At 41.6% G+C, this 239,327-nt stretch overlaps 3 protein-coding genes across 3 annotated transcripts; 2 read left to right on the top strand and 1 right to left on the bottom strand.

Moving 5' to 3' along the window:
- Positions 1–19,041: 19,041 nt before the first annotated feature.
- Positions 19,042–22,146, top strand: LOC110958580 (type-2 angiotensin II receptor-like). The gene is made up of 2 exons (XM_022205178.2): positions 19,042–19,229; positions 19,797–22,146. The coding sequence occupies exon 2, from the start codon at positions 19,839–19,841 to the stop codon at positions 21,105–21,107; it is 1,269 nt and encodes a 422-aa protein (XP_022060870.1). The 5' UTR covers positions 19,042–19,229; positions 19,797–19,838; the 3' UTR covers positions 21,108–22,146.
- Positions 22,147–22,290: 144 nt separating this feature from the next.
- Positions 22,291–27,791, top strand: sh2d1ab (SH2 domain containing 1A duplicate b). The gene is made up of 3 exons (XM_022205179.2): positions 22,291–25,164; positions 25,471–25,534; positions 27,196–27,791. The coding sequence occupies exons 1-3, from the start codon at positions 25,028–25,030 to the stop codon at positions 27,463–27,465; spliced, it is 471 nt and encodes a 156-aa protein (XP_022060871.1). The 5' UTR covers positions 22,291–25,027; the 3' UTR covers positions 27,466–27,791.
- A 1,121-nt stretch (positions 27,792–28,912) lies between these two features.
- Positions 28,913–223,539, bottom strand: tenm1 (teneurin transmembrane protein 1). Its single transcript, XM_022205180.2, has 38 exons — positions 223,045–223,539; positions 209,150–209,421; positions 204,999–205,328; positions 158,260–158,503; positions 150,016–150,254; positions 133,300–133,473; positions 120,230–120,432; positions 118,336–118,543; positions 114,049–114,150; positions 111,765–111,959; positions 109,248–109,448; positions 107,283–107,468; positions 107,082–107,111; positions 106,811–106,957; positions 102,427–102,661; positions 101,078–101,197; positions 100,722–100,983; positions 98,509–98,794; positions 91,025–91,168; positions 88,635–88,887; positions 87,843–87,863; positions 81,383–81,615; positions 59,598–59,752; positions 54,526–54,609; positions 53,869–54,063; positions 48,791–48,878; positions 47,081–47,277; positions 45,644–45,957; positions 44,822–44,994; positions 42,931–43,175; positions 42,002–42,295; positions 40,581–40,825; positions 39,801–39,943; positions 37,121–37,332; positions 35,812–36,113; positions 33,592–34,298; positions 32,778–32,920; positions 28,913–30,466 (listed from the first exon to the last, which is right to left on the bottom strand). The coding sequence occupies exons 2-38, from the start codon at positions 209,364–209,366 to the stop codon at positions 29,711–29,713; spliced, it is 8,283 nt and encodes a 2,760-aa protein (XP_022060872.2). The 5' UTR covers positions 209,367–209,421; positions 223,045–223,539; the 3' UTR covers positions 28,913–29,710.
- Positions 223,540–239,327: the final 15,788 nt, after the last annotated feature.

Below are 239,327 nucleotides of genomic sequence, written 5' to 3'. Positions count from 1 at the left end.
GTGAAACTGACAAACATGGAGTGGAGCAGAAGGTGAAGTGAGGGTGATGCAGGGCTGTCAACTCTCACGCTTTGGCCGTGAGACACACGCAACTCAGTCCCTTCACACGCTCTCACGCCACACTCCAAATATCACACAGGCAAAGAAAAAAAAAAGTTCCACTTTGCTGTCATGGGAATATGTAACCTTTGGGGAAATCCAGTTTGTGTTTTTACTCCAGAGAACGCCAGGTTTGTGAAAATCCGGTCTGCATTTTGAGTCCTACACGCTCCCCAGTTATTGTGCAGCTGTCAGGCTGGCTGTCTCTGAGTGACCACCTGTGTTTGAAAGCCTGTATAGCCCTGCCAGGGCAGTGGCAGATCTTCCGTGGGGGCACAGGGGGGCAGTGGGCCCCCCCTGTAATTTGAAAAATTTTATAGTATTAATTTCCAAAATTTTCGTTGGAAATTTGCATTACTGATACTCTGATTTCCGACGCTCCTGAACGCAACTTCGTTGTTTGACTGCAACTGAATGCACCAATGATGTTTGATCTTTTGATTGTATTTCGTTTGGATTTGAAGAAGCTTTGAAGACGTTTCCTGATCCCGGAGGAGAAGACGCGCAGCTTTAGACCTTTGCGGTATGAAGACTGTGGCCGTTTCTCAGTAAATAACTGTCCGTACTTGCGTTCTCACGTACTCATGAAACGTCATCATCGAGACTGCATCGGACCAGACTAATGTGCATTAGATATGAATCAGTAGATAGGACACGTCCCTTTGAGCTGCATGCTATGCCGTGGCTAAGCTAGTGGGGGCAAAGCTTCAGTGCATTCCACAGATGTAGACGGCGTGAAAACGGAAAAAAAAAGTATGCTGTCTCACTGTGCTGCATACAGTTACACACTACATTGTACGGTTGAGACAAGCAAACATGGAATGACTCTTTTTTTCATTATTAAATCTTGTCAAGAGCTTCCAGTCTATGGGAGCTAACCAGTTAGCCACTAGCAAAACACTAATGCGAGCTAACAGCTTGACAACCAAATACCAGACGATTAATAGTAGCTATAGTATAGCTGTACAAGCAGTAGTAGTAACACTAAAAGTACAAGCAGCAGTAGTAGTATAAATAGCTGTTAGAGTCATAGATAGGGTTGCCACCTTTCAGAAATGAAAATAAAGGACGCCCACCACAGCTCCTTGGGGCCACAGTTCAGTAAAGTTGGAAAGATATTCACAGATTCGGACTTCTGGCATGACAACCTCATTAGATATAGGTTGTCAAGACATAAACGATGCCTCTTTCCCATCGTTGTAATCTAGACAATATGCTACAAGCCCAGTTTTATCAAAAGTAGCTGTCTTTCAAGTTGCAGGAATAACATTGGTGTCAACAGGAACCAGTTGAAGGCTGCAGTGATTTTGGTGACACTGCAGTGTATCACAGTGAAGTTATTGAATATTTGTGTCTCTTCGCTGTTGCAGCGCTTTTGCAATTTGCAGACAGTAATGATAGACACCAATGACAGACCATAAAACATTGATTATTATGTGGTTCAAAAAGCGCAAAATGATAGGATGTTGCCTAAAATTGTCATGTAAGATATGTGGTTTAAAAAATGTCATAGTGCAGTATATTGTCAAAATAGTATGTCATTCAAGAAAACATCAGAGTTTAATATGTGGTCTAAAAAATGCCATAGAATAATATTTCATTGAACAAGTAAAAGTATAGTAATTTTTAAAACTGTTCAAATTCTTGTATGTTGGAGTATTGTAATGCTCTCCTGTCTGGCTTGCCTAAGAGGAGCTTTCATAGCCTTCAGATGATACAGAATGCAACAGCCTGCATTCTGACGGGAACAAAATAGCCGCAATGACCACATTTCACCAGTGATAGTCTAATTCCACTGGCTCCCTGTTCATGTCAGAGCTGATTTTAAGATACTTCTTTTAACTTCTAAAGTTGTAAATGGTATTGGACCATCATATGTAGAGGAACTGGTTGTTCCATGTGAACCAGCATGGTCCTTGTGCTCCCAGGGGACTGATCTGCTGACTGTCCCAAGAGTTAAAAAGAAGATTGCTAGTTAAAAAAGATTAGTTTAAGATTAGTTAAAAAAGCCCGTCAGTGCACGGACTTTTTTATTTCTGTGCACCGTCTATATGGAATGCTCTTCCCTCTGACATTGGACAAGCTTGCTCAGTAGAGGCGTTCAAAGCAAAGCTAAAGAACCACTTGTGCTCTGCTGTATATGAATCCTAACTGTGGGGTTCTTACATCTTGTTCTTATCAGTTCTTAGCCATTGTTTTTTCTTAGCCATTGTTTTTATTTTCTGAGCCATTGTTTTTATTTCTTAGCCATTGTTTTTTCTTAGCCATTGTTTTTATTTCTTAGCCATTGTTTTTATCCGTAATCATTTTATTGTATTTTATTTATTGCTTGCTCTGTGAAGCACTTTGATTTAAAAGTGCTATATAAATAAAGTTATTATTATTATTATCATCCAGGGGTAACTGCAGAGGGGGGCACACCTGGGACGCTGGGTGTCGCCGTTAAGCCCTTTGGAGGTGTAGTGGGCTTAAATTAATGAAACGCCAGTGAAGAGGGGTGCCCACCTGAAGACCCCAGTGAAGTGTTTGCCACTGGATGGTCACTTTGAACCCCTCCTTCCCCCTCCCCCCATTTAATAGCAAGTGCTGATTAATCTAAGGGATTGTACCATCTATTCCTATGAGCTCAATTAAAAATTAAAAAAACAACAACAAAAAAAACTACAACAAAAAAAAGTCATAGTAATATGTCAATTAAAAAAGCCTAATAGTATAGCGTGTCGCCAAACAAACGTCATAGTATGGCCTTTGGACCAGAAAACGTCCATAGTGTAGCAGGTTGTCCAAACAACCAGGGACAAAGTAAAAGATCATCAATAGAAAAAAAACCCTCTTCATGTTCACCTCTTGAATCCCCAAAACACACCGCAGTAGCACCCTATACTAAAACTACCAATGGGTTCCTGTTCTCCTTTCTGAGCAATTCAAAGGTCCCTCTCTATCTCCCCACACATTCACCAACCACTGGAACACATCTCCAAAGTTCTGCTGAAGCTCAGCTTCCCCTCAGAAGAAGTGCCGCCAGATGAAGGAGCCTTTTGAGAGACAGCTGACATGATGATTGGACAGTACTTTGGTCTGATCCAATCCAGCTTCAGCTCCAGAGACGGCAGGCAGAACGAGTCAACGGAGACCGGATGGACGAAGGTATGCAGCTGAGTACAATCCAGAAAACACCAGAGGAGAGCAGCGGCCCAGGACCAGAACAAACAGAGTAGCATAGTATGTCTCTAAGAAAACATCATAGTGTAGCCTTTGGGATGAAAAAAACACCATCAACTCCAAGACTTTAAATACTTTAATTTACTGAAAATGAATATCTGCTCCAAATGTCTCACTAATAATCAGTATCAGCCTTAAAAACCCACAATGCACCCCTCTGTACTCGACCACACTTAGTACAGTCCAGTTTCCCCTTCTATAAATCTGCTTGGAATCTTCCACTTCCTGTTTGTCAAAGTGGCCTTCTACCTGGACAGGTTTTGTTGGAGCTCATGCAGCAAACATTTTAGGTAACTGAACTTTAATATGGATAGATGACACTGAATTAGAGTCTGTTTTAATGAGACTGAGTTCAGATGTGTAGCTCTGTCATTAAATAGTAAATTATTTCTCAGAATTCACAGAGAAAAGTCTGAAATGTTTCCTAGGTTAGCGTCCCACATGTTCTGTGGCTCAACTCCAACTTCTGGATCTCTTGAGTTGCTCGTTAAAATATCTTGCTAGAGGTGCTGAAGCTCAGAAAGTCTGACATGTTTGTTCAAGATAAGCTCATTCTCAAGTCTTATCTGAGCTGTCCTCTTTTGTTTGAACTTTCCCTAAACTTAGGAGTTAATGACAGAGCAGAACATCCAGACTCAGTCTCATTTATGTACAGATTAAACTTCAGTGTCATTCATTGATGTTAAAGTGCAGTTTTTCAGATGTTTGTTGCACATGTTCCCGACCAAACCAGTCCAGGTGGAAGACAATGTGAAGAGAAGCTCCAAAGGATGAATATCACACATTTACGTTGGAAATAAATGTCCTTTAATTAGACATTGTCATGCAAAAGTTGGATTTCCCTTTAATGATGTTCAAATCTTTGTTGAGTGTTTTGTTGATGTTGGTTTCTAAATGTTTTTTGACACTCAAGCCCACAGATTAAAACCTTTTATGGCTCACAAGCTGCAACAATTCACACATTATCAACTATCTTTCTGACTAAGATAGAAAGTGAAAAACTGCCTGATTCCTGCATCATAAATGTAAATCTGAATGTATTTGGGTTTGACATTTTATAAACCAAAACAAGAAATGAATTACTGGAGAAAACAATCAACAGATTAATGGACAAAGAAAATGTATTTTCCAACATATATGGCTGAATTACTCCAACATTACAAGATACAATTTTAATTCAGTTTTATTTATAGACCGCCACTTACAGGTCAGATTGTCTCAAGATGCTTTATTTTGATATTTTTTGTCATATTTAAAATATAACAAAGTAAGAAATTTAAACCTCTTTACCAATCCAATTTATTATTTGTTTTTTAAGAGACTAATCGTCAATTAAATAACTTTCTCCACTAAAACTAATAAACATGATGTCAGATAAAAAGAACAGTTTTAAATCCTGCAGTCCCATGACGACAAGAATAAAGTTTCTCAACAAAAACTAAATCTGCTGGTGGATTCCATTAAAGTCCTAATAAATGATAATAAAGTGTGATACTAAAGGTTTGTGGTGCTAAAAATCTCAAAGTAAAAATATCAAGTTGAACATCTGGATGGAGGCTGATAAAAGTTGACCTCCCTTCATTTCTCTGGAGCCGACTTCATAGATTTTAGGGATGCTGGTTAAAGACTTGCTCTTCTAGTCGTCTTCCTTCTAGTGGCTGTAAAAAGTCACTCCATCCTTGCCGACTTCAACACCTCTTCATGACAACTTGTTCTGCCTCCGACCTCGTGGAAATTCCAGAAACTCGGGAAAACCCGACGAGACTCGGATTTTCGAAAAACTCGTCGGGCGGTGTGGTGGGCAGTGGAGGAGTAGAGGGGGGCAGTGGGGGGGAGGTGGAGGAGTAGAGGAGGGAGGCCACCACCCACCTCCCCTCCTACTCTCTGCCCTGACTCCACCCAGACTCTGCCTTGGCTACACCCATGTGGTCACTTTATTAGGAACAGGAACTACGATGTCAAAGGGACGACGAAATAATTTCTTTTTATCTGATCTGTAGCTCAGTGAGTTAAGGGTTTACCTATGGAGCTGCAGGTTGCTGGTTCAAGACTGCACCCTTCTTAAAGTGTTTGAAAAACTTACACAAAGAAAGAAAAACACCAGTGGTGGATCTTGAACCTATGACCTTCCACTTGGTAGTCTCTCTTCTTACCCCCTGAGATATTCACTCAGATACTAATTTTTTTTATTGCGCATTTATCATCTATTTTTTGTCGTTTTCAAATTGTTTTTTTTAACTTGTGTCTCGTCTCGACCGTTTTTCTCAAGAGGTTGGACTTCAGCCTTTGTGCTGGAGGGTTGAACCCACAGTTCCAAGACTTTCCAAAGCCTCCAGACCTCCCAAGTCCTCAGGACCTGAGCTTTCAGACAGTCTGAGGGCTGAAATTTTCTAAGTCCCACCGTAGATCTCTGTTAGATTTAACTTTCAGACAGTCCAAGGACTGATATCGTCGAAGTTCCTGAGTAGATCCTTTTTAGTTTGAACCTTCAGACAGTCTGAGGACTGAAGTTTTAAAAGTTTCTCAGTATTTCTCTGTTAGTTTGAACTTTCTGGTTAACAGAAGCCTTAAAACTTGTGACCATGAGTATTGATTTCATATTTAGACCATCCATCTGAATTCTTCTCAGACCTTTACCTGTGGGTTTCTTAGAAATCCTGAACAAACTTTGATTCTCTTCACTGAAGAGTAACGCTTGTGGAGATCAGAAGGTAACGTTAGTTTGATCGATGCCTTCAACTACTAGCAGACTTTATCTGGAAAGCAGTTTTCTGAAATGAGTTCTTAGTAAATCTGTCCACATTTAAACCTAGAACACAGAAAGAGGAAATGCTTGAAGAAACAACTTGATGTTTTCATTTCAGACTAGAAAACGCTTTAAGACTTTTATCTGTTTTTGCTCTTTTTGCTCGTTTTATTGTCTCTTCTGTTTAATTTGATCTTCTGAAGTCTAACTGGTGTCTTTTCAAATGTTTTGTCTTGAGTTTGATTCTCCTTAAATGTTTACTTTTGCTCTTTTCTCACCTTTTGTTCTTTTCTAATGTCTGATTTGATTTTAAAATGTTGTCTTTTTAATGTTTGTTTTTTCAAATGTTTTATCAGCTTGTTTGAAAAATTCCCTTTTCTTTCCCAATGTTTAATTTCTAAATTAAATCTTTGTTGTGGTTTTTTTTTTAAAATGTTTTACCACCTTTTAATGTTTAATTTTCTTTTTAAATGCTTAATTGTATTTTCTGTTCAATTTCTATTTAAAGTTTTGTTGTCTTTAATATTTAATTTTCTAATTAAACATTACAATTTTTAATTAGATGTTTTGTATTTTTAAAGGTTTAATAATCTATTAAATGTTTATTTCTAAAAATGTTTAATATTCATGTTCAATTGTATTTTTTAAATGTTTAATTATTTAAAATATTTCATCTTTAATGTTCAATATTTTTGTTAAAAATGTTTAATTTCATCATTACATGTTTGGTATCTTCTGTTTAATTATCTAATTAAATATTTTTTCTATTTAATATAATTTAATTGTATTTAATGTTTAATTTTCTTTAAGCTTTATTCAATTAAATGTTTTTTCCTTTGATTTAATTGCTTTTTTAATGTAGTTTATTTCTTTAATCTTTTTTCTGTCAAGATTTTAACCCCAACCTTAAAAATGAAACAAACCCTTAAATCACAATGAAAATACTTGTGTTGCCACAATCATGAGTTAATCAGTTATTGAGTTTATCAATTCAGCTTTATTTGTTTAGCACTTTTCACACAGATGACAAAACTAAACAAGCAAAGAAAAATGCTAAACTATGCTTAAAACTAAAAAAAAAAAAAGATTTATTATAATAAAATATGTTGTGTCCAGAGGATGGAGGGAGTTTATTGAAGTCTTCTTGGGCTCACACGGTAAATCATTGAAAATAGAAACTTGATATTCAGTCTAAAGAAACTGGAAACTGCAGAACGACAGTAGAACCAACAATATCTCCTGTTTTCTCCTTTAATGAGTCGACTCTTCTTGTGCTTTCAGACCAAAGAACTACAGACTCTTCACAACCTGCTCAAACTCTTGGTACAGGACCTCACCACACGGGTCAAGAAGGTTTCCTTCTTCTCATTTCTACTCTGAAGCTCACCTTCTCCTGCTGAAACGGCTGACAAATGTTTCTGCTGTTCTATAGTCTGGTCTCCAGAACTTCCTAAAAACTCTCAAAGTCTCTTCTGCTGCAGGTTGCTTTGTAGAACTGTTCAAGAAAACCTCACTAAACCACATGGAGGGGCCTCAGATAGTCGTCCACATGAAACCTTACAAAAACCAAACTCGCACAACCCAAACGCTAAAGTCTCCTGTAGCCTACCAGAGAACCTCTTTAAACAGAGAATCAGGACAGGAACTCTTACCTTCTGGACAACCAACGTTGGTTCACAAACAAGAATACAGAATGTGTCTGACCAAAAACCTCTAAAGACTCACTACAGCCAAGATAAAGACACAACTCAGCTACACCAAATCCACTAATCACTGCACACATTAGCACCATGTGCTAACTGTGGCTAAAGAACCACATTTACCAAGACAACTATCCAGTACAAAGCCCTGAAACTCACCAACAAACACATTAAAGACAATTTTACTTCTGGAAGCTGCAAGCCAACACCTAAAGAACAAACTAAAGCAACAGAGCCAAACCCAGTTCAGTGAAGAGAAGCAGAGGAAATGTTTGACTGCAGCCAAATGAAGCAGAAAGACACGGGCTGTGTCCGAAATGGCATACTAACGAACTACTCATACTAAGTGTGACGTCAAAATAAGTATGTAGTGCGTTCACATTAGATAGTATGAAAAGATTGAGTACGCGAGAAATACCCGGATGTATTCTATTTCTGGAAAATTTTTAAGTATGCGCGGTGAGTCATACTCAACCGCCCCATAATGCTTTGCCAGCTACCCACCGAAATGGAAGCTTCCGCGGGATCTGTGGCCGGACCACAGACAGGACCAGGGCAATTTTTATTTTATTTTATGTGGTTAAGTAGTCATCCTAATCACTCCACAGATTTGAGAAATAGGCGTTTTCTGACCAACGTTTTAAATTTGTCAGACACCCCACAACGTGCTACTGAATGCTAGCAGCTAGTTGCAGCAGCTCGCTTTGCATACAGAACAAGTAGCAGCTACCTCCAGTAGCCTGCAGCTACAATTGAAACGATTCGCATAATCTGGCTAATAACTGCATGAGGACTGCTGGCTTGAAATTGCCACATTAATTATGCCACTGTTTGTTAGCATAAAATCGACCTGAAGCCGGCATTCAGCCGAGATATTTGATAGCCGTACTTTCGGTTTTTGTCATTGGAGGTTTGAAATGCATTATGGGAAACGTAGTAGTATACTACAGTGTGAATGGTTGGCATTCTAATCATACTTATAGTACGTAGTATATACTCATTGAGTATGTGGTATGTAGTACGTTAGTATGCCATTTTGGACACAGCCACAGAGCTGCTCAGGTGTTCCTGATAACACCAAGCAGCCACCTGGACAGCCAATAGCAACACAGCTTACTGGAAGTCCAGAGGACTGGCTTAGTGAAGTAAATTTAGTTGAAGCACAAAGTTAACAAAGTTGAAAACCACCTTCTGATTCCTGAAATCTCTGAGTTTTCACACAAAGAACGCCTGAACATGTCAAACTGGTTTCATAGTAGAACCTTCACTGTAAAAACGTCATAGTATGGTGTGTTGCTCAAAAAACATTACAACCGGCTGTCTCGGGTCACAGAGGAGTGACATAAAGACAGGACAAACACTGGTTTCCAGGGGGTTAGGCGGCTATTTATTTGAAAGAGTAAGTTTAGAACAGGGGTCGGCAACCTTTAACACTCAAAGAGCCATTTCGACCCGTTTCCCACAGAAAAGAAAACACAGAGAGCCGCAAAAACCTTTTGGCATTTAAAATGAAGACAACACTGCATATATCGCTTTTTTACCTCTATGCCCTTGTTAATTTTGACTATTTAATTAATAAAAAATAATGCATAAAAAATAATGTATTTAACCGCACCTTTCTCAGTTCCCAAATTTCTGGCACACCGATAACACTGATGAACACTCCAGCCAGGTAGGTAGCGCTAATGAACCTAAAGTCTGTTTTCCAGCCGTGAAGAAAATTCACAGGATGCACTGTCAGCGCACAACAAAGTTTGGTGAACAGTGATTGAAGACGAGAACACTCTGAATGTGTTGAGCAGAAAGTTTCTTTTAAAAATCTTCCTGATGGCAGCTTGGATAAAAACGTGGTTATTTGGAAATTGTGCAACAAATAGTTTTCTGATCACCGCAGCACTTCAAGCCGGTGTATCCATCCCATAATAGACCACTTTTCGAGATGCTAAAGGTGCTTGAGTTTACAAAAAGCTTTAAAACATTGAATAGACCTTTTCGCAATGACGTCAGAGTCTGGGACACGTGACCATACCTTCCTTAGCAACGCACGCCGCCATTAAAAGAGGGGGCAACAAAGTCATTAGCAACCGCGATTTGACCGCCGAAACTGCGCAGTTTTGACCCGGAGAAAAATGTCTGCTGATTATTTCGGAAATCTTGAGCCAAAAGCCAAGCTACGGTATCAAGAAAAATTAGAACTGGTTGGTTTGCAGTCATGTCCGTACCAAATTCCTCTGGTTTCATGGGAAAACGACCCTACTATGTGGCCAGATCTTCAATGGCACTCCATTTACGAGTACCTTATCAACAGCCCAGGCATCCACACAATGGAGAAGATGAAGACTTATAGAAGCCTGGACTCATACGTTTTCTTTGAGGTATGCTTATATTTATATGTTTTTGTGCATACAGGTCAATGTCAGAATGATAAATGCCTTGTAAGATACGGCTACACCAGCTTCGCTATGCTAAGCTAATGTTAAGCTAACGGGGTGAGCCATTACACCTTTTAATTTCAAGTGGAAGTAGTGTATGTATATTAGTTAGATGTGCATTATCAAAACTAAGAGTCAGATACCTGTAAATGAGCTCTACCCACCCTAGGCCCAAGGGTATGAGGTGCTAACAATAATGAGGACAATGCTGCTGATCACAGCATAGTAGTTAGCAGAACGAAAGGGAGGAGAGAAGGGAGACTTGTTTGTTCAGTATTGAGTTTAGGAGTGTTTAAAAATAGCAGTGTGAGTAGAAAGACCCCTGACTTTTTGTGGGAAGCACAGCTAGCACTAGCCTAAGCTAAGTAGCTAGCCCTCAACATTTCAGATAATTATAGACATCATAAGCTGCAGTCAATTCCAGCCATTTTCAGTACAAAAAATATGACGAGAAATACAGGGAATATTGGCCGCGCATCGCGAGGTGCATTTCCTTGAAAACGACCTATTCGTGGAGTATATACACCGACTTCAAGACATGTTTTGGACAAAATATGTTACTGGCTTGTTTCGTCTGGATGTCCAAGGTTGGATTATGGCCGTTTTTTGTGGAATATTTTCATCTGTGTGTAATAATGAACCCGGAAATGTGAGTCGTGCTGTGTACGTTGAAGCTGTGAATAGAGAATGGATGGATGGATATTCGTTGTTTGTCTATAAGTCTGAACTCAAGTCATTATGGCTTGCTGAAACTAAAAATTCCAGTAAATTTAAAGTTTCAGAAAAACATGTATTGTACTCTCCCATTCAAAAGTCTGGTGTCAGAAATGTCTTTATTGTTGAAAGAAAAGCAGTTTTTTGTTTGTTTGTTTTATTAAATGCAGATGACATTAGATCAATCTAGATAATGCTAATGTGGTAAATGGCTATTCTAGCCGCCTGATTTTTAATGGAATATCTCCATAGGGGTACAGAGGAACACTTACAGCAACCATCACTCCTGTGTTCTAATGTTACATTGTGCTACCTAATGGTGTTGAAAGGCTCATTGATGATTAGAAAACCTGTGTGCAATTATGTTAGCATGAGTAAAAATGTGAGTTTTCATGGAAAACATCACATTGTCCAAACTTTTGAATAATAGTGTATGTACAGTACATATGGGAACATGTTTGGGTGTATTCTGCTGCAATGCTGGTATATTGGTGTCTTGTAAACCCATGAGGGTTGGGTACACGTTTGTGCATGACACAAAAATAAAATCAATCAATCAATCAATGTAGGCATGGAACTGATTGTGTTGATAAACAGTTAAAATGACAATAATATATGAATGCCATGTGTTCTTTGAACAGCATTTTTGGTGCCACATGTTTTTGCTCATTTCTGTGTGTACACAGTCTGTACAGATGGACCAGGGTATCTGTTAACATCTTTATAGCCTCTTTACAGCTCCTCTGAGGGACCAGAGCTGGACTTCATAAACTCTGCATGAGCCTGTCCAGAGTCATGACCCTTGGGACCCTTGTGTGTTTGTGTGTGTGTCTGTGTGTGTGTTTGTTCACAAATATGTATGAAAGAACAAGAGATTAATCAGACATCAATACTTTCTCATCCCTCTTCTTGCAACACATGGAGACAATCGCACATATGCGAGCTCGGCTTCGATCATGTGGCATCGCAGCTCCAGTCTGTGCTGCTGGTTCGAGGCGAGTGGGTTAGGGACTTGTGAGCTGGTGTGACTGTGCTGTTTTGAAGAAAAACTCTGCCAAATGTTCAGATAAAAAAAAAAAAAAAACAGCTTCTCCAGAAACAGCTCGGTGTCCCTGAATGATTATCCGCCAACAACATTAATGAAAAACCACATGGAACATAGTGGCTCAGTTCAAAATAGATGTGACCGGAGAGAGTGGGAATGCTGGAAACCCGTGAAACCTTTTCTTCTCACAACTTGTTAGAAAGGATGGACATCTTGTTGCTATATACTGTGGGCTATTGTTAGCAGATTTAGTGAACTCCCACCCTCAGCAAGATGTGACGCTAAATATAGCCTCATTTCACCTCTCTGAAGGGTCCCCTCAGCGTATGGGGCCCCCTTTTCTTGCAGTATCCCACACAGGGGTCAATATCAGTATAAAGTGCCTTTTGAACTTTGCCATCACCCCAAAAAAAAGTTGCAATTTTCCACCAAAATTCATATTCATTGTATTAAGTAGATGTTGTGCTTTCAGAAATGCATATTGGTCAAGCTCCCACACTTTTTATAGATTAACTGCAAGCAGAAAATGTACGTACAAAAAGCAAAATATGTCCCCCCTGTCACGGACAATTTCAAAGTAGAATAAATATATTGCAATTACATAGTGATTATAAAATGTACATTTTCAGAACTCTTTTTGGTCCCTTTCTCAATAATGTATTTTAGTGAATGGAAAAAGTATTTGAATAATACTGAAATTATGGCAAATCTTTTGTTCTTCTATAAAATCTGCAAGAGTTGAACTTTATTTTCTAAATAATGTATAACAGCAAAGATACTTGTTCAAACTTTCTAGCAATACTATTTGGCCCTCATATGTTTATAAAGAAATCACAGAAAATATTTTGCTTACGTGTGAAAATAATTTGTTTATTTATATCAAACATGAAATTAACAGGGTGGACAGTGGCATGACAGGGTGGACACATTGTGAACTAAATGGCCTCATAAATGCAATAAATCTAAAGGAAATGCTTTTAAAAATGCCAGATGTCCTTTTCTCATGTACTACTATCAGCTTTTGGCCTAAACTATGCATATGACCTTCCTGTCATGAACCATGTCCACCCTGTCATGGAAGGTTCGCTGACAGGGTGGACAATGACAGGGTGGACATTTTTGGATAACGTTAGCATTTAATGAGCACATGGTGGACTTTTACTTAGTAACTTGATTCAGTTAGCAAGCTGACTCTGTTCCGTTTAACAAATATATTTTACATTTCTGAAAGGTTTATATGTCAACTTATATTTAATGATGACAGAGTGGACATGTTAAGCTTGACAACATCCAACTACACGCATTATTTGATGAAAATTACAAAACATAAGTGTAACAACTTACTCTGAAACCCGCCACCATTTCAGTCTCCAGTGAAGAAAGAAATATTGCTAGTAGTGATGCCACTGAACCCATCAGAGGGTTTCTTAAAGGGACAGTTACCTCATAATGACAGGGTGGACAGCAATTTCAGGGACAGGTGTGAAATGCTTAAAATAATTATGACAAAAACATGTACATGATTAAAAATATTCATTTTATCAAATAATGTCTTGTGGACAGTAAAACCATGTTAAAAAATATCGATTTAGCATAATTTAAACACTTTTTACACACACTGTGGTTAGCAGAGCAGTGTCTGGGACATGCCAAAATCATGTGCATCCAATTAAAGAAAATAGTATAAAATGAAGGAAAAACACTTTAAGAGACTTATTTTTGTACTGATATATGTGTAAATGTTTGTCCACTTCTAATAAGACCCCAGAGTTTCATTATTCTGCAACATTTTTGTGAAAACTGAGTGATACTGATAAGGATGGCAAATGTACTTTATACTGATATTGACCCACAGGCATCATCTACAATAACAATCTGAGAACTAATGCCAAGACTGGACTCTGTCAAACAGGCCAGAGCGCTCTCAGATTTGTTTCTTGACCGTCAGAGAGGAAGCAGGGAGGGGGACAAAACTGACCTCCCACCTTTTAACCCCAAGAGCCTGATTTTCCACAGAGGACTGGTGGTTTGTGGTGGTTATCTTCTCAGGGTCCGGTCAGTGAAGGAGACCCCCACTATCAAGTAAACACATAGCACATTTATCAGCAAGAAATATAAACACAACAGTTACAGAAGCTATTTAGTGGTGTTTGTGAATATATGTTTACTTACACACATTTTTTTGTGCCTCTGTTTGTTCAGGTCAGTACAAGCACAGTTTCCTTTTATTCTCATGCATTTGAATTAAGTCAGATGTTGGCAGTTCTGTCCATCTAACAAAAACATACTGAACATAATGCAAACTTGTCTGTTTGGCAGATTTCCTGACATCTCAACTGCAGAACTTCCGCTGTTACATAATGATTATGTTTTGTTTAATGAGTGCCGGGGAAAGAAAAAGAGACCTTTGACAAACTGCAAATGCAAAAAAAATAAATATAATGTCATGCTTTTAAGCCTGAAAAAAATAATTAACAGTGATAAAATAATTAGCTGGGAGATTGATGTCCAGTGAGAGTTGTGATGTAAGTTGGAGTTTGATGCTCTCTGCTCTGTTGCTCTCCTTATCTGCTGTCTGTACAGACACTGGCTGTAACTAAATCCCTGTGTTTGGATCATCAGACAAACACACACAAACACGCTCTCCCACGCTGAGCTCAAACTGCTAATCACTCAGCCTCTCAAATTGCGATTTGCAATTTTGTAGCAGAATTAACTCCGACTTGTTTTTTATGCCGTGAGTGCCTTATAAAGGGAATCAGGTGTCAACATGTACACTGTGAGACGGTTGAATCGATTGTCTGCAGATAGGATAAAGTGAGATTGCCATTCAAAAATATTGGCAAAGGTCAAAGGAGCCGTTCTGAGATAAATCCAGTGAAAGTACGATTAACTGTAATGTTTTCACTGTGATTAGTAGTGCCTGAGGTAATGGTAGGAGTTAAAGGGCTGTTGCAAAACAACAACACTCAAAGTCTGCAGCTATTCTAGGAGCTTTGTGAGACTTTGCATCATCACAGCTGCAAAACAAACATGTTCATGGTGAGTATATGTAGTGTTTAAGACATCCACTATTTTGCTAATATTTTCTAAAGTGCAATGTACAACTGAGATTACCGATGCCATTTTTTTTTCAGGACAAGTTGAAATCTGATGTTGTGATAGCATTAAATTGGTGGACAGTTTGACATTGCTGCTAAGAGGGCTAATAATGTTTACTGTCAATCCCAATATGTACTTAAAGAACTCATATATTAGCTTTTCGGGGTTTACCTTATTACTCCACCAAGGAACGTGGCGGAGGTATGTGACGATCGCCGTACGTTTGTTTGTCTGTGTGCAACATTACTGAGACACGGATTTGGATGAAGCTTTCAGGGAAGGTCAGAAATGACACAAGGATCAATTGATTATATTTTGGCAGTGATGCGGCTTATAGTCTGGATCCGTGGATTTGTTCAGGATTTCCATATCATTGTGAGATTGTGGCAGGGCGTCATTGTAACCATGACAACAAGTGAACACTATGTCAGCTGCGATCCTGCAATAAATTGACCACTGTGGACTTATCAGGACATATCCGTTGGAAATCATACAAGGAACAATTGATTAAATTGTGGGGGTGTTTCCGAGTCCCATCAATGCCCGCCGCCCGCTACATATCTAATGTCAGGAAAATTCTTCAGTGGAGTCCTGACTTCTCCAAATTAATAGTCAGAGTCGACTCTCAAGTCAAAGCAAGGTTTTACTTGCAGCAAGGAATCACATGAACAGAACACAGTCTGGACAAGTGACTGACAAAGGCAAGAAACAGCATCGATTTTATACAGGGACACGAGCATGAGTTATACATCTTGGTATGTGTTAGCTCTAGTTCGCTGCTGGTTAAGTTAGTAAGTAAGTAAAGTTTATTTATATAGCACCTTTCACAGACAAAAAAAAATCACGAAGTGCCTTACAGTAACAGAAAAAGTAAATAAGACATAAAAACACAGTAAAACAAACCCCCACAATATAGAGCCACATTGCTCATAAAATCACACATGGTTAGACCTTGGTTCTTTTACAGCACTTCATTGAAAATTACTGAGCACAGCTTCATGTGAGTTACACACCACACAGTTACAATGAATAGGAACATCCATCCATCCATCCTCTATACACCGCTTTATCCTCACTAGGGTCGCAGGGGGTGCTGGAGCCTATCCCAGCTGACTCGGGCAAAGGCAGGGGACACCCTGGACAGGTTGCCAGTCTATCGCAGGGCTACATATACAGACAAACAATCACACCTATGGGCAATTTAGATTAGTCAATTAACCTCAGCATATTTTTGGACTGTGGGAGGAAGCCGGAGTGCCCGAAGAAAACCCACGCATGCACAGGGAGAACATGTAAACTCCATGCAGAAAGATCCCAGGCCCACCCCGGGATTAGAACCGGGATCTTCTTGCTGCAAGGCGAAAGTGCTAACCACTACTCCACTGTGCAGCCTGAATAGGAACATTTCATCATGAAATACAATAATTTTCACAACATTTAAGTCATGCAATTCGGTATCTGTACATATGTATATATATCCGTACACATGCATAACATGCACCTGTGCTCAGCGCAAGATCATTTTGTTTGTGGGTACATCTAAATCAAATGGACACATTCTATGGTGGTGTGATTTCTGCCACGACTTTTTTTTTCAAGATTTCAGCCGTCAGAAATGATAAAACCACTGAGCAGCCTTGGCGGAGTATTGCGCTCTCTGAGTACTTTTCTTGTTTATTGTGTGGTAGAGCTTTTGTCTGCATGTAAAAGGTTTGCGAGTTTGCATAGTTGGCAGCAAAAGGAGTTATTGTTGCTCCCTACCTCCCTGAAACACCTCTTTTGAACCTCAGGCTTTTCTTCTGTTACCTACTGACATCATCATGTCACACAAATGTCTGCGTTGTTAATAATGCGACATGCCGACTAACAAAGAATGAGCAGCTTTCTTGCAGTTCACCATTATTTCCTCACTAGAACAGCCTCTGCTACAGCCACAGTCCTATACTCTAGGATCCGAAACTAAAGTTGCTTTGCTTTCACCGGGCTAGCTGACCAATCAGAACCGACTGACTTTTTACAAGTGGGACCAAAAAGTCAGCCTGGGAGGTGCGGGGAACTTGACCTAAACCAGAAAATGTGAGAGGAAATGTGCTGCAGCAATGATATATGAGGACAAAGTGTGATTTCTGAACCTTAAAGCGAGTAAACATATTCTAGTAGACCTCAAAATTAACAAATTATATACCTGTATATGTGCATAATACAAGCTCTTTAATGTGTTTTTAGAAGAAGTCTGGCTAAATATGGAGTGCTTCACCACTACATATGAAAATTTGCTTATTATTCTGGATGCATGTACATAGAAGAAAACTGCAATAAATATCACTTTAATCTATGAAGTTGCCTTTTTGTGTTTATAGGCAAGACAGCTCATCAGTAGCTGTCAGAAAATTATAGTGGAGTAAAAAGAAGGATGTGGTGGAGTAGAAGAAAATGGTATTCTAGTACTTCTGTAAAAGTATTTTCCACAGACAGAGCAGTTCTATTTTTTCTTGTTTCTGTTGGCCAGCATGACACCATAATTTTCTGTTTTTAGTTGTTGCATGTCATGACTGAGGGCCTTTGGCTTCTGACTATCTGTGAGGGTATGAGTGTACTAGCAGTCGAACATCTGTTTTTGTGAGGACCAATGTGAGTTTTAGACCTTTAGTGTGAGGGCATTTTGGCGGCCCTGAATGATCCTTGGATTAGGGTTGTGGTCATGTCATAGATGAAATTGGGCCCAACGCTTACGAGGTGGGTCCTCACAAAGATACGGCATCTGAGCGTGTGAGAACAACTGTGCATACCCAGCATGCCAATGGAAGAACACTGCATCACCAAGTTTCCGTTTTGGAAACCTTAACTCTCCCATTTTAACAGCTCTGCAACACACAGCACATTCCCGATTTCTCATATCCTGCAAGATTTGCGACAACACAGCTCTTCATTTGTGGCCTTCAAAAATCCGCTTTCAGCCTCACCTTCATCCCTCATCCTCACTGTCAGCTTTCCCACGGCTATTAGAACATGTCACATCCTGATAGATACTCAATGGAGCAGAGTGCGCACACATGTAAACACATTCGAGCATGTTGCGTCGATGAAGCGCGCACCGGCCTGAGATTAAGCGCATCCAGTTGCACAAGCATCGAAGCATCGGTGCGCGCTTGCACGACGCGCTGGTGCTCGTGCGCTCGCAGGGAGTGATGAATACTCGCGCTGTTGATCAAAGAAGCTGTGATGTAATCAGTCTCTGAGCTTTTGCACGCATCCCTCATTAACTTTCACCAGAGGCTTTAATGAAAAACCACTGGAGGGAATCTCCGCTTTCTCTCCTCTTCTCCCTCCTCTTCCTCTCTCCCTGCCTTTTTTCCTTCTCATCTTCTCGTTCACTCCCTGCAGTTTCTGCTCGTCCTCCTCCTCATTCATCTTCCATACTGTGCCTCTGTCTCCCCCTCCTCACCCTCCTCCTCACTCCCTTCTCCCTCTGTCCCGGTGACTGGCTTGACTTCCGCTGAGACAGAGTAAATATTTCCCATGGCTTATCTGACCGCTGGCAGAAGGAATATGGCACAAAGTACGAGGCCCTGCTAATTAACACACAGCCTCTGTTTTTGGGGTCAGAGGCCTCTGGTTGGGACAGTTCGGGGCTTTAAGTTTGACACCTCAAACGCACCAACATCCAATTTGTTACAGTCAGGTATGACACATGGTTGTGTGTCTGCAGTCACTGGAGACTCCACTATTACTCACATCTTGACTTGATTTCCTCAGTTTTGGCCTTTTCTGGTAGAGGCTCTGTAAGGGAGGAAAAAAAAGGAGGGACGCAATGAAAAACAAAAGTTCCTCTCTCTCTTTCTTGCTCTTTCGCAAGCTGGCTCATGTCCAGGTACAGTCCAGCCCCTCAGTAATGATGACGGTGTGACGTGCACCAACTTCTCTGTTGCGCAATCCTGAAAGAGGCTCTTGGGGGCTATAAGACCCCCCAACCCTCATCTGGTTTCTCAGAGCCTCCAGTCTGTTTTCTCCAGACACACAGACACACAGAAGTATGACATGGTTGTGGGTGCTCAGCAGTGCAGATTGTTCTTAGAGGGGTCGAGGAGCAGTTGTCAAGACATGGACTTTAGCCAAAAGAAGCAGTGAAAACCGCTTGACTGTTTGGACTGGACACTCAATCATATCAGGTAAAATGAATCCGATCAACGGGAAAAATCATTAAAAACGGCTTGTGTTGATTTCAGAGCTGGGGCGAGGGTAGCTTGATCTCTTTGTTTCTGTCACTAATTCAACCGGTTTAGGATATTTACCATTGCAAATGTTAATTAATGATGTCATTTTCCGTATGTTACTGGTTTTCTTTAAATTTCACTTATTTCTGCTCTTTGTAATGTAATCCTCTTGTGCATTCCACTGTAATAGAATCAGTTTCTGTGACTTGTACGATTCCGGTAAAACTATGAAATATAAAATTAAGTTGACACTTTTTTCATCTAAATCAGGAATGTTTGAAAAAAGTAAATCAATTTTTAACACAATGTAGCTGTGTCTGAGGAGCCAGATGATTACAACCTCTTCCTATGTATTTCATAACAGTTCCACTCCAGTATGGTGTAATGCATTTTTGCTGTGATTAGTTATCAAGTAGGATGGCTAATAAACACTTGAGCCAGCTAAGGATTACCGTGCGGGGAAATGTGGTCCATAAAAGGCAACTGAATTTTAAATGCCCTCCTGATTTGTTTTATTTCCAGCTGACCTTGGATAACCGAAAGGAGGGAAACGTGTGACGCATTATGGCAACCCCAAATGACCGCTCTGTTTTCAACTCCACCTTCTCCCCTTATTCAACGGTAGAGGTTTCTGTAAACACCACGGCCTATGCGAACGCCTCTGCTCCCCACTGCACAGACTGGCCTCTTGTACCCATGACCACAGTGATCCCCTCCATCTACAGCATTATCTGTGTGCTGGGAATCCTCGCCAATACCTTGGCAGTGTGTGTGTTGGCCCATGCCAGTGCCTCGAGGAGAACTGTAGCTAACACCTTCATGCTGAACCTGTGTGTGTCCGACCTGTTGTTCCTGCTGTCTCTGCCGCTGTGGGCCGTCTACTACTCCCGGGGCTACAGCTGGCCCTTTGGCTGGGTGGCGTGCAAAATCTGCGGAATGCTCCTTAACCTGAACCTCTACGCCTCCATCTTCTTCATCACATGTATGAGCATGGACCGCTACCTGGCCATCGTGCATCCGCTCCGCTCCCAGAGTGCACGAGACCCCAAACGTGCCCGGCTCACGTGCATCCTGGTGTGGGTCCTGGCATGTGCCTGCTCAGCCCCCACCTTGGCTATCAGGGACACTCACTACTTAGAGGTTCTTGGCGTGGAGGTCTGTGCCATTTTATACCCCGATGACACTTGGTATAGGACGCTGACCTGGATGAAGATTGTTCTGGCATTCCTGCTGCCACTTTTTGTCATTTCTTGTTGCTACTGTGTTATTGGTAGGCATTTGTTAGCAGACACAGGGTTGGTAAGAATGCAGAAACCATCCCACCCCATGCCCTCTTCTAAATCGCTGGAGTCCCAGGAGGGCCATCATAGACCAGACAGACCCCCGACCCCCTGTGTGAGTCCCAGCAACAGCAGGGCCAGACCCCAGCAGGGGAGGGGGCTGGAGAGGGTGCTGTGGACAGTAGCCGCGGTGGTCATCGCATTCTTCCTCTGCTGGTTCCCCTTTCACTGTGTGACCTTCATAGACGTGCTGAAGAGCGAGGGCTGGCTGGATAGCTGCTGGGTAACCTGGACCATCGACAACCTCACCCCTCTCACCCTCTGCTTGGGCTTCTCCAACTCGGCCATCAACCCCGTGCTCTACTGCTTCATCGGGAATCATTTCCGGGGTCGACTCAGGGGCCTCTGTAAGGGCTTGAGTGCTTGTTTGAAGGCCCGTGGGGAGGAACACAGCCAGAAGAGAGGCTCCTTCAGCACCAGGCTGAGCTCCTTCTCTCGGAAACTCAGTGACCTCAGAGACCTGGCGATTGTGGAGCCCTCCGGTCCCGCTTAGCGAGGTCCCCTACACCTCTCCGAAGAATGAACGTCAAATGACTGCTGAACTTCAATAAGCACGCGTGTGTTAGGTGGAACTGTTACTATAATTGACCGAGTCAAATTCCTGCAGAGCTCAATTCTGCTGTACAAAGACAAGAAAAGTTGCTACAGAAAAGAGAAAAAGGAGTTTAAAGAGGGTTTAAAAAAACAACAAACAGATAAATGTAATGCTGTTTTTTCAGACAGACTATTTTACACACTTGATTTGAATAATCTCAAAGCAGTTAAGCAGCTGGTATGTTATTCACTGTCAGTGTTTTTTTTTTGGGTCACAGCAGGCACCTCATTTGAGTGACAAAACTCCAAAAAAACTCACTGTACACATCTTCTCAGCAGGAAAACAGATGACACAGTTGGCAAACAGCTAGCGGAGGTAGTGGAGCGTTGAGTTGCTAAAGAAACAGATATAAAACTAATAAAGGAAGCTTTAAAACAGTGAACACTGGATTTACATTCACTAGATAAACACAAACACCGAATGATAATGTTGCTCTCCACTGTAACTGCTGGATGTGTGAGCAGGCAACAGTTTCCTAACAAGTTTTCTCACATATCGATTCAAAAAGCATCAATACTTCAATGTTTTATTCACAACTTGTTTCTGCTCCCTTAGAGAGGCAAAAATAAATAAATAAATAAATATTTTATAAAAAACTTTTACCAGTTACTGTACAAGGAAAGGCCTTTAACCTTCAGGGGAAGCTTTAGCTAGGCTTTTTAGCTATGTTTGGTAGTTTTGCAAATGGTAGACAACATCTTGTATTCTGTATGCATAACAGTATTGTATATGGTAAAGCAAATGTCAGAACATTAACCTCATCTCAACTGAATTTGTGGTCACTGCAAGGTACAGTTAAGCACACCATTAAAACTTCCACTGCTCTTTTTTGGGGACCAAGCTATTATATGTGTAATCAACTAGTAATGTTGTTATTGTATTATTCTGTAAAGACAGTTTAAGTGAATAATTAATAAATATTTCGCTACAGATGCCACTTCTTTGTATCTTCTTCCTCTACAAAAATGGGAGTTTGTGTGGCTAATGTCAGTCCAGCTCCACACAAACACTTACTTTGTGAAACCAGATCCATTTGCAATTTTTAATGTTCCCTTTTCCCAATCTTACAGTCTAACAGCTGTGACTGAGAGCTTTCCCCACCTGGGAATGAGAGTGCTGAGATTACTGTCAGCCTGGCAGATGGACCTCCAGTCTCCTCGATTTTCTGCCCCTCCCAGCAAGCCTCACATGGGTTTTTTTTTCTACATATCAAGGCCAGATATCATATCGTAATCTCATATTAATGTCCTTATGATGCATTCCAGTCCAGCCACTTGTGTTGGTTGAGGGAGCCGCCAGCTATTCAATGATGTATCTCTCTCTGCTATTTGTGTCCAGTATAGATCTGCTGCATTCTGCATTGACCCTGGCTTGTCTCTCTGTGTGAGCTGAGAGCAGATGGAACATGCTGGAAATGTGTTTTGTTATAATTGATAATCCTAGATAAGCTTTTGCTTAGTGGTAAAGTGTTTTTTATGTATTTTATGAAAGATAGCTCTTTACAGATTGATATGACACCAAAAGCAAGCAAAAAACTTCTTTTTTTGATGAACTTGCTGTCGATCAAGCCTCTAAATTTTTACATTGTGCCACTGGATGGCGCTAAAATTCTGCACATGCAATGAATTAGACGCCACTGGCATGCTTTACCCAGACAGAGGCCCAAAGTCCCACCGCTCATGATCTTTCTGAGCCGAGGGAAAAATGGCTCTGACACAGACTGATGACTCATGTAGGCCACAGTTCTGAATGTATAAAAACACACATTGTCAACGAATGCTGCATTAAAAAAAAAAAAAGAGCCACCAGCTCGGACAAAATACTGAAAGCCACAAATGCAAGGTTAACCTCTCTGAAGGGTCGTTTGTGAAGGATTGCACGTGGTCGTGAACGGCACCAAAACCAGGAAAAATACACATCTCAATGTGATAGCTGAGCTTAAAATACCAGATGCTGTGCTATCAGTTTGCTAGAAAAAAACAAAAAGCATGTCATGCAGTAAACACTGAATATTTTAATCACTAGATCCTTAATTTGACACAGCAGAACTTTCCGACTGACAGGACAGATTGCAGGATGATTTCTTTGTAGCTCGCAGAGTGTATACAGTATGCACGCAGCTTCATTAGCTGATTTCTCTCTCTTTCGCAGAGCAGGTGCGAGCATCCTTGACACATGTTTAGTAGAAGACAGTCCGGTGACATGTGGCTGAGAATATGTGTGATGAGGAAATGTATGCTGAGAAGTGTACGGTAAACAGCAGGTGATAAACTTCTTGCTTGTCTGCAATGAAATGTCTTCTTCTCGCGTATCAGTTGGATTTAATTAAAGCTCTAGCTGCAGATTAGCCTCTGATTGTTTCCCTTGACGTGTTTTAAAAGTTAAAGTAGGAAAATGGAAGAATTTGCTGTATTTTTCCAATTGTGGAAAGTCAGTGAGTCTGTAGGAGGCAACAAGAAAGGGCCAAATGTGACCTTTTATCACAACTGTCATGCCTCATCATATGAGTTTGTGCAATCTCATAATAGCCAGTAATTTAAATCTTGAACACAAATAAAATGCAAGAAAGTAAATATTATAAAACAGGCTGCAGCTCACTTGTAGTACCATTCTAAAGCAAACAAGCATGGAACAAAATGCAAAACATCAGCTTACTTCTTTGTCGGCCCTTCAGTGCTGACAACGTGGTCCTTGTTTGAACCCAATTGCGTATCCTTGAACTAAATACATGAGCTCAAGTGGTGCACTTATTCTAAGTGTAATTTTTTGGTACTTGATACTTCCACTCTACTACATTTCAGTGAATAATAATGCACCTTTTCTTCCACTACATTCATTTTCCAGCTGTAGCTTCTTTACTGATTTAGATTTTGGATACAATATATTGTGTAAACACATGCATATTTGTAATTCAAATGCAATGAAAGGTAAAGTTATCTAATATTTAACCAAAAATTTTTTTTTAAAATACAATTTTCTGGTTAAAATGTACTTAAAAATGTATATGAAGTAGTTCAAACTAGCTTCACATCACCAGTTACAACACTAAAATGCTGAGGCACCAGTAATGATCTAGTACTTTGTACTTAATTTCCATTTATGTGATAATATTTCTGTACTTTTGCCTTAAAATGCAGGACTCTTTGTAAGTGGAGTATTTTTATATTAGTATCATGGAACTTTTGTAAGATAAAAGATCTGAAAGCATCTTGCGTCACTAAATCTTAATTTTACATCATTATTCGTGGAAGCTGTGGTGGAAATGTGGTGTTAATGACAAAACAAAGCGTGGTTGGAAACTGTGTAGCTCGCGGCATATGCTTAATATACGTTTTCCTGTGTGAAAATGGTGATATTACTTATTTTTGTCCCCTTCTTGTGCTTTCTATTGTTGAGGAAATATTCCGTTAGCATCTTTGAAGTTATTTCCTGTCGAAAAATACAATCATTTCCTGAGAGATACACGAACCCACATTTTACGTGCGTGTGTTTTACAGAGAACAAAGACGACTCCGAGCATCAAGTCAGACTGGTTGGAGGTTGGAGAGCTCTGCTCTCAGAGTCTGGGTGAGAAAGTGGAAAAAAAAATCTGCGAGTTCGCTTGGCAAAGCTCAGCCTCCCTGAACAGAGAATTTGAAACAGTGAGAAGCAAGTAATCGAATGAGAGCACTGGACAGCTGCCTTACCTGTGTTTGCAGTCTGGAGAAGATACAGCGAAGACAAAAAGTAAAAAGTTGAAGGCAAGAAAGACAAGGAGGAGAGTTGACACTTGGGAGGAGGAAGAAAACCTAAAAAAGCACATCTGGAGAGAAGCAGAGATGGAAAACCTGCCTGTCTACCACGGACCCATTGGTAAAGAAGAAGGGGAGCGGCGGCTGGCCCAGGACGGCCGAGATGGGTGCTACCTCGTCCGCAACAGTGACTCTGTGGAAGGCGTCTTCTGCCTGTGTGTGCTGTGAGTAAGAAAACAAATTGTGCAGCAGAAGCTGCTTTTGTTCCCCTTTTATAAGGCTCTTGCTGAGGCCTCACAATCAACACTTACATAATCCTATTTTCTGCTGTCATAGAGATTATTGATCCTGTCACATTTAAGAAAATAAAAACACAAAAAGCTGAGTGGAATCAAAAAATAGTGAGGTGTATTATTAAGTGTGAAATGAACAGTCCCACAGGTGCAATGACAGAGACAGTAGAAGTAAATTTCATTAAACTGAAAGACAAACCCGGGGTCAAAGGTGTTTCTATGTGTGTTTGTGTGCAGGTGCAACGGATACGTCTACACATACAGACTCCACAGAGATGACACGGGTTCGTGGGCTGCAGAGGTGAGACTTTTTATCTGATTTCTTGCCTTTTTTTTCATTTTTCCCCTGTACCGACTCGTTTCACACCCACCCCTCAAAGACACCTCTACAGAATAACAGCTGCACATCTGCCTCGCTTTAGTCGGTGTTTATTGGTTTAGAAGTTGTTTTGGTGCCAGGGTAATTCAACAAGCTGTGAATCTGAAGCAAACATGCTTCCTTTCTCTCTCTCTTGAGGAGTGACAGCACTGAAAAACGGGTGCATTTCTTTTCCTTTCGCAATAACACCCTGTGAGATACTCCCATCCCCACTGCTCCTCAATTCTCCTCCACCCCCACCTCAAATTTAAGACGCCATGGCATCAGCATATACTCCAGAGATGAGAAACGTAGAATTGCATTTGACAGCATTTCTGATGGGATATGTAATTGAGCACTGAGGGCTGGCGTGCACCCAGAGACGGGAATGTATAGAGACATCTGAACGCTGTGTCTCTCTCTGACGACTAAGCTAGATGCCGTTGTAACGACATTTTACCCTCGCTCATTCTCACTGACAGCATCAAGATGTGAACAGATGTGGGGGGGGGGGAGGAGAGAAAAGGTTTGAATTACAAGAATTTCACTACAAGCTTCATAACAGTTTACATTATTCATGTGCAATATCAATCACTTTAATGAAATATTCTCGGGAACAGAGGTACCACTTGTGGCCGAAGACAGGAGCATCCAAAGTGCTGCGCTGTGGGAAGTGCTCTCTGATTAAATGATTTTAAAATGCATTCAAAGAACACAATTTTCCACCATTTCTTACAGCATGATTGATAGCGCGGAATGAAAACACATAATGTGTTTTTAAAGGCCTTACTTGACAAAATTACAGTGGTTTTCAAAAAGTGCAAAGGTTTAGAGATATTAAAGTGGCAGCTGTGGGCAAACAAACAAGTGGGAAATTGATGTGTGTGTGTTATCAATTAGAAAAACTGCAAGAGCTCCCTGAAAAGAGCCTTGAGAAAACAGTCTGAAAGCCCACATGAAACCCAGTAGATGGGTTTAAAAAACAAATTATTATATTTTTACTTATGCCACAGATAATTTCTTCAAGTGATCTTTGTGGTATTTCAGCTTCATTCTGTCAGAAGTAAAGCTGTTGAGATAATGGGACACTTCAAGCCTTTTAGATGTCTCGCATAAATCCTTGAATATTGCTTTTTATTGACTAACAAAATATAAAAACACCCGAGGGAGCCAAAGCTTTAAGAGGTAACTGCATCCTGAGTTTTCCAAATTTAGCTTTTAAACTCCTTGAGTCTATCATTAGTTTATTTTCCTCCTTTTTAAAGTAGTTTTAACAGCAGCTGTAGATTTAATTTCTCCTGCATCGTGTTTTTTTTAAATTAATATGTGCTTTTATTGTCTTTAAAACAAGCTCAGTGTGGATGAGTGCAGCGCATATATAAAACTATAATTGCCAGTCTGCCCTTTTGCTCAATATACTTGCATTTCTGCTTCCACTTTCAGCATATCTGATTCCCTTAAAGGTGAATTTGTGAGAGCTCATTTCAAGACGGCCCTGTCCCGTCCTCTTCATTTCCCCCGTGGGGTTTGATGTGGAGATGGGAGACGGAGGCGCTCTGAATTCTCCTCTGAACTCTTTTCCCTCCCTCTCTCTTCTGTTTCAGACCACTCCTGGTGTGCAGAAACGATATTTCCGGAAGATCAGGAACTTGATAGCAGCTTTCCAGAAGCCTGGACAAGGAATTGCCATGCCTCTGCTCTACCCCATCACCGCTCAGAGACGGGCGCAAACACACACCGAGCCACCGATGCCCAGCAATAGCCAGTCGCCGACGTACAGCAGCTCAAACCCTTGCTTCAATCAGCTGACGCCACATGCTGCTCAGGGACAGAAAAACAGGAACAAGAAGGAGGTGCAGCAAGCTTTTAGTTAGGGGCAAACCCTAACCTCACCACTGAGCTAATTAGGAAGAAAAACACAATTTTTGCATAGTTCCTAGCATGATGTCTGTGAAGTAAATGTCATTTTTTTCCTTGTTTGTTAAGTTCTTTTAGCGGTGACTCAGATCTCCTTCCGGTATCTTCCTCTCTGCACATGCAGCCCCATAACGTTCAGGGATGTGATGTGAAATATTCCACCGCTGGAACATTAATATCCATTACTGCATGCATAAGTTGACAACAAATATTGTGCTCTGTTCTCTTAATGCAATAGAGTTGTGTGATTGGCGAAGAAAAATAAATGATATTGGTTTGGAAACTCTTTTAAATAAGGTCACGCATGCACAACCCCGCACACACCCGAATTCAATTTGACATATTGAAGCGGTGATTTCCGAGGAGAGAATGCTGACTGCTGGGTGGGGGAGAGAGAGAGGGGTGAGGGGGTGAGGAGGAGGCTGCGTCATTCATCTGATTGACATTACTGGAGCCTCGTGAAAAAAAAATGAAAGAGAAACACAGAAAGAGAAGGAGAAAACGAGAGAGAGAGAGAGAGAGAGAGAGAGAGAGAGGCAGCGAGAGCATCCATTCAGCTCAGACAATTCTTCAGTGCAGTGGTCTCCTAGCAACCGGACCCTCCATCTTTTCACCGTGGAGATGAGGTTGGACAGTATCTAGCGGAGCATATGGTTTAGAAAGGGAAGGTGCATCGCAGTCGATCAGCAGTGCTAGTGAGGAATGTATATCACCTGCTCGCAGTCAGAACATATGCATTGTGTGTCTCTGTCATCGGCAGCCCAGGAGAGAAACACAAACAATTAATGGTGGGCAGATGGCGGAGTGACGGCGGGAGGGAGGCGAGTGGGGGAAAGGCAGACGGACGGGGAGGTGGATTAGTGGTAGCTAGATTTAAAAAAAAAAAGAGAGAGCGAGAGAAACCAAACAAACTTTTTAACTTTCTTTTTTTTTTTTTTTACTTTTTTTTGTTGGTGGGGAGAGGCTTGGAAGTAGTTCACATGTAGTCTGATTGGCATTTCCTAATGAGAGGAGACAAGCTGTAGAGAACGGCACAGCCAACTCCAGGTCCTGCCCCTTCTGCACTTACCACCCACTCGCTGAGCCTCAGCTGTCACATTTCTTTTTCCCTTTCCTCTTTGCTCCCCCCCCCCTTCTTCTCTCCACCTCCTTCTTCTTCTTCTGACAGACGCAGGTTTCTCATACATATCTCGGTTTGAGCCATAATGATGGGTGATAATGACAGCACAGATTTGAAACTTACAAACTCCCAGAAACGAGAACAAAGACGGCACAACAAATGTGTTGGAGGGAAGGCGCGGAGACAGAGAAGACGTGAAAAAGGAGAGAGAGAGAGGGAGAAAGAACAGACACGGAGAGAAATAATAAGCAACAATCCCTATGAAATCCCAGAGAGCAAACTGGTAATTCACACATAATAACTTTAATCAGCATTGTAACCCAATAAAGTTAGATTTTTCAGCGAGAATATTTACTATAGCCATGTATAATTCTTTGCAAAAATGTAACTGTTTTTCTATTGATTAACAATACTGACACTTATGAACAACATAATTTCCCGTTGAGCACTTTTTTTTCAGTGTGAAAGCACTGGCTATGTACATTCTTGATTTTAGTATACACACTCATACAAACTACAGTTGGAGCACACCAGAGGCGGAAAACCACAGGAGGTTTCCTTCTCTAAAGGGGAGTGTCAGAGTCGACAAGGCCTCTCTTACACAATATGTAAACGATAGTATATCCGAGGTAAACCATGTAGGAACTCAAATGGCAACCGGAGAGCTCTTGATTTGAGTCATGAAGAGGATTATTCACTGGCAATCCTAAAGTCTTCATCTCTACAGTTCGATGATACTGAACACAGTCCGAAACGATGAACAGTGTTGAAACAGCAAATGACAGTCAGTCCATCAGTGAGTCAGTCGGTCAGTCGGGATACAAAAAGCGAAGCCACAGCCAAACCACACTGCTTGTGCCACTGTTAGAAATCGGAGAAACTGGACGATAATAATAAAATACCATCATTTTGTCACAATTAAAGGCATTTGGAAGTTTTTTCCCCCAATCTCTCGTCTTGTTCTTCTTCTTTGTCGTCGTTGTCTTCTTTTTTTCCATACAGTATAGAAACAGTAGAACAAATCAGAGTAGAGTAGAAACAGGCAGTCTTTGGTGGGGTGGGGGGCTGCTCATGTGTCTCTGTTACCTGCCCCCCACCTCGCTCAGTGTCATAAAGTGGATGTTGGAGGGGCAGTCGGACAGCTCCAGCTGCTGCTCTATAGGCAGAGAGTAGTAGCCGTCGTAACCCTGAACACGTCCTCCGGACAGTAGCTGCTGCTTCTCCACCTCGCTCCACGCCCGGCTCCCTGCATCCCCCATATCCACCCGCTTCCTCTCCTTCTCCCACGCTCCTTCCACTGCCCTCTTCCTCGCCTCCTCTCTCACCCGTGCCCTCTCCTCCTCCTCGCTTCCGCCGTAGCGCACGCACAGGCACAGCGCCCCCTGCTGGAGAGTGATATCGGCGAATCGTCGAGTCCTGCCGTTCACCGTGGCGCTCATCTGAGACACGCTCACGTTCACGCCACTCTCCAGGATACGCCCCCCGACTCCCAGCCCCAGGGCGAGGTCTTCCTCAATTGGCCGGGACTGGAGGAAGTGGTGGGTGTCGCAGCCGTGGACGGTGAAGCTCAGGCCGCTGAGGTGGACGGCACCGTTTAAAATGGCTGCCACCCGGCGGCTGTCCTCGCTGGCCACTCCGATGACTTCTGCACTCACTCGACCGTGAGAAACCGCAAATCTGATGCTGGGGCCGAGAATAGAGGGCCGGGAGCCAAAGGGAGGAGGACGTGCCGGCCTATGACAGGTTGAGCCCACGGGCTCAGAGACCAGCGGTAACCTCTCCAGGGAGATGAAACTCCTCAGCTGTCTCCGCAGCTCACATTGGATTCCCAGAACCACCTGCAAAAACACATGACAACCCATTTATTACAGAGGCTTATCTGATTTACAGTCACATGCTCATCTGTGACGCATCATTTTAACAGCAGATATTTTGACCTTACAACACTAATGATGGCTGTTACGTTTGGGTTCTCTCAGTGACCTTTAGCACAACAGTGAAGTAGTTTACACCAGAACATGAACTGGAAGTGGCAAACACAGGCTGTGCAGTCATTGCAGTTAATCTTGTTAATCATATGTTTCCTCTGATGACTTGTCAAAATGTCTGGTGTGAAATGGGCTTACGAGAGCTGACCAGTACTGAATCATTCATCCCTTATAAGGAAATGGTACTCCAGTGTCGTAGTGTTTCGCTTTATACATTAGAAGGGTGTTTTACACAACAGGCAGGTGCACTGAACTTCAAGTATTATTTTAAACATGTCTCAGTTATGTTTACATATATTTGTCTTATTGTATTTTGGCAGTCTTTCCATTGCTATCAGCCTCATTTTCTTATTTTTTCGACTAAATACCTGACATTTACAGTGACACAACACAAAGATTGTTCCTTTAAGAAGCAGCAAGCAGCAAAATACTTAATGTACTTAACTACAGTCAACCAAATAACTACTTCATTTTATTTCTTATAGTCACTGTGGAAAACATTCTTATTACTAACATGGTGGTCATTTTGGAAGCACTGTTGCTTAGGAAAAAGCACGGACATCACAAAAAATGGCAGACGATTATCAGGTAATAATGTGCCTTTTTGTTTCAGTTTGGTTTATATGAAGACGCAAAGTGTTATATTAATTAGATAAATGTGTCTACTATGTATATATTAGTAACAATTTGTCAGATAATTAAAATAAAACTTATTTAATCAATTATTTAATCAATTAAAATTAAAGTTTTCCACTCCGTGCTATGAAACATCCTTTGAACCCATGCTGTTTTTATTATTAGCATTGCTGGAGTTCTTTTTTTTAATTATTAAGTTTTTTATATGCCCTTTTTCCAAAGTCTGTTTAATTAATTTTTTTTCCAGAGACAATTTTAAATCTGATCTTACTTCATAATGTTAACTGACTGACTGCTGCTGCCACTTTTAAGTTTGCAATTTGAATAAATACCTCCGACCAGGCATAAAATGAACCATGAGGTTAAATCTGGTTGTATGTCACGTGTGAGGCAGTCACTTGTGCCCAGCTACCTTAGAGTGTGCGTACACTGATCAGCCACAACAAAAAACCAGCTGCCTAATATTCTGTAGGTCTGCCACCAAAACAGCTCTGACCTTATGAGATATCTACTTCACAAGACCTCAGAAGCTGTCCTGTGCTGTCCGGCACTAAGACCTTTGCAGGAGATCCTTTAAGTGCCGCAAGCTGTGAGGTGACACCTCCATGGATCCGACTTGTTTGTCCTGTGCATGCCACAGAGCCTCAGCTGGAATGAGATCTTGGGAATCTGAAGGCCGAGTCAACATCTTCAACTATTTGTCATGTTCTTCAAAGTATTCTGCAGTTTGGCAGGGAGCGCTTTGCCGCTAAAAGAGGCCATCAGGGAAATGCCTTGTCATGAAAGGGTGTACATGCTCTGCAGTAATGTTTAGGTAGGTGGTACGTGTCAAACCCAAGGTTTCTCAGCAGAACATTACTCAGAGCATCACTACATCCATCGGCTTGCCGTCTTCCTCTAATGCATCCTGCTGTCATCTGTTCTCTAGATAAGCGATGCACACTCAGGATGCAAAAGAAAATGCGATTCATCAGATCAGGCCGCCTTCTTTCCTTGCTCCATGATCTAGTTCTGATGCCAGTTGTTACTACTTTCGGTGGTGGACAGGGGTCAGCGTCGGCATTGTTGCACTGTGTGTACTGACGGCTTTCTATCACAGGCAGTGTTAAGGTTTTCAGCAATTTGTGCTCCAGTAGCTCTGCTGTGAAATCAGGCCAGCCTTTTCTCCCTGTGCTAGTCAGCATCTACATCTTTTTGTAGTCACTGCATACTATTACCACCCCACAAGGCCTGTTGTTTTGGAGTCTGTTCACCAGCTGCCTAATATCTTTCATCCCTTTATAGGTATTTGTACAAGATAATCAATATCCTTCATTTGATCTGTTTAAAGTTTTAATGTTGTGGCTGACAGAATATCTGTTATATATGCCTCCAAGTTGAAAATGAAACATTTATGGACAAAAAAGTAACATTTTTCATAAGATACATTTGGCATAGACTAAGAGATAGTGAAAGAATCAATACAGAGATACAAAGTTACAACCTGAAAAAAGTTAACTGAGGTTTGCAGTATTGAAACACTCACCTTGCTGGAGTCCCAGTCTTGTGTCTTGGTCTGGGTCTTCATCAGTTCGTATGTTTGTTCCATTCTGCCCACTTCAGGCTTTGGGAAACCAGGGACAACATTATGAAGCTGGAAGCCAAATAGCTGCAGCCAGCTACCGATGTCTGGACACACACATGTACAGAGAAAGAGAACATTGCCCGGAGGGAGAAAAGTTAGAATATAATGTGTATACTGTGAGGCAAACAAAAAGTCATAAGGCCAGGGAAACAACACCTTGCACAGGAAATCACACAATATATGAGTATAATGCGCAGCAGAGACAGGTCGGCTGGTGTTTCCCTCGCAAACAGATTCCTTCTGTAATAAACAATCCTGCTGCAGGAAAACGTGACAGACCAAATGAATGTTCCATTAACCAGAAGGACATACGCCCCCGACAACATCCTGTATTCATCTTCTACTCTGCTATTCCATCTCTTTCCCTCGCTTGAGTTTCTATTTTGTCTCTCGGGGAAACAGTATGTTCTTGACAGACAGAGGGAACAAAACACAACAGCCTGTGTTAAAAAACAATGCGATCAGAGGCACGGCTGTCCTTTTCTTCTGGCAGTACATTCTATCTGTCACATCTTCTCTTGGTGACACATAGCTCACCTGTGGTTAGCTGTGTGACCCATTCACTCACGCTTTATGGCAGATGTTTCCCGTGTACATGTGCGAGTGGGAGTAGGTGTCTGAGTGAAATATCTGTTGTATCTCTTAGTATCTGTCAATCAGACGCTAATTCAACGTTGAGATGGAAAGTAAGTGTGTGTGTGTGTGTTATATTCACCTGTAGTAAACTGAGTCACCTCCTCCACTCTCCCAACGGGGCAGTTATTCTTGAAGGCATACAAGTTGAACGGCTTGGGCTCCTTGCTCAGCTCTCCCCACAGTTCATGATTCGGCGAAGTCCATCGTCCAGCCAGAGTGTCGTAGTCCCGCCTGCCCAAATGGACCAGCCGCGTAAGAGGATCATACAAGCCTCCGTGGAAGCCGATGACAAGCTGGAAGTCGGGGTTGGTGTCCTGATAAACCTCCCCATAAGGGGTGTAGAGGATCTCCTTGACTAGTCGCCCCTTGCTTGAGAAAACTGCCCTCGGACTCCCCACGCTGTCGCAGGCAACGTAGTACTCCTCCCCGCTGCTCAACTCCATGGCAATGAGGTGGCCCTGAAGGTCGTAGTACAGCGACGTGATCAGATTGCTGCTGTGGTTGTATAAGTGACTGACCCTGGTGGGGTGGGACAGGTCAGCATAAAAGAACTGCAGCTGCTCGCCCTGGCTGCTCTTGGTGGCCACGCGGCGACCCAGTCCGTCATAGCGGTACCACACCGAGCGCTCGGTCACGCGGTTGAAGACGCGGGTCAGCAGGCCGTTGGAGTTGTAGTCGAACAGGTCATTCGCTCGCTGACGGAGAAAGCCATCGTCATCCACACTGTACTGTAACTCGCCAAGGTGAGTGATGCGGTCTCTTTGGTCGTAGCGCAGTGGTGTCAGCCTGGAATTAGACCAAACAGGTATGCAAATACCAGGAATGGTCAGCATTTGGCTGCAACAGAAACTGCAATGCAAACTGCCACTAATGTCATTCGCTCTGCTGGAAACCAATGTTTTGGGCAAACATTTGACATACTAATGGTCATGAATGGTAAATTAAAGGACCATATTATGCCAAATCCATTTTTCATTGTTTTTAAACATAACTATGTTGCCCAAGTGTGTCTCGAGACCAACAAAACATGAGAAAAAAAATCATCCCATGTTTCTTTGCTTTCTCCACAGATCAAGAAATGTGTCTCTGAACAAGCCAATCTGGCTGGCAGCCTTTTGTGATGTGACAACAGAATAAAGACTGCCTTCACAGGGCTAAAATCACAAGCTTTATGGTAGGATAAACAACCTGAGCAGTTTTTCAAGCTGAAATTAGAAACACATTCTAGAGATATAAACTGACTTGTTTAAAAGTGGTTTAAAATGGGAATTTTAAGGGACCACTAAAGCTATGACTAATACTTAATTCCTATTATTAAGCCTGGCGTAAATTTCATAGCAATAGTTTTGACTCAAACCAATAAATTCTAAACTGCTGCTAGATGAAAAGTCAGATGATCCCCAATGTAAGTAGCATTCATCTTCTGGGGACCATGATTGTGCAAATTTCTGTGCCAATATAATATATACTACCAGTTAAAAGTTTTAGAACGCCCCATTATTTCCAGTACCCAGTAGTGTAAGTTCAATGAGTAGATTGAAATGCGACAAAGGTAATTAATGAACTGCCAGCGTTTATAAAAAAAAAGGTAAGGCTACCCAAAAATAAAAAAATAATGTACATTTCAGAATTATACAATAAGGCCTTTTTCAGGGAACAAGGAATGGGTTAACAACTTAAAGCTGTTCTGCAGCAATGGAGGTTGATCAATCTGTGAAAGTTGGTGCTACCAAATCCCACAGGTGTCCCAACTTTTCTTCATTACTTGCAACCCCCTTTGACTGCATAGAAGTAGTGATCACACTGTGGCACTATACCGTGGAGAGCATTATTTGAACAGCGCTGTACTGCAGAAAGTAGTGTGTTGTTATAAAAATGGAGAGGAAAAGGCAATTAACAATAGTAAAGAGACAGACTATACAGGGAAATTGCGAAGAAAGTCAAGGTGTCAGTGAGTACAGTCACTTCGATGAGTGAAAAGTTCAGAACACATTTTGGTTTCTAAATTGATTTTTTTTTCAACTTCATTTGTTGATTTGTTCTATGCTTTCATTTCAGAGTACAATGAGACATTAATAGGCATATTTCCAATAAAAAAAATTGAAAAATTGGGATGTTCTATAAGTGTTGACAAGCAGTGTATATAATATTAAAATAATAGAATTGCAATATCGTTGTGATGGTGGATTGACTGTTCTCAGATGGCCATTGATATCCCTTGAGACATGTTGCCAGCAAGGCTAAAAACATGGTAATAAATATAGTCTTGATCTGCAATATGTAGCAGGTACTGACTTACCTGGCACTGGTCCCATGGCTGAGCAAGTTAATGTTCCCGTTGAGGTCATAACTATAACGCCACTGAGGCCGCTCATTGACTGAGGCGCTTTGCAGCTGACTGTCTGCGTCGTACTCGTAAGTGTAGCGGGTCACGTTGCTGTCCACGCCCACCCTGATATCACAGGTGGTGGTGCGTCCTGCTGAGTCATACTGAATCGTCATCCAGTAGGCGATGGATTTAAGGATCTCATATTGGACCTCTACCACCTGGCCGTACGAGTTGAACACCTTGGTGTGCTTCATTAGATGGGTGGTGATCACCTGGACACCCAAAGACAATGAGGACACATTCAGCATCAAGTCTGTTGTTTTTTAAAGTCCTTCTGTTGGCAACGTAAGGGCAACAGAGTCAAATGCAAACACAACATTGGCATAAAGTTGTCACCTGATGTGTCTAATTCTATTTAATGCTAAGCACTATGTTCAGAAGCTAGTCTGTTTTGGTTGCTGTTTGGTGCTGGGCTGGGTTTATCAGATCACGTAAAGGTGGAGTCTGTGATTCAAGTAGCATTAGGTTAGCATATTTAGATAGCAATAGCGAAATTTATTGCCACTGCCCCTGTTTTACCCCTGTCCTATGCACAAGAATGAACATACGTGAGTGTGAATGTGCATATGTCATGCTGGAATAGTGTCCAAGGCACTTTGTTAGTTTACTATTTAAAGAGCCAGCACTTAGTAAAGATAGCACATTTGTTTCAGTGCAGATTCTAAATGGACAGCTAATAGACTTTGGAATATATAATCTCTCAAAACTGTCAAAACAAAATAAAAGGGTTAGGGTTAGGGGTACAAGTAGGGTTAGGGTTAGGGTTAGGGGTAGGTGGGGTGCCGAGGTGCGCTTGAAAGCGTAGGACGTGAGCCTGGGTGGAGCCATCTTGGTGGTAGTAGCAAATATTGTGTTCATGCAATATAGTCAGTATTATATTTTTCTAGTATTATAGTATTGCACACGCCACCTTTAAATAGAAAAGGCTGCTTGCTGCTGGAAACTGATTTGATTATAATAGTAAGTCTCAACCAAACAGTAAAGGCCATCAAACCAAAACAATGAGCTGACAGACACTAAAACGCACCATTAAACCGAAATGAACTGCAGAGTGAGTTTATAATTACCATTTTTTTTCGTTATGATTGGCTGCTTTTACATCACAGTCTTCTAATCCCTTGTTAATGTAAAAGTATTGATTAGTGCCACTTTAAGGTAACATTAAAGCTACTGAATGGTGTTATTTGCATGTATTATGTTTTAGTTCGTAGCTGCGTACCTGGTTGAGATCATAGAAGATGACGCTGAACTTGCCAAACTGCTCGACCCGTCCTGATACGTCAACATAACGGTACAGATCAATAGGCAGCGGCGTCTCATTGATGACCGCCTGCATGCTGGTGACTCTGAAGTTGTTGTAACTGTAGTCGAATCTGGCGTTGACCAAACCTTCTTCGCTGAAGCGGAAGATTTGCCGACTTGTCAGCGGACCTGTGCAGAGGAATCAGAGTGGATTATGAAAATTCACTGACATTGCTTCAAAACTACACTTGGCACGTGCTTACACAGCCCTCAGAACTAGCCATCGCACTACCCGTACAAGCCTGCCTAATTAATTCACATCGAGGCCTAATTCAACATCATTAACACAGACACACGTAGTGCAATTCATTCAATCTTAACTATCCCCACACCTCTATGGCATTTCCAGTGGTGACCTTTAATATGGAGAGATAATGAAATCTAAAGACAATAGCCATGATGGGCCAATGTGCTCCTTAATGTCAGAACATCAACTTTAACAACACCATTCATCACCTCTGCTGCTAGCTACTAACGCTCGTCCTCCATTTGGAAAAAGGCCTGCTAATGAAACACCATTATGCTGCTATTTGAGATGACTCTGATTGCAGTTAAGATGACTAAGTGTCTAGCTTTGGAGACTGTAGAGAGCTGGATCAGCATTACATCTTCTATTTTTATTTTCTGTGGAATGTTGATTCTAAACCTGCGCTAATGGGAAAATGGCAGAAGAGAGAGAGACACAGCGAGGTGGAGGCTTTTCTGCAGCCCTGGGGAACTTGCAGTCTGTTCGTCTCGCTTCTCTAGCTGTCACTTCCCCAAGCTGTCATCTTTCCCTCTTCTTTTCTGTTCCTTTTCTCCCTCGCCTACCTCTGAATCCATCTCTCTCTCTCTCTCTCTTTTTTTGGTGCCTTACTTTTCCTTGTCTCCTCTCAAGGGACAATTACCACTATCTCTTCTCTCTCCAAGGCTCCGTTTGTTCTGCTGAAATGAGATCAGTTAAAGGAAGGTGAGAGTCTATTCACAGTGAGGGCAAAGTGATAAACACGCACACACACACACACAGCTGCGCTTCACAGATTAGTGACACCTGATCATGGCGAGCCAATCATAAAGCCACGGGAAGTGAAGCAGCCGCAGAGATGAGAGGGCCCCTCCACGACCCTGGACAGACTGTAACTTCAGGGAATTGTTGAACTGTATTAACAATGGTGGTATCTGAACACGCTATATCTGCTGTCATGGCTAAAGGGTCCTATTGACGGTCGTACTATTGCTTAATAGTACTGCCATTTATAAAGTACAGTGTCTTCCGAGCTAATTTACCATATCAGCAGTGGCTCTTAAGTGATTTTGGGGCTATATTTCATAGCCACAGCTACGATTTCATGAGTTCCTGTCTGGCATGGACATAGATGAGTGCAAACATTTCTGCAGATGAGTGTTAACATGTAGCTGTGCAACATAAAAGTAGTATATCTACACATTCCTCACCACATATTAGCATGTATTCGTACATTCACTTGTTTACTTTGATGCGGAGGTGTGGAAGAGATAGCACCGGCTCTGAGCCCAGTGGGTGGTCTTGTATTCAGAGCTGTGGTAGACCACAGTCTCTTCCACTCGAGCATGCTCAGCCCTATTCACGCTTCGAACTGTGGCTGCCTCGGTCTCAGATGAAATAGCGCCATGTCTGACTCAAAGTCAGACTACAGAGTTTGAGACAGCTCCTCAAATCTGACTTGAAGTGCATTCCTATTACAATAAAGGTGCTTTGATTTTCATTCACAAGGCCATTTATCAGACTGATCCTTTGAAATGATTAATTTTAAACTCCTGAAAATCTGCCAGCATGTTATCTTTAAAATGTTGCCCAAATGACACCAGTTTTTTAGTAACAAACTGTAAAAAGACAAATAATTATTTGATTTTCTTTTCTTTCCTTCCTTGGATTTACTTGAAGTAATCGTGTGAAAAAAATAGTTAAACTGAGAAAATCAATCAAACCTAAGCTTAAAGTTGTTATAAATCATCATTTCTCATTTGAAAATACACCACTTGCTCTAACCACATTCTCCACAAATCCGAAAAATTCTTCATTTTTGTAACACCTGATACACCATGAGTGACTTGGCTACACTTGACAAAAATTCTGGGAGTATTTTTTAGCTGAACTGGGCTGAGGCAGAGCAGAGAGGAAACAATTATGCAAAATTAAAAATATCTGTAGTAAATTATCTATGTATGTACAGTCACCATTTTGTCCAGCACTGGTAACCAACACTGATAGACACTGAAAAATTATGAACATACTTTTTTCCATGTTTTAACATTTTTAGTGAGGTAAATAATTTAAAAAAAATCTATGAATTTTGTTTTCTTTTTATATGATAACCACGATATCCTTGTTGTCCTGCACAAAAACATTTTGGAGTTTTCTGTCCTTCTAGCCGTGGTTGTCCTGCTTCCATAGAGGTGTTGGACTTTGCAGTGGAAACTGAGCCTACAGTGACTAAAAATGTGACGGGCAAAAAAACCTACCCAGAAACTGCTCTGGGTTCTGAGGGTTAAGATGACTGTGCACGTTGTAAATATTTAAAATCTGCGGCTGCCGGCTGTTTAGCTCATATTTGCTGTGAGTCCATATGTATATGCACCTGTCTGCCTGTATCGAATGGAGCTTATGAAGCCGTTATGGGTGAGATGAATGGTCTTGACGGTGCCAGAAGCCTCGTCGTAAGTGAAGGTCACCAGGGTGGAGTCATAAACCACCTCGGAGAGCCGCGCCGCTGATGTATACCTTCAAAGGAAACACACAAAAAGAGTCAAATGGAAAAAAACAAATTACATTTCATAGAATAGATGAAAAATATGTATAGCATTTGAGTACAGTGGAATGCATTTGATCTTCAATGCAAGTAAACACGCCCCGCTACATGAATAATAAAAAGATCCCTTGGGCCACTAACGACCAAGTTGCATCGTCCTTTAATATTTCATCACAATCAGACCAGGTGTCGAGGCAGTTATGGCCTTTCAAATCTGGAAAATGGGACCATTTATTATAGCATCCTCATCGAGCCAATGAGTATTAAAAATGTTAAATGCCAGAACACTGCCTGAATCAGTCCTCCAACTTTCATCAAAATCAGATCAGTGGTGTCTGACATGGTATGATGATAAAAAATTTGACCTTTAATCATCTCCCCCATTAGTCCGATCGGCGTAATTTGTAAGGACAGCTGGGTGTGTGCAGCACGTTCAGAGCCAGCTAGGCTTGTTGTAATAGGGCTTTTAAAATTTTAAGATTAGCCTTTAATTGTGGCACTTTAATCAAGCCAATCAGTGCTATGTTTTTATATAAGAGTGCAAGATGCATAATGCCTCCGTTTCATTAGAATCAAACCACCAGTGTCACGTTTTCTGCATGGTCGTACCTGTAGATGACACTACGCCCGGTGCCCAAGTACTGAGTCCTCATCAGGCGCCCGTCCAGGGTGTAGTCCTGCATGAAGGAGGCCTGGCTGTCAGGAGGAGTGTATATGTTCCTGTAGTAGCCGATGGACAGTAGCGACTGCAGGACGTGCTTCACCATGCTGGGCATCGTCACGGCGACCAGACGGTCTGTTTGGTCGTATTCAAAGACGTAGCGCCGCTGGCTATGTAGCAGCAGCATAATGGACTGTAAGAACACAGACAGATGCCCACACAGTTACAATCCTGTAGCTCACTGATTTCTTGTTTCTTTGTCCACCCATCCTATGTCTGATTTATTTATTCATTTAGTTATCCAATAGATTGTATCGCTGAAACGTCTGCTCTTCAGAAGCGACCTTGATCTGAGTTTCATTTCAGCTACTCATTCAAAGCTCTTTCAATTCTGTAACATAAATATCAATAACGAACAAAAAAAGAAAAAATGCCTTTGGAATTCTGGGTTTCTTTTCAGACAGAAACTATTTCGTTGACTGCAGTTTCTTTCCCTTTTCTGACAAGCCTTAAAAATCGGCCATCCTGCAGCTATTTGAAATGTTTCAACTGCGGTAAAATAATGTTCTATTTAGCTGTAAGGTGAGGTGCGAATGTGTTAATATTACATGCAGGTGTTATTAATTTCTCGATGGTTCTGTAAGATAAGCTCATTTACACTCTAATTTTGTCTTAGACCAAACCTTGACACTAAATGTATTTCAGGCTGAGTCTCATTTCATTAAATATTTCAGTTAATTTCAAAGACGGAAATTATACCTTCTGGTAGCTTTCAACTTTGTCACACTTCACATTTTTTTAAACTAAAAAATTACAGGCACTGTACATTACTTGTAACCATTTGTCAAAGCAAGATGAGTGTTTACTGTAAACCCACTTCGAGGAAACTGCCATTTCTTTTAAAACACTCTGTGAAAATCAAGTTAGGAAGCCTTGAAGCTTGCCTCAGTTACACAATCCATCACCCAGAACACATTGTCTGATTTCACTGCTCTCGCAGCGCTTTTATTTCTAGTCATGCAGATGTATATATGTTTCCCTCTTCAAACAGATGTTCATAATTTGGTAAAATGAATGGAAACTGTGTCAAACAGAGGAAAACACATTAAAAATAGGCTTGGTAAAGCGGCACTGTAAATGATTTTTTATTTTGCTTTCACTTTCTTGCTTTCATTTCCCACAACAGACGTGCTTTTCGACTGAGTTTTGGTTTCAGACAACTGCAATAACCCCTAAAGCAGGAAACAAAGGTAGAGCGAATACGTTAGATTCCTGCAAACAGCAGAGACAAAAATAAACAGCGCTGAAGCCGACAAACAAATCTCAGCATCAGACACTGAAACTCTCTCACGTCTCAAGTTTTTCTTACTTTGTCTGCGTATGTGTAGCTCCAGATCTTGCCGTTAACCCAGGCTCTGGACACCACCCTGTCATTTTCGTACTCCAGCCGTTCGGCCCATTCTCCCCTATGGATGGACGACAGCAGGCCTCCGCCGGAGTAGCTGATGTTTACTTCAGTGTACTTGCTGCTGGGCGACCACACGACGGGCCGGCCCAGCGGGTCGTACTGGATGTGGAGGGTAAACTTTCTGTGGTCATCGTAGATCTTCCCAACTCTGGTGCTCTGGTCAAAGTCTATGGACAGCAGGTTCCTGTTATGTGCCTGAAAAGAAAATCAGCAAAATGTCAGCCAGATAGAGGAGAACAAAATAAAACCTTTTTAATTTTACTGCTTCATAATCATCATAAATTCTGAATGAAGCTGCGGGCAAATATAAATGAAGTGGCATGTCTGAGAGAAGCCCAGATTTCATTAGTTTAGATAAATTAATTGTGACATTTAGAGCAAACCGGGCCTGCATAATAACAATAAATTGCCTTGTGAACAAGTGGAGAACCGAGTCCTGGGGACTGCTAATTAATTAGTGCACATCAGATAAAATGTCCTTTTCTTATGAAATATTCTGTTTGTACTTTCTGTGCCAAGGCAGAAGGGAAGAAGGTGTCGCAGTGTGTTGTTTGTGAAAAGCACAGAGAGCAGGGTGGGAGTCATTTGACCTATCAGACATCTCCCAGTGACGTCATAAATCACTCAAGACATCCAACTTGTTGTGTAACACTACTTCCAAGCACTGACATTTTCTTTTCATTTTGCATAAAGGTCAGATTGCATAACTCATGTGGTCGAGGTGGCTATTTGATCTATTCGCATGTTTGGCTGGTGATGGGATGTTAGTCTTTCTGTAGCACTGACTCTTAAAGATGGGGCTTTCCTGTATTATCACAGGAGAGTTTTACCCTGAGCCTGCGTTCATAGGTGCTGTAGTTGGTCTTGCTCTGCTCCTTCCTCTGCCTCCACTCTATCAGACTGGGAGCGTGGTCTCCGGGCAGGCTGATGTTACAGCGGCTGGCCGTGGGGCTGACTCCTCCCCCGACGCCTCCCGGGATGAGGGGCTCGGTGCTCAGCGACAGCTCCATCCCGCTCGCCAGCGTCACGAGGAACGAGCCGTCCGCGCTGACTCTGTACGAGCTCTGAGCGTGGTCTGGTGATGCAGGTGGAGGAGGAGGGGTGGGGTTGTAGGGGTCGACAGTTTGTCACGTGTGGGCACACAAACACACACCGCACAAAACCACAGATGCAAATATGCAGCAACAGATGAAACAAAAAAGTGTGAGAAAACATCAGTCACTGTCTCTCAAAAAGCAGCCTTGAGGGGAAAAAAAAAATCAATGACATACAGCAGCAGACTACATGAATGCAGTGTCTGGCTCTTTGTGTGTGTTTTGTTTCAATTAATTGCACAAATCACTGCAACTCCAACATTAGCGGCTGTACCGGAGTAGCTATTATATCTTTAGAAAACCTCATCTATTTAAAAAGAGACCATGGGCGGAAGAGATGGACAGATAATGAGAGGAAGAGACTGTAACAAAAACGGTGGTTATGGGAGGGGTGCTTGGCCATGACAGTTTTTCACACATTGCAAAAGGTTTCTTGCAAGCTGTTCCTTTCATTTCTATATTGCTCTGAGTAATATTTCATACAGAATCCGCACTTGTCGATATATCGCTCTGTCTTTGTAAAACACAATTAATAAAAAAGGGAAAAATAATCATAAAACTATATTTTAATCATAAAACTTAACACAGCTAATAAACTGGATAGTAACTCTCTCCCCTTCCGCTGCTCTGAAGCCTCTTTTCTGTACATATGGTTATTGTTGCCTCAGAGGCAGACAGAGACGCAGTGAATTTGTGGGTGGTGGAAGTAAAGGGCCACTCTAAAATAGTGTGTAGGGGGGTCATTTCAACTTTTTCCCTGGCAGCTCTGTCACCCTGTAGCACCGTGCACGTGGCGGCGAGCGCGCACGAGCCGGAGTGCATTCTGTGTGTGTTGCAGCAGCTTTTCCCTCCCTGCAGTCCTGTCATTGTGACAACTGCTAAAGCAATTAAAGGGATGACATGGAAGAAACTGCTCCCATGAGTGGCTTCTCCACTCCACTCTCATTTTCTCCTCTTCTCATCTCCGCCGTCTTTTCCATTTTTTTTCTCTCCCCCCGCAGTCGTTAAGACATTTCACAAGTCAGTCGGATCTGTCTCTGCTTTTTTTTTTTCTTTCTTTCGGAATAAATAAATAAATAAATAAATCACTTTTTTTGGGTTTTTACTGTCCATTAGTCTAGTTATGTAAAGAGGTCATATCAAATCCATGTGTGAATTATTTATGGGAAGTGGGATAAATCCTGTTTCAAAGCTGCGAATGTCCAGTGTATGAATTCAGTACGGCGGAGGAAGAAGGCGAACGAGAGAAAACACAGGCCGCAGCATGTGACCTGAGCAGAATAACAGCCACGTTATTGCAGTTTGACAGTCATAAATGTTTGAGCATCACTATAGGAACCTGCTGGCCCTGCTTATACATCTGTGTATATAGTCTATGGTTTAGAGCCCCCCAGATGAGTCATAAATGGCCTCGTGGTCCGCTTGTGGTGAACTAGATGGAGGCAGATGCGTGCCGATAGTGCTGTGATCCCTCCTGCGCATCCGCCAGTAAATACACGAGGGTAATACTTTTGTGCCCCCATAGTCGGCTCTGTGTATGTCCTGCAGTTTACCAGCGTTCCGAATGAACTGTGAGTAATATTAAAACGAAAACACACAACGCACACAACTCGCCGTGACGCCGTACCTTGTCTGAATGTGTAGATGGTGTCGCTGGCAGACAAGTTGGTACTGGTGACAAAGTTCTCACGGTTGGACGCCTCGACCTCTACTCTGGACCAGCGCTCCAGGTTGCCGTGGAAACCGCTCACCTCACCCGTGGGTAAGGTGATGTTGGTCACCCGACCCTCGCCGTTGTACCTCGGAGGATAAACAGAAAGACGATGATGTGCGAGAACAAACACACGCAGATAACTGTCGACCACGGACAAATGCACACAGCCCTATCCAAACACACACAAAAACGCACAAACACACAAACACACATATGCATTCCCACTAGCCCTCCGTTTCCCCCCCTCCACACACCAGCACTGGCACAGAGTAAGTGTCAACCATGATTTATATGTGTAATTATCCAGCTGTGGAATTTGAGACAGAGACCGGGTTGGCAGTGGTGAATAATTCAGACAGATGTGTTTTTAGTGTGTGTGCTATATGTGCAATATAAAACATGTATGTGATTTAAAGTGTTGCGGGGACGTCCTTCAGCGAATCAGTCACTTAAGCAAAGACTAGAAAGACAGAAAAAGAAAAGCAAAGAAAAGAAAGTCTCCCTGCAGCTTTCTGCGGTGTTGGTGCTGCAGAAGTTACCACCAGATGGCACTCACATTTCATACCGCTGACGTAGACTCTGTCACATTAACACACAGCCACGTCCATGCAGTACGATACCCACACAAACATTCACAGTCAGGCAACAAAAGCATAAATAAAACAGAGAATGGAGAAGGAAAGAAAGGCCAGAAAATAAAAAGAAAAAAGAAAAATGAGAGCTCAAAAAACTTACTCATAAACAGTCGTCCAACTGTTCTCATCACTTTTGGTTGCTAGGAGACCTGTGTTGCCATGGTAAGTGATGTGGGCGATGTCATGGCCTTGGGCTGACACCTTCCTTAGCGTTCCGCTGTTGCTAAGGGACAGCCAGTACACCTGTCCGCCAGGTAGCGCCAGCCACAGCGGCACTCCGTGAGCATCCCTCCTCACCTGGATGCCCCGGCCGTCGCGACACATCAGGCCGGACAGCTGGCCGTCGGTGCCGTAAGAGAAGTTGTACAGGTAGTGGCCAGTGATCAGGTGTTTGGTGTACATGTGGGAGCCATTCTGTCATGGGAAAGAAGAAAGAGACAGCGTGCCAGATCGAGCTACAGTGGCTTTCGGTAAATCTAATTTATCGTGCAAAGGCCCTCTGCGGTCTTAGTAGCTGTTAGTCTCAGACATGTGGTTTAGTCACAGATGCAAAACAAACCAAGGTCTTGACCAACCTACAAACACAGCAGTAGAAAAAGGACAACAGAATGAGTCGTGGCTTCTGACAAAGGAAAGAGTTTGTGGTTGAACACATGACAAATACAGTGATACACAAGAGAAATATTTATAGAAAATAAGAAGAAGCTACATCAGTTTCATTATTCTACTTAATACATTGTATTTTTCTGTTTTGGGAGTAATTACACCACATTTTGATGCTTTGGCAGTATTATCAAACAATGCCAATAAAGCATATCGAATGGAATTTAGTGAACGAGGTCGCATCATTCAATTAAAATATTTCAAAAACAACACTTCAAAACTTTATATATTATGCAACACAAGAAGGTGCATAACTTCAAAATACAAAAATAAAAATCAGAGAGGCAGAATTATATAAACCTTAACTATTCTTTTTTTTGGTAAATGTCAGTTTACTTGGTTTTATTTCTATGCATATACATGAAGATAGAGTCTGTGTTTCAGGTACAACTGCATCTTAAATGTGCGATGAATTATCAGGTTCTGCAATCCGAGGCAACGATATTTGATCATTCAGTATTTTTACTATAGCATTTTGTAATTTAAAGAAAACTATTTTTGTGTATTTTTTTCTGGTAGCTTGCTTTCCAGCAGGTTCCAGCAGGTTGTCAGTGGGTGTAAATAATAATAATAACAATGATAACTACTCTGTGTAAGAACGAGTTTGTGTGGGTCAAATTATTTAATTTAGTCATGTTTGAGCGTTAGGAAAGACTTCAGGTATGAGTTGGCTAAGTTGAAACTTTAAAAAAAGTGTAACACGACGTGAAGTTAATGTAAATGTATGTGAACCAGAACAGTAATGGGATTGACACATGGACGCCTTGTCCTTATTCTGACCTTAACGGAGACGCACTGCTGTGGTTTCAAGATATTTCAATTATTTATATATTAATTATGCATGTCTGAAAGACAGAGTGCAGGCATTGTGTACCTGGCTGAAGAGATAAAGCTCCTGGTCCAGTGGGGAGCTGATCTCCACCAGTCCGGCTGGGCTGGGCTGAGGCTGGTTGGGGCTGACGGCTCTGATCCGGATGTTGCCCAGATCAGCAATATAGAGGGTGCCGTTGGGGGCCACGGCCAGAGAGGAGGGGGCCTTGAGGCGAGCGTCACGAGCGTAGCCTCCGTCTCCTGATAAGAAAAACAAAAAGCGCATTACTTCGGCTTGCACAAACTTGTTATCAACAAGATAGCATAACAAAAAGCAGCTATGAACGCACACCGAGAACCAAAAATCATTCTTTGGCGTGAGACAGAAATCGCAACCGTCGCACACAAGGTTTGCAAAACATGACGACCCCATGGTGCCGCTTAAACGGTTATCAGTTTGGCTCAGGACTCAGACTTGTTGGGAGCTTCCCAAAGGAGTGGATATGACCACCTTGATAGTGACCTCCGCCTTATCAGACGGTGGTGGTAGGTGACTGAATGCATCCAGATGTCTTTGGTAGCGCAGCGGGATAATAGCCGGGTGAAGCCCTTTAGATGCTGTCAGCAGTAGGCCCGGGGCCTCTGATGGGTCTGTACAGACAGCAGGGTGGCAGTTTATCTCCTGACAGCATGCACACAACGCTTGTATGTTTTTGTGTTAGTGTGTGTGTGTGTTTGTGTGTTCATGTCCATTTGTATATGCGGCTGTGTGCTCACACATGTGTGCATGTTCAAAGACACTGTGTGAGTGTTTACGGCAGAGGGATGGAAACGGAAAGCCTCTGAAGAGAGTAATCATCTGTTAACAGCAAGACATGATTGAAAATATGCAAAGTACAACCCAAGAAATAGGGATGGTTACAGCCCATTGGCTTGTGGCATGGGAGAGACACTTCCCTTCATTTTGAATAGAAAAGAGACTGATTTTTATGAGCAGAATTAAATGATAAAATCACATCCTCTGACACTTACAATGAAAGCATGGCCTAACTGTCAAAGGAACATCTGCTTATTTGTTTGGCCCTTTCCTTCTTGCTTTTATTACATTTCAGGTGCCCTTCCATGATACACCAAGCCGTTCAAACGTTCAGCGGCTAGAAGGGAGCTTTTTCTTCCACCAGCTGTAATTTGAATGGATTTGAAAGGTTTCTCCCGTGCTGGTTTCCACTGAAATTTAGCTGGAGGTTTCTGCAAAGCAGGGGCCTTGATACGAATACAAATACAAACACATCGGCCCAAACACACACACATACACTTTCCAAATTACATACACTTACCTCTCTATTGTGGCTTTAAAGATAGCCTCTTCTTTTCTTTATATTTTCATGATTTCCATAAATGTCATTAGCATAATTTTTATTATTTTTTCAAGGAGAGTCAAAGCAGGACTTCTGAGACATTTAAAGTCAATCTGACTTCATAAATTTCGAAAGGCTGAAAGTAGAGGAGGAAACAGTGCAGGAGACTGACAAGAATGTTCTCAAGTCTGAAGCTAATAAAATGATTGGCCAGCAGGGACACACAGTCAGCAAGATTTACTCACTCACCACGAAGACACACTGGCTGTCATGAAAGCTTGAAAATTATCCAGTTTTTTGTTTCCTCAAAATATGATTCTGGCCAAGTATGATATGTGTTTCTGACGCACGCTCTAATGCGTTACTTAATAGTGCACTTTCACAACAATTGTGTGTACGTGTGTCTGATGACCCACCGGAGAAGCAGTCGCAGTTGGGGTCTATCTTACAATCGCAGTCCGTGGGGGCTCCAGAGATAACCGATATCTCCCCGTTGGTCGACACCTGTGGAGTTTTGAAAAAGCAGCACGTCACAAAGTGCTGCAGGGGATCATTGTTGAACAGAAGATAAAGCCTTTGTTATGTGTCATCTCTCCAACAAACAAGATAATGATGGCATTTCATAAAACGCTGCGGTGGAAACGCAGATTGGTGAGATTAAAATCAAAGGAAATGACGTATTCTTCTGTTACCTCAACTGAAAACATCTCAGATGATATCTCTGGGGCTTTTTTTTCAAAATAAACTTAGTAAAAAGCAAGAATTATTTCTCTTGGATGCATGAGAACATTCACAGTTTGGTCTAAATGTGGTTTCGTTGACTGACTGACAAATCTCGCTCTCCAAACAAATTAAACTGATTGTCCTGATGGGGACATGAAGGTGAAAACTGCAACACCGACAGCTTGATTTTGATTAATCTTGGGAGGATGATGCCTCTTAACAGGTCCAAGAGGTGCACGCATTGCTGGAGGTTAATTGGGAAAGACAGTGCGTTTGATTTAGATTTGATATAAACTTTATTATCCCTCGGGGAAGTTCATTTGAGGTGTGCTGTTGTAAAGCTGTTCTCTATTACTATTTATTTGTTTTCATTCCCTGACTTAGAGGAGAAGTCTGAACACTTGTGCTTCTATACTGTACCTCCAAAGCTCAATAATTGATACGGGATATGTTTTCTATTTGTCTGCAAAAGTGTCAAAACAAGGTGAAGATTTAATGCTGCTGGTACGAGGAGTTTTTAACCTTTGGACCGAGCCAGGTTAGCCGTTTTCCCCCCTGATTCCAGTCTTTCTGCTAAGCTAACCAGCTGCTGGCTGTAGCTTCATAATTAATTTACACACAAGAAAGTACCATCGATCTCCTCATCTAACTCCGCTAGTAAAGTGAATAAGCGGATTCCCCCAAAACGCTAAAGTATTTCTCAAAAATCTGTATTTATCAAGCATCTCCACGTGGAAAAAGTCTCCACATAAAGTCCTAATTTTAGATTTTGGAGTAAAAGCGTTTCATCACCTTGACCCAGGAAAATGCTCGTATGTCCTCCAGGATTCTGCTGCAGAGCTGTCCTAATCAGTTTTGTGTCCCCAGCATGGGGGACAGCAGCAGGGGAAAAAAAAAGCACACACTCACCACCAGAGGTGGCGAAAAAATAGAAAGCATAAACCTTTAATCTAAAATGATGACAAAGTTCTTCACAATGCGATAAATGCTCCATCTTCCGAACTACACCCACTGCACAGAAAACAAGTTCTCTCAATTTACCCCTAATTGAAAACAAACAAACACGGCCACAACGGAGCTAATTTGGGATGTAATGATTGTAATTTTAATGCACCTCAAAGCTCCAATAATTTGCATATTCAATAAATTCACTGGCGCTGCACAGGATTAAAATAAAATTTCAACACGTATTGGTTACGCAAGTGTTGTCCTTGATGTTCTGGCCAAATGTTCTGGGTGTTCATGTGATGGACAGATGTGTCTGGTTCATGAGAACACACCCCAGGCAATGCCAAAGCATCGCCTGAATATGTATTCCAGCCAGAGCGCGTTCACATTTAACGGTGCTTGTTATGCAGAAAAAAAGAGACTTGCTGGTGAAACAGTACGAGATGCAGCAGGTGTCTGCAATTTAAGATGAGATGTAACACCTAATTTGTGTGTCATTTCTTAGCTGTTCAAAATATATTGTCACATGTACCTTTGCGCATGTAGTTTGTCTTGGGAGTGTTCTGTACTTAACATAGTCTCTTCTACATCACACTGTATTTGCATCAGCCTGACTGGTTTTTGAACACGCTGATTGCAGAGAAAAATCTCACCACATTATAATCACATATCTCAAAGCACATCATCATTAATTCTATTTCACGGTTCAGTGTCATGAAACAGTGTCATTCTCTCTCAAAGCTGTACCTGTTGCTGATTGACTGTAGGAACCTTCAGAAATCTTGACAAGTGGATTTTTTCTTTAGTTCTAGTTTGACTTTCTGTCTGAATGATCCCTGAGACGCTTGATAAATACAGTCCTAGAAAAGCCCAACATGATATAGGTGTGACGAATAGCGTAAAGAAAAAAGACATTTGCCCTATTCAATATGACTGGCTGGTCCCCATCAAAAAGGCATCTGAGACATTTTATGTTCCTGTCTGCCTTCACATGGACCCAGCATGGTGCAGCAGACCACAAAGGGACTATTGATTGAGTCCAGCAGGCAGTATCTTTGTGATGTTGGAGTCAAAATGCTGCAGTCCTCTGATAGCATGCTGCTAGCTAATGGAGCTAATGGCCGCAACTTTCTTTTTTCCCCTTCTACAATGAAAACACGTTCTTGGTTTGTTTTTGCATGCATCAGTGTTATGTAAGCTCACGTATAAAAAACAGAATGTGAACGCTGCCTCGCTGCTCAGCATCTGTTTCGCAAACAACCTGACCACAGCGGGGGTTGTCATGCAACAAGTGTGAGGGTAAATTAGTGTCATCGGGGCAGATGGATCGCTGGTGTCAACCCTGGCTGAGCTGTTTTTTCCTGTTGTCATTGTTTGCAAGAGATACAAAATACATTCCTACACGGGCTCCTGCCTTGTGATCATTCACTGAGGCTTTTGGACATCTGTACTGAATTTAGCAGGAGGCCCCAATTTTGGATTTAGTAGCAGAATACAATAAGGTGCAATTTAAAGTACACTGGATAGTAGCAACCTTGTCTCTACAAAACTATGTTTGTATAGAACTAAACTGAATTCTCAATTATGTTTTGACAGAAACATATTTCCTCCTGATAAGATATCAGTAGGATGTGGTAGAAAATGTTCTTCTTCAATCAAAGAGCTGCATTGGGATTGGGATCCACCACAAATCTTGCGGGAACCAGCGGTTTTAACTTTGCTGCGGGCGGAATATGCGCGATCAAAAAATACACTCTTGATCCTGGGATTTATCTCAACCAGAAGGATGCAGTCAACAAATGAAGAAGAAAATAAGATTAGAGCAGGTTTTAACAATGCAAAAGCAAAGCAGGTTTGACATTTGGACAAGTTCTCAGTTGCTACTGAATAAGATGGTAGAAAACTCGAGTTTGTTGGAACAATTATGCAAATCATTGATATACACAAGGCATAAATCTGCCACTTCTGGGTTGAGGCGACACCTGCTCCGTTCTCCTGAGTAAGCTCTCCTTCAAAGATAAAGAACTTCCTCCTGCACATACTAAACAAGGATATACTTTCTGCCCAAGAATAACTAATTATTATGAATGTCATTATAATTTCGCTTTGTCAGAAAAATATGCATTTATTTATTAATACTGCACAGTAAAATAATGTTTCTATTTTCCAAAAGAATGTACCACAAAATCAATGGAACTCTACAATGTGTAGGCATGAAGGGTCAGAGTGTTGGTGGGTGCAGGTAGGAGCTGTTGGTAAAGGTCAGAGGTCCACCACAGTCCAGGAGGATGAAAGGCTGGTGGTGGCATCAGTCCAACACAGGACTTTCACCCACTCACAGGACTTTGGTTTTTGTCGGTGTAGACACATTTCCAAGTGTCTTTCCCTTTTTGCCAAGGAAAAATAAGAAAAACACCAGCTGTGGGGCCTCAAGAAAAACCTGAAAGTTCCTGAAGCCCCCGGCTTCCAACACAAATAGTAATTGGCACCCCATCATCTACTGTACTGCCTAGTCGATCAGTAATTATAGCTGAAGCTCCTGAACAGCGGGGAAACCATAGAAGGATTTGGCGAAAGAGTGAAAATTTGCCAGAATTATAAAAATCTATGTGTGTAGTAAGAAATTCAGGTACTAATCTCTGCAGAAGCAGCTAACTTAGATCTTTGTCGACAAAATAAGGCTTCTTGATAATTTCTCTTCTCTGAGTCCAAACTTTTCACTACTTGTGGTTTATTTTCATTTGTCATTACATTAGCTGTTTGGTTAGGAGGCTGCACAGGAGCTTGGTGGTTAGCAGTTTTGCCTTGCAGCTATAAGATACCCGGTTCACGACCTTTCTGCATGAAGTTTGCATGGTCTCCCTGTGTATGCGGGTGTGTGTGTGTGTGTGTACATATATATATATATATATATATATATATTTATACATACAGTATCTATATATGAAGAGTTCATTTGTAAAAACAGGTAACTTCATTTTCAGAAAACTCATTTTTTTTATTGTTTACTTGAGATAATAATAATAATAACACTAATAATCAATTTTTTCTCTATTTTGTCATGTATTTTTCTACTGAGTCAAATCCACTCAACTTCAGTTTGATTGATATTATCTCAAGTAAACAATAAAAATAAAAGTTTTCTGAAATTTTTTTAAAACGGAGTTATCTGTTTTTGCAAATGAACTCTTCATATCTCTATCTATCTATCTATCTATCTATCTATCTATCTATCTATCTATCTATATATATATATATATATATGTGTGTGTGTGTGTGTGTGTGTGTGTGTGTGTGTGTGTGTGTGTGTGTATAGAGAGAGAGAGAGAGAGAGAGAGAGAGATTTTTTTGTTTTTGTATCAGTCCGATGGCGTGCTTGTTGCATCAGAATTTAAGTCACGATGTGTGCCAGCTAGTGTATGTTCTGGTTGACAATGAAGTGGCTATTTTATTCTATTCTATTCTATTCTATTCTATTCTATTCTATTCTATATAACATTGGTTGATTAAAAAGGTGCAACAGTTGGAAAGCCATGTATTAAATGGCAAAGATATGTTGACGTCTTTGTGCTACGTTATAAACAAATGTAATCTCGGAGAAAAGATTTCAACATAGGAGAGAAAGCAATTTAGTTGCAGAAGAACACAATTTTTGCAAGACAGGACTCAACTAGTAGCACAGAGCAATATAATAACACTCTGCATAAGAAAATATGTTGTAACTTTAGCACTAATAAATAATAAATGACTTGGCTAACACTTCAATGAATGATTTTCATGCTGCCCTCCAAACCTCAATCAGATCTGTAATATGTTTAGTGACCTGTTGGATGCGGTTGATTCGCCTCTCATCAGTCTCGGCGATGAACAGTGTTCCCAGATGGGACAGGGCGATGGCCTTAGCAGCCTCCAGGGTGGCTCGCACCGCCGCCCGGCTCACCAGGTGATGATCAATACCCGGAACCTGGCAGTGGATGGGACGTCCTGCCACAATACGCACCTGAAGGCTCTCAGACACCTGAAGAAACCACACTATTATTTATTATCTATGCAAAAGAAAAGGCAGAATGTCAGCAGTTACATCAGCTCAACAGAATCAGCCTTTGAGAACAACAAAAGCTGGAGTTGATCTGTTGCTTCAAACATCCTGCCTCATCTACTGACTCATTAAGTTTTTACAAGATGCTCAAACGGGCAATTCATTAATTTTGGAGAACCCTTTGAGTGACATTTTCTTAAAAACAACTCCTGCAGAGAGCTGTGATAACGTGCTATTTTTTCTTTAACAAGGTGCTCCTTTTGCTTTCTTTTATGTTAGCAGCCTCACTCACTCTAAACGCACGTAAAGTGACAGCACTGCAATTTGTGAGAAATATTTTATCACTCGTTTCTTTCACTGTATGGTGCCAGAAAAGTAAGAATAATAAACTGGCTTAGGAATTCGTTGTGTGTGTGCATGTATTTAGGGCTATTTCTCTACCTGCAGGACTATGTTGTTGTCCAGGATGTAGAGGGAGTTGTCCAGGGGGTTGATGGCCAGATCTGTAGGCCACTCCAGACGCACCTGTAGGAGGAAACACTAAGCATGTAGTTACTGTATTTCTATCAAAACTGAGACCGAAAGAGCAAAGACAGCCTAGGCAGTGATTGCCCACAAGTGTCAGATCCAGGTGATACAAATAATATCTCCTTAATAACATAGTATTAGGCCTCCTGACCCTCCATGCTCATGCAAAGGTCAGCGGCGGGCAGGGAGCCTTCCCCGTGTTTATTCAAGACTCACAGCCGGCTCGCTTCGGCATTGTTCCAAATGTCATCCAATAACCATGATCGCTGCCTGCTCAAATAGCACACCCTGTCCGCTAACACCGTGGGGGTCAAAGCCAGACAAACCTACACTAGCGCACAAGCCACCCACATCAGCGTCCGTCTTTCACAAACACACAAACAGCGAGCTGTGTCTGCTATGGAGACGAGGCAGTGCGTCTGAGGGATCAGGTGATTGATGACTCTGAGGATGGATTGGTAAATAAATGGATCATGGTAAATTGCCACTGACATGTCCAATTATAGGCTCTGTCAAATGAGAGAGAGAAGAGGGTTCACTCCGAAACCCCATTTTAGGTAGGTAGAGAGATTCATCAAGCGGGACTCATCGCGTCCCTCGCCAAAGAGGACATGCATCAAATCCCTCCTGCTCATGATATTGAACTCTGCGGTGATGACAGACAATCACTTCTAGAAGTTAAGTTTACCTCCATGCAGAACTGGGTTGGTGGAATTAAAAGTCAAACTGAAATCAAAATTAATTGCCATATTTATTAATGAGTATATAACTCATGACTTGTGTGCTTACTTAATAAAAAGCCTCATTACCGCTTGTAATTCTCTTTTTGTTTTTGCAGCCATAGCACTCCTGTACATTTACTGGTGGTTTGAGAAGTGCAATGTCTGTGTAGGAGGACAGCAGTGGAGGCAGAAATAGTCAGAGTCATGCATTCAGAATCTTTCTTGAGTGCAAAAATACCAAAATATTCTTAAGCTATCCAAAATAAACCGATCAGCCACTGACAGGTGAAGTGAAAGACATTTCTAATGTTGCAATGCAGTGTTCGGCTGGGAAGCTGCGGGTCCTGGTATTAATGTGGATTTTACTTTGACATGAACCACCAACTGAGCACCAAGCACCACCCCCACCCCTGACGGGATAATGCACTCACACTAAAACGGCAGCTCGAGGAACACAACCAAGAGCCCAAGACGTTGATTCGGCCCTCAGATCTCCCACATTGTCAATCTGATGCGGCATTTCCGGGACAAAACAAACCTAATTTATTGAGGCTCAACCCTGTAACCCATAGAAACCAGAAGGTCTGCTGCCAACATTCCACTGTCAGACTCTCAGAGGTCCCATTTTCAAACCCAGAGCTGTTTTTGCAGGCACAAAAGGGACCTAGACAATATCATACAGGTAGTCTTAATGTTACTCCTATTATCGCTGTCCGTGTTACACTATAATGATAGAGGAATTAAGTCAGTAGTTGGAAATTTAAACATATAAAACATAACTAACAAGAAAAGCATTCAGAGAGCACAGTACTCCGCGAGGGCTGCTCAGTCATTGTGTGATTTCCTATGGATGAAATCTTTAAAACAAATCGTGGTCAGCAGTGGTAGATTTGTAGTAGGATCTCAATCATGTGATCATCAGCAGGCTGCTGATATAGCGTTCACTTGTTGTTATAGTTAAAGGGGAACTTCGTTTTTTTTCAACCTGGGGTCTGTTTTCATATGTCATTTCATACATGTGAGTGATGGAGAAATGAATTTTCGACATAGCTCCAGTATTTAGCCATGCAGGCAGCTTCGCAGCTCAGCTAGCAGCTCAGCTAGCGAAAAGTATGGGGCAACTTGCCCCCCCGCGTCAAACTCCGCCCTAACGTGCTTTTTTTCCCCACACTGACCGGCTCGGATAGTCTCAACGAGTGTCCCACAACATACTAGAGATGAGAAGTGAACGAAAACCTCCACATTACTTGGCGATCGGTATTTGTTGTGGTCTGTATCCAAATCTCAGGACGCGATAGCTCGCACCAAAACCAGTGTTTTGGTGCGAGCTATCGCGCGATTTCGGAACAAGATTTGCTTTCTAGCGTCCCGAGATTTGGATACAGACCACAACAAATAGCAATTGCCAAGTAATGTGGAGGTTTTTGTTCACTTCTCATCTCTAGTATGTTGTGGGACACTCATTGAGACCATCCGAGCCGGTCAGCGTGGGAAAAAAAGCATGTTAGGGCGAACTTTGATGCAGGGGGGCAAGTTGCCCCATACTTTTCGCTAGCTAAACTGCTAGTTGAGCTGCGAAGCTGCCTGCATGGCTAAATACTGGAGCTATGTCGAAAATTCATTTCTCCATCACTCACATGTATGAAATGACATATGAAAACAGACCCCAGGTTGAAAAAAAACGAAGTTCCCCTATAAGTGTCGCTGTGCCGATATCTGGCAATGATACAGAAATCTTCAACAAATCTATGGATCCAGGCTATAAGCTGCATCACTGTCAACATCTAATTAGTTGGTCCTTGTTTCATTACTGACCTTTCCTGAAAATTTCATCTAGATCTGTTATTACGTTTTTAAACAATGTTGTGCACAGACGGACAGACAGACAAACACCGACTGTCACATAACTCCACCATGTTCCTTGGCGGAGTAATAACTGTATGTTTCTTATAAATGTAATGGACTGAAATATACAGTGTCTGTCTCTGAATTGTGGTAAAGTGGGAGCATCACATTTGGCATAAACTCAGTTTGTCAAAATTCGGCTTAAGTACAGTATTTGGGTATATTTTGCACCAGCTGGGGAGATGATATTCTTAGCTGTTAATTAGGACCATCTGCGATTTCAGAAATCTGTATGATACTGCATAACTCCATATGACAGATCTTGGTTTCTAAGTTCATTTCAGTTCAGACTACAGGATAAAATACAGACGGCTGTGGTCTCAGGGCTACCAATTGATGCACATTTTGGCATGAAAGAAAGACAGTTTAACAGTAGCGAGCCGCCCTGTGCAGGCATACATGAGCTGCAGATGACTCAGCAGGTGGCACTAACAGAAAGTAAGAGACAGTGTGAATCAGTTCTAGTGTAAGAAGCTAAACTACAGAGTTTGCACATTCTTAGTGGAAGCCGGGTAGCACAGCTTGCTACTTTCCAAGCGGGAATTTACCTTGAATGTGGACAAATTGCTGTAATATTTAACACCTGACATCTGATGCTTCGTGCTATTGTGAAAGAGTTGAAAAAGTCTTGTATCAGTATAGTACAGCTACAACACCACTGTGGTTTATACTTCCTTAACCCTCTGAACTCTAAAACTCGCTGGTGGGTGTGAAGGACATGTTGTTCTTAGAAAATCTCCACAATTACACCATTTGCCAGAGACAGAAACTGTAAAAAAAAGAATCATAATGTTCTTCCTGCTGCCCTCGAACAACCTATTTGTGACAGGCTGTTCCATTGGGAAAACGAATTAAATCTAAGCTTCAAGTTGTGACATTTCATTATTATTCAGTTAAGCATCACATTATTCTACGTCTCATATGTACAAAATGCCCCCAAATAAGTATGCGCTTTAACCAGAACCTGCAAAAACCAATAAAATAACGCTTAACTGCAAACAACACTGATGCTACAAAAAATTTAAATTCAGGGACTTCCAGCTGTGTTTACACAGAGCACAATGCAGAGAAATGTGGAAACTATTTAAAAATAAAAATAGTAAATTATCCTCATCGTGATTTGTTTCCAGTAATGGTAACACCTGTAGACATTTGGCAATATTTTGCAAGACGATTCCAATTTTGGTAATTTATGTAAAATATTAGCTTTGTTATACTTCTCTCTGGATCTAGTCATGGTTGCGCTGTTTCCACTGAGGTGAAGGACTTCATATCGCAGTAAAAAAATGGGCTGACAGTGAGTCAACAAGAAAAGCACTCAGAGAGAGCAGTACTCTGCCAAGACTGTTCATTCCCTTACCTCGCACTGAACACAGGCATGTGTTACACATGTGTACATTATGTACAGATACCAAATCACCTGACCCAAACATGTAGCGGGCCTGAGCTGGTCCTGATGTCCTGTCTGATCTTCCCTGAAAATTTCATCAAATACATTGATCCGCTTTCTGAGTAATGTTGTGCACAGATAGAAGGATGGAAGGAAGGAAGGAAGGAAGGAAGGAAGGAAGGATGGATGCCGAAGGTCACATAACTCCACCGCAAGACAAAAAAAAAAAAAGGACACCCCGAAACTGTGTGTGGTTCAGAGGGTTAAACAAAAAAATGAGGCAAATCCAAAGATCAGTTTAACTTTGCCATCAACAGTATTCATTTAACATACATTTCTGCAGTAACTTTTGTCTCCTCAGAGATGCAGAAGTTTCCATTAATACGTGATGCACACTGAGGTCACAGCGGTTTATAAGAACAAACACATGGAGGAAGAATGTGATTGGATGCAATCAGACCTATGACTAACACACAGATGAACTGTAAGGTAGCACAGGCCCCTTTAAAGACATATAATAGCACCTCTGGGAGCTCACCCGGCCTGAACACGCATATTCACACACACATACACAGGCACTTGCATCCTCATGCGTGGGCAGAGATCCCTCTATAGAGCCAGTAGCTCATCTATAATTTATCATCTGCTCTAATAGGCCTGATATAAGTTAGCAGTGTGATCTGAAGGCTGGCTGATCAAACCTGTGCAGCAGCTATCTTTGGTCTTGAGGTGTCGCACAGAGTTTCTGCTGAAGAGTTTCAAATTCAAAACAATCACAGACTGCAACTGAACAACAAACACTTTGTGATTGACTGCCACTTTGATTTACTGACTAATTAGCTGCCCCAGAAGTCCTGCAGGAGACTTATTTTTCGACAGACTATTGACACAGCAGGAGCAAATTTCAGAGCAAACGTGGCTTCTGCTTTCCTACTACTCATTTTAACTCTGCAGCATCGTTAGCTTACCTGGCTGATGTCCATGCGTGCATCACAGCTTAGCGGCTGCGTCGACATCAGTCCGTTTGAGCCAATCACAGTGGAGAGCAAACCCCTCTCATTAATCTTCTGAATGGTGGTGCCATCAACGAAGTAGACAACACCTCTTTTATCCACTGCAATACCTGGGCGGATGAGAGAGAGGCAGAATGAGCTTTAGGAGATGACAGAGACAGCGAGTGGGAGTAAAGAGAACGAAAGGGGAAAAGGAGAAAATGTAAAGAGAGAGAGAGAGAGACAGGAAGAGAGGAGATGGAGTGGAGTAAGTAAGGCAGAGAAGTAAAGTGCAGAGAGGAGAGGGCTTCGGAGAGGCATCCAACTCAGTTAGACATTCAGCTCAGCAAGCGGCTGTCTTATCAAAGGCACTGCACCACAGAAATGTAATTATATTTCCATTCCAGAGCCCACTAAAGGGATTAGAACAATGCAACTGGAGGAAGAAGTTATTTGTCACATTAGATGCGAGCAGGGTGCCGCAGTGAACTTTTGACATTTGACGCTCGCACAAATGTGCATTATAAATGGGTATCCACACTTCAAACACGCACGTGAATGTCTGTATTTGCACGGCACGTATGGACACAAGCTTTGCCAGTTGTGTGTTTTTGCTGCGAACAGCATATACTTGAACTCTCCTTGCAGTGCAGCTCTGCAGTAGACGGCGAGCAGAGAGAGAACGGCAGAGAGGTAAGTCCAGGTATTAAAGGTCAGGGCAGACTATGAATCATCTGTTATGGATGAGGAGCGACCTTCATCCCTGTCTCATCTCCATACAGAGAATAGGCCTTTGACTCAGCGCCTCGGCAATAATATTCCACGACTCAACCCTCACCTCTCGTACTGCACGCTGCCAATTCCCCCTTGATTGCGTTCACTTAGCATTTGTGACAATAAGCCATATTTTAGTATTCCTACTTGCCGTCTCCAGTGCATGTGGCTCATCAATGTGTCATTTACAAAATAGGGTTTATTTATGGCTTATTACTAAGTCATGTCAGAGGTATGTATTTGTCCCTTTATCTCAATCATGCCTCAGATGATTTTATGGAGAAGAAGTGTGCTTAAATTCAACAACGTCACAATCAATCACAAAAGGAAATGGTGTAAATGCGGCACACTATGTACTGTTCGCATGATATACAGAGGCATGGTGGAAATATGCAAGCAGATTCACATATAGATGCATCAGTTGATTATTTTTACAATTAATCTACTTGTTTTGTCTTCCACTCACTCCATCTCTAACATGCTGGTGGACTTGAAAGGTGTTTTATTGTCTAAAATTTGATTCACAAAGGAGAAACAGAAAATACACAAAGGAATAATTTTTTTGGATATTGAACTTTCACGCTGTCCCTGAATTACACATCTGTGATGTGCCTTTTCCTCTGGAGCACTATCCCAGTCAAAGCTTACAGTTGTGACATTTAATCAAAATCACTTTATTTGACACCTTTCATTTAAGATTTAGCCAAAACATAATCCATTTGCATTAACTAGATTTTGTAAAAAACAAAAAATTCCGCAGTTCTTAGTGAAACCGAGATATTATTTGTGACTCGGCTGTGACCAACAGTCACCTGACAAAATATAAGCTGAACAGCAGGGTGTGTATAGAACCCAATAAACTTAAAGTAGCAAAATAGCTATGGTATGTAAAGTCACCATTTATTTTTCCAGCATTTCTAACACCTGTAGGCACTTGTTAAAATATTGTACATGTTGGTTCCAGGTTTTTCTATTTTTTGCAAGATAAACATTTAAAGACATTTTATTAAAATGTTTCTGTTTTAATGACTTATGGCACTCTACCTTTGTAATCCTGTTCAAAAGGTCATTTTGAGTCTTGTCTACTTATCGCCATGTTTGTGCTGTTTCCATAGAGGTGGATGACTTTATATTGCAGTAAAAAATGAGCCCACAGTGAGCAAAAATGTGATACAGTCAGAGGGTTCAAACTGCATTAACGACATTATTTGATCTCTTGGTGGCATTATATATTTTCACTGTATGACGTTTTTATGGAAAACATGCTGGCAAACGTTTGCCTAATGGCACACCCAGCAGACATTTTAAATCATAATACCAGTCACTTGGTAAATGAAAATCCAGTGTTTATTGTCATTTTAGCATTGTTTTTCGGGTTTCCACCGACTCTTGAGGGAAATATCGGACTTTTTAGCAGCTAAGTGCTGCACTATATTCATTAGCTCATCGCCAATTTTGTCTATGCGCCGTTTAGTGTAAGACAGGCGATATATATTGGGTTTTCAGAGCTTTTGCTCCAAACAGCTGCCTGGTGAAGCTAGAAATGAGACTGATGAGAGCAGTGTGTGAAACCAAAACATTAAAACTGTAGGTCATAAAACCAAAACAAGATAAATGAGAGATGCTAAAACACTTCTTCGAGCAGGGGAACTGCTGAGTCAGGTGATAATTATATTTGTATGGGTTCATCACACAGTCACTTAAGACATTGCATATACAAAAATATTGATTAGTACGACTTTAAAATGTCAGAAAACAACAGAAAAGGCACTTCAAACTTTTCTACAGCACAAGGTAACCATTACAAATGACTGCTTTTGCTTTGTTTCTTCATAACGAGCTTCCTCAGCCATTATCTGCCTTCCTTTGCAGCAAATCTCCGGAGAATTAAACTTCTCGAAGAGATTCAACGAGTGATCTGACCATGCATAAGCATATCATGATAAAAAACGGACAATGGAGTGACCCTATCAGTATGCAGCAGAGCTTCAGCTACCCCTCCCTCATCCAGTCATCTCGTTTTTTTACCCTTAATTTTTTTTTCTGGTTCTGTCAGTCTTTCTCCCTTCAAGCTTTGTCATACTGGATTATGCGGGGATGCGTCCGTGTTCACTCTCTGAGCCTAGGATAGGAATCACTGCCTCCCTTTTTCCCCAGGTAGCACTAACGTCTCATCCTCCTTGACATACAATAGCTGTCTTTACACGTGATTTTGTTCACACACAAACATGGCTCCTCGGCGCCGCCACAACTAGATTCACAAACGTCCTCAGACCGAGCAACCCTGGGCCGACCCCGTGAGTCATAAATCGTGCAGGTGGAGCGGCGCTGGAGAAGGGAGGCGGGCAGGGGAGGGAGGGCCAGGGTCAGTGTGTTTCCTCCAGAGGCCAGAAGGTGAACTGCAGAGCTCTCCCTCCTGGCCCCTTCATCATCCCTCTGACACAGACAGATTACACCACCCACACAGCCTCAACCCTCCCCCACCTCCAACAACACCTTTCCTCTCCTCTTCCAGCGTCACCCTGCTCCTCAGCCTTCCCCACTTGATCTTCCTCGCCTCTCGTTTCGCTCCCTCTCCTTTTTTCCCCCCTCTTTCTTCCCCCTCCTCCTCCTTTGTTTGTTGCGCTATCTTGCCCCTGTATCTTGTGAGTGCTAATCAAATCAGTGAACTCTGACCCCTCGGTAATGTCTGGGCTCTGTTTTCCTCTGTTCAGCCCATTTTTTATCCCTCCTTCTGTTCCTCTTGGCCTTGCCATTTCTCCTCCTGTCACCTGGCATTATGCAGGAGGGACGTCTCAACCCACTGTGGAGTCTGAGCCTACTTAGGCCTGAAAATTGCCGCTTCCTCCCTGCTGCAACGCCATCCTCGGACTCTTCCTACTTTCCTTTCGCTTTCTCATCCATTCCTCCTACACTTCTACCCTAAACCTGTCCTTGATCTTGGCGCTCACAAATCCTGCACAAAGATGTGCCGAGGCAGTCAGAAACTCTCTCGATACTGATTTCACTCCTTTCCCAATGTGCCAGCATATTAGTCTTTCTTCTTACTTTGGAGCCATTGACTTCCATACTAAACTTGTCCTCTTAACTATTTTATTTCTTTTATGACATCCTCAGCATGCATACTCTTGATTTGCAAGTCCAATGTTCACACAAATCTCATCCAGGCTGGCTAAATTCATCCTCACACAAACTACAACAACGAAGAAATATTGCTGTTATTGCTGGGCATCGGTGAACGGATTTACACCGGTTTATATGTTGTTTAAGAGTATTTCACCATGTTTATTGAAAAGGCAGTAGATTAGTCTGCATTCTCCTTGTCAGAGGCTGGATTTCCTGCTGTTGTGGATAAAGCAGTGTGCTGCATTAGGGGAATTTACAGCCCCTCCGTAAAGCCAATGGATACTCACAAGACATCAAAAGATTTACCGTGTCTCCCTGGGTGAACCTGGCACTCTGATACTCATGTTTAGAATCTGGCAGACACACTGGTGGAGAAGTAATTGAGATAAATCTCAACTCCAGAGGGAGACGGACATTTGGCTAAAGTTGGGACTGGATTTTATCATCAAAGAAAAGTGAATTAGACCGAGTTGCGGTGACCTTGGAAGAAAACAGAGGGAGTGGAGTGAAGGAGAGGATGATACAGTGACAATATTCACATTCAGCTCAGATTTTAGGGGAGAAACGCAGCCAAAGAGAGAGAAAAAAAAACGACGCATTGTGCCAAAAGAGGTGGGAAAGAGAAGAAAGGTGGTGATAAGACAAAGGGGCATGATGAGGAATTGCTTCAATTAACCATTACAGGCCAATCACTCTCAATCAAAGAATCTCTTTGTTCTGTGTCCTTGTCAAAAGAATATCAGTTATAACGACCCCCCGTGGCACTGCAATACAATCCAATCTGATTAATGCCTTGAAGAGGGGTCTTAGAGAACATCAGTGTTGATTACAGCTATTTGAAGTGGAGAAGCCATGAGGGATTTATCAGCGAGTGAGGAAGAGCTGAGGAAAGGTGTAAGGTGAGAAAAAAGAAGAAGCAGGAAAGGCAAATTACACCCTAAGTTGCAAATGTTGTTTAGTAGTATTATTAACATCAGGAGGTGTCGTGTGTGTGTGTGTGTGTGTGTGTGTGTGTGTGTGTGTGTGTGTGTGTGTGTGTGTGTGTGTGTGTGTGTGTGTGTGTGTGTATGTAACCGCAACACCTGAGCCCTCAGGAGTGCAGGAAGTCAGCCTTCTGGTATTGTTCAAGTTTCTACAGTACTTTTACCTTTCAAATGCTGACAGCAAACCTGCCAAAAGAGCTGCCGCCATGGATGAAAGCAGGAAGAATTGTGAAAAATTGTAAAGAAAACAAAGACATCACTGTCTGTCAGCGGGAGAAACAACCACCTATGCAAAATAGACAGACGTTCTGCAAAAGGAACCTATTTAAAGGACGTGTTTATGGAGGAAAAAGCAGAGAGTGTGCGCATGTTTGAAAGTTCCATTTATACCTGAAAAACTTTCATACGCCCACACAACCGCAGCAGCGCACGTGCACACAGGGGAGACTCGTGCACGCATTCTCATACACGCACACACACATATACATCCACACAGACACACACACACATGCCAGTCGCCTGAGGTGTAGTCATTCAATCTGCCCTCCCATGTCCCCAGGCCCAGTGGGTGTTAATGATATGGACTGACATATTATTACAGCATCTAAATGATGCTAGCTGTAGCTGATTGTGGCCTTTGGCATTTCTGTACAAAGTAACTATGTGTGACTGACAAGTGAATGTAGACAGATGGACAGTTTCACCTGCACAACCGGCCCCAGCGAGGCACACTGGCCATAAATAAAGTCAACCATATTAGCTGGGGAAAGCCCGGAGGCTTCACTAACTGCTACAGTGCAATTGTGAGTGAAGTTGAATAACACACTGTTTCGGAGTCTTTAGCTGGCTGTGTGGTTCACTGTTCACTTTCATTACTTCTCCTCGAGAACGCCGTCTTGGACGTGTGAATCTACGTGAACGTGCTCACATGCCAGCGTGTGCGTGCGGCGGAGTAGCTCGGCGAAAAGATAAGGCATGGCAGTTAATCACATTGTGCGCATATGCAAATATAGAGCGGATAAATCAGAGTGTCTGCAAATGAGAAATTCACACCCCCACACACGTCGACGCACAACTTTGGTGAAGACACTGAGGTTGCCCATGTGCACTAAAGGGAAGAAAATAAACCTGCTCACTCAATCTCTGCACTGTGAAAATGGCACCGTGCACCATACTGATTTGGAGCGCGTGTGTGTGTGCCTGAATGTGAGTATAGGTGTGTGTATTTGGTGTCTGATTCCACACCTGAAAGAAAATTTGAAAAATGCCATATGTATTTTATGCGCGCGGCAATCGATCACACACTGTGATTCTGCACATGCTGCTTGGAGCACCGCTCTGTGATCTATGACGTGCACATCTATGAACCGCAGAACTGTAGTACAAGTGCTGTTTCCGATTGCTCTTATTTTCCTCCAGCACTTATCATCAATCAATACAAAATAGCACAGGCGTGTATTTCTGGTAGATCTTTGGTAAGCAGAAATAATTCATGCTTCTAGTAATTAATTATTCATTAAAGCCCCCCACAGTGGCTTAGTAATTAAGTCTGAATCAGACACTGTGGCTCATCTAATTATCAACCACTATAAGTTTGTTAACATATTAACCCGCATTAATTAATTATTGATAGCTGGCTTTTTTTGAGCTGCTATAGTTCCTGTTGACACATGTATGGCGAGGCGAGATGTTGCGAGCATGCAGAGAATGGGAGGATTTTGCAATAGTTGCATGCAAATTTTTGTTCGAATAAACATTTTTTTTCAGAAAAAAAATGCAATTTGGCAGTAATTGCCTTGTTTGATAGCAAAAGACAGATCCAAAGCAATCACAAGGCAGCAGACAAACTCAATTATAAAAGCAATTGAAATGCTTTGGACTAGAAAGCTCCATGAAAGGCTGAGGGGTTTGGATCAGTGCGAAGCGTCTGCAGATTATGTCGCACTGTTTAGAACATCAAACAAACACAAGGAGGTCTATCAATAGAGACTCTTTTACCAAACACGCCCTGACAACAACAAACCAGCGCGGCTCTGCATGGCATAAAAAGAGAAACTGGGATCAGATTGGGGTGCAAACAAATGTTTTCACCACTGAGAAAAATGGAAAAGAGGCACAAAGCTACTATGGATTGCAAATCTGTGCAAACAAAGTTTCCCCTTATACAAAGGCATCACAGCGACTGAGCCAGAGGCAGCTTCCTGTATAGTTTTTATCACATGTAGTTCGAGTTTCGCCTTCACGTATTCAAAAAGAACTGTGAGTGCTTCTTTGGATGGAGATCTGACAAATGGACTCTCGGAAAGCTGCAGGTGATAATGGCACCCAGGTGTAAACAATTATTGGCTTCTGTTTTCCCACCTCTATAACAGCAGCTGGCCTCCCGACGCTCACACAGTGAGCTTTAACTGAGCTGCTATTCCAAACTACACCCGCCACCGTCTCTGCTTATTCCTCTTTCTGTCAGTGTGCTGAGAGAATCAAGGGAGAAACAACCTGCATGTGCACGAGTTCACTATCTTTTGCCTCATCAAAACTCCTTCCACCCCTGGTGACCGAGACAAATACTTCTATCTGTATATGTGTGTGTGTGTGTGTGTGTGTTTTTTTTGGGCATTCACCTCGAGTAAATGCAATTTATTCCCCCACAGTGGCAAAGCTCCGCTCCTCCTGTCAGTCTGCCAGGCTCCCAGTGGAGGTTGACAGGCGGGCTGCCAGCATTGGCCATCTCGACCAGTTAAAGGGACACGCGTGTCACATTTCCCATGATCACGCTGACGTTGTCAACCAGACACATAACAAGGCGGCCATAACTAACCGTCTGTCCCTCCGTGGTGGGAAACAGAGTAGGTCCAGGGATCTGCGGGCTGTCAATCAAAACCAAGCACACACAGGCACACTTAGCCGCACAAACGTTGCACCTTTGACGCTCGGGCTCAGCCTTTGGCCTTGAGCCTGCATGTCTTATTGACTCAGGGCTTCATTACACACACAGCGAGCTTCAGTAATCTCTCTGAAGCTACTCCACACATCGCGCCTACAAACAAGGTAGCTGTCAGTCTGTGTAATGTTCTTCTTAATGCGTTGCTTGAGCAGCAGGCGTTTTACAGGTAGAGTCTTGTTTTAAGTCAGCATAAATTTGCCTCGACTGAGCCCTCTACGTGGGCTTGTTTTGGGTCTTTGACAGTGGACAGATGATTACCTCCCAAAATATCTGAGCCCTCCTGTGGATCATGGTTATCAGGACAGGGACTAGATGTTCCCTAAGATGAATCCCTTCTCCCACTTTATCTGGTGAACAATAAAGTTGCAGCGACATGACAATACATAAAACTGGACTACGGTGCAATGATTCATCTATCACGACCGTCAGACCAAATTTAAACTCATGTTTTCATCTTGGCTTTTTCTGCTGGTTCTTTTTTGTAATCATAGTCTCAGCATCCAATGCATTCGCCTGGTGTTTTGAGAGAAAACTTTTCTTCTCCTACCTATTTAAACTTATTTTAACAGGTAGAAACATCCATATGTCCTTATTTTACCATACAAAATGTTGCTTCCAAAGCATTTGGGCTGATTAATTACTGTTCTTCACTGGTAATTAATTAAAAGCCTTAATAAACTACTCTTTGTGCATAAAAATGACTTATTTAGAAGTTTCTGCAAAGAAAATAATCTCTTCATTTCTAAAATTAGCATGTTACTCTATACCGTTGCCTTCTCTTCAGATCTATGAATTCCCTGCCTCTGTCTCTAACAAACTTTGCAGCTTGAGCACACCAGCTCACCTACAACCCTGCTCAATGTAAAACTACCCAAATGGACGAATTCAGTCTTACATGTTCATCAAAATCTACAAATTCTAAAGAAGTAAAATTGATACAGATAGCACCACACTGCAAGCTGACAGAATGGGTTCCTTAAGTTTTTTTAAACCCCCAGAAGTCTGAATCTGTCGTTTGAAACTGTCATTTCACTGCAGTTTAAATCCGAAAAGGCCCCACCATGATGCTGGCTGTTTATTTCGCTCATGATATGTCTTCTAGCAAACACAAAACACCATATGGACATTGTAACAAAGTGAAGTGTGCTACATTTCCCCAGAGGGAGTCTCTAGAATAGAAAGCAAAGATGCAGAAACAAGTGAGAAGCTGCTTCATCAAATCACTTTATCTAATTAGATTAAAAATTCAGAGTAGTTTCAGGGTGTTATTGGTGGTAATTTTCAACCAATCTTACAAGCACCTCAATCAGATCATATTTTCTGTTGCAACATCTATTGAAAACTTTCGTCCACTCAGTCTGTGTCTCCCATGAATAGAGTTTTTCACATTTTTGCCTCTGAAATCAGCCACTATTTAGAGTTTTGCTGAAATCACTTCTGGTGTTTGACAGCAAAGTCCTCATTCTGTCTGGAGGGAGTCTTCACCAGGAAAAAAAAACACGCTCAAATGCTTCAGTGACCTATGTCAACATTTCCTGACAAGCAACCTCATTACCTCTTGTAAATAATGACTACGTGGAAGTGGTGTGACCTTGTTATCATGCTAGGAAAAAAAGAAAAACCTACAGGACTTTCACTTCAAAAGACAAAACCAAAGAAAAAGTTTATCACTGCACAGAGAAGAATTATTACCAGTGGAGAGTGTACCTGCACTCCCATAGCCATCTCTGCAAGTTACAGTGCAAGTAAGGACCTTTGCAACCAAACTTTGACCATAAATAAGCAGTTTATTGTGGTGACAGTTTAACTCTTAAAAAAAAGTTATGACTCTGCAGTCTATTTTTTTCACATTTGGCGTTTTTCTTATTTAGTTATCAAGACTTGTTGAACCTGTCATTCTGTTGAATGCACCACCAGATCAGAAATCAGTTATATGGGTCATTTTGGAAGGCATTGACAAACAACCTTTTGTCATTTAGATTTATGTTTACCTTCTGAGGCAGCTGGATCATCGCGAGATTCGTGTCATCACAATCCATCTTGCCAGACTTTTGTGGGCAATCCACAGCTCATCAGGCCAACCAGCACCCTATGTGCAACTACTGGCAGCTACGGACGTGTTTTAGGTGTGAGTTAGCCTGTGATAGATACTGATAGACAGATGGTTTATCCAGTCACCTGCCAAGTATTTTTTGAAAGGGCCTGCCTTATTCCAAACAGTTTCAAAGGACAGTTTTTCAGATGGTTCTGAGTAACAAACCATCTGGCGCGTCAGGTTACGTATATTTCGCCCCATTCAACAGTTGTCAAAACCCAAGCTTTGGTGGCTTGAAGTTAGCTCGGTGTGAACACATTTCACAGCATTTCATTGTGCAGTGTTTCATTTTATCGTAAAAGGGAACATCAGAAACCTTCATATAGTGCAATCTGTAGCATTACACAGTATGTTCAGCGTGTGTTCCAAAAGGAAACGTGCTGTGAAGTGAGAGAGCATGCATCTAATGGTCTAAACTAATGTGTCACACTGCAATCCAGTTGAAATGGAATGTCAGTGTTTGAAAGTGGTGAGTGAATAGTTGTACAATTCCTGCAGCTCTGTCAGATACACACACAACAGACTGCTTGGCTGCGACAGAGTCAGAAGTAAATATACCAACATGGCTCAAGCCATATCGCTGCATTTTTTCCCCCAGTTATGCAAAAAACGGTTCACTGGCTGGACAAATCCAGACGCACCTGTGTGCTGTGTGCTTTGCCTGATGCTGCTTTGCTTGGCCCTCTCTTTTGGTTTGGCCCTCCGGTTTCGCCACTGGCAGCTATATTCTTAGCATTAGTTTCAGGAGAGACGAGTCCCTGGCAGTAACTTCATATTGTGGCTGCTCAGCGATGCATGTCTGTTTCACAAACCACTGGCGTTCTTCTAATTATCATGGATGCTGTGGCGAGAAAACAAGCTGTGGTAGAAATAGCGTGGCCCAATGGCATCTCTCTATTTTGCATTATCAGAGAGCATGCTGCTGTTTCCCTTGCCGTGTGATTAATTCATGTGTGTATCATTAATGCAGGAATGTCCAGGGGCAAAGACAAAAGCTCGGTCAATGTGAAATGAAACACAGGAGTAGGCTGTTAAAAACTGTGCACACATACGCATATGCTTGTGCACAAACCCAATCTTGAAGCTAAAAAAGCACAGTATGACTTATCAGATGCCCTTGTTTTGTGAAGCAGTGCCCTGCTTAAACCAACACTGATAGTTGACCCTCTGAGAGGAAAATTCAGCCGCGGAGCCAGTTTAATATGCAGATGAGGTGTTGGAACTGATGCATGCAGGATTTAGACGCAGACCACTGAGTTTTCTCTCTCTCTTTATCCATTTCATTTGTTCTGTTGCTCACTTTTTTCCCTCCACTTTCTATTTTTCACTATTAACGTCACATTATGTTTTTTTATTCTCGCCTGCGCTCCCTTTTCTCTCACTTCTGAGCTCTCTATTTTTCTCCATCAATTTAATCCTTCTCTACCTCTCTTTCTCTATTTTGTGAGATGCAACAATCACTCTGTGCTAAATGCTATGGGAGCCAGAGGTAGAATAACAATGGCATATTCATTCCAAAGTTACAACACAGAGCAGCTGGCATAGAGGCTGCACAGCCGTGGGAGATCTCAGAACTTCACTGGTGCAGCTAGCGAGTACAGTTTTTTCAAGTGGCACATTCAGGAAAAGTGAAATGCATGCTGCAGTGATTAGAGCTGTGCTGTTAAAGGACACTACCACTCATAAGAACTCTGCCGCCTGAGTAGAGGCAGGGGACCGGTGTTTGCTGAGTTAATGGTTTGAGCATGGGCTTGCTGACAGCGAGCGATGCTTGAATCACACTGATGAAACAAACTGGGAAATGCTCCTTTGCACATTGCCATGTTTTCAGCCATTTCTGTAAATGAGACCGGCGCCCAGTGTGTGAAGATATTCATTCACCTAAGCTGCTTATATGTCAACCAGCCGCCAAAAAACAGACACGGTACAGCATGAAGCGCGGTCAGAGAGCGGTGGCTGAAGCTGCCTTGTGCTATGTGAAGCGTATTCAGCCCCCCGGACGTGGCTCCTTTTTTAATCACCCTGGCTGTTTAACATGTTAATAACCGCGACCGGTTTCAACCCCAACACTTCTTTCTGGCAACCTTTTGCTATCTCAACGCCGACGGCATGGCTCGCGGTGAGACGGGGACAAATGTGTTGTGTCCCTCCGTGTGGAGATGCAAAGAGAAAGAGACAGAAAGAAAGCAAAGAAGAAGAGAGAGAGAAAGGGAGGCTGACGGGGCAAGAGGGAGAAATGTGGTGGCAGCATGTCAGCTTCTGATAAGGGCATTAGTCTGCCCCCTGTGGGTCAGAGTGAGAGACTGGCATTGCACACACATAAATGCACACGTCTCTCTGTGGATGTCAGCTTTCCTGCCTGGGACCAGCCAACAAATGACAGATAAGACCTGCACATGGCAGCAGAACTAAACTCTCAATCAGTAGATTGTCTCTGTCCCAACCAACACATGAAACACAGACACCGAAGACATGGCTATTTTTACATACACGCAACTATTATTCAACAAATGTGGGAAAAAAAGCTGCTTCCCCTTCATGTTGCAAACACAGGAAGTCTAGAGCTGAGCCAAGGCTGTTGAGTCCTATGGGACTGACGCCTCTTTCATGTCAGACATGGGATCCATCCTAAATGGAGCAAGGCCTTTTATTTACCAAGCTAATTGACTGCAGATCCGCATGTGGAGCCAACTCTAAACAATGTCCCAGATCTTGTATTCATAAGTGAGTGTTTGAAGGACACAGGATAATCCCTGCAGCTTACGCTATAGGGAGACTATAAACTTGGGCGACGGCAGAGGGCTCAATAGCGCTGCGGCATTGTTGGCAAAATTAAAATTATGGATTACTATTTAACAACTGTTTGCCGTGTTGTAACAATATAATGTGCCGTAGCAGGCCTCATGCAGATGTGTCAACACTGGGGCACGAGGGTGATCCATCGAAGAGATTGAGGGGGAGGAGATTTGAGGGGGAGAAAAAAAAGATGGAAAGAAGTGAGGAAAAGAAGGAAGTGCTCTAATTTGGAGCGAGGAGCTCACCAGAGGACACAAGACAAGATCAATGGTGGAGAATCACAGAGGCACAACTTCAAAAAAGGAGCGGACAGATATTTCTCTGTGAAGTCTACCACTCATTACCATTGGTAAGAGGGTGCTGGGAGGAGGAGGAGGAGGAGGAGGAGTGTGGGCTGTGGCAGATAGATGACAGCGAACCAGGGGGCTCCAGGCAGAAATCTCCAGAGCCTTTATAAGAGCTGGTTAGTCGGAGAACATTAGCCACAGAAGAGAGCCTGTGAACTGCAGTGAGTCAAAGAGTGTAAAATACCTTACCCTGAGTGAACAGGAGGGTTCTGGGGACAGAATATTCCATTACTGCATAAAGGCAGGAGATACAGCGTGTTCTAAGGTTTAAGGGGCACATATGCTGAGTATAACAGCCATCAGATCATGTGTCAAATTAAAGCAGGAATCAGCTACAATCTTTTTCTCTTATCTTCTTGTTGCCTTTTCATCAGCTCTCCCTTCTCCTAAAGGGGAAATTATAATCAAATCTCTCCAGCCGTACTCGGAGCCGCTCTGTATTTAGAAACAGTGGCATTTGAAGAATGGAGACACTTGTACGCTACATTTGTTTATTGTGCTCCGATATCGACTGGCTGTCTGCCTCCGACGTCAGACAGCATTCCATCAGGAAAGGCCATGCGGGCCTGTGGGTGTCGCCTGACTGACAGGGCCTGTGGCTGGAGCTCCTGAGCGACCTGAGGGACTGAGCGGTGGGCAGGGCGAGTGGGTGGGAATCGGTGAGAGCAGATTATTACTTCTTCCTGGCAGCACATGCTTTTTGTGCAAATGCAGCCCCCACAAGCCCATTCTAGTCGCATCATGACCTTTCCAGACTACAGTGCATGATTTCACCCATACAGTGGCCCGTTTCCACGGGAGCCGGACGATGGAAACAAGAAATAAACACAGGAATCTGCCATTTTAGCCTTTGTAGTGTGATATCGTGGAAGACAATGGATTCAGAATATGACAATACACCTTAAAAACGGAACTTATGTGGCCATACTGTCCTTTTCTTCCAACACGCATGCAAATCCAAGAGAAGACACCTTGTATGTAATTTTTGCACTACTTTGAACATTATTTCTTCATATATGTTCTGCAAAATTATTTACACTCCAGTTCCTAATGCACCAAAGAACAAGCTATGCCACTGTTTTCATCGTTATATTCTGGATGTGCAGTACTTTTAAAAATTGTGTGATTGTATGAATGCACTGGCAGGATGGCTGCTTCATTTTGTTAAGGTCACTGTGCAATGACAGTAAAGGAATTCTGCAAGGTCATGTTTAGCTTACTTAACTCACTACTCACTGGACAATCTGTGCACGCTACAATGATGCTAATAAATGACAGAATTATAGGTAACAATGTTCCTCTTGTCCTGTTCCCTTCGTTAATATTCACATTACCATTGCTCTGTATATAGTTATTGCATCATTAAGTCCCTTTCGGACAGGCGCTCCTTCTTTCTGTTAACCTGAATGCATCGGTTTCATGTCTGAATGAGCACCCTGGTAACTTTTCCGCATCTATCAACACGGCACAGGTCTGAACTGCACGCCATCACATTACCTGATAGACAGGCTAAGTTGAAGAAGGCTTCTCCTACATTTGAACTCCAAGATTTGGCCTAAAACATCACAATGAGCCCAAAGACACTATTTCCATGCCAAAATCCAAAAAAATCTTTCTCATTCACTTTGTTAATCTTTTACAAACTGAAATGTCCATACAAACAAAACTTTACTGCCACAAAAACAATTCAGATTAAAGAGACTCACCAATAATGAATGTAATAAAGGTATTGACAAAACGCTAACAAGAACAGAAGTTGGGCTTGTTGCTTCCAGCTGTTTGGAGGAGTCTTTCCTCAGAGTTCATTAAATAACTACAGCAGGATCCATATGAGCCTCTCCAAAGAGAGAGAGAGAGCTGCTGTTATGCACGACACAACAGCAGTAACTTCATTAATTACGTGTAATTATAAATGATCCACAACACGATCGATCAGGAACTAACGGCAAGTCAGACTTTCTACGTTTCTTCGCATCAGACAGGTGAGGTGTCACACAGAGTTCCAGTTTATCAGTTGAATCATTTGTTACATAGCTTCAGTCCTTAGCTCCATCACAATGGTCGGGATATTTTTATTTTACTATTTAGATAAATCCCCAATCACACACAGGCAGAATTTTTAGTCTTTAAGAAATCATGAATAAAGCAGCCTATTAATTAAGAGGACAGTTTGACGAGGTTGCTATTAGTTTAGATTTAATCTTTTAGTCGGTTTAAACTTGTGTGTATGACAAATATCTTGTGGTTTTGATGGCTCTCTCCATTACTGTGCTGGGTCTGTCTGAATGAAAACATGAGGAACTTTAATGTAGACAACAGATTAATAAAACAGCAGTGTTACAGATCCCGAGAAGGGCTTTATGGCAGGAAAATTTACAGTTTTATTTAGCAGATGCTTTTATCCAAAGCGACATAAATCGGAGACATGAGGTAGGTAGGCGGGGCCTTGCCTAAAGGTCCTCACTGGACAACTGCACCCTGCCTGGGATCTGAACCACCAATCTCCTGTGCCAAAGTCAAGGGTGCTAATCATTCAGCTGATGGATGAAACCAAAAGGCAATATATATGAAGGAGAGTTAAATTTGGAGGACTTGTAAGCATTAACTTACATAAATATGACAAACACACCATAAGAAATATGAATCTCTGAAATGTGAAGATGTTTTCAAGCAACAACAAAAAAAAACCCTAAATGAAATCAATATTTGATGTGAGTAGCCTTTAAAAAAAAGCCCCAGGTCTCTAAGGTACCCTTATGGACATTTTCTCAAGTTCCTTGGCAGGTAGGTCGTTCCAGGCATCTTGGAGAAGTTGTTACATTTCCTCTGTGGATTTAGACTGTTTTATTGTCTCCGCAGTGCTAAGATCACCACTCTGTAGAGGCCATCTGTTGCACGACTTCTTGTTCTGCTTCTTGCTGAAGATAAATCTTTATAAAAATCGAAGAGTTTAAAGGTGCTAGCACTTTTTCACAGTGTAGCCGGTTTGTATACAGCACAATAAATAAATAAAGCACAGCTGAATTAAATATCTCATCACTGGGGCCGTGATGATTTCAGTGTTTCAGACAAACTGTTGCACTTTGTGTAGGTACGTTTTGCTGGACAAAAAAATCACTAACTCCAGCTTCCCTGTGGGTCATGATGTCTTATTGATGACAGAAGTCAGAGGAGACCCACAAGACTTTCTTCATCTAACAGACGGGGCAGAACAAAGGAAATGTAGTACAATAGTTTGGGAGACACACTGCTGGAATCCACTCCTGTCAGCTAATAAGTAAGGGTAGAACGATTAGCCAATTCAAATCGACACTCCGGGCTTAATGTCAGAAATATATGTGCATTAATTCAAATGGCTTGAAGTGGGCTAAAGCTGGGACTGAATCACAGTTGAAACTGCAGACTTCTCTGCATTAGAAAAGCTTAATATGACAGGCGTATTCTGGTTTTAAGTTTAGTGCCTACAAGCGCTGTTCTCCCCTGTAAGCCAGGGGAAGTCATGCTTACCCTGTTAGTTGAGCTATTATTGTCATTTTAATACAAAGATCAAGTTTCCCTTGTCATAAGAACAAGATAAACATCATCTGCTTCTTGTGGTCGGCTATTAGCCACTTTAACTGACAATTTCTTCAAATTACAGAAACAGAGTCCCTTAGGACTGTAAAGTGTACAATTGTTGGTCAATTTGTGTGTTGTAGAAGTGTAGCAAGCTGCTGCGGCAGAAGATTTTAAGCCTGTTAAAGGGAAGCTTCACTGTAAAACAAAATCAATTGGACATCTAGTTAAACGAATGGATGGTTTTTAAAATGTGAAATTGATAATTAAACGTTTATCTGGAGATTTTCCAGGAGAAAGGCCAAAACAAAGTAGAGTGGAAAACCATAAACACAAGGTTAAAAATGTAAACAGGTAAAATAAATATGTAAATAAGTCAATAAATAAAGAGCAGAAAAAAATAAAATGGACAATACAATAAATACACTTTAAAGTATGAATTAGATGATGAAATTTAACAACAACAAAAATAATTATGATCATTATTATTGCTATTGTTATTATTATTGTTATTATTATCACTGTATAAAAATGGAAATGAAATTATGTGTCTCATATTTGGTGATGTCACCAAATTCCCAGAATATCTCTACCCGACTTCAACTCGATATCAAGCTATGCTCACGTTATGTTAAATGGATGGTAGAAATGGGGAAAGATTTACATGTTTGAACTGGGAGGGTTCATGTCACCTGACAACTAAAGATGGCTGCAGAGTTAGCTATTTGAGGTAAAGATATTATAATATTATTTCAATTAAATTACATTGATTACCATGAGATATTCATGTTGCTTTGATTTTCAAATAACGTGCGTATCATAATTTAAAAAACAAATAAACAGAAGTATTGTAAGTCAACTATATTCAATGGATACAGTTAGAACTAGAAAAGCACTCGGAGAGCGCATACCTCCGCCATGCCTTTTGTCTGTCTGTCTGTCCGTCTGTTTGTGCGCATGTGTGTGTGTGTGTGTGTGTGTGTCTGTTTGTCTGTTAACAGCATAACTCAAAAAGTCACGGACGGATTTTCACCAAATTTTTACAGGGTGTCCGGAAGAGCAAAAGTAACAATCGATTAGATTTTGGAGGTGATCCGGATCACCGTCTGGATCCATTGTCCTTCGACCTTCAAAAAAATCCTGGATCCAGACGGTGATCCGGATCACCTCCAAAATCTAATCGATTGTTACTTTTGCTCTTCCGGACATCCTGTAAAAATTGGGTGAAAATCCGTCCATGACTTTTTGAGTTATGCTGTTAACAGACAAACAGACACACACAGACACACACACAGACACACACACAGACACAGACACACACACAGACACACACACACACACACACACACACACACACACACACACACACACACACACACACAAACAGATGGACAGACAGACAGACAAACAAACTCCGGTGATTACATAACCTCCTGGTGGAGGTCATTATGACCTGGACAGCGATGCCAACAGATAGTTACAGGTCACAAAGCTGTTCTTTGCTGTAACTCCAATATGACATCGAATCAGTCAGAGTGAGTGTGTGTGCAGTACAGTCCCAGTGGGCTGCTGCATCTGTGGACCAGTGGACCATCAAAATAGCCCATAAACATTTTACTGGCCCTGTCTGTGTCTTTACTGGTCCTCTCTTTGTGCCTGTCTTTCGGGATGTGCATGACAGCATGCTGCAGGCGTGTTCGTATGTAATCAACCTTCGCTGACTCGAACCCCACACCTGCACACAACCTCTGTGGGCCTGCACTGCTGTTAATGGTCAGGAGGAAATAAAAAACAGAGCAGCAGACGGACTTTAAACCACTGAATAATGCACTTCTGACATGTTTGCTTGTAATTCTTGTATTTTTCGGCTTTGTGAATAAGTCGATGCAGCACTGAATACACTGCTCTTACATAAACGATCATACAAACACAATAGACTTGTTTTTTTTTCACATTTTGACTTGTTATAGCAAGAAAAGCACAGGTGCCCTAAAGCCAATGATGATGGCCTTATTTTATTCAAGCGTGCGTCATCAGACATTCTAACTGGAACACCTGAATGGACTGTCAGTTTTATTAGTCACACTTGCGCTTTTCCAACTGTGGCATGGCCAAGTTCCTGCTGTGGAAAAGGTCCAGCACTTTGGCAAACAACCACCTTTTTAAAAAAATGTTTTGAAATTAAAAAAAAAAACATTTTGTAACTGTAATTTTTGGGGTTAATCACATAGGCTAAATGAAGCAATTATCTTTCAAAGTAACTTTGGCAAACAATAATCACAGAAATTGGATGAATAAAGAGTGGAGAAAAAAAATAATGTTGCCTACTAAAAATCAATTTAGATTTTAAAAAATGCTGATGGCAGGGCGGAGGAAAAAAGACACCGCCAGCGTGAATCCATCAATCCATCCTAGCTTGCCAGGCTGCTCGGTGAGAATGTGATGGGGTGTTTTTGTGGCAGGACACAGTTGGATCCTTCAACCAATTACGCATCATTTTAGTGCCACAGGATATCTAAGCGCTACAGTGCAAGTGCTACTTTACAAATTACAAGAGAAATAAACTACAAAATGACTACCTCTTTAGTCAAAACTCAGCACAGGAAACAGTCAAAACTGGAATACTTGAGTAAAGTTTACACTTAAATAAAATAAACTTCTCTGCCACAACACAGGAAGTGGACAACACTGATCCTCTCGTAGTAGCGCCATGTTCTGTGTTGAAATGTTGAGTCCTGACATTCAAGTGGAGATTATGTATCACCTACCTAAACATTGTTGCAGACCATGTGCATGCTCCATGGCAACAGCACTTCCCCAGTGCACATTCACACTGTCACTGGCTGGTTCAAAACCCTTCGACTCTGCGTTTTGTAATTTTTGTATACAGAACTTAGAGGGCTATGACGTCTTCTTTGTGCCGTTTATTGTCACGCACGTCTCTCGGGAACTGACAGTCAATTTTACACAATCATTCAATATTAAAACAAGGCAATAAAACACAGTGTGTACCTGGTAAACATAGGAAAACCTCTAGTCAGCGGGCTTGGACGTCTCGTACACAGCACATTCATTAGGCTAATGCTCGCTAGTAGGCAGCTCACAGTGTCTCAAACTGCATACATATACTCCTCAAACAAACAAACAACATCAAGAAAACAACCATTTATGAGCCATGCTGTGCTCCACAAGCTATCTCGTGCACGCCTTTCGGGAACTGACAGTGTGACACCAACACCAGTTACACACTACAGCCCCAGAGAGGGCGTTATTGAGCAACAATAAATTAAAATCAAATGACAGCAAGGGGAATTATTTACTGTATGTACACTGTTCCAGCAACAGGAAAATGAGCCCTACTACAGTGCAAAACAACTCGAGGAACAAGACGAAGAGCCTAGGCCTTTGACCTAGCCTACAAACTCCCCAGCTCCTAATCTCAATCTCAGCACCCAAAGGCTCCAACATCCTGGTGTCGGACACCATAAAACACCACAAGAGGCCTCATATCAGCATTAAGGGTCCCTATGCAATATCATACAGATGGTTTTAATGTTGTGGCTGATGCATACTGTCTATATATTTCCATCTGAGCATTAAAGACAGTTAGAAATCAAATAAATGTTATCACAGAGGAGTCTGACTAAGCACAACATTCGTTCACTGTGCGTGTTATCCAATAATTAATTATCTACATAACTAGTATAAAATCAGTTTGGGTGGAAAGAATTTGTGCGAAAAAGGTAATTCATCAAGTTGCTTTGTTTGACTTCTTAAAAAGCAATCACCCATGGATAAATATAACGCAGGAGAGATTCATGATATTATTTAACCCTCTGAACTCCAAAACAGCATGCCATCTTTAAAAAACTACACTATTTATCCAAGCAAAAAGCTGTGAAATGAGAAAGAAAAAAGCATTCAAATGTAAGCCTACGATCATATTTCATCAAAATCCCTTCATTCTACTTGTCTCATTAAAAAAAAAACGAGAAAAATAAAGGATCTGCATTAACCAGGTTTTCTAAGGAACAAGACATTCTGTGCTTTTCACTGCAATTGTGAAGCAATTAATTACTCATCTGCATCCAATAATGTGATAAAAATTCTGAGAGCTTTTAGCCCCGTTGCAGGGTGTGTTTGCACAGAGCAGAGAGAGCTTAGTATGGAAACAAATTCAGAATGAAAGCAATAAAAAATCTCTCTAGGTTATCTAGGATCACTGTGTTTTTTCTCCAATATTCTTAACACCTGTGGACACTTGCAAAAATGCTGTAAATGTTGATTCTACGTCTTTTCAATTTTTGGTAAATAATTAATCAAAGAAATTTAGTTGTTGTCTTTTTTATTATTCATTGCATTTTAAATTTGCAAAACTGCACAAAAGATAACTTTGAGTTCTCTCCACTTCTAGCTATGTTTGTGCTGTTTCCATAGAGATGCATGATTGTATATTATGCATTGAAAAATGAGCCTGCAGTGAGTACAAACATGACAGGAGTAAAGAAATGCCCAGAAACTCCTTAGGGTTAAGAGGGTTACTGATCCATGATTGTAAATCTTGTCACAAAGTATTGTAAGAACCCTGGATTGGTACATTATGGCAATGCAACCACATGTCAGGCCTGCTAAGGTGATCACAATATTGTCATTTGAAAAGATGATATCACCCTCCCACATGGATTACCATTTTTCAAATGCTATACTTCCAGGAGAAAAATCTTCAAAGCACACAGTGTCTCACAGCCAGTTCCACAGTTATCAAAGTGCCTTTTTATGAGATCATGATACCAGTGTGCCCCGTGATGATCTCAGAACTGATATTTAACACAGCGCTCTCTGCCAAGAATGAAATAGAGAGCTGGGGGTGAAATACATGCAAACTATTTTACTTAAAATGTTGGTGTAATGAGCTGCCTCGGTACTAAAGTACTGACCTTCACACAACTAGGCAAAGCCGAGTCCTGCAGCTAGGCATTGCTAACTCTGATAAATATTGATCAGTGAGTACTGTTCACAAATCTATATATATTAGCCTGGAAATGATAAATGTGATAAATGTAATTCATGCCCGTGGCTACAGCAGCTGTGACCTGCCTGAGAAAGTGAGTTCTTCAGATCTACTGTGTATATTATCTTACCTCTGGGGTTATTGAGTGCAGCTTCAGTGGCCTTCCTGCCCTCTCCACAGTGGCTCTGGTCAAAAGGCAGACACTGCTCCCCCGTGCCGGCTACTACCTCAAGGTTACGAGATGGATCTTTTGGCTGGCCAAGGTTCCTCACCCGGTAAACTCTGCGACTGCTGGTGTCGGACACGTACAGAACTTCCCCCATCGGGTCCATGGCCAGATAATACTTATGTGCAGGGCTGGTGCTAGTAAGAGAACAAAGATTATTGAAAATAAAGTAACGCAGATTCAGTGGTAAAGATGCATTGCAGTGCATTTTCCTAAGACTTGCAACGGTTCATAGCTGGCAGTTTCTTTTTGTTCTTCTACACCCCCAAAGCTGCATCACACTGCAGTTTGAAGTTATACTGACAGAGAGACTAGCCTACTTTTTGGAAAATTATCATATTCCTCAGTGCTCATGGCTAGACAACACCATCAGCTGAGGTAAAGGTATTTAGAGACAATCAGGTCATCCTAGAGAATAGCATTAGTGTGAGAGACTCCGGGAGTAGACCTGTGCCTGCACTGAAACAACAAGATTAATGTCTTCTAATTTCCATAGTACAGATGGCCACAGTCACCGCAGCTGAATAGCAGTTCTAAGTGATAATCTCATTGTTAGTGCTGGGCATTAGTATAGTTACAAAGTATTCATTTCAAAGTATTAAATCAGGGACTAATATGTTCCTTGTATGTCAAAACTAACACTAATCCAGTTTGATAAAGGTAACACAAGCTAATGTCAACATACTCCTTCATAACACTCCATTTAAACTGCAATTTAGATTCTATGTCAGTAGAAAAACAGCACAAATCCTCACAAGACCACCGTAGGCCATCCTTCATAAGCAGAAGTAATCCTGTTCAAGAGGAAAGTGCTGCCCCTGGATCCACACATCAGACAACGCTCTGATAAGGTGCTACACCTTTTCTGCATTATTAGAACAGACGCTATAATACATAAACCCCACGACAGCTTTTCATAAAATCTAAAAGATGTAACACTACAAAATGATCATAACTAATTCCTTCTTTTGAAGCCAGTGTTTCCACGGGAGGCATACCAGAATATGTGGATGTTTTTGACATAAAACTGAATTTGAATTACTCCCACTTCATAATTAGACACCTTATTTCTTGAGCTTTGCAACAGAATAAAATATAACTGGACCAAAGGAATGGGATTTGATTAAACACACATGGCCAAAAGTATTGGTACCATTCCACTTAATTAAAAAAATACATTTTTCTCTAAAATGGGCTTGCCAAAGCAACTGGAGTCCATCACTCTGAATTCCATGTTTGACAGAAGAATGCTTTTTACTTAGATGCAACACAACATTTACATATTTATTTGAACTTCTGTTACATCACTAGTGCTTTTTTTCTGCACAGCTGGTTGCAAACTGCTGCATTTCTTTGCAGCTTGATGATGTTTCCTCCCAACTGTGACTTTCAGCTCTTTCTATAGATGTTCAATTAGATTAACATCAGTCTTCACGGCGGGTATCTGCAGAACAGTTCAGTGTTACTTGGGCGGTTTTAGATGTAAGTTTTGGATCCTTATCCCGACCTGTGACTGAAACAAAGCTCTCTTAGGCTGGTGCAGCATGTTTCGCTCCAGAAGGCCTTGATTATCTACTGATTTCACTGTGACCCTGCACAGATTCAACACAACACCGCTGAGCCTGCTCCATGCTTCACTGTGGGGATGGTGTCCTTTGTGTTTGAAAGCTCAATTTTTCCTTCTGTGAGCTAATCTTGTTTCATCTGTCCAAAGGAAGTTCTCCCAGAAGGATTGCGGCTTGTCTACATGCATTTTATCAAACACAGACCAAGATTTTTTCATGTTTTTCTTGCAAAAATAGTTCTTCCTGCTTCTTCTTTCATTCAGAAAGTGAATGTTGGCGCAACCAGACACTGTCGCACCTTAACCTTAGAGGTCAAGAGGAAAGCGGTGTCCTGTTTTGAGGTTTTCTTTGTTCTAGTTCCAACATTTGAACTATCTTCTTGGCCAATTTAGTGCAAGTTTAACTCTTGCAGCCTCATCCAAGGAGGTTGGCTGGTTCCCAATGGACCTTAAACCTCCAAATAATATTAGCAGCAGTGTTTTGGGAAAAAAAAAAGAGGCTCATCTCCTCTGACAACTCTCTTCTTCACTTTCTCTTGTCCATGTTCAGTGTGATAATGATACAAACAACCCAGCAGGCACTTTTCTCCATTAAAACAGGCTGAATGATGGATTTTAAAATTGAAGACACCTGTGATGCTAATTGAAGACAGCGGTCTGCTTGAAATATCACTAGAATCCATTTATTTACCACCATTTTTCAGGTGCAGCAATAATTCTGTCCGGGCTATTTTAAAAGGTCTTTGTAGAATAAGACAGAATTCAGATCCTTTCACAGCTTCTTTGTTGTCAAAAGCATGCACATATGCCTGTGTACCTTTGGTGTGCTGTGTATGAATGGATAATTGCTTCAATGAGGTGTAAAAGGGCACTTTTGGACATGTCTGTAATGCTCGAATTTGCTTTATTTACTAAGGAAATAAAGGAGAACCGATGTCTCTTTATGTTCTAATGCACACCTGTATAATGCTCAGTACAAAACCAGCAGCATCCAGAGACCCACAGTTGCTTACAATGAAGCCATGAGGATATTTCTGTGTGAGCTAAGATTTTATAGTGTTAGTCAACCATTCGTGTGCATAAATGTACCCACATGTCAAGCAGCGAAGCGGAACCTTATGTATAAATGTATGTGCAGACTGAATAAAGCAGAGAACCGTGTGAATCTTACCAAAAGCTGCATAGCTTCATCAAATTTCTGCAATCCGACACCTCCGTTGCAAGAACACTTGTGCATTTTGGGAGGGGGCTATGCTCATCTGCTTTTGATTTTATATGTGCACTTTATGTGTATGTGTATGCGTGACGTCATCTTTAGTTGTTGCATTTATCGTCTTTTTATGTAAGATGGTCCATAATACAACAAACTGAACTGCAGCAGGAATAAAATGGGAACGAGAACAGGGAGGGGAAACAACATTGAACAAAGGTTCAAGAGCAAACATAAACCAAAGGAAATTCATATAGCTGAATTTGGCCTAAACTGAAAAACTCGCAAGGACACATTACATCTGTGGTTCCATTAGTTATTGTCAGTTTATGAAAGGTGCACAAAACACTGGGAGCGTATTCAACAGAAGCCTCAAATACACTGTTTTCTGTATGCAGGATGAACCATGGAATTATTTACTTTTCATGCTCTTCACATGAAACTGTCTTTTGTCGTGCCTCGGGCTTACAGTATGAGTCCACTGTGAAAATTGACTTCATTTACCCCTGTATTGACTGTGAGCCGTATAGAGTACTTTGTGTAGGATGAATGGCAACAACGTGGGCCTGCAGCTGTACAGAGAAGTCTTGACTTTGTACATATAGTCTGCAGTTCATTAATTCATGAAACCTTTGATATTGTCAGGCTATTGTGTTGCATTATTCAGTGTTGAACACAGTGATTGCAAAAGAGAAAAAGGAAGAAAAAAAAGTGAGAGGAAATTTAAATTTTACACTTTGAACACTGAAACTAACTCAGTTCCAAGCAATTACTTTGTAGCGTGAAATCCAATGTCAGCCGGGTCTGGTCAAAGGCCTTCTGACAATTAAACTCGAAGACACGGCATTAAAATGTTCTTTTTTTCCCTTTTTCCATGGTTATTCAATGAAAAATGTCTAACATGGGAAATTACAATGTCAAGAAAAATATTTCTATTGTCAGGCTTTTGCATAGTCTTCCTCAATTAAAGTATTTTTCACACCTGAAACCATTTCTGGGGGACTAATCATTCTTACAATTTTCTGTTTGCTTTGGACAGCAGATGTATGCTGTGAGACTGCTCTAAAGCTACAAGTTTTACTTTTAAAAAAGAACATTTCCATTTGATGTAAGACTGAACCTTCCCACAACCCAGAGGACAAAAAAAAACAAAACACTGCAACACAGGCAAGGGTGCTGTCAGTCATCTAGTCCATTAAGTGCATAACTGTTTACAGAGCTCAGCTCTGAACTGCACATACATAATTTAAACTTGATCCTAAGAGAGTTATTCACCGAGTTTCAAAATGTGCCACTGCTCAGTGCAGCATATCATATCTGCTGGGCCTCTGGAAGCTACCACAAGCTTTGCACGGTGCATATAGCTGATTACAAACAACTTCACCTGTCTTTTTCTCAATTAGATGCTCACTATTCTGAATACATTTATCCAGTGGAAGCAAAATGAACAGCAATAACAACCACTGCACAAACAATCCCACTCTAGCTTCTCTTGATCCCTGTGCACATAATAACAAAACCATGATCAGAGCTGATAGACACTGATCTGGCTGCTTCTCACCGTCTGAATCGACCGTCTGGGTTCTCAGACAATACTGTATTGAGGACTTCCTCGCCGATTTGCTTTACTGCTCACTCAAACTCTTGAAGGGAAAGAATAGACGGTGGTTTCACGTTGAGTACTTCCCATATTGTCTCCCCCTCAGAGAGCACCTTGTTTTGAAGCCCTGTTGGCTGATAGGCACTTTGCTGGGAAGAATGCATAGTGAAATGCTTTGAAAGCCGAATATGGATGAATAATTAATGCATTTGACTTAGGAGAACAATAGTATAGAATAAAAGAGAAACACTAACATGCTGCTAACAGTAAAAAGCTGCCGTGGAGAAAAAGAAGCTGGAACTAAAAGGGAAACCTCCAGGGTAAGAAAAGGGTATTCAAAGAGCCTTCAGAAGAATCCAGTTCATTCGGTGTAGAACCTACATTTGTGGTTCCCAACCTTTTTTCTCTTATATTGCCCCTCACACCTGCAGGATAAACTCAGGAACCCACTTTCATCTTCCAAATGTGTTCTTGTGAACTTATTTCAGGGTGAAATTTAACAATTACCAATATATAAAAGGCTATAATAGTGGAATTATCTTTGTCCCACAGCTGAACGGTCACTGGTAAGGCTGATTTATTTCAGTTTGCATTCGCACTACAACAAATGGCAGTCATTAGACATTTCAAACATTTATATTTTATGCAAAATTGACCATTTATTCATTGCTTTAAGTTCACTATTTTACCAACTTCTATATTTTCCTTAAATCTATTTGAACCATTTTCCCATATAGGAGCCACTAATTAGCTGATATAGAAGATCAATTACCCATTAATTGTGGCTCTTATTCAACTAAATATAATTCATTTTTGCTAGTTAATTCATATCTTTATGCACTGCTTATAGCTGTCTGGTATAACCACTTATCCACTTAAGGCTAATTTAATCATTTATCCTCTGCCTTTAGAGAGCTCTGGGTTGCCGATTAGAAGGTCAGGGGTTCAAATGCTATTGTTGGGACTTTTAGCTGGGCTTCGTATCTTGGCTAACCCTGCGTTCTGACACTAACTTCCTAACAAAGCTGGGATATGTGAGGAATAAAGAACTTGCTGAAATGTATTCGTGACAAATCAAGACTTCTTCTACGTTCAGCTGTATGTGTTCTAGTCTGCTGTTTTTCACATCCAGATGTTTCCAGGTGTTGTAGCTGCATCAATATGTATTATTCCTCCAAATGGAACAGTAATTTCTACACATCCAAATGGTGACAGCTGCAGAAGAAGAACCACTGGCTTAGCAGAAATTAGCATGGTTTGAATATTTATACATTTACCGTGCATGCATACATATATATATACACACACCCACCCACAAAGTGCAACCGTGAACACCCAGTCAGGTTATCCTTTTTGCACGGCCTGAAACTTTGGCATTGTAGAGATACGGTATCGTGAAAAATCCTCTGTGTTTTCAAATCGGATAAAGCCCGTCTTTCTCTCTCACAAATGCCCACAAGCACACACACGATCGGCCCGAGATAACCCACGACAGCGTCGCACACGCAGACAGACATGCAAGCACCGGCGAACACTCAAACCCTATAACATCTGTCTAATCTTCTGTCAAACACGGTGTATTGAGCTCACACCACCAATCATTGCTTGGGGCCAGGGACGACGGTGAGGCCATTCCAGGCCTCAGGCTTTTAGCCCGGCTCAGGAAGTGAGTGAACCGATGCATCCTCCAAACAGACTTTCAGTAATCCTCTGAAAAATGAAATCCTTGACATTTTGGCTGTTTTCCAATTTACAAATTTAATATCGGCCAGCAAAATTTAAATGCAATCGTAGTAAATGCAGATTTCGTCTGCGGTGTGCGCTTCAGGGGGGAAATCGGGTCAATGCAATTTGCAACAAGCAAACCAAGGTAAAGTGCTGCAAGGTATTTTGTAGCCTGTCCCGTCTTTTCTCTTGACACACGGTTTTGTGTGCACGTACTAGTTTTGTGTGGAGGTGCATAGAGGCGGTGTTAATCACCAGTTCTCACCTGTGTCTGGTGTCCCGGTTCCTGATAATAAGCCATAAAGGAGCATTTGAAAGGGAGAGAAGAGAAGGTAAAAACAATTATTTATGATGCAAACGAGAGTCACTCAGAATTTCATAGGCTACTACGAGTCAATTTTCTGCTCATAAAGTGAGATTAGGGTTGATTTAGACGGCTGTATTGTTTCACATTAAATATTAACCTAAACAGGAAGGTTTTTGGCATTTCCTCCCAGAGGACAGGGAAGTATCAAATACAGACACGGTGAAACCTCCGTCTGAACCAGAAATATTTGTCAGGGATGCAATAATAACAGCGAATGAGAGAGTAAAGTTACATAAGGAGAATACTTTACAGGACAAATGACTGTGCAATCCCATCGAGATTCTACGCTTGAGAAAATACAGAAATAGAGAATGTAGTGCCTGCAGCGTAGTAGGAGATATCATCGTCATAATCCGCCGAAAAAAGTATCTTTGTTTCACAGCAAAGACTCTCAGCTGCTCTCACATCCTAAAGAGGTAGATTAGAGGCTGTGATGTCTGAACCTCACACACTCTGCCTCTGCATGGAGACAAACTTCACAAAGTATTCTACTGAGATCAAACAGATCACAACCGCAGATGCCAACCAGAGCTAATGCCACACTAATCCATATCAGCCTAGCTAATTTTGTTTTAATTTTGCTTAAGTCAATCCAATGCACAAAATCCCACCATTTCCCAAAGTGGGAGATCCCTACAGAGCACAGTCTCATCTTGTGACAACCAAAGCCAAAGAGATCCCGGTTCTCACTTGAGTTCCAGTATGGTTCTGGTGTATCCATCCGGATGGACCCTACGGATGAAGTTAAAGTCCCCCACGTAGAGAGAGCCATCAGGGCCGCTGGCCAAAGCCACAGGGGCGAAAAGCATCATGTCCCGAGCTGCTCCACTGCAGCTCGGACCACAGGGGACGCTCCGGTAGAAACCATTCCCCATGACAGTGCCAATGACCGGGGGCTGTTGGGACAGGAAGACGTTTTCCCCGTTGCCTTTGTGGAGGATTCCTTGGGAGAGAGAAGCGCAATGAATACCCTAACCCTCTAAATCCAAATTTCTTTTTTTTAATTCATTGTTGAGTCTTTTTTCACAGCAAAACAAATCCCCACACCTCTATAAAAACAGCATTAACGTGGCTAGAAGGAGAGGGACATGAAAAAATACCCAGCACAATTAAAAGCAACAAAACAAAAAAGAAAAAAACAACAACCTTAGATTGATTTAATTTTCAAAAAATGCCTAAAATGCTGTGACTCTACATACTATAGACATTTTAAACTTGATTCCATGCTTGTCTCCTATATGTGGAAACACTTCCTGCAGTTCAACCCAGTTCAGCTGGAAAGTCCTTGAATGTTTGCCACCCAACTGTTGGTCACAGCTGAGTCACTTACGGCTCATTAGTCGTGCCAAGAAGTGCAGGATCTTTTGTTTTTCACAGAATCTAGTTAGTACAAACTATTTAATTCTGGGGTAAAATTGCTAATACTACTACATAAAACAAAAGGGACCTTGATCAAAAATTACAATTTTTAAGCTTAGATTTGGTTAACTTCCCCCGAACAAAAAAGTAATTTATACACTAGCAGAAAGTTTAAAATCTAACGATTCTCAGTTGTCTCAGTTTGTGTCTTTGAAATACTGTGTTTTGATGATTTTTTAAAAGACAACATGCCCTTCATTCCAGTTTTGAGGTTCAGAAGGTTAGAGGTACAGAAAATACATTTCCTAAGTCAGCATATTGCCATTGCTGATGGAATCCACAACAGTTCCTATTTTCAAACACATTTTACCCAAAGTTGTACAGTTTTGACTATTTGACATAGCACACTTTGTATATTTTTTTCTTTATTTATTTTTGCTTTGTCTGAACTCCTCACACAGGATTCAAGAGAGCAGGAGAAATGTGAAAAGAGGTGACATCTCTGCATCAACAAAGATGCATCAATACTTTCAGTCTAAATGTGATGACAGTAGTTGGGCTGTCAATGAAACCTGAACCAACAACCCTCACACTGAACCTACCACATTTTTCAGTGTTGAACTCTAAATAAATAATAACAAACATTGTTGTTTTTCCCACCTGAAAGAACTGAATAATATCAGATAGAATTACTTAATGGTGAATATAGTCGCATTTTTAATTATTTACGAAAGGACAATCGTGTTTCTACATTAAAAGTGTTTTTTATTTTATGCTTTAAAAATGCAATGAAGACAGCACATATATAACAATTTTAGAAGTTGCATTCATTGAAAGAAACAATAAGTCCAGCTGCAAAGCTTTTGTTTGATTTTGTTGACTACTGGAGCCAAAAGTTTTTACAGAAGACTTTTTAAAAATCTCTTTGCATCTTTCTTTCTTTTAAAAAAAAAATCGATTTTTCATCATGTTTATAAAAATAAAATGTTAATTAACTATGAAAAATATATGAACAAACACTTAACTGTATAAACCTTCAGAATATAGTTTGGTATAAAAGTGGAATGTCGTGTTTATGTAAGTAGTACTGAAGTGGAGATTTCTGGCTCAAAGTATGAGAAAAAACTCATTTTGACAAGGATATATTTTATGATGCATTATCTCATTAAATATGTTCTAATTTAAATAAAAGTCCAAAAGATAAAGTGTGGTAAAATCATAACTTTTAAAAAGACTTTTGAGTAGGATGTAAAAATGTTTTAGCTCGTAGCATCTTGCCTTCAAATTTAAACCATCTTCCAAGGACTTTAAGAAAGATAGTAACTGTGGTTCTTGGCACTACGATGTTGACTCACCTGAACCTTGTATTTTTACAATTCTTACTTCAAACAGTGAAATGGAAATAAGTCTTGAACTTTTTTGTGTTGTTTCTGGCAGTATCATTTCATACCCCCTCAAGACAATCAGATGGAATAAATGCAATTTTCATGCGGCCTTGTTATCCTTTTTGTTTCAAAGTCACAGAGAGCACCATTTCTGTGTTGTTTTCCAAAAAGAGAAAATAAATAAATTCAGTTAAATTCATTGCAAGTCAGTCCAATTCAATTTGTGCTTTTGAAAACACAGCCAGCCTTGTTGTGCCAAAAGCAAATAAAGCAGAAAAAAATTGAAAATAGCATGGGTTTTTGTGAGGCTACTTTGTATCGTGTGAGTGAACCCACCGCTGCGGATGTTGAGAGCGTGGTGTTTGTCCAGAGACCAGCCTCCGAGGTTGGAGGGAACCAACTCAAATCCCTGCATCAGTGCCGTCCTCCTTTCCCATTGAACAACACCAGGACACGACTCATACTCGTAGCCGACTGATACTGCAATACAAGCACATACGCATTCTTGACGTTATGCAGTATCCAACAATAATTACATACGTGTTGCAAACCTGCTGAGTTTGACACCAGACTATACGCACAACTATTTGTAATGAACCCAGCAGCCAGACTTTACACACCAGCTCACACTTCCTCCCCTCCAACATCTCTCTAAAAAACTGTATTGTATCGAGTGGGGAGAGAGATGAAAAGCCTGTAGCGAGACCTCATCAGTGTGTGCATGTGAGAGAGATCAGTGAGGAGTGGAGGCGTAATCAGGAGGAGCCCGTCTTCATGAAGGAGCCCTAGAATTAGCTGCTTGGCCTCTTGGTTATAATGATACGCTGTGCAGCTTCCCACTACGACTAACAACTATCAACAGCTTTTTCTTTTTTCTTTTCTTACTTGGCAGGATAATATATGTTTTAGAAATTTACCACTTGCGTTATGTTCAAAGGTAGCAGGTGACAGAGCTGTAAGCAGCAGGAGGAACACACAAACATGCTTACATACATGTTACAACATGTCATCATATGCAGGGAAAGATCCCAGCATGAAATCACCAGGGTTTTTCAGATGTGAGAAGAACTATATATGTCCTTAGCTTTAAGTGCTGTAGTTAAGTGCAATTTCAAGAGCTGTGGTCATTTTCTACTCATGCTATTATGTACTTTCTGTCTTTTTATTCTTGTACTGTACGCTATATTTATTGCAGTGAACAGGAATTCTGAAGACAGATACTGTTCACAATAAAACATCTTAAAGGATAGCATATGTTACTATAATACATACCACAGTAAATAATAACACACAAAGCTGAAATTTGACATTAGGCAGAATTAATATACAAAGAATTATGTGCTCATGTTTCGTTTCTACAAAAAGTTTTATTTTGGCAACATTTGAAAAACAAAACTTTGAATTTGCAATGGAATATATTTATCCCTTGATACTTTTGTTTAAAGCTGCTTAAATAGATTTTTTGCCACTTGGGGGCAGCACAACAAATTGAAAACACAGTAGCATATTATTGCCTTGAAAATTTAATATGGTGAACTTCAGAGCAAACTACACTAACACTACACACAGAGCCCCAAGCTTAGCATTTTTTGGCATCTATGTGGCTTTTGGAGCTAAATGCTAGGTTCAAGAGCTCGCGAGAACTTTGACTGCTGTTTGGCTCTTGGAAGTAGACTACAGCTTGAACAGCTGCCTGCTGTCTGGAAATCACTTCAATGAGAGTTAGGGTCCTTTCACAGCTGATCTAAATGCTAAAATAAAGACAACTGGGTTTGAGTTAGCTGCAGAGGTTTCACATCTCATCCGAAAGGCTGCTTCAGGTCTAACTAACTTGTAGGTGTTTGTTTCTACATATTTAACCTCTTGAGGGATCATTAGCACCTTGAGAGTTCTTGAGGTCACAAATGAGTCACTGATCCAACTGGTGAGTCACCGAGTGGAGGGGCTTGTATCGGGGCAATCTAAGGACTCACACCATGTGACCTCAATGACTCTCACGGTGCTAATGACCCAACGGGAGCTTAAATGTCTGGGCTTAAAGATGACATGTCTTCAAGAAACTCAAGTCCAGTTGGCTTCATTTTAGCACTTCAATACAACAGGACCTGGACGACTGAGAATCTTCAGACATCTTTCAAACAGAATGCATTTGGTCCTACTTTTTGATTTTCAGTTTGATTAGAAACACAATTACACATGTAAAACCTTCTGTTGACAACAATCTTGGAAATAAAGTCACAAACAGAAGGCCTCAGTCTTGATCAAACTGAACCATGGCTCACTTCGATTCTCGTGTGAAAGCATTTTTGGGACAGTTTGGACCAAACACAGGAAGTTACCAGAGGATAATCAGAATGGAGATTAAGGACAAAAGAGCCGTGATAACACAAAGAGTCCCTTTTTAATTGAATTACGGTCCAACAAAAACGTGAGCAGGAGAGCAGTGTCACCTGAAAATAAAGAAACCACAGCAGCAGTACACAAAGGAGCACAATTCTAATAGAAAAAGCAGCGAGTTGGCCAATGAGAAGGACAAATTATCTTTTATGACATCATGGATTCTGGGCACTCGCCCAACAAACTCACCCATTAGGTGGTGGAGTCGTCTCCAGCTCCAACTTCAAATGTATCTATAGATGTGCTTCCTATTTCTGCTGTCACACAGCAGCAATATTTCTTTCAGCAGTCCTTTTATTTCAACAGAGCACAGCACATACCACCAGAAACAATAACATAGTCTATACTGACACAAAGAACAAGATATAATGAAACGTCAAAAACAAAGAATGAATTATTCATCCTGATGGCCTGTATTCTATTAAAAATTAGTGGCAACAGTAGGTGAACAAGTCTGGAGTACTGAAGGGAGTGCTGCTGGTTGTAAAAATAATAAAACAGCGATTATGTTAACCTGAGAGTAAGAAGTCACTACATCTTTCTTACTTAACCAAATGAAACACTTTACCCACATTTGTTTCTAAGTTAATGTACTGCACGTCTACTGTATAATTAAAGCTGTGGGAGTTCGGTACAGTTGAGTTTGTCACATTTCAAAACGACTGCTTAAATGAAGATAATTATTTACCACACAGTGAGGACAGCTTGACACCTCTGACACTAAAGCCGTAGAAGAACAGTTGTCGCTGTCAATCACTGTTGCCGCTGATCTCTCTTAACTTGCTTCACTGTAGACCAGCACGCCTGTGAATTGACGGGTGCTCAAGGGGAAATAGGGGAGCACCGTCAGCATAAAGACCAGTGGAGCTGCTGGAATACGTAAGTAGGGGGTGCTCACATTATGCACAAACTCAGGAGATTCCCTTTAACACGGAAAGAAATTCTCAGCAGACGCAAAGGGCCGAACTTAAATCTCTGACTTGGTGAGTGCAATCGATAAGGTGATTGGGGGGGAAAATAATGGGTAATTTGGCACACTGGGGGATTCTGAAAGAGAGAAAGAAAACTTATAGTGTTGGACAAAAGTTCTTAGCTCCGGAACTATCTCTTAAGTTCATTCAGAAAGTCCATTTGTTTCAATTTTGTGTGTCTTAAGCTCTGTTAGTCCTGTAATCTTGTGTTTCTGAAGGACAGAAACAGAACTGAGAGGCACTGAATTTAAATTTATGTAGAAGCAACGCTTGGCTTAACAGATTTCATGTAAAAAAGACTTTCCAGAAATAAAAACACAAGACTTAAAATGGACCATATTAGCATTCAGCAATTTCCGACCCTTCAAGTCACATTGCATCCCCCTTGAAGAACTTGTTTCCTGACCTGGAAACTGTTCCATCCTAATGAAAATGCAACAGAAGTTGCCATAAATACATTGTCATCAATAGGGACATTGTCCTGCTTCTTTCTTTTTTATTTTTTTTAGATTCTACAATAAAAATGACTTAATTTGAAGAACAAGGCTTTTCCAGGACAAAACGGGCAAAGCAATCTCAAAGGAAAAGTGTCAGTGTTGTGAGAACTGCTTCACAACCGAATATTACTGCGGCTATATTACAAGAAACGGCTCACGCATCAACACACAAAGACACACTCTCTCACAAACAAAACATGTGCACACCATGGTCCATAAATGCACACTCAATATCTCACAGGTGAAAGCTTTCATTCCCCACTGCTGAAGCCTCAGGCAATGTGTTCACCCCAGCAAACAGAGCATGATCTCCCTTTCTCTTGCTCTTTCTGGCTATGTGCAAGCACATGGGCGTGTATGTACACATGCACGTGTTGTGTATGTGTGTAGTGACCGTGCTCGCCTGTGTCGCTGTGCCAACAAAGCACAAGGAAGTATAGAGAGGGGGAGGATCAGGGGAAAACATGGGTAGAGAAGAGAGAACAACGGAGGGCAGAGGAAAACAGGAGCGAGGTAACAGGGGAGATCAGAGAGAATGGAGGAAATAACAAGCAGCGAAGAGAAGAAAAGCGAGTTCAGGACAGGACAGAAACACAGGAAACACTGCGAGGGTAGAGGGAGATAGGCGGCGAGGAGGTTTAGCAAAGCAGGGTAAATAAAAAGCAGGATCATTTGAGTCGTGAGAAGGTGAAAGATCACGAGAGAGCCGGAGCAGATGAAATTCAGCTCTAATAGATAAGGAGAGGAGGGCATGGATCAGAAGGGGAGAGAGAGAGCCAAGGGATGGAAAGATGCAATCTTTGTCCAAGACCATACACTCGAGTGGACAAAGCATCTGGGTAAGCCTGATCTCAGTGCTTATGGAAAGCTGTTTCGTGCAGCAGCACTGTTTGTTCTTCCAAAAAAGAACAGCAGCACAGACAGACAGTGGAAACATTATCTCTCAACTTACCAATAGAAAGTTCAATGGTTTAAGCCTTGATGGCTTCTTATAAGGGCCAGATTGAACCATATATATATATATATATATATATATATATATATATATATATATATATATATATATATATAAAATGAGGATTAAGCGGTGTATAGATAATGGATGGACGAATGTATACACACACATACATATTGGGTCTATGTATAGGGGAATTACGGTCACAGAGGAAATCTATCCCAACTGACTTGGGGTGAGGGCAGTGGACACTCTGGAGAGGCCACAGTCTATCACATGACTACATAGACAATATACAGACAAACAAGCACATTAACATTCACACCTATGGACAACTTAGAATTATCAGTTAACCTCAACATGTTTTTGGACTGTGAGAGGAAGTCGAAGAACCCGGAGAAGGATCTATCTATCTATCTATCTATCTATCTATCTATCTATCTATCTATCTATCTATCTATCTATCTATCTATCTATCTATCTATCTATCTATCTATCACAAGTGACAGGGGACACACTTTGGGCAGCAAGATAATGGGCCAGATTCATGAAAACTTTCCATTGCACAGATTTGTATTTAGCGTATGCACACATTTTTCTCCACAGAGCCAACTCTGTCAAAACTGTCCAAAAGTGTGAACTCTCTGCCACTGCAGATGATATCTTTACTGCCAGTTACTCCACAGTACATTTGTAGAGCCTTCCATCTTTCCATTCCTCCCTCTTAGAACAGCTCAAGTGTTCGCCACTGGCAGTGAGGAAGGTCTTGGAGAGGTTGCACACAGTTGGAACTGCTCTGCTGTTCACTTCTCTCAGCATTCACTTGCCACTGCATTCATTACATGTTCTGGATTTCAGTCATGATTTTTTAATTACAGGTAACGCTTCTTTGCGTTCTAGTAAATCAGCATTTGTCAAGCCATGATTAAAGAAACAAAACTAAATACTGTAGTAATTTTTGACTGTCAAACCATCCATTTCTTAGCAGGAGACTGTTCATTAACAAATAGTTGCCTATTGAGTCCTTCACACAATGATTTCCAATCAGGCTTTTCTGTAAAACCACAGGACTCAAACAGACCTAAGAGTTAAAGGGTATAATGACAAATTCATTAAAAAAAGGTCTCTTTTGGTGTTGTAGGAATAATATATGTGGACAATTCATGAAACTGATGTGCCATAATATGCATCCCTTTAGTGGCTCTGCAGGTATGGCGTAATGTTGTAGCAAAACGAGACAGTGAGCTTTCACATTGGAGCTTCAGTTTTTAGACTCTGTTTTTTTTTTGTTTTTGTTTTTTTTTTTTTACTGAGCTTGTGTAATATGGTTAAGTTAAGATCTACAGACCAAAATAGACTTTGTAAGGGATAAAGTTACTTAGCAACCACCAGCTGGTGCTGGCAAAAAATGGCGACGAGGTGATCAAGACTCCAAAGTGGAAGCCCTGTTTAGTACAAACTAGTCACTTCTTGCATGCTGGTAGTTTTTCTCTGTAAAACGGCTGCAAGCATCATGTAAAAATATAAATTGGGGGGAGATATATTTTTACATTTGCAGTGTGGATCTCACTGCTTGCACACCAGGTGTAGCCACTTTCACTGATTATAATGGAAGCGTAATGTTGTAGAATCTGCTTTGCGAAAAGTCGGCATATGTTACATGTTAAGCGCGGCCACGGGGTTTGATTTGAGCACTGTTAAAATGAGTTTATTCACCTGCTTTGCGTCGTATCTGAAGGATAAGCATTTCACAGAACTTCTCAAGCCTTCATGTACAGATCTAGTATGTCAGTAATACTCAGCTGTGAAAAGCTAGAGTAAACCATAGCAATATCTTTTTTTAAAACTCATCAATCAACACCTTTATGGCTTCCTAATTAACTGAGCTTATCTTTACCAATCAAAATCAAAATAACAGTTTTGCAGGAGGTTGTGTAGATGCTAAACAACAGTCACAACACAGCCAAGGCTCAGGTGGGTGCTGCCAGACGGGTGGTGTTTGCCAAAGGATGCTACTGTTTGTAACTTCCTGTAAAATCACAGTTGGTCACATTAACACTTTGGTTTCACTTTGGATGCAAAAAAAAAAGAGTAAATACATCATCTTAGAAGGTGAGTTCTAGAGGTATTCAAAGACACATTTTTAAAAACGTTGGATGCAGTTAATAAACTAAACTAAATGCTTCCTTTTAACTATAGCTGGATTCTACAATCACTTCACAGGTTCAGTGTTTTGGACACTTCAACACATGGAGTTGCTGGGGATTGAACCACCAACCTTAGGATTAGTGAACATCCTGCTCTCCCATCTGAGCCACAGCTGCCTCAAACTAAGCTGAGCTACTGCCTTCCTGGCTCTAGTGCCATAACTTCTCTCACATTAGAACGGTACCACAGGCACGAAAATGATTAACTGCTCATTTAAGGCACTAGTTCACATCAACAACACAACCGACAGGGTATTAGTATTTTTGCATCTCAACAATGTTAGCAGCAAACCTAAAATTGCTTTTAAGTGTTTAAAAAATGTAAGAAAGTGTTTTTATGTCACAAACTGAAGAACCACCATGAAGGTATACCGTTATTATGTTTGCTATGCTAGAGGGCTAACATATTATATCTCTAATTTTGCACGTGGCACTAAGAACTGCTGCTGTTTCTACTGTATATGAGACAATTTAGGTGTTTACTTGTGTTTTTTAATATCATTTTAGGTGGGTAAAAACAAATCAGCAGTTTGCTTGCTTTTCTTGACCCAGATGTTTTCTTTTTCTTTTTGTTTTCCTCTTTCTTTCATAGGGACCATGGACAGATGGCAGAAAATGAGTGGAGATGATATGCAACAAATGCATCCAGCCAAATTCAAACTGCAATCATTACAGTAACACGGTCAGCAGTCCACCAGGACACCCCAGATGTGTTAGTATTTTTCTCTTACTTAAGCTAGAAAAGAGGAGCATATTTGTGAATAAGCACCGCTGCATTTCAGCTTCTACCTACCAGTCGCATAAGTGAGGCCCCAGACCTCCTGGCCATAAACATCCGTCTTGTTCCAGACCAGCCTGTGGACCAGACCGGGCCCAGCAGGATACCAACGCTGGTATAACCTTCCTTGGACAGATGCACGGACATGCACCTTGGACAGGCCGCCCAGGGGGGAGACGGGGGATGATGGGGAAGGAGGTGTGAGGAGGATTCGCAGCAGTGAGAGGTAGCCTGCAGCTCGGGTGCTCAAGTAGTTCAGCTTCACAAAGGCTCCTGGGATTGAAATTTCTTCCTGCACCGCCTGGGGATAACGAGATGGAGAGAAGAGTGAGAAATACAGGTGACGGAAAAGCACATAAATGAGAAATGAGAGCGAACGAGAGCATAATGGAGCAGATAAAGGTGTTTTATCATTACTTCACATTTGTATAATGAGCTAGCGTAATAAGTGCTATTGGCTGGTACAGGAATAAATAGTTGCGGGAAGTACACCGAGCATGTGTCAAAAGAAATGAAATCTACAGCACAATAATATCCCTGTATCTGTATCATGAGCTTTATTTATGATAGAAATAAAAGAAAATGTAAAAAAAAATGCTTAGTCTATTTGATAGTAAATAAAAAGTCATGCTTGTGACAAAAAGTAAACAAGCGCAGTAATATTTCTTTCTTTTAAAGCCATGTTGTTGGAATAGTTATTACTTCAAATCAAATCTTCTTCAAGATGAATATCGCTGAGACATTTCATTAAAAGTCTAAAGGCTTTGATTGAATTTCTTACCACAGGCGAACACATGGATGTTGCGCGGGTGAACGCTAAGTACTGTTCCTTCCATTTATTCGCTTGCCGCCTGTTTGTTCCGACGTGCCATTCATCATCGGGATAAAATGTCCTTTCACTTCATTTGGATGATCTTTTCAAACCAATCTCACCAAATTTTGTGAAATCAGCTTGAACTCCAGAGTGCAGATAATGTGTTTTTGTAGCTGCGAATGACGAGATTTTCAAGTAAAAACATCACTCTCCTCTGCCTTAAAAGGATAATGTGACCATAACACACGGTGGACATGACATTTTCTGCAGTCTATCAGATGTCAGCTTTTCAGTATTGTGTTCAGATACAAAGTGTCTGTGCAGATCCTTACTCATGCAAGTCACGATAATCCTAAGAGCTTTGGTACACGAACCGAAGAGGTCAGGGTCACACCTTCTTTACTGTGTACGAACCCTGTGTTGTAAAGTAAATATATAATGGCCAGTCTGACCTCTATATCTGACTTTCAGAAACCTGATTTGCTTGTGTGGTTCGGAAGTATATGCCTGTAGCACAAATTTGCATTTTGTTCATTTTCCCCATTTGCATGATGCAAATATGAAGCTAAATTTGCAAAATCCTGTGAGACAAGGTTGGCTCGTTGCTGAGCTGTTACAAACCGCAGCTCGGCTTCATTCTTACTGCCGCTGATCTGTTGTCATTAAACAGCATGTTTCTACATTTTATACAGATTTGAGCAGCGCTAGTGGCAGCTATGTCAGAAGATACGGGAATACGTTTTTTAAATAGACATTCGTGGCCCCGAGAGGATGAATCCTTACTTTCCCCAGCATCAAAATGAGGTTGACATTTTTTGTGTTTACTGAGTTCTCTCAGCTATGAGATGCAATGCCATGAAATTTTGTACACATTTCTGTCCCCCCAGAGGATTAATTCTACTGACTTTGGTGATGCCAGAATTTTTTTTTTTATCTCAAAACCACCAGTAAGTTCAGACTTCTGCTTTTGAGAAACAACAACACTCCCCTAAAGATGTTCTCATTTTGAACATCATTATAGTTGAGTCATCAGGCAATTATTTTCTTAAACAATCTGGCAATTGTTAAGCTTAAAAAATGTCAGAAAAAGGGAAAACTGTTCATCACAGTTGATTGACTAGACATTACGTTAAATGTCGAGTCAATCATCAGTTTTAAACACACAAACATTCAGGTTACAGTGACATAAAGCAGAGAAAAGCAAGAAATTGTCACATTGGAAGCAGAGAATTTTGACAACACTGGTTTAAAATGGTGCAAGGAAAGAAAAATAAATGTATTTACATGTTGTACTTCGTCTTTATGGCTACTTAATCTTGACCGTGCTAGCATACTATATGCAGCAAAACACCAGCATCACTTAAATAATGTAGTTGTAGACTTTTGTTTGACTATACAGCTCAGGGTATTGTACCTGCAGCTCAGGCACAGCCGGTCCCTTCTCTGAACATGCTCCTGTGTATCTGGGCAGCGGGTAGGGCAGGACCAGGGGATAAGGACTCAAAACACTCCTGATGTCACATTTTGGAGGTTGAGCTTCTTCTCTGGACATGGTCACCTGATCCAGAACCAGGAAGTTGTTGTTTGGCGTCCAGATGGTGCGTGTTTGTGGGAGGAAGGGTGGACGCTGGAACATCAGGGTCATGGACATGGCGCCCAAAGTGACCAAATCAAAACTGGAGACGAAGGAGGGTACGGTGAGGTAAGTTTGAAAGAAACAGGGTATAAAAGATGTGATTTTTTTGTGTGGATTGGTACTCAGATCTCTACCTTCCATCCTGCCGACTGATAGTGTAGCCATACTCAGGATGCTGCGGGAAGGTGATGTTGACTCCAACCAGAGGAGAGCCGTCCTGCAGCACAACGCTGCCTCGAATCACAGCCACCCGACTGACAAAACCAAGACAGCGAGAGAGAGAGAGAGAGAGAGAGGAAAGGAGACAAAGAAAGACAGAGAGATGACAGGTTTACAGTGATGGAGAGCATAATCATTGTTTAAAGAGAAAGGCATATTGTGACGCACTAGCCAAATGACCTTGTGCTGGAAGAAAACGCAGCTGCGTTTATTTTGCTCAGTACAAATCCCTTCTCTAGCACAGAAGAGTCTGCCAAAGATTGCCAGGATACAAGGACCATAAATATAGCTTCACCCACAGTAAAACCTTTCAACACCTTGTCATATAAAAAAACAGAACTTGCACATCATGTTTATATTACAGTGACAGTAGTACCTGCAGCAAAAGAGTTGTTGTTCTTTAAATAGGCCTTAAACTATCAGAAACACGTCGGCTGTTTTGAAATATTCGTCTTGATTTCGCAGGTAAAACGCTTAAATCTGGAATAACCGCTGCACTGGTCAAATGAAGACAGATTTAGAAAGAGACACGCGCTGCACACATACACACACCGTCATTGATGGAGTCTATCTGTTACTCCAGAAAAGGGATAAATGAAGGATGGTGAGGTTTCTCCGGGTGACTGCATAGCCCCGTTTGTTACTCCTGTCCTGAAAGCTCCCATCGATTTCCCCTCTGAAAAAACTGCCACATAATTAATTTATTTGTTTATACTGCAAGTGAACCGAGGAAGGGGAAAAAAAAAGCACTTTGCCATTTTTCAGAGGCACCCCTTCTTGTTTTCTGAGCTGAACTTTCTAGGTCATCACAATGCTGGTGAGATGTATTCCCACTCTTAGATGGCAGTGAGAGGGTGCTGAAAAATTTATGGTGACACCTTTATGACTGGTGTAACTGAATGACACATTAAGCATTAATATCTACCAAACAAATACTCTGTAGTTGCAGCCTGACACTGATACCGGAGGACAGGACAATGCACCGCCGTGTGACTGCTAATCTCCAGGGAAACACAGATCACTGGGATGTATGCACAGGCATGTGAACACATGAATAGCCTTATTTACATGCAAACACACACGCATGCTCTCATTAGACAAATAATGGGCAGTGGATGCTGTAATTCGTTAATACAGATGCATTCGCTGCCCTATCTACTACTCATGTCTGTTCAGCAGCATACTGTATAGAAGGAGAACTCAAGGACACACAAAACAAATACATGAATCCATGCAGGCACACAAAGAGTAAACAAGCTCATACCTGGTATCAAAGGGCACGTCTCCGGGGAGAGTGTGTGTGGCCGTCTTGCCGAGGAGGAAGCGTATGCGGCGGTAGAAGCTGTGTGTATGCGTGCTGGTGGGTGACGGGGGTGAGGTGGAGGGCGGCGGGCCCTGCTGCAGCAGGGCCAACGGGTCGGCCGAGCCGTGACACAGAGGGTCAGAACCACAGCTCAGCTGCTCACAACAGTCCGGATCTACACAGTCCATCAGGCCATCTGAAGCAGACAGGAGGTTAAAAACTTACTAAATGAAAAAGTAGCTGTAGAAAAATACACACATAAGCAGTGTGGAGGAGCTGGATGTTTAGAGGAATGCTGAGTTTATATGTGCATAGTTTAAAAAAAGGCTTTAAAAGAGCTGGGCAACTAAAACGCTGAGAGCAAAGGTGCTGTAAATCCCCCTGAGAACCGAGGAAAAAAGCATCTTTGAAAATGTAACTTTTTTTATTTCCTGCCTTTTGTAAGATAAAAATACTTTTATTTTAGAGACAACAGAACAGTTTTACCATAAAAAAACAAAACAAAACAAAACAGCAACACATCAAAATCAAAATAGGCCAACCAGAAAACAAGAATGTCAATCCATTTTCCAATGAAACTTTAAGAAACTAAAACATAACAAAAGTGGAAAAAATTAAGAGGTTGAATGAAACATTGTAAAAAGCAACTATTTCTTTATTACATTAATTACTTTACATTTAACGTGTTTATTACCCCACAAAGAAATGTGTTTTGGGGCAGAAAGCTGAATTTAAACAAAGAACTTTCAAGCTAGTTAGCTATTAGCTAACCCCATTAAATCGTTCTAATGTCAGAACAGCTGACTTTCATAAAGGGGCTGGTATTTTTCCAAACACAAAGTTTTACTAAACTCTGACCTCAGTTTCTAATTTCCAACATATTCATAAACAAGATGATTACCATTGGTAACACAACGATATCTCAACAATTTTTGATTTAATTATTCTCTTTTCCTGGCAGGCGCATTTTGCTGCCGTCTCCATTTTGCCTCAGCATAAAAACAAAGTTTCCATTTTCCCACCTAATCACTTCAGATATCATTGGAAAGGCCAGGATGTCCTCTATTAAACATGTCAGGATTTAGCAGAGTAGCTCAAATGAGTCAAAAGATATAGATCAAAAACTAATGTCCAGTATAGAGGACATTAATGAATGGGCCAGGTCTCAAGAGGATATATCTGCAGTGGAAGAAGACAAACTAAATCTTCAGAAGTAAATATAAATGGTTTTCTTGCATTTCTTGCCAGTGAGAAACTCCACTGGATTAATGTAATCTACAACAATAACCCGCACAAGCATCACAATTATCATGAGTATCAATCAAATGAAATTCATAAGGGGCCATCATCATACAATTACAGCACTACTTGCTATAAATCCGACCTGAATCACCCGCATTATTTGAATGTGATCCATTAAAGTCTGGCGTAAACAATGAGCCACAGATACAAACCAAGACGGCAGGTAATGGGAGCCGCGCTGGCATTTGTGTTTCTTATTTCAAGCCTGTTTCTGAAAAGGCAGGAAACAGTGCTGACATTTAAATGCATCTGACCAGAGAGCAGAGAGCTAAAGGCCAACAATATTCTATTATAACCTCCCCCTACAAAGGTAGGACAGTACAATGGTCGATTTCCATGAGATTCACTATTTGAACCTGAAAATACACTATTAACTGAATTTCAAATATCACTGTCATTGAAGCAGCGTGTAGCTCATTACAGACGTGGTTATTAAACAGTGCACACAAAGAAACAGCATGGACATTTAGATTGTTGAACATGTTCAATACACTGCAAACATGTATGTGCATGTGATTTCACACCTTATATGTGCAGAATGAATGCAGCTTTTTCAAGCGGAAGCACAACACTCTTTTTATTCCTTGTCACCCATCCAGGCGAAATAATTGAAACTCCCTCTTCAAAGGTCCTCTTTATTCTTTGATTACTTGTGATAGCATCTTTCCATCTCTGTCTATCTTCAGAGACAAAAAGATTGCTGTGAGAGAAGGCTATGAGAGCCTACCGCATATCTGCCAATTAAGGGAGATGGCTGAATTGTGTGGTAGAAAATTACGTTATTTGAAAAGCTGTGCAGAGGTAGAAGCATCGAAAGATAAGAGAAGTTTAAATAGCTTCCATAAGGCTTTGTCAGTGAGTCTCTATTTAGCATAATCATAACTAAACAGAACAGTTTGATACCTACAGAACAGACATTTGTGGAACTTTATCAATATTCATATGGCACTTTAATACGATATAGCATGCAGTATGTATATGGAAATCCCTTTTTGCATACATTACCATACACAGCATATAGCACATAAAGCATTGCATTTCCATACTACTTGGGGACTCATAAGAGAAAAAGAACGACCATGTTCAAAGCTGCATAGTCTTACATGCCCTGTTATAGTCTCAGTGTGGCAGAATGCTTCTTGGCCGAGTCCATTGACTTCCTGGAGTCTGCTGGTTGTCTGACAGCCTCATTTCAGACGAGCAGACATGAGGTTGTCAGACAACACTCCAGCGTGTCAACTCTGCTTATATCAAACAGGCAGATAGGGGATGGAACTGATCTCCATATATGACTAAAATATGCCTTTAAACTCTAAATCCTGACTTTGTTTGCTTTATCTTTGCAGGTACCGTTAGTTATATCATGATCAGAGATATTCTTCTCATGTCTGCCATTGAAGATGGTATGTAATTGTAATTTGAGTAAAAAAACCTGACAGTGTTTGATTGTCTGCCTGAATTAACACTTAATGCTACTATAAGCTTATATATTAGCGTTACAACCCTTTAGTCTAAAACACTAAAGTGAAACACACATTAAAAACAAATTCTGTATATATACAGCGTCCTCTATAATGATTGGCACCCTTGGTTAAGATGCGTTGAAAGCCTTAAAATAAATTCAACTTCTATTGCAGAAACATACTCTCACACTGATAATTGTAGAAAAATGTATTACAGTAGAAGATTAGGTGCTGTTTTGTTGGCAAAAGAGGGTTGTACAAAGTATTAACATCAGTCGTGCTAATAATTGTGGCACACATGATTTGATGTAAAAGAATTGTTTCTTAATGTGTGATTATTTTTTCCCCCCACTGAATAAATGCACTTGAATTAAAGATTGGATTTTCCTCTTTTTTTATTGTGGTCCTATATTATTTAGAAAAAAAATGAATTTATTAGAAGCTAAAGAACACATCTTAACCAGGGGTGCCAATAATTACGGAGGACGCTGTAGATAATCCATCAATACAATGCAGTATCATGACCATCTGTGCCTACACTGGTCCAGCTATTACTCCTTTCCTCTATTCAGGCTCCTTTTTACAGCCCACACGGCATTTTTTTTTACTGCATGTCTCTGAGGTTATAATCCAGAATAAGGACCTGTAATTCATGCTTCGAGCGGCCATCAACACTGACCCTCTGAAGTGTTGGCTGACTCAGTCATGTAGCTTTGGTAAACACAGTGCAGGGGGGAAAAAAAACAAACTTTGTAGCTATCAGAACCCAGCGCCACCAGAAAAAACTACAAAACATATGTACGTGTTTGAGGTTTGCTGCAGCTGTGTGCACTGATTCAAACACCACCCATCACAACACATGGAACCACAATAAATAGCTTTTCCTCCAAACAAAGCCGACACTACCTGGTTTGCAATGACGGATTAGACGGCTGGTTAAACGGTTGCGTCTGTAATGGATATTTGATGGAGTTTCAAAGTGAACGTGTGCACTTGAAAGCAAGGTAACATCGCACTATATGCTTAAAACTAGTATTTATGTATTGAAAAGGAGCCGGAGATGGGACTAGAAAGAACAGAGTTACTTTTGAAATGTTAGTTTCTTGTTTCTTCACTTGAAGACAGAAAAACAATTCAACTTGGCTGAGAGACACAAACCTCTCACCTGTCACCATGCACCTGATAACCAAAAAAGGAAGAAATGTATTCTGCATGGTTTGCTGTATTTAGACTTGTGAAAATTTCCCTGAGTGCTTTTTATCCTAGCAGGTGGTATGCATATTAGACATTTAGCTGTGATAAGAGGAAAAGCAGACATGCACACGTGCACAAATGAAGACACATACACACACAAATACATATTCAATATAATAATGACCAGCGGGACTCTACAGGAGTCTCAGCAGGACTGGGACAGCATGGAGCAATGAAGGTGAGGAACAATGAAGCAGATTTTTCAGCAGGGGGAAACAGGATGAGAAGTAATGGAATGGAAGGGACAATCTGCCAGAAAGACATAAATGAAAGAGGTAAGAAAGAGAAAAAGAGATAGAAAATGATAGATGATGTTAGAATGTCACCTCCGTCGTTGTCTGTTCCATCACTGCAGTCAGTTTCCATGACAACGCTGCATCCAGGCCCACTCCATCCAGCCTGGCAGACGCAGCGCCAGCCGCTCTGCTCCAGGGTACAGCGCCCATGCCCGCTGCACAACCCTGGGCAGCCGTCTGTAAAGGTGTGTCCCACGTGTTCACACACACACACAGAGTACACACATTTATTTTTTGGCATTTGTGAGTACGTTGGAAGGAGCACAATATGAATTTTAAAGCCTAAATAAACATAAATTACCTTTCACGACGACGTCCAAATCATGAGTAACTGTTGGAAGGGGTGGGAAAAAAAAGCAGTGAGAATAAGAGAGAGAAAGCATTTGCAAATGGAAATTATCCAAACAACAGCGACACCTTTTAAAAATCCCATTAGTCACACTAATCAAAATATCACAGGACACAATTGAACACTCCCACGTGCACGAATACGCAGCCTCACCAATGTTGCAGTGCTCTCCCTCCCAGCCGGGCTGGCAGATGCAGGTCCCGTCGTGGCACTGGCCGTGTTCTTCGCAGCGAGGATGGCATGCTCTCTGGTCGCACGCCGCGCCGATCCAACCCTCCTCGCACTGGCACTGGCCCTCCGAGCAAACACCATGGCTGCCACATGGCACCGGGCACAGCTCTGCCGAACAGGTGGGTGGAGATATGCGTGAGAAAAAAAGCGTGTAAGTGTGAGAGGAAGAGGAGAATGAGAGGGAGGGCAACAGATGGAGGAATTGAGTGTTGGAAGGATAAAAAAGGTAAAAGAGGCACAGGGGACACAGAGAGCAGAAAAAAAAGTTTAAACAATCAGAATTGGGGGTGAGCCATTGGATATAGGTGAGAGGGAAAAAAAACAAGCGATGGAAGGGAGGATAACCTCAGAGAGTAAAAAGTCTACTTTCTCACAATACACAATCTTCCCACTTCTAATAGCTGCGCTCCCTGAAGAGGAGAAGAGTGAATAGACTCATAATAACAGCCAAATGATTCGTATTTGCACCGCATATTTAAACTACAGGGACTCAAATTCAGCTCTATTATTCTTTTCTGACATTTTGATCAGATTTGGTGGGTGTGTTAATACCCCTTCTTTCCCTACATCTCTCCATCTTTGTCTCTGTCAGCTTCCTCTTTTCTGTATCCCTGTCTCTCCCTCTCTCTTGCAACATCCCTTTAAAATTCTTCCCCCTCTCTTTGTGTGTTTCCTTTTCTCTGCACTCCTCACCATCTAACTCTCACTCTCCCTGCAAAGGCAAAGCCTCATCCATCAGTAAAGAGAGCAAAGTGCTGGAGGCACACAAAGACTACTTATCCAGCTGCAGTAAAAAGTTATTTCAATTTAAATATACATAGCATGGAGAGGGAGGGAAAAGTGGATTAAAGTTGGAGAGTTTTTCAGCTCTCTATTAGAATTACATTAACTTAGCTATGCCTCAACAAGACCAGGACATAGAATTGCGGGGCCCTTTGATTAAAAGCCCAGCAGGTAGAAGGAGGTCGCTCATATCTCAGATATTCAGCCACGGTCTATCATTATCATGGGCTATATCACTATAATAAGGCATGCATACACCTGAGAGCGGGCACTAATGCCAATTGCCTGCAAATCATTGGTGTGCATGGTAAAGTGGATCCCTCCCAACACAAGTGCTAGGTTAGTGTGGTGGAAACAGAGGAGCCAGCCCTATAATGCTTATTATCCTCTCTGTCAGCTTACACTGCAAGGACAAGGACACATTTCTTTCTGTGTGCCGCACCACGCCGCATTCTATACTTTCAGACACCACAGTCTGTGCTTTTGCTTGTTATATTGGCTAACTCATTTCATGTTCTTCAGAATGTGTGGAGAATTGCCACTTATTGAAGCAGGCAAAAATGTCTTTCGGGTGCGAAGAAAGACAGTGACAGATGCAAGAACTCCCATGCAGCTGTATTTAAACACCAATCACTGACTAATATGTGGCGTAAACAGGTAAGCAGGAAATAAGGCGAAACTTTTAAATGCTAGGCTGAACGTTCCTCAGAGTTGCTGTCTCTAAAAGGCCTTGCAGCAAAGTGAGAATAGAGGTCTTTTTATGTTGTTTTTTTTTTTCTTTTCCTCGCTGGCACTTTTTTCTTCATTTAGCTGAAGGGTATATGTGTGTTGGAATGTGTGCATGAGTACATGAGGACATACAGTATGTGTGATGGTGCACAGCAAATTGAGCGCTGGTGCACGAGCATGCCTCCGCAGTCAATCTGGCTCCGATCCATGCTCCTCTCTCATGTCTATCAAATCCCCAGAAAATGGTATCTGGCAGAAGCACGCGTGCTGCAAGAACACTGGCACACTAGTGATGTGCAGTTTCAATTTTCTGTGTTTTTTCTTTTTCTTTTTTTTTCTTCCTCCTCAATGTGAACAGTAATCCTCAGGTCTTACCAGTGTAGCAGTCTGGTCCCGTCCAGTTGGGCTGGCAGGTGCAGGTGTCTGACTCTGGGAGATAGGTGCCATGTCCTGAACACTGCTCCTGACAGGCTGGCAGCGGGTCATCACAGCTCACTCCTGCCCAGCCTGCGGAGCACACGCACTCCCCGCGCACGCACACGCCGTGGCCGCCGCACTGAGGGTCCACACAGTCCACTGCAGACGGAAGGAGGACGGCGGGAGTGAGTCAGAGGTGAGGGGAGGGAGTGAAAGGGTGGGCGAGTGAGTGGGTGGGGAGGTTGCGGGGGTGGCAGTGGCGGTTGCGCTGTCTCATTATAATCATCAGTTCACCGAGTATGAAAGAAGTGTTCTTTGCATCCCATCCAGGAGTTAACCACCCCAGCTACAATCCCTGTATCTGTTCCACAACATTACACTTCATAGGACACTTAGAACTGAGGCTTTGATAAAGGGTGAAATGGTCGCTGTGTGTGTGTGTGTGTGTGTGTGTGTGTGTGTGTGTGTGTGTGTGTGTGTGTGTGTGTGTGTGTGTGTGTGTGTGTGTGTGTGTGTGCGCGCCTGTGTGTGTCATGGTGGTCCGTGCTACACTGTGTTAGTGTGTGTAATTACAGCCCTGAGCGCCGAGCCAAAGCTCAGCACAGTTCGGCTCAACTCAGCTCAGCTCAGCTCCGCCGCTCAAGGTCAAACACCTGAATTAGTCTCTGCAGGCCGAGACGGCGAAGGCAACACCAGGGAGGTCTTTAGGACAGCTGTGCCATCAGGTTAGGATCAAGTGGAACATCATAATTGTTTTAAATATCACAGCTTTGTTTGTTTTTCTAAATTTAATGGGTGGTTTTACAACTGGAGGCCCAAGGCTCATATCCTGTACTGCTGCAAGGTGCCTCAGCTACCTGAGACTGGAATCATTTGTACTGACATATGAACTGTGGCTCATTTTGCTTGTTCTATTCACTCCCTTTACTAACAAATTCGTGTATAAGTTAACAATATATACAGGTTATAAAATGCACAGGAAATACATAAAATAAACCGTCTTTTATTTGGACATCCTATGTTTTCAAAGGCATCACCAAAATCTGAATATGAACAGAGTAGATGTTCAATGTTCCAGCACCAGTTCTGTTTAAATTACATTGCAACATTATTTTTTGCTTTAATACTGTCAAATACTGTGAAGTTTTAATTGTACAAGAACGCTGTTTTTTCTAGTTCTGTGTGGGATGTTTGAATATATGTAAGCAGCAATTCCATCATGTTTCAGATTAAGTTAACAAAAAGTATAGTGAACGGTGTATTGTAGGTATTATGCTGTAATACCTGCTTGTTTATGCTGTGCAACGGTCTTACTTTTGTGTATTTTTGATATTGACAAAAATGTCCAAGCATGAGAAGAAATTGTAATTTTTAACAAGTGTGATTTCTAATTTGATTGAATTACTTTCATTCTTGATGTTAAAGGCAAAGTCTCTGACAAAAATGCTGATATTAAGTTAGTTAGCATTTGATTACAACTGATGACATCACCCATCTACCAAACTGAAATGAATGGAAAAAGGAAATTTCTTCAAATATGAATAATTCTGATGCTTCTCAGTTGGTTTCATTTTTTTTGAAGGTCCATGCAGTCCAAAATACAAAAATTCTAAATAAAATCTGAATCAGTTTATTTGTTGGCCACTTGTTGGCAGCTGTAACAAGCTAAAAACATGACATAGTTATCTTCTGAAGTTATAAAGTTAGCAAACAACTGCATAATTCCTCACTGTAGTCTATCTATGCTACAGTTTCCTCTTAACTCTGTTTTGGGCTTTAGCTGATAAATGCTCCACTAAGTTCTCCACCTACTCGTTAGCGTCGTCTGCCTGCCTTTTGGTGCAGGGCAGCGTACAAACAGCTGTCTGCTGCAGCTGGAATGTGGGCGAGAGTTTTTCTTTTAATCTAATTGAAACAAGGATAAAAGGTGTTGCATGCTGTATGCAATTTGGAGGCAAATTAGTGATTTTGGGAAGTTTAAATTAAAACTGACTTGACTTGGTTTAAATGCTCGATAAAGTTGAGTGATAATACTATGTGTCCATATGACAAGTTAAATGGTTGTATTTATATATAGCACTTTCATCCAAAGCGCTTTACATGATATGTCACATTCACACACTGATGGTGGAAGCTGCCATGCAAGGCGCTAACCACAAACCACCAGGAGCAATTAGGGGTTCGGTGTCTTGCTCAGGAACACCTCAACATGAGTTCAACGGGCCGAGGATCGAACCGTCAACCTTCCAGTTACAAGACAGCCACTCTACCCACTGAGCCATGCCGCCTTTTTGTCAAATCTTGTTCTTGTCAAATCTCACCAAGTCACGATCCTTTGTCAGTCTAAAAACATTGATTACTATATTGACCTTCATTAAATACAGAAGCATTATTTCTATAATAAATTCAAGTGGAGCCACCATTGTTGTGCAGATGGCTTGATATGATTACTTTGGAGTGTGAAAAGCTCCTTACCTTGCTCACAGTTAACCCCCTTGTAGGCCGGACTGCAAATGCAGATACCCTGGATGCAGGAGCCATGGTTGGAGCAGGTGGGGTCAATACACTGACCTTCCTCCACGTTACACTCCGCCCCCTTCCAGCCTGCCAGGCACACACACCTTCCCTTCTCGTACACGCCGTTGCCACTGCACAACACGGGGCACGAATCTGCAACAGGACAAACACAGATTACACTCACATACTCAGTAGTACACCCATGCAAACACACACACGCAGGCGGTGCCGCAGTATATTAGCTGAGAGACCGCGGTAACCTACCATGAGTGGGGCTACGCTCTCTTATCTCAGCTAGTGCGCGGATTCAGCAAATCCTCAAGCAGCCTCTGCCTCCCTGTCTTTTCCCCCCGCGCACATACACACTCATGCGCACATACACACACACACACACACACTCCAGCTTATCCCTCACGCTGTTTCAATTTACTCAAGCACCACCTGAGCCTGGCTACCACGGCAACCCAGGAATTGTAGAAAATCCTCCCCGACGTCACCTCACTCGTTCTGAACAGGCCGTGAAAACAATCATGAAAACGGAAGATTAGGAGGGAGAGCATTAGGCGTTTATAGAATGAGGTCTGGAAAGCAGCACTATCTCCATGCAGGGACGGAGAGCTGGGTGGCTAATGTAATGACAGCCAGGTAGAATAAAGTCAGCGAGTGTCTCATGACACACTGACAGTTGCAGCTCAGGACTTCAAATGTATTAGAAAGATGATCCAGAACCATCGCCTTTTTTCTGGGATAATTTGATGTGAGGGCCCCGCGCGCTCAAGCGTGTGGGCATGTGTTATGTGTTTGTTTGATCCTTTGTTCAATCTAACACGCTGTACCCTACAGTAATAAATTCACTTTTTACAGCTCTTGCTCAAACTTGCCGTCTAACTTTTCAAACGGAGAATATTACAGCACAAGCAAATGAGCAAAGATGAGAGGAACGGATGAATAAATGATGAGCGTAAATAAATCATTGGATGTGATATCATATCACCTGTTTTTACACAATGAGACAGATACAACTACAATAATTTTACATAGATGGGCTCTCCCGGGGAGAGACAAAGGGAGGGGAAACAGAGTTTGGTCAGGGACAACAATGGGAGGAAGAGGAAAAAATGGCAGAGTTGTGAAGATTGTAGCAAAAGGAAGTAATGAATTGACACTTTGTCTGGGTAGCCAAACCTTTATATGCGAAGTTTATTCATCTCTACCATAGAGATTCATTCTTATTCCAAAACCACAAAAAACCTCAATGATCCACAATATTGCACTGATATATGACTATTCCGCATACTGTAAATCGTCTAATAGTAACCAGCATTCAAATAGGAGTCTCAAATAACAGTAAGGGGTGTGGCAAGCCAAAATAAATAAAGATTAGTCAGTGATTAAAAGCCAGGAAATAGCCATTGTCAATAAAACTCAAGATTTTCTGCAAATATTTCAAATTAAATGGCTGGCAGACATAGGGTTGGACCGATTATCAACTGATATTCAGCATTTTTTTTGTTACTTTTAAATCAGTTCCCACAAAATAAATAAAAAAGTAAATATGCTTATTTAGCTCTGATGCCCACATCACAGCACCATCTGATTGGCCATTGGAGTTTGTGTTATTCTAAATTTCATTACCAACATTTCTATATTAATCCTGAATACTGCTTAACCTTGATTGCAAATAATTGCAGTCTCGGAGAAAAATATCAGATACGAATAGGCATCCTCCATTGAACCACTGGAGGATTTGAAGTTCACTGACTGCTGCTTAACCGCAGGAGAGAAGCTCAAGTGCTATACATAACTCTGTTGGTGGTGGAACTGGTGCTAGAAAAAAGATTACACTGAGATGAACTCAGAGAAAGTGTGGAGTTTTCATTGACAGAAACCAGCATCAAAAGCCAGTTAAAATGGTTACAGAGTTTTACTAAAAGATGATAATCATATACCTTTATGTATGTGTATTCAGTGCAAAAACAGTCCTTGCAAAAGTGTTACATAGTCCTGTTTTAGGGAATTACCCAGTCTTTACATGAAAAGAAACTATACATTTGTGAGAAATTTTAGAAAAAAAATGACAGTAGGAGTGAATGGGCTTAAGGCTAGGGAGTGTCACCGACAGCACAGGGAGGCTGGAAGGTACGGCAGAACATATTTTAGAGTTTGGTTTTATACAAGATTTGTTGGCAATAATGAAAATATGAAGTACCACCAGCCTTATCCTCTCATAGATATTTCTTACCTTTGGCACAATCAGGACCCAGGAATCCAGCGAAACAGTGGCAGTGTCCCGCCACACACTCTCCATTCCCATTACAGTCGGTGGAACAGCCGTCCATTGAGTCTGTACACACACACACACACACACACACACACACACACACACACACACACACACACACAAACACGTCCACAAATCAAACATAAAAGGCCGAGAAAAAGTTTTCTTTTTTTCAAAAAAGAGAGAACTTGAAAATATTCCACATGTAACTCCATAAGCTGGCATAGCTCTCTGTTATTGAATGAGAGATCTGATAAGCAATGGATGGCTCCCCAGACACAGGGGCTATATTAGATTAGTCTGATCCAGCTGCTATCACTCTCTGGGGAACGGCCAAGCACTCACTTACACTCAGTAGCACTAAGCACATTATACTGCATTACAGGTTGGAAACACACTGCGCGCAAATTTACAAACATCAAGGCTTAATCAACAAACTGTTTACAAGGGCGCAGTTTGGAACGAGATTGAACAACATAAAATCTGACATTGTGAGTGCACAAGTAAATGGAGAATGGGTAATACCGTGTCGCAACAGTAGATACACTCTGGGCATGGCAAAGATCAATGTGATGCTTGTTCCTACTAGTGCTTTGTCTCATCTGGATGCGTGTGTTTCATCATATCCTTCTGTAGGCTATAGGCGTTTCATCATATTCCTCAATCGGACTTCAATTAGCCGCCTTCCTTTTACTGTTCCCTTTTGCTCCCATTGATATGTCCATCATGTCAGATCTCATTCTCTGGGTACAGGCAGCATGGCAAAGATAGATAAAGAGGGAGAGCACTTTTATGCTTTTAGAGCATTATATAAGCCTGCTGAGCTCTGTCAGCTCTACTCGAGATGGAAGATTGTGGCGAAGAAGTACCCAGAGGGTGGCAGAGTTGGGGATTTTTGAACTGTGCTGCCGGTTGTCTTGTGCCAGGCGAGCTCTATCTAAGCCAGATAGAGTAATTAAAATGGGTGTCAAGGATGCCATCCTTTATTTGACCCTGTTCCGTCCTGCTCGGCTCCTCTGAACAGGGAATCGACTCCAGAGTCAAACCGCTGCAGTCCCCCGGCTCGCTCTGTTCAGGGAGCATGGATGACAAATCCTTCCAGCGGCGCGCGCACGCACACATTTACAAACACATGCACGCAAAAGTTATTATGTGACACCCGCCTGGAGGCACGTGTGACACATGCTAATGAGACAGGCCCTGCCAGTAGCCGGCAGCACAGCGTTATCCTCCACAGCAGCGCATCACTACAGAAACCAAAGTCATTTTCACCTCCATCACCTGTCATCGTCACACTGATGGAGAGAAGGAGTGGCAATCATCTTTTCTCCCACACAGTCAGGAGGACTCACCAACACTTCCTCATATGTGTCTCTTTCTCTTTTGAAAAAAAAAGATCTCATGCACACAAATTCCAATATTGCATCTGGCACCTGACACATGCAATGAACAAAAACTCGTCCACAAGGTCACCGAGTTGCTTTTAATCCAGCGGAGACGAGCAGTCCGACAGAGAGCTCGCAATGCTGAGAGATGCGGGGTTATAACAGTGATATAAGCTCTGTGTCTCTCAGGTCAATGTCTCAACCATAAAAATCTCAGGGCAATTAAGAGGTAATGTATGAAGAGCCATGTCTCTATATAGCACAGTGTGTGTGGGTGTGTGCACGCACGTGTATGAGCATTCATACCCACCCACTCTGTTCTTTCCACTGACTAAACCCTTTCCAGTTAGAAATCACTCATGCCATAAGTTATTGAAGTTAAATGCTATTATAAAATGGGTGCTTCCAGCCAAGCGATCTGATTGGTCAAATAAGCATTCCAATTGTACTTTATGAGCCCGTAAAGTTTCAGCCATGCTTTATGACCCCTGGGCTTTATGAATTTATGAAAGAATTAAATGGCTGCTCAGCTAACTAGAAGTATCCAGCCGCAAGCTAACCACCACTTTTTTGGGGGGGTTTGTTTTGTTGTTTTTAGTCTTTTCTTGCTGAAAGTTTCAGCATCTAGGTGGAACTTTTTCCATATTTTGTTGGCCATTGTGTAAAAAGATACAATATTCAAGAGGACGTGTGATGGCAGGTGAAGTATAGCAATTATACATAATTAATAGCCCTGCAGGAAGCACCACTCTCTGCCTGAGTAGATTTAAAGAAGACGGTTTTGGAGTGGAGGTGGCAAAATGGCAGAAATCATTAAGCCGGAGTTTTCGAGGGTTACATGTGAATATAAATGACCGTGAAGGAGGGTGTTTGTTTTTTTAAATAGAAAAATATGTTTGATAATGCTATCCGAAGTACACAATAACATCTATTTTTAAATCTGCACATGATCTCTCACTTTTTCTCTTCAGAATCACTGGCTGTAGAATATACTGTACTTTCACACACACATCTGCATGTATTACGGTATCTATATCAGTGTTTACAATTTTCTGTCCTGCAGCCACCAAATGAGATGTAACTGCATTCTGCTTGTGTGCGACGGTCTGTGAAGAGATGACAGAACAACATAATGTCTTTTGACTGATAAAGGTCAGTTATCAGTGGAGCACACTGGTATGATTTAGAATTTTCCATTCCAACTCAATTCTTTCCTCTTTTCACCTTCATCAAAATGATTATTATTGTGAGGATCCACGACAGTGTTTTGTGTCGTATGGAACCGCATACCTCATTGCTCGTGCATGTTTCATCGCCAAGACAGATGCATGTGCCGCTGCTGCAATGCCTTTCATTAACTGCAATCAGCATCATTCCATGTATCACTGTGTGCCCTGCTTCTTACATTATATCGATTTTAGTGTATTTATTTTTACGGCTGTCTTTCACCTTTTCTCTTATTTATACTTTCTGTTTCTTTGTCGTATCCATTTACTATTTGCCGCGGAAAAGCTCGATTTCCCGACAGAGATCATCTCATTTCTCCCCCATCTCTCAATAAAGCTCATCTCTCGGGCTACAGCATACTGCGTCTCTTATTAGAATTTACTACACTGTGGCACAGTGGTTTTGATTTTCTGCCTGCGAAACAATGCAGTGTCTGTTCGTAACCCTCGTTAGAGGTGTAAATGATCAGTGAAATGAACTTTGACATCAATCCATTAATATTATTCCCCTCTTTCAGGCTAAATCATTTGATTAATTATTTTTGAAAAACCTTAGCAGACTAAAGGCTGCTATTCTGAGGCCATCTGTTGTGTCTATATTTGTTTTGATTATTGAAGAGTGGCATTGAAAAAAAGAGAAAGGTTTCCTGTTTGCTGTTTAGCTCAAAATATGTGACTGAAAAAAGGTCTGGTCTATTCCAGACTTTACAGACAGCGCACGTGTCAACAAATGTTTGACAGCTCTGAAATAAAATCTGTGTTTAGCTGTCGCATGCTGTCAGTCATTGTAAAAAGGACTCTGTCAATATGATGATGAAAGATGTCTTCAGTACAATGTTTTGGCTCTATGGAGCTGTTCACTGATTGGCTTACATCTTGGGCTTTTAAGAGGGTTGGTGAAACACATATTTAGCTTAAAAGCATCGAGACAGCTGTGCGCAATTTTCCTGATCATTTTCTGAATCACATGAAAACTACATAATGCAACATTAGCAGGGAAAAACAAAAAATCTGAAAATAGAGTTTTTATTTTTCAGTGCTGCTTGTAATGCGTGTTCATCTCGTACACACACACAGTATGCTGCTGTATTACCTTTCTGCTACAAATAAATGTCTTCATAAGGTTTCTGCGCCACTACATTTCTCAAAACTTTAAAAAAAATAAAGTCTTTTGGTTGTTTCAACACTGCCTTCTCTTAAGGACTACTGGACAAAGTGGGAGTGGAGAAACTGCCCTGGTAATTATCCACTTGTCTATATTCAGCCACGTACTCTTGCATTATTCACATCCTTCAATTTACACTGCCATCCGTGTGTGTCATAGCAATGAGCTGCAGTTAGCAAGCCCTGTCATTACCACAGGAGCTGTCCTCCCCTTTCTAACGTCTGTCTCCTGCCATGCTAAACTCACACTCATAATAGGAAAGTTCCCTTCAAATGCCAATGAGTTTCAAACCACTCGCGGCCTTGTCTTTATGTTTCAGCATATCAAAGATAGATAAAAAGGGAAGCAGAGCAAGAGAGACATTATCAGTGGAATTCATGTGTAATGCAATTTGATAACCACAGTATAATCAGAAAACAAACATTCACTATCACAGTCTCCGTTTCAGTGAATGTGCAATAACCCTCCTCACCTATGGGGGTGCTGTGGAGCAGGACTTGCTCCAGGTTGCGTCCGTCATTGTAGAGAGCGAGGTGCCAGGTGCCGGGGTCCATGTACTCAATGAAACCCGTTTCTTGGAGGCCGCTCAACAGCAGGCCTTTGGGAGCTTTGGCAGTTGAGACGGGATCAGTCAAGGACCTGGGCAAAGCCTTCCCATCCAGCAGCTTCACAAAGTCGAACTGAACATAATGCAATAACATAATCAGACAACGGCGTCATCACCCAGTTGGAATGAGCATGACAGGATATTCACACAAAAAAATGCATGAATGCAACAGCTATTTGCAAGGCAAACCTTGTGCAGTGGTGTGAGGCTATTGTTGTGCGAGCTGTGTGAACTGAATGCTGTTACAAAAGCTGAATACAGGGAGTTATGGAACAGTATGAGATGTGCATATCAAATGCCAAACTGGATTACGAAGAAAAGAAAGGAAACATTCGTCTACGTCCTCTCAGACCTTCACCAGGCGTATTCTATAGCGGTTGGTTCAACAACTTGACATGCTGCTAATAGCATGGGCAGACTGTACCACCCAGGTTTTCAATAGAACAGACTATTATTTCATCTGTCTGAACCTCTCTGTGCTGCTTTCTCTTCCTCTTTAACTTTCTCCACCACCGTCATCTCTCCCTCCCCTCATATCCATCCTCAAACCTCCTTGAACTAGCAGGCACTCGCTGAGTCTTATTCCCCCTGAGGGCTGTGTGTCACACTAGTGTCAAAAACAGCTAATTAGACCTCTTCATGCAGACAAGAGCAGGGGCGCACTGATGTTAAAAAGCAGATGACTCAGTATGTGTTGTATTTTTGTCTGTATACGTGCTCCTTGCATGGCAAAACGGTGTTCTACACTGTGTACCTCATATATATGTGTGTCTATTGTTTCTGGGAGTGTGCCTGACACATACAAAGTGTCACTGACTTGAAGAAACAATGCACATTTGCACTTGTAACATCAATTTTGGAAATATTTCTGTCCCTTCTCTTCTTCCGAATGCTTTTGCAAATAGAAAATGTTGCATCGCAGACAACATCTGGTAAGAGTAATACACGCATAGACTGATTACTCTGTGTTTTCCATAATGTCTCACACTGTGAGTTAATACAGCCGAACTCACAATTTAATTGTTCTCATTTACATATTTCCTGTTTCTGTTATCAGAACAAGTTTTAAAATAGTGATTTCTTCATGGCTCATAAATGCTACCTGTTAAACAGGCAGCAGACAGTAATTCATGCTCTGCCGCACTAAGATATCGATCAAATTGTGATTATGTTGTCACAAATTTGCCTGACAAAACATGCATGAATACAGTTTATGGACACCTGTTTGACTACAAATCGATATTTGAACTGAACAAAATGATTCAGCTCCTCAAATGGATTCACAAATTCAACTTCTGTAGTAAAAGAAATCTATAAGCAATCAAGCTGAAGGCAGCGAATCAGAAATAGCTTCAAATTGTGGCAAGAAAGACTGTATGTGGTTAATAGCAAGCACACAAAAGAAACCTAATTTATATAGTCATATATGAGAATAGCTTTGGAATGATTTTCAAATTCAATATTTGTTTCTCCATGATAATAACTTCAGTATCAAATATAATTCATGCCTATACAAAAGGAATCCTTTGTGTCTGTTTGTTAAAATATCCCATCGGGCGATCTGGATAGAGGCACAAACGTAGTGCCGTGTAATCATCTTTGAATAAGCGCTTAAGCCCAGTGTCAAAAACACCTCAGTGTGGATGAAAGTACGAAATGGAGAGGAAAAAGGTGCATTATTGTGGATGTGATCTGTGGTAGTTGAAAGCAAACAAGCCCATCTGGGTGAACAGCATGCTACAACAGGAGCCCTCTTTACCTGAGTGTGTGTAGGCGGTATGTTCCTGCGTCCATAGACCCCCAGCAGCGCGTTGTGTGAGAGCGAGAGATTGAACTTGATGTAGGTCGGATGGTGCACAGTCATATGAAACCTCCAAAAAAGCCCCGGCGGGATTGCCTGGCTCTGCTGAGTTCCAATGTCGACCTCACCACGGTCAATGGCCCGGCCTCTCACCCATTTCTCTGCAGGTAAAAACCAGACAGGTGATACTGTTAAGTCACATACAGCAGATTTATCAAGGTGGACAGGGAGACCTATTCAGCATCAGGGAAGGCAATTAATAACCAACCTCGAGTTCTAAACATCAGTGTGATCAGCGGCTGTGCTAATCAAGTGAGACTGAATAGATATCAGGAATGACTGAGCGCTGGTGAAAATCCTGCTTTTCAAGAGGCCGAGCTTCGGCAGTCCTTTGGTTGGGCTCTGCATAAAGATGAACTGCTTAAAAAGGAAGTGTTTTGTCTGAGACCTGTCTACTGGGGTTTTGTTATGTGCTATATTAGCATCTTCTAACAAGAAAGAAAGAGTCTCTCTCTCTCTCTCTCTCTCTCTCTCTCTCTCTCTCTCTCTCTCTCTCTCTCTCTCTCTCTCTCTCTCTCTCTGTGTGTGTGTGTGTGTGTGTGTGTGTGTGTGTGTGTGTGTGTGTGTGTGTGTGTGTGTGTGTGTGTGTGTGTGTTCTTGTATTTGCTACATGGTGAGTACCATTTTCAGCATTTAACTATCAAAGTGAGGACATTTTTACAAAGTGAGGACATTTTGGTCGGTCCTCACTTTGAAACAGCCATGTTTGAGGGTGAAGACTTGTTTTTAGAGAACAGGTATGAATTGAGGTTTGGTTAGGGTTAGGGTAAGGATTAAGTTTAGGCAATCAGTTGTGATGGTTAAGGTTAGGGTAAGGCTCTAGGAAATGCATTACGCCTATGGATGTCCTCACTAAGATAGAAGTACAAACGTGTGTGTGTGTGTGTGTGTGTGTGTGTGTGTGTGTGTGTGTGTGTGTGTGTGTGTGTGTGTGTGTGTGTGTGTGTGTGTGTGTGTGTGAAAAGAGAGAGCAGTGGATGAAGAAGAAGTGAGGAAGGGCAGGGGCACGCGTGCATTCACAAACAGCGTCACAGCACACAGATAGTGTCTTGAGTGAGAGCATGTCTTTGTCTGTGAAGAGAATAGGTCTTTCCAACAGTCCCCTGGCCATCAGCTCCTCTCCTCTCCATAAGCCTTTATCAACCAACAGGCCTGAGTCTTTTGTGTTGGGGAGCAGGCGAGGCTCTCCCGCCCTCTTTGTGTCGGCCTTTATGGAGAGATATATCTCAGCTTCTAAACTAAGATGGAGGAAATACGGTGACAGAGGGGAGCCAGCCGATCGTTACGGCCACAAAGGCAGAAGAACAGTTAGGGGCAGATTCATGGACGAGTCCGCTCGCTCTCAATCTATAATGCCTGCAGCTTTACCACTCCATTATGGCGACACCATGCACACCCACAGGCTGGCCAGCGTATATCACATGTACTGTCACACAGAGAGGGAAGTAGAGAGTGCAGCCTTCTGAGGTACTTTTGAGCCACGCCAGCAAGCCGCTCAAGGACTGGCAGTGCTGCTGTGTCGATCGGTCCGTCTGTTGTTCTGTCAGTCAGTCAGCCACTTTGTTCCAAATCTCCTAATAACTTCAGCTATGAAGTTTTACACAGACATTCATAACACAGAGAAACCCTACTGATTGTGGCAATTCCCTGACTTTTCTTCTAGCACCACACAAAGATGCCATTTGTGGTTTTGAGCAAAAAAGTCAAAACTTTTTCTCACGTCATCATCAGGTCTATATACATGGTGTTCAGGGCTTCTGCTAAAGACTAGCTTTTCCCAATTAATCTATTAATTCCTCTTCTGATTAACTGATTCGTCTAATTGATTCATTTTCTCTTCAAAAAAACTAAATTATGATTTCATTCAAGTCTATTTCACAGTGGCAAACTCGATATCATTGCATAATGCAACCCATTTTAAAATGGAAACAAAGCATTACATATTAAAGAATAAAACAGCTGGGAAACTGGAGACTCCAACATGATAAAAATGAATAAAAGAAGAGGGTTTAGACATCCATCTTTCCTCCTTGTTGTGTAATTTATCTCCATACTTGGTAGTAGCTTCAAATTTTATGAAAATATAGCCAAGTTCACTTATCTTTAGATGCCAGATGGCGTCAACATTATAATATGTTCTACAGAATATCTCGAAAGCACTTTGATTTAAAAGTGCTATATAAATAAAGTTATTATTAAGTTATTGTTATGATTAAAATCCAGAGTTTAAAGTGTGAAGCAGCAACTTGGTCAATATATCGTCTTAAGTTGTGTTTCAGTCACTAAATCATAGTTTTCTATAGCCTAGCCATGCTAGACTCATGTTTCTGACGGCACAAGGGTCTAGGGAAGCTCGACAGGGAGGGAGGCGGGCTAAAAGGTTGTCTATCAAATCCCTCTGCAGCAATTGGGTAGGTATACAACCAATCAACGCATAGAAAAGGCTGACGTAGTTCCGAGAGCACTGGTGGATTGTGGCTAAGTCCCATTAGCTTCCCAACCAGCGGAGCCGCGGAGCTAACTGGTATATTAAGGATTTGCCATATCCCGTCGGCATAAGTCCAAATACGTTTTTCTTCTCAATGAAACACTTAAATGGCGTCCTTTGTTTATCTTTCAAGTTGAATTTTAGCTTCAAGTCTTTACGGGCTGTGGCCAAAGCCGAGTCGAAAGATAACTGTTTATTGTGCGCTGATTATTTCTGTCAGAATCGTCATGCCTTCGTTACGCCCGCCTTCTGACTCTACACTTCATGGTGATTGGTCCGGCCAGTTTTAGGAGAATCCAGCCTCGAGCCTTATGGAGGGTAACTAGACCCACCCTGGCAGAGAATTAAATTCGTTGCCGTGGGTTGTCTAGTGCGGCTAGGCTAAGTTTTCTATTCTTTAAACACAAAAATAATGTAAATTAGAATAGCTTTATTGGCCATTCAGTCATATTAAATTGCAGTATATGTGAGCTCAGAGAGCAGGAGAGAAGCAAACAGATGTCAAGTACGCTTCTCTTTAGGTAGTTGTGCAATGAGCTATATTTCACCGAGTTAGGCTCTGGTGCCACTACCAATATATGAAACTGTAGTGGTGATATCAGCTGACTGATGACTGGAGCTGGAAATGACGCAGCAAATACGCAGTGATACTAAAGAATTAAGTAAAAAAAATGACACTGCTTATTACAAATTAGCATATATGCTAACACACTAACCTAGGATGATAAAAATGTCCTCCGTTTATTCTCTGATGCATTGTTTGTCTGATTTCTCCCAGTCTTCCTCACCCTTCACCCCAACCAGTGGAGGCAGATGACCGCCCTCCCTAAGCCTTGTTGAGGTTTTGTTTTTCTGTGAAAGGGAAGTTTCTTCTTCCTGATATCGCCATAGAGCTTGCTCAAAGGAACTCTTTGGGTTTGTTGAGTTTTATTTACATGCTCACTCAGTCTGTGCAGTGAAAGGCAACGTGACTGTTCCTCAAGGCTGTGCAATAACAATAAGACCCTATAAAGAACGTTCCTGAAAAACACTAGAAAAAAAAGAAAATGTCACATCATAAATAATGAGGTAGTGATTGTGAAGCTAAAGTGCATTGTATATTGTGCAAGAGGGCAGTTGTGTGTGTGAGATGTTATGCATGAGTGTGTGGGTGTATCTGTGTGTGCATAGACGTTTAAGTTATTTACATATTTAGTATATATATATATATATCTGCAATATGATGTTGTAAGGTCTTAAGCTTGTGCTTGGAGTTGACTTTTCTTGGTAATTGGCGCTACGTTAAAGAAAAAACTAAAATGAAGTGAATAGCTGCTAAGTAGCAGCTTGATCACACTGTGGCTATGAGCACATCAGCACACTGATACTAATATTATTTTCGGTATCACTGCAGCGTACCAGCGCACATTCTCACACAACTGCTATCACTGCTGTTGACTCTGGAAAGCAAAGACAGTGTTTTCTGTAATGAGCTTATTGGAAATTGGGGATTTATTATTATATTACATCTTCAAATGTACTTATGTGAAAAACCTAAGCAAATACATTTTTAAACCTAATTATACCTGCTAAACATCAGCATGTTACTATTATCAATGTGAGCATATAAGCACGCTGCATATTATATTGGCATTTCTTGCTCTGAGCTCTAGGCTCTGGTTTCTTTCTCACAAAAAAATCTTACTCATCCGACCTGCTCTCAGAAAATGTCAAATATCATGCTAATAAATGCCAGATTTTTCATTTTATCTTCTGTCTCATTTATCTTCTTCCTCCATGAACTACAGGACTGGAGAAAAAGTAAAATGATTAACTTGGTAACTGATTGAACTAGATTGAGCTGTGACAAGATAGGGAGGGGAGACAAAGCGAGGGAATGATGAGAACAAATAGAATTCAAAAAGGTTTATAATAAAAGCAGAAAAACAGACAGGTGTCCTGTATGGAGCATAAATTTCTCCTGTACTGAAATCTCTACCAAGCAGCATAAAAGCAGCTTGGCAGAACTAAGGTATGCACTCATGCTCTCCTGCCGAGTCTACCTCAGCAGTCTATTCCTTTTAATGCTAATCCTCGCTCCTGTGCCTTCCCCACAAAATATAAAGGCCAGCAGAGGGATGGATGTCCCGAGGAAAGCAGTCTTTTATTCAGCACTAGATGAATAGGACATGAATAGGGCATGGCAGTTGGCAGAACACTGGCAGGCAGACAGGCACACAGGCGGGCCGACGAGCAGGCTGACTGGCAGGCTGGCGGGCAGATGAGCAGGCAAGTCCTTCTGATGCTAATTACTGTATAGCGCCTCTCCGAGTCTGATGCAACAAGGCGACAGAAAAACGGCGCTCAGGTCAGCAGCGAGGATTGGCGGGGGTGAGAGTCTACGGTGGGGTGAGGGAGTCGTAGAAAGAGGAGGGGGGGGGATAAGAGAACCACGGAGGAGGTGGCGGTCTCAAGTTACAGCTGCTGATGCAAGAAAGAGGAAAAAACCTGCCTTGCATCTCTCTCTCGCTCCTTCTGTCTCAGCAGTAGAGAATAATACTGCAGCTCTAGTTAAAAAAAAAAAAGAGGGGGATTGAGGCATTTTTGGGAGTCCCACAGAAACCAGACAGTTTGCATGGTGACTAGGCTCCTTCAGGCCTCTCGAGCTGCTCAGATTACTGCTGTCAATCAATGTGTTCCACCCCTGTACCTCTACTAAACCAGAGACCATCCTGTTAAAAAAAAAAAAAACATCTTTCAAAAACAGCAAATCTGGGTTTATTCCTACCTGGCAGGCAAAAGGAAATGCATTCTTAAACAAGACAATATGCAAACAGGGGAGGTAAAATTCCTTCACACCTTGCTATCTTGCAGCTTTAATAAGGAAAAGCTGCTTGAAATTCACACTCGCTATCAGTTACTTGGAATAAAAATAAAAATAAATGGCATCGCATAAATCTCCTCTTGTGCTTTTCATCATTAGTTGGCAGCAGAAGCAAGTTGTAAGCAAAAAAAAATAGAAAAAGCTTTATTTCAAAATGTTGAGCTTGTTTAAAGAGACGATGAAAGTGTTGCATAGCCTATTCATGTCTACCATCAAGCACAACGCGGCCTTGATGGAAATGATAAATCGTCAGTGGGCAGGTCTGCTATGACCAACATACTGTACGTTCTAATGATGATGCTGCCTCAGCCAATTATAATGGTGGTGCAGCGTGGTGTAACACACAACACAACTAATGCCCTCATTGACACTGTTCACCCACAATATGCAAACACGTGTACACACTGCAGCATTTTCTGCTAAATTAGCCTTTGAAACGTTCCTAGGCCACAGGACATCTGGATCAGGTTGCTTTTACATCCGAACTCTTAACCTCGCCCACTTCTAATGATCCACATCTTGTCGTCTTTTATCCGTGTTACAAAGCGCCGCGTTTCTAAAAGTCGCCGCGAGTTTGCCTGCCCATCCATCTGTCTGTCTGTCTGTTGTGCGTCTTTGTGTGTCGAGTGTGTGAAGTCAGTGAAGGAGACGAACTACATTAGGACTTGGGACACAAGGTCTAATTAATTTCTCTTGCCTACGGGTTATTCAGGTAAAACAATTACACCTGTAATCTATTTTCAAAGGAACTAAACTGTCTTCGCAATTAATCTTATTATCCCTCAGATTCTAATGAAGCAGAGAAAAGACTGAAAGTGTGGCCGGGGTCTTGGTGACGGGACGTGTCTAAGGGGACCAGAACTGTGCGTGCGTGACAGTCGATACTGACGCGTAGGCCAGTGTGCGAATCTCACACATATTGGTGCAGACAACATTAATAGTGTTCCAAATGCAAGAAAGATTGAGTTTGCCGCAGGATGAATAAAATATCACAATGGGCAAGGTCTCTATAATTACTTGGATTCAATTAAGGGCCTTTTGAGCAGGTGGCTTAATAAGCTTTCAGCCTCCTCTCTCAACTGTGCAGCCGTAATGAGTGTCAGTCAGAGTCAGGAGAAGATAATGCTCTTGGCCTTAGGGCCTTCCATTACTCTCTCGTCCTCTTCTTCTACCATCAGGCCTCCGGCTACGTCTGTGACGGACATGTTTGCCTTCTCACAAACTCATTCACTCCATGACACTTAGAATGTTACACGTGTAATACGCGCTGAGTGAGCTGATACATGGATGAAGTACCTGCAATAAAGCTTGCAAGGATCTAGTCTGAGCAGGAGCCTGGAAGGAGTTAAGCAGGGTTGATGCAATATCAGCAGAAAATGTGTCCGTGTTTAAACCACGGACAAAATTTTCCCGCTTGGACTGTTTCCTTTGAAAAACAGTTGTTTGAGAAAGTATTTCACACACAAAAAAAAAACAAACAGCAAAGACAATTTTGTGCAAGAAATGTATGTTATTTGTTTTTGCAGGATTTGGGGATTTTTTCACATTCTTTCCTGTATTGAAAAAATATTTTATCCCGGTTTTGGAGCAGTTTCAAAAACATATTTAAAAATTAAAAGCATGTTTTCAGAGGTGCGAAGTAAGAATATCAACACAACTACAGCTACACGATTGTAGCCAAATGATAATTAGGATTATTTTGATCAATACTGCAACCATGATTGTTTATCATGATTATTCAGGAGAAAATTATTTTAATGTACCTTCCCATTTAAATGCTGCTTACACTTTCATGTTGTGCTACATTCCTGCTAATGCTAAGGCTCAAAATAAAGTTCTTCTTTTGTGTTTCCAAGATTTAAAATCTAGATAAAATTGTACCCAAATGCTTCACTTGCTGGACATCTGCATATGTCCAGATGCTACAATTTACAGATGGTCCCCAAACACCTCACATGCGGGCTCCAGTAGATGCTAGCTAGATGGCTGTGCATCGAGAAGCCTCTAGTCTCCACTCAATTAGTGCAACGTGGCAACTTAGATGTGTGACTAAAATTAGTTTGTAAAGAGAAATAAGGTGTTTTAATGGCTGATTTATCCAGTTCAAACATAAGTAATTTAATTTATATGTCCAAAGCTTGAGTTTTCAATGAGAAAAGCATTTTGAGAGCCAAAACTGTGATTGGGATTAATATTTGATTAATTGTGCAGCCCTAATTTCAACAACGTAAAAAATATACACAGATATTCCATTACAGCCCTACTTAGGAAAAAATAGATATATTAGCTGAGAAATATACTTTCAAAGAAGTACTGCAGTCCAGTTTCGCAGTAAATTTGCTTGTTCTTTAGAAAAGTTGCCGCAATGAGTGATTTTTTTGTCATATTCTGTGATATAGATAATTATTACTGATACATTAATGTTTAAATAGTGCTTCGATGTTTGTGCAGATTAAGACGGAGCTATTCTTAACAACTTTAAATCGAAATCTCTTCTTCAATGCTCAATGCAGTTTTTTTATGTAACATTTTTGCTTAAAGTAACAAGAAGCATTGATACGTATAGTGGAAATATTTTTTAGTGGATTAGTGGTATGACATAGAACAATGGAAATGTTAAAGCAATTTACAAGTACAAGTTCAACCATGGTTGGTCATAAGGAATATTTATTCATCAACAATGAGTCTGTTTACCAAAAACATACATATATAATATTTTTTTTTTGCCTTTGATGCCAGAGTCTAAGACATCAATCAACCACTGTCAAAGCCCTTTGCTCTTGATAAAACATGTCATCTACACTGTAAATACTGGCTGCAGCTTGAAATCATGTTTAATTTCTTTCAACTATATTTGGATGAGATGTTTGGAATTCAGGGTGAGTAACAGACAGACATGTTGCTGCTGTTAGGCTTTCTCAACTTGAGGCGCTCAAGCAGGGGGTTCACTAAATGATCTATACTCTCTCTGCATGCGTGTCTGTGTGTGTGCGTGTGCGTGTGTGTGTGTGTGGGTGTGGGTGTTACATCCCAAGACTGTATCTCAGCGTGAGGAAATCAATGAGACCAGTGTAACAGGGACCAGTCCATCAGCATTTGCACACATGCACAACCCCTGCGCACTGCTTTCTTTCTCCAACACACACCCTTACGTCTGAGTTTCCCACATACTGTACACACACACGCCACACGCACACACTTTCTCACTCTCCTGCACACACACACACACTGCTCAGTCTCACCCCCAACTCGCTCTGCACGCAGTCTAGAATATTGATGTGCTCTTTAAGAGCCCTCCTCTCTGTCTGTGTCACATTCCATCCATCTACACACCATTTCCAACCACACCATCAGATAGAGTGAAAACAATTCGGCATTAACTCTCCTTTCATACAGTGGTTTATACAATAATCACATGGGCTCAGATGGCATTCCACCAGCTCTGCATTTCATCATCTTCACATTATAATGAGGCAATATGCCACTCTACTGTATGTCAGTTTGTATCATTTCATATCATTAATATATCCGACGTTCCACGTTGAGTGAAATATTATTCTCCAACTCTGATGTACTTCATTAAGGCAGGGAATCCACTGACAGAAAATTTCTTCTCTGGGCATTTCTGCTTTCATCTGCGCCACAGGAATTCCTACGTGTGTGTGTTTGTGTGTGGCCATGCCTGCTGTGCACGGATGTCAGATTTAGATCTAGAGAAAGGGAAGGGAAAGAGGTGCGTGCACATTCATGCCTGCACTTCAGCCTGAGGTTGATTATCATGGGGTGAGTGGAAATTAATGTAGCACTAATTAGAGAAGCTTTTATGTGTGGAGGGCTGAGAAGGGGCTGCTGGTGATCTCTAAAACTGCAGGAGAGATAGCATGAGGAACATAAAACACAGCACGCACGGCTTGATATGACACTAGTCATACGCAGATGACACAACATGTCAATTAGCATCTAGCACCGTGGTGCAAGCTGCCTCGTAAGTTAGATTAGAATTCAGTGGCTCCGGATCCCGATTTCAGCTCGGAGCCAACAAATCAAACAGAGAGCCTATCTTTATGGCATTGAAGATGACATAAAAACAACAACACTAAAAATATCTGAACAGGAATACAAGAAGATTACTACCTTCCAATCATTCCGCCAAGCTTGTTTCATCTCTCCCTACTGTATCATCAGTTTATATCAAAACAAGCAGAAAGTGATAACTATCCGCCTTAGCTATCTTCAAGCCCCCACTTTTAGCATGTTGTGTTTATAGCAGAGCATCAAGAATAAATAAATTTATTCCAAAATAAAAAATCACGCCCTGTTTTGCATGTTTTGCAGACAAAAATCAGGAAAATTGCTTCTAAGGTGATTAATTTTTCTTAATTTTCCTTTCTTCCGTATCCATCAATCACTCCTTTCTCCTCCCATCGCTCTCCCTCTCCACTCTCCCTACCCTGACACATTTTTCCCCCTTCCCATTCCCTGCAGCCTCCTCTCACCATCCTCTGCAGTGTTATCTGGGGGATTGTGTGGTCTCTTGGTGTGAGAGGTGATGGGTACAGCAGGATGAGCGTGATAATCTGCCACACTGGATTACAGCCTAATCTCTAATCTCTCTGGTCCTCCTCTGCCCGGGGACCACCTCCACCGTGCCAATTTTATTAATCTGAGCCCCCCCCCCCCCCTGCATCAATGGCTTAGCTTTGCCCATTTTGATTTCCCAGCTTTCATCAAGCATATAAAGCAATAGGAGTGGAAACAATAGATTGCTGTGACGCAACACTCAGAAGTGAATTCCATGACCCCTGCATGCTCTATTGGAGGATTTAGCTACTGATGAGAGTGTTAATCCTCAGAATGTGAGGATTCATCAAGAATAGTTGCTTTAGGGATGTCCCAGGTTGCCTAAATTGCAGCGGGTTGCAGTTCGGCTCATGCATTCACTGTATAAGTGCTGAACGTGGGCCTCCGACAGCATCCGATGTAATATCCATCAGCGTTAGACCAAGCATGAAGGTTGCTGTGTCCTGTCTGACTTCATGACCTGAAACACTCACAATTAATGTCCCATATCATGGGGTTAAATTGGTGTTAGTAATTCCTCTGGCTAGTTGAGAGAAGGCAGAGTGGAGAGCAGCTATTCCAGTCACGTACCGGCTAAGAGGGAACATGATTAACCAATTACCTTGCCTTTCTAATAAATGAGTAATCAGTTCAAGGCTGATCTCTGAACTGACGTCTCTCTATTGTATCGGATCATTCATCGAGCTGACTGTGTTGTGTACCTAAACCAGACTCCTAATGCGAGAGAAACTGATTGAAATCTGCATCAATGGATACTTAAAGTCAGTCTCAATACATTCCTGTCATTACATTTAAAAGCCATATGAATTTTACATCTGAAAAATTTCTTCATTTTGAAAACATTTTAAAAAGTGAAAATTGTTCCAGTGCACTCCTACAGACATAAATGCAAGGACCTGAATAGGCTGAAAAGGACGAGAAATTATTAGTATGTGACCTGCCTGAACCTGTTTATATACATGCATAGAGAGGACCATAAATATTTGGGCAATTACACATTTATTGTCCAACACATTCTGTGCTTCCACGTACTCAGTTTGAAAGGAATTAAAGGATACCACATTAAAGTGCCAAGTTGGTTCACATCAATATTGAAAGAACTGTGTTTGAGATAAAGCCTTTTTAACGCACTGTGCACAATTTGCCATTGTCCAAAAGTAATTAGGCAGTTGGCTACTAAATGTTTCTTAGGCACATGTGCGCAGTTTAAACACTGACTCATGCACAAAAGAGCTCACACACATGGCTGTGAGTTGATTGAAAGCTGCCATTTATACTGAGGTGAAGTTTAAAGCGAGGGCAAAGAGGTGTCCATGCAAGTAAAAAGGAAATCTTTAGAGAAATTAAGGCTAGTCAACTTAATTCTAAAACAGCAGGTGCGCACAGAGAAACTAGAAAAATGTGAAATGTCTTGGAGACACGCAAGCCTTATGAATGACTGGAAAACCATTTGAAGGTTGAAGAAAAACTCCTTCATGACTACGCAATGAGTCAATCTGCTCTTCAGGTTGAACTTGTTTCCTTTCAAGCATCAAAAGAAGGCTTTATAACCACCATGTTTTTCTCTTTTAATGAAATGATTTAACTCCACATACTCATAGTCCTTCTCAAAATCTTGCAAGTACAACATCCATAATGCAGTTGGAGATGTGGGTGGGTTACACTAGTAGCAGCTAAAGTAGCATCTCTTCTTTCTGATGCTGCACCCCAAGATTTTCTCTTCTTTTTTTTTTCCATTTTTTAGTCTTCATCTCCAGCTGATGACGACTTTGCTAAGTGACATCAGCTAAGTCAAATAAATAGAGCATAAGTTTCTCTGGTGCTGCAAACGGCTTTATGCAACTTTTCTTTACATGTGCAGCAGTAAAAATGTAAAGATGCTTTAAAAGATTAATTGAATTATTAAGTAATTGCAGCTACATAAACAAATGGACAATTTAACATGTTGACAGATGAGCAGCAAAAAGTAATATCAGAATAAGACAACTGGCAAAAACCACTGAATGATATGCTGAAGCCCAACATGCAGTTAAGTCTAACAACTATTGATAGACCCAATGAAATGATATTTGAAGGCAATCGTATTTGGCCAACTACCGGGGGGAGGCTAACAGAGGCAGCGTTGGGTTGGTCTGCACCGGCTACTGGGGCCTGACTAGCTACTGCAGCTAATGTGTGGTTTTCCATGGTGCATATGAGCTAAAATAAATCCATTAACCGCACTTGAGCACAGTGTGTTGACAACAGGGAGTGACAAAGTACACTTACCACAGCATCAGACTTCAATACGTTAACAGAGCAGGAGTAGGAGATGCTGCTGTCTGCTTACAAATGCTCTTGCTAAGTGCACTCCGGCGTCATCTTTTTCTTTCATTCACGCTTCCTTTTTTGCAAAGTTTAGTGTTTTTCTGAATTACCTGTAGATCTTTACTTAGCTGATAGATTTGTTTATCCAAAGAAAGTGCAATAAACAGGGCAGATCTACTTAAGAAAACAGAGAGACACGGATGCTCATTTAAGTTCAGCAATTTTGTGCCCCATTTATTATTATCATGATTTGTTGTCTGATGCAAAAACACAGCAACGACGACAGAATATTGGCATATCAGTCAGGGATGCTCTCTCAATATTGGCAATGGTAACTGCCATGAAAAAAAGTGGTGTCATTTGAGTACTAAAATCCAGGCTGACCTTTCATGGTAACTTAGGTTAGACTTAATGAAACCTGCCTCGTTTCCTTAAAATGATCCTGATTTACTGAAATAAGTATGGCTTAACAATGCTTATTGAACCAGCATCTGCATTGCACACTTGCCTTTTTGCTCTTAAAATGTCGATACAAAATAAATCCAGCAGGCACAGTTAAAGTAAAATGAAGTGAAACACTCTAAGCCACTGCTGATGTGTTCGTTCAATACATTTAATATTTACAGCACTTTCAAACTACTGTATTACATTTGTTCTGTTGCTACTCACGGGCAAATCCTGTCGATAGCCGAGCACAGAACATCTGTTATTACGGTGTATGCTGCTCACCTCTGTCACCAGCGTGTGTGTTTTCAGGGTTGAGTGTGTCCAGCAGGTGGATGGAGCTGGTGGGTCTGGTTTTGCTGCGGTCGTCCTGCTGATGGTCCGCTGAGCTCAGGCCGTTCTCATACAGCTGGCTCTCGCCGTGCCGCAGATGCCAGGTCAAACCTAACAGGTGGACCGCTACACACACACACACACACACACACACACACACACACAATACACCCACACAGGCATAGACACACACAGCGACAGCCACAGGGAGGGGAAAAGCAGGTAGAAACGATCATTATTCAAGGCATGTAGAGGGGTGTGTCTGAATCTTCTTTAATGCCCATCTTACAGCACTCGCTCTCTTTATGTGCTTATTAGTGCCCGGCAAGCAGCAGACAATTAGCAAATACACTTACACACACACACACACGCACACACACAGATCTATATGCGCACACATACATGCGCACATGAGCAGAGAACGTGGCAAAGGTGGGCAATTAAGGCAGATCTTCAGAGTCTGCGCCCAAGGCTGGTATTAAAGCGGTAACACAGTCTTTTATGCATGACTAATGATGCTTTGAAAGCTGCTGCCGATTCACAATCCATATGGGCCTTTTAAACAACAAAGGGTATGGGAGGATACTGGGTTCTCCTCCCACTCATAAAAGTGTTTACTAGGACAACAATCCGACATGCCGTTAAATAAAAACAACTAACACCTGCCCATTAAGGAAATTAATTAGCGTCTTGCACGGCTGTCAATAAACTGTTCAGTAAAACCTTCACCTTGCTCCGACCAATCACAAGGTTCCGTTCGCATGATTGTAGTCGTAATTTTTATTTACTTTAAAAGATTTCCGAAAAGGTAATGTGCCTTTGCTGATAGGGAAGAACAAAGCAAATGAAATAAATCATTGCAGTTATTTTTTTTTCTCCTCCTCTGACACATTTGGAACATCAAACAAAAGCAAAGGCTCAAATCACAAAGTTACTATGTGCTGGTGGCAGTCGGAGGATGGCTGCTGCATGCAGATCAAGGTAAGGAACTTCTAACGACTTCAAACATCTTCACTGTCTGTCCTCTTTCTACTGATTGCCGACACCCAGAAAAAGCACTTGACACGAGCTTGCTAACACTTGCACAAAATGGCTGCTTAGAAAAACAAATCCACAATTACACGGCATAAACCAACGCAATCACACAGGTTTCATGTGTGCACGCATGAACACCCACCTACACGCTCACCCACACGCCGTCCCCCTCGGCTGATGAGGAATACCTAATTAAAACTCCAGATAGTTGAAAGACATTTTCACTTGTTTTCCCTGTTGCAGAAGCACAGCAGAAAGGACCTATTTTTCTCAGAAAAATACAGCAAATCTATGATGAGCTCTGAGAGCTGAAGCCGGCGTGGTCCCATGCTGCACTCTGGGATCTATGGGGATCAGCAAATCATACATTTCAACTCCTGACTAGCCCTAGCCACTGTTGGTTTAGCTATCTACTCATGCACAATATGAGCTCTTCAAAGCAGAACACTGACGATTACTAGGGCCATGAGGGAGACGTCATGCATCATTTAGTTCAGACTAATTGAACTGTCAGCCTGTGACGAGACCAGACATGGACACGTACAGATTCTTCACATCAGTGGGAGTACGAGTCACTCATTTTTAAATAACTATATATTTCAACACTGTAGTTTTGCTTCTTTTCAGTTTAAAAGATGCAGTGTGGGGGATTTTCTCATTAACACATTGGCGTGAAATTAGTTGTGATGACTCATTCTGATGCTGAGGAAAGAAAAAAAGCGACAAACAGTCACCCAAATGATCTGCCTTGTACACTCAATTTCATGGGTTTAGTTTACAGCAAAATCCCCTCTGGTTGTCTGGTACTGTATGTACTGCATCTTTTGACAGGTGGGAAGAAAAAAAAAACAGGCAGGTAGAAGGAAACTCATGGAGAAAAAAGAACATATTGATGATAGTCAGAAGCACATGGCAGATTTAGAGACGATCCATCTGAGATTTCCTGGAAGCCCATTATCAACTCCTCTCCATTAGGATTAAACATGAAACATAGTATTGCAAAAGTAGGTTTGCATTCATCATCACTGTTTGCACTGCATTATATTTCGCAGTGGAGTGGAACAACCTATCATAGTTTCATAAATTAGTCCGTAAGAGTGCTCAGTGAGGGATGACAAGTTATTCCCAAACTGATACATTTAGCATTTCCACCATTCAATCTTTCGTGCTCCATTCTCTGCTCACTTCTTCTCATCTGAATTGCTTTTCTTGCTCTCCTTGTTCTCTGGTGCCACCACCCCCCCTCTCTCCCAAACTCCTCCTGTTAGCCAAGTATTACCCACTCCAGTTATGACTCTGCAGTGACAGTCCTCACCGGCTCTCCTACCTTCTCCTCTTTCCCACTCCATCCCTCCTCAAAAGCCCCTCAGACCATACTTCTGCTCCTGCTCATCAGCCTCTCCTCTCTCTCTCGCTCTCTTGTTTTATGGCTGTTGACCTTTTGCCAGAACACTTAGCATCCACAGTCACAGAGCGTGCACGTAAACCGAGGCGAGGAGGAAACAAGGAGAGGAAGGCAGCAAACAGTGAGAGTCTGTGCTCTTGTACTTTTGAGGATCTGATATCCTAACAGTAATACTAAGACTGGCTGAGGACGCGCTTGTTGTTTTTCACTTGACTCGAGTTAATTCTGGGTATTTAAAAATTCTCAGAGCCCCAAGCAAGGACGGGACTGAAGCTTAAATTTCAGTTTAAGGTTTGGGGATACAGATAAAGTGGGAGTTATTTTAGATGTCTAGGACTCTGCAACCAAGAGACTCATCCATTTGCTGCAGCTGACTGGCTGTTGGAGCGTTTCCATGGCCTGGATCGACATGAAACTTGCTCCGTTGTATTAGTAGAAAAAAAAAGATGAGCAACTGCTGAGCATGAAGGTTTCTTCTTAACCTTGGAAATATTATTTCGACAAAACAATCTTGACTCAAGAACCACTTACCAGCATTTTCAAATGGAGCTGGCTCAGTTGTCATAGAAATATGTTGGTTGCCTAAGTTAGACTGTTGTCATAAGCTCCAGGAAGAGTGAGTGAGTGGACCTTGGGTTTGGATTATGTTGTCAAATGAACAGCTGCTTCAGTACGCTGTCTATCTAGCTTGATAAAAGGACAAACATACATGCTTGTGTAGGTAAAAATGTAAGGAGATAAGTTAAATAGAACTCCCAAGCAGGGCTGGATTAATAAGCAATGGGGTGTTGATGTCGATCCCAATGAATGGCAGCCTTTTCAGTTTTAAATTTCACCTCAAAAGGGCACAATGTCAAATAAATTACATCTTCAAACTGCTAAACTAATTTGTCACTGTGGAAATACATTTGAGGAAATGCAAGGATATAAATACTGTAAATATGAAGCGACAGGCAACAGTTAGTTCTCTTAGCTTAGCCTTAGAGATCCAACAATTGGTAAATTGAAAATTTGTCAGCTACTAAATTAATCATCAACTATTTTGATCATTGATTAATGAGTTTGAGCATTTTTTTTGAAAAGTAAAGTCGTCTAAATTCTCTGATTGTGGGTTTTTGAATTTGAATATTTTCTGGTTTCTTTCTTCCTCTATTACAGCAAACTGAATCTCTGGATTTGGGCAACATTGATTTACATTTTTTCCCATATTCTGATATTGTAAAGACTAAACTATTAATTGATTAAGAAAAAACATTTGACAGTCAATGAAAATGCTTGCAGGGCTGCTTAGTGTAAAGACTGGACTAGCTCTGCCCAACAGTAACTGAGTCTCTCTAAAGACGGATGAGAGACGTATCAACCGTCTCATCTAACTCGCAGCAAAAAACCACACATGTACATTTGTTCATTCAGGAAACAAGGACATCACTAACAAAGGTCCCCTGGTGAAACTGAGCTGCGTATGGTTTGTGTCTTAACCACTCGGTTACCAGGATGCTCTGTGTTACTCAGGAACATTTATGACATCCCAACAGAAAATTTTATAATGGGACTGAACAGCAGTACAAGAAATAGTTCCTCTGCTTTTCTCAACTCTGTCACTTACAAAATCTGATACATTTTTCATCTGTTCTGAGGACACATAAAACACATACTTGCTCATACAGAAACACACTTAGACGCAGCGTGCAGTCCGTTACACGAGCAGCATGTGCTCAGCGTGAACCTTCACTCTCACTCTCTTTTCCTCCTGCACCGTCTATCCATCTCCCTCCCGGTGTCCACCTTTTTCTCATGCGCTCGAGCAATAAAAAAATAAATAAGTAAACCCCACATAACCGTCACATGTTAGAGAGAGTTCTTGGAGTGAGTCCAGTCATTATAGCAAGAGAAGGAGCAGCAGCACAGTGCGACAATGAGCAGCAGTGCAGCAAGCTAACAGGCCAAGGCCTTCGCACACATGAATCATTGATCAGTGTGACAGTGAGATGACTGCCAGAGGTAATAGGACTGCGCTGCTGTGAGGGGGGGTTCTGTAGTGTACCCTCGCTGTCGGCTAACCCGCCGAGATGTGTGTGGAGGATGAGGCAGGCTGAAGAAGACAAGCGCGCCGGGTGTAGGGAGAAGACTGAGACAGTTCACTATTAAAAGAAGGCGGGATGCTTGATGTGGCTTTTTTTTTTAAAACTACCACAGAGGCGGGGGAAAAACCAAAAAATGTGTGAATAAAGTTAGCAAGTCTGCACAGATAACAGCCACTCCATTGGGGGCTTTGTGTATTAACAGCAGGGATCCAAAGATGTATAGACGGCGTATGTTTATAATAAAATAAATTACAAACCAATAAATTCTTCTTTTCCAGATAGGCATGTTTTAAAAAGGAGATTATTTGAGCTGGTAGAGGCGACGATAATGCTAGCTTGCTGTTGCTGCTGCAGTCGTTGGTATTATTGTTGTCAGGCACGTGTGTGTCTCCAGATTAGATAGAAATGATTGTGGGCTCCAGTGATGATTATATTTCACACTTGTGGTGGGAGAAAGAGAAGGAGATAGAGAAAGAAAACTGTGTGATGTGTGTCTATGTGTGTGTGAGAGAGAATGCATTGCTGTTTAATGCTTGTCTTACACTACATGTAGTTATCTAGTATTTCTAACAGTCCAGGGCTGAGCTGCAGGGCACAATGGCTGAGATTGACTGTGAATATACTGTCCTATCGATAAGCATTACAGCCAAGGTAGCACTGCAGTCAGTTAAAAATGATTTATCAATACACTCACATAAGCGGAAACACACCCGGCTCTGATTGCCAAGTTCTTTTCGCTCATAGACATAGCTAACCGCCAACTATATTCCGTCTGACAACCAAAGACTACAGCTGGCTTTGCCCGGCAGCAAACACTTTCAAGAGCATCAGTCATTCGATTTAGTGTGTAGTTTAGCATGTACAGTAAAGGCAATTGCTCATCCAAGTTCTGCATGGCTGTGTCAGCCTCTAGCTAAGCCAAAACTTCTGACGGATGGCAGAAAGAAAGGCAGAAAAAAAACAGAAAAGCAGGGCGGAGGGAGATAAAAGACACAGAAGAGAGAAGGAGAGAGGGGAGTAAGAAAGAGGAGAGAGACAAATGGGGAAAACAAGTGTGAAGGAGAGTGAAGGAGAAGGACTTCAGAGCCAATAAAACAAATCTGTGTCTAAGTCAACGTTGGAGTAGAGACTGAGAGCCTGGGGGTCCGCCTGCCCTCCCGCCTTTTCGCCTGTCGACCCTCGCTTCCCTCTGACAGACGAGAGGTGCTAAAGTGTTTTTCTTACTCCCCTTCCACCAACTCCTTGAAAGCTACTAATACCACTGTCATGACTGTTTAAGTGTGCATGTTTGTGTGCACGAGTGTCTGCCTGCTGACATTTCCTCGCTGCGTGCCGGTGCGTGTTGGCGAGCCTGGCGCCGCACTCTCTCGACTGGTATAAACCTCAGGACTCATCATCGGTTTGACCTTGCTAATCTGGAGAGGGAAGTCTTGTTTGGATAAAGGGATAAAATGTCGGAAAAGAGGGATAAAGGAAGAGCGGAGGTGGCGACACACGTCTCGCGTCGTGAATGATGAGATTTGCCGTATATCCTGGTGTTTATTTACCAGTAAAACTCACTCTCACAGTTATCTAGTTAGTCACGGTATGGCGTACACCAAGTCCAACGGATCACAGCTTTCTGCTTCACGCATTTCTCTGTTGTTCTTTCATTTCTAATCACGCCTCCTCTCTCTTTCTGTCAGAACCCCCCCTTCCCTTCCACTCTCCCTCTGTCTGTCTCCCACTTGCTGTCTTACTGATCTGGTCCCTTTTCTGAAAGCTGAGTCATGTTACAACAGACAGAATAGTGTTAAATGAGCAGGAGATCGGCGCCATGTTACATTCCCCTCCAGGCAGCCACCATCTACCAATACCGAGAGCTGAGACACTGCAGACTAACAGCGACTCGCAACTGCCGCTCACATACAGCTCAATCCCTGCATGTTTGTGCGTGGGTGGGTGAATGCGCTTGTGTGTGTGTGTGTGTGTGTGTGTGTGTGTGTGTGTGTGTGTGTGTGTGTGTGTGTAAGAGAGTGTAACAGAGAGGATAAGAAAGTAAAGAGTGCGTGAATGTGAGTTGCCGTGCACGTCCGCGTGCACGCGGGTGAGCATGTACTTGCCTGGTGAACTATTGGAGCTATTGAGGCTTTTTTTTCATTGCAGCCTCTCTGACCTTCTGGAGACATTTTACCAAAGGGCTCTCTCACCATTCAGAGCTTTCTGACCAGAGTCTGTCTAGCCATTTAAAGCAATTTTACCAAAGGCTTCTGTAGCTGTTAGGGCAGTTTTAGCAAAGGCCAGCGGGTTTCTTAGAGCTGCATCAGACGACCAAAATAAAGGGCTGAAAACAAAGAGAAACTGGACCAATCAATACAAACCCCAATGAGGCATGAAGCAGCTGACTGAAAGAAGCTGGGAGAAGCACTTGCCTGCACACACACACACACACACACACACACACACACACACACACACACACACACACACACACACACACACACACACACAATCCAGATCACAAAGTCACATAAACATCTACCTGCACAGACTCATACACACAAATATTTGAACACACAAGCACAAGCATTTAAGGTTTGTTGTTTTTCATTTTTAATAAAAAAAAAAAACACCAAGATTTTGTAAAGCAGGAAACAAGTTTGAGTCAATATTTTACCCAAATTTGTGTTCACATGCATTAAAAGAATGCACACTTTGTAGTAAACAAGCTGGGAAAGGGTTTCAATTGAATGTGTTTCAATTAAAATAAATTTAAGATAAAAATGAAAAAGAAGACGAAAATATTCTGCAAAAGGTACGGGCCATTATGCATTTTGCTATTTTTGTAAAAACAAACAAATTAAATATATGGTTAAATACAGGTTGCAAATGTTTTTTTATATAAATATCAAACATAACATTTGTATTTTCATCTGGTTTTTTATGTATTTTATTCTGCTTACAGTCAAAATTAATAACAACAAATTACATATTTGTTTAGTTTTTGAGACATAAAAGCTGAAACAAATAAGCCGAAGAATATGCAGTATTTATTGCAAAACAAACACATCATCGCACACGAAAGGTAATAGTCCTGTAAATATGAGCTATCGTAACGCAACAGCTAACAACATCTGTTGAAACAAAAAAATAAAGCCAATGCACAGTGCAGAACGCCGCGGTGTTCCTGCACTGTGATTGAGTCACTGTGTGTGACAGCGTTTTTGTGTCCAACTGAACTGTGCAGCGCCACAACACTCCTAATAGAAAGGATTCTAGTTTCCAGGCACTACTGGAAACAAGTTGTAGCAGCCAATCTTACCCACTCAGCATTGCTGAGTAGATAATTGGTTGCCAGTTGCCCTCCTTGACAGAGCTGCACAATGAAGAGGATCGCCGCTGATCCCAGACACACAGGCGACCACCTGTTCAAAAACTTTCCTTTGGGGGAAGGTAACATTTCATTAGGGCTACGCCGACTCAGCACCTAAACAGCTTCATTCCGACAGCCATCACCGGACACAGCTGACCCCCTGACATTACCTCTATACACAATCGCTGGCCTCCTGCCCACCACCTGCCATTAGAACAGACTGCAATCCCCTTTATGCAGACTGTTTGCTCCGCTGGGGATATCATTACTGTACCATGTGGCTACAAGCTAATGAATGCACTATAGTGTACACAGTATCTTTTCAGACCATTGGATTCATCATTACTGTTGCTTCCACAAGTTTGGAGTCTTCATTTTACCTGCTTTTGTCCTCTATGTCACCTAGCAACAGCTTCAGGAAATTATATCACTAAAAGTTCAAAACTTCTGTAGCTTTTTATACCGGCTCCATACAACCATCTCAGCAGAGTGCAGTATGCTGTGCAATGGCTTGCAGATTGTGCTGTCTGATTGCATGCGGCCACAGTTCAGGCTGAATAAAAGTAGCAGATCTTCACCAGAGTGAATCAGCACGTTTAAGCTTTTCCAATTTAGACCTGGACCATCCTTTCATTTGCTGCTTGTTCAAAGTCTTGGCTTTTTTGTCCTTCGAATCGGTAAACTGAAAAATCAGGTCAAGGAGTTTTTCACTCTATCTTTCTGCCGAGAAATTTAATTACAGTATTTACTTTGCACACAGCAACTGAACTGGAAACTAGCTTATATTGAAAATTTGCTTTTAGAAAACTTAGCGCGATATGCTGGATTTCTTTCCCAAACTTTCGCCTTTATAAGTCACAAATTTCATGACAAGTTTTATTTCTTTTAATAGAAGCTAGATCAAATCACGACTGTCAAGTGACAGCTAGCTTGCTTTCACTAAGTCACTTATAATTTGCACTGTTCAAAACAGTTAACTGCACAATTTGTCCTGCTGGTACAAGGGATTGGCTTTGGCTTTGACAACGGCAAACATGGCCTCAGCTAAAGCCGGGAAGAATAAATCACCAGGTTTCTTGTTTTCTCAGGTTCCAAAGAAAGTTTCTGCTGTGCTTGCTATTAAAGTGTAACAAGTTAGATGAGAGCCTGGAGCACCAGTGTTGAAGAAGAACAAAGCTGGGTAGTCGTGTGGTGTGTAAAGAGAAAGTGATGCACCGGTGCCAACCAGAGACAAAGGTTTCTCTTATCAAACACACCTTGGAGGCCTTAAACAGAGGTTGTGCCCGCCAGGTAAGTCTTCTCACGAAAATTTAACTATATCTGAGGCAGAATGGAGGCTTAAGGTCCACTATCTCACCTAAAAAGTTACATATTTCACTTTTAGGAGGCACATAAATTCAATTACAAAAGCTCACCTAGTTTATTTCCTGAAAGCATCAACATTATTTGTGAAGGTTTTCTACATACCTACATCTTCAGTGTTTACTTTGTCTGTATAATTGGTATCAAACCATATAACCAATCTGGCAACAGCAGGCATCACTTACTTTCTTGAAGAACTTTCATCAGTTGCAGCTCTCTAACAGCTGCTGGTTATAAGTTGACAGCCAGGTTCATTCTATCGACCACCTGTATGTCTGAAGAGAAAATACGTTGCATTTGTGTGATCCAGTGTGATTAAACACCAGCCACTGCTCACAATTTTGGTTCATTTCATTTTCCATCTTTAATGCTGTCCAAAACACTCTCTTGGGTTCATTATCAAGATACTGCCAGATTTCCACAGTCGGTCATATGAAGGCACTCGATACAGGAAGTATCCTACATGGAAATCTATGGGAGAATTCTGCAATGGTGTTCATGGTGGTCTTATGACACATATCCATCCCTCCCACCGAAAAGCAAATCATCTGCTTTCTGACCGGTGAAATGGGAAACACTGAGCCAGTCATGTTTTAGCACTGTGTTTAAAGCTGTGTGGTAGACCTTATTTTGGGGCAAAATCACCAAACCCTTAAAACGTTTTTTGTTGTTGTTGTTTTTTTTTTTTAAATCCGTTTTTATGTCTTAGTAACCATTGAAAGTGAAATTGAAACTGAACTTATGAGCAATGGTCGTTGTAACTGTCTGGGGACATTACCAAGATGGCTGCCGAGTGGTGAGATTTTTAAAAGGACAAAAATTATGTAGCAACCACTCATCTTCACTCTAAAATGTAGTTTTATCTCCTTTTCTTTTGATTCCTCTCTCTTCAACAGAAAGAGAAAGGATAACTAAATAGCCAACTTTAATTTGGTGTAACTGCAGCATTAAGAGAGGTAAGTCAAAGCGTACATGTGGACTAAACCATTTGCATCTTATGTAGGGGGTATCCGTAAGAAGACAGCAGTTATTCTTGAGCCTTGATTCAGTTTGTCAGTTATGTACACTCTCAGCTTTGATTTCTTTCTTCACTGATTAATTCCTAATGAAGTTAAAACTGTAGATCAAAGAGAAAATATTTACTGCGGGTACTTCTAACAGCCAGTAGGAGGTGACTCCTGTGATTACTAACAGAAGTCAGGTTGTGCAGAAGTTTATTTAATAAGGACCCAACTTATCCCTTGATTTTTTACCTCAGTAAACCTTTCCTTAATGAGTTTATGGTCTCAATTGCTAGTTTCTAGTCTCCTTCAATATGGCACGACGGTCATTTTGTAAATTATGATCCTATTTAGAGGAAAACAAAAAATAAAACAGGGCTTGCTTCAGGCTTTGCTACCTTGCGATTGACAATCCATCTTTTAAATACAGTCTAAGGTATATAAAAAAGCTTTCAGTGCCTGTGCACTGGCATCTAAAACAAATTAAGATATAAATTTAAAATGCGGAGTAAAATTATGCTGCTCCTATCACTGCTTTTCTTAGCTGGAAGAAAATACATTCCTTAATAGTCTTTCTAAGCCTTTTACCCATCAAGCATGTTAAATATTATCATAAATCTTTGGCCGCCCTCACGACGTGCTTAATGATCAAACACATGATTCACAATCCATCACTGTCAATAGCCAATAGGTGCACTTTGTTTGGCTCACATCAGCTCGGAAACAGTGACAGCAAGCTGTGGTGGCAACACTCGTGTTTACACCATAACCTCTTCTGTGACTGTCAGAACGTGACAGCAGATGCAGCAGCTGAAAGAGTGAAAAACGATTCTGTTTCCCCATCAGGTGCTTCCTGCGGTCACACATTGTGATTCTCTCAAAAATGATAACGGCAGCAGTATATGGCACATTTGACATTATTTGCAGATGCTAGCTTTGATATTCCCTTTAGCTCGGTTGCCTTTCTGCGCACGTGTTGTGATTTAATGTTTACGTGAACAGAATTAGAAAAGCCATAATGCAGTTCATTGTCTTTTAATCCTGTTTGACCCGCAATTTCCTGTCAGGAAGTCAAATCAAATAAACCTGTCCAGGCCTCATGTATATTTGGCATAATGTGCTACTCAGCTGACAGTTATAATTTCCCAGCTTCGCAGCCACGGTGGTCAACAACACAGAATAGAACATGCACTTAATTTATGATAAGCTGTAATCAGCTTGGTGCTATGAGACAGACAAGGCCTGCTAGGACGTTTGGAGGAGAAATCCAGATCAAGAGCTAGCGACTTAAGAACTCTTTGTCAGTTCTAGACACCAATCACGCAATTGATGAGGTTTTTTTTTAAATAATATTAATACATGTATCTGTAGATTTTATATAAATTAATTGCTTCATCAAGCAGATGTATGAGAATGAGCATGTTTTGTGTAACTAAAATTAATTCATTTTAAAATGATAAATGACTAATTTATCACATTTAGCAATCCGAAAACAAGAAAATGGATTACATCATTCATCTTCCAAAAATGTCATCAGTTAATTTTTTAGCTTTCCTTTAACTGAAAAACAATTTCAGCCTGTATTGTAGGCCACACACACCGAGCACAAATGTTAAAGCTGATGCAATTAGTCAATTAGTCGGTCTGCAGAAAATTATTGCAACTATTTACGCAGTTGATGAATATTTTTGGGCCATTTTTCAAACATAAGTGCCAAACATCTGCTGGCTCCTGGTTCCAAGATGGATGTGCTATTTTGCCATTTATTCTTGTAAACGTGAATATATTTCGCATTTTGACTGTTTGTTGGACAAAACAAGTCACTGGAAGGTGTCACCTTAAGGCTCTGGGAAACCAAATAAAGAAAATAATCTGCAGATTTATCGTAATGGAGGGGAAAACAACAACAAAAAAAACATCAGTTGTAGCTCTAATGAACACATTTTTTTTCCTTGGGAGCACAGTCGGGAGACTGTACCGAGTTTGACCTCTGTGATTAATATGTAACTTTTAAGGCAGATGCTTGGAAACGCAATCAGAAAATAGATCTACTGCCAAAAAAGCATCATAGTAATAAACTTAAAGCCACTAAAGACTCATTTGGCTCTTTATGGAACCACCAGGTGCCCGGAAGCTACGCGTTTCGCACAGCAGAACTATAAAGAAGATCTTAGCTTAAAGTGAATGCGGGCTGTGTCTCTGTGTGTGTGCAAGCGACTGAAATGTGATTTGGAGGTGATTATTTGATTGCAGCATGCTGCTGACTTGCTCATTTCACTTGCGTCAGAGGCTTCTGCCTGTTGCCATAGAGATGAGCATCGTTCTTAAGTGAAACATCCCGCCCTCTCCCCTCATATTTGATTGAACAAGCGAGGATTGTAACTGTTTAAAACAGCAAGATATTCATTAATGCAGAAAATACTCTAATTAGCTTCCTTTGACAGCACAATAGAGCAAAAGTAGGTAGGTAGAACATAAACGAGGCCTAAAATAGAAAATGAGTTACTGGTAGTGTTGTCAGTAGCAATATTCTTCAAGATTACAGATGCAATCTTTATCTGTCCTCTATCTCTCCTTAAATGCCCCGTTCGCTATCATAATGCCTGCTCCTCATATCTGATGGCCGTGCTGTGCTTAATAACAAGCTACGACTGCGGGAGGGAGGGGTACGTTGGGGGATAAACAAATTAACAAAGCTATTCACAGCCCCTGCTACACCAGGGGGTATGGGAGGAGAGGAAAGAGGGCAGTAAAGAAAGAGAGGAGCACTGCTTTAGCTAATCACAACAGGGGGCATACGCTGCAATCACTTAGGCACAGCATTATCTCTGCAATCATGCATCGCCCTATTGTTGTGCTAATTGGAAACCTTAATTTGAGACATAATATTATTGCCTCATTATTTGCTGGGTTACTTTCCCCCAAATTAATAAACAAGTCACACGACTAACACGGCGAGCTTTAAGGAAAGGCAATAATTTGAGGTGGGTTTAAAGAAGCGGTTTCAAAAAATCATCAAGGTCAGATGTGTTCATTGAATTATTAAAAGCTACATCAAATGCTCAGGATCTGCCGGACCGTTACACCGCTGCCCGCCCCGTGTCTTTACAAGGCGTGTAAGATCAGCTACAAGCTCCGTTACATGCACAACCACGGACGACTGCAGCAAGCACAGGAAAGTTTTGGCTGAGCTTCATGAGAAAAGATGAAGATTCAGCCAAATGTAGCAGCTGCGTTAAGATGATTTTCACCAAGGAGGGGGAGCATCTCCAACGCTGTGAAATGTTTGGCTCCAGCTTGGCACGACTGTAAAGGAATATGTCTTTTTTTTTTTTTTAATGTTGCAAATGTCTTGATTCAGTTAGCAGCATCTGCAGTGTAAAGTTGACAGACAATGAACGTCACACTTAGCTACTGCAGTATAAAGAAAAAATATATGGAACATAAGTGGTCAGAAAATTAAAATTTCTCAAGGCAAACATAACGTAATCCAGTAAACACTTCAAAACCGAGAAAATACTGAGCTTACAATCACATAAAACCAAGAAACACAGCAAATCCTCACATTTGATGAGCTGGAATAATGTTTTGTTTGCTTTTTCTTGCCTGAAAATGTACTTAAATAATTCATCAGTTATCAAAGTTGTCTCTGTTGAGTGCCTGATTTACGAAGTGACTGATGGTGTCAGCATGCGGTGGGGGAAAAAGAAAAAGAAATCAAATATCTGTCATATAAATAGTAATAATAATAATAAATATGTACAACAACCTCCTACCTAAGTACAGTACAACAATCAATGGAAGTTGATTATATTTGGAATAAAGGAAAATTCATTATCATATTTTGAAAGTTGAATAAATTAATTTCGTTTTGTATTACATTATGATAATAGGAATTAATCTTCAATAAGAACTTGATTTAATGAGGGTCTGACTCCAAATCAATAAACACAGCAAAAGTCAGCGTGGCGATTATTTGATGAAGATGAGGAGGCAAAATACCACTGGGGCAGAGTTGTTTTTTTTTTTTTTTCCTCTTCCTGTCACTGACTGGTAATTAATTCATTAAAATTACTGAATCATTATGTAATGAGAGAACCTAATCATCTGGTGGCCTGTGTCTCAACCTCTCCCCCTAGACAAAGACATTAAGTCCATGACCACTTTAATCTTGCAATTTGAATATCTTTGATTTACAGGCGAACATGTCGTCCGTGCTCGCGTCCCATACATCTTGGCACGGTTGCCATGGTGACGTCAACATGGAGATCAATCATTTGCCAAACAGGAGTGGAGCATGACACCAATTAAAAGGTGATGTCGTCTCCAAGTCATCACTCACACTCCTCACTAATGCACTAATTACCGGGGCTGGGACATTAATGGAATAGCATGGTTCAGCCTGGGGATTAATCTGCATGGATTTGTGTGTGTGTGTGTGTGTGTGTGTGTGTGTGTGTGTGTGTGTGTGTGTGTGTGTGTGTGTGTGTGTGTGTGTGTGTGTGTGTGTGTGTGTGTGTGCGTGTGTGCGTGTGTGTGATGTCTGTCTGTGATGTGTATGTATGTGTGTGAAAGTGTGTGTGATTAATGCAAACCCCCGCCTGCTCCGGCGTGACCTTGAGCACCACCACAGGAGGGAAATGAACTGGCTGGGTGGAGGGTTGGGAGATCTGCACTTGGGATGGCAAAGGGAAACCGATGTGCAACGGAGGAGCCAAGGTTGAGGCGGAACAGGGAATTGGTACAATCGGAGGAGATCGATGAATAAATTTGGCTTCTGACTTTGACAAACTCTGCTGATGATCTTGCGGACTACAGAAAAAAAAAAACTTCAAAAACTTTCTGGTTTTCTGAAAATTCCAATCAAGTTAGTAGTTATCATAAAAGCTAGCATTAATCTGCATTCATGAGCGCCGCAGTAATACCCTGCATTTATTAGCATTTGCAGTCAGTTTGGATCCTTTACTCAAGTAAAAGTAGCAAAACTACAACTCAGAAAAGACTGATCCTTATTCCAATCCTTTAATATTCAGTCATTCATTAATTTCTCCAACTTTTATTGAACATCTCAACACTAAGTCTGATCCCACACTTATATTTACATAAATATTGATTTAATAACCGTCGTACCCTTCATTGGCCGCACATTATTTCTCACAAGTTACTCAATCAAACTACTGAATGGCCCACACAAAAAGTATTACGCTTAAATTATTGATATGACATAAAAAAAAGTTTGAAGAGAAGAAATTGACTCCAAAAAATTAATGCGATGCAATTAACTGTAGAGACGATTGCCTCTGTTGGAACTTTACTCTCAAAAGCGGTAAAATTCTGTCATAAAGGAAAGTAGAGCACCAACGGGCTTTAGCTGGACAACACAAAGTAGTAAAGAAAGAATCTGATTTTAATCGGCTTGATTTTAGCCAATATAGATCCATTAAAATATGCCAGGATGCACTGCTGTTACTTGTGCTTTACTAGTTTAAGCTGCGACTGCTGCTGTGTGGTTTAATCTGCACCAGCACATCATATTCAGTAAGTTTGACCTATATTACTAAAATCGTAATCTGTGAAACAGCTTGCACCTAAACAAATGTAGTGAAGTAAAACTAAGCAAAATTTCCTCCTGAATGCGAAAGAAATAGAAGTTTAATGAAAAAATAAATTAATTAAAAAGGCTAAATAAACAAAGTATACATATTATGATTAAAGCTGTTATAATGGAAGTAGCAAAGTTGTGATTGAAAAGAACAAAACAAAATGAGGGAGTTAAGTAATAAAGCCTCACCTTAGAGCAAATGATATATTTAATTGAATTAAATGTTAAATAAACATCAACAAAATGTGTAAACAATTAAAAAGGTGCAGACAGTAAGGTCATAAGCTTCGACAAACCTGGATTGATTAATATAATAAAAGCAGCAGGAGCGGAAATGTAATATGGTGATTGCGTGCGCTTGTGTAGCTGTGTTTGTGTGAAAGAGAAAAACACTGAGTGAGTTACTGTATGCGAGTATTCATCATAGGATAATTACCAGGTTTGTGCGCTTTGGTCCAGGACAGCTAATTTACAATTCAGAATATCCTACAGAGGGTCGCACTCGGAATATAACACAACACTGCTTCAAAGTAACAGTGCAAAATTTCCAGGAGTCCTGCTTTGATCCCATATTGATTCCCTTTTCTTTCTTTTCTTTTTTTCTCCTGTATTTTCTCTACCCTCTGACACCTGCAACATTCAGTGCGTGTAAAATTCCCTGTTCTGAGTTGTTTTCGTATTTTTTATATCGATCCTTTTTTTTGAATTAATAGGCAGTCTCTTGACAAGCCTCCCAATTTCAAATCCATTTTGAAAAGGTGCTTTTTTTTTGTAAACTGAAGTTAAAAAAAACAAATGCTGTGCTCGATGGGCGACGTATAACTCACCGATGACATATGTGAGCAGCAGGGCCAGGGTGAGGGTGAGGAGAGACGCCGACAGGGCCGTGCACTTCCAGTTGCAGCAGCGGTGAGGCTTGTTGAAGGTAAACAGTGGTCTGGTCACGCTGCTGCGAGGGAGAGGACGTGGTGGAGGCGAGTACACCGTCCCCGAGGTCAGGGGGTATCCCTGCCCCGCCCCGGACAGCAGGGCAGAGGAACCAGAACCCTGCTTGAACAGGAAGTGTCTGTGGGAGAAACAGAAACAACAAAGTTCACATCAATGTGTAATCCACTGTTTCCTAAGCCCCACTCCTCCTTATACTCTTGCTATGCCTGTCAAACTGTTGCAAGTCTCTTGTAGCGTTACATGCATGTCAGGCTAAATTATGAAACCATAAATTATTAAAAATGTTCCCAGATTTCACTTATTTATAGGCATATTGATACTACCATTTAGATTATAAAAGGTGAAGATCTAGATATGTGTGGTAAAGGTTAAGTCAGGTTGTCCGCTACAGCTGTTGGTAGATTGTGTTGTGCTATTAAGTTGCAGACCACAACTTCAGCCCTGCATTTGTAAGGGCATCAGATGTGGGCAAACATCATCATCTGTGTCTGAATCTCCCTCTGATGTACGGCTCCTTTGGCGCAGTTTCCATTTAAAATGGTCTTTTGCATCATGCACACTGGACGCTACCACCTTGATGTCTCACACAGGCTGTGCAGTGAGTGTATTTTTCATTTTTTGTCGGTACGATAACACAGGTAAACATCGCGTTCTTGCTGATAATGTATTAAAATGTTAATATCTAATACATTTAAATGTCTTTTATTCATCATTTCTATGGATTTTATTGTTTTTTCCATTGGGTGGATGAAGACATTGACATGTAGAGACTGACCATTGCATTAGTTTTTTTTTTTTTGAGAAAATGGGCTTTAGACTTCACACAAAAGTAGACAGAAACAGCTTTTCACTTCGAGCCTGCAACTGTTGATAGTGTTGCCTGACATGACAGCTGTTGCTAACAGCTTTTATCAGCTGTAGCTAGCTCATTAAGCTAACATTAGCTGAGGGAGCTGAGTAGAAAACCGAGTCAGACTGTTTAACATTTCCAGCTGACTTGTTTTAAAATGAGAACCTTGTAAGAGGGGCCTTAAATATGCACTTGTAGGGAACATACATGATATTGTACTAAAAGACAAAATTGCAACACCCTCAGCAGCAGATGAATCATAGAGAAGACACCAAAATGAAGCAAGTATTTGTGTTGTCGGTGTCAAGGCCTGTTTGTTCTAGCAACACTATGAATACGAAGACACATGCGATATTGTTACTTTGAAAAGTTTGATTTCACAACTAAAGAGTAAAGAACAGGACAAAGTACCTAACAAAGTTACCCTAAACTCTAAAATGCTACACACTGGTTGTACAAGTCATGAATGGTGGCTCTTATAAACATGCGATCTCACAAGCAAATGAACCTCTCAGCTAAAAATATACATATTTTACCATGTTAATGTGTCAATACAGGGGGTCCTCGGTTTATGACATAATGGACCTACAGCATTTCGTCGTTAAGTCGGAACTGGTTACACTGCTTGGAAGTAGTTGGTGAGCGGAGCGAATGAAGATGTTGTCACGTGGCGCAATGGGAGGAAGACAGCTTTGCTTACATTTGCCGATGTCATGTCATGACATGTGAGTTCTGACTTTTGGCGAAAATTAACTTACATCGCGCCACAGAAATGGAACTCCGGGGTAGGTTGAGGAACCCATGTATAGTCTTCTCATATGCTAGAATATATGGCATGAGCAAAATATGCCGTCAACACTAATTCCTGAACATTTCCACTTAAAAACTCCATCGCAAAGATTTGTACAGAGTCAGACTTCTGGGTTTTCTACATAACAAACCTAAGGGACTAATGATGGTAGCTTGTGGGGTGGAATTTTCTGCATCCTCATTTTTCTACAGAATCAGTTTAGAGTTTGAACAAGTATGACTGAAATCCTCCAAAACTACAACTTTGCACAGTGTAAGGTAGTAGAGCTTTAGTGATTGATCATAAGAGAGCTGGTGTGCTCCAATTGTATTGAATACAGACAGGTGAGGGAATAGAAACAAAGGAAATATGTAAAGCTGCAAATTCTTGAGGAGGTTATGGTATAAAGTTACATCCAAATCATTTTAAGACAAAAAGAAATAATTTTAATGAAAAAAACTTACATTACGCGTGTAATTTTGATACAGACATGAGTTTCTAAGGGTTTACATCTTCAACCAGAGAGGGCCTTTAATAATGTGCCGCTTGGCCTTGGAACTATGCTGAACACTTATGGCAGCAAACTGCTTTGCAAAACAAGCTAATGACTGCAGTTTGTGTGTTTATGTGTTAATAAATACTAAGATTTAATTAATTCTTTTCACCTCCTGCTTGGTAAGGCGAAGAAAAAAAAGACTGCTTTCTCCAAACTCTTTAAATGCTGATTATCAATCTAACTACAGCACTGTGCAACTTTGGCACGTGGACAAAGCTTGAAAGTCCTGCTAGGCTTCGCTTCAGTTGTTAAACAGTGATTGGAAGACTGCTGTTCGAGGGAGGGGTTTACCAAACTGTCAATTAACTGCCGTCCTAATCTTAAGAGGAGGCAGCCGTTCCGCATTTTGTGTTCCACAAACTACCTGCCCCCTCTGGGACCACCGCCTGTGTCTTTCTAAAGTAGATTATGATACAAAGTGGGAAACAATCACAGTTAGTGTGCGGCCCTATCTAGGACAGTGGTTCAATGCTTCACCAATTAGCTTAGCACAGCACAGACATCATCTTTTCCCAGGTATCTAGTATCTTAATATGATTCTATTTATGCAAATCTGCACTCGGTGGAATTCTAACTCACATTGAAGTACGCCTGACTGAAACTCATTTAAAGGGCCCCCAAGGTGGAAGATTTTAGCAGAGACCCTTCTCCTGCCACTTTTTAAATGATGAACGCAGGCAGGGTCAGGTTTCAGATATCACAGTCAGGACGGACTGTTCCAGTTAGCATCCAGAACCAAGTCCTATGAAGCCACACCTGCTGAGCAAACGCTTCTCTAGAAATACATAAATCGGTTAAACTAGATATTATGCCACTTGTTTGGCTGCATTTGTGTGCTTTTAATCTAAGTGGTCTTTTAAACTTGCAAGTAATGCATCATGAAAAATTTATACAGGAAGCTAAAATCAAGGAAGTAAAGTAGTCAGAGGAAGTCCCTGAGCGCTGGAATTCCACTTGTAATTTATATTATGCTCCACAATAAATTCTGGAAAGTGAGCAAAAACATGTGACAAATGTAAAACACGGATATTATTCAAAGCTAATTCAGTATCACCAGCTAAACAAAAGAAAACACTCTTGCTACATAATACAATGCAATGCATCCATAACACGCCGTGGATATAGTTTAAGTCACAGAATATTAAACTACAATCTCTCCTCTCATCGCAGAAGAAGCCCACATTCGACCGAGCGTCTCTGTGGTGCAACATTATGAGCCGCTGCTGAAATGCAGAGCAGCTCTGATATGAAAGAGAATGGAATACCCCTGGCAGCTAAGGATCAATGACTTACCTATTCCTTCTTTTGACTCATCAAAGCGACTACTTAAGTTATACAGCGGTATTAGTTCAACAGATATGAGGTTTATTTTCATTATGAAAAAGAGCGTGTTAGATTGCAGACGATGATAGGAAATTAAGCTGAGGGGCAATTAATCTAGGTAGCATTTCATCTATATAGTGTTTGGATAATGGAGGGCGAAGGCTGGACGGCGTCAGATGAGGAAGCAGGAGTATGGAGGCTGGGAAATTATGCAATTTGGAAAAGTGGATCTGGGAAAGCAGTTAGAAGCTGTTCCAGCTCGTTCTGGCCGTTTCGACTTCCATCAGAAAAAAAATGAACAAAGACTCCTGGTTGCGAGAGACAAAGGATGGCTGTACAGGAGACAGCATCAGAAAAACAGGTATGACTCATTTTTGTATTCTCTGCAGTGTGTGTATTTTCCAAACAAAACAACTACAAAAAAAAACACCTCGAAGCTACCGGAATCCACCACCAGTGTGATTGCCCCTGGTTACCGTGCACTCTCCGGGGGTTAATGCTGGCTGTGAGTGCGATGTGTTGGGGCATACGTACAGCTCAGCTGGAGCGTTATTCTGTCCGTGCAGGGAAAGGTGTGAGGTCACGAGGCTGCTGGTAGGACAACGGTCTCTGAAGGGCCCTCCGAGGACACGTTATTAAAGTGAGGCCAGACAGCAGGCTGACAGCATCACTGGACACCGGCAGCCGCATCACACCTCTTCCGTTTGCCCTCATTGCACGACAAAACCACATCCGTCTCCACAAAACAATTCAGTCTCACATTGAGCCTCGAAGATGCATTTTATTTAATAATAAGAGTGTGGGACATCTGCCAGGTCGGTGACAGTTTTCTACAAATGCCTGCCAGAATAAAGCTCATCATAAATGGCACTCGTTTCATTTTAATTGCAAGGAAATTTTTACAAGCATAAGTGCTTGATTGGGAAAATGTATTCAGAGGACTATAGGAGAAAAATAAAAATGAGTAGAATCATCAAAAATAAAACCAGTTAAGAAATAAGGCAAGGGAACAGTTTGAGTTATCTTTAAATTTAAAATATATCTATATATTTTAAAAATTAGAGCCAAAAACTATAAAAACAGAAAGAATCGACTGATTTTAAACATATTATCATTGAACAATCTGCAAAATCACACCATTTATCAGAGCTAAAACTCTTTTGTGATGACTGCTTCCATAATCACAATATTTCATGAAATCACTTTATCCTACAAGTCTCATTTTGTTTAAAGTGCCAAAAATAAGGCGTTTTCATTAACGGCATGCCACAAAAATGTAAAAATCCCCACTCCTGGGCACAACTGTGAAGCCACCAGCTGTGGCTAGCAGTCATATGAGAAAACTTCATTCAGGTTTTAGGTGAACTAGGCTGAATTGTTTATAGTATTGGCAACAGCATTGTTGTACATGTTGATTTCAGGTTTGAGAGATTTTTGTAAAATAAATAAAGACATTCAAGTTTTGTTTTGTTTTTAATTTTCTTTGTTTTTATAATTTATGGCATCTTGCCATGTTTCACGGAGGACAAGAGTTTCCCAGCCATGGTTGGGTTGTTTCTATGCAGGACTTTATAAAGCAGTAAAAAATGTGACGAGAGCACAGCATAATAAAATGAATAAATAAATAAACACCTACTAACTGAGTGGCATTCAAAAGGTTTAAAAATATAAAAAAATTAAATTAAAAATCAGGAGAAAAATATAAAATAATAGCATGGAGCAGAGCATGAAGAAAAATATCTCAATTTCTCTCAAAACCTCTGCACCCAAAGTGAATTTCACTTAAATTAATCACTAACAGACTTAATAAAAGATGGCTTTTTTTCCCCCATTTTCCTGAGTTGACTTTAATTTTAGATATATTCCGTCTTCATCAGTCGTTTCTGTTTTTCCTGTGTTTTGCTCTCGGTGTGTCTATATTGTGGCTGCGACAGATGACACCCATCCTTCACTGTCTGCCTCCTTTCCTCCCTCCATCAACCAATTCAGTGTCTGCTGAAGGCTGTGAGTCAGATGGGGGACACAGGAGGCTGCACATGGAGCAATCGCACACCTAAGGGTCAACGGCAGTTCAGCTCGGAAAGGCCAGAGATAAACTCGCACAAACCCAGAGAAACAAAGTGTCGCTCAAAGATGACCACACAAGACAAACACAAAGAGATGTCAAACACAGCATTTTCACATTTTTGAGGCCAGTACACAGGTCGAATTCACCGCTGCGCTTTTATTGCTGTACTGAAGGCGGATTAGAGCAAAAGGGATCAGAATCCAGTTGAAGAAATTGCATTTGTCAACACATGTGGAACACTATTCTTCTTGTGTGGTGCTTTTAAAAATGCTTCACTGTTCTTCCTGGCTCCCTGCCTTTGATCTTTTCAGACAATATCTAGGGGCGATGCCCAAGAAGCTCTGAATTCATATCGGAGGGCAGATTTCCCTCGAGACAGGAAGAAAATGAGAGTTCCCGCTCTCCAGGAGGCTGCAGTCTAGGCCCAGGGGCTGTCTCTACCTGGATAAGTGCGAATGGCTCTGTATGTGTGCGTAGGTGGAGGCCTTTGTTAACAGGTGCATGCAGATGTACGGCGTGTGCGTGAGAAGGTGGACGTGCACGGTGCACATTTCAAGTGAGCTCACTTCTAAGCGATAAGATGAAGGGGGAGAAGGCAGGGCACCAGTCAATGTATTACAGTCCCAACATTTGTTATGCCTCTTAACATGCCCAGTGTGAGATCTGGTCAGATATATTGAATATCCATATCTGCATCACTCCACTTACACGAGCTGGCCTCTCCAGAAACATAACGGATGTGCAGCTGAAAAGGAAATCTATGCGCACTTCAAACAATCTTAATCTCCACTGACGCAACGTCAATACATTTCGATACTGATTCATCAAATGCGCATCAGGGAAAATGGAAGTATACTTGACAACAAGAGATATCCGTTTTTTTTTGCCTCTTTTATTAAGGTCACAGCATCACTTATAATTCTGTTGGCATAAGCCTCCATGTCAAGTTTGTAAATACTTGGTAAATCTTTAATCTCACGCCTGAGATTGAGCTGATAGCAGTGGCAGGGTAAGAGCAGAAATATGAAATCATTAGATTAGCAGTTTATCTGAGAATGTGAGAGAGGAGAGAAGGGAGGGTGCCTGAATATTAAATCCAACCCAAAACAGCTAAGCAGTGAAGTCCGTTTTTTTTTTTGTCTCCTCCATCAAAAGCTAGATAGAAGAGAGCCAATAATATCTGAATTATGTTATGAAGGGACACTATTCTATTGACTACGAATATGATTACATTTTACGGTTCAGAACTAATAGCACACTATCAAATGAAACTTATTTGACTATAAAGTCCCAAATGCAAAAATGTATTACGACAAAAAGGCACCATCCAATATACTGAGCCACAGCGGAAATTGTATTTTATAATCATGTCTCTCTTTGGGAGAAAGTTCTTTTTGCTCAGCAAAAATTATTTGAACAATTTGGAACACGGGAAAAAAGGCCCGAATTTTGTTTATAGTGAATTTTCATTTACAGCGCGCACACATAGAGAAGTAATGTAATTACAATACGCTCCTGACAAGTCTTTTACATTGATACTCATGTCTGGCCAATGATTAATTTAAATTGTCACTGAATCTAATTTTATTCTTCCTTTCCTTTAAATGAGGTAAGATCTAATTATGGCCTAATGCATAACTTATTAAAAACCTTTTCTTCTGGCGTGGCAGCCCGCCAATCTCATCCTCACTCATAATACCAGAACTCAGCTCCTGCACCAAGCTCTCATTAAACATGCAAACATATTCTTTTGCACCTTGCTGCTTCCTCTCGAAAGCAGCCTCACAAATGAGGATCTCCTAAATAATTCTCTGATCAATTATTACTTATGCAGCAAGCAAATGCTTAATTCTGTTTGATGGGACGGAATTCCAGCGGCTCGTCTGCAAGCATTTGGAAAAATTTCTCAGGGAACCGAAATTGGAAGTGAGATCACAATGTGTTCCTGAAAAGAGGGTTTCTAATAGATGAACAGAATTCTACTTTTATTTTGGATAGTTTAAGCTCAGACACAGATCCCCTGGTGAATCTCACTGCAGTAGGGGGTAGAAGAATGAAAAGAATTCAAAAGAAATGAGAGATTCGTTATGACTTTGATGGTGTGCAGAGTCCTGTAATAATACCCCAGAGGCCTGCTTGGTGTTCCACTTACTGCTCTAAACACGTACAAAACATGTCCATCCTAACAAATCCTTTAGTCCAACATTGATTCTTAATCATTCCACTCTGATTTTTTTAAGGAATTTTGAAAGCATGCCAAGCCACAGTCCTGATGAAAGAATTTTCTTTAATCTAATGATCCTCATTTGTGAGATTAAAGAAATGTCTTTAATCAAGTGACATTATGCTGAAGGAGAGTGGTTTGCCTTGAAGATATTTTCATTCGAAGAGTTTCATTGCAAAATGACATCCAGCGTTTTGGATTGAAAGCTTCTTGGAGCGAAGCCCTCCATTTGCTCCAAATTCTTTAAATCATCATTCCTGTTTTTCTTCACTCGTTCCAACAAGGATGCATTCGTTTGGTGTCTTCTCTTACCTGGTCTCGAGGGGGATGTTGCTGTTGAGCACCCAGCTGTTGTGAAGCTGTGCCTGGTCTGTGCTCGAGCTGGTGTCTGCCCCCTGACTGCCCTGACTGGCCTGGCACCGCGTTGGCATGGTCTTCCTCTGCAGGCTGACTTGAGTGTAGGGTGCTGGACGGGCGCAAGTGCAGGCGTGGGGGGGCGGCGGAGGCGGAGGCAGCGGGCGAAACGTGAACTGGCCACCTGGACTGCTGGGCAGCTCTGAGCAGAGACACAAAGAAAAGGAGGCGAGGAGGAGGAGGGAGGGACAGGGGAGAAATAAACATGGGTTTATTAGGAGCGCAGTACCATAAATTACAAATAAAAGTGGCGTGTTAGTTGACAGTTTATTGTTATTACACTGATTGAGGGGCATAAATCAGCTGGAAAACTGTCCCTGTCCAGTGCCTTCCCTACCTACCTGCTTTGATACACTTCCAGCAGCCCTATAAATAGGTTCTTGGCTGGCTGCAACATTGAGCAGTCTTTAAAGAGCTAACAGCTCTGGCTTAATCTGCACCCGCCAGCCCAAACTACCCATGTGATGTTTATTATGAGATCTGTAGCTCGGCGGAATGAGCTAGCCAGCTGTAACTCCCTCACACTGGTAACCTCAGGGTCTAGCAAGAGTTCTCTCAATCCATCATTTATCATTCTCTTTCACTGTAACTCGCCCTCGCCCCTTCTCTTCCTCCCTGCTGCTTTCTCTCGCCTCACAGTCTGTCTTCAAAAAACTGAGCATGGACTAATTACAGTTTTGCCAAATGCAATATGTGTGCATATGTTTGCTTAATGTGTGTGTAGGACTGCAAATGAAGCCACTTTGCATGTATTTGTAATGTGTATTTGTCAGCCTGTATTCAAGAGTGTACGTCAGCTGGGACATTAGTTATCAGTGTTTAGGGGGACAGCTTATGCCATATGGTTGCAGCATGGTTCCATGAACAAGGCAAATCCTTCATCCCAAAAGACCAACTCTGTCCAGCTGTATTGACAATGAATGTAAAATTAGCCTGAAAGCAGAGGGTAAAGAGTCTGTCTGTCAGAATCTGGTAGAAACACACACTCTTGGCTCTCAATAGTATTTGCTGCCAAAATGCCAGCAATAATTTAGTATCTGGAAATGTAGTCTACCTGGGAGATTACCACAGCTTTCCTTATTCATGTGTAAGTATTACACAGATAACACCAGAGGACCGATCTTATGACTCTTGCCAGATGAAAACTGAGAAAAGCAGAGAATTAAATAATCTTGTTTCAGCCACGGTTGCCAACATAAAAAACTGATGTGTTATTGGGATGTGCAGTTCAGCGGCCATTCTCTTTAAAACTGAGGCGACATCTTCTCCAAATATTGCAGAGAAACAGTAATGGGATGCTTTATTGTCAACATTTCCACAACACAAAATCTGTGCACATGCACTGACATCACATTGCTGCTTTGATCTCTTCAAAGTTATCACTGCCTTTTTTGCACAGATATGTCAGCCAATAAGCAATGTCATATCCACCAGTGTTCACTGACACACCACATAACACATCAAGGTTTATGGCCCCGAGTTGTTAAAATTTCACATTTACAAGATAAATATTGCTGCAGATATGTAAGGATGCTATGGCAGGACAGAAACAGTTCAGTAAATGGTCCATAAACATTTCCCCGTGTTTCCACAATACCATCTGTCCAGCTGAAACGGCGTTGAGAATACTGTTACAGCAGCAGGCATGACTTTTCATCTGTGTGTGTGTTCATGCACAATTGTGAACAAAAGCTGACGTACACATACACTACCAGTGAAAATTTGGACACACCTTCTCATGCAATGGTTTTTATTTGACTATTTCATACATTGTAGAATAATACTGAAGACTAAAACTAAAAAAGAATACATACGGAACAAGAAAAGCAGAGAGCACAGTACTCTTCCAAGGCTGCTCAGTTGTATCATTTCCAACGGCTGAACTATTGAAAAGTTTTTGGCAGAAATCACAGCACCAAAGAATGTGGTCATTTAAAATAGATGTACCCACAAACACAATGATCTTGCACTGAGCACAGGAGTGAATGTGTACGCTATGTACGAATTACTGAATTGCATGACCTAAATATGTAGCGGGCGGTGGGAATTGATGGGTCTCGGAAACACCCCAACAACTTAATCAATTGTTCTTTGTATTATTTCAGATGGATAAGTCCCGATAACTCGACAACGGAGGATTTGTAATAGGATCACAATCATGTGATCATCAGCAGGCAGCTGACGTAGCGTTCACTTGTTGTCATAGTTACAGTGACGCTATCTCGATGATACAGACATCTTTAGAAAGTCCATGGATCCAGACTATAAGCCACATCACTGCCAAAATCTAATCAGTTGGTCTTTGTGTCATTTCTGACCTACTCTGAAAATGTCATCCAAATCTATTTGTCTGTTTTTGTGTAATGTTGCTAACAGACAGACAGACAGACAGACAGACAGACAGACAGACACCGATCGTCACAGAACTCGGTCGAGATTCTGCCTCCTTAAATCAGATCAGAATTAAGGTTTTAGTGCCAAAGTCTTGACTTAAACCCTATCAAAAAAAACTGTGGACTGTGCTAAAGACACAAGATTATATCAGAATACCAACAAATTTATTTGCACCAACTCTGCCCAAAGGAATGGTCTAAGATACAACCACAAGCTTGTGGACAGCCACCAAAAGCAGCTAAGTAGAGGTAAAAATGTCCGAACATTTAATAAAAATATTAAAACTGCTTTAGGTATATTTTTGATCCTGCAGATTTTGTTATATTTTCATATGACCTATAATAAACCTATAAAATAACCAAAATGCATGATTTTCAGAGATACAGGAGTTACTGGAAAGACAAGACTGCCATGATATACAGGGTCCCTACAAGTGTGTGTAAACATTTGTTCACAACTGTGTATGTACAGCTGTATATGCATATTTGACAATAGCATCTACAAAATGATGTGTGTGAATTGTATGAACGCTGTCAAAATGCTTTTTGAACAAATGACAAGTTTTTTCATCCAAGACACATCGCCGGTTATTGATCTTGCAACGCAGCTGAATCGTCTCTGTCACATTTCCAAAAGATGTAATAAAATGCTTTTCTCCATTTTCCTGCATACTGACACAATGAAATTATCTCCTCATTACTCATGACGGGCCATTACTCACATCACATATTTATTTCATGGCTTGACTGAAACATATAAAGCGAACACTTTGTTTGTGCACTGAGGCACATTTCATACTCCACATGAAATCAGATATTTTTACCATTCTTAGCGTGTTCGTGCTGAACACCAACACCTAAAACATTATCAAGCTACAGTTTGTGACGGTTTTAAAACAGCGGAAGAGGGATCATTTTACAGCCATTTTTACACATCTCTGTATAAACATCAAGGATTCATTTCATCCAGAGACACTGCATAATACTGCATTGTACATTAGACAGTACAACCTGCTTGCCAACGCCACACTAAATCATTGACGGCTTCAACAGTTAATCAGGCTGTGCTCAAACTGACTATAGAAGGCCTGGTTAAATGACAGGAAATGTATTTGTGTCATCACCTGGAGGTGCTGTTTAGTCTAAACTAATGGATGTGGAAAATGGAAGTTATTTTTGTCTGAACCACCTCTGAGTATTAAAAATTACACGCTTTGGGAAAACTGACAGAACATTTTTAGAGCACTACGGCATAGTGTGCCATTGTAATGCACCAGGAGCTTTAAAGTGGTGCTTCAGTTTTTAGCACTCTATCTGATTCATCAGTAACAGCGAGTCCTTTGAGTCCAGCCAGAAATCCCTTTGCTTTCACAGTTTTTTTCTACATGCTGGAGGTAGATGTTTTTTAGCAGTTTTTATATATTTTTTTTTAAGTATTTTTGTTAAAAAATTAACATCACATGCAGTGCATTCCCAGAGCTGGGCACTTGAGTTGGCACTCAAGTTGCGCTTCAGGTGCTTAATCAGCTTACACCTTAAACTTGAGTGTGACTTTGTTGGTTTCATGTGTGACTCAGACTACAGTAAGTTACATTATAATGACATAATGATAATATGTGGCATTTTGAAATTGCAAGGACAATGGTAACATTTCCACCTAAGCTAAATTGTTATTCTTACACATCACACTTCGCACATGACAGTCTTGAAGATTTTTTTCAAGCTAAAACCTGCTCTAAAAAAAACTACTAGCAGAAGCTGAAGAAGCATTTAGGTCTTTAATTTTATCAAACAGTTAATGAAGATACATGTGGAAGATATGCATACAAAATGTTACTTTAGAGTCCCATTCCAGTCATTGATGAACCCATAAAAACTAATTTTAAAGTATCAAAGTTACTTTTTTGGACAATTTTTTCCTCCAAATCCAATACCCAGTTGAAAAGCACATTTTGTTTGAAACTCTATCTGCACACCATTTATCAGAGCCAAAAACAGTAAAAACAGAAAGAACCTTGTGATCTCAGCCCTCTGACAGTCCTTGAACTAATCATTTGCAATTCTTTCAGGAAAAACAAAGAATTGTCAGCTTAGAGTCATGGCATTTCATCAAAATTGCTTTTGTTTTAGATGTGTCGTTTAAAAATTTGCCAAAAATTTAACGTTTACTCTACCCAGACAAAAACTTCTGCCTTCTTTGGCACCACTTCGAAAATATTATTGACTTAGCTGTAGCAAGTAAACAGATGAGACAAATCATGTTATTTTTATACTGAACTGTGCTGAACTGCAGTCACCAGTACTGGCGACACCGGTGGGCATTTGAGAAATATGTTGTTCATTCTAGGTTTTTCCAGTTTTTACGAAATAATTAATCAAGGAAATGAAGCCTTTGCTATTTCCTGTGGTTTTATAATTTATGTCATTTTAACTGTGTTATACACACAGAAGACATTTTTGAGTTCTTTCTGCTTCTGGCCGTGGTTGTGGTGTTTCCATAGAGGTACAGGACTCTATATTGCAGTGACAAATGGCACTCAGAAAGTGCTTCTTAGGTTTAGTGGGTTTAGATTTAAAACTACTCTGTTACTTTCTTTAAATCTACTCAACGCTACACAATGGCATGCTGTAATATTTGACTAATTTTGCCACGTTATCAGCACATTACAGTTTCAAAGTAAACGTTCTCACATGTACTTTTTCTGCTCATGGGTTCTAGCATATGAAAACACCACATGGACTTGTTAAGGTGGTCTTATATTAGCACGATACACTCAAAGTATTTAAAACAAAAGTACTCATTGTGCAGGAAGGCCCTTTTATAGCTATGATACAGTAGACGTTATCTTTATTACTGACATATTAGCATGTTTGCAGTTTTTATTTTTATGTTGTTGGTCAATGTGGAGCAACTTTTATCTGCTTGGTACTCTAAAAATGCAACACCTTTAATAAGGATTGTCATTTGGTTGTAGTATGAAGTTTGTGTCATTGTGTGCGAGATAATGCAATGCACTCATTTGTTTGTCACTTTAAAGTGTTTTGCATATTAAAATTGAAGTCATTTTCTGCAAATGTCTTTCCGGAATAAAAACTTTGCAAATAAATTCAAACAAGGGGAAGAATTTACGGATTAGTAACACTAAAAATATAACACTCAAGCGAAGAAAGCAAAGGAAGGACTGAAGTGACAATACACCAATTTTCCACAAAAAGTTCCTATGAAGTTGGAGAAGGTAATTTAAAAATAATAATAAAGAAAAACTTCCCGTACCATTGAAAGCGTTGTGAGCTCAAACAACAATTACTCTTCTGTTTTCACAGATTTCAATTATAGATTCGAGATATCTAGGAAATGATTAACCTGCAGAGAAATTTCTAAAAGTTGCCAAATTGTTTGCAATAACTGAACCGATCGGAACTTTATCACACTTAGATTGTGGGACTCAATCAGCATTCCAAATGTACAATAGGTGGGAGTTTAATGAGAAATTCTTTTCAGCCCAAATGGCTCACAATTGCACTGAAACCACAATAATGAATCCAAATTATTTCTGCCACTTAAGTCTCAAATGACTTCCAGTTCATTATAAAGTTTAGAAAAACCTGAGTTGCAACAGCTCAGTGTATACAGTCAGCACAACTTCATCTGCTGCGTTTGTGCTTACTAGCGATTGGGGGGAAAAAAAAACGGGGAAAGAGCATACAGTGGACAGGAGGGGAGGAGAGAGGACAGGGAGAGCGGGCCAGGGGAGAATGTAATCTTGGTGAGTACGGTGACACAGGGGCCTTCGGCTGCCAGATGGTGCTTTAGAAGGCTTAGCTAAGGCAGCTTTGGGTCTCCGCTCCCAAAGATCCACAAACCGACTCAATTCCTTTCTTCTCACACAAATGCACAAATGGCAGCAAAGCGCTTCCTCCACTCTCGCTCGCTCACACAAAGTCACATCAAACACGCAAGCTGTGATGTTGTGCTAAATAGTAAATGTAACCTAAATAGACCTGGCAATGTAGGGCAGGGGCCGTGCGGTATTTGGCGAACGAGCCAGGAGTTCAGAAACATCAAATCACGTCAGCGGGGAGTGGATGAGAGGCCAAGAGGAGGGGCCGGGACAGCTCGAGATGACAGTCGTGACAGTGGAGAACATCCTCTGCCCTGGGGTCCCAATGGGACTTAGCCCTCCAGAAAAGACACTTTTGGAAAGTCGCTTATGAGATATTTTTCCTGGAATCATCAGCTTTTGGTTACATAAGCGAGAGATGAAGGGGAAAGCATTTTATAGCCAGCTGAAGGGAGATCTGGTGGGATTTAGTGGGAAATGTAACAGGTAACAGGTATTTGGGCCAGGTATTAAAAATGCATTACTGTAGGTGAAATGGACCTAAAATAGCACAGAAATTAAGTATTTATGGTAATTTAGGCATTTAAAGCCAAGTCCTATTAATGAAATGAGAGGAGAACACAGTAAAAAATGACTCAAGCATTCATACACAGAGTAATGGTCGCGGTGGATAATGAGTTAGCTGTCATGATGGTGCAATTCTCTTTGGAGGGGATATTAACAAGTGGGCATAAAACTGTTTGAATGAAAAATGAAGAACATGTGCAAAATAATCTTGCTCACGAAGGCTCGTCATGCTCATTAAAATGTTCTACTTTCTGTCTTGACGAGCCTGACAGATGTTCAGCGCTACCTGTACACGGTGGTTTTGTAATGGCCAGAGAAAAATTTTAAAAGCTACAGTCAAAAATATCCCGTGAAAATTAATTCAGGAGGGGAAAAAGGAGAGGAGCATATAGCTTGACTTTTTTTTTTTTTTTTTTTTTTTTTTTTTTACAAGAGCAAGGGAGGATCTTTTCATCTTTTCTCATCACAGATATATAATTTAAAATCCCTCTCTGATCATGAATCAAAGTCTTAAAAACTCATCTACATCTATGGAAATTATGTATTTAGGAGTGTTTCCCATGAAAGTAATCCCTTCCGTCCTCAAAATTGCATAGATGTATCTCCACAGCATTCCTTTAGAATGTGTGGTTACAGTAATTCAGTCATACTTGTCTGAATTGAAAACCAATTCTGACGAAGAATACCGATACAACAAGTTTCAGTTCACAAGCTGACAGGATTGGTTGTTCAGGTTTGTGACATATGAAACCCTGGCTGATTGAATCCTTGTTTTGAGACCATCATCAATCTGCAGTTTTATGGCTTATTTCAATTACGATGTGTATCCCAGCATATAAAAACCCCATATGGACACGTTAAGGTAAAAAAACAAAAATTAATTAATTTGACTTGGTTTTCAACAGAGAGTGACTTTAAGTCACTGCATATTTATTGGAAAATGTCGAACAGTTCCGTTATCTCAAAAAGATGTGATTAAAAGAGGCGCTCTTTAGGGTTTTATTTTCCCCATCAAAGTCAGCATGCTCTTCCATTCACTCATTTGGCAGCTATAAAAGCTGTTGTGTTTTATAGCAGTGCTTTTGAAAATTAAAAACTGGCTGTATTTTAAATATATATGTATATTTATATTTGCATTAATGAGTGTCAAATAAAAGGAAAAACCAACAGAATATTGCTCTCCTCTGCTATCCTGTTCTCTCTCCACTCTTACCTCACCCTATTTGGTCAAGGAAGATGGCCGCCATCCCTGACCCCGGTTCTGTCCGAAATTTATTCCTTTGAATAAGGAGTTTTTTTCTTTTCACTGTCGCCAGTGTGCACATTCAAAAGGAAACCTTCTCTCTATGATCTATTATTGTTAGCTCTTAACCTTGCTATTTAAAGTACTCTGAGATGACCTGTGTTGCGAATTAATGCTACGTAAATGAACATGAATTGAATAAAGTGTCTTGGTCACCACTTGCCACCAGAACAGCTTCACTGTTCTTGGCATTAATTCGACCCTTTTTGGATCTCTACGGCAGGAATTCTCACCGTTATTAAAACAGATATTCCGTCATTTGGTGTTTTGATGATGGTAGTGGAGAATGCTGTCTAACGCGTCAGTCTAAAATGACCTACATTTGAGGAGCCACTGCTTTCTTATTAACTTCGCCATCTAGCTGTCAAACTTCCTGCAGAAGATCTGAAAAGGCCAGCCTCAATTTTGAGTTCAGATGAAGTGCAGCTTTTTGCAAACTGGAGCATACAGCAACGTGAAGCAACAAACATTACTGGTTTGCCTGGTTAACAGGTGGCAAAAGCCAACATTAAATTCAAATTTTTTGTTTCTTCCATTGTCCAACAACTTAAATAGTATACGGGGACAAACAGTGAGCAGGAGGGGTTTTTCCTTAAATTTGTCGTCCATCTGTCGGCTGTGTTTTTCTGAGATACTTACAGAAGGGCCTCGTCATTTTTTTCTAAGTCAGAGTGGAGGATCAAATGAAAATAATCAGGAATGTTTGGGCTTGCTTTTTAATAAAAATAAAACACAGGATTGAAACCCCCTTCCAATCCCACTAATTTCCAAACAGTGGAAGCAGAAAACACACAATGTATAGCTTCTTTAATAAGAACAGACCACCGCATTTGATGTGAAGCAGCCCATAAAAACATGAGCCACAACAATATTAAAGCGTAATATTTCAGCAGGTTTTCTCCTCTTCTTCCCTCCCTGTGTTTGCTCACGCCCCTCCCTCCTCTCTCTTCTCTCCCTTCTCTTCATTATTGTGCCCAGCGCTCTAGCACAGAGTTAATTTCACTTATTACAGGGAAGCCGTATAAAATCCATAGAGCCTGACCTCAACAATATCTAAGCTGCCTGTCTAACAGAGGAATGTGACCGTTTTAGAGAACATTTAACACTACTGTTGGACCAAGCCCAGCAAAAAACCCACATCATCCACCCCACTCTAAAAATAAAAGAATAATAATTTCCCCCAGGATAGCTTTTCATCTATCTCGCTTCTTAATTGACTTGCATTAAATTGCCACAAAGTTTATTCCACTGCTGTGCGTCGATGAAATAAATAATTAACCCCATGAAAAGGTCAGACAACTGAAATTAGAACTAACTGGTTTTCGTTCTTTTTTTTGTGGTAATAAGATGGCATCCTGCCCTAGCTGACCATCTGACTCTCTGGAATAATTTGTCTTTGTCTTAACAGAGCTCTTGAGCAGAGATAACGCATTATCTCATCAAACATTATACAGCTCCAATATGACTCCCTTCATTGGCTGGCTGCTGATGAAGTCAGCATGAAGGATGGCATCGTCGATAAAAACAATAGCGAATATATGACAACGGGGACTAATATTGCTAATGATCATGGCGACGATGATGATGCTGAAGAAGATGATGGTGCTGATAGCAGCGCTGGTGGCGATGGAAATGACAAAGATAATGACGATAGCATCAGTAATAACAGTGATAACAATGATGATGAAAACAGCAGTGATGGCGGCAGAAACACTGATAATTACATTGATGACAGTGGGTTCTGAGACAGCAATTAGAATAAAAACAGCCATTGATTCATCTCTGCAGACATGGGGATAAACGGTGGGCTTTCCATTTAACAAAGTGACACAATCATGTTGTCCAATTAAAGCAAGAAAATACAAATGAAGAAACCGAGTGCTCTAAGAGCTTTCCCCCCTCTTACAGAACCCAGTCGATTTTCATACAGAGTCTGATAATTAGCAGCTATGCGTCATTCTGGCTTTTTTCATAGCGGCAGACGCGCCCGGCGTGCATGGAACTGGGACGTGTACGTGAAGGTGTAGATTTATGTGCATATTTGTGTAATTGCTTGTTTGTATCCCCATCTCCAAAAACAACTCGGGAGCAACTACACAATCATGTTTAGGCTGCAGGTGATTCTGAAAGCAGCATTTCCCTGGAGAAGGCATGAAACCTCTTGAGTCTCGCTCCTCAGCAAGAGGCTTACCATCACTCAAACGCTTCACTGCAGGGGCCTGCGTTCAAATTACATTTTTAGGAGAGCGTGCGTCTTTGGTCCTGCACTTTTTAAATGATCTGTTAAAAACTTATAATTAATCAGCTGCCAAGAAGACATGAGCTGCCTGACCAAACTTTTTTGATCTTAATGAATTTTGGCTGGTTTGCAGGATGAGGCAAAAGGAGGTCAGTGCAGGTTTGCCTGACGTTAGCCTGTAGTGCAATAGAAGCTAGCTGAGCTCAGCTCATCTCTCCTGAGAGCACAGCAGTGTCCTGATCCTTCCTGACCTTGTCACTGCTGCAGGGTGCCCGGTCATTACCACCACTGCCATGGAGCTGTGCAGGTGTTTGTGTGTTTGTGTATGGTGCCTGTCATATGTGCATGTGTGTTCATGCATGCATAAGTATGCACATGAGTGTCTGCCAGAGTTGTGGAGCAGCAGCAGTGGCGTGGCATCATGTGAGTTATTGGCCTTAGTGGAAATTTGCATCACCAGGAAGAGGGCGTGACAAGGTGTTTGAGACTCAGGAGGTGAAACGCCACAATGGCCATTACGGTGATTAGTGAGCACATTCATCTTTTACAAGCCTCACGATTCTCTCGCTCCATCCTCCTTGCTCCCTCTCCTATACGTGAACACACACTGCATCTCCCTCAACCCCAAAACAATCACAACAAGCACACACAGAGTATGACGGAGTTTCGCTTGCACACACATGCATACACTACATTTCCTCTGACTCTGACACTAAAACAGGAGAAAGTGCCCGGGCTTGACAGCAAACAAACTAACATGAAGAGATTCCTGGCAGGCTAAAGAGAGAGTGGTATCAAAGCTACAGGAATGCACCACCAGCAGCCCATTTTTTCACTGAGAGAGAGAGAAAGTGAGTATGCGCAGTATAGCAGACCTGAGCTGCTGGTAATTAGAATGGGCTCTGAGGAGAGACAGGCAGTAGAATGAATGCAAATGAATTCACTGGCTCTGGCACTGGGCTCCACAACCTCACTTTTCATATAGCATGCCTTACAGACATGAAGCTGCTGGCACAAACAGAGCAGGACTACACAGTAAACACTGAGTGACATGACTGTGGACATGCATGTGCCCACATCTGCACACACAGGGACACGGACACGCACCAGTGTGCAAATAAATGTGAATCCACGAGCTTGAAACAAATATGAACCCTGCAGAGCACATTACATGCACGCGCAGATACAAATACGCATACACAACGCGCGCACATTATACTAATCCTTGCAAATGCCACAGTGCTGCTTGTGAAAGGAGAAAGGGGGTGAAAATGTGTTCCAAGCGAACATCCACGGCATGTCCCACAGCGGAATAAACAAACCATTCTTAATTGGTGTCGATTTGGAATGGAGTGATGATTCATCATGCAGAACTCCCCAGTAGAGTATTGGAAACCCAATCATTTCTAATCCATATGACCTTGACAGAGGGCCAGAGTCAGGCTGTAACTCCTTCCACATGCATTGTCCGACAGACAAAGTCGAGGCATTGTAACTGACTTTACAACACGTTGGAATTGTAATGCACCAAAGTCAGATCACTTCACTGATTACTCCATCTCAGCCAGCGGCAAATCTTTATGAAGCACTCAATTCTCCACAGCAGTCATAAATCAGGGTACTATAAGCTTTCCGTCTCGATGATGGCACACCAGAGACACTATTTCCATACCACACTGCTCCAGTCAATAATTCCTATTCCCAATGCATCTACCAGCACTGTTCTTGACATAAAGAAGTCCAGTGGTGGTACCTGAGCTCACTTCCAGATCCCCAGTGGTTTTCCATGTGAAACTTTGATCAGTAACTCTGTGGCTTTTCTCAAGGAGAAGCAGGTCGTCTGTGAAAGGGTCCTGGTCTTTACTAGCTGGTGCAGTAAATGAGCCTAATTAACACATCTCCCTTCCGATCTTAACCAGGCAGCCAGGGCCAACTGGAGTCTTATTATAGAGTAGATTATGCATGTAATGTCCCCGCTGAGATTATAGTATGGAAAGCATTTACAGAGCTGTACTTATACATACGTGTCGTGCGCAAGAGGACGGGGCCGTGTGAATATGGGAACACAGGGTGGAATAGCAGAGAGAATGAGGTGCTGCTTGGTATTCCGACTGGAACATAGAATAGATGGTGGAGGGAGATATAGATACAAAGAGAGCGCAGAAGAGAGAGCGAGCGAACGAGGGGGAAAGAGACGTGTCTTCAGCACCACCTGCAGACTCGACTGGCGGCCATCTTGCGGTCAATGAGGTGAGTGCAGCCACCGCCCCAGGTCAGCATTAACACAGACCAATGACAAGTCGGCGGCTGCCCTCTATTGCAACAACATCTTGCCGTTCCACTCCACCGACCGCACCTATCACACCAATCACAGTACGCATACATGCATATGCTTTTGCACTCTTCTACCACTTTCTGTCTCTCTCTCTCTCTTTCTTAAAATCACACACACACACACACACACACACACACACACACACACACACACACACACACACACACACACACACTCACTCCAGGAGAAACTTAACAAATGTGGGAACAGATGCCCCACATCAGACTGCAGTTGCCCTCTGCTCCCCGAGTGCCTCCAGAGAGACAGAGGAATACCGCTAACGAAGATAAGACACCGCAGTCCTTTGCTGTCTCAACACATGCCTTCGGTGAAAACACACACACACACATTTCTGAGTCATTTGTTAATGTCCATATCGTTACACAGCCAGAGAGATGGAATCAGAATATCTGTAAGACCTGATACCTGCTGTATGCACTCACTTCTGCTCCCAATCACACCTCCCTCTTTCAGTGAAAACACATTGAACCGGTCCTTTCTCATTATTTCTTCAGGGGACACGATTTCCCTTCATCCAGGCTGCCGTTGCCCTCACTTATTGAACTCAAGTAGCTTCTTTGATAGATGAAGAGGAAAACAGGATTTCTAGTGACCCTCTTGTACCCAGACATTGAACTGAGGCAGAAAAGGACTATTTTTGCCGCAAGGCTCAATTTAATCTCTTTAATGTAGAGATGTACATCTCTCACTTGCGGGCAACATCAGATACAAAAATGATGCAGAGATATTTCTGACTACACACATATATTTGCAGTTCAGTTAAGCAGTGATTGATTCTCGAGCTGACTCATTTTTGTCGAGAATGCCTTTGTTAGAATTTGTATTTGACATTAACCATGAACCATGAGCACTTTTTAGCTTCTTCCAAAGAAAATGGATTTTGGACTTAAATGCTTTTGACTGGATGTTGTTTACCTCACTTCCCAGATCAGTGTCATGCATCTAAATTGGTATTTTTGATGACAGCTCATGGCTTCAGCTGTTGCCTTCAACTGGGGTGAGCTTAAGGCCATTATACTTTGGAAATGGAGAGAGCACTAGCTAAAGCTACTGGTACAATCCTCAGGTTAACTTCATAAAGCATTCTTAGCTTGGAGTGAGGTCTGTTCCACCATATATTTACCAGAAGCAACAGCTTGACTTGTATTGTTTTGTCTTGTGAGGCTGTGTTTGTGTGTGTGTGTGTGTGTGTGTGTGTGTGTCATTACGGCAAAATGTGGTCCTCAAGACATGTACTGCAGCAGGAATTTGGCAAAGACAGTTTTGAATACTGTAGCAGATATTTATGCAAATACTGTTTCTGGGCATTTTTTATTCAATTTTTATGCTCTATGTGCCCATTTTCACTGCAATATAAAGTCCTACACCTCTATGAACAGCACAACCATGGCTAGAAGGAGAGAGAACTCAAAAATGTCTTTTGTGCAGAAGACAAGTTAAAATGCCATAAATCATAAAAATGGAAAGCTGAATTTCATTATTCATTTTACAAAGATTTTATAAACCTGGAATACTGGGGAAAATCACAACTCTGCATACTATAAATATTTTATTACTACTGACATTTTTAATTTGTTGCCATTCTTGTGTGCTCTATACAGCCTGCAATTTAGCTGAAAAGTCCCCGAATTTTTGCTGTTTCACTGTTGGTTTCAACTGAGTTAGTCGTAGCTTCCCAGGTGCACCAAGGAGTGCAGAATTTTTTTGTTTGTGACAGAATCTTGTTTATTTTTTTTGCAAAATTATAAATGCGACATGTAGAATAAAGGGAATGTGACTAAATGCCACAAGTTAAACCTTAGTTTTGGTCATGGTTTCATATGAAACAGCCCATCACACACATTTGGTCATGGAAGGTGAAAATCTGCAGATTTTTCAGCATTCAGCAGTCTCTGGCTGTGAGAAATGTTGTAATATTGGAAATTTGGAAAAAGATCATGAGTCTTTTAAGCCAGTTTTTGGGGTTCAGAAGGTTAAAGAAAAACCTGAACCCTTGACTCCTACAGTGAAGCTTTGTTATGCTGTCGGCAGTATTTTGCTGGCATGGTTTGGGTTCACTTGTCTCTTTAGAGGTAAGAGTCAGTATAAATCAATACAATGCTGTTCAGAGTGATCACATTTAAGCTATGATAAAATATTTGTGTTTATACGCTTTTAACAGTCACCAGATCTCAAGTAAACACCTGTATAAGATGTGGGAGCAATGTGTTTAGCCTGCACTCTCCAGCCCCATCATCAAAACACCTAATTAAGGAGTATCTTCTGGAAAAATGATATTCACTCTGCTGTAGAATTTCAGAGACTTGGAGAATCAATGCCAATATGCAGTGAAGCTGGTTGCACACGGTGGACCAACACCTTACTGACACACTGTATGTCGGTTTTTCCTTTTATCTGTCACCTGTTTCTACATCTGTGCATTCATGGACAGATATAATTAACAACAGAGTCACAACTGCTTAATATGCATGATTGACATAAAGCCGAATAATTTGTTTTTCCTGTACTTATCAAGAAGTTGATAGCTGGACTCTATGCACAGTCTGTTGATCCAGTAAAATGCATTGGTTCATTTTAACACACACTTTTAGGGAACCATTGTTCACAGTATTCCTACACTGTTTATGCAACATTTTAATAAAAAAAATAAAAAAAACCAACTTCATCAGCTTGTCCTCAAGAGCATTGCTTGAAACACTGTTCGAAAGTCCCTGACATTTAGGGCATCTACTCTTGATAGTGAGCTGTCTGTTGAGGAACACTAGTGGGCAAGGGGGTCAGCCTGGAGTTCAAACTAAATAAACATCAGCGAGCAAGACAGACAGAGAGAGGGAGAAAGATCCACACATAAGCAGAAGTGGTAGCTTTTGCGGTCAATGATTTTGGCTACCAATCAAGTGGCAGCTTTTCATCTGAATGTTTCTGGATCACAAATGTAATCACTTAGCTCTCCAGACACACAATCTATATGGATGGATCAAGGGTATGCGGTTGACTTGCACTGATGAACTGACCAACATCAGTCAGTCATCCCTTATGGTGTCTACTCTGTATCTGACATGGCCTGAATATCCCCTGGTTTCCACAATTACACGATTAAAGATCAGTCAGCATATAAAAACCAAACCCGAGGGCAGAGAAGATGGCAGTAGCCCACTGACCACTGGTCCCACGACTGTGCTTCAGTTCTGAAAATATCTCACCAGACATGTGGCACACAAATACCTAGCTCTGCAAACTTGTCAAGAATATGCAGACGTGTCACAATGGGGTATGCAAATGCAAGACAAAACCATGCATAGCAATCTGAAAATTAAGATGTAGGTCAATACACTATCACAGAGAGACAGCTAAGTGTGCACTTAAATATAGGCAGGTAGAAGGATGTTTAGATCGCCATTAGCCAACAACACTTTATGACTATTCAGAAGCCACTTACAGGACACACACTTGCAGACGCTTATAGCTATTAGCAGCCATTAACATTCATGTATAATCATGTGGAATGATGTGCGAGGAAGACTCATCTGTAGCAGAAACAGTAAGCAACAGAGAAAATCAAAACCCATCTAGAAGATGGCGACAATTCTGCAGCAGTGGAGCACTGGGCACACATACAGGTGTTTACACAATGCACAAACTCCAGTTCATTTCAGACATGCATATACACACAAGCACACACTGTCAAGGTCTGGAAGAAACAAAGCAGACGTAAAAAACAGCGATCCACAGCGAGAATGAACAGAAAGAGCCTACATATGTGCATCAACTCTCCATAATCATAGCCACCACCAACAGTGAGAACGTGACACCACTGCCCTGAGCCTCACCCATCTCTTTTTCTATCTACAACTGTGACTAAAAGGGCCACTAACCTTTGACACAATAACATAAAAAAAGAGACAACAACCAGAAAAGACTGTCAGCGACCTGTTCTAAAAGGGTCGGCTGCTCCAGGGCTATAAAATCTTAAAAAGCAAAAGATAATATTCTGCCTCAGCTATGACTGTGGAGACAGCGATGAATGGAGAGCGAGGGGGAGCTCAGACAGGACCCCGGCCTTAATGTAGTTTGTAATTGTAAGTGTTGGTCTTTAATAAAAGCCCAGAGTATTTGGTCAGGCTAATAGACTGGGCTCTCTAAATCCTTCCTGCCATGCATTATTCAACAGCCATTAGCTATTGCCTCATCTGGGAGGCTGTATGAGTCCCATCATCGGCTGGAACCCAGGCTAAGCACACCAGAGGTGTGCGGGGAGGGGTGGGGATTAGCTAGGGAGAAAAGAGAGAAAGGAAGAGATGCAAATACTGGTATGGGAGGGAGGAGAGGTGAGGTTAAAGAGGATTCGGAGAAGAATCACAGAGGAAAGCTGACGAAAGTTGGGCGTGATGTGGCATAGGTGAGGGCCTGTGATATGGAAATGACTACAGGGAGATGAAGAAATGCATGGATGAAAGCCAGAGGTCACATGGTAGACATATGAAAATGGGAAGATGTTGATGCATGGAAGTAAGGGGAAGAAGTGACCGAAGGAAGGTGGCAAGAATCGAGTGAGATGCATGGAAGTAGGTGAGGTAGGCAATCCTTGGGTCAGAGCGAGGCTGGAGAGAGCAACACAGAATGAAAGAAAGATGCCAGCCTGAAGTGGCATTTTCTGTTGGCCGGGAACATAAATGTCAGATGCTTCCTTCCGCTCCCCTCTCAACCTTTTCTTCTTTCAATTGCCTTCACCTCCTTCTCAACCTCCCCCTGCTCCTTCCACTCCACCTCCTGCCGCCCTTCTCAATCTGCCCACCTCTCTCCGTGTCCCCAGAGTAGTGCCAGTGGTAATTTTGCTTTCAGAGACAAGAGAAGGCCATGGAACACATGGAGATGCAGGCTGCTCAGTTACCATGGTATCGCTGGCCAACAGGAATGGCGCCAAGACCAGGACGCGTTTGTGCGCTTGTGTGTGCATTGGTGTGTACGGGTGTGGGCACGAGCGTGCACTCTTGAGTGCATCTACACGTCTGGGTAATGGGTGTTTAGCAGGGCTGCCAGACTTGTCCCAGCCACTGCTCTCCCAGACTACCAGGTTCTCCTGACCCTCTGCGGCAGCCCAAGGACACACTCCTGTCTCTCTAATTAAAACACAACCCTGACACACATCGCACACCCACCACACACACCCTGCAGGTCTGCGGCTTAAAATAACCTTAAAAGGAACAAGCAGAGCCATCATCCCTTGCACTCAACACCTCTTCAAAATCCACTCAGCGTTTTCTCACCAGCCAGCTCCCAGGCAGACTCTGCCTCAATCTGCAGGAAGATTCACGACAACAAACAGCATCTTCAAAATGCGACACTTTATTAGAGGGCTCATCAAAGGAGCTGCATTTACTATTGCATGGCCTTCGTGGCACTGTGGCCCTGCAACACTGTCACCGTGTACTTGAAAATAATTGACTGCAGAACTATTTGCCATCATCACAAAACCACAAAAAGGTTTTAAGAGAACTGTCAGGGTGCCTGTGGTCTAAGCAACAAGCAGCTATTTTCAGAATGTCCAGAGCAGAATAGCACCACACTTTGATACTGGTAGGTGGTTTCTAACATCAAACCTCACCATACTGTAAGAATACTTTATAACCATTCTAACCACAACAAGTCTTCTATATGCGTTTTCATTTTGTATGACTCACATTTCTACATCTCTTCTTGTTGTGGCAGAGCACAGCATGTAACATTAATGCTGTGTATTCCCATAAAACAATGCTGAAGCACGGTATGTTTTCTATTTAAGGAGCAAAGATGGATCTTAGCCTTGTGTGCTCACTCTCGTATGTATATTGCTTCAAGGAACGGAACTAGCATATACGGACATCACACGAGACGTGCAGCATTGAGACACCCTCTTCACTTCATCTCTAACAGACAATTTAGCATGTTTACTTCCTCGTTAAGCGCATGAGAGATCCCGATGGAGGAATCCCAGGGAGGCGACGGCGTCCTGTCATTGCAGGTTACCACTGTAGCATGATTTAATGGAACTGTCTGTCAGAAGGCTGAACAACAGTCTGTCAACCAACGAGGAGAGGTAGCATGCACACACAAGCACAAGCGCACAATCAAAAAGAGACAGACTGTCAAAAACTCTCTCCTCTCTCTCTCTCTCTCTCTCTCTCTCAATATCTTGCTTTCTCCGTCTGGCTCTCCCTCATAAGCACACAAACAAACGAGCACACAGATTGGTGCGCAAAATAAAAATAAATACATTTTAAAAAAAGGAAAAGCACATGTGTCCAAAAAGGTTCTGGCAAGAGCTAAGACAAGTGGAGATGAACACGGGAGTGCTGAGAGCACAGTCACAGAAATCAACGGTTAGAAAAACACACATCACCGGCAGCCCCCCTACCAAGAGGAGAGATGAGTGCCAGGAACACAATCGCTGCATCAAGCGGCACAGGTGTTATCAGAACAGTTAGCAGGCGAGCCCGCCAAACAAAGTGCGACTGTCATCTCTACTGAAGAAGCAGTGTGGAAATCAACCCAAACAAATGTAATGAGTGGTTCACAAAGTATTTAGCAGATTAGGTGGAAAACTCCATGCATGATGGGGGCCCAAATCCAAAGCTCATTACACGTGCCAGTGCATTAGGAGCTCACACAAGTCGGTATACAGCCCAACGTTCCACCCCAACCAGCTCAAGTCTGATTTCTATCCCCTGCTACCCGGTGAATGAGGCAGAGAGCAATCACATCAGCCAGACATTGGGCATCTGCTATAAAAGCCTTTCTTTATTGTATATTTCCACCATCATCCCAAACTGGCAGGACAGAGAGCTCTGATTAGCATCAAAGCCTTTGATTGCCCCACTCAACAATCAGTGCTGCTCTCCTGTATGATGCCTGCTGTGATGCATAGCACTGCGCGTGCATGAGAGAGAATGAAAATGAGTGCGATGGGTGAGAAAAAGGGGAGAAATAATGAAAAATCACACTAGTGCATCAAAATGACTCCCCCACAGCAAGAACATGTGTGCAGTTGCTTGTGCGAGTCTGGGCACTTTAGGCCTTAATGTTTCAAGATGAACCTAAATGGTCTTCTAATATGTCAGCCTTGAAGCCCACCTTTTGATGTTGCACATTGCAGCACCACCGTCTGGTCTGGACAATTCACTCTGGCCTTGAAAACAGGCTGCTTCTTTAAAGATACCTCTCTCTGTGGCTAAATATGATTAGCTGCAGAGGACATTGTAGCTCTCTCCACAGCTAATACATTTAGTATGGATTGTCTGAGGGGTAAGGATACAGCTTGCGGAGAGATCAATATTCTAAGTCAGAGTCTGTCTGGAGAGGAGGAACCATGCTGGGAGATGGTTAACTGTTCTAAAGCAGCAAATGCTGTCTGGAAGCACCGAATGCCAGGAATCCCACGATATTGAACACTTCTTCAAAAGGTAATGCTTAATGCTCAAGCTGGGCGATAGGTTATGCTGAGCGTCTGCATCAAATAAGGAGCTTGTTGAAGATTTGTTGTGGATATCTCTAAGGATGAGAGATTATATAAGGCAAATCTGGATGATTCCTTATAGTCTATAGTGCACCACTTAAGACCGGAGCCCCACAGGGCCTTGCCTCCATAGGGCTGATGTCAAAGTGGTGCTCTAAATAGAGAATAGGGTGTCCTTTGAGATAGAGGGGAAAAAGGACCCAGATTTAAGAGGCTTCATTTGCATGCGTGAATCCCTCACTTAAGCCCATTTGAATAGCACATACGAGCAGCCACAGACACAAACGGACATGCGCACACCCGACCGTCGCGCAGATTCCCGAGGACACGCACTTAGCACAGACACACTCTTCCCCCTTTTTTCGAAGAGTCAGAGGACATTAGCACTGCATCTATTTCTGGAGGCCCATTAAGGCCGTAAAACATTTAAGATCCACACAGAGTGATTCCGACTGTCAGAATGACCCGTTCTCCCCCCATTTCTCCTGCTCATGTAAAAAAAGCTGACACGAAGCTTGTGACAGAAACATGTATTCGGTGCCGTTCTGGATCCAGCTGAGTGGACTGGCACACCGGCTGGACGTGGTGGGGTGGGCGGAAGCGGGGTTTCAGACGAGTTAGGAGGAGGGGGAGCCCGGGGGTTGCAGTCGTTCGCCCGCCAAATGGGTCCATTTTGCTGAAATGTGAAGCCTGCACTTTCTTGACACGCTATTATAAATCTATCAGTTGTGTATGGGTGTGTACGTTACATGTGTGTGCACCATGCATGAAGAGAAAAGTGGTGGCATCTAAACAGGAAATATCCCCTTCCCTTCTCAGCCATGGATGTGACAGTCACAGCAACAGCTAACAGCTCAGCTCACCATAACGCAGGATGGCATATGTCTCATAATGGAAATGCATTGTACCAGTGAGGGACAACACACACTCACAAGGGCACACATGTATGCAAACGCACACGCTTATAGAAGCTAATGTGGGATGAGTAGACTACCTTGTCTGCCTTCCATCTTAAATCTATACATAAATATATCATTTGCTGTCCAGTGAGGACTAAATCCATGAAAGCAGCAATGCTAGGCTCCTTTAATGTGAAATGACAGGCTTCTAGGCAGCTCTTAGAAGCCTAACAAGCCTGAATAGTCACCATTTCCAGAGGGGAGAATAGAATGCTAACAGAATGGTAGCTCTATATAGTTTATTATTCCACACAGCTCAGAACACCCCCTCAGCCTGTGTTTCACCCACCACCCATCCGGTCCCACATACAGAACCTGTCAGAGGCTTTGTTTCCTTTTCCAAGCAATTACTTGTTGCCTTACCATCTTTGTACATTAATAGTTCCATTACATTTACATGTCTGTGTATTATGACCTTGGAGGCCAGAAAGACTAGATTATTTGTATTAATGCTGGCTGATTTCTTACTTGTAACTCCTGCCCAACAGAAATTTACTTCTACAGAAGAAATAAAATATATTTCAGTTGTATTAGGCAAACATTATTTTTAACTGCACCTTGTTTTTCTTGGTGGAAAACTACAACTTCATCAAACAAGTTGTGTTTGTTTAAGGGCTGTTTCTGCAAATGTATGAGATGAAGGACAATGTTTCAATCAAATCCCAGATAAACAATGGCTTTCACTGTCTCGGTGTATTAATGTTTGGGGTTATGCATGAGATGTTGTTTTTCTACTAATTAGAGGAGCATAGCAAATATATTTTACTCATAAACATGCATAGTAAATCTGTACTTTGTCTAATTTCTATCAGTTTTTATTCTAAACTTTGTTTTCTAAGGTCTTATGTAACCTCTAAGATTAAAAAAAAAGGCTAACACAAAGCTACCAAAAAATCGCACTTCCTCAAATGGCCACTTGAGGCTGGCTCCAAAAGTGAGTCGGTCCTCATAGACCCTCGTGTTAAAATGTCCGACTTTACAGCAGAAACAAAAATGTTTGAAGCCTCATATAAAAAACAAGTTTGGTCTGTATGGCTAATTTTCCTTATGACAACTGTATGGGTGGTGAATTTTTATATCACTCATATAAAAATTGTACGAAAGCCTAAAGTTATGCATAATTAGTGGAAAGTCAGCTTTGAGTGACAGCCAGGTGCCATTACAACACAGTCCATGGTCTGGTCCAGCTCCTGTCATGCTCCACCTCTTTTCCATTTTCGGGTTAGCAGGGAAAAGGTGCACTCAGGCAATGCTGAGATGGCATCGACCATCTCAGCCACACTGAGGCTGCTTTCCAAATTGCATACTTTTTCTTTTTTGCTTTGAGTACATACTACAGCTGTCACCACAAAATGTGTGTATTGTTTCATGCAGTAAGCATACAACTGGGACATATTACTTTGTCAAAACAATGTGCCTTCACATACTATGTACTGAGAAATAATAAATCTTTGCCTGGCATACTGTTACTATACTATTGGAATGCACCCTGAGTTATTCAGGAAATCTATGGGTGGGGTGACATCATGGAGGGTTTGTTGTATCTTTATACACCCTGTCTTTACATGCAGTGGTTCAAATCACATACTCCGTTAAGCTTTTTTTTAAAAAATTTTGCATTGAAAAGTGCTGTGCAAGCAATGTTTATTATTATTAGTGTAATTAGGGTTAATTAAGGCTTCAATTTTGAAAAATATATCCATACATTTTAAAGTGCAACAATATAGCATTGTGCATATATTTAATCTCTCTTTTGTGCAATATATAATTGAAATATCAAACCATGACCTGTGTTTTTTCAACACAACACATAATATGCACATTAAATCGGAGATAATAACAATTTCATGGCTTCACATGACCACTTGATATGCAAACTATAGAAAACACAAACCATATTACCCACAAAGACTTGCTCGTTTCATGTAACACCGGATAGTTTGTAATACCTTTGAGATTTCTGAGCTGATCTAATTTATGCAACACCAGTATAATCAAATTAACTGCATAGAGATAACACTTCTGAGTCCATGCAGAGCTCTAGCCGTTCCCTATTCTTGGCATACTGGACTGGTGAACACTTACAGAGTGTGACTTTGGCTGTTAGCAGTTAAGCTAGAAAGCCCTTAAATTCATTTTCAAGATTTATAGCAGCATTAAGAAATAAATAATTAAGACAATGAAGCTTTTTGTTAATGCTTGATTTGGCTGAACTTTAGATGCCCTTTGTGTCATGTTCTTCATTCTGTCCAGCACTTTTATTCTCACTACAGTCTAATTAATTTCTCAAGATAGGCCAAGCAGAACACAGTATTCAGTACCAAGTGAAACAATAAAGTTTATCTCTTTGAGTATGTTATTGTGCACCGATCAGCCACGACATTAAAGCCATTGACAGGTGCGGTGGATAACATTGATTATCTCCTCATAATGGCATCTATCAAGAGGTGGGATCTACACTTGACAAAAATATAAACGCAACACTTTTGTTTTTGCTCCCAATTTTTATGAGATCAACTCAAAGATCTAAAACTACAATATCACCATTTCACTTAAATATTGTTCACAAATCTGTCTAAATCTGTGATAGTGAGCACTTCTCCTTTGCTGAGATAATCCATCCCATCTCACAGGTGTTCCATATCAAGATGCTGATTAGACACCATGATTAGTGCACAGGTGTGCCTTAGACTGCCCACAATAAAAGGCCACTCTGAAAGGTGCATTTTTGTTTTATTGGGGGGTGGGGTGTCCACTCCTCTTCAATGGCTGTGCCAAGTTGCTGGATATTGGCGGGAACTGGTACACACTGTTGTCTACGCCGATCCAGAGCATCCCAAACATGCTGAATGGGTGACATGTCCGGTGAGTATGCTGACCATGCAAGAACTGGGACGTTTTCAGCTTCCAAGAATTGTGTACAGATCCTTGCAACATGGGGCCGTGCATTATCCTGCTGCAACATGAGGTGATGTTTTTGGATGTATGCCACAACAATGGGCCTTAGGATCTCATCATGGTATCTCTGTGCATTCAGAATGCCATCAATAAAATGCACCTGTGCTCTTCATCCGTAACAGACGCCTGCCCATACCATAACCCCACCGCCACCATGGGCCACTCCATCCACAACATTGACATCAGAAAACCACTCACTCACACGACGCCACACACGCTGTCTGCCATCTGAACTGAACAGTGTAAACCGAGATTCATCCGTGAAGAGAACACCTCCCCAACTTGCTAGATGCCATCGAATGTGAGTATTTGCCCACTCAAGTCGGTTACGACGACGAACTGGAGTCAGGTGGAGACCCTGATGAGGACGACGAGCATGCAGATGAGCTTCCTTGAGAAGGTTTCTGACAGTTTGTGCAGAAATTCTTTGGTTATGCAAACCGATTGTTTCAGCAGCTGTCAGAGTGGCTGGTCTCAGACCATCTTGGAGGTGAACATGCTGGATGTGGAGGTCCTGGGCTGGTGTGGTTACACGTGGTCTGCGGTTGTGAGGCTGGTTGGATGTACTGTCAAATTCTCTGAAACGCCTTTGGAGACGGCTTACGGTAGAGAAATGAACATTCAATACATGACCAACAGTTCTGGTTGACATTCCTGCTGTCAGCATGCCAATTGCACGCTCCCTCAAATCTTGTCATATCTATGGCATTGCGCTGTGTGATAAAACTACACATTTCAGAGTGGCCTTTTATTGTGGGCAGTCTAAGGCACACCTGTGCACTAATCATGGTGTCTAATCAGCATCTTGATATGGAACACCTGTGAGGTGGGATGGATTATCTCAGCAAACGAGAAGTGCTCACTATCACAGATTTAGACAGATTTGTCAACAATATTTGAGAGAAATGGTGATATTTTGTATGTGGAAAAAGTTTTAGATCTTTGGGTTCATCTCATAAAAAATGGGAGCAAAAACAAAAGTGTTGCATTTATATTTTTGTTGAGTGTATTAGGTTGCATATGAGTAGTCAGTTCTTGAATGTGATGTGTTGAAAGCAAGAAAAATGGACAAAGACCTGAGCTAGTTTGTCAATTGTGAAGGCTAAATGACTGGGTCAGAGCATCTCCAAAATGATAGATCTTGCGGGGTGTTCCCAGTATGTAGTGGAAAATTGGTCCAAGGAAGGACGCTGTGAACCAGTGACAGGTTGTGTATGAAGCTGACTCTTGTCATCTGCTAGAAGTGAATAAAATGGGCATTAGAGCACCAGAACCAGACCAGTAGGTGGCCTGCTCTGATAAATCATGTTTCCTGTTCCAACATGTGGACCACATAGGGAAGAGATAAGGAAAAAGGCAAAGGGAAATAAGCAGTATCATGCAACGTTTCCCAATGTTCTGTTGTGAAACCTTGGGTTCATGCGTGTATGCGCATGTTGCTTTGACATATACCACATATCTAAACATTAATGGCAGTATTTTGTCTTGTTTTTAGCAGCATAAAGCTCCCTACTACTGTAAAGATTGTTAAAGGATGGTTTGGAACATGACAAAAACTTCAAGGTGAGCTCAAAATTCCCCAGATCTGGATCTAAATGAGCGTCTGTGACATGTCCTGAAAAGACGCATCCGATCTGCTTTGCAACTTCCAGAATTATAGGATCTGTTGCTAATGTATTTGTACATGTATCTATATATTGCCAATTTGGCAAACATTGACCTACACCTTGGTTTTTCCTTAGATCTTCCTGTAGCCATCTTCAGTGTTCGGGGAAAAAAAAAGAAAGTTCAAGCTATAGTACCTTACACAGTTACAATCCAGTAGGAGTTCTTTTAAGTTACCTTTTCTACCTTGAAGTGTAAAACTGTGTACCCAAGTGATTGAAATGACCTTTAAAACATATGTCACACTGGGAAAAATCGAGAAAATCTGTGTGATACCCTTTTTTTCTGTGCACATTTACCCCTACACTACAGTACCTGTCGCTGCTCACTCCTGCTGCTGTCCTGAGGAGGGGGCAGACAAGCCATTTGCTTCTCATTGATATACCATTTCTCTCCTTTCACACCCTGCCACCACCATATAGGTGACCCCATGAGCCAGGTGGAGATGCTGATAAGATCAGAAAAGCTCTCATTTATACTTGATGGTGCGGCCAGCCAAGCCAGGAGCACTGTGTCTATAGGTGAGTGCTTTTTTCCTCTTTGCCACCACATCGTAGCACCTGAACTGAGAGACTATTGATTTCTGTGGGCCACACAATTAAAATTCTGATTATACATGTACAATGTTGGCTATTCAGCAATAGCCTCCGCCACGGTCTATCAAGGTTTGCAGCTGACAGACGCTACCACTACACACCTGATGCTTTTGAATCACTGTTAAACCTTTTGTAGCGGATTTCCAGTTTATGAAATTGAAGGTAAATAATCATTATATGACCTGTGTATGGGCTAAATGGCTGAATGGTACATATTCATCTTTAACTATTAGAAAATAGCATACAGTTGATCAAAGGGTACACATCAAGTCTCATAAGGGTTTTTTATAAAACATTTCTGTGGTAAAGAATGTGTTTTTCTGTACAAAGATGTAGTCCTCCTCCATTAAAGTGTGCTTCTTGTTTTCATGTATTGACTGTGAAAACAAATTTCCTCTCAGAGGATAATAAAGTATCTGTCCACTTTACTGAGGTGCAGGGTTGTGCTGCCTTTGTCAATAATATTTGTGTAGATATGTTTTCTCAACGCACCTACTGCGGCACCGGGGACTAGTCAATATTCCACAATGCACCTCTGACCTGTGGGCAAAGCTGTCTCACTCTTCCTTTCAACTTCCGATGGAGCTTGATTTTCAAGCAACTCTCCCTCATATATAAATGTGACAATCGAGGAGAAGTGAACAGGGATGTGTTTCTAGTGCAGCCCGGACTTTGAGTAAATCTGAAAATACAGAGAATATTTCCTGAGATGAGGCCAGCTCGCAACTGTGGAGAACGAAAAAAAATATTTGTCACATCCCAAAGGAAACCACAAAGAAAAATCTGTTGTTGATGTTATTGTTCTCTTGATCACAAAGTACAGTGTCTAAGTGCAGAGAGTGTTACACCACGAATGCATGATATGTGAGGTGCTATTCTAGGGTGTGTGTGTGTGTGTGTGTGGGTTAGTGAGGAAAGGTGGTATCTAGGTCTGTGTGATGAATCTGTTTCAGTGGCAAGCAAGGTGCTGCTAGCAACAAGCCGTCTGTTAATTCACATTCGCCGCGGGTGGCTAGAGTCTGTGGCTGATGATACTGGGAGGTGTTGAGAAACAGACAGAGAACAGAAAGAGACACTTGACAGATGAACAAAAACTATGCGCAGGATGATCCCTCATGCCAACTGCGGGCAAAACAAAATATATATTCTACATATAATTGTAACTCCCTGGCATTTGCTTAACAAGCCAGTTCCCACATGGCTGCACCCGAGTAAATAACTACGACATAAATGCTTCAGAATTGCAAAGTGTATACTGCCGCGCCAAAGAATCGGCTCCACAGAAGAAATATTTCGGCTCAGTGTGATTGAGAGTAAAGTCACTCTGTGCCTGTATAAGTAAAATTAGCGGGAGCAGCAATCTCAGCTGGAGAGGTTTTGATCTCTGAGCCATCATGTCTTCATTAAAGTATTAACTGATGATTGCAGCTCCACCAACCAGCCGTGTTTGTTTCAGCAGCGATTATAGCCCCTGCTACATCCGTGCAATCATAACCTTCGCCTGTGATAAACCTTCCCGTACGGAGCTGCCTCCCGTGGCCGTGCAACGGTCATGAGAGCATTAATCCACAGCCTTCTCTCTCTCTCTCTTTCTCCTGATTTCCCTCTCTGCCTCTGGCCAAACATTGGCAGTGATCATGCATCACCCTACATTCATTCCATTAATGTAGCATACAACTGCAGATATACATTTGATCCATTGCACGTCTCACCCACTTGCCTCCCTCGCTCCTTCTTTACCTCCCCCCTGCCGGAGATATCAGGGGAAATCCATTCAGCGAAGACGGTCCACATGTAAATAGCTCTTGCGTAAGCCCTGCCCACTCAACCTCACACCAGGAGAAGAGGTAGCATCGCTCCGGGCGATGAGGACAAGTGATGTATAGTCCAAAATCCAGAAGATTTATATTTAGTTGCTATTTTGAATCGCTATATGCTGCACAGGTAGAAATACAGCTCCAAAACTGGTTTATAGTGGTCGCCGCCTCTCTGTTTCCTGTCTTATAAAGCAGAGAGATACTGCTACATCATCCATATCACATAAATCAGGCATGAAAGCATAATGGCGAGGATTTGACTGAGGGCAACCGGGGGCACAGACAGACGTATGAGATATTACTCTCGTTCATTCTTCCTCCCTCCGTTTCCTCCACCCCGTCTGTGTGCTGACCCATCTCTGGTGCTGACCCAAAAAGACGAGGGAAGAAGAACCACATCCACCTATTGTCAACTGCACAGCCCATTATCTCTCCTTCGCTCTGCAGCTACAAGGTGGCTCGGCTCATCCTTCCCCGAGGTGATCATCTCTCAACAAATCTCACAGGCCAGACTCATTCCTGCTCGCTCCCAAAACGTACAGGGATCTTCTCCACTCAGGCTGCAGTCACTCCCTTTATTCCACCACAGATAGAAAAACAAAAGACAGATGTACCTTGAATGTTACACCAGACCCTCCAGGGACTGAGGGGGACCTTAAGAGGAGCGTATCTCCTCTGTCTAAAAACTACTGACCTGTACTTGTGAGATTATAATACGCCCTGTGGTTACAGACGGACAAAAATTGAATTGACTTACAGTGACAGCCACTGTTGCTCACCTTCAGGCTTCATCATGTATCCTGCTTATTATTTTCTCTGAATTAACAAATTAAATTAAACACCTCCAAACAGTAATTGTCCGATCATAATTTAGGGACCTCATAATGGGGACACAGCAGGTATCTAAAGCTTTAGATTTGTCCTTGTGCTGCAGCGGTGTACACGAGGCTTTGATACTCACTACTTAAAAAGGCGTGATGTCTTTCTTAATCTTTTTAAAAAAGTAAAATACAAGAGCAAAAGTGGAGGGATTAAACAATTTTGTCTGCCCTCAAATGTGAGACATTAGCATATGCAGACAGTTTTATACCTACAGCAGTGAAATAACTCAAGGTTTCTTCCAAAATATGGTCAGATCTTCATCTAAATTATAATTAAGAGCAAAAAGAATCTACTTGTATTGTTTTATGTACATATTAGACACATCATCCAAGTCTTCAGCAGTGTAGGTTGGAATAGGTATACGAAGCATGTGTATAAATTGCATCACAAAATGCTAATTGGTGCCTGGAATTAGCAAACATTCATCCAATTAATGAAGTAAGACTGAAGGTGTGACTTTAGAGCGACTGAATAATGAGAAACCACTCAAACTATTTATATTTGCCATTCTTAAGAAAGACCTGCTGATGGGAACAATGCCTCTTCAAAAAGAAAAAAAGAGAACTGCAATCAAGAAAAGCCACTTTGCATAAAGCTGGAAAGCGTTACAAACTAATCTCAAAGAGTTTAGATATTGATCAGGCCCCAGTTAGACAGAATGTTTATAAATGGAGACAATTTAGTTGTGGCTACTCTCCCAAGAGGTAGGTGCCCAGGTAAGATGACGCCAAAAGCACCACTCTGAATGCTCAAAGAGGTGAAAAAGGATCCCAGAGCAACTTAAAGGGACTTAGACTTAAAGGGATCATGCTTAACATCTCTGTTTATGAGCCTACCATTTGCAAATTATGGTAAAAGTTTGCATGGAGCTTCATGTACAGCAGGGAGGAAGCTGCTGCTCTCGCCGTGTGCAAGTCCAAGCCACAGGGAAGCTTCTCTTAATACATGAGCTCCCCTGAAAACACAATTTGTGAAAATTTTTCTTAAAATACTATTTTTGCCATGCATTTCTATTTCTGTCTATCATTGTGGATCATGCATAAAATTAGGGCTGTTATTGATGTATGATTCATGCATGAGGGATACTGGCATGCATGCTGTTCTTGCCATCACCATCAAAGCAAATCAGAAACTTCACTCACTTTAACTGAAAGATCAGAAAAGAAGCGAAACCTTTTTGATGCCAACTGCCATAAAGCAAACTAAAAGAACAAACCCAACCTTTCGTATTGCTGAAAGCAGGCAGCCATGCCTTTATTTCACCTGTTTTTTTTTTTGTTCTTATTATTCGTATTTATATAAATAGGGACAATGACACATAAAAGCTAAATAAAATGCTTTACAAATGTTGAATCAGTCGTTTCTGACCATGAAAAACGAAACAAAGCAAGCTCCCCAGAAAGCCATGACGCGTTTCGCACCCTGACTGCATGCCTGTTTGCCAAAGAGCACCTTGACACTCCTCAATGCTGCTGGGAAAATGTTATGTGGACTGATGCAAGACTACATATGCCGTAAAAAGGGCAGATCGCTCCCACATGAAAACATCATCCCCGTGAAGTACAATAGAGGCAGCATCACGATTAGAGGGCTGCTTAGCTGCCTCTGGGTTTGGACAGCTCGGCATCATTATCTCACGGTGACCCGAAATACAACGTTACAGAATGAATTCAAACACAGAAAATCCATCTTTTGGAGTGGCCTAGTCAGAGCTCAGACCTTAACCCAACACTTACACCGTGGAATGACCTCAGGAGAGCTGCTTACACCACAAATCCTGAGAATACGGCAGAGCTAAAATAGGTTCTGTTAGGAGGAATGGTGCAGAATTTGCAGCCACTGAGAAATGCTTGTTTGGTTCCAAAGGAGGATGACCGGTTGCTTCTAAGCACCACTGGGAATGATTAATGGATGAGTTCAGTAAAGACACCAAAGATTATAATTGTTTGCGTATCATTAGCTTAAGCACATTAAGTTTGTTTATACTTGCGACTTACTTAAGAAGATCAGATCACACTAGGCCAATTAATGCAGAAATCTAATACCAAAGGGTTCACTTATTTTTCTTGCCAGTGTAGCTTCATTATGTAAGGTTAGAGGTTACATAAACCAAGACCCTGGGTGACACAGTGCGATTTTGTCATGATGTTTACATACTAATGTTTTTATCATGATTTTAATTAGAATTTAGGCACATGCTAAAGGTTTAGTTGTGGTGTTTATTCAGTTCTCAAAAGTTTAAATCCCAGTAATTCCAGCCAACTTTACAAGATCATGTTAGAAAAACATAAAAGTCATGTTTTACCTTGTTAACCTGTTCATATGGTGTTTTATTTTATTATGCTTGAAGAATTTCCACCTTCAAACAGCAGCATAGGGTGGGGCTTTTTGTACCATCACTCTACCTCAATCATTTTCTGGTTTGAACATATATGGCTAAATTATTCCAATGTAACCACTTGACATAGTGTCATAGATCTGCCCATTCTAAAGCCATTTTAAGGCAGGAAGGGATGATTATCCTGGTAAATATTCTAAATATCTAACTTGAATGTAGATATGAATTGTAAGGGGTTAAATCAATGCCAACAGAAGGATGTTAAAATATTACAACTTGTCTCCACTTCAATTCAAAAACAATGATGCTCCTATATTCTCCATGTCCTCTACATTGGTCAGCAGCTGGTGATGACATTTTGCCTTAGATATGCAGATTTAGCCTCAGACTTTTAACAGCGTGTCAAACAAACAAAAAGAAAACGGAAATAGTTTTTAAAGAATTCATGAAACGCTCTTTTGGTTGAATTAGCTAGCTGGGTATAGCAGATAAATTCTGACAATCATTTAATTGGAAAAACTGACAAAAACGAGAAGATCAGCCACCTTTAGTATGATAAACTGCTATGTTCCATGTAGGAATGAAGACCTTCACAGGTAGCATCATTAAATAATGGAGGGGTAACTTTTCCTCTCGGACGTGCAGCATTAACAAGCACACATTAAAAGAAGGGCTATTACAAAAGCTGGCCCTGTTCAGTTAAATTAAGACCACTCATTCATGATATACCACACAACCACTTCCACCACCTCCGCATTTTCCTGAATTTGATTAAGCTCTTTGGTATCCTCCCTTCTTTTATCTAATGATTGCTTGCAGAGGTGTAGTGGTGCGTACAGACAGGTACGTGGCGTATGCTCATCTCTGCGCATTAGGGATTTAGAGCCGGTTATACTTAGTGCAGAACGTGCAGAGTAAGACTGCAGCCAATTATGTTACAACCTTTCATGTAATCTAATAGGCAACATAAGGACAGACTTTAGAGATCAATTTTTGGGAGTAGTCACGTGGTCAACAAACAGTTTAGTATTACATTACTGGAATTATTTTATGGGTTTTTTCAGTCTTTTTTAGATCATTTTGTTCTGACTGACAAAGGTTTCTTGATGGGAGACAAATGCTGAAGTAAAAGCTGATTCTGATGTGCATGTTTTGATGGTGCAGGTACATTTTGAATGTGATATTAAGAGAACTTTGAGTTTTGAAAAGGTTAGTGCACTGCAGTAATGTGGCTTACCAACTGAAACTTTCAATTTGCTTGCTATTGTTATAACAGACACCCACTCGCAGGCACTTCATTTTCCCATTTCTAACCTTTTTTCCCAATGATATGTTACTTTACTGACTAGAATCACTCATAAAAATACAAACCAAGTAATTATTCACATTAATTGCAAAGGAAAAGCATTTGATAGGCATTCTCACAAGATTCTAAAATGAACATTTCCTACCTTTATACAATAGCTCTAGTAAGCATAACATTCTTGCAGACTGTATATCATCTACATGTGTCAATCATATTTGAATCTGTGAGAAACCTTTCCAGATGTTTACATCGGGTCATTTCCTTTTTACTTGGAGAAATTTGTCAGTCTTGTGGCAAGATTTCCGTAAACACAAGTGGGACACCAGAGCTTCTCTATTCTACTGCCATAACATGAGCGCAGTCTATAGCGTCCACTATGTCCATGACGCAGGCACTGATTGGTCATTTGACTCCTCCTGCAGACTGGAATCTGCCACAGTACAACCCTGGAAGAACTGCACCAAGTCTGTGGAGAAGTGCTGTCTTAAGGATAAATTCAGGGAATTAATGTCTCTTGCTTCATAGCTCACACAGGCACACATAGTATGAAATGAACACATCAGTGCACTTTTAAACTTTGTCAGCGGGAATAAAACATCTGACACCAATTACATTGATGATTAAAGCAGACTGGTGGGAGATGAAATCTTCAGGAGGAGACAATGCAAAAATGTTAGATAATGACATTACATCGTAGGCGTGGGGGTGTGTAATGATAACTTGTGGAGGAAGTATTCATATTCAGAAAAGGGCAATACTGCAATATGAAAATAATCAATTTCAAGTCGAGGTTCTGCATAAAAAATTTCTCTTAATACAGAAATTTGCTCATGTTACTGGTTCACTACAATGTTAAAGGCAGCATTTTACTGCAGTGGATGGCTGAGTTACTTTTAACGTCCTTCTCCAATCATTGATTAAACCCCTTAAAACTCATATCCAAGCATTGAAATTACATATTTGTATTTTTTATTCAAGAAAAAAACCCTTCCTGTCTGAAAATAGCTCAGCTGTAACTCAACACCTTTCTTCTTTAGAATGTGAAGCTCAATGAAGTCTCTATCTTCAGCTCCACTCACATCTCAAGCACACCAGCTTCACTTGCAAGTGTGCTCATCAAACAATGCAAAACTACTTTCCACTACACAGCATATATATGCTCAAATAAGTCCCACCCTGCAAGTTGGTTTCCTTGTTTGTTACATAAGAAACCTTGGAAGTCTGAATCCTTAATTTCAAGACAATGAAATTTGAAATGCGCAGTCATTACACTAATTTGGATTTCGCTTATGATGTGTCTTAACATATAAAAACATTACATAAACATGTTAAAAAGATAAAAAATAAAAACTAGATTTATATTCAAAGTGGTCTTTAACTGTGCCTAAAGTGTGCATATTTGAGTAGTTATCTTTTACATGCAAAATTTGTGACCTTATCTTTAAAAAATATTTTTTAAAACGCAAAGCAAAGTAAAAGCAATGCTGTGAGGCACATGTATAGAGTTAGCCAAATTGGAAATATTCCATTAAATTACAAGTACCTTTGAATTAAGTGCATTTTCTTGCAGTCACTAAGCAACATGCAATCATGTTGAGTTCATGTTGAGTTAATCTGAGCTTTGCATTTTTTTCCCATGGAGTCAGCTAAAAGCACAGCATGTTTGAGTATGTTGAATGTAAACGTTTGCTTGCAAGTACATCTTGCTCTACCTAGTCTCTAGGTGTATGTGTGTAGTATTGGCCGGAGCATTCAGCGAATATTATCCACTTTGGCCAGACTCACTGCACCGGCTGGTGCTGATCTGATCCCGCTAGTACCCACACATTGCAAAAAACATCTGCTTAGAGCAAAATGCGCTCACTCACACAGACAATAATACAAAATGCGCGCTCACTTGGAAGCATGTGGACGTACACAAATGCAGCATGCGCTTCCACAGACACAAACACACGCTCACCCCACCCAGCACAAACACGCACACGTAAACACTATCTGGAAATGGCACTGAGCATCTGTTTGGACAATGCTAGCACATTCAGCTTTCGGGAAACACTGGCAAGAGCCCTGCATTGGCCACGAGAAGCTTTTTCTACCGCAGCGGCACGACCAGGTGACCGAGCAGCCGTCCAATGAATTGTGTGCTTGCTTCATCCACACATGCACACACAATTTCACCTGCAATGCAAATTCAGCTCCACTCCCCTCACAACACCACCACTCTCTTTTCCCAAGTCAAACATAAAAAAAAAAAAAAACAGAGTTCATGCTTTTAGCAGCTTTCTAAAGCATTTGAAGAAGCTATTTATTTAACAGCATCATTATCTATCTGGTGTTAAGGTGATCTATCACACAAAGTGATTGGGTGCGCTATTAACGCCCTCTCCTCTGAAACAGGTGGCAGCTGCACAGAGGACAGGCAAAACAGAAAAAACGTGAAGAAAATGCTCCAATATCTGATGTATTTGCGATATTTCCCATAAGTACACACTGCAATCTTTGTCACAGCATGACAGCAGATAAATGAGCCTTTAGCACAAGGAGAAAGTGGTCAATCAAACATTATATTATGAGTAACAGCAAGGACACTCATATCAACAAATCTCCCTCTTTAAAAATAAAAATGCTAAAAATAGACACGGCCAGCTTGCTTGTTGGAGGCCTTGGGATAATATCATGTGTTGCACATATGAAAGTAATGTCTTGTGCCAATCTGTCGTGTCTCATCTTAGCAAATGTATCTCTTGAGGGACCGGCGGTTTAGCATATAGCATGTGCATACATCACATCAATGCAACTTGACGAAAGCACCCCATTTGTGTTCCTGACAGCTTGGTCGGGGCTCAAGGTGTATGAGGCTGTACGGTGCCTGCATGCATCCACAGTGTGTGCAGGGGAGAAAGAGACGGTGTCAGAAACGGAGAGGAGAATAAATAGAAACAGAAAAAAAACGAGAGAGGGAGAGAGAGAGAGAGAGAGAGAGAGGACTGTATGGCAGAGAGTTAAGCCAAGGCCTGGAGGAGTTTTCGGTTATTTACATATTCAGATTCTGGTCACCCCAGATCCCTACCCTCATCAAGAGAAACCAATTAAAAATCTCTTCATTTAATGTTTACCTTAATTAACCCTAACAATTAATGGCATTCAAAAGTCCTATTGTGGCTTTTTCAATTAAAGCCGCCTGTTATAAAGGTTGCAAACCAATCCTATAAATCATACAGACAATTCTCCAGTGAGCACAAAAAGTCCATCCCAGGGCAAAAGTGAATGAGTGAAATAGACTCATATATCACTTCTATTTTTTTGCTTTAACTCACACCTTTGCTACGAAAGTTTTTTTCTTCCTCTTTTTTAGATGTGGACAGACTGTACTTTCGTGTCTGTGTGTTGTGAGCACGTGCACACACAGGTATGTGTGAGCGTAGGTGTCCAGCCGTCCAACCAGCAGCTCTCATACTGGTCAGCAGATTGTTGGGTGAGACCCAGTGGACCATTAGCTGTCTGTAGCTGCCAGAGCTGAGCGCTGCTAATGACAGGTGGTGAACACACCCTGGAGGTCTGACAGGCTCAGGGCATCGTGCCATGTAACAACAGCCTTTACTACTGGTACCGTGTCTGTGATGGCAGCCTTTAACACCGGCTATGGCAGAAGTATCTCTGGCAGTATCACGACGGGCCGAGGCGGACGAGCAGCCATTACTACAAGCAGTTAAACTAAAATGGCAGCGATTGTTAATGGCGGGGAAGCCACTACGCTGTCATTACGATCGCTGACACCCTCTTGGCGAATGCATTCAAATCCCTATGCAGGCTCAGATGACAATTCTGATTATCAGACTAACAATGAAGCTGTATGTTCATTATTCAGGCGAGCTTTTGTCACAGCAGACGCCTGCTTAGCGACAGTTATGATTCATCCACGCTGAGGGGGGTATTGTGCAGGATATAAAGGTCCTGATTTGCTTACTTTTCTTTCCCTTTCTTCGTCATTGTTCATTTGGGGTTTCTAGCTGACCATTCATAGAAACTAGTGTCTTTTCTGAATGCCTGCATGCAAGTCCAGCTGTGTCGAAGCCTCATTTTCAACCATCCCTCCAAACTACATACCCCACTGACCCCCTCACACGCCCACAACACAAAACTGCAGGCGCATATGTGGGCATCTGAGTGTGTATATGTGTTTGATTGTGTCCATACAGGCACCTTTGTGTCCTCCACCCCCTCTCAGCCTCTGTTTCCCCAGTGCAGAACACTCTGATTTGCGCTAATCTCTCGGTACACTCTCAGGGCTATTGTTCCTTTCTGCTGTGAGCTTATTCATGTGCCACTCACCATGCTCTCTCTCTCATTTTAATACTCCAACAGTGCTGGGAGCTAAAAACAGTTTTAAGCTTGCTTATTTGACTGTTTATTTAAAAAAAAAAAAATTGCTCACTTCTCACCTCCTCTGCTGTGTAGGTGAGGGCGGGTTTGTGCAGGATGTGACCGCTTATTAAAATGGCAAGTAGTGGCTGGACTCTGTGATGTTTCCATCACACTGTTTATGTATACAGGCAGCCTGTAGGCAGCCGGTGGACAGCACGAGATGAAAGCTACGGCTGATGTTCTGATTTGATGACTGTTGCCATGGCAGCGAGATGAAAATGGAGGCGTGGCATCAGCATTTACAGAGAGACAGAACGGAAAATTATCTTTTCGCTCGGTCTCACTCTTTCCGTCTTTCTCACACACACACACAAACACGCAAACATACATTTCTAACCCCCCATCAACCAGGAATACAGTCCAGTAGGTCCTCCTTTGGATCAGTGAGCTGTAAAGGTCCATCATTAGGACAACAGGGTGGGGTCCGACATCCTGACAGCTTGTCAAGAACAGAGGTCTGCATGACTAACTGTGTGATGAGACTGCTATTAAAGAGAGGAAAACCACACAACTGCACCGCTGCTACAATAAGGCACCTGGCGGATTCATGGCGCCTCTTCAGCCTCTCCTGGATAGCTGAATGGGTGGTTCGATAAAAACGGTTTCTGGCTCCAGCGGACGTGTTTATAGCGTTTCCTCTGGCCAAACGCAGCACCAGGGTTAAGTTGATCATCTCTCACTCTGGTAAAATAGCCAGGGGAGTCCATGTACCACTAGATCAACTCTACAACTTAAAGACCCTAAACGTTACAGCTCAGATGATCGATATGGCACTGAGCAATGTTCTTTACGAGCTAATAGACAAATCCATTCCTGCAAAACCCCTTGGGCCGTGAGAAGGCAAGAAGGGAGTTAGAGTACGCGGCTGTTTGCCTGATGTGGCCACTTAGACTGGTGCTTGTACGCACATACAAACACGTCAGGGAGGTTAGAGGAGACAGTAGGATGCAGCTTGTGTGTCTGTTGCGTGCCCATATGTGTGACTGCTCTGGCACATCTGCAGATGTCTCTATTTTTGAGGGTATTGTAGCTTCCCGAATCCTCTGAGGTTATCGCGGCTGCAGAGCTGCCAAAAGGAGATTTGTGTCTTCCAACATCAGAAGGAGAAAAAAACACATAAAATCCATTTCATTCTCATTGCTTTAAATGCTCTTATCTGACACTCCTGGATAAAAGAGCTTACTTGAAACATTTGTTATTCCCTCACTATCTAATTAAAAGTCCAGATTGCCTAATAAAAGTCAGGATTGCATCATAAAGTTGAGAAATCCTCAAAATCTGAGATCCAGGTCTGAGTAACACCTGTTGCTATTCCACCGGATCCCATTTGTACGTCCAATTGGTATTTTAAACACGGTTTTAACATGCAGCAAATGACCGCTAGCAAAAACGAAACCCAGTGTAAAACTTTTTCTAATGATGCCTCTCAACTATCCTGTGCAATTTCTTTACTTTCCAGCGAGCCTCTCTGTCTTCTTCTCTTCTCTGTGCCGTCCCTTTGTCTTTCTCAGCGCCGTTCACTTGCTCATTAAACTGTATGGTCAGTTTTTTATTTCGCTCTCCCACCCTCTGTCTCCATGCCCTTGCTAACCTTCTGCAGTTCTTACTTGAACACAGCTTGGCCAAACTTGACTGAAAAACTTTGGCACATCATTATAAAAATAATGGACCATGTTTATACAGGATGTGAGGGCCCTCGATGACATTGCGCGGTCCCCTAGGCTCTCGTACAACCCGGTTTATGGCCGCATGTAACATTTATGTTTAAGGTAACATTCATGCTTGTCTTATTTCTATGCAAGGACAACAGCCACATTGTGAAAAAAATATTTAAAATGACTTTATTTGAAGGTCTAATAGCAGCAATCTATTTTTGGGGCAATACGCCTCATTTAGTGTTAGTGAGGAGAGTGTTGGCATTAAATGTGTAATATAGCTGGAATGTTTTGCACTGAAAACTTTCCAATGCGACTTCTTCTCCTGCAATTAGCAAAACAGTTTTTTTTTGATTAGTTCATTTATAGTTCTGTCTTTTCATTGTTTCGAAAACGTGACGAATTAATTCTATAACTTCCCACAGCTTTTTGTGATGCCTTCAAATTGCTTGCTTGTCAGGCCAACACTAAACTCCCAAATGTTTTCACTTTACAAAGACAGAAATTAGTCAAAGATGGCACATTGTAATATTTAACAAGCAAAAACTAGTAAAACTGTTGGCAGGTTTGCCATCCATCTTGGACATTTGCACAGTTGAAAAATGCATATTATACACATGAACAAAGGAATTAATACTTGGAAGAGATTTTGTTTGAGAAATGAGCATGCTCAAAATTGTATTCAAGAGCCACAAGCTGTCAAGTGTAAATAAATTCATGCCTGATGAAAATGAACAAGGACGGGAATTGCATTTCTGTTCAAATTACTTTGCCTAAATTGTGGCATTAGATCACATGATCTAAGTGTTCTCATTTTTTAGTCATTTAGCAACACCCTGAGAAGGAAGCTTGTACTAGACTACTATGTGGAGAATTGAGACAATACCAAATACTGAATATAAATGTAGATTTTTATTTATTTATTCAATGCTGTTTCATATCACTGTGCTCTGTCATTCTCTGTTTGTTCATTTCCTGTGTCATTGGCCGGTCAAATCAACAGATGTAGCCTAACCTGTCTCGATGCATAAGAATTACATCCATACGGAATCATATTTTTCAGTCCTGCCGCTTTCATAAGGCTTGATTGCTAACTCGGGGACTGTAAATGTTTGAGGCAATTTGAAAACCCATTTTCTTCAAACCATTATCTGCAGTGTACGGAGGAAATGGAACACTCAAACCTTTCTAGTGTATTCATTTAGTGCTGTGATCAGACAGTTATAAGGGAGTTGTCAAGTTTTTAAAAAATAATGGACGTCCCACGGCCAATCAGGATCAAGTGCTTGCTCAGGCCACGGTAATTACGCAGATATTTGCATTTTAGCACAGAAAGTTATCTAGTATAATGAGTGATAGAGCCTTTCACTGAACTGCTGTTTGCGGTTGCCTTAGAACCCTTTCTGCTCCGAGGAGGATGTATGAAGAGTGCAGCGATGTAAAACCAGGAGGCTGTCTGATACATGCCAATGTGTCAATCTGAAAAGTGGAGGAAGAAAAGATAAGGCAGAAGAAGAGAGAGAAAAGTAAAACTGATTAAACTAATCACAAAGTGGTCAATTAATTAGCATCTCATTATAGCGCAGTGTTGTAACCCAGATAATACAGCTAATGTGGCTTTTTATTATTCCACACTGCAGTAATTCAAAGACCGACATCAAATCTCTCTGATCTCTCTCATTCTGTCGTTCATCAGCCTTCACTCCTCTTTCTCTCGGCATTTATTGCAGCACTCCCACTCAGTGGCTGGACTACAGCGACAGTGACCAACACCTTTAAAGCCCACTTATTAACCCGGTCTGTTTACATAATCCATACACAAACAGTAGTGTAATAAATGACAGGTACAGTGGCTTCCTGAAGCCTCGTCATCACAGTGAGATCGCGAGGACGCAAAGATGCTACATAGAAGTGTCCATTAAGAAGCAATTACAATACCATCTAAATCAACGAATCATCTGCTTTTTTGTTGCTTGGGCACAATTTAAGCAAATAGCATACAAGTGCGTGGTGAAGTTGTCAAGTTTCTTCCTCACTGCTTTCTTTACGCCTCCTAGCGAAACCCCCAAAGGCATTCCTTATTTTTGACACTTCACACAGGTGAGCTGTCACATATACTGTAGATTCACACTTTATAAGCTGCCGTCAAATCATTTGTTGCACGGCAGCCTTCCTCACGTTGAATTCTGAGCTCCCTCAAAGCCCTCAGACGTTTTAATTTCACAGTAAAACGTCAGAAATCCTTTTTTATATCTTATATAATGTCTATTCCCTCAATAACTTCAAGTGATATTTATCCACCCAAATAGTTCCTGTTCTTTTGTCCAGGTTTTTTTTCATCGCCAACCACACAGAATCTCACTGAAGCTGGTAGTTGAAAGTTGGTAACCCTGGTAACAGACTGACAAGAGAATGGTATCTACATTTTCATTTAACTCTCAGCAAGACAGCTGTTATGTTAGAATTAATCTGTTAATATTCTGCAACAAAACAGACTCAGCTTGTGTGCATATTCACCTTTGCCCTGTGAATGATGGTATAAGTATAATGGTATAGCGATGTTGGAAAACTTATGCTGAGTTCTCAATACAAATTTTCATTCAAAGCAAAAAGTAAACTATGAAATGAATGCATTCCAACATCAACTCTTTAAAAAAAATTAAAAACTTGGGAAGGAGTAATAAACATGACATTACTGGTATTTTAAACAATACTGTGGCAGAAAAACAACATTTTAAAAGTGGCCTTTCTACTGCAGCATCCGACTGCCTAATATGAAAAGTATTAAATAATAAATAGCCAGGGCGCAATAAATATGTGAAAAAATATTAACATTACAAAAAACAGTGGAATGTAACCTTCAAGCATTTAAAATAAACAACATCGTGTTAGAAAAACTCACTCATGCACTTTCATTGTGAAGAGTTTCATGTGAGTTTTTTTTTTTTTTTTGGTCATATTTTATGAGCCTCTGAAAGCTTCAGACAGAGTTGGTTTTGTGTGTGTCGGTCTGCTGTGCGCCTGTCTCTCCTTCTCAACATCCTCCTCATGTTGAGCATTAGGAAAACCACAGAGGCTGATGCACACACTGTGCTAGCACACACGCAGTTCACAAACGGTGACATTAACATTTCAAGATGTGAACATTGTGACAACACGCTTTTAATGTAAAGTAACAAACTGAGTCTGGATTCTGTGTACAGATCCGGATGTCCCTCTTTAAGCTGCTTTGAGGGCTTTTCTTCGTTCCTTCCGAATGTGACATTTTTCATGCCATTCCAAAGAAATCACAATCTCCAATAGAATAAGCATGACAGCTGCAGTACTTCTGGTAGCTTCAGTACTAGAGAAAGTAAGAATCCTAGACAGGGGTGATAAATAGATGATCTGCTGTACCGTGTGACAGACACTTCATTCAATTCAATTCAATTCAATTCAATTTTATTTATATAGCGTCAATTACAGTCAAATTGTCTCAAGACGCTTTAGAGAACCCATATGCCTGACCCCCAGAGCAAGCCCAAAGGCGACAGTGGCAAGGAAAAACACCCTTTTAACAGGGAAAAAACCTTGAGCAGAACCCGGCTCTACATTGGGGGGACCCATCTGCCTGCTGGCCGGGTGGGTTGAGAGGGACAGAGGAGGGCAAGGGGGAGGGATGGGAGGGGAGGGAGGGGTGGGAAAGCAAGGAAAGTACAACACACATTTGGATACATGTATGACAAGATATGTGACACAAACAAAGTATAAGCTAACATTGAAAACTGACTCATAGTTTACTCTTATGATGTACGGCTCTGACATTAAATATACTACATATATAGCTAGCAGTAAAATTCAAACAGTTTGCCTCAGTTGCAATCACTAAATTGTTGAAGAGAACATTCAGTAGTTTCACGTAAGTGCATTAGATGGAAACCACCATGAAATAATACAAACCAAAATGCAAGTTTCAGCTCCATGAACAAACTTGCAGCTTGCTACCTCTCTGGCTCATCAGCCTCTTATATTTTTGATAATGGAGTCCATTCATCCTAACTTGTCTGTGCAGGTTTCCCAAGGTGGGCTAGACTGAGGCTGCCAGGACCCCGTTTGCACTCACAGATCTCCTCTGGTGGAGGCTACAGTACTTGCAAGATGTGCTTTGCGGTCCAAAAGCAACAAAGATCATATGTCTTCCACCACCTATATCTAAGCAAAGGCTGATAGACTTTATGTCGGGGTGTCCGTCTGGTGATACCCAATCCAAGCAAGCCAGTATGAACATTAAACCTCCATACAGTGCAGCAGCCACGCCCTTGTTGTTTTGCATGCATCTCCAGGTTTTATTTGAAGAGTTCATTTGCAAAAACAGGTAACTCCGTTTTATACATTTTCAAAAATCTCATTTTTTATTGTTTAGTTGAGATAATAATAATAATAACACTAATAATTTATTTTTTTCTCCATTTTGTCATGTATTTTTCTATTGAATCAAATCCACTCAACTTCAGTTTGATTGATATTATCTCAAGTAAACAATAAAAAGGTTTTCTGAAAATTTATCAAAACGGAGTTATCTGTTTTTGCAAATGAACTCTTCAGTTGTTTCTTTATTCTCATGTATTTGATGTGATGTATGTATATAACATAGTGCTCGTTTCAGCTGGGATAGGCTCCAGCCCTTCCGCAACCCTAATGAGGATTAAGCAGTGTTTCGATAATGGATGCATGTATTTGTTTTTATTGTGTGTTTTTCATTGTTGCGTTAACATTAAAATCATTAGCTGTGTAACTTGAAAAATGAGTGAAAGTGATTTAATTCAAAGTAAGGCAGTTAAATTCTAAATCTAGCTCTTCCCTCTTGGCCCTTTGGTCATGTAATATAAATAATAACTAGCAATTTCACTGACTGAAATGAAACAGGCTTTAAAAGTATATCGCAAAGTCTTAAGATACCATCACATTTTCAGAATTTTGGCAACTGATTTGCACCAAATCAGTTCTTGTGACATTCCTACCATGATATATTATCAAACTAAGATGCATTTTTGGTTTGGGGCCATTTCAAATGGTTTAGTGGGCTTAGTGTGACCATGTTCTCTTGCACAGTCAAGTCCATAGTCAGAAGCCTGACTTCATATCTGCCCACACCTTTCTGGGAGTTCAGGCCTCAGCATCACAGGCGACCTCACTGATGCTCTTTTGGCTGACTAAGAGCAATCCTGCAGCCAGGTTCCAAGGTGTCAGGGAAAGCCCTCTTAGATAGAAGAATATTAGTGCCCACGGTGTTAAAATGACACATACAGTATAGTAAAAGCACCAGGGTGTCCATGTACTTCTGACCATACGATTCTCATCTATGCGTGTGTGAAAATGTCTGTCAGCAGTAAACTCTTGCTGAACCACACTTTGTCTTTCTACTGCCAATCTCCTCTGTTCTTACGGTGCTCTGTCGTCAATTCAGGGTGTTGATGTTTCCCTCAGTTTGTCAGCGGGTCTGACTGCGGCTCCAGACTGCCTGCAGCCTTCCTCAAGGGAGGTGTCACAGTTGGACATGCGCCTCCCCCCCACCACATCCCACGCACACAAACACGCTTACACATGAAAAGAAATGAAGACAGACATGTGTACCAATGTGGCCTCACACATGCACACACATGCCAAAACGCTTCCTCCGTTACTCTTTCTTAATCTGTCGCGCCCTCCCTCTTTTTTTTCTCACAGTCATATCCACACCTATACACACAAACACACACAGGGACTAAATTGACTTGTCAGCTTCAATCAGACCAGGAACAAAAGGATTCCTGCCAGTTTGAAGCTGACATCATTAATGGGTTTGGGAGGGGGCGAGCTCTGAAGACAAAGGGAGTGCAAGGTCGGGCCGACTTAAAATGCACTTTCATTTTGGCAGGGACGTTAGCTTTTTGATTTCAGCCCCTTTATGCCAACATCTTTTTGCGAGTGGCTCTAACTTTCATTATCGCGGGGAACAGAGGGGCGTGTGAGACTTTGTTGTGCTGATGGAGAGAAATGTGACATCCATAATGCATTTCCTATTAGAGGATGCCACGCATGGACACACCTGGCCATGTGTCAGAGAGAGATGGACAGGAAGAGGATGAGAATAAATGGGCTGCTGCTGGTCGAGAAGAGAAAAAGGTTGCCAAGTAAAGGATACCAAAGCAGCTGAAAACATAAGAGGAAATGGTAAGAGTGAGTGAAAGGAAGAGCGTGTTCTTGAGAGTGTGTCAAAGTTTAGAGAGCCATAGGATGTACAGTACATCACCATGTGACATATGAAATCCACACATAAACCAGCTTTCCTGGAGCATTGTAGCAGTAAAGCCAAACGCTTTGAACATTTAAATCCTCTCCTCTCACTTCTGCGACTTCATCCACCCTCGTTCTCTTCTGTTTCCTCGGGTGCATTCCCCATCTGCCTTCTCCTTTTTTTTGCAGCTTTAATTCTGACCCTGGATAAAGATGGAGTCCCTCATCTCAAATGGTAATAACTTTGGTCCATATGCACACAGCCATCACAAATTGATTACTGTGTAATGCTGCAAGCACTCCCACTCTCTCTCTCACTCCCACTCCCTCTCGCACTCACTCTCTCTTTCGTTGCCTCCATCGTGTGATTTTCAATGAGGCCGACTTCATGTCCAAACCGGCTGTCATTAAACAGCACCCCTGGGTTCTTCCCCAAACATAAACAAGCAAATCCTAAACCCTTTTCCTGCATGATCCCTCTCTTCCTCTGTCTTCGTCTTCTCGTTCCCCCGCCATCTTTGTCTAACTCGCACTCGAAATCAGCTTCTCCTTCACCTGTTTTACCCTCAACCACTCATTTCCTTTTATTCTTATTCTAATTATACCATTACATTACCATTTCTATTCTCTCATTAGCATTTTTTGCTCTCCCTGTCTCTTATTCTTCCCCGTCTCTAATTCTCTCACCCCCTCCCCGTCTCTTTCTCTATCATCCTTCCTTTTCTCAGCCACTGAATACATTCCACCTTTTTTGCGGCACATAAACAGACAGTGCCCTTGGGGATGGGTTGGAGAGCTCTGTCTTTGTTTGTGTGCACCTCTAACTAACTCTCCATCTGCGGGGAGCCCAGCCAAGCCCAGCAGTGCAAGACAGATAGCTGGCACCATCCCAGACTCTTCTCTAGTTGGCCCCATATCTTCACCCCCGCCTCTCAACTTTTCTTTCCTACCAGGCTGTAGTCTTCCCACAGAGTCAGTTGTCAGCTGCCCTCAGGCAGCCAGTCAGCCACTGTAGATGTGCGACCCCCACAGCTCCTTCTCCTCAAACGCCTTATACCAAAATCTGCACAAGCTTCCGATGGATATTCAATCCTTTCTCCAGGTCAGTGGCTGTGGATGTTCATCGCCGGACTTTGCTCAAGCTCCATCCTCAGTCAACCCTAGGTTCACCTCCGATACGAGCTCACTTCAGAGACCAAATAACCAATAGCACATTTTCTGTATTTAGTCACATCAAAGAGCCTTCAAAGAAAGAGGAACTTAAGCATTAGCATTACTTCAAAAACTGAGAGTTTCAATCACGTAACTGCCCAAGGCTGTAACTTAAAGCTTGAAAAGAGTTATAATGCCATATGTTGTTTTTCTTTGCATTTGTTGCAGAGAAATTTCTCCTTATTACATTGAGACTATAACGATGTAATGTGAAATGCTGCCAAGAAGGGAAAAGTATCCTGACTTCAGCACAAGATGCATGCTAGCACAAAAATAAATCATCAAAAGTGTGCTGAAGAAACTATATTATCCAATCTCTGTATTATACATAGTGAACAATCCTCTTGAGGAGTAAGAAGAGTTTTTTATCCACTCACCATTGTCAGGCTCAGACTTCCGGTCATGCTCGGTGTCGGTGAGAGAGAGGGCGGAGTTGGCACGGCTCGTGAGGCAGGAGCTCTGCTCGGACTTCAGGCCGCGCATCCACATGTGCTGCAGGCCGTGAGCAGGCGAGGGGTCCACCTCCGGCTCGGTGTCCACATCCGAACCCACGCCGAGGGAGTAGCCGCGGCCGTGGACGTGAGCGGCCGGTCCAGAGCACAGCGCCTCCTCCTCCTCCTCCTGGTGCTGCTGCTGCTGCTGCTGCTGCTGTGGGTGGATGTGGTAGTCTGGGCTTCTGATCTGCCCAGCCTTACAGAAGTCTAAATCTAGAAGAGGGGGAGAGACATGCAGATTGAGATCACGTAGACACAGAGTTGTAAAGCCTCTAATTCCGGAATGTGTGTTTTTATTTGCTTCAGCAACTAAGCTGACCAAGTGTTTGTTAGAGGCAGGCATTTACAAGCCAAACACTGAGCACCTCCCAAATTATGTCAAGAGACAGGCTGTTATTTGAGCAAGCATTTATTAAAAGTTTTTCAGCACAAGTCCAAATCAAAATGTCACCTCCAATTTTTCTTAACCATTTGCAGTGAAGCTATATCCTGTTCAAGCTGCCTGATGTGTGTTATTGAGCTTGAGATGTATTGAACTGCTGCTCAAACAGAGCACTGATCTCATCTATATTCTCCTTGGTGGGGTGAAGAGATCAGATAAAGATCAAACCTTATTAATATTGACTCAGACTGAGGGAAAAATTGAGCCTCATATGCTTTCAGGTATTAGAACGCCCTCCAATCCCAAGCATCAACCTGTTATCTGAGAACATCAGATATACTGTGTTAGTCCTCTGGTTACACTTCAATTCAATTCAATTCAATTGAGCTCTACCTTTTTTTTCCTGTAGAGGCAGTTGAGTAAATTTTCTTCCTCGCCACCAGAGTTTTCTGTTTAGAATGTATAAGTGGAGGTGATGGAACTGATGTAATTTTAAAGAAATAAAGGCATAAATTGAAATCTATACAGATAGTAGCCTGGTTCTATACAGGCTCCAGAAAAGAAAAGACTTCCCTTCCTTCTCACTTAGTGCAGTTAATGTGTGTGTTAGGTCGGGTCCTCTGAACACGAACCGCAGTGTTTCAATAAAAGCCACAGTCCTGTTGACCACTCCATTGACCAGCGATGTGTCCTGCTGTGCCTGTTTGATGGGGTCAAGACCAACTGTGGCTCACATACTGTTCTGCTGGAATTAAACCGGCCTAAGATTGGTCACCACTACACACTACTGCTTAGCTCAAATTGGCTGCAAGAGGGCAATTCAGGAGCAAATGGGCTATTTCCCAGTAGCAACAAACACGGATTGACTGCAAACTGAAAATGTCATCTAACCCCTTTTGTTTTGAAACACATTTATAATACAACAGGAGATTTTAGGAGGTGATTAGAGAGGAAATCATTTTTTGAATAACTTTCCATTTCCTGCTATTACAGTCAGTTGCTCCCAGCTCACTTTAGCAAAAAAAAATTGGCTATTTGTATATATTACACTATTTTCCACACTAAGTACTTGTCGTAGGCAAAAATATCGAATTTGCCACCACAGCCTGTGTTGTAATTTCACTGTATTGCAGCTTAAATGTAAAAAGTTAAACGACCTATATTAAAGAAAGCCCCAAACTATAGTTTTGTGCTTGCATACTGACTATTCCTAAATTAATGAATGTAGTAAGCATTTAAGGTGGAATGATTTGGAGAGGGAGATGGGTAGCAGCTCCTTTTGGTTCTTCTGGGTGGTCCCCTTTAGACTGCATATAAACATGTCATCCATAGGTTTTCTGAACAGCAGTTTTGAATCTCTCAGTGGCTCTGGTCGTCCCCATTTTGGCAATACCAGACTCTAACTCCCAGATATCAAAAGTCTCTGGGTCATAAACTGTCCACAAAATGGCCACAACCTTAATTATGCATCACTTTAAGCTTTGATACAATTTAAATTGGTAAGTAAGATAAAAGGTCATCCCCTGTGCAGTTGTCATTGGCAGGAAAATTAGCTATAGCAGTCAAAGCTGTATGTTTATTTCTGCTGTAGAGTCAGGCATTTGAACATGGGGGTCCACAGGGATTGACTCGCTTATGGAGCCAGTCCCAAGTGGACAATGAAGGAACTGCAATTTCTGGCACATCAGTATTGGGTTCATTTATATCTTACTGAAGACTCTGTAAACTATGTCCTCTGTGTGGCTGCCAGAGTCCAGATGTGAGAAACTCTGAGTTGCAAAAAACTCACCTGAGACACCTTTAATTGTTGTTGTGCACTTCTAGCACTAATCTTTGTGAGCTTAATGAACTCAGGGCACGTAGGCTGCCCTACTGTGTGATCGGTGGAGCTCGCTGGGACAGAACACAGCCTGAGAGGAAGAGCTGCAGGCACTATTCTACAGTGAACAACTTAAAAACCGCAGTGTGTATTGTGATTTCTTTTCACTGAACTTGAACACCAGTAAAAAAAAAAACTGTACTGTTTTTAACTGTTGACATTTAATCAGAATCATTTACCCAAATGGACTATGAGATGTCATTCCCTCCTCTAATATGATATATATACTAGGAAATAGCATGAGTCATATTATTTGTTAAACTATCCATACATACTCAAATGATCAGATTAATGTTAGGCTGCTATTTCTGAAAAATGCAGTCACACTGGTGTGATGCATTCCTAGCTTTGTACACAATACGTTGAAAAGCACAAGCTCATTAATTTTAGTTAATTAATAGGCAAACAAAAAGTAATTATTTTGGTCAGCTCTCTTGTGAGCTGTGAAATAATCACGGAGCCGTTGATCTCACTCTCTATCAGTCCATCTATCAACAGTATCTCTGTAACGTAAACAGGCTTAACGGAGACAGGTGCAATGTAGAGAAGAGCAAAGAGGTGACACGGGATTAAATGGAGAGCGAGAGGGGATTTTGTAATATTAGGGCAAATAAGAAGCTGGAAGAAGAGATGGAAGAGACGGAAGGAGCGAAAGGGAGGAGAGGGCAAGATGAGGCGGTTTAAAAGATGAAGGAAAATATGAAGAACATGGGCAGGGAATTAAAGGAGAAGCGAATTGGCTGATCTTTGTCAGGAACACCGTAATCCATTAAAAATGTCACTGGAGGCAACGTCCCCCCTTAACAGTTGGTTACTTAGGTAGGGTATACTATATATAACTCTGATGCCCAAAGATGAACAGATGTGCTTCGCAGAACCGGCTGCCATTGACATTTCAAAAGGCTGCTCTGGGGGTCTTCTGCACCTTACCATATGACACTGATGGCGGGGTTGTTGTTTGTTGTGGAAACAGAACGGCTGAGTAACTGCACGAAAAAAGGCGAGCGCTCTTTGACACTGCCGCGTCGTGGAAGATATCAAAGCAACATCATCATGACTAATGGTCACTGATGGGTCGCTTTACGGCGAAGAGCGCGGCAAAATCCATAGCAGGTGGCATTCAAACCATGAAGTCCCCGGAGCGTCCTGCTTGTCAGGACTTGTAACTGTTATGAATGGCTAATGTTACTTGTTAGCATGGTGGGTTGGTCTTGCAGAGTAGCAGGAGGTTGGAGTGGTGGGAAGAGTACCTATTGATCACTATGAACCCTGCACAGCGGCATGCTCCTGATGAGGTGTGGCTTCTCTCTTAACACCACACATGACCTGCATAAAGGCCATCCATCACAGCACGAGCTGGCCCATTTCTCCTCCTGTCACTGGCAGAGAAGAATTTTTTCGGTGTGTATGTGTCACCGTGTATGTGTGTGTGTTTCTGTCCACCCGTGTCTGTATCTGTGAGTGTGTGAGTAATGAAGGGTGGTGTTCCACCCCAGGTGAGGCCAGAGAGGTTTGGGGTTGACCTAGTTTAGCTGTGGAGAGAAATATCACCTCTGTGGAGAAGCGGTAATTGGCTGCCTCCGACTGTCCTTCTGGCTCATTGTGGACTGTAATAGGTAATTCACACAGGCCCTTTTAAAGACCTCAGTGTGTGAGTTGTGTGCAAATGCCTATATGTGTCTTTTTGGTGCCAGAATCCATTCGAGTCCACATAGTGTCTGTGCAACTGTATTTTTTAGGGAGCAATATCCACCCTTAAGCATGACCTGTTACCTGGTTGGGGCTGGCTGTAGTTGGTCTGTCTTTCCCGGTGCGACCCGAGGGTGAGGCGTAGCTCGTGTGTGTAGTCAGGCAGGGTTTCGCGTGAGGTGTAGGAGCGGTGATGGGTGCGTCCATCCTCGCTCTCATCAGATGAGCTGGTGTAGGACATCTCCATTTCATGGCGCCCCTTAGACAACGGCTGGTAGGGTTTACTGTCCATCTCCTCCATGGCTCGTAGGGCTCCACTTAGTCACGCAGCACAGCCACAGCACAGAGCACAGAGTCTGGAGGCAGAGGAGGTGAGGGAGATGAAGGGGAAAAGGGGGGATATACAGTGAGAGAGGGAGTCAGGCAAGGACAGCAGGGGAGGGAGGAAGAAGGATGGGCGAGAGGATGAAAATGAAAAGAAACAGGGGATTGAGAAGAAAGGGAAGAGGAGAAAAATAGAACAAGAAGTGTGTTATTGAACACAGTGGAACAATATTGCGACATCTGTTCACTCCAATTATAGCGGACATTCATAAACAGCATTTGGCTTCTTTCATATTTCACACCAAAAGGTTAGTTCCAAATCAATACCCTCTGAAAGGACCATGATGGTAGCTGTTATGTCCAGATGTGTTTGAAGAGAAATTGGCCAGATTCAAGCACAGCTTAGTGTTCTGTCACTTGTGGTTTCTGTTTTCTCGAGCTACTGTAAGGCTTTATCTGCCTTTTGCAGACAAGCATTGACAAGTTACGGATAAATCAACAAATTTGTAGCTGAGCCCCGTGTCTGTCACTCTCATTAAACACTGTGACTCACCAGATTCTCAAGTGATGATGAAACGCTATGAGACAACAGTCTTTACAGTGTCATTGCCCTCCCAAGTGGAGTAATAATAAATCAGCTCTTTTAGCTTTGTTCAGCTCAAATTTTCTTGCTCCTCTCTCAACCACATCGAAATCTACTTCTGATAACGTCCGGCGCCTTATACTTACACCGCCATAACTAATGATTGATTGGGACAACGATTAGAGCACAGAAGAAGTGATTAGAAAATACTTCATTCATATTAGTTCTCTTTCACCGTGCCCTGCTCGAGGCCTTTCCAGCCTATTTCCTGCAGTTATAAAGCTTCTAAATGGAGCTTGAGAGGGTCATTGCTCATAGAGACAAAGTGCTATGGTATTGACCTCTTCAGGGAGTCCTGTAGTCCATATATCAAAGCCATTAGAGCGTGCCTGCTCAATACCTCAGAGATCTGCAGCACAGGGTGATCACCACTAGTCTGATACAAGTTTACAGCTGACCTTTCTACCACTGCAGTAATGCTTTTATTCCACCTGAAAGACTCCTTCTCCTGGCCTTGCGCTCACCCTCCTCATTCCCCCACCTGCATGCACACGCAGACCCACATGGACCGCCCACTGACCCCGGACAGCAAACAGTCAAAAATGAAAAAATTTTTTTTTAAAAAATAGGCCAAGTCTCTCACACATTCATCCCACACACACACACCCTCACCCCCCGCAGGTATTATCACAGCGCAGATGATCTGTAAAAGCTCCACACTTGTCTTTCCTTCCACCATCTTTAGTTTTTTTTTCTTTAATGATAGCACAAAGCACAACAACACTTTTAAAACACATAACCACATTTTGCATCCAATTATCTCCGCCACACCGTAGTGTACAGCGAGCTGCCGCGGCTCACACACATACACGCTTGTGGTTCCCTGCAATCACGATGCCTTTCATTTTGATTGGCAGGAGTTATTGCAAGGAATCAAAGCCTGCTATTATCTCAGCTGCCCTGTCAGAATGGGATTGACTGGTGTCACCTTCTCTCTGGTACGGCGAGGAGCGAGTATACATTACCCTGTGAGCTCTGAGCTTGCTGCAGGCACTGACTGCTGTCTCTCTCTACAGAGGCTCTCTGTCCCGTTTTATGTCTATCACTCGCTTACACACAAAATGAAAGCATGCAATCCTGCACAAGGGTGCACCATCTTGTTCCCCCATCATGTGCGTGCACATACACAGACAGCCTGGTGAGCATTTTGCCAGGAACATGTAGTCCTGCTTGTACAAAAACGTGTACAATTTAAACTACTGTCTGGTTTCCTTTTAAACACACCTCTCTCTCCTGGTTAATCACTTTCCCCCTCTCCATCCCTCTTTCTTGCACCAGTTCACCTCTGCTTTCCCTCCTCCTTCCCTCCCATCCTCTGTCTTCCTCCCCTACCTTACTCCACCCTCCGCCTCGTCCTTCGAGGCCTCTGCATTTAGAGGAGTAAGCCTGCTGGCGGGGGTTATTCCTGCTAATTCTAGCCCACAGTGGGGTGCCCATTAGGGGGTTTGATTCTCGGTTTTGATGTCAAAACCTGGAGGTTGTTTCCTGGAGCGAAAGCTCACTTCAAACAAGACACATGGGCGTTCTCTAGGACAAGTCAACATGTGCCACCTGAGCCCAACATCAGCCGAGATTTGCAATTGAGGAATAACCACCTTGGGGCATAGAGGGGCGGGGGGGTGTGTGTTTGGGGGGGCATAGCTAGTCTAAGGGTTACTATTCATAGAAAACAAACAAGAATGGCCCTGGGAAGGTCTGAGAATGTTGGAATTATTAGAACCATGCTAGTAAATTTTCAACATGGGAATCTTTAGAAACTTTCACTCCAAGATTCCTCCCATCATTTTTTATGAACATGTACAACAGGGGATTACACGGTGCATTTAGGACTGCTTTAGTGAAGCTAACTAAGTGCTCAGCTGATTGTATCGCTGTAACAGCAGTTACTGCAAAGATCGTTATCACCTAAAAGCAAAAACAAAGTATGTAAAAAAAAGAAGTATATCTAATGTATTAACCACAGTACAGTACAGTGTGTATACTCAGTAGGTGTTTTTTTTGATAGACTCGCTGTCAAAAAATGTACTAAAATAAATAAGTTGCAGTTCATTTGTGCTGGAAATGGATTGACAGTCAGTGGTTATAGATAGAGACAATGGCTGCATTCCTAATCTTTTTTTTAAATTTTTCCTTTCAGTAAGTATTACAGCTGCCCTTACAGAGTATGCAATGTTTCATAAACAATGCATACAATTGAGACATACTACTGGCCATAATGCTGCACAGTAATCTTTCACCATCACAGTCTGCTGTGTGAAATGAGCTGTCTTCTGTCTGTGTGTTCTTGGTGGCTCTGTTTATACTCAGGCGAGGCATCGTAGGTGACATGGGTCAGAATGGCCAGAAAACTATGCTGCAAAATCCAACCAAATGTAATAGGACATCATGGTATTTTTGGCAGACTGCTTTTGATATACTGTGTATTGGGGCACTGTAAATCCTTTTCTGGCATACTGTATATTGTATTATGGCAGCATGGATATTGGAACACACCCAATATACCCAATGTTATTGTGGGATTTTATTTTAGGGCTCAAACAATACGCAAAAAATATATATTGCAATTAAGTTTATTGAGCTCAGGGCATGTAGGCTGCCCTGCTTTGTGACTGCCGTTGACTACAGTTGGCAGAGCAGCTGTGAAGCACTGACAAGTTTTTTTAGGTGAAAAAATGCAACCTGTATTTGGATTTGATTAAAATTATTCTAAAAGGCCAGTAAACAATGGTGCAGTAATGAAGAGTTGACTTTTTATTACTATAATCTACCCAAATCAGATTGCAATTATTTTGACAGATACGGTGATTGAGATATGAGTCAGGATTTTAGTGGATACAGTCCTTTTATTTTATTTTCACAAAAAAAATAGAAAAATTATGATGTGAATTTTTTTCTGCAGTATGTACCAAATGGTTTCTTGGCTTAGGCATCTGTGTTGCACCACAGTGCCTAATTTATAGTGATATTTTGTCACACATTTTGCAATAAATTGCAGCTCCTGTGATTTGGAATACAGTGTTAGGCCACATTATGATTTATTTTAATTGTGTATTTCTACTTTCATTCTGCAATGTAAATTATCAGCGTAATAAACTCTTCATCGTGAGTTTAATACAAAGTGACAACGATGAGAGAAACACACGCATCACATTATGTTGTTATCCCTTCTTTCCCTCACTCTGCTAACCCGCTTCTTTCTCTCTCTTATCAATCCTTCTTTCACACATACACTCACACAACCACACGGGAGTGATAATCCATGGCTACACAGATGCAATAATATCTAATGGGACCCTTCACCCGCTTGATCTCCCCTCCTATCCATCTGTTTATTCAAACACTGCAACCACGGATGGACTAGTGTGCTGGTTTTCCAAATCTGCTTAGAGAAGTGATAGAGGCTCCCATACACACAGTTGCTTTTAAACAGGATTTACACTCCAAGTCATCTCTGGAGGGGCGGGGTCCCTCAGATGTCCGACACCAGCAACAATAACACAAACAACACGGCGGAGATCATCGTCATGTGCAAAGGCAAGGACCGTAAGGGCAAGTCAAAACCGATTTACACTTTCCAATCTCGAATGAATGCAATGAAATCATGACGAACGGGAAGAGAGAGCATGCAAAATGGAAAAAACAGCGAGGCAGGGAGAGGATTGGGGCCAGACAGAGACAGAGAAATTGAGTTTCACATTGGTAAATAAACAAGGAGGCTGGCGAGAGCAGAGTGCCATCCAACAATATTAGCTCCTTAGATTATTGATACAGTATAGTTCCAGGATTACAAATACATTTCCGGCATGCAGAGAAGGTCTTATTTTCAAAACAGCCAGGAGACCCCCAGTGAGTAGGGAGCTACTTTCTTTGTTGGCTTTGGCCTTTACACATTTCCAAGAAGCTTGTTTGCACAGAGACAAGCTAATTCCGCTCGCTAAACAGACCTCGCAAGCCACAGGAATAACGATGAGAAACCTCGAGAAATATATTCATGCTACGGCATAAACTTATCACCACAGATGCTCCGAAGTGAAGTCATGACAATCCCGACGCTGTTTGCAGGTTTTCATTTTGTCTACCATTACAATGGCTTAATCATCAGAAGAAACTCAGGCACAGTCTGTAGCTGCAAATGCAGATCCAGGCTACAGGTCCTGCGGGAGTAAACAGTGAGCTGTCAGAGAGAGATGCCTCTCCTGGAGTATGTGTGTGTTTGTGTGCATGAGAGAGAGAAAGATTGGGAGGGGAGGGAGGGGGGCTTAAAAAGCTATCTCTTCCATTCGTTAGCACCAGCATGGCTCCTCAGGCATATGACAGGGACAACTCTGATGAGCGGCCCTGAAGGACCCATAGGACCCTGTTATACCTAGACCACCCGAAACACAACAAAACAATACACCGCCCACTGGGAACCCTCGACGCGTGCTGAGAAGAGGGAGGGATGAATGGCGGATAAAAAGAGTGATGGATAGATAATGAGAGATGGCGAGATTTCACAGTGAAAATGGGGGGAATTGAAGGATAGAGAGATTGCCAAGTGAGACATGGAGTGATAGAGGGTTTTAATTAGTGGATAAGGGCCCGCTATCTGTGGGCGGCGGCAGCACTCTCGTCACGTAGTTGTGCTTTCATAGCTGACCAAGCCTGAAATCTCTTGCTGCTAATGCAGAGTTTACCAGCAGAACACAAACTGTAGCGTGTACCCACACACACACTCAGACCCACACACACACTCAGACACACAAGCCGGGACCTCACCATACATACAGCATCCCCTGCTAGGTTTCAAAGATGAAACGCACACTGACAATCAGCCACAGACGGACACACACTCAGTGCCCTTGCGCCTACACATACTTATAACATTTCACACTGGCTGACAAACAACACACTTGAACGCCCACACGCCATAGAGAATCAACAGTCTTTACAGGCCTTCTCAGTCAAGACAGTGTTGTGTAAACGCTTGCTCACTGTTTCTACGTACAGTTGCAGCGTCTTTAGCATTCAGCCTCCGGTGCACCGCATGCACCTTCATTATTCCGCACACAATAGCACTCAAGGTTAATGCATCTATGTACAAAGCGAGTCATATAGGTGACATAATAGCAGCAGTCCTCATTGTGCTACCACACGCATCACAATGAGAGCATGACTGAGAAGCAAGAAATAAAAGTCTGTGTGTCCACTCACGGAGCAGATCGGTTCTTGTCAGGAGCTGTCAGGAGCCGGGAAACCATCCTGGACCATTTGACTATTTATAGTAGACATGGCTCAAATCCCACATCGGCACTGCATGCCTGAGCAGTGTGGAGAAATCCATAAGGTCCTACACTATTCATGCCCTCTGAACGTGGCCTAGAGCGAGGGAGTAGCTCAGCTTTAACTTTTCAAAGGCCGTTTTTATATCTTGACTACAGTCATAACTTTTTTCTTTCTTTCAGATCTAGACTAAGGTGTAGCCTTTTTCCCACTGCTTGTTCTTACTAGACTACCGCTCTCTATTCATGCTATCCAACTCTACCCCTCTCTGATCTAAAGCCCTCCGCTGATTCCCCAGAAGGCAGAGCAGCAAACAAAAAAAAAAACACAAAAATGTCAGGAACATGCAACAGCACACATGCCCTCTGTATTCACATGCACATTCGCTTGATGGGGCCGCACATGTATTTGACCACAAACACACAGAAACACACATGGAGCAAGAGGCACCACCCAAAACCATTCAATCAATATTCTTGACAAGGCAAAGCCTCATTCAACACATTTGATATTCCTCCTTTCTCACAAGATAAATACATGTCACTGCCCTCCTAGCAGGACAAAAACGCCGTTCTCACTAACTCGCTTTGCAAATAAAGCTTTACATCATGAGTGACAACCTCCTAAGCTCTCTGCATCAGCCACTGCTTGGTAAAAAGCCTCTTTCAATAATGCATTTGACCGCTAAAACCTCCGACACCCTGGGCAAAGCAAAGTGGCCGCATTACAGATGCAAAATTAATTGATAAATCAATGCCATTGATTCCAGAAATTGGATTTGGCGATTAGAGATTTAGGCAGTATTTCCTGTGCATCCTCCTTTATGAAGTTGTTGATTACGTTGAAATGAGTGAGTAAAGAGCATTAGTCTTGCAGGCGAGTAGCTGAAAAGATCTACTTGTAGCTGTTGAGCGGCATTGCAGATTGATTTCTGAATGCTAAGTGGGCTAATCTTCCATCTACGCTGCTATAGCGTGAGGCGTGTCATCCTGCAAACACCAAGGAGGGGGGATGTGAGAAGAGGAAGGTCGGGGTTTTTTTGTTTGTTTTTTTTTAGATGTGCCCAATTCAAAAAGGCCAGAGTGCTCCCAGTGGCTCCTCAGATCCATCCTCAGCCTTCACCTCCTCTCTGATTCTTCTGGCTGCTCATAGGCTAAGGGCACAGACAGCATTCAGCAGCCTCGCAGTGCAAAATACTTCTCGACAAAGAGAGGAGCGGCTCTTCAAAGAGCACAAGACTCAGCCGGGAACAAGCTGTCGTCCTCGTTGTACTCTTTTGTGAGCTGATGAGACATAGATGTGCAGGGAGCTGAAAAAGTTCCATCCATACGCCTGCTCCGTTCATATAAACACATAATATATTTAATGCAGCTCAAGGTTATGGCATGCGGTGCGTTTGATCATGCTCTCAGACAGATATATATATAAATTCAAACTTTTACCATGAATGAATGTAAGGTTGTAAGAAGGCAACGTTTGCAGCCTTGAAGGTTTTGCTGCATGTGAGAGATGTGTGAGTGAAAAGAAGAGCCGCACATAAACAAATCATGTAGGCCTGAAATCAATAGCATATACTGTAAAAGTGTATTTGCTGTGTGGAAAAGGCAGGGAGTCATTTGAAGCACTTCTCCCCTCAATATGATAGGCCTCGCTTTGTTTTTCATTCATCCGGTTTCTTATTTTCCACCGCAGCCTTTTCTTTCCACAAAATTTGCTAGGCAAAACCGCAGTGAGCGCGTTTCCTTCAAAATTTGCATTTCTCAATTTGTTGCTTGTCAGACGAATCATTGTGTCTTCTGAGCGCATTAAAGAGGACAAAATATGAATTTTCCCAAACGATTCCCTTTTTGAAGTACATCAGGTCGGGATGACATGCCACGCACGCTGTAAAATTTGGGATTTCAGGACTGTTACATCTGGAGACAACATGTGTTAGGTCTGCTTCAGTTGAAAAATGGCTGCACGGTGCTGCCATGATTTTCTTGGAGAAGATATTGAGTGTTTTTTGTTGTTGTTTTTTTTCCCTTTTCCCACATCACTTTTCTTTGTGCAGTTTGGCTTGGCATCTTGGCTGGCAATCAGCGGAGAATATGTGTCTCTACAGTAAGAAGTCAATTTGGGCGATGATACACACACTTGAAATACATCCCAGAGTTCACGGCGGATCAAGACACACTCCGAAATTAAACCTGAACAACAAAACAACTCCCCTGCAACGCGGCAGCAAAAACATATCGAACTTGATTGTGCTGTACTGTACTTTACTGTATTGTACAAAACATGGCCTCCAGCAGAGACGCATCAAGCACCATTTTGGAGCTATTCATCTTTTCTATGAGTTAATAATTCATGATCATCTAGAAAGTAGAGCTATGAATATTACTGATGATACACATGAGGCTATTTACCAGTCAGCAGGAAATAGATGAACTCGTTTAGGGCAGAGATCTACAGTGTAACATCACTGTGTTTTATGTTGCTAAATAAATCATTTCATAGGCATGGAACAAAGCTACAGATGCAATTTATTCATATTGGGTTATTATTCATTGTCTTGAGGTGTATAGGTAGGTGTATAATGTGCTGTTGATGTCTCATTGTGTGCTAATATGCAGCAGGTGTGTCGTCGACTCACCCTCTGATCAATTAATTGGCTTCTGTAAAAGAAACTGTGGGTGTTTAATTATCACTTGTCTTCATGTTGATCTAATATCATATAGAAACATCTGATGTGGGTTGAATCCATCCCTGATCATTTCCATGGATCGATCAAGGCTGCAAGTGAAACGCTGCTGTACAGAGCATGTTGTCAGTTAAAAGGAGCCCAGCACCAACTCCCTTTTGTCCCCCTGTGTCAACAAAAGCAGGATAAAACATAATGGGTTTTAACTTAATTATTTTGACACTAAAGCCACGACGCGCACTTTGAAGTGAAGGGCAATTTATGTGGTCATAAATTGGGGAGGAAACAAAAATTGATTTTTTTTCCCCCTTCTTCTTAAGTTGTCCACTGACTTGATTAATAAAAATTTCACGGTGCGAAATGCGTCCATGTCGATGTGCATCTGCTTTCTGTGTGTGTGAGTAGCAGTGTGTGCCAAGTGTGTGTGTGTAGCTGCTTAGATATTCCACAGTCATTTTTTATGATAGTAACAGTTCAGTGATATCCAACAGAATATAAAGTACATTTATGAATGTTTACAGAGGAGGTGTAAAAACAGAAAAGCCTTGCAATAAGTCAACAAACCAATCAAATCAATTAAAAAATAACCCAATTTCCAAGTAAAAAATGAAATTTTATGGTGTTATCTACTATCCTCAGGGATAATAAACGGAATATTTTAAGATTTAGACTTTTGAACTCATATTTGAGGGCACCACTTTGAATTGTGACCACTATGTTTTCTCAATTAGTCTAGAAAACAGATTAATCAGAGACGAAAGTAATTGCTAATTGAAGCCCATTTGCAATATAAACTAATAAAACAATGCAAATTTAGTCCTCGCGCATTAAGTCAACATTATTCTGACAGCTCTTCCATCTCAGCCCTCTATTTAGGTGTAGCACTCCTCTTCACACACACACACACACACTCCTCTTGACAAATTAATCTCATATTTTAAAGAGAGGTAGAGTGGGCTTGACCAGTAAGCCTCTTGTGTCTCTGATCCTTCTGTCTTCAGACTAGAATTTGAAAAGAAAAGTGGGGGGAGTCCAGTTTGAAGTTGGAGGAGTGTGAAGGGAGGCTGTGATTGCATTTTCACAATACAAATCTCACATAACACCCCGCTAGTTATTTAACTGTATATTGTTCCTGACTCTTGCCCACAGCCCAATGGAAGAAGACAAGAGAGAATAGAGGGCTGGAGATGCCAGTTGAGACATAGCCGAATGCTTTAAAGAAAAATGCCTCAGGCGTATACTGTAAGTGTGTGTGTACGTGTGTGTGTGTGTGTGTGTGTGTGTAGGTGTGTGTGTTGGTGCATGTTGGCAGCATTGGCAACTGAAGGTGATTTTGGTTTTGATACTATTTCTGTCCCTTTCTTTGTTGCTGCTGGTCTTGCTTTTGGTTTTAACACAAAAATAAACTGCACTGTATTTGGATATTTTATCGTCAGGAGAGAAAAGACAGGGGAGACCAGCGTAGTTTTCAGAAATAAAAGCTTTTGTTGATGGAAAATATTTCATGTTTTTCATTTCTATCCATTTAGTGCTGCATTGTGAAAACAACAACAGAAAGCAAACCAGAGAGACTTTGGATTCAGACTTGTTAATAAGGAGATTTTCTTCCAAAAGATGATGTGTCGCTTTTGAAAGAAAAGCTGACAGTGACATATGAAATATCAGTAATGTTTATTTGTAAAAAAATAAGTAAATTCTACACAGTCTATAAATGAATCCATTATTTCTGAATTAGCTGTCAGTCAGCTTAGAATAATGACCATATGTTGGATAAAGTGCTTCATATTAGCTGCTTATTATCACCAATAATGCTTTACTGCTCTAAATGCAAGAATTGCAAACCCGAGTGTAAACACTAGGCCTATGGTACCATATGAGAACTATCACAGAGTAATTTGGCAATATTATAGTGCTTTAGCGTCTCACTTTTTTAAATCACAGAGATGGCAGTTTCCTCACTGCAGAGGGCAACTAGTGCCGAACGAACAGAGGAAACGCCAATTAGCACTGCAGGATTTGTTAAACAATTCCTCTTGAGGATGGAGCAGCATTGCAGAAAGAAGGTAAATATTTGAAGTCGTACAGTGGTTACATCTCTAAGTGTCTGTGTGTGTTTGTGTCTGCAAGTTTAGTGGTCCAGCAGTCTGATTAGCCGACTGGCATGAGCGCTTTCACTTTGAAATTATCAGCAGGGTGGCGAACACTCTGACACATTTTATGCTTTTCCAGCAATTACATTCTTACCATATGATGGACATGCAGAGCGAGAGGGAGCAGGAGAGAGAGGGGGATAAAAACTCCCACTGGGCCTCATATTGCCTGCAAGCTTAAACTCTGACTGCAGCACTAAGTGTTGTACTCTATATTCTAAACAACCCTCTGATATATTTCATGTTGTCCTCTCACTAATTCATGACCCCAATTTTATTAGGGAAATTTAGATTTGCAGAGAACTTGTGGGTCAGAAGGGAAGTGTGCGAGCGAATCCATGGGAGAAAGGAGCATTACAGTGCCAGGGGCTACTGCATTCCTGGAATGAAAATTCATAAATAATGCAGGGCTGGATAACAAAAAGAACTCCCCCGCTGTCTCACACAGCACCGCACTATCCAAAGGCCATGCAATATCACTCAAATCTCAGAAAAACACAAATTATTAGACGTAAGTGAAGATTTTTTTATTTTTTTAGTGGTTTCTTGACTCAGTACAATAGGATCTGCTGACAGCCGAGGCAAAACGCCAGTATCCTAACAATCGGCACTCCGGGCTTAAATTGTCAGGAAGTTGCACTGAAATAATGATGTGACTCCAAGCCAAGGAGCTGAGCAGCTACTTTGGATTTCCAAAACGCCATATGCACTGCCCGCTTAACAACAACAACTCGGAAAATTAAAAAGTGAGTGTGCAACAACTGAAAGAGATAATTAGCCCGGCGACAACCGCTGACCACTCACTGCTGCTGTTGGAGGGGAGGAAAAACAGAATGTATTGGCACAAGTTAGACTGAAAAAGCCTGAACTGATTGATTGGTCATGTGGCGAGGCTGGATGACTGACAGAAATGACTTATCAGTGGCATGTGCGCAGCATATAATTGGTGATGTGACATTTCAATTCAAAAGACCTGTCCTCTAATTGTTAAGGCGTTGCCATAATGGGTGTGCCATTTTCACTTAATCACTGCTCATCACCATCTCTGGAGCAGCAACCCTGCAGGGCCTTAAAAACCATCCACATGTGGCCAACAAACACACACACACACACACACACACACACACACACACACACACACACACACACACACACACACACACACACACACACACACACACTTCGCTGCTCAATAGAATAAGACACACAGCATCGTAAACACTACAGTAGTGTACAGTGGCAGAAATAAATGCAGCGATGCAATCATCAACCTCCCCAGGTCCCATACATCTACATCATCCCTCTGCCTCAGTGTGCATGTGACTGTCAGTGTCTCTGTGAGTGTGTGTCTGAGCGTTTGCATGGAGGAAACCCAGAAGGAGAAAGTGTGTGTGTGTATTATCTAACCTCCTGCACAGATGCACTCTATTAATCACAAAGAGCTAAGACAGACTGCCTGATTTTTATCATGACTATCAATAAATGTGCGAGCCGGGGAAGAATTAAGCACGACGCCCGTGCCGTCGTGAACAACGTCAGGTAGGGCAGTGACACGACAGGCTGCGTCAGATCTATAGGTTTGCAATTAAAGCTGTTTTTTGGGGGGCTTTTCAGATCCAAAAATAACAAAAAATATGGCAGATGTCAGGTATGTCTGATGGGGAGAACAATCCAAACGTCAGTCCAGTTCAGGAGTGTCATGCATCACATTTAACGTGTTAGAGGACACTGACAAATTGTAGTTTCTGATGCTGAAGTGAAGCAAAAGGTTGCAAGAAAAGGCTCGAGAAGTTTACGTGATGATGGGAGAATATGTTTTCAGAATTCTTCAGAAATATTCCTTTTTTTCTCCTTATTCCCGGTTTAATTATTTATTGGAAATAATGCTTTTCAGTGTTTTTTCCCCCTTTGCCCCAGGCAATTATTTATAATCTGCTGTGAAGTGAGAGAGCAGAAGTGAGGAGGTCTAATTTAAATCTACCAGAGCATATCCATCCTGGTGCAAATTGTGCTGCCTTTCACAATAATTATGATTTATCAAAAAAAAAGAGGATGCTGCTGTTATTTACCCTCAATCAACACATTCTTTAAAAAAAAAACTGCACCAGCGTGAGAAAATAAATGTCAGGAACTGCAGCATGATGCAGGAGAAGGGGCAGAATTTGACATTAGTGATGTTTGGAGAGGGTTGGAGCAGAGGGATGTAGTAGAATCATATGTTCTGGCGTGCCTGTTGGACCTGTGCTGCTGCTGGTGCTGGTTTTAATGTCTAGCACTGGGCCCGGCAGGCTGCGTTGATGTGGGGAGACATAAGGCACGCGTCAGAGAGATCTATACCCCCTGGATCCCAGTGCTGATGGAGATGGAGTGGACGAGCCAGAAACTGGAGCGAAAAAAACAAAACAACACAACTCCAAAAGCCTTACAAGCGTTGCTGAAGCAAATAAAAAAAAAACGACACTTGCACACACGAAGCAGGCGAGCTCCAGCGCTGTACCTTGGATTGTCATTATTCAGACTGGCTGTCAAAGCGCGCAGGCTTGCACAAAGTCTGCATCCCCGCACTTGAAAAAGGAGGCGCACTGATTTTCATAAAAACCGCACCGTGCATACACATGCTCTCTCTCTCTCCCCTTCTCTCTCCCCTTCTCTGTCTGCTTCTCACACACACACACACACACACACACACACACACACACACACACACACACACACACACACACATGGGTCATAGCACCGCCACGGCACACATCACAACAGCTGATAATAACCGTTTCCCCGCGAACTCAAGTTGTCTCAGCATCCGAGGCTCGTTTAGCCGAGCAGACGCAGATCCCTCTCCCTTCCTCCCTCCCTCCCTGCCTGCCTGCGCCTCGGCCAGCCCGCTAAAAGGCCACAAACTGAACGTGTCTCTCACCTTTCCGACGTAAAGCCATTCCTTTAGTCCGATTCCATGCTATGAGTAGCCTGCAAATGCCGAAGAAGCGACCCCTCTCCCTCCTCTTCCTTCCCCCTCCTGCGACTCGGAGACGCGGTGCTCCCGTTAAATAAACGTGGCTCGGATGAGACACCTCCGACGGTTTTCCGAGGCGGCGGTGCTGATGCTGTTGATGATGGTGGTGGTGATGATGATGATGATGCTCGCTCGCAAATGCCGATAGAGGACGACGAAACGATTGGAGAAAGGGGAAGGGATCTCCTTCGCGAGAGAGGAGACGAGAGGCGAGGGTGGGGGGAGCTTGTGCGCGGGCCAGCTCCACCGTGCCTGTGTGACAGGGAGCCCGGCGCGGTGCGTTTAGCCGCAGTTGAACCCGATACGAGGCTGACGGCTTGGTGCTGTTGCTCGCTCGCTTTTGCCTGGCTCGCTGGTGAGGCTCGGTGCTGCTATAACAGTATCCACCGGATCGTACCACCGCACCGAGGAGAAGGGGGTGTGGCACACAGACCGGCCACAGACGCACAAACGCACGCAAGGCGTCAGGAGGTCGTCTGGATCACCGGTTTCATTCAGGTGATGCCATATGGGCTGCACTGCTCGTCCTGTGCCGGAATGCTGACTCACTATATGATATAGGAGGGGGGGAAAAAGTGACCAAAAAAAAAAGACTTTCCTTCCATGAGCAACAGGGCCCTGAAGCTGCTGAGGTGCAGAGAATATTCTACAGTATGAATTACAAATAGTTAACAATTAGAAGCAGCAGAGAGCAAAAATAAATAGTGCAATTTCAAGCAGTGTTGCATAAACAGAAAATAGAAGTTGACACTAATTTATTGGTGCAGTGGGCCTGCTGTGTGATTACACCTGCACATCATCTCAGAAGATGTGCTTTTCTTGGCTAAATGAGCCACCTAATGATTCTGACCTGTGCTCTGCTGTGCCATGCTTTGGTTTGGGTATTTGCAGCCAGTCTGGTGCAAACAAACGTGTGAATGACAGGGGTTCTAATGATGCAGTTTATTATTTCCCCAAAGCACGGTACGCGCGGGGCTACAAACAACCATTTTGACAGCTGCTTCAGTCTATCTGCCTTTCAGCCTGTCTTGCTGTATCCCCAACACAACACAGCAGTATGCATCTTTTATCAGCAATAGGTTTTGGCACTTTCCGTCAGTTTCATCACTGGTTGCCTCTAAACGGAGGCCACGAGTCCAGCAGCTCCATGCAGGGAACGAACGGAGCACGGTGAAAGAAAACAGGCCTCTCGGTCCAAGCGTGTTAGATAAAAACTGTGCTTCTCTGACGTCAAGATTACTAGTGTGTTTGTCATCCGGTTGTAGATATGTGGCTGTCTGCCGGCTGCAAGAGCCTACAACAATGACTGCAGATGATTTTAATGGATTTTGATCAGGAATCCAAAGACCTCTGGAGTTTTGGAGGGAACAGCCTCTCACTGGTGTGTTTCTAAGACTCCATCATGCTTGCCTGCAGAGTCCTGATGGCAGTCACAATACACCTCCAGTGGCTGGGCAAACACTCTTTTTTAAAAGAGCACTTCCTCTTTTGCCCGACACATCTCACTGAGACATCTCCTTGACAACCAGCTCAATGCAGAGATGAAGTGAAATGTCACAGTGTTTTACAGTGATTCTTTTTTGTCATTACGGTCTATAGAAGAGGGATAATAGACGTGGGGAGGGAAGGAGGACTGGCCTTGGTATTAGAGAGACACAGTTGTTGCTTATTATTCCTGAAAACACGGCAATTAGAAGCTGAAATGAACTTTTTATATCTCGCGTTAAAGTGTACTTTGAAAAGGACTTGTATATATGTGATGTTCCAGTACAAGACATCTCCCATGAGCGTCCATGCTAAGGAAAGTTTGTGGAGTAAACCCAGTCGACATTTTATTTGATAATGAGCATCATTAGAGACACAGATGCTCCAAAGTGCTGGTTAGAGTGCATTTCAGACATAATGTCAGTTGCATTAGATCTCGTGTCATCAGATTATAGTGTAAATTGCATTAAAATGATATAACCTAATTAAACAGTGTCTCATCAGGCACAAAAAAAAAAAACAAAAAAAAAGTCAGTGGAAAAGGAGAGTCGCATCTCCATAAGACCATGTTTGCTGATCCAATTATTCCTGCCCTATTTGGATACCGTGGAAGCACAGCTGAGCGCATAGAGAGGGATGGGGAGTACAGAGGTGGATTTAGAGCTGGTACTCCATAAAAGCGATGTGAGGGGGAAAGAGAAAGCTACTGTTGCCGTGGTGAATGCTAAGATGGAGTCTAGCGAGAATAACTTTGATGGGAAGTTGTCCATAGTCCTGCTCTCCCTCCTTTTTCCTCTGATTATAAGCAGCTCATGCTTATTCCATGTGACACGTCTTTTTAAGACCTGACCGGGCCGGGATAGATTGCACTTCACTGTCACGAAACAAAAGGCAGATCCACGATGCATCCTTGCCTTAATGCTACTTCAAGCCTTAGCAGTAATATCGGATTTTAAGTGTCTCTGCACTACTTCGCTTCACAGCTGGAGGCAGTTTCCGTGAGCGTTACTTAGTCCTGTACATGCAAACTGCAAAGCCAACACAGTTTTTCTCCTCGGAACGCTGTGTTCCCTCGTAGGCTGTGATCGATTGGTTGATGATCAATCCCTCCACTACAGAACACAAGGTGGTCATTGCATGCTGTAACTAGAACCTAACAATTACTCTCTCAACAGTTTGCTGCAATTCTCTGGGATAATTTCATTGCTATCCTCGTCTTTGTTTCCTCCTCTGTCTGTTGCCTCCTGCTACCCACTCCACCTCTCTCTAATTCCCTTCATCTTCTCCCATTTCTCTTCTTTTTATACTTGCCTCCTCATTTCTTTCCCCCTTCTCTCTCAATCCCCTGCCTAGCTCCTTCCCTCTCTAGGGTGACGTTGCTGAAGGGGTTTCTCTCGTTCTGTAATGAGGGATCTTGGATCAATGCTGTCAACAATGTTCACCAGCTGCACCAAAGACACAGTATTATTCTGCCCTTGCAGTGGATGCCTGATCTCCAGGGGTGTTAAGAGTTAACTAGGGTATTCTTTCTCCAGAAGGGTGTTAAGGATGTGCTCCATCACTCTCTCTCTCTCTTGCTCTGTTCTCCACCAGTGCTCCAGCTTCACCCATTCAGCCATACAGCTCGAGTGCCTCACAGGAGACAGAGCCAGCCATTTATTGAAATCTTTTTTTAAATGACAGCGCTATGACCTTTCCGATGCATACGCTTCACAACCATAAATTCTCGTAGATTTCATTTTACATTTCCTCCAAGCATTCACAACCAAATTACACCTCCACAGCCTTCCCCACCTATGGGCAAAGGATCCAGTATTTTCATCCTCAATTATTGCTTTAAAAAAAAAACTTTCAGATGATAGTTTAGCACTTTTGGTGGCAGATAAGTGTTTTGGAAGTTACAAAAAGGGTGGCATAATCTGTCCTGAAAAACATACATATTTTGACAGCACTTTCAAAGTCTGTCCTTTTCTAAGCCTGCCATCAATTTCCCATCTGGAAAAGGAAATGGAAGAAAAGAAGCAAGCGAGGAGAGGTATCTATTGATTAATCACCAACAGTAAGAACCCTAATGTGTGAACCAGTTTTAAAAGTGTTGACAGATGAAACAGCTATAACCCTCAGCTCCTTGACACATTCTCCTTCAAGTCTTTTTTTCGTAATTAGTCACATCCTTGAAAGGGCATGACATTAATAAATTCTGCATTAAATCCACATGTATAAACTGAGAGGGATTTGAAAGAAAGCAATATTTTTAACCAGCACTGCTCTGACATTCAATAGCTAGTGAAGAGTGGCTGGAGATTGCACGACAGAGGACACAGAATGATACAGGGGAGGACATGACTGCACCAAAGAGAGGCACCAAGCACGTGATGCAGGAATTATTGATTTATAAGGCATATCTTTATCCTTACAGTATGCATGAAAGCGAAGGGAACATCAAGAGCATCTCTCAATCACCTTGAGCAATGGAATCAAGCCTTTGTTCTGGGCTTAAACAAAGCATCAGCACACACTCTTTGGTCCCCAAACCAGGGCTAAAAAAAAATGCTTTTTACTTTGGTCCCCTAAAATCTAAGGATTGTTCCCATAAGGATCAAAGTGTGTACGTTTGTTTCAGGGGCTTTTGTATTTAAGTGTGTGTACTGTTGAGTGCTTTCCTCAGTCTGTGCAAAAAGCCCTCAGATACCGAATGCCACCCTAAAGCATGGGCACTTCTCCTCTTCTCCTTTTATCACCGTACACTTCTTGCTCTCGCTACCCTGCTTACCTGTGACAGGAGCTCCTTTCAAAAGCACCTCATTGCATTTCAAACGCCAGTGTCTCCCACTCCCGTTTCCAAGACTCCCACACAGACGTACACGCACGCAGCTGTCAGCTGCCCAAATACTGTATATCCCCTGGCCTTCTCTCCCACCCCTTCCTGAACTAACTCCTCCACAACCTCGAGTTGTTGAGAAAATAATATTTTATGCATGCCACAGCAGCCCACACACGGATACAGCTTATGAAAGGCATACCGAACCTACTTTCCTGCCAACATTTGTGTGTGAGTGTCGTGCATGTCTCTGTCTGTGTTCACGTATATTTGTGTGCAGTTTGTTTTTATATGCTAAATTAAGATACACTTAAATAATGTTCTTGTATTTTAATGCAAGAACACACAGCACAGAGCCTGTTTTTGCAGTGTCTTAGGGATCAATATACATTATGTAAATACACTCTCTATAAAACTTAGAGGTGCAAAAGGCCATAGGAGTCTGGTTTTGGCTTAGGCATCCCGTTCTCGGGAGAATTAATCATAGCAATAGAATCAGATGGAGTCTGCCTACATACCTAAGCATTTGTCAGAGCAGGAGAGGACACAGTACAATGAATTTGCATCTGTTTGAAGTGGTATTATTAATTCATGCCAATGAGGCTTTGCATAAGGGAGACCGGGTAAAATTTGAAAGAGGGGGGAAAAGTCCCAGTAAGCATATAGACTGTTTGATCTCCTTCTTGTTCTTGTGTTGCTCGTGGAAACCATATTGTTGTCCAAGCATCTTTATATTTACAGTAGATGCTCCTGATTGGCTGCCCTTTGAGAACGGCAGGCGGGTATATGTGCGGGCCTATCTTATTTAATCAGCAGGTGTTCAGCTAAATGACAAGCTATTATCACCGGCCACCCATCGACTCTTGCTCGGCTTCTCAAACAGCCAAAGAAAAAGGTCAAACACTGATAATGAGTAGACAGAGAGAGCTATTCCTAATTAGACATGAAAGTAAATATGAATGTGAAATTAGGCTGGTATGCACAAGCAAGAGATACAACACATCCAATTCATTCCAGCTGCACTCGATATATTTGCGCTTCTCTGTTTTTTTTTGTTTGTTTTTTTTTGTTTCTCAACAGGTGCCTGTGAGCGAGTGTGTGTGTGAGCAACATTTATATTCAAGCACCTACAGGGTGTACTTGTTGATCTACCTGCTTGTGTATGAGGTTGCAAATACCTGTGATATCCCACATGTGCCCGCATGAGCGTGGCACCGGTGTCCGTGTGCATATGCTGGCACAGCTTTTTCCCCTCGGAGTAGGGAAGGGGGAGGCACTGAGGGAAGGGAGGGGGGTGACAAATATACTGGTGGCACATTATCAGCAGCAACACAAACACAGGCTGGCAGTATCCCAGCTGTTGAAAGGGGTCTTTATTTGTGTACGTGTGTGTGCGACTCTGTGTTTGAATTAAGGCAAGAGAAGCTCAGAATGGTCGTGCCAAGGAGGGAGGTTTTTGCCTTCAGGGAAAAGGGTAATTACATGAGAGTGCATTGAAGATAAAAAATATTAATAGTATTACTGGTCAGAGGGGTGCCGTCCTTGGGGTGTCCTGGAGACACATATCAAGCATGTGCTGCCAATGCAGTTGATTTAAATCTAACAAACACAATAATTCCACACCGGGTTTTGCTCAGGTTTCTGCACAGCCCAATAAAATCATCACAACCCGAGTTCAAGCCACAGTGACAGGGAGCACTTACTCTGCTTAAGTGTCCTTGAGCATTTTACTTAATCCCCACCTGGTCTGGGGGCGCTGTCGTGGCACTAACCTGTGCTCTCTGAAGAGCCAAGTGGGAACATGATTTCACCCTGCAGGAGCGGCAGCCTCCACACAAGCAGCTCTGTCCATGGTGCTGAAACACAGCAGCACAAAAACCAAGACGCATTCTGCAGCTTCTTTGTATGCTACGTGCTAATTGTAACTGACTGTCAGTATGCAGAGTATTCACAGCGGAAAAGAGCCGAAATTAAGCATACTCAAAGATAACAGTACGCATACTAAATTCACTTGTATTCGAGTGTGCTGTTGATGGACACTATTATCCCACAATAGAACAGAAGTGCTGCTTCTGAACAAAAAAACAACAAAGCAAATTGTGGAAAGCGGTGAGACTAAATAGAAAACTTTTGAAAAATTGTGCAATTTTGTCTTTGTGGGAGAAGAATAGGAAATTCACTTAACAGTTAGCAGCTCGTTAGCATGGCTTAGCACAAACATGAAAAATGGGCTAAATCTAAATAGCCAAGTTAGTTTGTTCTTCTTCTGAATCTCAAAACCCACAACTGACCAAAAATACACCATTTATGAAACCAGAGACAGCAAAAACAGGAAGACTTCCAGCACACCCTGAATTACTCATCTGTAATGTGCTGTTTCATCAAAAAAATAAATAAAAAAAACTTAACCAAATCTAAGCTTAAGATAGAAATAATTCATCAAAATCACTTTATGGACATGTCTCATTTAGATATCTGCTAAGAATAAACAATGTGATCAAATCAGTTTCTATTTTTTTTAAAAAAAACAACGAAAAAAAACAAAGCATTCTGGGCTGTTTGGCACAACTAAGAAGCCATCAGTGACTCAGCTGTGACTGTTACAGTAGAAGAATAATTAGGTCATAAACTTAAGTTATTTAACTGTTATCTAAGATCCTCTGTTATATGCGAAAGTCGTGCAAACAAATTCTGACTTTAAAGTCCAGCTGGTCATTGATACTCTGAAAAACTCATCTCAGTGCATCAGAGTTACATATTTAGAAATTTTGTCTTTCTTGCTTTACCCCTTCGAATCCCAAACTTCATATGAAAAGTATGTTATCGTCAAAAAAACGAAATCAACAAAATGACGCTGTTTATCAGAGATAAAAGCTATAAAAACAGAAAGAATCACATGATTTTAAGTTTCTGTAGGCCCTTGAACTGATCAGGTATGACATGCAGTTCTGTCGAAAAACTAACCAAATATAAGCTTAAAATCAAAAAATGTTATCAAATAGTTGCTAGAAACTAAACAGATTCTGTAAAAATCGAAAAACTGTCTTCCTCTGTGCTACTGAGAAGCCGTTCATGACTGCTGCACCTGTGGCAGTAATTGAAGAAGGACTTAGTTCTTAGATTCTCTGTCACATGTGAAAGTCCTGCATTCAAAAAGTCCCTCTCAGGTCATTGACAAAACAACAAAAAAAAATCATCTTCATGTATCAAAGTTGTGTATTTATAAGCTTTTTCTATCCAAACTTCAAAACCATTTGATATGGCCTTTAAAATGAACATGTCTAAACTTAAAATTGTGAAATATCAAATTTACTGTTAGCCACATGTCTAATTTTTAAAATTTGCCAAAAAGTAACTGTTAACACGAGCGAAATATTGTGAAAATCTCAAAATGATGCCTTTGTTGGTGCCACTGAAATAACAGTGTACAATATTGTAATTTAAATTGTACTCTTATTACCCTAGTTAAGCAAATTTATTTTTTTACAGAGTATTTCGTTTACACTAACGCTTACATATTACTTCTTATACTTCCAGCATTTTATATTTAGGATTGCTCAGATTTAGTTTGTGTATTTTTTCTTGTATTGTCTGATGTTGTTGCTGTGTTCTGCTACTCTATACACCATGTCAAATTCCTTGTGTGTGCAAACTCACTTGGCATTAAAGGCCTTTCTGATTTCTGAACAGTGATGTCTCTGCTGCAGCACATGAAAAAAGTTGAGTGACTTTTCAGCTGACGTGGATTGAACTGCAGGCTGTGCCTCCACAGAGCAGATAGAAGACAAATATGGAACCAAATCAAAAATACGATTAGTAAAATATACCATAGTATAGACACACTAATGTTTTTGTTTGTTTGTTTTCTCAGTATTGGTAACATGGGAAAAAACTTTGAACGCATTGATTACATGTTTCCCTGAAAATAGGCCAATCAAAGAAATTCAAGTTTTATCTTTTTCTTTATGGTTTAATACATTGTAACTGGCTCATACTGCACAAACAAGATTTTGGAGTTCTCTTTACCTCCATTCATGAGTGCTCCGTTTCCATAGAGATACAGGACTTTATACTGATGTGAAAAATGAGTCCATAGTGAGCAAAAATGTGACAGGAGCCAAAAACACCTGTGAAGCTTTTTGGGTTCAACTGTGAAGTTTGAACAATTGTGAAAAACAGTCTTCAACTTCACAGGTTGATTGATGTCAATCAGTGTTTTGTATTCTATTACTTTATTGCCATTGTAAATGCTTTTTACCCTAAACACTGCCAAAGGTAACAGAAAGAGCAGGTGCTACAAGTGTTACCTGTATAGCATAAGGCGTGGGATTGCTACACAGTCTACCAACAGTAATCGTCCCTTCCTTTTCAATTGATTCTCCATGCATTTCCATTATGCGATAACACAATTGCTGTGAGCATGAGCATACATGCTGTTACTGCAGATAATGGCAGTGGTAAAGAATCTAATCTTATCATTGCTAAACATGGCCAGATAGTAAATCATGTTTATGTTCACTGTGCCCAGAGCCACGGTCACTAAATGCATTCCACATTAGTTCAGTCTTTAAGGGAGCAAATTTCCAAGCAACAAACGATGACTAACCCACAGGACCTGGTTAAAAACATTTAGAACATTAGAGCAAACAAATCATGTAAAGCAAAACTCTAATTATAAGAGACAATTGATTTAGTCAAAAGAATATATGAAGACTAGGTAGATGAAATACAAAAACTGGTCTTCAGATGCCAAAATATATAAGAAAAAATGAATTTAAAGAGAAGACCTGATAGTGAGAGTGAGGTTAGCTCTTCCAAAAATGTTCAGAACTGTAAGGGTAAAGTTTAGGATTACCAATTTTAAGCAAAAGGGGATTTTCGGTGTTATCAGATGAATCGCTGAGCTTCGATTGAAATTCTGCAAATCTGACTGAAATTTGCTGTTGGACTGCCTTCCAAAGGGATCAAAAGCATTTAAGCTGATTAATAATGTATTGACCATAAAGTCACATTTCGTCTAAAATATTCTCACTGTTTCTGTGGTTTGTAGAGCTTGAAACCCACAACTATCACCAGTCTGTTGATAAGTTCTTTTTGCACCCACTTTGTATTTCAGTGTATCACAATGAGAATTCAGCTGTGACTGCCCTTGGCTCCAAATTACTCCGAGGCAGTGTGCAGTACGTGGCTGGGTTAGAGAAAAAGAAAAGCGTGACTTATCAATCCAGCTCTGAATGATCGTCTTTCGGCTCCTTACAAAGCTTCACGACAAAGGATGTTTTCTTTCTCTTTCTCTTCAAATTTCTCTGTACTAGTGAATCAAAGGTAAACAGCTGCAAAGGTAGCCTGGGTCGATTTAAATGTTTTCACAGCTTTGACAAAGGTGTCTATGAGACAAAACAGTTGCCTCGCTCAAAGGCCCTGAAAGCAGGCTTCCTCTGTCAGCATTTTACTGTGACTGATGGAGTCCATAAGAACAATATTTTCTGCCACTTTCCTCAGGATGAATTGAGAGATTTCTGTGTTTTGTTTTTTTGTGTTTGTGCTCTTATCTGTGGTTTGAAGCGGCTGGGGAAAAAATGTGACTCTGCTGACAGATGAATGTCAATCATATTTTAACAAGACAACATTGTTTGGAGTTTTTGAGTGTTAAAGTGGATACAAACTTTTTTCCCCGCTTTAATTCATCATTAGAAAGTAAATGTTGATTGCACAATGTAACGGCTATAGTATCATTTCCAGTACGTGCATTTAGATTCGTTCCATACACATGCAATTCTGACTGACACCAGGTCCCAAATGAAATCTTGACTGACAAAAAGGAAAAGACTGCCATTGTTGGAAGAGGCTTAGAAAGTAAAGAGGGAAAGAAACTGAAGTGAAAGAAGAGTGAATGTTGGACAGGCATTGAGAGGGACTTTTCATTCTGCCTTCATCATGGCACTGAGATCAGGGTTTCTACTTCAAATCGGGACCCTTATGGTTTCTCCTTTCTTTGCACAGTAAAGAGGCTGTTAGTAGAAGCCATGTTGCTAATGCTGCTGCTTTCTGCCTTTGGTGGTGTTGATCATTTGATGTTTGGTTGTTGTTGTTGTTGTGAGGCTCTAAGGATGACAGAGAGCTGCAGTAGTGCCATCAGTAATATCACTTGGAAACCATCTAAAGTGTGCATTTGTGTGTTTAAATAACAATTAATCAGTTTCAAAAGGAAATGGCAATTAAAAACAAGAAAAGCACTCAGAGAGCACAGCACTCCGCCAAGGCTGTTTATTCCTCCATATGGCATTGTCAGAAATGCAGCATATTTTTGTAGAAATGCTGCAATTTTTTTTATTAGTTTTTGATTATCAGAAATCACAGCAAAATCGAATGTGGTCATTTAATACAGATGTACCCACAAACGAAATGACCTTGTGCTGAGCGCAGACGTGTGTTATGCATGTGCACGTTATATACGAATACCAAATCACGTGACCTAAATATGTAGCGGGTGGTGGGAATTGATGGGACTCGGAAACACCCCCACAATTTAATCAACTGTTCCCTGTATCATTTCCGGCAAGTCCCCAGCGGTGGATTTGTAGCAGGATCACAATCATGTGATCATCAGCAGGGAGCTGACGCAGTGTTCACTTGTTGTCATGGTTACAGTGACGTCATGCCACTATCTCGCTAGCAGTGATACAGAAATCTTTAACAAATCTGTGGATCCAGACTGTAAGCCGCATCATGACCAGAATCTAATCAGTTGGTCCTTGTGTCATTTCTGACCTTCCCTGAAAATTTCATCCAAATCTGTCAGTCCGTTTTTGAGTAATGTTGTGCAGACAAACAAACGTACACCGATCGTCACATAACATAGCTGATTGCATTGTTACTCTGTCGCATTCGTTGATGGAGCAACAATTCAATTAGCAAATCAATAAGGGTACAATTTTAGGATACAGCTACTGTGCACATATGACCCAGAGCTAATAAATATTACTAACTTGGTTGCAGAATGTGTAATTCTTCTGTTCTGCTACTGTGATATGAATGACCAGCATGTTTCAACGTCACTGACTATTTAGTATTACTTTAATTAACTTAAAACAGCTTTTGTGATAGTTGTTCTTGATCTGTTATGCCATTTGAAAAATGTAAGAAATACACATTGTAAGTAGTTCATATCTTTAAGTTGTGTTTCATCTTTATTACACCAAGGAACACCGCAGAATTATGCGACGATTGGCATACGTTTGTCTGTCGGTGGGCAACGTTATTCAAAAGCGGAATAACGGACTACAATGAAATTTTCAGGGAAGGTCAGAAATAACACAAGGAACAAGTGATTAGATTTTGGCACCACTGCTGCGGACTTATCAAGACTTATCTGTGAGGTCCTCTGCCACCTCTACAACCTGAGCCTCAGCCTGGAGCGGGTCCCCGTCCTGTGGAAAACCTCCTGTGTGGTCCCAGTCCCTAAAACAGCTCACGCCAAGGAACTGGCCCACTACAGACCTGTCGCCCTCACCTCCCACCTCATGAAGACCATGGAGAGGCTCCTCCTCCACTACCTCCGCTCAGTGGTGAGCTCCGACCTGGACCCGCTGCAGTTTGCCTACAGGCCCAACATGGGGGTAGAAGACGCTGTCATCTACCTGCTGCAGCGAGCGCTCACTCACCTGGAGAGCGCCGGCAGCGCTGTGAGAGTCATGTTCTTTGACTTCTCCAGCGCCTTCAACACCATCAGGCCGGCGCTGCTGCGGGGGAAGCTGGTGGACGTGGGAGTTGATGGACATCTCGCTGCCTGGACCACTGACTACCTCACTGACCGTCCACAGTACGTGCGGCTGCGCGGCTGTGAGTCAGAGGTGGTAGTCTGCAGCACGGGGGCACCCCAGGGCACCGTTCTCTCGCCCTTCCTCTTCACCATCTACACCTCGGACTTCACCTACAACACGGACAGCTGCCATCTCCAGAAGTTCTCTGATGACTCCGCCATTGTGGGCCGTGTGTCTGAGGGGAACGAGCTGGAGTATCGGTCGGTCATCATGGACTTTGTGGACTGGTGTGAGCGCAACCACCTGTGCCTCAACACCAGTAAGACAAAGGAGATGGTGGTCGATTTCAGGAGAAGGACACTCCCACATCCACCAGTGAACATCCAGGGGCAGGACATTGAAACAGTGGGCAGTTTCAAGTACCTGGGTGTTCACCTCAACAATAAACTGGACTGGTCCCACAACACCGATGCTCTGTACAAGAAGGGCCAGAGTCGCCTCCACCTTCTGAGGAGGCTGAGGTCCTTCGGAGTGTGCAGACCTCTACTAAGGACTTTCTACGACACTGTGGTAGCCTCTGCTTTCCTCTACGCTGTCGTCTGCTGGGCCCCGGGCAGCACAGAGTGGGACATGAAGAGACTGAACAAGCTGACCAAGAGGGCCAGCTCTGTCCTGGGCTGCCCACTGGACTCTGTGATGGATGTGGGTGAGAGGAGGATGTTGACCAAGCTCTCATCCATCATGGACAACAGCTCCCACCCACTGCACCGGACTGTAGTGGAGCTGAGCAGCTCCTTTAGCACGAGACTCAGACACCCTCAGTGCAAGAAGGAGCACTACCGCAGGTCCTTCATCCCCACTGCCATCAGACTGTATAACACTACTGTGTAGTTGTTATTATGTGCAATATTTATTATCTTGTTCTTGCACTTTCGTGACTTTTGCACTCCTGTTTTTTGTTTTTGTTTCTAAGAGCCCTGTAATGTTAAATTTCTCCTTTGTGAGATTAATAAAGTCTATCTTATCTTATCTTATCTTATCTTATCCATCGGAAATGATACAAGGAACAATTTATTAAGTTATGGGGGTGTTTCCGAGTCTCATCAATTCCGCTACATATTTAGGTCACACGATTTGGTATACATACATAACGTACACATGCATAACACACACATGTGCTCGACGCAAAAAAACGTTTTTTATTAAAGATTTCATCCTTCGAACATGATACAACTACTGAGCAACCTTGATGGAGTACTGCTCTCTCTGAGTGCTTTTATTTATAATATTGCACTGAAGAGCTCTGTCAGAGTATTGCAATTAAATATTATCCCCAATTTGTTCAGCCCCAATTAGGCTCTAAATGAACACAAAAAATTTCTCTCTTGAACTTTAACTTCATCTGATGCTTATTAAACAATACATATTTAATTACAGGGAGGGGTTATTGTTGTCCCCGTCACCAAAAACAGCTTTTTGTGACTACATTTGCTTTCATTGCTTCATGCTACAGAAATAATCTGGGACCGATCACATCTAATCCTGAAGTTTTACTTGGAAATATGTCACATTACGAGAGGTAAGGACATTTCACTTTCTATGCGTCTTCAAAGTTTGTGGGTGTCATATTAAAAATAGCAGGAGCAGTGTTTTATTTAGGGAACATCCTGTATTCTCTCAACCAAAAAAATGTGTGGTACAGTACAAGAAAGCCTGCACCCTCATGCCAAGTTTGATGGGAACAAAAAGTGAAGGGGTAAGTCCAACCTCCATCCTGCACACCTGGGTATTGAGCTGCATTGCAACTGTGTGTGTGTGTGTGTGTGTGTGTGTGTGTGTGTGTGTGTGTGTGTGTGTGTGTGTGTGTGTGTGTGTGTGTGTGTGTGTGTGTGTGTGTGTGTTTGTGCCCAATTGGATGGAAACTTCAAAACAACTCTATTGATAATATTGTGAATTGGATTTGAAAGTTGTCGGGTTGATCCGAAAGACATTAATGATTCCAGAGGCATGAGAGAGTCCAGTGATCAGATCAGTGATGGGAATCTGTTGACAGGGTGTTAAACACCCTTCCATTAACACTTTCACACACAGCCTGTCAGTGCAAAAAAAAAAAGCCTGCAGCCCCTAACACTCACACATACACACACACACACACACACACACACACACACACACACACACACACACACACACACACACACACACATTCTGTAAACTCCTCTGTCACTTTGCTTTAACCTTGTTAAATGTTTCACAGATATTTTTCTGAGTGGAAGCGCATTTTCTGGCTGACATGTGATTTGTAAGTTAATTAAGACAGTGACATTATTAAAGCAAAGAGTGACTGTGGCGTGTTTTTATTAATTCACCATCTGACCTTTCCTCCGGATTCAAGCTCACACCTGATACCTTTACAATTACTGTATCACATCCTGGAAGCAGGAAAAGATGAACACTGAATTCAGCTCTGAAAAATCTGAAACAAAAGCCTTATTGTTGCATTTTTAGCTTTTTATTCTGTCCTCCTCTGAACAGAAGCACCACAGAGCCATGGCTGTGCTTCTGAAGTGCAATTTAAAGTCAGAACACACAGCCGTATATGCAGACTCCCTTTTTTCTTGCTTATGGTATGCGAGAGGTCTTTAATAAAGCAATTGTGCAAGATATAAAAACAGCATTTTGTTTGAATATTGCTTCTGAGAAAAGGTCGGAACTTTAAAGAGGAGAAATCTGACATTTACATAAATACAAAAAAAAGTAATTTCCAAAACCAATTTCCCACATGTACAGCTCAGCTTGAAGAGCTCACAGCCTGTAATATTAGGCGAATGAAATTATTCATTGATTAAAAAAAAAAAGAAAAAAAATGCCACACCGTTACACAATACTAGGCCTCAAGCAATAAACTTATGAACCAATGAGACTCAAAGGGCAATGATGACAAACAATGCTGCTGGGATCCCACTCTCTAGTCAATCCCATGACTTTGCCTTTGGCCAAAAGTCATGAAATTACAGTTTGTTATCAGGTATAGTTGAGCCAACATTTAGACAGCTTATCCCATGAGCAGAAACATTACTATTTTTATCTACACTCTGTATTTGTTCAAAACCACAAAATGAGTCATCTATGACTGCAGGTCAAAACTTAAAATTGGTGTGTTTTAGGCTTAAAGTGTTGGAATATGAAAGCCTCAGAGCTATGGTTTTTGGTTTAACAATTCCCACAATGAAGTGTAAAATCAGATTATTTGCTTTTATAAAGAAAACCTACATTCAGCCAACCACTGCAGGGAGGTCCAACAGCCTATAGAGTTTAACCCAGTACCCCTATATAGGTGTAATATGCTGTAGACTTCAGTGGAAGGCTTTTTTCACAGTGCACCATTCGATATATGACAGTAATGAAAGCATATGTGCATGTTGCATGACGGCTGAGTTCCAGTTAGCTGCCGTGGCTTCAGAGTCCTCTTGTTGTGCATGTTGTGTCACTGTCATGTCCACTGGGAAACATGCACAGAACACAGGCATTATTACTGTTATTAACAGTGTGGACCTATTGAAGGTCTACACTGTGGTGGAAACCAACCTATAATAATGAATAAAATAATGAAAATAATGAATAAAAATCACACTCCAATCCATCTAGACCGCATATTCATTTATTCTTGTTCATGTTTTTAAAAAACACTTCATTCCCTTGTGCCAAAGAATAATCTTGTGACACAATAGGAAAGGTTTCTGATCTGAAATATGGCCAAAATCTGCATAAAGAAGATAAAGTCAAGACAGGACTCCCATGAAGGAAACTAGAGGGTTTCACTGCAGGCTCTCTTTTTGTAAGCCAGCTTAACAAAGCCTTCAACCTCAGTCAAAGATGATAGGTATCCCATCGGTAGTTATCAACCTTCTTTGTTAACCCAGGTTTTCAAATGGACCGATCGTGCACCTCCCACTTCAGTCAGAGGAACAGGTCATTAAAATGTCGAGGTACAAAGCAAATAAAAATTTATCAGTGTAAAAAGTGCTGCTACTGCAAATGATGCAATGCCAGAATGCTGGTAGAAAACTGTTGATCGTTTCTTAATATATTCGGTTTACCGATCAATGCAGCTGTTT

This window comes from Acanthochromis polyacanthus, chromosome 10 (assembly GCF_021347895.1).
Source record: "Acanthochromis polyacanthus isolate Apoly-LR-REF ecotype Palm Island chromosome 10, KAUST_Apoly_ChrSc, whole genome shotgun sequence".
Lineage (NCBI taxonomy): Eukaryota > Metazoa > Chordata > Actinopteri > Pomacentridae > Acanthochromis > Acanthochromis polyacanthus.
Note: the sequence above shows the minus strand (reverse complement) of the source record. Positions and strands in the feature narration are given on the sequence as shown.

Excerpts from the sequence above, each read along its gene's own strand:
- LOC110958580 (XM_022205178.2), top strand. The coding sequence starts at position 19,839 with ATGGCAACCCCAAATGACCGCTCTGTTTTCAACTCCACCTTCTCCCCT.
- sh2d1ab (XM_022205179.2), top strand. The coding sequence starts at position 25,028 with ATGGAAAACCTGCCTGTCTACCACGGACCCATTGGTAAAGAAGAAGGG. Across the intron at positions 25,165-25,470 it reads GTCTTCTGCCTGTGTGTGCT|GTGCAACGGATACGTCTACA; the intron begins GTGAGTAAGAAA and ends GTTTGTGTGCAG. Across the intron at positions 25,535-27,195 it reads CGGGTTCGTGGGCTGCAGAG|ACCACTCCTGGTGTGCAGAA; the intron begins GTGAGACTTTTT and ends CTTCTGTTTCAG.
- tenm1 (XM_022205180.2), bottom strand. The coding sequence starts at position 209,366 with ATGGAGGAGATGGACAGTAAACCCTACCAGCCGTTGTCTAAGGGGCGC. Across the intron at positions 45,958-47,080 it reads AGCTTTATCTCTTCAGCCAG|AATGGCTCCCACATGTACAC; the intron begins GTACACAATGCC and ends TTCCCATGACAG. Across the intron at positions 37,333-39,800 it reads CATTCGATACAGGCAGACAG|GTCCGCTGACAAGTCGGCAA; the intron begins GTGCATATACAT and ends TCCTCTGCACAG.